Genomic DNA, 213,549 nt, shown 5'->3' with positions numbered 1-213,549 from the left:
AGGAAAAGATCTTAAAACTGAAGATGTAGTTTCGGGACTTGAAGCTTGAAGGGACCACTAAATCAAAATTTTTGTATTGGGTATTGTCGAAGAGTTATTGTTGGTCGTAACGGATATGTATGTTCATGCCTATTTTGATCTCACGAGGGGCAATATAAACGACCAATCCAGTTAATTTATCCATTTGAACTAACTAGATATTTTCTGTATTAATATTGTCTTATGTTTAGCTAACGCCATTAAGTACAGTGTAATGTCCCAGTTGTGGTTTGTCTCATACAGTGTATCTATTACTTGTATTACTTGTACTACAAATTTATCCTATTTGTTGAAAAAGTCGTTAGGTTTATTTCAGATAGCACTTCGTTTTCATGTTAGTTATTTTCTGTAACTTCCGTTTCTTTCGTCAGCCTCACCAGACTGTAAATTAGATGAGATTTAAATAGCAAATTAATGCGTAATTTAGGGAGAAAGCTTTAACAATACATCTGTAAAATGCCTTTTTAGTCAGCTGCCATCCTTTTGATCGAGCTGGTTTTGATGAGTGTTTCCTTATACTAATTGCTAGCTCTTATACTTAGAGGTCTCTAAGAGTTGGAAGCAGATGTGGTGAATATGAAATTTATTTTTGGTGCTGTACTTATTTAAGCATTTTTGCACCTGAGACCCCGCAGTTAGCGGGGGATGAGTTATTAAATTTTAGTTCTACCTACAAGATATAACATTAGTAAACTTTTATTTAAATTTTACCTGTGGTCCGCATTTCTAGAACTCTAGACGAAGCTAATTCGCCCGAAGCACTAGAAAGTTAAAACACAGCTGGTTTTAATAGGTTGTAGGTTTAAGAATCAGTTAGGTTTAATCTTAAAAATTTATTGCTAGAGAATTGAACTATTACAGTGTTACTCCCTAATTTAGTTACAGAGGCAATATAAAAAAAATCAGGACAATAAAGCGCTGAAGGGAGAACTGAAAAATTTTACTCTGGAAAAGGGAATTCTTCCGCTTCCAACTACAGAAGATTTAACATGATTCAAAGAGATTATTTATAAGAGACCATATCAAAGTATAAAAATAATAGCAAGAGATAGTAAAGCCAAATTACAAGTTACACAGAAAGATCTTCGACTTATTCGAAAATCAACAATTAAATTCAAACTCAAATTATTTATTTCCAAAAGGAGAATGTACTATGATTCTAAACTCTCTTTAGCTGTCTTCCAAGAATGTTTCAAGCAAAGCAAAAGTAGACTACTTAGATTAAGAATACATTTCCTCTTTAATGAAATATAAAGAATGCATATAAATTAGCCGAATGTTTTTAGCTCATTAACCCAAATCTTCCAAGTCTTCACCAGAAAATTCAGTAAGAAATATCTTCAGTTTATATATGTCTGTGTATATATATATATATATATATATATATATATGTAAACAACTGTCGCTCTACATGTCACTTGATACATAAACGGAGCATGCATAAGTAAATAGCCAATGTTATTTATAGAAAATAAAATTTATACAGTGCTGAAATATAGAGTGAGCCAGTAAGATGTACGGACACCTCTCTCGATGATGCAAGCTGCAACTCTAGAAAGTACAGTTTCAATTAGTGTGCAGATAGTGTCCTGAGAGATGGAATACTTTTAAACCTCCTGCAAAGTTCGTCCTCTGATAACGGTTGGGGCAGAGCAGACAAACGACGACCAATCACGTCCCAGATATGCCCTATCGGGGAAAGATCAGAGGACATCGCAAGCCAAGGAAGCAATGGAATATGCTGCAAGGCTTGTTGGCTAAAGAATGGTGTGTGCGGTGTTCTGCTAGAAAGTACCATTTTGCAGCCACTGAAGTTAAGGTAGCGCAACCAGATGCAACACCTCATCCACGTATCTCCGTGCCGTCAGTGTGCCTCTGATGCGTAACAGGGGTGACCTGCTATTATGACTGATGACACCCCAAACCATTATGCCGTGCTGACGAACAGTGTGGTGTTCAGAAATAGTAGTCGGATTGGGTCTATCTCTCCGATGCCTCCATAGCCTCCTCTCCGGTGACTATCATCACCACAAACAAAACTGACACTTGTTGCTGAATGCCACATTGTGCCATTCAGCTGTCCAAGTGGCTCGTTGACGACACTATCGCAGTTTTTTGCTTCAATGGTTTAGCGTTAATGGTAATCTTTGCAAAAGGCAGCTTGTGTGCAAACCGCTTTCAGGAAAATTTCAGGAAACTGTTCGCCTAGGTATTGGAACATCCAAAGCTTCTTGCACATTCCGGAAAATATCCATAGTAGTCTATTGTGAGGCTGTCACCGCTTCTCTTCGCAAAACGCAAATAAATCTTCGCAAAGCGCAAACCAATCTTCGCAAAACGATTCGACAAGTTATCTTTAAACGTGTTCGATGTAGACGATTCACCGTGACTCATCCAGAATCGAAAGACCAGTTTTTTGCCTGAAGACTGAGTAAAGGTTGCTGCTGTATTTGAAGTCACAGGTGTGGATCTTGCAAGGTCATTGTATTTGAGAGATAAAACAAAGGCCTGGATATTTCTATTCACGTGCGCCGTGCATCGGGCAGCATATTTCACAAGTGCACATCTGTGTAGCCACCGAGGGAGTGGCTTCTAGGATGAACCAATGAGCATCCCGTAATATTTCTGTCATGTCACATGACCTTTCGCGTGCTTAAAGATTTAAGCAAGATGGTTGAAAATATTCTGTACAAAATAATTAAAGCATCATCGATTGCTTCTGAAACTTTTCATTACGAAGTTAAATCAGTTATAGGAAATTTTGAAGATTTCACTACCTGGTTGAAATAAATACAAACGCATGTTGGATACTTCGCAAAAATATCGATGTGAAATATTACTTAATAAGCGGTAAATAAGATAAAGAAAGAAATATGTGATAAAGATCTGAGCTCAAATACTCATAAAACTATGCGTAAAATAACTAAACTTTACATAACTTTACATAAAACTATGCGTATGAGAAAAATATTTACACCAATTATATATGTAAATAGAAGTCAGCACTTTTCATAGCAGTCTATATGAAATAGATGTTCTATAATAATAACCAATGCAGAATTTTATTCAAAGTGAACTTTACTAATTTGCATTCGAATACATTTAGTGTGTTAAATTTCACATTTAATAACTGCTCACTCTTAAATGTACTGTCTACACAAGAAATACTCATGAAATAGAGTGAATATTATTGTATTCACAACGAGTATATTCAATTTATTCACATATAATTTTAATATTAACAATGGATATAATCAGATCATATGTATTCCGAATTATCATCACTTTAAAAATCAAAAGAATGCAAACACTGAAATAAGAAAATACTAGATCCATTGTAACACTTTCAGTCATTCTCAGCTCAATTAAAAAAATATATTTATACACTTGAATTCTCTTAATCCACATAATATGCCGTGAACATTAATCCTTATATTAATGCGTGATAAAAATTGCGAAAGTGAAATGTCAGCGATTAATCAAACTCAGAAAACGAAAGCACTACGAGATTTTCTACGATTACGTCATATATTTATAACTGCGAAACAAAAGCAAATTAAAACGTAAACAACATACGCTCACATGCACGAAGATTTAGTGTCACAAGAGCAATAGCAGCTCATTAGTCCATTTTTGAAGCCCTTCCCTCAGTAGCTATGCTGATGTGCACTTGTGATATATACTATCCGGGCAGTGCATATGAAGCTAATAACAGCTTTAACAGCGGAAGCCTTCCTGCTCTCATTGAGAAGATTTTTAGCACGCAGAGGTAGACCGATTGTTATTTATTCCGATAATGGAAGTAATTTTGTGAAAGCTCACAGTGAACTTTGCAAAGTTGACTGGAAGAAAATACAGCCTGAATCTATACTGAAGAAAATAACATGGAAATTCATTCCCCCATCGGCTCCTTGGTGGGGCGGATGGTGGGAGCGATTAATCTGCATGGTAAAACAAATTTTGAGCAAAGTATTAGGTCAAGCTTCTCTTAATTATGAGCAACTGAATACAGTGTTGTGCGATACTGAAAGTCTGATAAATTCACGACCTTTGACGTATTTCTCTGAAGATGTTAACAACTTAGTTGCTCTCTCTTCTTCGATGTTCTTACAGGAGAACAAAAAAAGTGGAGTACCTGACATTGATAACATTGATGCTACTTATATGCGTAAAAGACATCTTTATTTGCAGAGGATACATGTAGATCTACGAAAATGATTTCGACTAGAATATCTTGGACATCTAAAATTCGTCGCTAATGTTTCTAAAAGAATTTCCAAACCGATTTCTATTGGAGATATAGTACTCATCGGTTCTGATAACCTGAAGCGTCTGCAATGGCCAATAGCACGAGTTGTCGAAGTCATATCTGGAAAAGATGGTACTGTGAGATTGTAAAATTGAAAATAAAATCCAGCATCATCACAAGACTTATGCAACGTGTTTATCCTTTAGAACTGTCAGATCATCTTGAATGTCCTGTTTTGAGAGGCAAAGCCCTTAGTGAATGTAAGACAATGACTAACTTAATGACTCCAAAAGTCATATTCAACTAGAAGGATAACCGGAATCTTCACCTCAAGTCACCGTCACTTGTAGTAGACGAACTATGAAACCTGTTCATAGATTGCAATTGTGACATGTGCGACAGTAGGTTGAGTTCCTCCAGATCTCAAGGTTGGAGGATGTCGCTGCTGAGCACGAACTGAAGTGAACTGAGTGCACCTTATGAGCTGAATTGAACTGAGGACTAAAAAAAATCAGAGAGACTTAGAATCAGAACGAGGAGAACGAAGAGGAAGCAGGGCTGCTTCCGTGGCTGAAACGAAGAAAAGCAGCAATGATTGCTGCTTACGTGTTACGTGTTTAATTTATAACTTTCTATCATTTAAGTTCTTTTGTAACTACTAATAAAGTGTGTTTGTGCTGCAAAATGAAGCCTCCCATTTTTCTACTGGATTAGTTCATTTTAAACTGGATTACTTCCCATTTTCAGAATGCTTCAGTCAAGGCGCACACCAAGAAGAAGACAAAAGGGTAAGTTTACCTTTCGACATATTTTATTAACCTTCTAAAAAAAGACGCGTGAGACTACGCATTGTCGTGGCGAACACGGTTTTTTTAGATTTGCCAATTCTGGCCTTTTCTCTTTCATTGTTTTGTCCAGTTTCATAAGTTTTGGCAGTGAGCATCTGAGTTCATAGTCTGGTTACTTGGAAGCAGCTCAAAACACATAACACCTTTGTAGTCCCACCAAAAGAACAGCATGAACTGATGCAGTTTAGCTGTTTATGATTTGTGCTGATTCAGTCATGCCATACTATGATTTTTTTCGATTAATGTTACTATAAACAATTCATTTTTTTCATCACTGGTCGTAATTTGTTTAAAAAAAAGGGTCGATTGCATTCCGTTTAAGGTTCGCATCGCAAATGTTGATTCGTTGTGCTACGTGAATTTCTTTCAATCAGGCGGAACTCAAACATAGAGCTTCTTAGTCAAACATAGTCTAGGACATCTTATTTTCAGTTTTTGTGTGTCATACATTTAAGCTTCTTGCAGTCTCTCACACAGTTATATGACGATTCTATTCAATTACTGCTTTAATTTTGTCATCATCAACTTCAGAAAGTCGGCCAGAACGGTGGTCATCTTCAAGCGAAAAATCTCCAAAATTTTTATCCGAATGAAATTTTTTAAACTAATTTTGACACATGCATTCGGTTAAGCAATCAACAGCATAAACATATCTCTTTGTGAGCCTCAACCGCTTTCTTGCCTTTACGAAAATAAAAAGTAAAATACACCGAAAATGTTTATTTTTGCAACCCACGTTAAAACTGGCCGTAAACTAACAGTTGCAAATAAAAATACACGGAATTTGTTTCTGTACCAACCTAAAAGTGTCAGCTGCCAAATCTCAAAAGATAAAAAATTAAATTGACAGAAGAATAACAAAACGAACATAACGTTATTTATCTGTGCAAATCGAGATTACTTTCTTTCCAACCCAATATTTTAATTGCTTCCTAGGGAATGAAGGATTAACCGGAAACAGAAAATGCAAACATTTTGTTATCGTCATTGATCGAAGCCGGAACTACTCCTTCAACAAACGACTATTTTGACTGCGAGCTATCGAAATATTTACTATCTCGTTTCCTTTCAAACACTAACAAGCAAGAATCTTTTAAAAATATTCAGAGAATTTGGTGAGTGCAATGCCAGGTTTAAATTCAACAGAATTCACATGAATGGTTTTAGGGCAAATAACGTGCATTGCAAATACCGTGATCTCTACATCAACATTTGGTACATCAAAGTCTAAATATCTATTTATATAAAAAATATATTTTGTCATAAGCACTAAACCGTCTATGCCCGTTATATTAAAATGCAATTCATCCTAAATTAACTCTAGTTATTCAAGCAGATTATATTATTGAACTATTATCATCCAATGCATTTTTCAGACACTGCAAATATTTTTATGAAGGAAAATTTTGATCGTTTTGATGCAACAGATGTATCATTTGTAATTCTCTCTTTTTAAGACACAAGTTGTAATAACCATAAACCATTTTCTAGTGCTTATTTTATATTTTTCTTGAAACTTAATGACTTAAATAAAAAAAAGATTTCAAATTACAATATTTTTACAATATCTCTTTCGTTGCATATGTTTAAATTAGGTTTTTTAATTCCAGTATTTTTACAATTAGATGCTGAGGTTCAAAGCGAATTTGTATTACTTTAACGTATGAAAAGCTATTATTCGTTGAAATATGCCGTAGTACAACATGAATGAAATACGTTAAAAATATGCTCATTTGGTATATATGTGTGCTATCAATTCTTGTATCCTCTCTAAAGAGAAGATACAGGGAGTAATACACATAGTGTGAAACCTAGTGTCGTAAAAAATAAAAACTTTCGTCTTTGAATGAAAATCTGGGTTTAATACCAGATTTTTCATTCAAAGACGAGTGTTTTTATTTTTTCCCGACACTAGGTTTCACACTATGCGTATTACTCTTTGTATCTTCTCTTTAGGGAGGATACAAGAATTGATAGCACATTCACGCTGATCACAAAGTTTTGGGTAACATATGAATAATTATAACAGGACAGCAATAAAGGTAAATCACGAAATATTTTTAACCATATTAGAAAAAAACAGAGCGTAATCTGATGAGAAATTTTGATTTTCCTCACTCTGTGCTTTTATGTTGCAATTAGTAGTACATCCGGCTGGCTGTTATAAGATCCGTGGTTAAAATCCCGGAAAAGACATAAACACTGGCCAATGAATTACAAACCTTTGAGATTTTCATTTGAATGCGTGCTAGGGATGAAGTATGCAAATTTGTTTAATGACGTGTGTTACATGTTGTTAGAATGCTAGTATTATAAGTAAGATGTAAGAGTGCTTTTCATGATGAATGAAGTAAAATGGGGAAAAACGACAGATCTTCTACCATTTGAAAAAGGGCTTATTATTGGTGCCCGTTTAGCAGGGGCCTCGATTTCGAAGATAGAAAATCTTACCGGGTTCTCAAAAGTAGCCAGATCAAAGGTTTTCAAAGGTTGGAATCGAAACCCATAGTCCTTCTCTAGATGACATAAATGCGGTTCGAGCACAGTTTTCCCAAGAAAGCGATCGACGTTGTATCGGTTGAATTGTACAGCAGAAAAGGGACTCTGTGCTTCAGCTGACACATCGTCAACCAAGGCTCTTCCCAACAGATTTCAGCTAGAATCATGCGCAGAAAATTGCAGAGGATAAGAATGCATAGTCGGGTGCTTGTGAGAAAAACCACTCATTTCTGCCCGGCATGTAAGAATTCGTTTGCAGTGGTCAGGAAAGAAGACACTGAACACTGAAGATTGCAAACGGGTAATATCAGATGAATCGCGTAACACCTTTTTTTGCACTGATAGAAGACGTCGAATTTGGTGGGAATCCCATGAAGCCATGATTCCATCTTGCCTTACTCGCATTGTGAAAGGGTCTGGTGGGAGTATCATGGTACGGGTTATGTTCTGTTGGCATGGAAGTAGTGCCCTGGTGTTCCTCGGGGGGTAAACAAACAGCCATGACATACCTAGATATACTGGCAGATCAAGTGCACCCTGCAATGTTGCATTTTTACCTGATGGCGACGGATACTCCATGGACAATAATGCAACAATATAGCATGCCAGAAGTGGTTAAAATTGGTTCGCTGAACTTCAGTCTGACTTCCAATACTTTCCCTGGCCACCGCATAGCGCGGATCGTAACCCCATAGAAAATATATGGGCTATGGTGGAAAGACGCATCCGACAGCACTCTCCTCGTCCATCTAATTTACAAGATCTAAAAAACTGCATAGCCAATGCATGGTATTATCGGGACGTAAATGTACTCTAGAAGAATGTAGACCTGATGTCCAAACGAATCAGAGCAGTTATCCGCGCAAAAGGTTGTCCAATAAAATATTGATCTTGGGCTTCTACTCTGCTAGCCATTAAAATTGCAACACCATGAAGGAAAACAAATACAAAAAAAAAAAAAAAAAAAAAAAAAAAAAAAAAAATAAAGATATCATTGTACGTAAACAGCATGGCATGAAGACAAAATGATTAAAAGTTGTGAGCGGTTTTGGGATGTACAAGGGTGCGAAATCAGTAGAAACAACTATCACCCATTGCAGCTCGAAAGACCCTTACCCGGTTAGGCATGGAGACGAACTGGGCTTAGATATCAGAAACGGGCAACTCATACCATGCTGCTTTAAGTTTATGCCACACTTCATTAACCGTATTAACTAGAGAGAGATGGCGTGCCAGTCTCTAAGCAACCCATGATCAGATGTTTTCAATGGGTGACAGATCTGGAGTCCGTGCATGCCAGGGCATCAGTCGAATACCCTGTGTATCTAGGAAGGTCAGAACACGACGTGCAACATGTGGTCTTGCATTATCTTGTTGGAAGACGGAGTTTGGCAGGCTTCGAAGATAGGGCACAACCACTGGAAGTAAGATGTCAGAAATATACCAATCTGCGCTCAAATTACAGTCGATCTGATCTAGAGATGTGCGTGTCGTGTACCCAATGGCTGCCCAAACCATCACACTAGGTGCAGGGTTCCTATACCGATATCGAATACAAGCAGGTGGCGTGCAGTCTCTTCGGAGCCTCCAGACACGTATACGTCCATCAGAATACTGCACGCAGAACCGAGACTCGTCTGAAAAGATGACATTGTGCCACTCCTGTATCCAGATTTGTCGTTCGCCGCACCAGAGACGCCGTCTCTACCTGTGCTGCGTTGTCAAGGGAAACCGAAGTAATGGTGGGCGTACAGATAGTTCACGCTGCTGCAGTTCGTTATGTGGTTGTGCGGTTTTTCAGGGCTGACCTCCCATTATCTCTGTCTTCTTGGACGTTAGTCACGGGAGGGCGTTGAGATCCTGCATGCCATTCAGTATGACCCTCAGCAACTCATTAATTCCATATTCGTGTGGCAGTGGTTGGATATCGACCAGTGCGACGGGTGATATCACGGAACGATAATCCACACTCTCAGCAGGCAAGGATTCTGCCTCTATCGAATTCCGACACTTGCTGGTAAGCATTTCTTCTTTTTATTCGAGGCATAACATGATATTCTGAGTAAACTCCGGCCTTACAAAGTGCTTTCCGAATTAGAAATTCACTACACAATTTCCGGCTTCGAAAGAAAAAAATCTTAATACAACATAGTTTCATTGAAAAGGGAAAATTTTTCTTTCAATGTTAACAGCAAAAGTGTAACTTATGCATTCTATTTTGCAATCTTAAAACAAGCACGTGTTTTGTATCATAGCCATCTGAAATAAGGGAAATCAGCTTCAGTAGTATAAAGAAGAGTCTTTTTAAGATGAACTTTATTTGAATTTCAGAATTCCGGAATATGCCCATTTCGAATCTATAAACTGAAATCTACACATCTAGAAGATATGACTAAGTATGTCTTGAAGTAAGTGAAAGGCACAGTACGCAAAGAAATTTAATATAAATTTTTGTAGCATCTAAAAATGATTCTTAACAAAAAACTTGTATCCATAAATGGATTAATAAGTGAAAATTCTCTGCGGTTATCATAGAACACGGAGATTAATGCAAAACTATGTATTTAATTAAAATGGCACTGGGACTCGTAATGGAAATTACTTTTTGGATTTGCAAGTGATTATTACTCATGGTGTAATTAATGGTGCATTCGAGTAAAATAGGCTTATTTTATTATAAATAAATATGCTTTGATATATTTTTGTGCAATATGTCTTAAAATTAAAACTTTTGTTATCATATGACTTACGAAGGAACTCCATACTTGGGTTAAGGCTGGAAAATAACTGATTTTGGACCAAATGTGATTATTTTTGCGTTTCTTTTCTTTTCATTTCTTGATTTTCTATAATGTTTGTTTCAGGTTGTTTTTATGAAACTCGTAAATGTAACAGAATTATCAAATTCCAATTGTCGGATGAAAATTATTGGATGAAACATGCCAAAGTGGAAATCACAGAAGGAAAAAAGTATAGATATTGAGTAACTGTCTGTAGTTTTTTGGGGGGGCGGGGAGGGGGTAATAAAGCATTATATTGAAAGTAGATAAAAAGTCAAAAAAAAAAAAAAAAAAAAAAGAATGGCTGTGCCGATTTAAGCAATTTTAACAGCAGAAGAAGAAAGTAAGCATTATCAAAGCTTACTCACATTAAGCATTTTCGAAATTAAGCTATCTATAATACGTAATTCCACTTGCTTTTGAAATTGCTGAAGTAATCGGATAGAATGTAACTTTGAAGATAATAAATTAGGAAAATGTGCTTGCTGTATGGACACAAATCGCTATAATCACAAAACGTAAAATGACGATGACACTAATATTTCTTTATCGTAATGATATATACAATCATATTCAACCATGCTGACAACTTTGTATACTGCTTTGTTTGCGGAACTGCTGAGGAACATAACGGAGAATGGGTTACCAATAATTTAGACTTTTTGGCATTGCCTGAATTTCTCCTTGCAAGATCAGATAGGTATATCCCAGTTCTATTTTAATCATAGGGCTATCCAAAATTTCAGAATCAGAAATTTTTAAATGATTATTTTCTATTGTTTTCTTTTAAAGAGAGGATACTTTTGTATGCAAATAAAAATGATATGCAAACCGGAGCTCTTAAAAGAAAATTAAAATTGGTCATAATAATTAATTTATATATTTATTTCTTAAGATTTCGATTTATTCTACTTTCCTTTGCATAGAATACTGAAATAAATTTAGTACAACCAACTTTGTCTCATTAAAAATTCACCGAAAATGATAGTTTTTTCTTTGGCTTTTGTCATCTTTGCCAGTGGCTCACTCTAACGTAACTAGACGTTTTGTTTTGTTTACTTGTGTAAAGAGCCTTTATTAGGACTATGATCGACTCCAATTTCAAGTTCTTGTACACCGTTTATTGATACTCAACTTGCAACAACAGGCTAATTGCATTTGGTAGAAGTTCTTCAAATTATATATGTTTTTCAGAGAGCAGGCCTTGGTCAAAGTACTTTTTCTTAACGTTGTTATTCTAACAGTAAAAAAAGAAAAAAATCCTTCTTGAAAAGAGAGTTTTCATTTTTGTTGAAATGCTTTGAGGTCTCTAAAACTGACTCTAATATAAAACTATATTTTGCCTAAGTTTAAAATCTGTATCAAGTTTGAATCTCTTATACCTCTTATTGTTAAAGAGAAGTCTGTAATTTTCCTGAAAGCTGTAAGAGTTGACCAACATTAGCGGAGTATTAAATGTAAAATTTCGTTTCAAATTCAGCTACTTATACTCATTTTTTCCAAATGTTCATTAATTTTCCTACGAATAGTAAAAGATAACCAATATTATTAGATTACTAAAAAGTAAAATTTCACATTAAGTTCAAGTTCTAATTTATGTCTAATCTTGAATATTCATTGTTGAAAACAGCTTTCTTGTCTAGGAGGTCACTACAGCTCTTTTTTCTATAAAGGAATTGTGATAAATCGCATTGATTAGCAGAAAGTAAGTATGAGACCATGTAATAATGTTTAAGATTATTTAATTTAGTCAGAAAACGCAAAGGTATCTGCTTATAATCTATCGCAGTTCTGGCTGACAGCCCCCCCCCAAGAGGATGGAGTCCGAGAATTTCGTACCCCTCTTTCCTTAACATCAATCCTTGGGAAGAATTCAATAATTAACAGGTTTAAAGGTCATACCTTGCGAATTCTCGTACAGGTGGGAAGATGAACACAACAGGGAAAAGGTGTAAAAGGTCCCTTTATTTATCACAAATTGTTTAACAGACAGCACGGACTTAGAACGGACACATAAAAGTAGTTCAATAATAAATTTAAAAGGTAAGATAAATTTAAAAGGTAAGATAAATTTAAAATAGGTAAGATAATTTTAAAAGGTAAAAATAAATTAAAAAGATGTAGTGCTACTCTACACAATTAAATTTAATCTAACTGGCTAACTCAGAAGCCTACACCGGCGATATACTAACTAGACGGCCATAATGTGTAGCCGCTACTAAGGTTAACAGCTTGAGAACAAAATAGCAAACGTGCGCTTCACTCTGTCTAACATTTTCGTCCCAAAAGTTTAAATACTCTCTTTCACCTACTTCATTTATATCCAGGCTATGAAATTCGAGGGAAAATAAGAGAATTCAGAAGAGATTCACAAATTAAAATAACTGTTAGTAAAACGAAATGGGACCCTATACAGCTACCAGTATTCGGATCGGTGGCTGACGTATCAATAACTTTTCAGAAAATACCGATCATATCAATACTTCTGTCAGCATTCCTTATTTAAAAAGATGACAAGTTGTCTTCTGGCAATTTAGCTAGAAGACTGGAAACACAGGGTGAGGGACTTAATAAGTGAAGTTTTGTCGAAAATTACAGAAATGCTTTTTATTCACCCTACATTTAAGAGCAATATGGTAAGTTTGCCACCTGCCCTAGAGGTTTAGATGTAACGGTGACGGTAAGTGTCAGCATTCCTTATTTAAAAAGATGACAAGTTGCCTTCTGGCAATTTAGCTAGAAGACTGGAAACACAGGATGAGGGACTTAAGTGAATTTTTGCCGAAAATTACGGAAATGCTTTTTATTCACCCTACATTTAAGAGCAATATGGTAAGTTTGCCATCTGCCCTAGAGGTTTAGATGTAACGATGACGGCCAGTGCTGCTGCGTGTGAGGAATGATGGGCAATTCAGGCCATTACATGTTTGAAAATGAATGTGCCAATATCCTCGAGAAGGCCGCCATATCTGAAATAGGAAACATGGGCTGGACAATAGCACTATAATAAACGATCACTACTTTAGAGTTGTTATTGAACCCCAATGTCGCTTATTTTGTGATGTAGTCGCAACACTATTCTTTTCTGGATGTTCTTGCCACTCTTCATGGACCAAAGTAATAGAGAATCTATTGAAATGTAAATATACATGTAGAATCGGCTGGTCGATCATGCTTCCCAAATCTCCCTAGAAAGGCAATTCCGTTCCTCTTGGAAAACAACATACCACACATACAATTAGACTTATAAGGTTTGGTTAATTTATTTGCCCTTATTTAAGTAATTTTACCTTGTTCAGATGAATTATTGTAATCACAAAATAACAAATATATAAGTGAACTTGTGAATCTATCTCTTTAAGTGAAATAATACACGATGCCAAAACTCAAATAAGTCTTTATTTGTTAAAAATTTTAAGCTGCAATTAAACCTCCAGATCAACGAAACTATCCACTGTTCTTACGAAGTTCAAATGAACGCGAAATGTTTAAGTTAAAAGAACATAATCAGACTCATGTGAAAAGCTCCACAATATACCTTTGCATTAATTCTAATTTGTGAACACATAAATGAAATAACTAACCAACACTCAATCGGGTATCAACTCAATCGAGCTCCGGATGCACAGCTTATGGTTCTTGACACACAGGATAATTAGTTATCTTAATGTTGGTAATGAATATTCTCTTAATTAATTGCACTCACTACTTAAAAATAATATAATTTGCATTCTGAAAAATTCTGGTCGACTGAAAAATATAAAGAAAGAATTAATATAAAATACTTGGCTAATTAAATAAACCTTACAAAGCAACCTAGAAAATGATTACTAGATCCGGCTGCTGAATTCTAGCTTATTTGTCATGCTTCCCTGATAGCACCTTCGGATTGTTATCTTTACTTAGCAGCAGGCAACAATTTGCGACTGTGATGATGTTAAAATCGGCAAGATATCGAAAGGAAGTTGAAGTACTTTCTTTATGCTAGACAAGATAACGTGTACAAAAATATAATAAAAACATTTATTAAATAATTGGAGGAGAGGTAATAGAAACCGAAAGTGACTGCTATACCCAAGAAAATATTATATTATGAACGTAGTTTGTCATTTATTTCAATAGAAAAAAATAATGCAAACTTTCCTATTTCCCTATATTTCAAAAATATATCGAAAACGTATTTTATATAGCATGTGTGCAATTGTCAGCAGATAATAAAATAATTTACGAAACTTTCCTCCGATTCATTATTAATGTTGTTCGAATAAAGGCTAATAACACACTATATTCTGTTACTTTAGAATAGGCACTTCAAGGTCATACCTCCAAACCATGCCTCATAACCAAGGCCATGATTGCGGAGGAAAAAAGGTCAAGAAATCGTGATACATGCCAGCAGAATAAGCTAAATAATATTTCTAATTAATTACCGGCTCCTATATCACCATGTCAAAAGCGCGAAAATGTTTATGAAAAAAAAAAAATAAATTTTGAATTAAAATAATAAGACTTTCGTATTTTTGAATAATGTGATTATTTATAAGCTTAAATTAATAGTTACTGTTGCTTTTAGTATGTGTTCAGCGTAGTGTGTCCCTATGCTATAAAAGTTTTAAGTTTCTGTACGATGAACTAAATGTTTCTCTTTTCAGATAAAAAAACAAGCGTTTTGTTATGGTTTCTATCACCCGTCCCTTCGATTGTAGTTGTCAGATGTTTTTAGAACAGCAAGCTAGAAAAAAAGAAGATGTAGTGATTTTTACAATAAATGGGGTAACTACATTTGAGTGAAGGATAATGTGATGATTTGAGGTAAAAAAGAAGGTTAGAATAAGGATTTTTCTTTTACTCTCAACATGCACAATCTTTCCTGGAAAGAAAAAAAGGGAAAATAGACACGACAAAGAGCACTGAGGAGAATTCAAAACTGCGGGTATGAAAATTATTTTAAAATAAGCTGTCAACTTAATGAGATTTTTACTCAAAAATAATAACTTAGTTATTTTTCTTACAGAATTTAACACACGAAGATCAAACCTACCCTTAAATCATTTAATTAATTCATTCGATAAGAACTGGATTCTCAGACAGCTTTTCTTGTTTGCCAGTGCACGTTAAATTTATATATTTTCATTGTGACGTTCAGTCACATTTGAAGTGCATCACCAACGCAGTTAGTTGTCAAGATATTTTTTTTTTAAATTTTATTATTTAAAATGGATTATTTGTTCGGAAAGTAGAATTTCCACAGTTATATGCATGAACGGGACTACTTGCATTTTGTTTATTGTACTTTGAAAATTAATGCATGGCGCTCAGTATGAAATTTTTAAAATTATAATACACATAATGTAATTTAAAAAAAAATTAGGCTGTTGAGAATCGTGTCGTGGTTTGATTTCTGTTTCAAAAAATAATTAAGTACTTTTTAAAAATAAAGCTATGCTTTGTTATAAAGCCAGACACATTTAAGAGACTAAACAGTCGTTGGCTATGCCGTATATAGACGCTTTGCTTTAATAAATTAATCTAATTTAATCTACCTAAATAATGAAGTTATTTCTTATGGCACTATGATAATAATTAGGAGACAATAGCAAAAAGTATTTGTTGAAGATATGACACAAGTTATTTTATCTTTGGAAAAGCAGCTCTATATTTGTTATCAATGCCAAACAAAGGTTGAGATTTACCAATTACTTATTTTCATCTCGACCTTATACATTTTTATCTGTTATTTTCCTGTCTACTTGCTTTTGAGAGATTGCTTTGTTGTTTGTGTGCAGAATTAGGTTTACCAACTCTTCACCGCTTTAAAGCAGCTTTCGGTAAAGATTGGGTCTCTCATGTCACTTAGATTTCTTCTACTTCTGTGTAAGTTTTCGTTTTTGATTTAACATTCCTTTTCATCTTAAAATTTTGTAATATCTTACTTTATTATTACTGCTATTATTCTTATTGCCCTAATAATTGTTCTATTCTATATTCCTCTGTTTGTTTGCTTAATATATTTTCACAAACCTTTTTTAATGAAACAATTCTTTAAAAATGCAAAAGACTTTAATTATCTGAAATTTTTTTTAAACGTCAGTGGCATTAAACCATATCCAGCTTTATCCATGCAAGGGAGCTCTTTCAAATTAAGTCGTTAAAAACCTCCTAAAATTCAAATTCAAGCTTTTTCATTTCCTCTCAGATTTACTCTCAGAAATGAGAGATCACATTTATCTCTAGAAATGAGTTGAGCTTTTTATTAATAACACATAAAATCAAAATTTTGCCAGTTACTTACTTTAGCTAGGCATGCTACGTTTGCTTCTGTTAATTAGAAGTAAACCATAATCAAAATGTTCTCCATTATCTTTCCCTTTACCCTTAATTCACAATTTGAAATACTGAAGCTCATATTTTATAACTGTTTCCATAAATTTTAATAACAAGGTAATCACTGAAAATCCTTTCTGTTCGATTATCTGTAGTTGAGTTAGGCAAGAGTAAAATTTAGATAATATCAATAATATTCTCACCTTTCCTTAGTGTGTGTGTGTATTTAATTATGGCAAAGCACACTAGGGCTATCTGCCTAAGAGGAGGGATGCCTTCGTGGAGGACTTTCTAAGGGAAAATGGCTCGTACACACTTTACACATGGGGAAAACCACGAAAACGCCCATGCAGCCAGCCCGTTCGCGGGATTCGAACCTCGGACCGAACTACCAGTGTTCAGCGACTTTACCGCTCGGCCGTTGGTGAGTCCACCTTTCCTTAGTAATTATTCTTTTGAGCTCTAAAATTTTAAATACAGAACTGAAATATTTATAGATAATGCATACTCTTAAAATTTCTCCATAGTTATCTTCAAAATATCGCTATATTTATAACTGATTTTTGCTTCAAATTCTCTCTATTATGGGATTAAATGTAAAGTTTTGGTTATATTTTCACAAAATTTTCACAAAATTTTTATTCTCAGCTTATATAGGAAATCTTTCAGAATTCTTCTGGTCTTGATGTATAGAAGAAATCAAAAGACTTTTAGTTGTTAAGAAAACAAAAAGACTTTTGGTGGGATGATTTCAGGTTATATTTTCACAGAATTTTTATATGTCTCTGCTACATGAAATCTTTCAGAATTCTGCTGACCTGGATGTGTAGAAAAAATAAGACTTCCTCTTTTGTCTTCATAACATTTCATTACGTTAGACGTTTTGATTATGCTATTTTGATTGATTCAGCTCAATAATTTCAATGCTTGAGAAATGATTGCACTATCAACTTGTTGATTAATATAGTTTAATCGCAGTTACCGTTTGCTGGCCTCGGAAAATAAACAAGTTGCTTAACATTTCTGAAGAATTTATTTTTCTGGTCTGAAATACATCCCTTTTTTCTCGGGAAAAGAGGGATGGGTTTGAGGTTACTGCAGTTTGCACATTCTTTCCAAATATCGCGAAAACGGAAAATTATATGTAAAATTGTAATGCCAAGCTGGTACTGGTTTTGGCGACTAATTTTTTTGCCCAAAATTGACGAGAAATCCCCAAACGTCGCCAAGTTTGAAGACCATTCCGCGACATTTGGATTCAGTTCCTGTATAGCTGTAGCTGGTGGGATCCTTATATGTAACTGTCACTGTAGCTAACCCTATGTGTAACTGTAACCGTATATGCTTTCCAGAAATTTCGAGAAAGCGAAGGTACTAGAAATTTCTCGGTGGACGGAGGAAAACTAAGATCGAAGAGAGTATCAGTTCAGAAGTGTGGTTAGAATTCTTAAAAATCTCTGTGCGAGCTTCCCTCTTTAGATGCGCTTTGCATTGCGTTGTTAAACGTTCCTTTTAGTTTGGTGTGGTAACTGCTGATTGTGTTCTATCATACTAATAAATACTGTACGCGAGCTTTTTTGAAAAGTTCCATAACTGTAAAAAATGTTTCTTCTTGGAAAATAAATTCTCTCAAGTTACCATCGGTTCTGTGTGCATTCAGTCCTTTATGAACAAGTAGGCAAATAACAATATCGACCATAATTTCTGGGCCATATCGTGAATTTGGACACGAATTCTTTCTGTGTATCAGACAGACAGAAAATATATATCAAGTTTTCAAAAGAGAAAGCTTAAGAGGAATTTGATGGGGGGGGGGAACCTCACGGCAGGGAGGCGCATTAAGTAAAAGTTTGAGGAAAACACAACATAACACTGATTGCTAGTAAATAAAATGATAGTATGAGGAAGAAAGAAAAGACAATAGCGAATTGAAACTAACTGATTCTGGCGAAAATTCATCAACTTTAAAGAACAAGGAAGTAACAGAAGACAGTGTTGTGAATATGACACGACCTATTGAGTAAAACATTTAGGTGAGATTGTAAACACAGAGAGTAGAAATGACTTCAAACTCAGCCATGTGTTACAAAAATTATATGGATTGGTTTCCAATTATTCGACTGGTATCCAATTCCATGAACTAGAAGAAAAATTGAAAAAAAAAGTAATTCTTTTAAATGCATAACCAATTCAGAAATCTGGGAACTTGGCTAGACATTGTAAATAATTGTTTAAAAATTAGATTTGTTAAGCAATGTCTCATAGACATTAGTGATAAAAACTTCATCTTTCCCAGATAATGGAGCAAGACTTTGCTTTAATTCTATCACTGCTTTCATCTTCATCCAAGTGAGAGGCTCATCAACAGCGGAGCGGTAAAGTCGTTGAACATTGGTAGTTCGACCCAGGTTTGAATCCCGGCGAACGGGTTGATTGCCTGGTCATTTTCGTGGTTTTTCCCTGTTTAACTTGGATACGAGCCGATTTCCAATCGAAAGTCCTTCTTGAAGGCGCCCGTTCCCTTAAGCAGATAGCCCACGTGTGCTTTGCCATACTCAAATAAACCAAGCCAAATAAACCAGTCGTCCAAGTAACAGGTGGTGAAGAGTTATTGGCTAGCATAGTTACCAAAAAAAAAAAAAAAAAAAAAAAAAAAAGGGGACCCTTGCGTATTGCATTGTTGGAAATTATTCAACTCTAATTGTGGTTCTCATGTACAGAGACTGGAAAGGATTCTGTAAGATTCTTTCCAGTGGTAGAGTTATCGAACCACATATCCAAAGGGAAAGATTGCCTCTAGATATCTATAAATTCAATAGATCAAGTAATACAAACTCAAGCTGAGTTGGAGGAGAGACATCGAGGTTAGTGCTAGAACGATTGTTCTCTATAAGTATGCTCCTAGCGAAAAGAAGTTTTCGTTATAGGGGCAACCAAAATAACCTGTAAGGATCTTAAGTTTTACTAACGTTTATTTTATTTTAAATCTTTACTATCACTTCTTATTTTCTACTTCCGGCCAGAATTAAAAGCGTTAACTTATTTATGCAAAATTTGTCTGGCGAACGCCAAGTACTTAAGTTGTGGCTTTTTGCCAAGCGAGAGAGAGGAAGGAGTTAGTCGAAGCAGGCCGCTTGCCTTAGAAGTTTTACTCGGTTGCTGGTTGCCTTCCAGGCCAGAGGTTTAATCCTCGTGATAATTTTAAACGTATTGTAGTGTTAACAGTTTTCTGTACTACATACGGCTTCCTGTTAATATACGGCCAATCTTCCTTGTTTATCATTCCAAAGTTAAGTTAGAGTTTAGTTAAATATTTTTATATTCTTACGTTCAGACCACAAGTAGTTGGTCTCTGTATTCCAAAGTACGGAAATTATTGTAAAGAGTGAAAAATAAAGGGTTTTGTATACCCTTCCTGTGTATCTTGTCTACTTCCCACAGTTATTGAACATAGCTTTAGTAAGCTCCCTGTTCCGAGTCAGGTCCTTGCATGTTCCCAAAGAAAGTAAGGCGGAACATTGAACCTGATAAACCTACAAAAGGGAACTTTCTAAGGCAAGGTGAGTTTCTGGTCAACTACAATGCTGTATTGAGTAAGTATATTTGATAAGCAGTGAATCCTGGAAAACTGGTTACATCCCTCAACAAAGACATTCATTATGAAGCAATTACGTTATAATGTTAAAATTATCTCTGTTGTGAAAATTATTGTCATCAAAAGCAAATATTATTCAATAGTTCCAGATTGAACACCAGACGTAAGTTGTAGAGTTGACGTGTAAATTTAAGAGCGTAGATGGTAGAAGAAAATTTTTTGGATTTTATGAAATTAGAAATACTACTGGAAAAAACCTCATCTGAATTACTGCTCCATGTGTTATCTGACTTTTAGATAACTCTCTCAGGCTTGTGTGGCTGGTTATGTGATAAAGGATGCAATATGAAAGTGGGAAAAGTGGGACACAAGCATATATTCATCAAGAACTCTTGACATGCCTTGTTTCTTCTCATAAGGAATTTGGTTCTTAATAATACAGTTAAATCTCTTGTAATTGTACTGTTCCTTTGATGTAGTGCAAAGATTGTTTCCATTACTTTCTGTATTTGTGAAACGTGGGAAATGTTATCTAGTCGTACGCAACTGCTGCTGAAACCACTCTGCGAAACAAACAGAGGGAAATAACTGAAAATATTAAAGATATTAAAACTTAAAAATATAAAGTGTGCGTTAGAAGAGCTGAAAGAAAATTTACTATATTGTGGAGACAGCTAGTCTATTGAAAGAGATCATAATATTTAAATTTTCATTGTGCCTTGTAATCTGGTGCAGTGTCCTTATTCATGTCAGTAACATTAACCCTGCTTTCCAACAGGAAGACATGTAGTTTAATATTATAGTGAAACTTATAAATACAACGCTGTGTATTATTGAAGAGTTTCGGAAAAGTAGATATAAAAGTAGAGGGAAGTATGCTTTTAGACGGAGTTGTTTACTCTATATTATTATACCACATGTAGAATAGCAAGAAGACTGGTTTCTTATGAAAGCAGAATAAGCCGAATTTAGGAGAAGGAAAGCAATCACAAGTAAATTTTTTAATGTTTTAATAGATGCTGCTGTTTAATTCTTGAAAGAAAGATTTGAACAATAAAGTCAGTGCTCGGATGTGTTCAGTGTTATGTGTGACCAGAAGGATGCAGTGCAGACGTTACAAGAGGGTAAAAGAAATAGCGCATGATATTATATGTTGACCAATAAAATGGAATACAATACAACTGAATAAAAGACAGTGTTACGTAACTGCTACTATAATAAAAATAAGTTTCATACCCCATAATTTGAGTTTCAAAGATTAATGACAATTTGGACAATTATTCGAGCATATGTGTAAAATTTCCAATTAACTTTCATAGGTGTTATATTGCAAAAGAGGGTACATATAATATTCAATACACATTGTACTACTAATTATGAAATAATATGCAATACAAAGCGCAATAATAGTACAATACAACATGAGCATATGCCACATAAATATGACAGTGCAACGCAGTCCAATACGTAATATACCGTAATCATTCGGGGCAGAATTGGCAGTACTACTAATGTAACACTTCGTAATAAAAATACGCTATGCTGCATAAAAAAACAATTATATTTATATAACAAAATGCATTGAAATAGTTCTAGGAATAGTTGCAAATAAAATAAGAGTACTGCATTCTATAGCAAAGAGCAGTGAAAACAATGTAAAACACAATGCTGCTTCTATAATTAAAATAGTCTGCTATAATAAAAATAAATATCGTGTCATGCCATATGACATGATAAATAATAAGTTGGACTAATACTTGAGCATTTGTTTAAATTACCGAATGAACTGCTATTATCGATGATAAACTATTGAAAAAAATCTGATTTGGGCAACACATGACCTCCCGCCACTTTCATGCTAAATCCTAAATCATAGAACTGGTAATGAGCTTTTAGTAAACTATCCCTTCTGGTTGGCGCTTTGTGAATAAAATATAATTTTTTTATAAATTTTATGGCTCAGTGCTAATTAAAAACACTACTCCTTTTTTATTATTCTCTTCTTCCGTACAGTAGGAAACTATAACTCTACGTACTCAAGTACACATCACTTCACATGCTTTGATATGAAAATATCGTATTGATCATAATGTATAGTCTGGTAATATAGTGAATATAGCGTATTTCAGATTCACAAATCAATAACTTAACAATCACAATTTTTTTAAAGAAGCATAACTTTAGAATTCTAGAGAGAATGTCAAGTATTATCATGCATTTTTTATATATATGCTATATTATTTACATTAGTTATATTATTTCTTTAAAAATAGTACGTAGCGATAACTTATGATGACAGCATCCTTTTATTTGGAAAGTGATTCAACACAAAAGTGAAGCGAAAAAAAGTACCAATTCATTTAATTTTTCTTAACGAGAGTTAGTGATCATAATGACCTTAATCTCGTTGCATTTATCATAATTCCTAGAATACATTTAATGCTTATAAATGTAATATGTTGTTTTTAGTTATATACTCATTTTAAATACCAATTTGAGAAGTTTTGGATTATCTCGTAATACATAATTTTTTGCGAAAGTCAGTTGAGAGCTTCAGGTCACTTCCGTTTTATGAATTTTAAGACAAAATCTTATATGTTATTCTCATTGATAAAAAATTCTTAAATACTAAAACTGAAAGCATTTGAATTCTATTTTAACACAGTTTGTCCTTAAAAACTGGTAGAGACTTCACGTAATGTAGCACTTCCGATTGCCCATTAAAGACTGTTATGGGTTACCTGTAAAGTACCACTTCTGGTTGTCCATTTTAACCCAAATATAATCAACTCTTTATAGAAACCTAGAAAACTTTAATTTGGAAAACATCAGTTTTTGGAAATTCGAAATAAGAGTTATAGTAGACGAAAAAATCCTCACACACTTACAGAGTGTGAAAACGTATTGTTGGACTTTAATTCACGCTTATTCAGTAAAAACTCACTATCGAATTTTTGAACCGAAATATTACCTTGTAGAGTCATTAGACTAATTGGAAGCAGGAAAGATGAAAAATTCCTTCGACGGGAATCGAACCACGGACCTCTGGAATACCTGCCCAGCGTGCTACCGTTACACCACGAAGGCACGCTAGGGAAGAGAGAGAAATACCTTATATACTCCCCTTTTTAAAGGGCGACTAGGATTTTAGGGTACCTAGTCGCCAAATCCTGCTTGCGGAGAATCATCATCCACAATCCTTTTAGTTCGGGCGCCACTTGTAGAGTCAGTAGGCTAATTGGAAGCAGGAAAGATGAAAAATTAACAACGCCTTCGCCGGGAATCGAACCACGGACCTCTGGAACCCAGCGTGCTACCGTTACACCACGAAGGCACGCTAGGGAAGTGGGAGAAATATCTTATAACCTCTCTAATAATGTATGCAGGTTGGCGAGTGGTAAAAATAATGAATGCCCCTTTTTACCTTTAACGAAGGTGTCAAGTTCATGCGCTTGTCTTGAGCTCAAGGTAGTGGTAGTGTAAACAGAACTTTATGGGCTTCAAATAAAGCAACTTCTGGTTTCCGAACTTTACCCAATATTTCAGCAACTCTTTATATGGATGTAGAAAACTTAAATACGGAAAATGGAAATTTTTGAAAGTTTCATGTAAGAATTACCGTGGACAGAAGAAAAGTCACAAACATACACACAGGCAGTTATCGTTATGAAAGATGTAAAAGCACGTGATACTAAACACGTGGGGATCCTAATTCGTGCTTATTCACCGAAAACCCATTATGGATTTTTGGACCGGAAACATTACCTCCTTTACTTATGTATGTAAGTTGGCGGGAGGTTAAAAAAAAAAATCAAAATATGCATAATATTCAATAGAAATTTACTACTTATTATGGAATATTATACAATTATAGAGTGCAAAGTGAAATAATAATGCAATATAATAATAATATAGTTTAACAAGCTATAGAGTAATCAAATATTTTGAAGAACGGTTCAGGAAATATCAAATATGCTGTCACCAGAACTCGAACTCCGAACAATCCGATCGAACGTGCTTTCCATTTACACCACTAAGGTACGTGGTAAAGAAGGGGAAAAAACTTTACCTTCTGCCCTAGAGGAACGTGGTAAAGAAGGGGAAAATACTTCACCTTCTGCCCTAGAGGAACGTGGTAAAGAAGGGGAAAAAACTTTACCTTCTGCCCTAGAGGAGCAGAAGGAAACCAAATCGCCAAATCCAGGTGATGACGAATTATTGTACCACCTTTTAAAATTCGGGCGCCTTTTGTAGAGTCATTAGATATTTCGATGCAGGAAACAAGAGAAATCGTATGTGACCTTGACGGGACTCGAACTCGGGACCTAGCCAGACCCTGCTTCACAATTACGTCACGAAGACACTCGCTAAGGAAGGAAGAAAACCCTATAACGCATGCTATATAATGTTCTTAAAAGCTCATCTTCTTTGGGAATCTGGTTGAAATTATTAATTTACTCAGAAACTTTAAATTGTGATGAACCGGAGCCAGGATCCAGGGAAATTTAAGCCTTAGACTAGATCAAAGTCTTTTTTAAAAAAGTACCAGAGGTGTTATAATTTAAAGAAATAATATCAGGAATTTAAAATATATATATATAATGTTTAATAAATAAAGTTGTAAAGACAAAAAGTTAATAATGCATAAAAAGACAAAAATAATTGTGCACGTTCTCTTATTAAAAAACTGAACACTGATGTGACGATCTAAGAAAAGACTGAAGAAAAAAAAAAACTAGTTGCAATACTTAATATTGTATTGGGAATTCTAAACATGTTCCGCTTTTAAAACTTTTGTTATTTTGCTGTTGAATTCTATAAGATGTAAGTGCGAAGACAGTGATGTTTAACAATAAAGGTAAAAAGACAAAAAAAAAAGTTGTATGTTAGCAGGAGTGAGTCCAAGAGCAGACTGCTAAACTGCGAGAGAGCAAAAAATCCTTAACAAACCCTTTGGTTAAGACACAATAACACGCCGAATAAATACTAATTCAGAAGTCAAACAACAAAAATCAGCGTTATATTTTCAAAATTTTCGCAGGACTAGTTTCGATGGTTTTACCGAACCACCATCCTCAGCTGCAAAACCGCAAATGAACAAGATAGGAAATAATGACTAGATAAGAAAGCCTGGACAAGAATAAGCAAGTGGCGCCATCTGTTGATGAAACCAGAACTAAAACATAATTTCTTTAAAGGCCGAAGGCAAAGACGGGTTGGAATTAGGATCTTTAACTAGAACAGAAAGATTTTTTTTGAATGTGAAATGCCTCTATAAAATCCAATTCTTCAATGTTTTTGAATAATTTTGGCAGCAGAAAAATTGAAAGTGTGATTTTCGGACCAACAATGTTGAGCAACAGAAGTCTTCTGTGTTTCCTTTTTTCTAACATATGCCTCATGTTCCTTGACGCGAAATTTTAAGGCTCTCTTAGTTTGGCCACTGTAACCCTTTGGTGCTAGGTTGAAATCTAAGTCCTCTCATGCATTTGTCTTAATAAAATAAATCAAAAACTGAACCCATTTATAGATTTTTGCTTTTTCCTTCTTATTCTATTTTTAGTCCAAAGGGGCTTTATCCCTGAAGGACTATTGTTTTCGTTTTGCGATTTTGTGTTGAATCACTATAAATGTTCGTTTCACTTTCCACACTGTTGCCACCAAATGTTTGAAGTCCTGCATTACGTTTGAAGAAATTAAATAATGAAAAATCTGCATAAATGTATGTATATTTCTCGCTTTGTGATAAAACAACGGTACATAAAGCTATCGAATTTTGAATGACGTAATCCTCCTACGAATGTGAAAGATCAAATTCGAAATTTGGAATTCATTTTATGATCGATTTCATATTTTGTAAACTTTAGCGAATTTTTGAGTAACAAACTCAACGATTTAAAAGCGAGCAATGGCAACACTCTACGGCGGGGGGAAAAAACCTTTTTATCTCCAGCGGGGGCGGAAATTCTAAAGATATGCTCATTTTAAAATTATTTTGCGACATTGCTACTGAACTGAATTTTATGGTTTAAGTGCAGAAAACATGATATTTAACAAATAAAGGTAACACACAAAGCATTAAAAAAAGTCCCTTTAGATGTAATTTAAAATCTGAAACCTTTCAGATTTTTTTAAAATTATTTTTTATTTAATTTTTTCTTTTTTTTAAATTTTATTTAGAGAAGAAAGTATTCTAATCTGGCCGCAGTGTTTGCAAGAGTATTAGCCTATATTTCCCAGTGCTGTCTTCTGCCGAGTTTTATTGTGATTATTTTACTAATATGAGAACTCAGCAAGTATTTTTCGGGGTTTAGATATATGCAAGAATCATTAAGCTATCTTAATTGCTAATTATTGTTCCTTTAATTTTTTTACTTATATTTGATGTACTAGATGCCCTTAAAACATTTTTAGATCCTTCCCTTCTAGCATATATGAAGTACTACTTTTGATATTGTAACATTTTCCTTCACCTGGATAAAACGTTTTCGCTTAATTTAAGTTCGGCCGTTAGGAAGGAAATTTTCATACTGTATGGACAAACGGAAAGCTGACGACGCGCAAATGCAATTCGTTTCAGAATGGAAGGATAAAGAGAATGAAATAATAAAAGCTTTATGATTATTCTATTACTATACCAATATTTTTCTACCAAAAATAAATAAATAAATAAATGATGTTATATACGCCATAATTTATAGTCTGCACATATTTCCTTGAGCAGTAACGAACATTTTTGATTAAAGAAGACTTTCATTGAATTAAATTTTGATCATAACTTTTTGCAGTAAAACTATTCGAATTTGGAGTTTAATAGATGTCAGAAACTTAGTCCGAAATTCTAAACACTGAAATTTTGCGACTGCGAATTCATTGTAAATGCATCTTATCTGTACGTGTATTTTAAGGAACAGAAATTTTAATTTAATTCCATAGTTCGTGCAGTTAAATATTAAAGTCTTACTTATGGATTAAAGTCGCTGAAGCGTTTTCACGTTAATTCTAAACGAAAGTGCCTGTTAGCAAGAATTTTGCTTTCAGGATCCGCCCCTTTCTTTTGCTATATTCAATTCCCTCTAGAATTAACTTCAAGTGTTTGAGAGCTCTCTCCTTCATCCACTTCACATTTTTTCGAACGACCTTGGTTTTAAGTGAATCTTGGTGTCGTCCTCTCTTTCATCTGACCGTCTTCGCAAAAATATAAATTTGTAGAATAAGTACGGTTTTTGTGAAGGCTAATTTACTTGTTTGTAAAGCTGGTGAATAGATTTTTCTCAGAACCTGAGTTTTTTAGAAAAATAAATAAATTCTAACATTTTGTTATTTTGGGTAGAAAGCGTTATCTAATATATATTTACAATTCAACCCTGTCATAATATTGCACGAGACGTTTTCGTGCAGTAAAAAATGTGAAACATGAGTAAATTGCTTCTGAAAACTTATTGATCCTTCACTTTAGGAGGAATACATAATACTCATTCTCGTTTTATTTCTTAAAAAAAAAATCTTAAATAAGTTTAAGAAATCATTCTGAACATAAACCATGCACACTAATTCCTTTTAGTTTCATGTGTGGAAGAAACAAGAAACTTGTTTTTATCTCATTTGTTAACCTGTTTAATGGTATATTAAATAATGTATTGTGTCATGCTTTAATAAGTGAACGAAACATGATTTATATATATTGTTGTTCTGAATTTCAAATACTACTTGTAAAATAAGATTCGTACGAAATGGATAGCAGGAATAATTTCAAAGAAAAAATTTCCTAAAGCGATATGATTCTCTTAATCTCAATGAAACCGTTATAACGGGTTTGAGCAGTACAGCGTATAGAATTTATTTCGGAGAAGCTTTAAATGCAGTTTCGGTAATGTATTGTATCATGCTTTAATAAGTGAACGAAACATGATTTATATATATTGTTATTCTGAATTTCAAATACTACTTGTAAAAGAAGTTTCGTACGAAATGGATAGCAGGAATAATTTCAAAGAAAAAATTCCCTAAAGCGATATGATTCTCTTAATCTCAATGAAACCGTTATAACGGGTTTGAGCAGTACAGCGTATAGAATTTATTTCGGAGAAGCTTTAAATGCAGTTTCGGTAATGTAATGTAAATGCAGGTGAAATCTTGCAATCTCTTAATCTTGCCATCCTTCTTCCCACTCTTCTCTGTTTTATAAATTAATTGTGTACTTACAGAACTAAAGGAAAAAAATAGAATTTTAAATGCAAAATTTCTGTTAGACAATATGAACTCATGGTATAAAAACTGAAGTTGCGGGAGAGAATTTCTCAAATGCGTGGACCTTGAGGAAAAGCTGTACCAAGCAGCACATGTGTTCCTGCATTGAAAATTCAGGCATAAAATCAGGCATTGCGCTGGCGTTTAATGAAAACACGAGTTCAATTTTATCGTAACTGTTTAGTGTTAATACGTAAACCTAAGTTAAGAAGTAATTATTGTGGTTTTTAAATTGCATTTGCATCTATAAATACATTTTTGGTTGCGAAACGAAACGAAACAAAGCTAGTAAAAGATGAAAACAAAAAATTTAGTTTTTGTATTGTCAAAGCTGGCATTAAAACCAAAAATATTTACAATATTATAACTCAGTTAAATTGGATAATATTTTGTATGATTATTCGACTGTTTTTATACCAGAATATTGCATGCAATGTAAATTTAATTTTTAGCAAAATGTAGAACATTTACTAACATATTAATTATTTCGCGAATGGATAGAGTTTATAGTTTTGCTTATCAGTTTGGAAAATTTAGAATTGTAGTATATCAAAATTTTAATTTAAAACTTTGGAACATTTTTGTTATATGATAATACATTTTAAACAATTTTCAGATAATTATGGATAATTTGCAATCGCAAGTTACATAAAACTGCATGTTGGAAGTATAAATTGTTTAAATATTTTGAAAAATGACATTATTTTAAAGTGTATGCAAGAAACATTTTTCAAATGTATACTAAATCTTCAGTATTATTGGACCTTTCGAGATAATGCATGAAATTTGTAATAAACTGAAATCACGTATTATGGTAGTTTAAATTAATGCGGGGAGCCTTTTCAGTAAATATATTGAAAACTTTTTTTGGTACCTATGAGTTTATAAAATTCGCATACTTACCAAGTAGCCTAGAAAAGTCGAAAAAATTAAGAAAAAATTATTCCGTCATGAATGTGTAAAATATATATACATACTAGTCTACTTCTTCATTTACTACTGCAAAATTTAAGCAAATCTATTGCCAAAAAGCTTACTTTTTGAAGTCGGTAGTAATACGTACAGCATTCACAATGTGTTACATCATGTAAATGGAGACTGGCATAGTTACAGACAATGCTTAAATTGCGCCGGAGTGCAGTGCCAGGCTCCGGTACCTCTCAGTTTTTAAAATAAATAAACTATAATTCTAGCCGGAGTGCACCGAAGCCCTAAATAATATGAGCTCTAGCACTTCTTTTATAAAGCTAAACCACAATTTCAAACAACAATTCTCTTGATTTCGTAACGTTTTATGTTAAGTAAGACCTTGCAGTACTCTATTTCACTAGGATACATACTCAAGAGCAGGATATGAGATGCTCAAGAAAGCCTCCTCACCTACATGTGAAAACTATCCCTTTAAAGAAGGCAATAAATTTACGAAAGCTTGTTTAGGAACGCGTAAATTCTCGTCATGCTATCGCATCTAGTGTTTTGTTATCGATGATTACATTTAGTTATCCTTGCAGAACACAGAATTTATATTATTAAACGCGCGTCAAATTACAGCAAGCACAACAGCGTGAAATTCTGAGATAAACTGCTGAAGCATATCCTATACTATCGTCTTCCACTAATGTAAACAAATGCAAGCGGCGTAAAGTGTCACTTGCCCAGAAATGTACGTTCATTCTCAAGAGTCAGATTCAGGACTTTTTCGGTCTGACACACGTTCCGCTTGATGGCTGTAGTTGTATCAACAGCGAGTCGTCGTTAATAGAGGCTCCTCGCTTTCCAATCCTGATTCCCTGCACCTTTTCTTTGTTTCGTACCCACTCATTTCCGTTCAAGATTTCCAAATTCGAATTACTGTTTTTATTATTCTCTGTGTTCTCATTAGCGATACGTACATTAGCAATTTAATTTTTGTGCTGTAAAAGTATTTTTTCCGCGATCCCTTCAAATAAGGTATTATATTGTTGCGTGCGTACGGGTTCGTTATGAAATGAATGCACAAGTCCGATGAAAAATGAACAAAAATTTATTATTATCACAACAAAAATGCTTAAATTTTCTCAAATTATCATGCAGTATTACAATATCTCACAGTAGTTTTCTTTTAACTACTCAAATGTCAATAGAACGTAATTCAAAACAGCTAAAGAATGCTAATCCGCGAATTTGCTACAATCAACAACAGTAGTTTTCTAAACAACAACAAACTAAGCAACTACTACAAACTGAGATGTTTTCCTCCTTTTATAAGCTTTTAAAATCACGCGCTAGAATTTTCCAGTACTTTCTCGAAATCAAAAAGAGATATTTATTTATTTAACGCACGCGCTCTTGTATTTTTAATTTTTCCGGCTTAGCTTTCTTTTAATATTCGTCACGCGCTGCACTGCGCGAGAAATAAAACCATTTAATTTATAATTGAACTAACATTAGCTTTTTAAATACCAAATTCGTAACACTGCCCCCTTCCCAAGGACTGCACGTCCCGGGCAGTACAATCCCTGGACAGGAAGCTAAACTTACAACTGTGGCATAAATGCATTAATAAGCATTACATTACTATAATAAACAACATGAACAATAAATGCAATACATAAAACAAATCAAATGCTATCAAATACTAAATACAAAACAAATACTAAATACAAATCATATACTAAATACACATTTATAAACAAAAAGGACCATGGTCTGATACTATTTACAATTATTTACATTACGTACTATGGCCATAGTAATGAGTTAACCTGTCGTAAGAGTTCGAAGACTCACGGATCCGAACCATGACGTCATTTAGCCTGTTTAGGATTGTGTGCGAACCATCCTAAGGTGACTGTAAATCAGGCCTGACTCCTTTTCGTCGAATCGAGTTCCACAACCACACCTTGTCTCCTTCGTTGGATCTAGGTCCAGCAGCTCTCGTGTTGTATCTGGTCTTCACTTTCTCCGTCGCCAAGTTCACTCGCTTTCGTGCGGAACGGTGCATCACTTCAAAACGGGCCTTGACATCTTGGATGTGTTCCTCAGGCGATGAAGGCGCATCCGTACGGCGATGAAACAGGCGATCACAAGGCAGACGAAGGTCTCGACCGAAGAGCATCTGAGATGGAGAATAGCTGGTAGTCTGGTGTTTCTTTTCGACCCTAGCATGATTTCGACTGTTTCTCGAGCTGGTTCTTTCGGACAAAGCGTCGGCATTTCCAGGTGAGGATCCCTTCTTAGGATGGATAGTCATGTCTTCAGATCCTGAAAGCAGTTTGTTGTTTTTCAAGTCTAAGGAAAAATTGTATTTCCTTAAAAAGTCCAATCCGAGTATGCATGGATCTGTAATATCCGCCACATATGCCGTGTGATGGTAGGCGGCACTTCCAAACGTGATGTTTACGTTTAACTTCCCAGTTATGTCGATCTTGTCACCAGACGCAGTCTGAAGGGTAACACAGGATGGCGTCCAAATAAGTTTATCTTTAAACTGTTCAGCTAAATCTTTCCTAATGATGGTAACATTAGCTCCTGTGTCAATGATCATACTGCAAGGAACTCCATCGATATTCCCATTGATGGACAGTCCGTTATTGTTGCCACTCACTGTATAAATTTTAAGAGCTTTAAAACAAGGTTTTTCACTATCTGGCAACCTCCGTTCCTCGATATGGTCACTAATTTGTTTACTGCGTTGTTGCTGGGAAATGGTCTTATTTTCCGTACCTCGGGGTCTGCACTTTCTTCGTATGTGGCCTTCAACTCCGCAGTTCCAGCACTTTAGAATTAGTTTCTTTTCACTTCTGTTCCGTCTCAAGCCACTGACTTGTCTGGTAAAATCATCTGCTTTATATTCCGTACCCTGGGGTGTTCTGCAATTCCGTCTTAGGTGACCTTCACTACCACATCTCCAACACCTTAGAGCCACTTTCTTCTCGCTCCTACTCCGTATCAAATCTTCGACTTGTCTGGCTAAATCATCTAAACGAGCCATCAGTTGATCCACTGGCTCATGGACTCGCACAGCTCTAACTGGGTAGCGGTCTCGACGAGTGGCTTGCTGGGCTGCCTCAAATTTCATGGCGTACACTAGAGCACTTTTTAAATCTTTTACATCCGCCATTCGTAGAGCTTTCTGTATTTCAGTATCTCGGATGCCGTCGATAAAGTATTGCAAGGACAGGATTTCCCTTGTTTCTGTCGGGCATTCCGAAAAGGCGAGATGGGACAGCCTTTCAACATCCGCGGCGAGCTCCTGAACTGTTTCGGTAGGCTTCTGTTGACGAGATTTTAATTGGAGCCTGCTGTAGTCTTTTAAACACTTCTCCCCAAAGCGCAACTCCAAGGCGCCGGACAGAGCTTCGAAATCTAACCTTTTGTTTTCGGGAAGAGTCTGAAGGATATCCGCTGCGTCGGCTCTTAGAGAAGCGGCGAGATGACAGGCCTTAGCTTGGGAATCCCATCCATTCGCATCCGCCACGATAGAAAATTGTGTCTTATACATCTGCCAGGAGGTCTTCCCATCATATGTGGATAGCTTCAGAGGTGGACGAGCAGGCATTGGTAAGAATTTAAAATCATCACTCCTGCTCCCTGCCGACGCTACGAATTTCTTTAAAGTATCCATTTCTTTGGCAACTGCAGAAACTCTCTCATCAATTTGTTGTTCGATTTGGTGTTGGACGGCACAAACTCTTCCTTCAATTCGTTCCTCCACAGCAGAAACTCTCCCTTCTATATGTTCTTTTACAGAAGAAACTCTTTCTTCTATTTCTTCTTTCACCGAAGAAACTCTTTCTTCAATATGATCTTTTACGGAAGAAACCTTTTCTTCAATATGTCCAACTTTATTTTCAACTGCGTCAATTCTGCCTTCCATAGCTTCAAATTTATTTTCTATTATGCAAGTAATTTCTCTTTTCATTTCTTCTTGACCAGCTTGAACGGCTTTCATTTCGTCCTTAACGGATTCCTGGCCCAATTTCATTTCTTCCTTAACGGATTCCTGGCCCAATTTCATTTCTTCCTTAAATGATGCTTGGCCAGCTTCCATCTTTTCTTGGAATGCAGCAAAAGCACTAATGAGCTGTCTCAATTGTTCTTCCATCGCTCTTGTTATTGGCATTCAAATCCCACTTCTGACACCAAAAATTGTTGCGTGCGTACGGGTTCGTTATGAAATGAATGCACAAGTCCGATGAAAAATGAACAAAAATTTATTATTATCACAACAAAAATGCTTAAATTTTCTCAAATTATCATGCAGTATTACAATATCTCACAGTAGTTTTCTTTTAACTACTCAAATGTCAATAGAACGTAATTCAAAACAGCTAAAGAACGCTAATCCGCGAATTTGCTACAATCAACAACAGTAGTTTTCTAAACAACAACAAACTAAGCAACTACTACAAACTGAGATGTTTTCCTCCTTTTATAAGCTTTTAAAATCACGCGCTAGAATTTTCCAGTACTTTCTCGAAATCAAAAAGAGATATTTATTTATTTAACGCACGCGCTCTTGTATTTTTAATTTTTCCGGCTTAGCTTTCTTTTAATATTCGTCACGCGCTGCACTGCGCGAGAAATAAAACCATTTAATTTATAATTGAACTAACATTAGCTTTTTAAATACCAAATTCGTAACAATATTGTACAGAAAGTGCATTACAGGCAATGCATCTTTTAATTTTCTCACTCGGCTTTTGGAGGATTAAATTACAGGGTATTTTCTCACTCCTTTCTGCACGCCTTCGTGGTGTAACGGTTAGCTCAATCAATGCGTATTCGAGAGATCCAGGTTCGAGTCCCGGTGAAGGCATTGTTCATTTTTCATGGACTCCTGCTTCAAAATTACCTAATGACTCTACAGTGGTGCCCGAACTAAAGGTGGTGGGTGAGAATTCTTCACCACCAGGTTTTGGCGATTGGGTCCCCTAATCTCCAGTCGCCCTTTAAATGGGGAAGTAAATAAGGTATTCCCCCCTCCTTTCTGCAGCCCTTCGTGGTGTAATGCTAGCACACTCAGCTCGTATTCGAGAGGTCCAGGTTTGAGTCCTGCCGAGGGCATTACTCATTTTTCATATCTCCTGCTTTAAAAAAATCCTAAGGATTCTATAAAACTAATCCGTTTCTTTCCATACTTACGAGACAATATGTAGTACATTTTATATTACTTTATGTAGTACATCAGTGCGTAACGTAATGTAGCCTACAATGTACTCTATTGTATAATATGTCAATTAAATGTGACCATATTTGCATATTTTTCCAGAATATTCTGTGTTATGCTTAATATTCGCTATTATTCGCAATGCCACGTATCTGTGGTAAACCTTGGAGTATAGAACATGTGAATGTGGAAGCACTATGTATAAGCTGCTTTCTTTTAAATCAAATGACAGAGTAAAATGTCATAATCTCAAGTGATAAACCATTGTCCAGTTATCATATTGTCGCAAAATTATGTCATTTTCTGAAAAATCGTTTTATATAATAATACGGTATAATTTCAAGTCCCCTCTCCAAAAAGTAAAAGAATAGTTTAAAGATTTGCTGCATATACAAATATACTGATATTGGGTTCGTGGTTTATTGTTTTAAAGATAAATATAACGCCTGAGCTTTTTTAATATTTTCTTTTAAATTTTATTTCTTAAAACTTAACATCAGCAGGCAGTTGTATTAGATTATAGATATTGTTATCGATATCATTTTATACATATTTTACTTTTTTTTCTTTTTGCTTTTAATCCATCTGGTATACAGAAAATTTTTTTTAGGTAAAATAACATTTTGTGCTTTTCGGGGCATTTAAATCTATCAAACCGGTGCAACTATGTGCAGATACTTATCGCCCGAAATATGCTAATATCATTCATACCTAATTAGAAATTTTTAAAAAATTCCTGGAAACTTGGAGTTTAATGGAAATTCCTAAGTCATGAATAATTAAAATTTTTTATTAATAATTTTATTTCTTCTTATACAATTGTATTCAAAACATATTAACTGTTGAAAAATTATTTTTTAAAATTTATTTATTAATTAATCTTTAAGCAGAAATAAATCTCTTAAAATTATTATGACATAACTTTACTCGTAATAATTTATGCAAACTTTATCTGAAGCATATTTAAAGTAGCTCAGAGCAAAACAATAAACATACTGCGTGCCAGGACAACTAACTTGATACTAAAGATCGTAAATCTTTTATCGAAATACCCAAGTGTTTGAAAAAGGAGCATTTTCAAAGAAAAGTCAGAAGATATGGAAAACTGTTCAAACAAATTCATGGAAAGGGCAAGACATTTTTATGTTACGCTCACAGGAAAAAGTACTGAGTAGGAATTTATGATGTATGCGGGCTTCGTTGTTTCGCAAAACCTCTGCATTGAAATGCGAAATAGTCCCTGCACCGTTATTTCTGAAGCACTTGTAATTGGCAAAAAAGCAGCAAAGTAAACTAATTTCGCTGAAACCCTCTTTCATTCTTTTTACTTAAACTTACTTCAGCACATTTCTCTTGAGATATATAATGTATGCATAACGGATTTTTTAGAAATATTTGTTGTTTAAAATAATAAAATAATGTCCAAAATTAAAATGAATGATTATTTCGAATGTAGTCGAAAAGCCAGAGTAGGAAATATTATTAATGCGAATGTAGCTATTGTAAATGATGAATACGATACAAACATTAGTGGTGATGCAGCAGATGACAAGGATTATAGGTCATTCTTTTCTTTGAAATTGGAATTAAGGCTAGAAGAAAGCAATTTTGCTGAAACTTTGCCAAGGTGCTTGTCCATTTAAAAAGGTATAGAATGTTTACAAAATATTCTGCTTAATTTTGAAGGATAAAGAATTAGGATGTCGATGGTGTGAACCAGTGTCACACTTGGGTATTATGAGATCCCAAGGTTTGAACACTCCAGTTGACAACAGCTAGACAGAAATGGAGGAAATCGACTCAGTTGTTTGAGTTATGAAAAAGACGAAAAGATAAAAATACCGAAAGTATTTTTAGGACAGCAAATCATTTGTCAAAACAAAACAGAACTTTCTATGTATTTGATAAGGAAATCGATGTCTAGATACTGAATACAATAAATATGAGAATCATTTTGTATTCAAACATGTCAGCTATGAATACGGTTAATCACATTTTGGAAAAAATGCAAGAGTTCTTAGCTCAGAAAACTGTAGAAGAGAATTAGAAGTTTTTTTTATTTTATTTTTTTTTTATTTTAGATGCATTAACAACGCTTAGCAAGAATACCTGTCTGATTATATACGTTCGCACACAACGTTTTAGTTGAAAGAATCCAGTTAACATATTTTAAAGTGCTTAAATAACCCAAATGCAAATGGTACTTTGAATTTTTTGTTAAGTGCATTAAACCGACATAAAATAGACAACAATATTCTTCGAAAAGTTTTGGTGGCTGTTACTTGTGACCGCGCATCCGTAATGCTGGGGTAAAAGCGCTGGGCTATGCAAACTAATACTCGACAAAATTCCAGATATCATTTATGGCATTGTTTAAACCACAGACTCGAAATTAGTGTTGGAGATGCTGCTAATCTTGTTGATAGAATAAATTATTTTTAAATATTTTTGGAAAACTTTAAGAATAGTTATAATAATTCACCAAAATATCAAAGAGAAGTGAATGAAGATATTGCGCATACTCAGCAAATGCTCATTAAAATTGGCCGAATTCTAGACACTCTTTTGATAGCTTCTCGAGTTTCCGTTCTATGAAAGCTGTGTGGCATGATCATTTAGCATCATAAACATTTTCTAGTTGTTCTAAAGATGTGAAAAGAAATTTTAAAAAAAAAAAAAATCTAAATTTTCGGGTTTAACGAAAATTCTAGAAATGGATACATTTGTTTTAAATCTCGGACTTAAGTGTGACACTGTTCAAGAATTATCGGAAGTATGTTTAGAGTTGCAAAATATAAGTACAACACTTATCCATGCTCATCTTCTCATTTGTCTGCAAAATCAATTATTCAATATAGAACACCGAAACCTAGAAAGTAGCCTCGAAAGCTACAGAATGCGTTAAAAATGATATTTAGAGATGTGAAATATGATATTCAGAGATGCGAGCCAAAGTAAAAGAGAGAAATCTATGCCCAGTAATCAGTATCATCAACTGTCCAGATGTTTTGCCAATTCGATGGAAACTAAATTACTACACGAGCATGTAGCAGATTACTACATGCTCGAAACATTGACCCTCAATATAAGGAAATCATAAAAGAAATTAAAGTACACAACCTGAAAATTTGTCCTTTATCATCCCCTTATGTAACATATGGAGAACAGATATAGAAAACTTATGCAAAAGGTTCCACCTAAATGAGTAGGTAACTTTAAGGCAGCGGTGCCCAACCTTGTGCTCGCCGATCGTTTTGTATGTGCTCGCCAGCCCGATTAGGTACTATGAACAAAAAATATTGTAAAACTAACCATTCATTTATATTTCTTAATTGTTAAAATATGGTAAGCATTTATAATCATAAGAGATGTCTTACAAGATTTTATAAAATAATTGATTGCTGACTGATGATAGCGAACATGGAATCTTATTGCTTCATTCCGATGTTAGATGGCTCAGCAGGGCAAAAGTACTTCAACGATTTGTAGAACTTCTTTCGCCAATAAAGCAGTTTGGGGAATCCGGAAACGAAACTTATATACAATTGGACGATAATAATTGGTTATCCGATTTGTATTTTCTCACGGATATAACTGCTAAACTGAATAAACTGAATGAAGATCTCCAGGAAAAAGAAAAAAACTCTTTTTCAATTGACTGGGACTGTAACTGCTTTTCAGATAAAGTTAAATTTTTGGATAAATCAGATGGAAGAAAACAATTTCACCCATTTTCATAATTTACCAAGCCCTAATAATAACCACAAGGCAGCTGAAACAGAGAAATACTCGGAAAACCTAAATGCACTAAATTTTCAACTCCGCTTCCCTGATTTCCATAGCGTTCAACCAATATTATTAATCTCAAACCCATTTGCCGAAATTAATATTTCAGATGTATAACATAAGACTGGAAATATATTTAGCAAAAATGTTGATGTTTTGGAAATGTGCTCGCGATAGGCCAAAATGTGCTCGCGAGAGACCAAAGGTTGGGCACCACTGCTTTAAGGGAATTTAGAGTTTTTAAAGACATTAATGAAGAGGAAATAAATTCTGCATTACGGAAACTTTTGTCATCAGTAGACAGTATACCTGTTTCTAGAAGCACGGAAGAGGATTTTCGACAATGAACTTAATTTGCAATTCGTAGTACGCATCTCTTCGTGTTAAAAATCTTTCTAATTTAATGTTCATTGGACTCGACGGTTCTTCTCCCAAAAATCTCTCAGCCAGCGACTTATGTATGTTCGCGGTTAGCAACAAGTCATCATAGTGCAGTGGACATTCAGTTGAAATCGAGCAAAGAATAAACAAAAGATCGAGATTTGACTGCATTTTGCGGAAAGTATTTCAGTGATGTACTTCATAAACGTTAATACGTAAATTATTGATTAGCAGAATTAGAAAAATGAAACTCAAACAATTTAAAACTCATTAACAACTTCCTTTAACGAAACTTCGAATTACGATTTCTGAAAATCTGAATTCGACTATATTAAAAATTAATTTTTAATAATATTGTTACGTTTTTCTCTCTTCTGACACCAGTTGTTGCATTTTTCTTTTCTTCTGACACCATTTGGTACGTTATTTTCTTCCTTCGCGTTCGTACGGGGTTCGTAGATTTGGAGTGAATAACGACGACACTTGATGAAGTATCGAAACACACTTTATTTACCAATATTGATCAGGATAGCTCCAAAACACTTTTACAGTCGTCGAAGATCTACTATATACACGCTGGAACAATCAACGACACAGCCTTTTCACTGTCAGGCAATAAGGGTGGAGACAGCTTCACTGCAAAGCACCAGAGTACAGCTCCCGACTCTGCTTGGTCGTTGTCGGAACTCCACGTACTCTCGAGACTCTCCACGCTACAACTCGCGATGCACTCGATGACACTCGGAGCACGGCTCCCTACTCTTCGGTTCAGTTGTTCCCGGAGCTCAACACACTCTCGCGACGATGCACTAACCGCGATACACTAACAGACTCCCTCGGTGCACTCGACGATCCACTCGGCACTCGCTGGCTGGCTGTCAACTCGATCGACTCCGCATGGGCTGACTGCGGAACAGCAGGGTTTATATAGCTTTCGGCTTATGTTCGAGAACATTCTGGGCTAAACCGGTAAAACTCGTTCAAAAAATTCTCCATCCGTCCATGGAATGTCGCCAAATGGGCGATTACTCGCCAAATTTGGCAACCCTGCCTTCCCTTGCCATTTTGTGGCAACCCTAAAACTGCTTTGCGGGAAAGCTATCTTACCACGCCTGTGCATTTCGTAACACTATGCATTATACATTTTTAACTAATATGAAACAGTTTTGTTTGCATACATTATGTTTATATTTCAAATTTCCAGCATTTATTATTGACAGCTTAGGGAAAAAATTGCTTAATTTTTTTTATCTGTGTGAAGAAATACGCTACTTAATATGAATACTCACATAATAAGTTTTTACTACCTTTTTTATTTCTGTGTTTTAATTAGTATAATTTATCATGTTTTAATTGCACACTTAATAAAAGTATAAATTCAAAAATGTTACTTACTCTAAGTTATGTCAACAGTTACATAAATTTATATCTCTTAACCTTCCTTTGATTCACGCGTTGGGAAAAGATCAACTTAGCCAGTTTTCTTATATGACTGAATATAGTAAGTATTGTTCCGATAAAGATATGTATAAATTCGAAATTTAAGTTGTTTTCCTAGAAGTGTTGTTGTATGATACAATTTGCAAAATTTTCCAACAAATGATGCAACTGTCAAATTTTCGAAAAATGTTTACTATAAAAGTAAGCACCTTGAACTGCAAATTAATTGATGAGATAGAACTTCAATAATTTAAAACTTATTAACAGTTTAGTTGGATAAACTTGGAATCAATTTACCAGAAAATCCGAATTTTTACATGTTTAAAACTTACGTGTTTTTTCCATGTGGTCGTAAATATTTTTGCAACATTTTCCTACATGTTATATTTATATATCGTTTCTCTGATATTCACAATTAAAAGTTTAGAAGCAAACAGAATTACTTTTGCTCACTATGTAATTGATAAGAAAGTAGCATGGTGCATTAAGATTGGTCCTTACGTTGTGTATAAACTTTCATCATTAGCCTTTTAATTTCTGTATATTTTAAACCTTTTAAATGATGTGAAAAACTGAAGTTCAGTAGCATAAGTAACATTAAGAGCTAAGTCAATAATCAGGAAACTGAAGTCAATGAAACTTAAACTCCAAATTGCCCGAGATATACTTTTGCTAATCCTGTAGAGTCATTAGATATTTTTTAAGCAGGAGACATGAGAAATTCGCAACGCCCTAGCCGGGATTCGAACCTTTACCTCTCGAATGCGTGCCGAGTGTGCAAACCGTTACACCATGAAGGCAACCAGAAAGGAGGGAGAAAATACCTAATATACTCCCCATTTTAAAGGCCGACTGAGAATTCGCTGACTCAGGCGCTAAATCCTGGTGGTGAAAAATCATCATACACCACCTTTTAGTGTGCTAACCGTTACAACACGAAGACATGCAGCAGGGAGGGAGAAAGTATGAAAATATATATTATGTATGTGTATATATATATATATATATATATATCTTTTGACCAAGAGTAAAAAATGACTGAAATTTATCTTTTTCTTTATATATATACATCGTTTTGCATGTTCCATGATTTCATTGCTAAATCATACAAAAAATGAGTACAGATAAATCCTTTTCTGATAAATTAAAAATCTGCTTAAGACCTATTTATGATAAATATATCAGTTTATATGTTATAGAAATATAATTCTGAAAGAATTTCCAAGAGATGCAAAAATAAGAATACTTAAGAGTGCAAAAATAAGATAATCGAATACTTAAGCATCATTTGATCTTTTCTTAATAAAAAGCTTAAATTTCTTTATTTCGTAATTTGAGGCATAAGGGTTGGAAATAATTGTGCAGGAATATAATGGTCATTATCAAAAATCTAAACTTGGTAAAGTTCTTTGTAGCTGTTGTCAAACGATAGATAAAATTTAATGTTCAAAACATAGCTGGTGTGAAAAGCTAGGTCAAATTTAAAATTTTATTTAAAAGATGTAATTACTATTTTTTGTGTTTCTCTAGAAAAATTATTTACGATAAATATTTTTACTCACAGATATGAAGATCAATATTGTTTCAGAAATAACTAAATTAAATAATAAAAGCATATATCAGGAACAAAAGCATATATCACAATTTCGAACGTACTAAAATTATCTGTTATCCTTTGTAAAAGAATTATTAATTTTCTCATATCACATTTGTTTCATGACTGATTTCATTTAAAAAATATATTTATTATTTATTACATAATTGATTATTACTCTACTTATAATTTATTTAATAATAATGTATTTTACATTTTTATAATTTATTTAATTTTAATTTCTAGTAACTAATTTTTTAATTATTATTTTGTTCATACCAATTTTTATTATCCAGTCCTAATGGTTTAACATATGGCTCTGGCATTTCTGATTTTAGGAATTAAGCTGATTTTTTTAGCAATATGTTTTTCTCTACCTCTTTCTATTGTAGATATACAGTGTTTAACATATATGGCATAGAAGTATGTGTCGATCGTTTGCAATTGTGTCGACATGGCGATCGACTGCGAAGCTTCCGATCAAAAGTAGACTCTTAGCAATTAAGAATCTCAGAAATCGAAAGTCAAAACGTTTTGACAGTTAAAAATTACACTTCGACAACCTAAAATATCGGCAGACTCAATCCCTAAATTTTTCAGAGGTCAACTGAACAGATGCGCAGAGAGGAAAAGAAAGATTTATTTATTTTTTTACATACAGAACTTTAAGTTCACCTTTCTTTTCTTCTTTGTGCCCTACAATCTTCCTAAAATAGCGCTAAACTATGCAAACAAAGTAATTAATTAAAATCACTCAGAAGAAAATGCTATTAAAGCATGTTTGTGAAATGTATATATCATCTAGAACTACCAGGTAAAAAAAAAAAAAAATTCTTAGTACTTTTTTTTCTTCTTTTTCAGGGGAAGGCCTAGGAGGATGCTTACTGGACGACATTCAAAGGAAGGTTCACAACAAGAAAAGGCTGTGCATAGCTCAGATAAAGCCATCTCTAAAACCGAAGAAAGAACAAAAAGAATGGGGTTAGTATTCTTAAAAGCAAACTAAAAGAGTTCTCTTTTAAACTAGATGAACACTTACCGAGAAAAAGGCTAGAACGGAAAAAATGATCGAATTATCAATATATTGTACGATTATCATTATTTGTGGGCTAGTAAAATATTTAACGCACTCCGCTCGAAAAACTGTTATTCCGAATTTTTATTTCAGGATGAAGTGATTGCAAAAAACATTTATGATTAATTCTAAGCAGTTTTGTTTAAATTTAATCTATATCTTTTTCTCCTCTCGTACACGCCACTGTCATCAGAATCTGAGCGTATGATCATGAAGTAAAGAATAAAAATGTCTCAGAAGAAAACGCCAGCGTGATCAGGGATTCTTGAGACATTTTAATAAAAACGTTAAAATCTGACAAGAAAAATGTACAAGTTTGGGGAAATGTGCAGTACTCGATTTATTCGATGAAATAAATATATGATACTTAGAAAAATACGCAACACCCATTTAACTCAAGGAATTAGAAGATAAATCAAAGCAGCGATTCAGAGCAGAGCATAAAATTATGTTTAATCAAAGGTTCTTTGTTTCACAAGTAAGTGTTGAATAAAAATAATTATTAAGTATGCAAGCTGAATTAAAAGTGGAAGTGTATTGAGAACTCAATGGTAAATTTCTTCAATTCACATCGCAATTCTCAAAACACTTCAAACACGCAAGTGTTTTAGTAAATTACAACTATTTTCTGAGCAATATATCCAGTGCTGTGCCCCTTACTAGCTTGCTAATTATGTAAGTCAGTGAATCGACTTTCTAAATAAAATGTAGCATTTAGATTTCCAAATGCAGAAAGTTAGGAACCATTTTTTAAGTCTCAGCAATAATATGAAAAATTCCAGATTTCTGTTAATTATAACTGATCATTTTACTAAACAGACTGAAATTATACCGATAGCCAGAAATTCTGAAAACAATTTAGAATCATTTGTAACCGGGCATGTATTATCGTTTGAAACTGCATTAAAACTGTCAGATATGAGTATGTAGAGTATTAAGTTCGTAAATATTATATTAAAGGAAATGTTTGCAGCTTTGGAAACGAAACGGTCCCAGTTTCATAATTCTACCATAGTTAATCATAACGCTGTGAATATAATCATAACTTATATCAAATATTTTCATACGAGTTCGGGACTGCATTATCAAGGAGTTAACTACGGAAATGAGAGCAAATCAACTCAGTATTGCATGATAAAACTTCCTTCTTAAATGAAAGGTAATTGCATCTCTTTACAGACTGTACTATGTTCAAAATTCAGAACCAGACTTTAAGATTAAAGTTATAAAAATACAACAGAGGAAACTGCTGAAAATTATAACAAAGGCATAAAAAGAACTAAGAACTGGATCGATAATGAAATCCAACAGAAATAGGCGAGAAAGAAAAAAAGAGAGAGAGATTTCAGAGTGAAAGGTAAAAGAATTTAGCTCAAAATATACCGTCTGAAAATGTAAATTCTCCTACAAAATGACAGCAAGTAGTCCGGCATTTCAGAAGGGAAAGAAAATTTTATGAAAATGATGTAAAATGACAACATAGTGGAATGAAATTGAAGTAAAAGGTAAACAAACACTAACAGGATAGTAATAAGGAGGAACCTGCAAAATCTAAAGAAAGATAAACAGCAGAGGCTCAAACCCCCGGAAGAATGAAAGATCTATGTCTACTACCATGGCTCAAACAACATTTCCAAACCAAGGACATCCAAACGGCTCCGGATTCTAAGGAAGCTAAGCATCACAGTGAGACAGCGAAGCAGATAGAAGTCAAAAATAGGTCTCAAGACACCAAAAGAACTCTTCGTCCAAGAACCCATGTAGTCTAGACATATGACTTTTTGTGGTAATTTAGTAACTGGAAAGTAAATTTAAGCTCTCAAAAGAAGAGAAGAATATGGACTATAAGAATGGTCACTGGATCAAAATCAACACGGAAAAAAAAAATTGTGTTAATTTTATACTGCTGATTTCCAGCAAAATCAGTAGCTCATTTCAGAATTAAATTTGGTCTTTTCAGAAGAAATAAACCGAAATCATATCTAGGAAAACTATTAACAAACTAGAAAATAATGTTGGAAGCGCCAGAATAGATAAATTTACAAACAGGATTTCAATAAATGAAGGTACGATAAGCTGTTTTAGCAGTAAACTGAGGAAAAAAAAAAAAAAAAAAAAAAACTGTAGTCGCCTGGTCGCCTGATATTTCTTCAGACGATGATATTTTTAAATAAACGGCATATAAATTTTATCATAAGGTATTTCCAAAATATAAACTATGCAAATATTTATAACTGTATGTATAAAAACTTATTTGTATGGCATAAAATAGTAATACAGCTAAATATAGAAATACTCTTCACAATGAATATATAAAGATTATTCGAAGTTATGAATAGGTTGGACTGAAAGTCTGAAGTGTTCTCTAAGAAAATTAATCTTAATTTTTGCTACTGTAAGCATTGCATGTTCAAAATACAATCCAGATGTTCATAGAAACCACGCAGAGAATTTATTCAGTGGTAAAGTGCTTTTAACAGCACAGGTGACTTGTTTAAAAATGTTGTATATGCATATGAAATATGTAAATTATCAAAAATTTTCAATTAAAAGCATACTCATAATTTTTCTTTCTAGGCAACAATCAATCGTTCATAGCGGAGAAGTGGCCCTCTGTAAAATCAAGGAATAAGAAAAAGAAACGAGGTAAGTACATTTAACATAAAGACGAAACAAATTTTTGTTAAAGAACCAATTACTGAGAAAAATATGAAAAAGAAGCAGGGATTGGGTAATCAAAATTGTACAGCTGTCACCATTTTTCCCACGCGGAATACTACTATTTGGAATTCGTTTCGTGGAGTATTATCCAGACTTTCTTTTTCATTCTGCAGATTTATTTATTTTTCTAGCAAGTTTTGCTTGAGTTAGAGCTTCCTTTGTATTTTTCTCGTCACATCTTTTTCCTTATAGAATTTCATTTCCAGAATAACTTTAGCATATTTAAAAGAAGCAGTTAATTAAATCGACTCAGAAGAAGGTTCCTATAGTGACATTACTGCTTTGTATGGAATTTTATGCTAATTAAGCAGTTATTTATAATTTCAGCCTTTACCATAACATCTCTTAAGCTGATGTCGAAGTTCGAACAGGTTCGACGGTCACGTTTATCAAGAGTTTAAAGCTGTGTGACTCCATTTTTCTCCCCTACATATTGAAAGATATAAAATCAGACATCAAACTACGATATGGATGATACAAGTTCAACTAGTAAAGCAAAAAAGCACGAAAATTCGAGTTTAAATTATCGCGAAAAGTCAAAGAACGATTCATCTTAACCCGTGTTCCTCAATTTCATGTACACGTGGCGAAGGTGGAAAATCTTGGCCAGGTGCATCACAAAGGGGGAAATTCTCGCCAACAGGTTCAGTCGCCAAATCCCTTGGTCGCCTTCCCTCTTCTTTCTAGCGGCGTAAAAGACAAACTGGTTTACATTACGTCTATGGAGCCTACCCTTCTTTACATAGACTTTCTTTGGTCGAACCTGTTCGAACTTCGACATCAGCTTCGAGTTTTGGCGCTTTTTGGCGACAGATATTTCACGTATGCGCAGTTGTGTCCCTGTTCATTCGGAGGAAGCCATTCCTGCTGCTGCGAAGCTTTCCTTCTTAACAATTCATATTCTTTGGCTAGAAGTGGTAGCTTCTTAACAATACATATTCTTTGGCTAGAAGTGGTAGCTTCTTAAGTTGTTGAAATAACTTCCGACTATCTTGTGAACCGGTCTATGATAGTCACGTGGAACTCAGATGGAGGTAGAGGCCCTATAAAATCCATACGTATGCGGGCAAATCAAGCATCAGGTTCAGCAAATGTGCCAATACGGGGAGATTTGGTATGTTTAGCAATTTTAGCTGGTTGACATTTATCCCATCTGCACACAAAAGATATTACTTCTTTTCGCGTGCTTGGTCAGGCTGAGATACTGGGATGAGAGAAAATATAATGTTTTGAAAACCATTTAATCTCATGCACTGAGCAACATAAGGATGGGAATGTTTTGGGAACATATCGCAATTCAGATGAATATCCTCGAGAGGGAAATAATTTTTCTCTAATGTTAAAGAAGAAATATTGGATCCTAAAATTTTTGACATTCTTCGCCATTTGATTAATCAGCAGCGAATTTTTGAAAATCGAGCACAGTACATGAAATGTCATCTATCTCAATTTGGGATAGTGCATCGGTGACAATGTTACCAGAGTCATCAATGTTAATTGGTGAGGACTGTATTTGTCAGGATATGGCTGGAATGCAAATTAAAGGTGTTTTTGATCAGTGTGGATGACAAAATCCCTCCCTAAAAGCATATGCCTTATTTATTTTTTACTGAAGACTGTATAGTATAAGAGTTCATGATCATAAGTGGACCAGTTCGTTTTTTAGAAGATTTACTTAGTTTTATTGAATAAAAAGCTAATCCATTCTTGGGTTAGCAAGTTGCACGAGGAAGCTGGCGATTGCTCATCAGACGCATCAACCCATAGACTTAATTGTGCATTGGACATTGGATGCCAGAACAAAGTTGCTGTAGCTTACTTAGTCGCTTAGGAGAGTGTTGCTTCATCGTCCAATTGTAATTGCTCTGTTGAAGCTTTGGAACGAGAATGTCTCTTTTTATTAGCCTTCGAGGAATTTGACTAAGCGTGCTAAAATGCGAGCAGCCTTAGGAATACAGCGGCTATAAAAATATAGTCTGTCCAGGTGCTGTATAATCTATCCAGGTGGAACATGCGCCAGCGGGAAGAAAAGAAAACCGAAAGTGTAACTGTAAAACAGTTCAAGGCTGGTCACCACTGAAGAGGTGAATTAGTTGATTTGACTCCTGTATATTAATGAAGCAGCATGGACAAAATTAAGCATAAAAATATTGTTGCGTGCGTACGGGTTCGTTATGAAATGAATGCACAAGTCCGATGAAAAATGAACAAAAAAAAAAAAATTATTATTATCACAACAAAAATGCTTAAATTTTCTCAAATTATCATGCAGTATTACAATATCTCACAGTAGTTATCTTTTAACTACTCAAATGTCCAATAGAACGCAATTAAAAACAGCTAAAGAACGCTAATCCGCGAATTCGCTACAATCAACAACAGTAGTTTTCTAAACAACAACAAACTAAGCAACTACTACAAACTGAGATGTTTTCCTCCTTTTATAAGATTTTAAAATCACGCGCTAGAATTTTCCAGTACTTTCTCGAAATCAAAAAGAGATATTTATTTATTTAATGCACGCGCTCTTGTAATTTCAATTTTACGGCTTAGCTTTCTTTTAATATTCGTCACGCGTTGCACTGCGCGAGAAATAAAATCATTTAATTTGTAATTGAACTAACATTAGCTTTTTAAATACCAAATTCGTAACACTGCCCCCTTCCCAAGGACTGCACGTCCCGGGCAGTACAATCCCTGGACAGGAAGCTAAACTTACAACTGTGGCATAAATGCATTAATAAGCATTACATTACAATAATAAACAACATGAACAATAAATGCAATACATAAAACAAATCAAATACACATTTAAAAACAAAATGGGCCATGGTCTTATACTATTTACAATTATTTACATTATGTACTATGGCCATAGTAATGAGCTAACCTGTCGTAATGAACGACTTTAGGTTTAGAGTTCGAAGACTTACGAATCCGAACCACGACGTCATTCAGCCTGTTTAGGACTGTGTACGGCCCATCCCATGGTGACTGTAATTTCGGACAAAGTCCTTTCCGTCGAGTCGGATTCCACAACCACACCTTGTCTCCTTCGTGGAATTGATGTTCAGTAGCTCTTGTGTCGTATCGGGTCTTCATCTTCTCCGTCGCCAAGTTGACTCGCTCTCGTGCAAAATTGTGCATCACTTCAAACCGGGCCTGGAGATCTTGAATATATTCCTCAGACGATGAAGGAGCATCCGGAGGGCGGCCAAACAATAGATCACAAGGCAGACGAAGGTCACGACCGAAGAGCATCTGTGATGGAGAATAGCCGGTAGTCTCGTGGACAGCACTGCGATAAGCCAGTAAAAAGAGTGGTAATTTCTTGTCCCAGTCCTGTTGGTTTCTGGAAACCACTAATGAGAGGTTATTAAGGATGGTTCGATTGAACCTCTCTACCATGCCGTCCGACTGGGGATGCAATGGCGACGTTTGAGTTTTGTCAATGCCAAGTAGTTTGCATAGTTCTTTGATTACTGCCGAGGCAAAATTCCTTCCCTGATCGGAATGTAACTGAAGAGGCACTCCGAACCTGGAAATCCAGTGCTGTATCATTACCTCAGATACTGTGACTGCCTCTTGATCAGGAATAGGATAAGCTTCAGGCCACTTGGTGAAGTAATCAATGACAACGAGTATGTATTTGTTGCCATCAGCAGTTCGTGGCAGAGGTCCCAGGATGTCAAAGGCGATACGTTCAAAAGGCGCACCTACGTTGTAACGTTGCAGTCTGCCTCGGCTGCGTTTCCTCGGTCCTTTCCGACCTGCACAGGCATCGCAAGATCGGCACCACTTTTGCACGTCATTCTTTGCATTATTCCAGTAAAAGCGCTCACGAACTCTCTGTAAGGTCTTCATAATTCCAAAGTGACCTCCTGTAGGGCTGTTATGTAGTTCTTTGAGGACATCAGGAATCCGGGATCTTGGAAGTATCAGTTGCCATCGGAACGTCTTCCCATCATCCGACTCGAATTTCCGGTATAAGACGCCGTTTCGAATGTGAAGTGAATCCCAGAGTGCCCAGTATTGTTTTGTTGTAGGACTACAGATAGAAATGTCCTGCCATGTAGGTTTTCTGTTTGATGACTCTATTAAATCAAGTATGGGTTTAATGTCGCGGTCTTCCAGCTGGTCTTTCCTGACTTCATCATCACTCCACGGGTCTCGATCAGCCGATGTTGATGTTGTAATTTGTCTTGCGACCGGAGTCAGCAGCTCGTATTTCGCTTCCACCCTGGAACAATATCGGCAGCTTTCTTGGCAAGGTCTTCTAGACAGGGCGTCGGCGTTTCCGTGTGATGATCCCTTACGATGACGGATAGTGATGTCATATTCTTGGAGTCTCTGTATCCACCTGGCTATTTGACCCTCAGGATTTTTGAAATTTAAAAGCCAGGCCAATGAGGCATGGTCCGTGCGGAGGAGGAATTTTCTCCCGTATAGATAATGATGGAAATGTTCAACAGCTTTGACTATGGCGAGCAACTCTTTCCTTGTGACACAGTAATTCCTCTCCGGTTTAGACAGGCACTTGCTGCAGTAAGCTACTACACGTTCTTGGCCGTCTATTTCTTGGGACAAAACAGCACCGACACTTTCATTGCTCGCGTCGGTGTCGAGAATAAATGGTCTGTCGAGCTGAGGATACGTCAGGATTGGAGCAGATGTTAAAGCTTCCTTTAAGTTGTTAAATGCATCCTCGCATTCCTTTGTCCACAAGAATCTTTGCTTGCTCTCTGTCAGCTTGTGAAGTGGTCTTGCGATGGAAGAAAAGTTCTTCACGAATCTCCTATAGTAGGTGCAAAGCCCTAGGAAGCTTCTCAGCTGATGGACATTTTCGGGACGCGTCCAGGATTTAACCGCTGATACCTTTTCAGGATCCGTGCGCACACCTTCTGCAGAGATGACATGTCCCAGGTAAGTCACTTCCTTTCGAAACAATTTGCATTTAGCGGGAGTCAGCTTCAGATTGGCCTCTTTCAGTTTCTGAAGCACCTTTCTAAGATTTTCTAGATGCTCTTCAAAACTCTTTCCGACGATGATGATATCGTCCAGGTATATCAGACAGGCTTCGTAGGAAAGGCCTTTCAAAACAGTCTCCATAAGACGTTCGAATGTTGCCGGCGCATTACACAGTCCGAACGGCATCACTTTGAACTGCCAAAGTCCTTGTCCCGTAGTAAATGCCGTCTTTTCTCGGTCTTCAGGATGGATTTCTACCTGCCAATACCCACTCTTTAAATCAAGTGTTGAGAACCACTTGCTTCCAGAAAGAGTGTCTAGAATGTCATCAATTCTAGGAAGAGGGTAACTGTCTTTCTTCGTAACCTCATTCAACCGGCGATAGTCAACGCAAAATCTTGTTGAGCCGTCTTTCTTTCTGACGAGAACGATGGGAGATGCCCATGGACTCGCTGAAGGCTCGATGACATCGCCTTCTTCCATATCTTTTAACAGTGTTCGCACCTCTTCCTGTTTAGCAAACGGTAGACGTCTTGGATATTGCTTGATTGGGGGATGATCGCCAGTATCTATTCTATGTTGTGTCAAACTAGTTCGACACACGTCAGAAGACGAGCGGGAGAAAACAACTTGAAGATCTTTAATGACGCGATCGGCAGCATTTTTCTCTTTATCGTTTAATTGTGCATTCTGCAATAACTCCGATGTAATGCTCTCTGAGGACACGGATTCTGGGATGTTACTCTTTCTTTCAACGCTGGTTACTGGAGTACATGTTGCAACCACTTCACCTTTCTTAATAACTCTCGACTTTTCAGTTACATTGGCGACTCTCACCGGGATAACCGTTTTGGATAGGTCGACGAGTGTTGAGGCTACTAGTACTCCTTTTGGGATATTACAGTTATTGGGATATTCTATGATGCCGTAGCGGAAATTTCTATTTTCGGCTATGGATCCAGGAAGTAAAATTTCTGTTCTTGCCGGTATTGTGATATAGTCTTGTGCTATGATTTTATGGACAGATTTAACTTCTTCATCATTAACGAGAAATAACGCTATGTCCTCAGATGTAGAATGCAATTCGTTATTTTTAAAGTCCAAGGAAAAATTGTATTTCCTTAGAAAGTCCAATCCGAGTATGCAAGAATCAGTGATCTCTGCTACATATGCCGTGTGATGGTAAGCGGCACTTCCAAACGTGATGTTAACATTTACTTTTCCGTCGATGTCGATCTTCTCACCGGACACAGTCTGGAGGGTAACGCAGGGCGGCGTCCAGATAAGTTTGTTTCCTAGTTGTTGAGCCAAATCTTTTCGGATGATGGTGACGTTGGCTCCTGTATCTATAGTCATATTGCACGGAACTCCATTAATATGTCCTATTATGAAAAGTCCATTACTGCCGCCTCTCACTGCAGAAATCTGAAGCGCTTTAAACGGGGGCTTTTCATTATCTGGCAACCTCCGCCCCACGAGATGGCCACTAATTAGTTTCCCTGCTGCTTGTTAGAAGCGGTCTTAACATCAGTACCCTGGGGTGTTTTGCAGTTTCGTCGTATGTGTCCTTCAGCACCGCAGTTCCAGCACTTAACGGTCGGTTTCTTCTCACCAATATTCCGTCTCAAGGCGTTCAGTTGTCTAGTTAAATCGTCAAGTCGAGCGGTGACTTGATCCCCTGGCTCCTGGACTTGAGCAGCTCTGACTGGGTGGCGGTCTCGACGAGTGGCTTGCTGGGCTGCCTCAAATTTCATGGCGTACACTAGAGCACTTTTTAAATCTTTTACATCCGCCATTCGTAGAGCTTTCTGTATTTCAGTATCTCGGATGCCGTCGATAAAGTATTGCAAGGACAGGATTTCCCTTGTTTCTGTCGGGCATTCCGAAAAGGCGAGATGGGACAGCCTTTCAACATCCGCGGCGAGCTCCTGAACTGTTTCGGTAGGCTTCTGTTGACGAGATTTTAATTGGAGCCTGCTGTAGTCTTTTAAACACTTCTCCCCAAAGCGCAACTCCAAGGCGCCGGACAGAGCTTCGAAATCTAACCTTTTGTTTTCGGGAAGAGTCTGAAGGATATCCGCTGCGTCGGCTCTTAGAGAAGCGGCGAGATGACAGGCCTTAGCTTGGGAATCCCATCCATTCGCATCCGCCACGATAGAAAATTGTGTCTTATACATCTGCCAGGAGGTCTTCCCATCATATGTGGATAGCTTCAGAGGTGGACGAGCAGGCATTGGTAAGAATTTAAAATCATCACTCCTGCTCCCTGCCGACGCTACGAATTTCTTTAAAGTATCCATTTCTTTGGCAACTGCAGAAACTCTCTCATCAATTTGTTGTTCGATTTGGTGTTGGACGGCACAAACTCTTCCTTCAATTCGTTCCTCCACAGCAGAAACTCTCCCTTCTATATGTTCTTTTACAGAAGAAACTCTTTCTTCTATTTCTTCTTTCACCGAAGAAACTCTTTCTTCAATATGATCTTTTACGGAAGAAACCTTTTCTTCAATATGTCCAACTTTATTTTCAACTGCGTCAATTCTGCCTTCCATAGCTTCAAATTTATTTTCTATTATGCAAGTAATTTCTCTTTTCATTTCTTCTTGACCAGCTTGAACGGCTTTCATTTCGTCCTTAACGGATTCCTGGCCCAATTTCATTTCTTCCTTAACGGATTCCTGGCCCAATTTCATTTCTTCCTTAACGGATTCCTGGCCCAATTTCATTTCTTCCTTAACGGATTCCTGGCCCAATTTCATTTCCTCTTTAATTTCTTCTTTAAATGAGGCAAAGGCTGATATTAACTGCCTTAATTGCTCTTCCATCGCTCTTGTTATTGGCATTCAAATCCCACTTCTGACACCAAAAATTGTTGCGTGCGTACGGGTTCGTTATGAAATGAATGCACAAGTCCGATGAAAAATGAACAAAAAAAAATTTATTATTATCACAACAAAAATGCTTAAATTTTCTCAAATTATCATGCAGTATTACAATATCTCACAGTAGTTATCTTTTAACTACTCAAATGTCCAATAGAACGCAATTAAAAACAGCTAAAGAACGCTAATCCGCGAATTCGCTACAATCAACAACAGTAGTTTTCTAAACAACAACAAACTAAGCAACTACTACAAACTGAGATGTTTTCCTCCTTTTATAAGATTTTAAAATCACGCGCTAGAATTTTCCAGTACTTTCTCGAAATCAAAAAGAGATATTTATTTATTTAATGCACGCGCTCTTGTAATTTCAATTTTACGGCTTAGCTTTCTTTTAATATTCGTCACGCGTTGCACTGCGCGAGAAATAAAATCATTTAATTTGTAATTGAACTAACATTAGCTTTTTAAATACCAAATTCGTAACAATATAATTTATTCCCCATACAGAAACGAAGTTAGTGCCCAGAGCACTGTAGCAACCTTTGACTCCCAGTGAACCCGTCAGAAATGAAGGAAAAGACGCAAAGCGACAAAGAGGAAAAACGTTTGTGATGAAAAACTTACACATGATGTGCATCTCTTGCTGATTGGCTGACGCGACGAGTCTCTGGCTTGCATGAATTACTAATGTATATATGAGAGGAATAGCTGTAATAGAATTAGAGTAATTGACTCTGCCATTAATTCGCTCACCTCGCATATTAAAACAGCCTGCGAGGAAGCCAGCAATAAAATTCCCATTAGTGACAATTTATATCACTTGCCTAAAAACATCAGAGACATGACGAGACAGCGTAACAGACTTAGGAAATCATATCACATGACTTGGTATCCGTCTACCAAACCGCAGTGGCTAATGGCACCGACGGTGCAAATAGCTAAGAGGCTTTTCACACCACATACGTTTGCGCATGCGCACAATCAGCACAAGAACAAGCCTTTTACGCCGATTTCCGTAAGGCAGGCGGTAGCCAGAGCGAAGGTTGTTAACCCTAACTAAGCAATAGAAAGGATTATTAATAGTTTTCCACGAAAAGAATAAATTGCAAGTAATAATTATCAGATACAAAGACGAGGTCAATCTATATACATAATAATGTTCAGGAAATGATTAGATAAAATATGGATTTAATGATGGTTCTAACTGCAAGCGAGGACGTGTAATTAGTTAAATCTTTAATGTATCGACAAAAAGGCTACAGAAATTATTTAAATTCTTTTATTTAACAGAGGAATTTTTATGAAAACTTAGACCCTAGTTTTATAGCATTGGACTGTCAGAATTTATTACTCAATAAGAAAACATACTGAAAATTATAAAATTCTTATATATTCATTACATTTTCAGTATCCACACATGCTTATTGGTTCAAATGCCACATTTCAAAATCAAAGTTATTTATGAAATAAAATCTGGTAAATCATTTGTGTGTGCAAATTTTTATACATCCCATTATTTATTCCAATTTAATTTATTAATGTGTTTGTACTAATATTTCAAAGTTCTTCCAAGTACTTTTTGTGTCCTGAAAATGCCAAGTATTTCCATAAAAAAATAAGCAGGCACACAGATTTGTTAATAACCAGTATTATATGATTAATTATTTATTTAATAGTTGATTTAATCGCTTTTAACTTATTTCATGTCTAAATTTTCTACACGGAAATCCTCTGTATAATTTTTATCATCTTTTCTCGGACGAAAATTTTCAAAGAGGAATGAATTAAAGTCTTGATTGCGCAAAACACATCTTTGAATCTAAATGTATTCTAAGAAGTACAAAGAATATAAAACGGATTTTGTCCACTCTTCCCCAAAAGCAGTCTTTTAAACTATTCCAACCGTTCAGGAAAATGATAAACATTGCGAAAATAAAAATCTGTCCTTTTTTATATATACTTTAATAAAAGGAAATGTGTTCCTTCTTTTTATAAGAAAGTTACCCATTTTCATTTTTAAACGTTAGAAAGTCGTCAACGCTTAAACAATGATAAACTACGCCAAGGTAGTAAGGCGCCTTTAAAAAAAATTCACTACAACACTTAGGCAGTTCGCGCACGTAGAATCCGTTCTTTACGATTGGGTTCAAATGACGGATCAAACAACTCAATGCGTATGCGGGGTTAATGTTGGTGCGAATAGCTTAAGCGACTAATCGCACCGCTGGTGCGAATACCATCATCCCTACCAAATGGGAATACAACAGGATTAATAAAAGAATTAGCAAGGCCATCAAACTTTACAAAGAGGAATTATGGACAGAAAAGATGCTCAGTTTAAACGTAAAAGATGGTTTCTTCTGGACTTTAATTAAAAATTTGAAGACACCCTTCTCCACGAACTATCCTCTTCATTGTAATAACTCTGTAGCCTCATCTAATCAGGAAAGAGCTGATATGTTTGCCTCCCACCTTCAAACTCAATTTATGCCTAATTACTGCCCAGTGACTCCTGAGTTTGAAAAGGATACACTAATCAAAGTTCGAGACTGGCTGAACGCACCAACAGCCAAAATTATTTGTAAATTAACTACTCCTGCTGAAGTTTCTGATATCATAAGAAAATTACATCCAAAGAAAGCACCGGGAATCGACACTAACAATACCTTAAAACGTCTCTCGAGTAACATCATCACCAAAATTACTAGCATTTTCAATGCTTGCATTTCAAGCTCTTACTACCCCAAACCCTGGAAAGTTGCGAAGATCATCATGATACCCAAACCGGGAAAAAATCAACTTCAACCAGACGGATTTCGCCCAATAAGTCTCCTCCCGAGCCTAAGCAAAGTCTTTAAAAGAATTCTACTTGAAAAAATGAAATCTTATCTCATCCTAGTGCCCCCTGAACAATTTGGGTTCAGAGCTCACCTTTCAACTTCCAAACAACTAGTAAGATTGACTGAGTTTATAGGCTCAGCTCGTCACTGTAATCAAAATGTTACTATTCTCATGCTGGATGTGGCGAAAGCTTTCGACCGCGTCTGGCATGAGGCTCTCATAGCGAAACTTATTGATTTCAACTTTGAACGTGAGCTCCTGCTAATTATTTTCTCTTTTATCACCAGCAGAAAATTCGTAGTTTCTGCTCACGGTGCCTTCTCTTCAGAACGCCCAATTCCCAGTGGAATTCCTCAAGGGAGTGTATTAGGACCAATTTTCTATCTCTTCTATCCTGCGGACTTTCCTTCTGTATTCTACAACAATAGCTCAATTTTAGCGTGTTACGCAGACGACACTGCCTTGGCGGTGAAATTTGCAAATGTGAATCATGCTGCTAAAATGCTCCAAGAGCACATCCCTCTCATAGAAGACTGGTGCAAAAAGTGGAAAGTACAAATTAATGCATCCAAGTCTCAACTACTTATCATCAGGAAAAATAAAAATAAAAAGAACCTCAAGAGGAAACTCCTATTGTTTAATACATGTTGTCAAACATGCTAAGTACTTAGGAGTTACCCTGAATAGTAAAATGACATGGCCTAACCACATTAATAATGTGAGAAATAAAGCCATCTATGTAATGAAATACTTGTATTCTATATTAGGACGCTTTTCAAAACTTGATCTCACCAAAATGAGATTAATCTATCTTTCAACTATTCGTTCTATCATGACGTACGCATCACCAGCCTGGGCTACTGTGTCAAACAAGCTTCAGGTTGTGCAGAATCGTTTTATAAGACTGATAACTAGTGCTCATTACTTTGCGCGGAACGAAGTACTCCACAGAGACTTAAAAACCGAGCCACTGGATACTTTCTTACGCAAGACAAATGACAAGTTCTTCAGGAAAGCTAAAAACTGTGAACATCTGAATTTATTTGATCCATTTCATTATGAAATATTAGACGAAGACAGACATCTCCGTCCTTTTGCTGCTTTTATCCTGAATAGCAATCGGAACTTTCCGACGTAATTGCTATCTATTTCATCTAGTGACTATTGGAACTCTTAAGTCCAAAACAAAGCAGGATCAGCAGCGCTTCAGCAGGATTCATCAGAACCAGCACTTGGGAGGGTGACGTCCCATGTGATCTGTGCACACTGCTATTCAGATTTATTTTTCCTGCAATCAAGCTTTCCTGATACTATGTACATATGTGCATAATCTATATTTAACCAAGAATATTGTTTTTCAACTATTTATTCTGCATTTATTTAATATTTTTCTTGTATTCTATATGATATGTTATTAGCATCTAAATCAAGACAGCCGGAACACAGCACGTAATTACTGCGTGCTAATCGCGGCTTAGAGAGGAACTTGGAATAGAATTAAAAGTGGTTTATTGATTAGATAGCATGATGACATCACTTAATGTATTACTGGAAAGCTAATTCTTGGGACTCATATTGTTATACACCCATCATCATTAACGCAATATGCATCCAGTACAACATTCTTTGAAATTTACATCTTCAGATATACAATGGATGATACAGAAAGAGGTGAGCAAAATATCCAAATTAAAATGAGAAAGAGGCATCCTAGCACGAAGCAAGGGCAGTGGAAGAGGGCTTAGTAGTCCAGTATGGAAGATTAGTTTTAAAGAAGGGTTTAATTTTTTTTTTTTTTTTTATTTTGAATTTATATTCGGAATAAGTTCAGACCTACCATCGTTATGGATGGAAAGTGGAAATATCCAAATTAAAATGAGAAATAAAGGACTATTGCAAAATTAAAGTTAGTAGTTTGCTTTCATATATTTTACGCACACACACATATATATATATACATACACATATATATATATACTTCACATATAAGAAGGGTATATGAGACTATAGGGGGCGGGCGTAATTATGTTGAGAATTTTTAACCTTTCAGTCTTACCGTTTGCAACTGCGACTTTGACTGTCAAAATGTATTCTGCTGCTGGTTGACGAAAATGTAGACAGACAAAGTAGACAGATGTCTTGTTATATGAATCTGAATTTTAATAAAAGGTGATTCAGTTATGTCAAAAACTAGCAAATCAGGTAAATAATAATTTATAAACTCAGGTTGTAATTTACAAGCATGATATTGATTGGGGGGAATTAGACTAATGAACAAAAGTTGGTAAACATATCAAAACAAAGATGAAATTTGATTTTAATTATTGTTTTTGTCTGAATAATATAACATGTTTGATTTTAAATTTACTATCGGAAGGTAAAAGGTTAATTAATTTTGTGGTTATAAAAATTTTTCGTTAACTGAAATTGAAATCTTATACAATAATGTAACTGTGTTGCTTATTTACTATTTCATTAAGTGCTGAAGTATTATTTTGGCTGATAAATTTATGTATGTCATTTTATGTAAAACATTTGGCCATGCTTATATATTTTTATAAACAAGAACAAATGTTGGGAATCTTCCTAAAAGCATTTTAAATATTTGTCTTTCTGAAACATCTCTTACCTATTTTACTCTTATTAAAATGCATTTTGGCGAAATTTTGTCATCTAATTTAAGTAAGTACAACAGAAGTATAACACATAATGTTTAATTTAATCATATAATTAATGTGAAATGTAAATTAGCAAAATTTTTCTTTTTTTTTTTCCTTAGTGCTGCACCTAATTTCAGAAAACCCATTCAAACTGTGCTTATTTATTATGTATATTTCATAGATCCTAATGAAACTCGAGGTGGACGGCTGGCCCGTCGTGCTAGATCTTTCAAGGATGATTTTCTTGGCAGGATAAATCAAATGAGAAGTCCATCAGGAAACCGAGCAGCTTCACCTTGTAAAAATACCAAAAATAAGAATAAGACTGTTCCTGACACACAAGATGAATCTCCTTTGAATCGTCCTGGCAAGGTAATTCTTTGATGAAGTCAATATATTTTTAACTACTCTTTCTCTATCAAGTATTTTTTCATGTTATATCATAATGATGAACAAGATTGAAAATTTTTTTATATAAAATTAGTCAAGCTTTGTTGTATATAATATTAGCTGCTTTCTAAAATTTTATTTAAATTGGGTTGATCCTCTGAGCATTATGACCGGCTTTATCTGTCATCAGAAGTTTTGCTACTTGGTATATATTAGCTTATAATTTAAGCTATTTTGCTTTCTTACTTTCTTTAATAATGTAAATATCATCTTAATGAATGTAAGTTTAGGAAAATACAGATTAAAATAAGTAATTATACAAACTCAATTAATAAATGCTGTTTAAATACCAGTCTTCATGACGTATCTAAAATCCTGCGCTGCTCAGAGGGTTAAAGAATTTTTCAGAGTCTTGTTTTTTTTTCTGATAAGTTAAACTTCTTTTTCTGGATATTTTCCTACTTATTTTTGTGTTTTATTATCAGTTTCTTAGCTACATAAAAATACTTTGAATTATCACATATTATATGGAGTGTTCCAGAAGTCTTAAATCATAGATAAATATCTGGGATCATAGGATGTCGATTATAGGAAAAAGCATGTTAGAAATGGCCTTTTTTATTTGTAATCCTCAGATATAGTTGATGTGGTCATTTTTTTAATACTCGAATGATATTTATAGGATAATTTTTCTGATAAATATATCTGATTCTGGATGTTGGGCACTGCAGGTTGATAATTTTTTTACTGTAAAATGGTTTCGCTAATAAAAGTCATGATGTCTGCCTGGGCTTTCGCTTAAATTCAACAGTTCCTTGATGGCCTTATCTGGGAATGAGATCTAGATAAAGGAATTAGTTTGATTCAAGTTTTGGGTACACATAGTAAATGTGCACTTAAAGCTATTATCGTGCGTTTTGCTAAATAAACTCCATTCAGCACTGTATTTAAAGTTAGGCAGCTATAAATTGTCAGTTTTGATATCAGGTAGATAAGTTCTATAATAATGTAGTAAATGTCAGTTTTGATATCAGGTAGATAAGTTCTAGGTTTAATCCTAGTATCCGGTGCACACGGGATTTGGCTACTTTTGGCGACTTTTATGGTGAGCAGTAAAAACGGGACATATACGATGAGTAGTAAACGGGTCATTCAAAGACTATATATAGTTATGGGTCATTCAAAGAATATATATAGTTATACATATTATATACTATGTATATAGTAATAGTATATAATATATAGTATATACATAGACGTTCTTTGGGTCATTTTTGGTGTTGGCGATAATTTTCAAAATCGCGCCAAGGCTGCACCGTATACTAGGATTTTACCTAAGTTCTATAATTAGGGAGAATAAGGTGTTTAAGTGAAACAGTACGAGTAAAAAGAAGTAAGTTGGGTAAAAATATATTTATGAGTTCCTGTTTGCAAAAATTGGCAATTTTTGTCAGTACATGGATACCGACTTTGTGCAATTCTTTGACTTGTTATTTTTGTGCTAAAAATTGCCACTACACAAAGACGTAATAAGATGTAAAAGAATTGCACAAACTCGGTATCCATGTACACTTCGACTTATTTTCGCTTTAAAAAAAATCAGATAATTGCACAAACTTGGCATTATGCTCTCCCTTCACTTTGTCCATGTACCCATCGATCAATTTTCACTTAAAAAGTCAAAGGAGCATCCAGTTCTGCAGAAGAGCCAAACAAAAATACATAATCTGAATAAACTACATTTTAAATCAAACAATAAAACAACATAAAATTCATCGTATGCATCTAAGTACTACACAAAGCAAATATCCACTTACCTCATTTAGAAATTTACGAGTCCTTCAGTCTGTGGCACACAAAATTCCTTAATAGAATCCAAAAACTTCCTAAAATTATCTGAACTAGAATCCGTATATCAGCGTTGCCACACAACTTCACAAAAATAAGAATCGAAAATATCCTTCGTAGTGTCGGTATCCTTCGACGTTCAACCAAACGGAACTCCTTCCTACAAACAGGACATTATAATGGCTACTAAGTAAACCTTCATTTACACACCAGTCAGTTCATGCACTTTTCCCTTTTTTTCATTCTAAATCATACAGAAACTTCAAATTAATCTTACAACATTCAGCCATTCTACTGGCTAAACCACAAAGCAAGCAATGTACTTCTTAACCAACACACACCAATTTACCAATAACAAGTTTGCAATAATGCAAGGGGCACCCTTCAATCTAATCTAACTGTAAGTGGAGAAACAATCTGAATTTATTCTAATATGGCATTAGAATGTCATGTTATGTTCATGTTATCGCATGTCATATTCATGTTATTGCAGTCAAATAAATAAGATTTATCAAAATCAGTCAGTTAGTTTTAAATAAAAGTAACTACATTTAACTTAGTTAACAACTGATAAAATGATGATGAATGTTAATATGCATTTAAATCTTATTACATTGCTGACTTAAGTAAAATCATTATTTAGTCCCTTAATGACAAACGCATTGTAAACATGGGTCTGGCTTCATTTATGTTAAAATTAAAATTATTCTATAAAGCAAATTTCTACAGGTCTGCTGTTGTTTTTTTTCCTTAGATAAATAAAGTCTGTGAGTCTTACAAAAAATGAACTGCTTAACCTGCATTAATAGTGTATGCAGATGTTAAGTGTATTAATGTTTATTATGATTATTTAATGCTATTTAATCAGCAGTCGAGTGGTATAATCGCTGAATGCTGGTAATTCAACCCGGGTTCAGATCCTAGTGAAAGGACTGGTTGCATGAGAGTTTTCATGGTTTCCCCATGTATAGCATGAGCTAATTTCCCTTAAAAAAGCCACCATGAAGTCAGTCTTCCTGTTAGACAGATAACCCTTGCATGCTTTTGAATATTTGAATGACCTGATATTAGCCTGAGTGAGATACTTATAACATTATGTTCATGTTATTGCAGTCAAATAAATAAGTTTTATCAAAATCAGTCGGCTATTAATCAATCAAAATTAGTTGGTGGATAGTTCTTTGTTAGCTTTGCTGTGTGTAAATAATCCATTCCAATCTGTTCAGTATCCAATCTAAAGTTAATAATTTTTGTTAAACTAATTTTAAATATAATTTAAACAAGTAATTGCTCTGGCTATGTCATCTTCAAAAGGCATTCTTTATAACTGCAAAAATGAAGTCTGTGTCTTTATTTATACATAAAATCTATGTATTTTTATTTAAAACAGAAACAGTAGTAAATGGATACTAAAAGTTACCATTTTAACCACTGAACTTCTGACTTAGTCTGAGAAGTAAAAATATTGCATTTTGTTCTCATGGCAGTGATGTTGCTTTTCTGAAACCTTAAACAAATTAGATGCTGAATTGTGTACATCTTGTATATCATGATAGGCAAAGGTTCTTGTTTTAGTTCTTATTACTAAAATTAGGTAGTGATGCTAGGTTGTATGTGATTTTAGTTGCATATTTTATTTAAAATATCAACCCTTTGAGCAGTGTGACTGCTTTTATCTAGACATGAAATTTTCTGTCGCTTAGTGTACATTAACTTATTTAAAATATTTTATTTTCTCATCCTCTGGAATGATCTAAATGTATTCTAAGGAATGGAAAGTTATGAAACAGTAAACCTTAACAGTACATATATGTGTATACACATACACATACATTCATGCTTACACACGCATATATATATACAGTAGACTCCCGATTATCCACGGGCGGATTATGCGCGGAGCGGATTATCCGCGCCTGCCGCACAAAGTTTTTTTTTTTTTACAAGCGTAAAGCAAAGAAAATAAAAATGTTCACAAAACTGAGCGAAATGTTAAATTTGCTAAACATCGTGCTTATATATAGCAAAAATATCCCAGGCCTTCTCGGAACCTTCCCCTCTGATGAGTAAGTGATTTCTTACTCACCCTTGCAGTGCCTGCTCCACGGCCCTCTCTCGTCTTAATCTTACTGATACATCTTACGTAATCTTACTGATTTCACGGTTATGCTTTTGTAATTACATAATACGTTACAGTATTAAAACAGTACATATGTTTTAATTTTTCTGTGTATCCTTGATGCCTCTCGTAAGTACAAAGCACTTCTCTGTTTTCATTAACAAAATGCATTTTAGGTTAGTTTTTAGTGATATACTAAAATATATTAAACGTTAGTTAAACATTTCCTGCTGTTTATCTTACGTTTTATTGTACATATACATTTTTCAAAGTTGGAATAACTGTTTTCTCTTTTGCTATACCCGTTTTTAGCTTTTTTCGGTTTATCCGCAATTTTTGCTATCCGCGGCGGTCGCGCCACCCAATTCTGCGGATAATCGGGAGTGTACTGTATATATATTTCTGGATCTTGTCCTGATAACAGAATAGTACCACAAGTAATTATATAGATCTAGCTAATAAATATTGTTTAAATACAGCCATTCATCAGTAAGTTAAAAAAGCCACTCTGCTCAGAGGATCAATTATTGTAAATATTTTCCATGATGAAAAAATTGTTACTTTTATCATAATTTCTACAAAAGCAATCTCTATGTGATTTAATTTAATACCAACAAATGAAGAGTATTGAAGAGAAAAATATATTTAAATATACTGCATCTGTCTAAAGTACCTTTTAATTATTATGTTTCTTTACATTATACTAACATTGAATGTAACTAAAACAATTAGGTCAACAATTATATCCATTATTTTTGGCTATAAACTTCATAAAATATTTCTGTTTATGTATTATTTTAACATCATTATGTGCTATAAAATATCTACCTTTGTGATTCAGTTAGATCCCTGCATAATGAACAAATTTATTGTTCCCGCTCAGTTTCTTATTCACTTAATGGTATTTTATAGAGCTGTAGCAGACCTCCAGACATATAGAAATCAAATATACCAAGCAGGTTCCTCTTTTTTTGTAAAGTAATTGTCATAATTTCTGCAAAATTAGTAACTATTGAAAATTATCGATGTTTAGGTTACTGCTAGTATGGGCAAAAACACATCTTTACATTACTGCTTTTATCTTCACCTCCTCATTTTTTATTTTTGTGTATTCTAAACAAAGGTTATGTAAGAAAAGTATGACACCCGGTTCTTGGAAAACCAAGACATGTTAAAAGTGTATCTTAGGATACCTCACTGTATCGTGCAGTGACTATCAAGTCAAAGAATGAATGGGTTCTCTGATTCCTTTCAAATTCTTTAATGGAGCTGTCAGTGAGCTTTATGCTTTGATCGAAATTTTGAAATTTTTGCTATTCAGAGAAAGAGAAAGGAGTGGATAGATTTTAATGAGTGTGGGGCTATATAGATGATTTGTCTTTTAGGCAATGGAAACTTTTTATCCATACCAGTTTCTTTAATTCCAGTATTTTAAACACTCTCCAAATTTTGTCTTCTGAATAGCTAGTGGTGCATTTTTTAGATGCAAATTTAGTACATTCTTTTATTATTCTATCTTTGCTTTGCAGTCATACATATATGCAGTCATACATAAAATGCATGCATTCCCATTGGTCTTTGAGTGTGACAAATTAGCAATGAAATTGCCTTCTTTTTTCATCTTTTCTGTATGGGCGAAACTTTGTATATTCTTTGACTAATTGTTTTCACCATATGTTGTGAATTTTCTATGTCAAATATTAATCCATATGGTGAGCTGTAAGCATCAAACATTCTGGATTGAAAATATGTTGAGCATTATTCAGAAAATGCCGAATGGATGTAACCAGATTTGTAACTGTGAGGAGTGCAGTAATCCAAATCTACATTTTTGTTTGTATTTACAGTTGGTAACCATGTGGGAAAAACAACACTCGGTTATTTCTTCTCATGGCAAACACTGGGAAAGGGGCTGCATAACGATGAAGTAGCATTGCTTAAATGATTTACCATTCACAGAAGCCATAATCTATCAGTATCTAGGTAAATGATTCAAGCAAAAGCCAATGAATTTTCCAAACATTTTTTTGAGATCTCTTTTGTACAACGATAACTAGTTAGATAAATTTAAGAAATAAATCAATAAATCTGTAGGAAAAACCAATGACAGAAAGAAAAGAAAGACTACTACAAGCATTTCAATGCCCATTTCTCCTCTGCATCACCAAATGTTATCGAACAACTTCAAATGCAGCTCTCTGCATCCTTTCTGGAATTCCACCCCTGCATATTACAGCACAGTGTGAGCATATTAAACCTCTGAGCAGCACGGGTGTTTGGATCTGTCATGAAGACCTGTATTCAAAGACACTTTATTAACTAAATTTGTATATTTACTTACTTTAGGCTCTATTTTCATAAACTTACATTTATTAAGATGATATTTATATTATTAAAGAAAGCAAAATATCATAAATTATAAGCTAATATATAACAAATGACAAAAAATTTCATGACCGGCCATAACACTCAGAGGGTTAAAGGCACAATATTTAAAATTAAGAAGACCATGCACTATACAAGAAGAAATACTTAATCCAACAAAATTTGAAACTTCTGGAAACCTTTATAGCAAGCACCCAGCTACCAATCCCAGAATCTCTTGTACACTAAAACCATTCCCACAGAACTTCTCTTATCCTATTATCTATACATATTCTAAATATATATATATTATATATATATTATATATATATTTAGAAGACTCTAAAATGGAATCTGGTGCTGGATGTGCTTGTATTATCTTACCAAATCTAAAGTAAAAAATTACACTAAAGTCATGTCGTGCAAAAGAAAATAACATTTTTCAAGCTGAACTTTTAGCAATACAATTAGCCATTGATTATTAAATGATTAACAACTTGCAGCAAATAAACATCTTTACAGATAGTCAGGTAGCAATTCTAGTGCTCCAATATACTAAGCATAAATCTGAATTGATTCAACAAATTATAGAAAGTACCTCACAACATCTTTGCCTATCTCCAAGAATCTCTTGGATCAAAGCTCATGTTGGAATCACGGGGAACAAAGAACTTGATACAGCTGCAAAATCAGCCATAACATGCAATAATACAGCATCCTTGGCTAAAATCCTACCTAAAATTTCATCTTGTGAAAATTAAAACAAATATCTGGGAAAATAAATGGCAAAGTAATGATGCAGGTGGAACACTGTATGAAATCGTTCTTCATTTTAACTAACAATGCACTATGGTCAACCACTATATAAATTGCTTTCTCACAGGACATGGCCCATTCCCCACATTCTTTCAACAAATAAACATCTCTACTTCCGATCAGTGTGTATGTGGGGATAGGGAAGACCCTAATCATTATATGAATGCCTGTCCCTTAACTAGATCATATTAAATTACCTACCTCAAATGCAAATGCTTTGTAATCAAGAATAAGCATTTCAGAAAGAAAATAGAAAATAGCATGATATACCTTTCATACAGAGGAGAAAAACTTTCTGCTAATTAATTAAATACAGCTCAGTTACCCAACATCTCCAATAATTTTTTATAACCTCACAGATTAACTATTTATTAATACTCCTATTACAAATTATACATAAATTTTATTATTATGAATAATGAATATGCAAACATATACTACAAATGACGAACTATGAAGACTGTAATCTCTTATAAGCCTGATCCTAAAGCTCTAATGTGATTAATTATATACTGTGACAAAATTCTGCAAACTATAAAAAAAAAAAAAAAAAAAAAAAAAAAAAAATGTATTTGTAACAAAACTTCTACTACCAAAATTCTGGAAATGACTCCAAAGTTTGTAAGTGCAAAGGCACCGACTGTAAACTATTATTTATTTTTTACATTCTAATTTAATAAAAATGGAAGTGTAATAGGGCGATACCCATTTACATTATGGAACTACTTATGGAAAACATTGGGTGCCATATTACATTTCAACTTGTACCTGTAGGAAAAACCAGTAGACCATCAAGGAGTGTTTCAAAATTTGATGTTGAGAAATGGGAAAAAGTTATTTAAATTTATTGTAGGCAATAAACAGATCATATGTATTTACTTAATATGCTTGGTACCTACTTGTAAAAGGGCATTGTCTCTCACAGACTATATTCTTATACAGTAATAACGAAAACTAATTCCAGTATGAGAATTCAGGTTTGTTTTAATCAAAAATATGATTTTAATAAAATTTTAACAATTTTAATATTATATAATAATTGTAATATTATTTGAACAACAAGTCAGAACCTGAGATCATGTGCCACAAATGTGAGGCATAGCTTCTTATAGACTACTACTTAATATGAGTGCAGTTGCTGTGGACTAAATGGAGAAATTATAAAGGTACTAAGCGCCTACCATCGCCTCACATATGAGTTATTGGCCTATTTGAGGAAACCATATGCTCATAATTTCCTCAAACATGGTGGAGCTTATGGTTTCTTCAAACAGAGCCAGTGGGTGTCATCATATACACTTTGGCAAGTGTGTAGTTTATGAATGCTAATAGAAAAGCAATCACATTACGTAAATTGATCTGCTCTGTTTACTGTGTGAACCATGGCTAATTTATTAAGATGCAAAAAAGCACTTCTTTTCTACAGGGTAACCAAAAATGCCAGGGATCTCATTTGATTGTCACTTTGTTTTTCAAACTTTTCTTTGTATATAATAGTACAATGATCGAAAGGGTAATTTTTTTAACTATTAATGCCAATGATTTGCTTAAATTGAAATCATGCCTTTGAACGAAATCTGGCAAAATGTCAAATGCTTAAGTTCAAGCATTTTTAGAAGATCATGGGAACTATAGAATAATTTGAAATTAGATTTAAAGGAAAAACAAATATCTTTGACTTGCAGTAGTCAGATTAAGAACCTGACTTTTGGTTTGAATTAAAGTGTCAGAAATACTGGAAAAAAAGAGGAAGAAACTAGCACAGTGCTATAGCAGTTTTTGAAAATGGTGTTAATATTTCATGTTCTTTCATTGGGAAATATGAACACAGTCCTGTGTGTGTAACAGTTAAGTCAAAAATTATCAATCGGCTATCGTTGAAGAATGCTACCTTAAAAAATTACATGCAGTAAATCGTTAAATGCAAGGAGACAGCATCTGTGGCCTGTTCATAAGCTTTTTGAAGTAAACATATTATGTTAACTTATGATGGATGAGATTTGGGTCTCTTTTCAGATTCACACTAAAAATCTGTAGTTCTGTGTATCAGTCTTGGCCGAAACAGGAAAATTTTATTAACTATACTTGGTCAACCTAAAGGCATATGTTTCTGATGAATATTTCTGTAAATAGGAAAACCTAAATATCATTATGTTCAACCAGGAGCTAAAATCATATCAGAATGCTGTATGCCATAAATTTAATTAATTCTTAGTTAATCTGAATAATTGGATTTCTGTATTTTTAAGTAGCCACCCACTCAAGATAGTAGTAGTGACACTGACTGCTGCATTGAAGGGCCTGGGTTTGAATTCCAAGGAAGGCATGGATGTTTGTGAGTGTATAGTGTCTGTGCAGCTAAAGGGCACTCAAAATATATGGCAAGCCAAAATTCTCTGGACAGGGTACTGGTAGGCAAAGAACCATGGGAGATCCCGGACTGCACCCAGGGTGTTCTTCCTCGGAATTCCATCTGGGGTGGAAACTTAGCAGTTAGTAAGGCCTACCTAATATGCTTGCTTAAATGCACAGGTGCCAGTTTTGCTACAACCTGTACTTAAGTAAGTTGGTAGCTCTTAAAGTAGCTATATCATGTACTTTTTAGGCCCTCTAGTGTCCAAGTGTATAGGAAAGCTGAACGCTGATAACTCATCCTGGCTTCAAATCCCAATGGTTGACTGTAAAGGCATTTTCATGGTTTTCTTTAAGTATAATGTAAAATAATTGCAACTCTGATCAGTATAATGATAAGTGCTCCTGTCTGCTGTATTGTTGGTCTAGAGTTCCAATCCTGGAAAAGGAGTGAATGTTTATAAGTGTATAGTGTTTGTGTGGCATAGTGGCATTTAAAATACATGTCCAGCTGAAAGTCCTGAAGGTTTGATGCTTAGGGAAGAGGGGTGGGAAGCCGATGTTCTTCAGCAAAATTGAGGCAGAGCTTAATAGCTAGTGTGGTGGAACTACATCTCTAAGACCAGCGGTGAAATTATAGTGTCCTGCTCCATTTATACCTGTACTCATATACTGCAAATATAAGCCAGTTTACCATAGGAATTGCTACATCAAAGTATCCCTTCCCTCTCAGCCCTCATATGTTAGAAAGCCCTCATATGTAATGTGTTAATCAGTTAAGTAACCAACCATCTACTTTTTCAGTTAACGTTGTATGTAACACTTTATATCAGCTTTTGTATCTTGGATATAGCAGGCAGTAATGAAAGCACAAATACTGCTGTCAAGCAATAGTCTAATAGCTTCTAACAATTGCTTTTAAACTAAAGATAGAAAAGAAATTTGAAATTTATTCTCAAATTGATTCACATTTGGCTGTCAGAATATTAGTCAGTTTGTAAGAAAGGTCTAATTATAAGTTATCGTTGTTAGATGATACATGTATTTACATCCTTTATTGGAACTGGGATAGCTAACTTTTATTGCATCTACTGTTTAACCACAGTCATTTTTGTTAATATCGCAGTTGTTTCCGATTCATCTCTGTGACTATTTTACATTTTGCAGAGATAATGCCATGTGACAAAATCATAGGCTGTTACTTTGCATAGTGCTGCTGTTGCCTTTACAGCAACATGTTTTCTGGGTTTTATATTTTACTTTTAATTTATGTATAAGTGTGTATGTATATACTGATTAAAATAGAATTTAATTAGCAAGTTAATACTTTTATTATTGATTTCATGCTGCACACCATACTTTGTTTCTTTAATCTTGTGTAGCTAAAAATGTTCGATCATTTTTCTTATTTTGTTTCTCACTCTAGTGATTTTTGTATTATCTCATTCATCAGGATTAGTTTTTAATCATCTATCTAAGTATCTAATTTTTTATATCAAAGAGATATATGATCACCATGTTTTGAGTGCATCTACTTTCAGACTTTTTTTTTAACTGTAGAACTTCAAGTGTTAACTCATTTATGTTTGCTCTTTTCTTGATCTGCTCAAGTCTGCAGATGTCCAGATCCTTAAAAAAGAGTGATAAGCTAAGCAGACATTAACCTTCATGGATGATAATTTGCCTCTCCTATTTCCTCCCAAATAATCAAACTATTGTTGAGGGATGTGAGTGCTCATATTTATCTGCATTATAAGCACAGAAATACTCAGTTTTTAAGTTTAATATTTTGCTGTAGTTTATTTGTTGAACATTTCTCATGTCCATACTTATTGCTGCAAATGATGCATTAGTTAGCACATGTGTTAGTTTGTGAAAAATAATCCAAATATTTTTACTACATTTCTTCATCTTTGAGATCCTATCAGGCTGGAGTACAGTGGGGCAGAATCAAGAACGTTTATTTCATTATAAAATTCCTGTTATATTTGCTTTTCCCATACAGTTTCACCCTTTTTATGAGTCCCTTTTATTTTTTTACCAGACTATATTTTATTACGTTACAAACTAAATGTTATTTATATTCTTTATAAAGGGAGAAAAAGTACATATTTCTGTTATTTTTTAGGATGTAGACACTATATTACGCTCAGTTCGTCTTCTATCTACAGATCTTAGGTATTTTCAGGATGTTGTAGAGAAAAATATTTTGGAAATGTTGCCAGGTTCAGCAACTGTGGTTCTAGAAACTGTTTTGAATATTCATTCTGCACTGAGAGAATCTTTAGTCAATGAACAGAGGTAAGTAATATAATTCTTCTTCATTTTTTCCTCCTAAAAGTGCACATCTTATGAATATATTTTTGTATTTCTTAAACAGATGCTTTGAAATGAGTGTTTACATATGTTTCATTGACAGCTTTAAAAGCTAATGGGTGTCTTTAAGGAAAACTGAAGGCATTTATTTAAAATTTTTTATTGGAGTCAAATTGTTTAAAAATAAAGTATCAGAGTGATGTTTAACATAAAACTTGTATCAGTAATTACCCCCCCAGACTTCCTGGATGCAATTTGATGATTTTTTTACAGATGGAAAGTTACTTATCGGGTGCGAGGTTGTAGTTTCTGCAATTACTTGGAAAGATTCCCAAACTATCGACATTTATCTTAAGCCTGCAGAAATTATCACCATATGAAAAGGAAATATATTTAGCAAGTTAAAATACAAATTTTAATTGCTAATTAAGGATTAAGTAATACATTAAGAAATAAAACACTTATACTCTTTCCCAAATTGCTATGTAATTTTTTTATTTGTTTTCACTTAAATATAAATCACAGAATTGCAAACCCGGCATTGTGTAAACCTTGCCACCACCATTTATCAGAGTTGAATGCAGGAAATTGTCTTTATTGTATTGTGCCAAAAAACAGTTCTTGCTACATTCATGTGTTTGACAGTTCTTTCTAGCTGAGAGCTTCAGATTGTTCTGTTTACTTGCTCTGTCTGGTACATTTTGCAGACTGAATTAATCATACCCTTTTAGTGATAAGAGGTAGTGGAGGAGCCCCTGTGGTCATCAATTCCATTCTTGCAGCAAGGCAATTGCCAACTCTAGGATGGTTCTCAGAGGGAAGGGAGGGTGAGATGAGATTGTCCTCCCAAGAGTGTCCTAGACATGATCTATAGGCTTAAGATCTGGCTGGCCAATCCATACGGTGAATATCCCCACTTCTGGTTAATCATTGACCAGCTGAGCTGCATGTGGGCAAGCATTGTCATCCATTCGAACCCAGGAGCAACTGTGCCCCTGAAAAGTTAAACATAAGGCTCTGAGATCTGCTCTCTATACCTCATAGCAGTCAGAGAGACTTTGCCAAATGATTCTTTTCCCTAATGAGGGAGGTATAATATCATGTTCCAGGCTCTCTTGAGATACAGGTACAGCAGGAATTAGTGTCTAGGCTGAATCTCATGTATAAGAAGTATGGTGCTTCACTAGAGTCTGATCCATGACACATGTGGTCTGCATCATGCTAAATTCATTTTCTTATGCTGCCATACAACCCAATCTTATGAAGCTTTTAGGCAACTGTAGACCATGAAACTTGGGTTCCAGTGGCAGCATACAGCTCTTGCACTCTCGTAGGAGCTTTGAAGCTGTAGCAATCCTGTGTTGCTACACTGAAAGTGCCAAGTAATGATCCTCATTCATTGTTGTGGATCTTGGTTGACCTTGTCAACATCTTGTAAATATGGATCCAGTGTTCTGAAATTCTTTCCTAAATTGCAGATGACACTGGGCAGAACGTTGAGCTTTCTAGCCGCCTACACTTGTGACTGATCTGCCTCCAAGCTTCTGCATCTCATTCTGTCATCCATACATTCATGGCTACTCATTCTGTTGGCTCATTGAGCTCATGTTCATTGATTCACATTTGTGGCTACTCTACTACATACTATTGTGGTATCAGTGTTTTACACACTTGCTAGAGGAATGTTTGTAATGTGTTAGTGGAATTTAGAACATGGTAGCAGCAGGATGAAAACTTAAAAACCTATTTTTATCTTCCTTCTTTATGTTGTATGCATTCATATATCTTCGGGGTTGAGATAAGGGATATAAAATTAAGTGTGTAATTTTTTCTGATGGAGTATTGTTGTATCGTAAATTATAATACGACGTTTAGCTTAAGAGAGCTTCTCCTGACGCATGCGGCGTTCGCGTTTATCCGCGTGGTGAATGATGATGTAACTGTTTATTACGTATGTATGTATATGTATATCATTCTTACTTCTTCGCCCTTTTCTCTGCTGTACGCAACTTTGTTTAAGTTAATCTCTGTCATTAAAAATGTTCATTGATATTACAATCTATTTAGGCTCATTTATTTCTTCAATGGTTATGGGCCCAGGAACGTTTCAACTGTGCTTATTAGCAAAATACTTATTTTAAAATGAACATTTTGAAGTTTTCGAGCATTGAACTCTTAAGCCTAATTCAGTGCAAGAACTTTTACGTCTAATCAACGGTAAGAACTGATCAGCGTTCAGTTAAGCCTATTTTTATAGCGCTCAATCTTGTTTTTTTGGCTGTGAGAGACTGTATTACATTACGTCGCATTTGACTACTATAGAAAAGCTCGGAAAAGATAATTTTGACAGTTGGAAATTACAAATAGAAGCAGTATTGATTAAAAACGACCATTGGGATTATGTAACCGGTAAAGTGCTAAAACCTGCTGAAGGAACCGAAGACGAAAAGAAATGGCTCCAAGCTGATCAAAAAGCTCGCGCAGATATAATTCTTGCAATTAATCCTAGTGAACTGTGTCATATAAAGCATTGTGTGACATCAAATGCTGTGTGGAATAAACTCAAAGCCGTATATGAATCGAAAGGACCTGCAAAGAAGGCTACATTATTAAAACAGCTTTTATTTAGAAAAATGGTGGAAAGCGAAACGATGTCTGAACATTTGAATAATTTCTTCGAAATAGTTGATAAGCTTAAACAAATGGAAATTGACATAGCTGATGATTTTTTATCGATTCTTCTGCTCTATAGTATTCCAGAAAATTTTGAAAATTTTAGATGCGCCATCAAATCAAGAGATCAGTTACCTAGTCTCGAATCTTTGAAAATCAAAATGTTAGAAGAATGGGAAGCAAGAAAAGGGAAAACGTCTCAAGATTCACAGAATGCATACTATACTGATTATAAAAGAAGAAATCAAGAACAGAAGAAAAATGAAAAATGGAAGGTAAATTCAAACAAAAATTTTCCAGCTGAAAGAAATTTTCGAAACTTGAAATGTAATTACTGCTCGAAAATTGGGCACAAGCCATCTGAATGCAGAAAGAAAATAGCTGATAGAAAATATGCGCAATCAAATAAGGGAAATCAAGGTTCTATGATGGCTTCTAATTATGAAGAGCAGGTTAGTTTAGCTGTAAACAATGCTTATCAGAAGACCTCCTCATGGTGCTTAGATAGTGGCTGTACATCTCACATGTGCAATGACAGAAGGTTATTTTCAGAATTTCACCCTCGAACGAATTCAACCATAAAGTTAGCAGTTAACAAAACAGCAAAAATTACAGGAATTGGAACTGCCCTTATAACAGTACCTAACGGAAATAAGACAATTAAACTTACGCTCAAAAATGTGTTATGTGTTCCGGAATTAAAATGTAATTTGCTGTCAACATCTAAAGCTACTGCAAATAATTGTTCAGTGATTTTTACAGAACGACATGCTAGAATAATAGAACCAAATGGATCTATACTAGTGCAGGCTATTCGTCATGGTGATCTTTATTATATACATCCAAGCATTGAAACAGCTGCAATAGCACAGGTAAGTGATTTTGTAAAGTGGCATCTTAAATTAGGTCATTTAAATGAGTCTGATTAGAAAAGACTTAAGTCTGATAACATGGTTAGAAATTTAAATTTTAATAACACTGAATCTCTAAAAGACTGCAAAGTCTGTATCCGAGGTAAACAAATTGTGCAACCTTTTCAAAAAGAATCAAAATTTCAAAGTGATGAATTACTGAACTTGATTCACTCAGATTTGTGTGGACCTATGAGAGTCCCATCCCATGCTGGTTCGCGTTATTTTGTTACTTTCATAGACGACAAATCGCGTTATGTCGAAGTCAGTTTTCTTAAAACTAAAGATGAAGTGAAAAATGCATTCATTAAATACAAAGCTGCGGTCTAAAATCGTCTAGGAAAGAAAATAAAAATCCTTCGGACTGATAACGGTCTCGAATATCACAGAGAAGAATTTAATAAATATATTCAAGAATGCTGGATTAAACGAGAATTCTCTGCACCAATGACTCCTCAACAGAATTCGAGAGCTGAACGCATGAACCGCACTTTAACTGAAATGGCCAGATGTTTGTTACTACAAAGTAATCTTCCTCAATCCTTTTAGGCTGAAGCCTTGAACTGTGCTGTTTATATTCGTAATCGTTGCCCAAATCGAAGCCTGGGAGTAAACAAAACACCTTATGAGTTATTTTTTGGCATCAAGCCAACTGTATCTCACTTCAAAGTATTCGGACAAAAATGTTTTGTACTTAATAAAAGGTGTAAAGGGAAATTCGATCCTCGATCAGAAGAACATATATTTGTAGGATACTCAAATGAATCGAAAGCATACAGGCTGTGGAATAAAAATTCCAGAAAAATCATTATAAGCCGAGATGTTAGATTCATTGATGAATTTGAAAACTTTACTAATTATGATAAAGATTTAGAAGTTTTATTTTTTGAAAATATTCCTGATAAAAAGAAGGAAGAACCTCTGAATGTAAAGCAAATATCGGCTGATGAAATAACAGAAGACCCCTCAAATATGGCAGAAACATCTGATAATGATTCCGAAGCACTACCTGAAATGCAGATTAAAAGGGGGCCAGGTCGTCCAAAGAAAGTCAAGACTGGGAAGCCAGGAAGACCAAAAAAGGAATACCATAATATAAACATAGAAAAGGAAGAAGCACAAATTGCTGAAGAAGATACAAATCCGACATTAGAAGAAGCATTAAACGGAAGTTATGCTGAAGAATGGCATAAGGCTATGCAAAGTGAGTATGAAGCACTTGTTAAAAATGGTGCATGGAAATTAGTAAAGCGACCACACAACAAAAAGGTAATAGGATGTCGCTGGGTTCTTAGAACGAAATATAATGCAGATGGAACAGTTCAAAAGAGAAAAGCTCGATTGGTTGCTAGAGGATTTGCACAGGAACCTGGAATTGATTTTAATGAAACCTTTGCTCCAGTTGCCAGAGCGAGTTCTATAAGAACTGTGATTGCATACAGTGCTGAACAAGACCTTATGTTATATCAACTAGATTTTGTTATGGCTTATGTTAACGGAGATTTAAAAGAAGAAATTTTCATGGAACAAGCTAAAGGTTTTGAAGACCAAAATAATCCTGATTATGTTTATGCTTTGCAAAAGTCTCTTTATGGTTTGAAACAAAGTGGACGACAGTGGTATGAAAAATTAGACAAAAAACTCAAAAACTTTGGATTACAACCATTACAATCAGATAAGTGTGTATACAGGATGAAAACATCTCAAGGTGAGTTAATTCTAATTTTATATGTTGATGACTTAATAATAGCAACAAATAGCTGTGATTTATATGCTAAACTTAAAGGTTATCTTTCTAAAGAATTTCATGTTAAAGATTTAGGCAAACTTCATTATTATCTTGGAATAGAATTTAATCAAGATGTAAATAATAATTCTATTAGTTTATCTCAGCAGAAATATGTTGATAATATTCTACGAAGGTTTAATATGCAAGATGCAAAACCAGTAGCAACTCCTTTAGATCCTAGTGTAAAATTAAGTAAAAAAATGTGTCGTCCTGAAACTGAAAAGGAAGAAATGAACGATGCACCTTATCGCCGTCTAATTGGTTCGCTTATGTATCTTTCTGTGTTTACTAGGCCGGATATTGCATATGCCGTCAGTCACCTGAGCCAATTTAATAACAATCCTGGAAAACTACACTGGTTGGCTGCAAAGCACGTTCTTCGATACTTAAAAGGAACTAAAAATTATTGTTTAAAATTTCGAAAGACTGGAAAAGCACTTATTGGATATACCGATGCCGACTGGGCGTCTGATGTTAATACTAGAAAATCGTATACAGGTTACCTATTCAAGCTAGCTGGAAATCCAATAACATGGGAATCACGAAAGCAACAAACTGTCGCATTATCAAGTACTGAGGCAGAGTACATCAGTCTTTCAGAAAGTGCCAAAGAAACAGTTTATTTACGTCACTTCCTTAAAGAATTAAATTTTACTGCTGATTATCCAACCATTATATATTGTGATAATCAAGGTGGACAAAAGCTTATGAAAAATGCTGTTTATCACTCACGCACTAAACACATAGATATTAGACATAATTTCATTCGTGAAATTTATGAAAGAAATGAAATAGACGTTAAATATGTGCCAACAGAGAAAATGCCTGCTGATGTACTGACAAAAACATTGACTGCTTCGAAACATTCTAAGTGCTGTAAATTAATTGGAATAACTATAAATGATTAATGTTTATTTTTTTTTTCAGCCGCCAAACGTCGAAAGGGGGATTGTTGTATCATAAATTATAATACGACGTTTAGCTTAAGAGAGCTTCTCCTGACGCATGCGCCGTTCGCGTTTATCCGCGCGGTGAATGATGACGTAACTGTTTATTACGTATGTATGTATATGTATATCATTCTTACTTCTTCGCCCTTTTTCTCTGCTGTACGCAACTATGTTTAAGTTAATTTCTGTCATTAAAAATGTTCATTGATATTACAATCTATTTAGGCTCATTTATTTCTTCAAGTATGGTGTTTTTTTTTTTTTTTTTTTTTTTTTTTTTTTTTTTTTTTTTTAAGGGAAACATGGTGCGTGGTGTGCTGGTTGTGCCATGCATTTAATTAAGGAAATTATATTTCTTTGGAATGTAAAGTAAATCACAATTTGTTATAAGTGAAATAAAAGAAAATTTTAAATTGGCCTGAATTTAAAGAGTTGTGTTACTTTCTGATTATCTGCACCCACATTGTAAATTTACGAACCTGTCTACGACTTTGGAGAGCATTTGGGGTAATTAACCAATTGATAATTCTGTTTGATGATAACCCAGTTCCTCATAGCACTGATATACATTATTCCTTTGTCCAAAAAATTAAATAAAGCGAACAGCTGTTGTAAACAAGATACAGCTATCTTAAGATACTTTCCAACTCATAGTCTAATACTTTGCTTGCAGTTTTTTACATTACATGTCAAATTCAGTTATTTAAAATGTACAACTTCAATAGTACGAAATGTAAATTTTTGCATTTTTTTTCAATCAGGTAAAATGCCAGATTTCTGAAGAAGTGCAACACATTTTCCAGATTGTAAAGTTAACAGTCTCATTCCGGTCAGTCTAACAAAAACAAATGTATTCAGTGCAAAAAGAAATGCTAATCAGGAAAATGACCATTGAATCTCAAAAGTTTTTTTTGCCTCAACAATACTTTTTTGTGAACTTTCATTGGAAATGCGGATATTCAGAAAGTACCATATTTTTTGGTCTGTAAGATGCCTGAGAGCCATAGCTGTACTAATGCTCAACTTATCCTGTTTTCTTATCCTTTCACATTATTCAACTTATCCTTTCACATTAAAGCATATTTATTTGATCTTATCTCATCTCAAAATAATATGTGGGGCTGACTTAAATTCTGGCCAATGGGTTACTATGTAGGTAAGTTGAAAAATAAGTTTACTCTGTCGACTGTGGTCAGAGTTGTGTATGAAAGTCAAAAAATAGAATGAGACATTAAAGATATGACATACCTTTATTTTTCCACGTAGGTACCAAGTACATTGAGACATTTGTCATATCGCTTGATAAGTTTCAAAAAGCCCTCCAGGAAAAAATCAGGGCTTTGCATATGGAAGAAGCGTTGAACGGCTTGTTTCACTTCAGTATTGCTTCCAAAGCGCCTTTCCCCGAGATTTTTCTTCAAAGCCGACACACAAGGAACAACGCATGGGGGTCAGCCTGGAACATCTCATGCGTTACCATGAAGATGGCAATGACTTTCTGTTTCGGATTGTGACGGGGGATGAAATGTGGGTCCACCATTTCACGCCAGAATCGAAAGCCGCATCTATGGAGTGGAAACATCTGTCATCACCTGTCCGAAAGAAGTTCAAGACAACTCCCTCTGCAGGTAAAGTGCTCCGCACAGTATTCTGGGACGTCCAAGGAGTTTTGTTGCTGGACTTTTTGGAGGTTGGAACCATCAATGCTATGCGCTACTGTGACACCCTGTCGAAATTGAAAGAGGCGATTTGGAAAAAGCGGCCTGGCCTTCTCACATCTGGCGTTCTGCTGTTGGATGACAATGCCAGACCACATTCAGCAACGGCAACGCAAAACCATATTGCAACTCTTGGTTGGGAGCGCCTACACCATCCGCCATACAGTCCTGATCTCGCACCAAGCGACTTCCATCTGTTTCCGGCTTTGAAGAAAAATCTCGGGGGAAGGCGCTTTGGAAGCAATACTGAAGTGAAACAAGCCGTTCAACGCTTCTTCCATATGTAAAGCCCTGATTTTTTCCTGGAGGGCTTTTTGAAGCTTATCAAGGAATATGACAAATGTCTCAATGTACTTGGTACCTATGTGAAAAAATAAAGGTATGTCATATCTTTAATGTCTCATTCTATTTTTTGACTTTCATACACAACTCTGACCACAGTCGACAGGGGAAACTTATTTTTCAACTTACCCTCGTATTATTTGATAATTACAGTTTTGAATAGTGTGCAGTTAGGAAGTGTGAAATTTTGATTTTATCACTGTTAAGTTTCTTAATATGGTGGTATTTACTTAAATGAACTTCTTTATATTTACAGCTCATTAATGTTATCTGCTTCAAACCAAGTATATCAAACATTAGCTAATCTTATTCGTTGGTCTGACAATATATTATTATATGGTGAAAAAGCTGTTGAAAAAGAAAATGTTGTTGAGGTTGTGCAAGCTGTTCGGGAAGCGGTAAAGGTAGGTTTTCTTTTGTTATAATTGATTAATATTCGTTATTAAAATGGTTACTGAAATATCAGCTACTAACAATTGCAGCTTTAAAGCAAAATATATATGGATCATATTCAAAGTTCATGCTCTTAAAAAGTATAAATTAATTTAAGACTAATTTGCAGTTATCAAGAATTTTATTTTAGATTTTAAAGTATAACTAAGGGGGGAGAGGAAATTTTACCTGAAACTGACAAGTTATATGTTGTCTAGGATGCATCAAAATTTGTTTTGACGTTAATAACAAGTGATACATCCTGGATATCATTTTAAGTCAAAGGGTTGAATTAGAAATAAAATCTTTTTTGGTAATGATGCATACTTGTAACCAATTTATTATTTTTTTAAATAGCTATAATGTAATAATTCAAAATGACATCTTTATTAGTAAATGTTCATTTTTTAATATGCTTTTGTGTATAAGTATTGTTAACATATTTAGCAAACTATAAGAAAATTAGAGTAACTAATCGGAAATGATTTGCATATTCACTACAGATTTAATAAATTTTTCAAAAATGTGTCTAAAGAATTGCTTATGTTCCTGCCATAGTGCACTTCTACAGAACAAAGTCTGAGCTCAGGAAGCATTAGGACTTCAGTGATTCCGGAAATTTCTGGATTTTAGATCATCAGTCTACAGTGGCTCACATTTGTTTTCAGTTTTATTTGAAATACCAGCTTTTAAATATTAACAAAATGACTTTCTTTTGATATTCCTTTCTTCTGTACTATTGATCATCTATTTTAAAATTTTGAAAAATGTTACTCAAAATTGTTTTTGAGCAAGAGGAAAAAATTAAAAAAAAATCTGAAAAGGAACTCAAATTCAGACACTTTGGTTAAACAATTTATATTTAATAAAAACGTGAAAATAATAAGGCATTCAATATTTCATTGGATATATTTTAGCTAAAATGACACCTTTAACATTTAGGAAATCGAAGCCTTTTCTAACCTGTATGCTTAAAATACTGAAACGCCCATCTCCATCCGTTACCCATCCCTTCCGTTTCCTCCCCTTCCTGTTCATTGATGCACTAAGAGGTTTGAATATTTCGAATGACATCCTTTCTACTTCCTAACAAAGAAGCTTCCATTAGCAGTTTAGGTCAAGCTGTTTGCAATAAACTGATACAATGCATTTGAGGAAACTGCACCTGCTACTGCATACTTTAGGGGGAGGTCAGAAAACACCACCACAATCTCGGTCGTTTTGGGCAGTTGTCATTTGAATCAAAGGCTGACTCAAGCATTTTGGCCTTCAAATGGCTAATGTGCTTTGGCATGGATTCTGTCTTTTTGTGTGTGTGTGTATAAGGATGTTCCATTTCTTTGGAAGAAATGCTTTTAGTAGAGCTTTCGAAGAAGTATTATGTTTCCTATTCTTATTACTGAAGAACATTAAGTTTTGCTAACTTCAGGACTGTTGGATATTAAGCTCAAGTGAATATTTAGGGCTTTACGTTTTGAATCGTAACACTGATGTAACTTGAATGTAGTTTCCAATCCAAGTTTTCTTGCATATACTTTCAAGTTTTCATTAAGAATAATTATATATTTTATACCAATCCATATTAGCAATAGGTTTTTTTTAATTCAGTTCGTAATTTGGGTTTTGCTACATAATAACTTGTCTATCAAACCCAAATATATTAAGTTTTGTCTTCTGCAAAATATAACATGATCTAATATGATAAAACTGTGCTTACTATAGATTTCACTAACATCAGATGTATTTTTCTTGTTTTCTTCTTGTTGACAAAAAATTTCCTTCTTGCTAATCACCTATTGTATCCATGATTAAGTGACCTTCAGGGTTATTTTTTATTGCAAATTAATCTTCTGAATCTCCTGAACCTTTTGGTGTTCTAATATTTGGGTGTTATTTGATTTTTCATGGAAGAAATCTGCCATTCCTTGGAGTTAGCTTTGAATACGATTGAGACTTAATGCATTTTCAATACTTCCATCAGTTTTCTTTGTTTTATTAAATCAAAGATAGTTAATTACTTGCATCAATAATTTTTTGGATATTTTGAATGCTGTTACTCTCTAAAAAGATGAATTATTCAATTTGTAACAGACTTGGTCAATAATTTGTCGTGTCTTTACATTTTCATGTCAGATATGGAACTGTTAATATATTTTGTTAAACAAGGAAAAATTTACAAATGCAGATGATCATTTAAAGCAAAAAAAAAAAAAAAAAAAAAAAAAAAAAATATAACACGAAACATTGTCTAGTGAAATAGTTCTATAAAATTTTGTAGGTTACTAATTAACTGTTTTTGAACTAATTATTATATTGCAAGGAATATTTTGGGGATATTTATTTTACAACAAGCAAAGCTTAAATTAAAGAAAAAATAATTGAGGTCTGTGTTTCAGTATGTATATAAAGATCTAGGCAAATAAATTAAAAAAATTCAAGTTACCATAAACAAATGTGAGCTACTGTAAATCTAATAAGATAACACACAGAAGCTATAAAATTAAAAATATTCTTTATTAATATTTCTGCAAGAAAAAGATATTTCACATAAAGTTTTTTTTTTCCCTGAATCACCACCACATCAAATTCAAATGTGACTCAAAGGTAAAATGGCAGTATTTTTTAGATTTAAAAGTATACTGCATGTATTTGCTATGCTGGTAACTGATGACCGAGGCATTGTCATCACAATGTGAGATATCAATTATCATCTTCATTTAGCTTTTTTTTCTCATATTCCATTAATCAGAAAATTTTGCTTTTTCTTGTCATATCTGAAAACCATTAGATTCATGGTTCATCATCATTGTAAAATTTGGTAGCTGACTCTAAATTATGCCTACTGTTTAAAAAAATATTTGCAGACACACTCTTCCATGATCTGGCAATGATTTCAGATTTTATATTAAAATATTTTTAGAATTTTTGGATGGTCTGCATCTGTTTTTGGAGTGCTGCATCTGTTTTTAAAAACTGATGCAGCACTTTATACCTAATTCCAGTGTGCTTAAAATTTTGATATCTACTTCTTGATGTTATCATTTACTAAAACTGCAATGTTGATAAGATTAATAGATAGACGCAACAAAATAATAAGTTATTTTGAATCGGGAAATTAAGGGAAGAGAAAAATTTGTTCCTTTGAAACAAATTCTCTCTCCCTTCCTTACTGCTGTGCAAAAAAAAAAAAAAAAAAAAAAAATTAAAAAAAAAATTTAAAAAAAATATCCAGTGTGAGCAGCATCTCACTCTAAATAACTATGTCTTGGGGCTTACTGTTTAGGGAAGGTAGAAAAATGTTAACCTGCCTGTGCAAGTGCAACAGTGGCCGAGTGGTAAAATTTCTCAACCCTGGTACTTTGACCAGGGTTTGATTCTAGGCAAGTAGGGTGGCTACATGGGCATTTTCGTGGTTTCCCCCATGTGTAATATGGTTGCAAGTCAGTTTCCCTCAGAAAGCCCTCTATGAAAGCCCTCTCTACCCTAAGGCAGATAATCCTCACATGTTTTACTGTAATCAAATAAACCAATCAAACGAACCCCTACACATCACCACTAAAGGGCTGAAAATGTGGTCATGGCTAATGTCAATGCAACATTAATCATTGTATTTAGCCAACAGATGTTTGAAAGTGACATACAGGAATCTCCACTGGTTGTTAAAAATTACTTTTATTATTCTATTCTCCATTCCTAAGCTTTGTAAGGAGAAAAATTCAAAAAGAAAGAAGGGAGGGGGGACCTTGCTAATGGTTGCGAGGTCTGGATATTAGACGATTTTGGACACTTTGGACATCTGAATTTCGGATTTTATACCGTATAAGAATTTTTAATTGTAGATATCCTTTAAACAGCACATCTGTCAATTTTCTATTTTAAATGAATTTTACATTCTGTTAATTATGCAATAATACTTTTTTAATATAGCTTCAAAAATGTAGAGACTTTATCATGCTACGATTAGAAAACATGCTACGAAAGAGATTAGGAAAACAGTGAATGCAGATCACTTAAGCAAGGAACTATTATGTATTATGAATAAAAAACACGTAACTGCTTCTAACATGCATGCATGTACTTTATTAAAAATTATTTGAAAAAAATCATGCATTGTACTTTGCCTCTTGGCTGAATTTTGGCTCAGTTGAAAACATTACTTTTTGTGATTTGGAATATTTTCATGATTTGAATCACTTCCATTTTGTGTATTAAAAAGAAGTCCTGACCATCTGTGTTCATTTTAGTTCCTCCATAGTTCTTCTGAATCCAAACTGAATATTGAATTTAAAATACCTGCAAACCAGCATGAAGAAAATAGTGAAAGCTAGTGAAAATAAATTTATTGCAGCTTACATTGAAATAATATTTGGAAATGATGTAAATAACATAGATGCAGAGCTGAGGTCCTTGTGCGAAATGTTACTGTATTATGTTGCCAGATTTATAGTTCAAAAGAAGAAAAATATTAAATACATATTTCACTTGAAATTTTTTCCCAATGGTTGAAATGAGAAATACTGTGTCAGAAATGTAATTCACAAATAATTTTTGTGCTGAAATGGTAGTTTATTGAGTGATGGATTTTGAAATAAATAGCTTTATTTATTTATTTTTGGTTAACTTCATATGGGTCCAGAAAAGGTAAATAATAAATTTGGGACAGGAGTCATTGCTGGAACAACATATAAAAATTCTATCATATTATATTTTCTGTAAAGTCTATTATAAAGAAAGAAAAATATTTAAAATGATGTATAATTTTTATGTAGTTGTTTTCCAAGAAATGAATGTTTTTATGTAATTATTATTTTTGTTATTAGTTCTGTTAAGAAAAATTGCTTGGAAATGCACGTAGACCAGTACATATGTTTATCTGAATTCTTCCCATCATCTTTTAAAATTTTTTTAAAAAATTTATTTGTTCTGATTAACCATCAGGTAGTAAAGGTCAGAAAATACATTATTATTAAACTTTCATTAAGTTTTGCAGCATTGTAAATTTATGTTTATTTCACAAGGGTAATTAATATATTAAAGTGGATTTATTATTAATAAAAAGCTATATTCATTATTTAGTGATAAGGGTTGAGATAGATAATATACAGTTGTTTCTTTTTTCTATGTTGCACTGCTAATTTAGATGTTCAATGTTTTGCTCCTGAGCTTTTTTTTTTTCCTAGAAAGGGTTGAGTCTGGAAGCCGAATGCATGCTATTTCTATTCCATAGTTAGCATCTTGAGGTTTTTCTGGTGAATGAGTCAGCTTTACTAGGTTTTTATGAAGTTTTACAATGCATAACATAAAATATGTGCCACTTTCTCTTGCCCTATACAAAGACATCCCTTCTCTTATACAAATGGCCCTCTTATTTGTCTTAATCAGCCTGTGCTTCTTTCTATATTGTTGCTTAATATATTTACTTTCCTACTATTTGTGGATGAAAATTTCTTTTAAAGAAATCATTTAGGATTTTCTTTTCTTTTGTAAGACGTTTGAATTTTCTACACGATTCTGATACCTAATTCTGTAAAGAAATTTCTTTATAGAAATTTTACTTATAAATCACTGGCTGTAGTATGTACTCCTGGAATTTTCTTTGCATTTGGAAGTGAGAATTGTCTTAAAATATTTACCTCCTGCAGTTGTAGTCTTTCTTGTATGCTAAAGAACATAATGTAAAATAGCTGTTGGTTAACTATTTATGCATGAAGGAGCAAAATATTAACTATGCATTTTTTGCTTTCTACATAGTGCGTAGTAATTGTCAGATGCTTCTATTTAATGTCTTGAATATCAATACTCTTTGGAATCTGATTACATTTACTAATAACCTAAAAAAAAAATGTAACCCAATTTTGAGGCATTTTTTTTAACCTTTTTTTTTTTTTTTTTTTTTTTTTTAAATTTGTCAGTGCATTTGCAACTGATCATTGAAAAGCAACAAAATAATAAATTGTGAAAATTACCAGTATTTCCCATGCCATTTCATTGCAATTCAAAGCATGAAAATTTAGTGCTTACATTACTAAAACCTAAGTATAAAAATTCCATAAAAAGTTCCAATAAGTAAAAAAATTCCACTAGATGTTACAAAGGTTGTCTATCTTTAGACCAGTACATGTTGCTTAAATTCAAACAGAATTCTTGATTGAGCAGTGAATGGTGACTATAACATAGTTTCTTCTGAAGGGAAAAATAGTGATACAGAAGAAATGAGAAATATAGCACTGTTTTTTCCTGTACTAAGTGTTTATGCTGTTTTAAGCAAGTGCAGCTTTATGTAAAATACCATATTCATACAGTTTTTTAGAGAAATGACAGCTCAAACTTGTGTAGCATTTCTGCTAGTAAAAGATCAAATCAAACATATTAATAATGAGTTCTGTGTGGCTGATATTGAGATATAGAGATTATTTAAAAAAAAAAAATGTAATCTTCTTGTGATTGTGAGCTGTCTTTTATTTTATGGGCTGAAATTTTTAGATGCGAGTAATATCTGAACATTTTCAAAATTCATCTAATTTATGTGCATTTCTCTGTTGACATCTGAGAAGCTTTGGAAATTTTCAGGCATACTGATTCTGTTGTGTATAAACTTTGGTTTAACTGTGTGGGGAAAATACTTAAAAAAATTTTTAAAATGTTTAAAACTTCTCTATTTAAAAAGTAATTATTATAGAGATTATATTACATGATGTTGACATTTTTAATTAATTTTTTATTACAATTTCACGCATTTGTGTCTATTTTGATACTGTTTCAGTGAAAACCAAAAATAAAAAAAAAAAAAAAAAGTATTGTTGTCTTTGTCATATGCATGTAATATTTACTTATTAATTTTGATATTAAACCTAATTTCAGAGTTTAGTGCAGCTTTCTCTTGATCGTTTGCAACATAAAGACTTAAGAAATTCAAATGATTTTAGTTCACAACATGGCATTCTGTCCTCACCTAAACCTGAAAGGTGAAGTTTTCTCCTTTTCTTTTCCTCTTTCAGTTTTTAACTGTAGATTTAAGAGTTTCAAAATATTAATTATTATAAGGTGCTGAAGATTCAGTTTTTTTTATCGTATTTGCTTTAACCTGCAACTGGTATGGCCAAAAAACAAAGTGCAAAACTGATACAGATACATTTATGTTGTTTGCTGACCTTTTTTTTTTTCTATAATCAGTTGTTCACAGACATTAATGATTTTTTTAAAGATAAAATACATTTTAGTCATTCTCTAAATAAAATGAATGTACCAAGGAAAAGAGTAAAATTCTTTATATAAGAGTTACTAGAATCCAGAAGCATAGATCATACCAGCTGAGGGTTAAAAATACATTGCATTGAAATTTGATATGTTTAATAAAGAAATGCTTTAACATTTATATTTGAGATAATTAAATTTATTTCATAGATATAAATATGTATTGAGTAACATCATTATTTAAAATGTTGTCTTGCACATATGAGCATTGTAATTTCCTTGCTGTTTTCGATACAGTAATGTCTAAGGTATATAAATCAATATTTATCAGTATATAAAGTGCACAAATGTTATAAAATTTCATTAGTAACATAGTGAACTAAAAATTTATCTATCAAATATTGCTATTATGATAAAAGTAATTAAAACAATATCTTTTGCATTGTTAAAATCAACTGCATTGTAAAGTCATGTTGATTTTAAATTAACACAAACCACATGTTCTGACGTTTAAAAAGTGGCATTTTCATTAAAGGTATGAGTGGCAAAAATCTGTTTTTCCAGAGGTGCTGTTTCGGAATGGAAGGCTAGAAGTTTTACATTCAGTTTTCTGAGCAGCAAGGCTAATGAGGGCTGAATTAGCAAATTTAATGATCATTATATCATTTGACATTAACTGTATAGTGAGTTAACCTCCATTAATTCCTAACATTAACTGTATAGTGAGTTCTAATGGCATTGTTAATAAATTGATGAAATCAGTTAAATATGACAAATATTTTGGCTGGAAAAATAGAGTGCTTGGTGTTTCTTTAAGCCTGTGATATTGATGGTGTAGGTATAAAAAAAACTTGTGGTTAGCAGATTTGAGAAGCATTATTGTTTCTGTAAGATTTTGTGTTTGCAAGTTAATTATTTACATAACATGCTTGGTCATCTTATGTATTCAGTTTCAGCTTAGAGACAAACAAGGAAGAAAAAAGTGGCCATTGAAATTGCTATTAATTTTTTTATGCGGCTTGTAACTGAATGGATTTTACCATAATTCAAAACTGTTTCCAGCAAGCAGGATTTTGTAGTTGATGGCTTCTGAACTGGAACTGCATACTATGGTTAAATTTTTAGTTAAAGAATTGCTTAGATCAATGCAAATGATTTTTTTTTATTTCTAATGGCACATTACAAGACAACTGAAGATCAAATAAAATACAAAACAAAGAAGAGAAAATTGACATCAGTATATCTGTAAACTGCGGGTTTTCCTCGCCATCGTAGCACCTCTAAATCAAAATATGAGGAAGGGCAGGGCATTTGCTTAAATGTGGCAAGTCTATGTCTTCCTTAAGATTGCATAAGTGGCAAAGAGAGTCAGGAGCAACACTGATATGTTTGCTTAAATGTGGCAAGTCTATGTCTTCCTTAAGATTGCATAAGTGGCAAAGAGAGTCAGGAGCAACACTGATATGTTGAAGGTGCTTACGGAAGCAGTCGTGGCCAGGTATAAGACGGAACAATGCCACAGATTTATTTCTAGGGCATTCAGGTACTTCAATAATCTGTCTAATCATGATTTATTTCTGCTTCTGTCTGTGAGTTTTTAATGTCTGTGAGGGTTTCCTAACAATTGACTTAATGGAGTTGTAAGGGAAACTAGGCTGTGACGTTTTAAGGGCAGAAGCTCCCTTCATATCCAAGAAATTGGTGACTCATTACCCTGAACTGCACAATGGGCTGGAATCCATTTAAGTACAACTATGCAAAGTAATAATGTATGTTTTGAAAAATATGCCAATATAGATAAGTAGCAGAAATATCTGAAATTTCAGATATAGAAATTGCAGGTGAATCCTGGCAAAAATAACAGAAGACACTGTGAAAAGGGAGCTTTTCTTTTAATCATTAGAAACTTTTTATTTTTTAAAAATGATTTTGTGTTTCATTATATCAGCATGATACATATCAATACCTATCCTGGGAAGCATTGCCATTTTATTAGGCTTAAGATATTTAATTTGCAATTGATGTGGCTTGCCAAAGTGCCAGTTTTCAGGGATGCTTTGTCATCTGAACTGCCAGTGGATGTAAAAGCTCTAAAGATAATTAAAAACTTCAAGGATGACTAATTGTCACTTCAGCAAGATAGCTTGCCATGAAGGATGTGTACTTTTAATTTTTGAACTTTTAGATTAAGTTTACTTTTAGAATAATGAGATAGCGCATAATGGCTTTAAAAGACCTAAGATTGGGTTTTTAGCAGTAGGAGAGAAGTACAGTACAAAGTCCGTAATCCGGACATCCATTATCCGGAATGATCTATAATCTGGACGTCCAAACCACAAACCTTTTTTTTGTATGCTTTACGCATGCGTGTTTAATGCACGCTTCCAATACGCATGCGCGCATGCCTCGCTTCCGATAGTGAAGAAAGTGACAGAGAGGTTATTGAAAATGAAAAAATTTCAATTGACAAGTTAGTCAGTATTCTCGACACAGCAATTACAGGACTTGAACAGTGGAAATTTGTAACTGAACAAGAAAGTATGTCTGTTTATAGAATTAAAGAGAAAGTATTAGCACAAAAAACAAAGCAACTTAAACAACTTACATCAAAAGAACTGTTTAATAAAGTAAACAAATAAGTATTAAGCTTTTTTTTTGTAAATTTTGATACCCTTTAGATCATAATTGCTCTTTATTTCATAAATTACGGTTTCATATTTTTAATTGTATAATTTCTGCATGCCATCTTACCAAATTTAAATTGATGATCCAGGAAAGTCCTAACCAGAATCGCCAAAGTCCCGATGAGACCGGATTATGGACTTTGTACTGTATAACGTTTACCTTCACTTGGCTCATATATTGGCAAATATTGTTAGAAAAACTTCGGAAAGATAATTCACCTATAATAATTGGTTCTATTAAACAAAAGTTCTGTGAGTTGATAACCAGGATCACACAGCAACAACCCCTGCACTAGAGCACTATGGCAAATGTCCAAGAAACAGAAAAAGGAAATGCTAAATTAGTTGGAAGAAATCTACAATGTTTATAATGATAAACAGAATAAAAAAAATAGCCATCAATAAGCAGTTTCTTCAAATGAAAAATACATAAATTGCTGTAGTTTTCTCCAAAATTTTATCAATTTTGAGCTATTTTTAGTTTAGAAAATTTTAAGTTTTCTTTAGCTTTTTTATTTTCAATGCATATAATTTTTTGACACTGTTTATGGCTCTCAAGGAGAAATACTTTGAAAGAATTATCCAAATATGACGAAAACTGCTATATACAACATGCATATACGAAAGAAACTGCTATATACAACATGCATATACAAAAAAAAAAAAAAAAAAAAAAAAAAAAAAAAAAACTGCTATATACAAAAGAAATTAAGTCATTACTTTCCCAGGCTAATTTATTTATATTAAATAGCTACAAAAGTTAGTAGGCATCACAATGCTATTACTGCTGTCTTGGCATGAATTGAATGTACATAGTCCACAAATAGTGTCCAAAGATAGTATCAGGTAGTCCATTTGGTTTGTTTACTAACTCGTTTGCATTCTGTGATGAGCATTGTGATGAGTGCCTGTTGGTGTGGATGGTTGTGTATATTATAAAGGTAGCTTTGGGTGAGCTATGCCAAGTGTTGACTGAACATTGTCTGAAATATGATTTGAGAATATAGTAAAAAGAATGGTTCCACAGCTTCCCAGAGAATGTCATCAATGTACTGTGATGACAAGAGGATGGTATAGAGAACTTTTAAGGTTGTCTGTCTAATATAGCATAATGCTTCCCACATATTTATTCTTACCCTGGAAAATGTGGAAAATATTCCACAATTATGACAGATGTGATCCATTGGCTGTCTTGTTTCCAGATTCATACCCTTGACCTTTGTCCAGAACTAATTGGTGTCAGTACTGAATACTGTATGATTAGTTGGGCACTTTTCTGCATTGAGTGGATCAAGTACAACTACGGCCAGTGATTTAAATTATTGCTACTCATTATTAGGTCACAAAGTAGCATGGAATGCAGTATAGTAGCATAATGATTGAAATGATTAATCCCATCCTTGTATGGGAATTTTTTATTCCCATACAAGGTGTCATATGGCCACTCATGATGGAAAATGATGTGATTAGGGTTTTTTGTGCAGTTTTCTCAAGCACTAACATGATTTCCTTTCATTATTGTGGCTGTCCTCAACTTTTACCAGCTCAATGTATAGTTTCTGTCAACATTATCTATGTACTCAATATGTTCAAATCAGTTTTACAGTGTGTTGGAGTTCAGGTAATCAAGCAGCTGTTTCAATGACCTTTATGTTTAGGTGTATGCCTTTGCTGTACCATGTCTGATTTACTTTTTCTCCATTTCCTTATGTATTATTTCAGGATGCTTTTAGTCATTGGCGTAGATTTTTTAATAATTTGCACCATATTCGGTTCTGAAGTACTTGCATATTGAATTTCATTTACATCTATAGTCTATTAAGTTTCTAAATACAGGAAACATGAAACATATGCAATGCCTATGCCAGGACTTGGAATTTGAACCTCTTGACTGCCAGCCAGACATGCTTCTGATTACACCATGAAGGCATGTGGTGAGGTAAAAAAAAAAAAAAAAACTTACACATCAAGTGCTTTTCTCAGGATGCTTCTCGTCATTTATAGAATATATATCATGGAACTGAGACCTGCCAATTATGGAATGTAACTAATTTTTATGAGTGTATGTGTACATGTTTCTCAAGGAATTAAATAACATTAAATATAAGTAGTAAACATTTGCTGTCATGTAAGGCATGTCATTAAAATTTAACTAGTTCTCTGAATTGTTGAGCAAAATATACACTGCTGGCCACCCAAATTGCAACACCAAGAAAGACAAGAGATATCACAACAAAATTTATTTAGTTTATAACATGTTGACCAAGTATCAGATGATTAAATTTATAGACTTCTGTGAATCAGTAGCCAGAGTAGCCGCTATTGTTGTCCTTCCAGAATCTGTAGCCCAGAGTAGCCGCTATGGTTGGAGATCACCACTGCCACAAGCCTCGGCATTGATTCAAAGAGACTTTGGGTGTGTTCTTGGGGTACAGCAGATTAAGCAGCTTCCACATTTTGCCAAAGTTATCTGGTGTAGCATCTTGGGATGTAATCTGGGTCAATCGTTCAGCAACCATGGACCACGTTTTCTATCGCCGAAAGATCTGGAGAGCGAGCCGGCCAGGGACGCACAATATCCTGTTGAAATATGGCTGTGGGCAAGCCCTGGAGGTAAGGAAGGACAACTGGCTCCAACACCTCAAAGATGTAGCACTGGCTGTTTAAAGTACGGGCAGTGCGTACTAGAGGATTGTGAGAGTGATATCCAATACTGCCCCATACCATAATACCCGGTGCAGGAACAGTGTGGGGGTGCATAATGCAGCTGTTCAGCATCCTCTCTTCACAGTGTCACCAGACTCGAATACGACCATCGTGGTGTTGCAGACAGAAGGGTGACTCGTCAGTAAAGACAATTTCATTCCATTCTGCCGTCTGCATCCTTCTTTCATCGCACCATTGGCGGCGCAGACGTCTGTGGTTCTGCGTCAAGGGTAGACGAAGCAATGGACATCTTGCGAACAGACCACTCTGCTGTAAACAGCATCGAATGGTACGCACAGACACTGGATGAAGCGTTACAGACTGAATGTGCTGTGCTATGGTTCGTGATGTGACTGAGCAATCCATCACTGCCATGCACACAATGTTCCTGTCATCACATGAAGTGGTGCACTGAGGTGGATGCGATCGAATACATTGGTCCGTCGTACCCTCCTGCATCCAACGGTCACAATCCACATTACAGTTGTTTGGTTTCGTCCAACACGACTACCGATTTCCCTGAAACATAATCCACACTCTTCGTAGGCCACTAACCTTCCTCTGTCAAACTCGGATACTTGATCAAACGATGATTGCTGTTTATTACAAGGCGTAACTGATAATTTTTTTGAAAAAAACAAGGAAAACACAATTTACGAACTTGAAGTCGTCGAAAACTCCAAGTCTTAAATAGCGCTTTGAATTGGTGCCACAAGCATGCATGATGTGCGTCTGCGCTGAAATTCTAATCATTTGCATATCTCACCTCCGCTAATGCATGTTGTAAATTTTATGTTATTTGCATGCTTCCTTCAGGGTGTTGCATTTATGGTGGCCAGCAGTGTATTTATGGAATTTGTGCTTTATACAGGGTGCCCACTAAAGACCATTTAACTGCCGAATGGCTGCAGCTATAGTCATAAAAGTGGTGTCTACGTTCAGAAAAGTGGCTATGCGCTACTAGATGAGATAGCTTACAGCACGACCTGGTGGAGAAAAGGGGAGTTTGTGTCACTATCCAGAAAACAGTATGAGATAGGAAGAAAAAGTGAATTACAAAGTTGTAGAACATCGTCAGTTTAGTACGAAAAGACACCTTGTGGGCATGAATGTTAAGAACAGAACGTTTTAAATGCACATTTAATTGTTCCCGATTTCCTATACTGTGATGTCATCAAACGATCCTAGAAAGGAAAAAACTAACTAGTTATCACAAGCTTACTTTATTTTTGATGTTCAGACTTTTGTCCGTCAGCTGACATGCACATCTGGACCCTTGTTAGAACCTCAAGTTGCACGCATTGTAGCATAATGGATGACATGTTTGCACAAACATCTGCAATATGTAGTTAAAGGTCTTTCAATGTTTATGGAGGAGTTGCGTACACCTGCTGTTTGAGGTATCCCCCACAGGAAAAAGTCCATTGGAGTCAGGTCAGGTGAACAAGGGGACCACTCTTCGAAATGACCATACCGGATTATTCATTTTCGGAATTTCTCCATCAGTTACTGCTTCACTTGTGATGGCTTGTGCGCAGGCGCGCCATCATGTTGGAACCATCCATTCTGGAGTTAAAGCAATGGCAGGTTCTCAACAAAATTGGGTATAATGTCTTGTATAAGTTCTAAATATCATGTGGCTGTTAACACACCCTAGTAAAATATTGGGCCGATTATCTTGTTATTCTAAATTCCACACCAAACATAAATCAAAAACTGTATATGATGTCAAATGCCTGCAGAACATGATGGATTTTCCAGTGCCAAATAATGGGGATTCTGCCTGTTGTACATTTCATTCTGCGAAAAGCATGCCTTATCTATCCATACTGTTACATTTTTCTTTTCTCTTCTGACACCAGTTGTTATGTTATTTTCTTCCTTCACGTTCGTACGGGGTTCGTATGGATTTGGAGGGAATAGTGACGACACTACTTAATGAAGTATCGAAACACACTTTATTAACCAATATTGTCAGGACAGCTCCAAAACACGTTTTACAGTCGTCGATGAAATCTCATAAATACGCTGACACGATCAGCGACACAGTCTTCAGGTTATCAGGCTATCACGGTGGAGACAGCTTCCTGCAAAGCACCCGACCCTGCTTGGTCGTTCTCGGAACTCCACGTACTCTCGAGACTCCACGCTACAATTCGCTATGCACTTGACGACACACAAGCGCAGCTCCCGACTCTTCGGTTCAGTCGTTCCCGGAGCTCAACACGTTCTCTTGACGATGCACTAACCACGCTAAACTAACAGACTACTTCGGTGCAATCGACGACCCACTAGGCACTCGCTGCCCGGCTGTCAATTCAATCGACTCTGCAGAGCTTGACTCGCTAGACGAGACGCTCACAGTCAATGAGAGGCACACTCGATGAGACAGTGACTGACTGCGGACCAGCAGGGTTTACATAGCTTTCGGCTTGTGTTCGGGAACATTCTGGACTAAACCGGTAAGAATTCGTTCCAGAAGGTTCTCCAACTGTCCATGGTATATCGCCAAATGTGGCAACCCTGCTCCCCTTGCTGTTTTATGGCAACCCTAAAACTGCTTTGCAGGGAAGCTATCTTACCGCGCCTTTCTGTTTCATAACAATGCCCCCTCCCACTGCACGTCCTGGGCAGTACAACCCTTGGTCAGAAGCCTAATTCGATACAAACAAAACGTAATGAAACAAACATAAGGTATAAAGAAATTACATAACTAAAGAAACAGATATTTACAGTATGTACAAGTCATATACACAAATTAAACGCATAACAATTTTAAATTATATAAATTAAAGTCTCAATTAAAATCTAAAATTAAATTAATCTGTAATTAAATCTAAAATCTAATATCAAATTAAAGTCTAATTTCAGTCTCTGTCTTTTCATTAAAATATACCTGTGTCAAACACTTTTCTACTGCATTTCTCAGACACATTGATGTTTTGCATATCAGGAGTCTGGAGATTCAGTTCCTTCAGGCTTTTCATCCACAGGAAAATCTAAAACAATTCATACACCACTATGTAGATCATTTGCAGCATTCGTATAGTTCACCTCAATATCATTAGCAGATGGCTTATTTACCTCTATTTCCTGAAAACCAGTACCGATGTTTGCACCAGGTTCATGAATAGAATCCGATCCTTTACAAGCAGAAATATCCGGGTTTGGAATCAAGTCCTTGTCTACAAAACCTGCACTGTGAAGCACACACCCAGTCTGTGAAGTGGGTGAATTTTCTCGCAATACTGGAGCGTACTACTTAAGCTGCACTTCACCATCTTCCATCTCTGCATCACATGCACTTTCAGATGGTTCAACACTTACTGACTGCGTTTTCATAACTTCACTATCAGTTTTGAAGAAATTAACAGTCGCATTTCACTTTATTCCACTTCAGGCACTTGAGAATCAAACTCTACTTTCCCGTCTCTTATTTCTTCATGTTTTCGTTCTTTATCTTTAATCCCGTTAGATGCTTCATCCTTCATTTCTTGATCTTTCTCAGGCAGTTTGTTAGCTACTGCCTTCATTTCTTCACCCTTTGATTCTCCAAAAGCCACTTCTCTCATATTCATATCGCCTTTTATGGCTCCAGTTTCTTCTGTAAACTCCACTTTCACCTGTTGGATTTACTCTCGTACTTTTTCTTCACCGACATCTATTTCTTCTCGCCGGGATTTCATCTCTTTCAGTGCGGCTTTGATTTCAGCCTTTATCTCCTTCTGTCCGGCTTTCATCTCTTCCTTTATCTCGGTTAAGAAGTCCATCAAAGTCTTCGTTTCCTCCGCCATGGCTTTCCTCTGCAGGCGGGTCACTGGCATTCACTCGCAAATCCCACTTCTGACACCAGTTGTTACGTTTTTCTTTTCTGTTCTGACACCAGTTGTTATGTTATTTTCTTCCTTCACGTTCGTACGGGGTCCGTATAGATTTGGAGTGAATAATGACGACACTACTTAATGAAGTATCGAAACACACTTTATTAACCAGTATTGTCAGGACAGCTTCAAAACACGTTTTACAGTCGTTGATGAACTCCCATAAATATGCTGACACGATCAGCGACACAGTCTTCAGGTTATCAGGCTATCACGGTGGAGACAGCTTTCTGCTTTCCAGAGTACAGCTCCCGACTCTGCTTGGTCGTTCTCGGAACTCCACGTACTCTCGAGACTCTCCAAGCTACAACTCGCTATGCACTCGACGACACACAAGCACAGCTCCCGACTCTTCGGTTCAGTCATTCCCGGAGCTCAACACGCTCTCTCGACAATGCACTAACCGCGCGAAACTAACAGATTACTTCGGTGCACTTGACGACCCACTAGGCACTCGCTGCCCGGCTGTCAATTCGATTGACTCGCTAGACGAGACATGCTCACACTCGATGAGACACACTGACTGACTGCGGACCAGCAGGGTTTATATAGCTTTCGGCTTGTGTTCGGGAACATTCTGGACTAAAGCGGTAAGAAATAGTTCCAGAAGGTTCTCCAACTGTCCATGGTATATCGCCAAATGGGCGATTTCTCGCCAAATATGGCAACCCTAAAACTGCTTTGCGGGGAAGCTATCTTACCACGCCTTTACATTTCGTAACAATACTTATACCTGCCAAGAATGTTGTTTGGAACTCTCTGATTCACGATGAAGTGGCACCATGCAAAATGTCTCTCGACATCCCCGTCCAGTAATGCCTGATTAGGTGGTAGCCGGTATGGATGAGCACCTAATTCATTTCTGACTTTCCAAATGCAATCTCTCTCTTTTGAGCAGCAACAGTTTTCACTTATCTCTCTTGTGCTGCTGTTTGGATATGTGAGGGCATATGATAAAACATCATCCGGCTGTACTTTCTACTCTAGCTTAGCTGGTCTGCCAAATCGAAGTCGGCTGGTCATGCAGCCTGTCTCCTTTAAATGTTCTACAACGTAGGATGGTTTTGTTTGAAGGATGCGGGCCTGAAGAAAAGTTGCTGATACAACCGTGCTGCCGATAGCGCTTTGTGCCCACATTCACCACAAAGTAAGACCATCTCACAATAATCATTTTTTGAAAATTGCTGCATGAACATGAGCTTCAACATACAACCCCAAGGAGATATCTCTTCTGTAGCTGTCTCAGGTGAACAGGTGTGAGGCTTCATACACTATTTGCATAATGCCCAAATTCACACACCAAGCTCAAGTTGCATTGAATTGATGCGTTTTGCGACACGATTGTGCACAGTCTGCATATTGTCTACTTTGTAATGGCAATCAGTATAAGGATGCACCCTGCAGGGTTTGAACCACAGTCCTCTCGTTTGTGAATTTCAAGTGATAAGAATCTGCCACGATACAGGCTTGTGTTTCATCCAAAAAATAATCTTTTCTCTTTGGTTCAAGTTTTGTGACTTTACAGTTTCGGAAATCATGAAGAAACAAATATGCGTTTTCAGCATTCATATCCGCGAGGTGTCTTTTTGTACTAAATCAATGATGCTCTACAACTTTGTAATTCACTTTTTCTTCCTATCTCATATAACTTTTGAGATAGTGATGCTAACTCCGCCCTTTTTTACCAGATGGTGCTGTAAGCTATCTTATCTATTAGTACCACATAGCCACTTTACTATACCTAGACACCACTTTTATGACTCTAGCTGCAGCCATTCGGCAGTAAAATGGGTGTTACCAGATTTTAGTGGGCACCCTGTATAATGTGTTAAGTAAAATATTTTGTGTTGATTTATTCATATTATATAATCATTGTTGGCTATTTATGTGTATATTATGCTTTTTTTGGGATCTGTCATCTTGCAGTCCTCACCGAAATTCCCTTCCCGACATACCATTAACTCCACGAGAAAGGGAAATTCTTGAGCAAACAAAAATATCAGAGGTTTCTACTTTACCCCAACTACATCATTCTGCTTCTTCAGATAGTATTTTAGGATCAGGGAACTCTCTGCGGCTAAGTGAAGTTGAGCCACCTCCAAAACCTCCACTTCCAGCATTTAGAGAAAGAATTACTGTTGAAAGGTAAAAAAAAAAAAAAAAAAGAAAGAAAAAAAAAAAGCATTAAATGTTATTTATTTTCTAGTATGCATAGTTTAAATTTTAGGAACTATAATTCGAATTTATTTGAATTTATAGTCAAAATTTTCTTGTAATGCATATCTATTGATTTATGCAAATTGTAAGAAACTAATTACTTACATTCTAAACAAGTTTGTACAAGTTCCCCTTTAAAATTGCTGAATGATGTGGTTTTATAAAATGTTTAGTAAAAAACCATAGTCATTTCTTAAAGGTAGCATGATTTCCATTATAAATTTATAAGCGTATTATTGCAAATACACCCTTCATTATTTTAAATTGTTCTACTTTTGACCAACTTCCTGATTTGACTAGCTAACATTCATATATTTATGTACCTGTTAACGAACACAGACCACGAATTAATTCTTGTTTGTATTTTGGCATTGTTCCATGAATGTCCAGTTAAACATTTTACGAAATGTGCTTGATAATGGGATGCATTTAATATACTCTTTTTAACTGCATTTCGAAATCGTTAACCTGAACATAATAGCAGTTTCTAATAACTTTTTTTTTTGTATTTTGTAACATTATGCTTTAATTGAATTTTAGTTTTTTCAGTGGTTTTGCAGTGGTAAGTATCTTCTAATTATGTAAACTACATAGCTTTGATATCATGTTTGAGAAAGCTAATGTTATGAAATAGGTCTAATTTTAGAATCTGTAGATTTTTGCAGTGGATGTTCTGCATAATGAATACCTGATGACCTTTTTAGGCATGTGGATAATTACTAGAAAAATCATTGCAAACTTAATTTAAGTCAGGCTATATATTTAATTTATTCTCAGTGTAGTGAATAATGCTGTATTTAGAAATAATACTTTCTGATTGCTGTAAAAATTTTTGATGAGATTTTATTTGTTGCTTTTAACCACTTGATAGGCTTGTTATTGATCTTTCAGTTGATACTTAATTGATTTTTAATTGTTTGGAGTATTGTGGTATGCATTGCAGAAAAGTTTTGCACTCGAGATTTGATATATTTTAGTAAATAAAAATTTCTACATGTGTGTTGTGTTATTTAGGTGAGAAGAATTATTAACTAATGATGTATTAGAAGTTCTGTTGTAGAAAAACGTTTGGAAATCTCTATGTGTATACTTTGCAGAAAATCGGTGCTGTTTTGGAAGAAAAATTAACTTAACTTGGAAGAAATGCTGAAACTAAAATAATGCTTCCTTATCTTGCATAATTTTATGTACCATTCAAAATTTTAATTGAAGTCAAGGCCCCTTTAAGTGCTTTAATGTAGTGTATTTGAAAATGTTGGAGCCTTTTCAAAGTTGAATTTTATGATGAATAAAATATTTTTTAAAAGTGTTTTGAATTAAATTTATACTAAGTTACCTCTGAAAAATAAAAATTTTTTTCTTGGAATATTGCCGTTTTTATGGCAGTTTCCTGGTGCTCTTGTTTAAGGGATTAGTAGTTAAAAGAAATGTGACTTTTCGTCAAAATTCATTTGTGTGATTCATTCATTCATTTGTGTCCTTAGCTAATCTTAATTGTGAATTTGATGTAATATGGGTTGAGGGAAACATCATTTGTAAAACTGAAATTTTAATGAATTTTATCAGAATAAACTGTTGGTTCAGTACATTGTGGGATTGAATTTCCCCATTCTTTTTTGAATTTCCCTGTTTTGAGTGAACTTATTATGTGGCAAACAACAAAAGAACCAGTTGCTGTTTTCTCTATTCAGATTATGTCAAGAGAGAATCATTTTAAGTTGAATAAGCAGCAGAGTTTCAAGAATCGGGCAAATTTTGATTCCCCCCCTCCTTGAAAACTATGGTCTCTAAATCTACAGTGCGTCATATTTTTAAAACTAAAATTACATGTTAACTTTGACTGACTGAAAACCAAAATAAAGAGAGATTTCATTTTATTAAATCTAAATGACTCTGACAACTAAGTACAGCTATATAACATTTGTAAGGAGAAGGCTGTGATACTCAACAAGTGACTTGGGAATGAATCCAAATCTATCTAACTTATCAGTTGGTACCTTTTGCAGCTGACAATGCAGTGAGTCATTGTTGTGTGTTGAAATCTAATTATGTTGGAAGAAAGGATAATGTTAATACTTTTCACTTTCTAAAAATTGATGCAAAAAGGGCAGTTGTGATGTCAAAAATTTGTTTGAAATTTTCTTTTCGAGTAAAAGGAGTACTGTTTGTGAAAATAATTTTGTTATTTAGATATGATATAAAAGATCTGATCTGAAACATTAACATTAGTACAAAATTCTGTAATCCATAGTTGCAAAACACATTTTTGAAAGTGTTAAAATTAGCATTAAATCCTTTTTCACTTTTTATATTAATAATTGCAAATTCCTTAGTAACAAAATGTTTTAAAATCTTGCAGTTGTGATTTCATTAATATTGGCATGAAAATACAGAATGCATTTGAAATTCTTTGCTTAAACAATTATATGAAATATTTAACAGGGAATTCTGTTATTTCAAATAATCCTAAAGAAAAAAATTTTAAAAAGCATTTTTTGTATAATTTGCAAATTGAAGTTTTATTATTTTGGTGTTTGTAACTGCAATCATTGCATATTTTGTGCCTTTGAAAAATTCCATTCATGTGTACTCGTTTGTAAGATCATCTCATAAATGTGAATGTTTGAATTTAGGTTTTTTTTATTATTACATTTAGGTATCTGTCTACATTCATTACTTAATTTGATGTATGTTCATAATACTTAGTTTTATGCATGTAAATAATATTTAATTTTATGTATGTTTATAACTCCATGAATGAGAAAGGATTTTCATCATATGCTGTTCTGGTTTATGTGAAATAAATATAATTACATTTGGTAATTAACTTAGGTACTCTTTCATTTGCATACATTGGCGATATGAAAGAGGACAAGTAGTTTTTTTCAGTATAAAAGAATTATAGTGTTTCTCAGATGAAACTCATTAACTGTTTATAGTAAAGGATGAATGTATCAAGAAGTATATACCTACGAACTTAGTTTAAACCTAAATAGCATATTATGAATAAATTTAGCGCATAGATAAAATGCTACTAGTAATCTTTCCTATATTTGGAGGCCTTTCCCAATATTTCATTAGTTGCAGAATTTTTAATATGCCTTTAAATTATTTCATTAGATATCTTATAAGCTTATTCAGTTATAATAATATAAAAGCTAATTGAAATATCTTTGAAAAGCTTAAGAGATTGAAATAATTTATAAAGCCTGTTTTCTGAGAGTAAACATTAATTAAATAGGCAATGTATGAAAGCTTTTTCCCAGACAAAAAGGTAATACAGTGAAAAGTCGTTAATCCGGACTCGTCGGGACTTCGGCGATTCCGGATTATAGATCATCAGTTTAAATCTGGTAAAATGGCATGCAGAAATTATAAAATTAAAAATATGAAACCATAATTTACGAAATAAAGAACAATTATAATCTAAAGTGTATCAAAATTTACAAAAAAAAAAAAAAAAAAAAAAAAAAGCTTAATATTTATTTGTTTACTTTACTAAACATTTCTTTCAATGTAAGTTGTTTAAGTTGCTTCATTTTTTTATGTGATAATACATTCTCTTTAATTCTATAAACAGACATAATTTCTTGTTCAGATACAAAGTTCCGCTGTTCAAGTCCTATAATTGCTGTGTCGAGAATACCGACTAATTTGTCAATCGAAATTTTTTCGTTTTTAATAACCTCTGTGACTTTCTTCGCTATCGGAAGCGAATTATAATGATGAGGCATTTGATTTAAATCATATCAGAGACGGAGTACATCGAAATGAAATACTACATTTAGTAAGCACTTATAAGCCAAATAAAATAAAAACATCTGCCCTGAAGATAAGGATAGTGCTGACAGATCAACTTCCAATTAATTGCGCGCGCCCGCCGCGGCGTTAAAGATAAACAAAGTTTAGATAAACAAACGTTAAAGTTTAGATAAACAAAGGATATGCCTTTATTCATTTTTTGCAGCAATTCCACTTTTTGTTTAATGGACTCTGAAACATTCTTTCGCTTTGTAGATCCGTTACATATTAGTAAATATAAATCGGAAATTCTATTTGACATAATCGAAAGTTCAAGCTTACTTTTATAAAATTGCTGTAACAGTCTGCAAAAAATAATAAGCCAGATCCAATTCAAAGATTAAGGAACAACGCAATCTGCAACATTAACTGAATTAGATAATTTTAGCTTAGCTTATACCATCCGTTATACATTAAACACGCATGCGTAAACGTATTTTGGGCATGCGCACACGCATATTCGCAGCCGTAAAGGTCTTACGCGCATGCGTCAACGCGACGCATGCGCATAGCTTTGAGGTCCGGATTATAGATCATTCCAGATTATGGGTGTCCGAATCAACGACTTTTGACTGTATTCAATTCAGTAAATTTATTTCTCACTTCCAGTATCGGATGGATCATTTACTGTATCAAATGGAAAGTGCTACTAGTTTTTCAGTGTCATGGCCTTCTCCTTACAAAATCACAGTTCATGTGCCATCAGAAAATTCTGTAACTCTTAATTAAATAAATAAACAAATCTCATTTACCTGCTTCATTTACCCTCATTTATCTTTAGCCGATGTTTTGAATCAGGAGTCATGTTATGATCCTTACTAAAGCACTTTATTAATACAATACAATATTTACAGGGAAAAAAATCAAACATATCGGCTAAAATTGCATCACTGTCAAGAAATACTTATAGCTGTCTGTTATAATGAAAAGCAATAAATTAGCTGCTCAGCGATGAAAGGTCTCATTGCAGCAAAACCAGACTTGAACAAATCTTTTTCTCCAATCTGCCTGATGTTATCATAGAGGTAGAATGGCCCACCACCCACCAAGATTACAGGGCTTGAAATGAAACATAAAAGGAAAAGAAAGCATTAATAAACATGCTATAATAACTAAAATAAAAATGGAAAGTAAACAAAAAGTCAGTGACTTCATAAGTTCAGTCTATTCAGAGTCTTAATGAATCTGCTTTTTCTTTAGTTGCTGACTAGATCTCATAACAGAGTTGGTCTTGACAGCACGGCAATCAACACTTGTAGACAGCTTCGAATCATCTGGGCATTTTTCGAAGATACTCGAGGAGATATCCAAGTTCCAAGCAAAGCACATTTTGTTTGGATGTTGCCACTTTCCTCAATAGAAGTTTCCCAAGGATACAGTTTTTGTATTGGATGTATCAAAAAGCCATTCTCTATCTTAATTTTAGCTACCCTAACTAATCCATCTTCACCAGGATATACTTCCTCTATCCTAGCTAATGGGCAAGTTAATTCTTTAATTATCATGACCTACAAGAACAATGTCTCCTACTGCAATTTTCGTGTTGTATTGAAGTCTCTAGATTTACACTTTCCACATTGTCTAGACAAGGTTTGTACGGACCTTAAAAGTTCTTAGGTTTTTTTTTGAATTGAATTTTGGTCCTTAAAAGTCCTTAATTTTGGCCAAAATCGGCAGAAGGTCCTTAATTTTAATCATCTGAAATTTCTGTCTTGTTTTTACGACTGCTGTTTTGAGTGTGAATTATCATTATGGAGGAATATTTTTGACAATTCACTGACAAATCTGATTATCTTTTGAATGGGTTCATGATCTATAATTTGTTCCTATTTCTAATGTAAAGGGTTGGTATACTGGAGTTTCTGAGGAGGAGTCAAACATAAACATTTCAAAATTATTTCATTTTTTTTCTAATGAAGAGCATTTAAACAACTTTCTGCGTTTGGGAGATTAATAAAAGAATTCACATCTCCCCAAAGCAGAAAACGGCTCTGAATTTGACAACTTATGAACATTTTGGTACTTTTAAGGTTAATTTCTATAGAAAATTTTTAATTTGGAGATCTGGAAATTTTTCGACAATTTTTGTGGGGAATGTTATAACATTGATAAATTTAACTAAAATAATGGTAATATATTTAAATTACATTTAAGGAATAACATCAAGTTAAATTTTTTTATTTTCTTTTGCTGTCATATTATAAAGTGGCCTTACTTTCCATTTTGGCGACTTGTATAGTATTTTGAATCTGAAAAATAAACAAGGTAATAAATGCACAGTGCATAAAAGCCAGTTTACAAATCAATTCATAGCAAAAGCAAAATTGCTATATAATTCATTAAAAAATTCTTCCTTTTAATTTTTTCATGGTAAGAATTTTTCCCATGTAATTGTCTCAGAATATTCAGAATTGTTAAAATATGTATCAGTTTTCTCTATAAAATTAATTTTACACTCTTTTCTACTGACATATTTTTTTTCAAAACATTTTTAGCCCTTTTTCTCTTGCAGAATTAGTAGGGCTAATTTTTCTTTCGGATTTTACGCATTGCAACTTGGAAAGTTTAGAAGGATTTGAAGGCAAGATTTATAGACCCACAATTATAGAAGGCTTCAGAAAAAAGTGACGAAATGAAAATGTCTTCATTGTATTAACACATAATGGTTGTATTTTACAGAAAGTTTGTGATAAATTTCTTACCTTTTGGGGGATTTTTGGAAGGACAATGAAAACACGATGTTTGAATGTTTTGCTTCTGATATTAGAAATTTTTTTCTTAGCATGTTTATCTTCCCTTTTCTCAACTTTTTGATTGACACAAGTATGGAAAATATCAAAAATGTTTCTAATCTTTTCACATGGACAGGCATTTGTAAAATAGAATTTTTTCTATTAATAAAGAAATTGAAAACTAACAATTTAAAATATTCACCTTATATGTCTCAATGGATCATACACAGGGCTGACACAAGGCATTTTCCCACCTGATGCAATCTCTGTGGATCCTAAATTCTGCTCCCACTGCGTGTCCTAAATTCTAAACGTTTTGCCATTTTTAAATTTTGTTACTCAACGTATCACTAAATTCTAAAAATTCTGCCTCATTGGCCCTGAAACCAGCCCTTACTATACATAATTTCATATTTTTCAGCTTTTTCTTTAGATTCTAAATACATTTGTTTTTTTTTTTAGAATAACAGAAATCTTTAATTAATTCCAACAATTCTAAAGCGAAGAGGAAACGAAATGAAGAAAGAAACTGAATTCATAAAGAGGAAGAAAATTATTCTGCAAATTAACCAGTTGTTTATAATTTTAGCCTTTACTGTAAGTTCCCCTTTCCGTTTCCTCACCATAATGCAAATGAGATAGTTTTTAAACTGAGGTTTTTGGGACTGAGAGACAGAATGTTTTTGCCCCCCTCTTAGATGTTGCATTAGTTTCTGCCAGCTCTGATAATTTGTAATTATTCGTCTTTGCACAATCGTTGCTAACATTTGAATTTGTTACAACATTAGAGTTACTGAGCCAGCTTAGATTAAAATTAAATTGTGTAGTCTTTGACTACTAGTCTACAATTTTAGTTTGAATTTGATTGTTCCTGTTTAATTGCATCACCCCAAGCTGTAGTTGATTTTATCAGCATAGACACATGCCTGTATATGTTCTAAGTTCTTTTTAAATAAAAGGTTTATTTAAACCTTTATGAGACTTTGTAGTTACTTTCAGACATAGCGATATGTCTATAAGAGGTTTTGGACTATTTAACTTACACCAGATCAAGTAAAACCTCATTACGTACACTGTTAAGAAACTGGCAAACTAGAAGATAAAGCACACAGAAACTAGTGGGAACATTTGTTTGTGTATTGAAACAGTTTTTTAATTGTTAGGAAAGATGTTTAAAGAGAAGAAAATAGATATAAATTAAGCCAAAATGTCTGGGAAGGCTTCAAATTAAAAAGACTCATAAATATTTTATGTGTTGCTGCTACAAAAAATAAATGTTTTGTAGCTTTTAATGTGAAATTACCCTACTACCATTTAAGAATAAATGTTATGACATTGATATAAAACTGACAATTTAAAATTACATGCATTTTAAACTGTGAAATGTTATTAGATTGTGATTTTTAATAGTGCTTTTTCAACAAATGTTTTTAAAAAATAAATAAAATTTAATATAGTGGTCATGTAAATCTATAACGATTAAGGGTATTTAACTACCAATTTAATTATTTGTAACTAACCGCTCACCTTTAAAAGTTACCTTTGCATATTAAAGCAAGTTATTGCCTTTCATCAATCCTTACTGTTGTCACAAGATATAGCACAAAAATGTAAAAATTAATGTAAAACTTTTTCTTTGCATCTAGTGAGACTTAAAATAATACAAAACAACTTATCACCTCTGGTGCATTAGTGGCTTATTGGAACCTTAAAATAAATTAACTGTATTACAATGCCAGAAATTCTACATGAAGCTATAACACTAACTGCGTGAGACAGATGGAGCACGATTAACTTTCAAAACTTGCCAACTTCAAAACTTCAGGCTTTCACGTTTGTTCTGATCAACAGATCTCTCTTTAGGCAAGCAGCAGCACTGGCAACAGCCAAACTTCTGTTACGAATCATGCTGATAATGATTTTATTTCTCATTTTAACCTATGTGATTTGATATAAATTCTACCTGCTATGTACTCTCTTGACTAAGTGTGGAAAAATGAGACATAAAAGAAAAAATCAACATAAAGCTAACTAATTCAGAAGTCAAACAACAAAAATCAGCGTTAATTTACAAAATTTTCACAGGACTAGTTTCGATGGTTTTACCGAACCATCATCTTCAGCTGCAAAACCGCAAATGAACAAGATAGGAAATAATGTTTAGATAAGATAAGAAAGCCTGGACAAGAATAAACAAGTGGCGCCATCTGTTGGCGAAACCAGAGCTAAAACATAATTTCTCTAAAAGCCGAAGGCAAATTTGGATTGGAATTAGGATCGTTAACTAGAACAGAAAGATTTTTATGAATGTGAAATGCCTCTAGAAAATCCAGTTCTCCAATGGAAGATGTTTTTTGAATAATTTTGGCAGCAGAAAAATTGAAAGTGTGATTTTCGGACCAACAATGTTGAGCAACAGAAGACTTCTGTGTTTCCTTTTTTCTAACATATGCCTCATGTTCTTTGACGCGAAATTTTAAGGCTCTCTTAGTTTGGCCAATGTAAATTAAACCGCACTGGCAAGGAATCCTATAAATACCCCAGGAATTCATATCCGGAATGGGGTCCTTGAGTATAGAAGTTGGAATTTTATTGATGGGAGAGTAAACAACCCGAAAGTTAAAATTCTGCAAAATATGTGCAACTTTATAGCTAATTGATGGAAAGAAGGGAATGACAACAGAATTTTTATAATCTCCTAAAATAAGAGTGTGGCTTTTAGTGTGTTGAGATGAGAATTTTTTAACTGCTTGATTAATAATGTTGGGTGAAAAGCCCCTGTCAATAGCTATTGCTTTTAAATAATTTAGTTCTTCATCAAGGGCTAGTTTGGAGGAGCAAACTTGAAGAGCATGGAAAACATAGGAATAAAATGAAGCTAACTTTTGTTTAGTCGGATGACATGATTTAAAGTGTGGAGGAAGGCAAACCGATGAAGGTTTACGGTAAACTGTAGTACTGAAGTTGGATATGTTACGTGTGACCAGAATGTCGAGAAACGGAAGAGAATTGCAAGTCTCAAGTTCAAAAGTGAACTGAATAGCAGGATCAATAGAATTCATTGTTGAAAGAACTCTATTTAAATCATCTTTATTACCTTCAAACAGGGTAAAAGTATCGTCTATGTAGCGGAACCATGCCAGGAAGTTTAAAGTTTGAAACAATTTTGATTCATAATAATGCATGTAGATATGAGCCAGGATGGGACTGAGGGGGCTTCCCATGGCTAATCCCTCAGTTTGCTTGTAATATTTATTTTGGAAAACAAAATGTGTTTGTTTCAAACAGAGTTGAGTGAGAGAAATTAGCTCATCAATTTCGATGCAAGAGAAATGAAATTCACGAAGTCTGGTTTCTAGACATTTTCTCTCATTCTTTACCGTAAACCTTCATCGGTTTGCCTTCCTCCACACTTTAAATCATGTCATCCGACTAAACAAAAGTTAGCTTCATTTTATTCCTATGTTTTCCGTGCTCTTCAAGTTTGCTCCTCCAAACTAGCCCTTGATGAAGAACTAAATTATTTAAAAGCAATAGCTATTGACAGGGGCTTTTCACCCAATATTATTAATCAAGCAGTTAAAAAATTCTCATCTCAACACACTAAAAGCCACACTCTTATTTTAGGAGATTATAAAAATTCTGTTGTCATTCCCTTCTTTCCATCAATTAGCTATAAAGTTGCACATATTTTGCAGAAATTTAACTTTCGGGTTGTTTACTCTCCCATCAATAAAATTCCAACTTCTATACTCAAGGACCCCATTCCGGATATGAATTCCTGGGGTATTTATAGGATTCCTTGCCAGTGCGGTTTAATTTACATTGGCCAAACTAAGAGAGCCTTAAAATTTCGTGTGAAAGAACATGAGGCATATGTTAGAAAAAAGGAAACACAGAAGTCTTCTGTTGCTCAACATTGTTGGTCCGAAAATCACACTTTCAATTTTTCTGCTGCGAAAATTATTCAAAAAACATCTTCCATTGGAGAACTGGATTTTCTAGAGGCATTTCACATTCATAAAGATCTTTCTGTTCTAGTTAACGATCCTAATTCCAATCCAAATTTGCCTTCAGCTTTTAGAGAAATTATGTTTTAGTTCTGGTTTCGCCAACAGATGGCGCCACTTGTTTATTCTTGTCCAGGCTTTCTTATCTTATCTAAACATTATTTCCTATCTTGTTCATTTGCGGTTTTGCAGCTGAAGATGATGGTTCGGTAAAACCATCGAAACTAGTCCTGTGAAAATTTTGTAAATTAACGCTGATTTTTGTTGTTTGACTTCTGAATTAGTATTTATTCGGCGTGTTATTGTGTCTTAATAAAGCTAACTGTTAGTAAAACATAAGTAAAATGTCCCTAATCTATTTCAAAATCTTCAAACTGTGTCCAACTATTATACGTGTAAAATATTGAATGCTATCTGATAAATTTTATAAATTGGATTTTAATTTCAAACTTGTTTTATAATTATGTCTATTAAATTATGTTTAAGAAGAATGCATCCTACTTACACATCTATTTTATTCTTAGAGGGATATTACAAAAATGGAGTTAAGACAAAAGTTGATTGTATTTTAATTGAATTTATTCAGCTTCCATTTGCTGATAGGTCCTTAATTTTTTTCATTAATGGTCCTTAAAAGTCCTTAAAAGTACTTAATTTCCATGTGCAGAAATGTGTAAGAACCCTGCTAGATCAGGAAGTCTGGTTTTTGTAATTCCTTGTAAAAACATGCTACAAGTTAAGAGGATCAAGTCCTTAGTAGTTAGTGGTCTAGAGTTCATCAAGCCTTCAGTATCGCAGATAACCATATAGAGTTCTTTAAAATCTAAGGCTGCTCATCCAAGTACTCTTTTTAAATTTATTTTGTTCAGCCAACTAATTGCTCCCACCAGCCACATTACTATGGTGCAACTGGAGGCTTGAAGTTCCATGTTAAGTTCTTTACAAGAGCTTTGTTATGAATTTTTGCATGTGTAGGATCGGTAAATTACTTTGAAGCTCTATAAAATTTCATGCCTCAATCATTGTGTATAACAAAAGGCCTACCTCTTCTTGTAATGCATCTTCTTAGAGTTTGCAAAAATATGTCTGATGACAATGATGTTAATAATTTAAAGTGCACTGCTCTATAAACAAGTGTACAGCACAGGGGTCCGTGACACTTAGCTGAAAACCACTTAGCCGATGGGACACTTAACCGACACCAGTTAGCCGGCAGGACATTTAGCCAACACGGACACTTAGCCGACAGAACATTTAGCCAACACGGACACTTGGCCGACACGGACAGTTAGCCGACAGGACATTTAGCCTACAGGACATTTGGCCAAGTTAGCTGTCAGGATATTTAGCTATGGAACACTTAACTGTCAAGACATTTAGTCAACAGGACACTAAGCCGACAGTGACGTTTAGCTGACACGTACCCAATAATTATTTAAACTTACTATGAATTACAAAATTTTTCGACTTATCTATAAGTTCAATATTTTAGTTATTTTTTAATCTATCAGTAAAAATTCATTTTTCGATTCTTAAAAGATCTCATATGTGCTTTTAATCATTGGGAGAATTTAGCATTGTTTGATATGTATCATGCTGTTTGGTGTATATTGGCCAAATTGAAAAAGCGCTGAAATTTCTCATCAGGGAATATGAATTAAATTTCGAAAGAAAAAAAAGAATTTTTTTAACTAAGTACGGTGGTCACTTAAATACATTTGAGATCTTCAAAAATTATCTGTAAAGCTTCTTCATTTAATCAACTGGGTTTCTTTGAACACTTTCACATCATTAATAATTTTTCTTGTATACTTAATGATATTAATTTTCCAATCTCGCTCTTCCAAATTTCTAATACCTTTACGTTTGATTACTTTTTTACTCAATACATCATGTTACATTCATTCCCTTACAAAATCGTTTTGCTGCTCCCACTAATGAAACGTCCTTTCCCTCTCATGAAAAATCTGAATAATGCAATAAAAATTATTGTTATTCTTGAATTATACTTTATATAGAACCATATGGCCGTGAAAAGTTTCGAAATATATATTATTTTGTTATTAGAAACAATAAAAAAGTGAATTTTTAAGACAAGCAAAGGTATAAATTATTGACCTTTATAATGGGGTGTTCATGCCACCATACTTAAGATAAAAATTGTGTAACATTTGTTTGACCACGCCTCTTGCTTAAAATAATTATTTAAGTTAATGTTTATGTAATAATAATAAATGGGTGGTGTGCGCAATAACCCAGAAATACTGGATAACGTGCAGGATGAAATGTGTGATCTGAAAAAAAAAAAAAAAAAAAAAAAAAATATGGAATTAAAGTAACTTACCCCCAAAGGATGACACTTCAAATAATGTGAATTATGAGAAATTTATTATATCTAGACATCGTGAAATTTAAATTAATACTAGTATAAATCAAGAAAACATTGCCAGACAGAAGATAATAGACAGTGGTAAAGCAACTGCAGTACATGTTAGTCCTACCATTTTGAGTCCTAACCTTTCTTGAAAGAAATGCGTAATATTCCAACTAAGTAAATCTCAGTTCATCTTCATTACACAAAGTTACATGATAACAAAATTCAATTTTTATAACGAAGGAAATTGAGTTGACTGGTTATTCAAATATATTTTTGTAGAAACACAAGGCCAATTCTCTCACCAAGGTGCAACATGTGCACATGAATTCCTTTCGAGGATATCTCAAGTCGTAGAACTTCATTAATTTACTGCAGAATGAATCTTCAGTACCGATTTCTATTCAAAATGCATTCTCTTTAAACTATATGGAGATGGTCATCAGAAAGGCACGAAAAAGAACAAATTGCAGACACGCATCATCCGCAGAAAGGACGGAGAGAAGCCTGTCCTGCACCTTTGGAGTCTAGCAGCAGAAGAGAGAAAAACCGGTTGTAGTGGTCAAACTCGCTCTGTCATTGAGCGGTCGCAGTGAATAGACTTGATGTTGAATAAATGTGGAGGCTTGCCTGCACAGTTTATAGCACTAAACTGGTGCATTATGTTTAATTTAGAAGTAAAATATTCTTTAAGGTTTTATTTCATTCATAAGATTTCTGCAAAATCTACATTTTTCACTCTTCATATGTCGAAAACGTTGCTGATATGAAATTCCGGACGTTGGAAAACCTCCGAAGAGAAATCGGAGGAATCTGCAGAAGGAGGAGCACCAAGCAGGGCGGAGCAAAGCGACACATCCTGAAATTTCACCGTAATGTGGTGCCATCTATCAGAGCTAGATTTAACTAGATCAGCCACTTAACTAGATAATATTATGTACTGTGCTTTTTGAAAGACTCGATGTGTAATTTTCAATATAATATGTTATATTGTTTCATGTTTTTCTCATAAAACGTAACATTCTCAATATCTGTTAAAAATGTATAAATTTTCCTTTAACTTTTCACAAGCTTTAACTTTTTTTTCTCTTTCATTCCTTCTCTTTCTCGTTTTTGTTGTAGCTACATGGTAATAAGGGAAATTTTTGGTGCCCATTTTCCTGAATGCATTCATAAAGTTCTAGACTAAAAAGGCAATTTTTATTGGAAGAGACTGGTTATATATTAAATGGTCACTCTGTTTCTGTTATGCCCAGAAGTGGCCGAGCGGTGACGTCATTGAACACTGGCAGTTCGGTCCGAATTTCGAATCACACGAATGGACAGGCTGCATGGGTATTTTCATGTTTTTCCCCATGTGCAACAGGTATACGAGCCGCTTTTCCTTACAAAGTCCTCCATGAAGGTATCCCTTTTGTTAGGCAGATAGCCTTCTAGCTTTGCCGTAATTGCATAAACCAAACCTACTTCTGTTAGGCGGCCACAAGCCAATGTGGTACGAATTCCCGTGCCGGAGCCCTATCCCAGATTAATAAATATGCAATGCCTAACCTGTAAATAGCATTCTGAGGGTGTAAATAGCATTTTAGATAAGAAAGTAGTTCCAGTGTGGCGAGGAGTAGGGTGAATCACTCTATTTCCTGACAGGGAAAGAAAATTTCATTATTTGGAGGAGCAAAACGACTTTCTATGGGAATGAATGTAATGTGATGTGTTGAGCAAAGTAGTAATGAGATGTGAAAGTATAAGAAATTTAAAACCATTGAGGCTTATTGTCTGCTTAATGTCATGTCTGCTAACTGTCCGTGTCGGCGAAGTGTCCTTGTCGGCCAAGTGTCCTTGTTGGCTAAATGTCCTGTCGGCTAAGTGTCCATGTCGGCTAAATATCTTGTCGGCTAACTGGTGTCAGTTAAGTGTCTCGTTGGCTAAGTGGTTGTCGGCTAAGTGTCCGCAGCCGACAGCATAGTCCAACATTTTCCTCCATGTTTCAAATGTGTCCATGTCGGCTAAATATCTTGTCGGCTAACTGGTGTCAGTTAAGTGTCCCATTGGCTAAGTGTCCGCAGCCGACAGCATAGTCCAACATTTTCCTTCATGTTTCAAATGTAAGCGATCGACTAGATCAACACGGGTAACCTTGAATGGCTGTGTCTCTAATTCAATCTTCAGGCAAAGCAGGGAGTTTTGGTTGAACAGAGTTCAGGGTAAATCTTTTGCATCTAATACAATGCAGCATTACTTGTCAGATGGATTTTCTGCACTTCAGTATCCAATACCTCTCCCACATGTTATTCATCAGTATTTGGGCACCCTGTAATTTAATTCTTTATGTTTCTATTCTATTAATTTCTGCAGGATATAATGATTCCTTTGCAGAATAATTGTCAAACGAAAACAGGAGACACCCTCGTCCCATCACAGAAATCTGAGGCAGTCACAATTTTCTTCATTCATTCCTATTTGCAAAAATACTTTCCTAATGCCTGCATTCACTCCATACTTGTTCAAATGAAACTTATTCAAAACACTGGGTGATTAATTTGATGTAGTTTGGGCCTTTAACTAGGCAATCATTAAGTGATGAGCTACCTTTTTCTTTCGTGGAAGTATTGTAAGCAGGTTGAATTGTCATCGTCGGATGCTCTTTAATTATTACTTTGTGTGGGAGTTAGTGACAACTTGTCTTCACTAACTCATCGGGTTTTACTTTGATTATTTTCTCACAAAGCCATTCTTTCAAAATATCCTCATAATCTTCAAGTAATATTTTTTAGAGCATTCACAGTTGATTTCAGTTTCCTCTTAGCAACAACATTGTTATTTGAGAGAACTTGGTGTCCTATCCATGGTAATGAAACAACATATCGGCCATCATCATCATTTCTTTTTAAAGTCTTTATAAAATGTGTTACCTCTTCAAGTTTTAATTATAACCGTCTTTCAACAGGATCGCTGATTGCAAGGCCATCAAACTCTCACAGCTCTGCAATGCTTACATCTGGAGCTAACTATGAAATAACTAAGGTTTTCATTTGCTCCAAACATTCCTCTGTATGGCCCCAAACCATCCAACCTAATTTTGTTTCCACAACAGAAAGGCCAAATTTAAGTCTTTTCAGTTTTCCTGTCATTAGCTTACTGGCTACATTTGCACCTAAAAGAAATTCTATAGGGGAAAGGCAGTCTTCTAAATGTATCCCCATATTGGACAAATTATCTTCACAGAGTTGTGTGACCAGAGGCATAGTTTGACAAATTGTAGTCTGGTTAAGAACATCAAAATTACAATGCTAGTTGTCACTGACAACTGAGAGGTAAGCTTTGTAAACGTGTTTACAAGTATTTGTGCTTGAACCGAATTCATTCATCATTCAGGTTTAATTTTACAGTCAATAAATGAGCACTGTTCTTGTCCACGCTTTCGATTTCATCATCCAGCATTTTCTGAGAACAGCTCTCATTGGCCCACAGTGTGCTAAGAATTTCTTAATCAAGGGATTCTATTTTAGAATATTTTTTCTTGCAACTGTGCCAAAAATCGAGCACAGGAATCAGCATAATTTAGAAACATCCTGCACATTTTCTGCAAATCTTGTAGAAGTACCTTTATAAGAGCCATGCAATTTAGTTAGCTGATCCGTAACTTAGGCTTATTTCCCTTTTAACAAATATTCATAAATCGAAAGTATACTAAATGGAAACAAATTACTGAAAGAAATTTAGATAAGATAATAAATACATTTCATCTCTAACTTCAGATTGTTAAAAAAAAAACTTTTCCTGTAGAAAATAATTCTGTTGAATATTATAAAACATTTCATCTGTATGGAATGCATCTACTCAAAATTATAAAACATTTCATCAATATAGAACATGTCTACTCAAAATTCAATATGGTTTAAAATAAACATCTCCATAAATATAGAATATATTTCATTCATTTATGCCATCAATCAAAGAACATCATTATTTATTAAGATTTCTTCTCGTAAATTTTATTCATACATCAACTCTAATATGATTTAATATGGAATATTATTCTGTTCATGCATTAGAAGTTCATGTGCATTCTTTTACTTCAAAATAACTTTCTTGAGACCACTGTTCCTGTTTTGGTGCCATTAATGTCCCGTCAGGAAATTCCAAAATTTGTAATTAAATAAATAAATAAACAAATCTCATTTACCTGACAGATCTTTCATTTTTACTGTTGTTCTGAATCAGTTGTCAGGTTATGATCCTTACTGATACAATATTTACTGGGGGAAAACTTGGAACATTTCAGTGAAAATTGCATCGCTGTCTAGAAATAATTGCAGCTGTCTTTATAAAATGAGAAGCAGTAAATTAGCTGGCTCAGTGCTGAAAGATCTTATCACAGTAGTGTTGCCTTAGGACATTTTCTCTCTTCTACCTGATCTCTAGTCCAGACGTAAATAAATCAGGAGGTAGTATGGCCCGCCACCTGATGGCGAGAATAGGAACAGTACAACTTATTTGGTATGTTATCAGGAAAGAATGTTTTGTTATGATGCTTAGTCAGACCATGCTGCATTTCATTTTCTAATGGGAATTACTTTAGTCTTTCAAAGTGCAATGCACAAAATGAGTGAAAATAAACAGTAAGAGTCTGCAATATTTCTATTTAACAATTTGAAATAAATTACCAGCTTTAATAATTCCTGTATTTCATAATATGGATTGTTATAGTAAATGAGAAGTGTGGTATGAGTTTGTTTGTTGAAAATTTTTAGTTTGTACACGTAGCTTTTTCTCAAAATTGATGCTAAACAATGTGCTTTAGTATTTCTTTGTTGTATTATTGATCTAAATTATTTTTTCTTGTAGCAATTCAAGCTATGAAGATTCAATTCTTAATTGCGATTTCCAGTTAGATTCTGCTCCTCCTTTACCACCCAAAAAGAAGCTTGTGAATGCGACATCTGTGAATTGTGACCAAACTAGAATAATTCCAGTGACAGATAATAGCAATTTGTGTGGCAGTTGTGGTTCTATAAATACAGAGTTAAACTCACTGTGCACTGTGGATTGGACTAGTCCATGTAGCCAGTCTCCTGAAAACTTAACTCCAATTAGTAAATCGTCAGCTTCAAGTTTAGACTCAAATTTAAACAATTCAGTAGATGATTTATCTTTTATGAAGTATAAATATTTAAAGTGCTCTGATACACAAGAGTTTTTATACTCCAAACAGCATTTTCTTCCTGGTTTTACATCTCAAACATATAATTGTGAACTTTCTTCTTATACCTCTACTATGACAACTGCATCAACTTCTATATCTTTGCATTCAAATGGTGTTTCAGAAAATACACAAGAATTTTTGGAGTCAGTAAATGAAATCCGTGTTCAAAGTAATGAGTCTAGTTTTCAGCTATCAACTAACAGTCAAAGTGAACCTCCTCCTGCTTTGCCAGTTAAGCTTCGCAAGTTAAGAAATCTCACTATTTCCCAATATGACAATATGCCACAGTTTCTTGTATCTGATTTAGATGTAAGCAACTTTTAAAGCAACTAGAATATATTTAGAAAGTTTTAATTGAAAATTATGTCTTTGTTATTGTAAGGAATCAGGTTTTTTTTTTCTGTCATAGCATGGATTTGTAATTTATTATGAGTGTTTTAGAGTGTTTGTTATTGTGAATCATTGTTTTTCTGTGATGTGTGTTCCTTTAAAGGAATTAGGTAAAGTATATAAGGAAAGTTTGATTTATTTGATTTAGGCTTTAGGTTTTAATTCTTAATTAATTTATATCTTTGATATTCCCTAGAATGTATTTTCATATGATGTATTATTTTCAGATCTCTATGTTTCTAAGTTATAAAGATAAGTGATCCTTTTTTATTTTGCTTTCATATAAGGTTCCCAATTAATATTGCTATAAAGTTTTGTATTTACTCTTGAGAGCAAAATTACTCCAATTATGTTAGAGATAATTTCATGTGTTTTTATGATTCATATGTTGTTTTATAAATAATCAGGATGTAAAGAGACACTTGTATTCAGTTGTTAATACACAAATGTTCTTTCAGTTTTTTCCCTCTGGGGCTCACCTTCTGGGAGTACGGATGTGGCTATCCTGAGGTACCTTAGCCCTTTAAGGGATCACTATCTTGGTGAGATGGGTGGTTTTCCTTTTTCGAAGGTTCGAGCTCAAAGTGAGATTCTGTCATATCCCTTTGTGTAGAGTTTCTTGCAGAGAGAAAACCACCTATGTGTTTGCCATGATTTGTGACCCGTAAGGCTGGAAAGGAGGGTCCTGGTAGTTGAGGGGTGAAGTACTGTCCCCAACACATTGTTTTGGCCTCTGCTTCAAATTGAAATGGGAGGCACTTAGTTGACCCTGCTAGTGTCAATAAGCTGGTCACTTGTTCTTAAAGACAGTGGCTTGGGGATAAGCTTTTGGAAGAGCGACCATTGGGGCTTCAGATTGCATATAGACCTGTTAACCCTGGTGCAGATTTCTGCATCCCCTTGTTGGACTCCATGGTGGGTGGGGCTGCCAGGTCCAAATCAATTCTCTCTTCAATATGGCTAATTCCAAAATATATTTAGTTAAAGACTTTGAAGATAGTCCTGTCGCTCAGAGTGCTAGTTCCTCTGAAAAATCTGCTAAGTATGTACAGATGCAAATGCGAATAATCCTAACAATAGTCCCATTTCCTTGTTGTCTCTAGTCCTTCTGGTAAGCTGCAAAAGATATCTCATTTTGTGATAAATAAATATATCCATTCTTGTATTGGTGATCCCAGAAATATAAAGCATCTCCGCTCTGGATACTTGCTTATTGATACAACTTTGGCCACCCAGTCTGCTTCGTTACTTCAAATAACCAAAGTTGAGCAAGCAAATGCCACTGTAACATCGCATAAGACATTGAATTATTGTTGTGGTGTAATCTCGGAAGTCGACCTTCTTCTCTGTTCCTGAAGAAGAGTTTGTTTCTGAGTTAGCTGACAAAAATATTGTTCTACAACGTGGAGCAAGATGCATAAGGAAGGTTAGTTAATTGACACGAAACACGCCATCCTGACCTTCAAGTCACCTGACCTGCCAAAGAATATCAAGGCTGGATATCTTAATTGCCCCATAAGACAGGGTTGCCACGCTACCGGGAAAAGTCAAGGGAAAACCGGGAAAAAGTCAGGGAATTCGAAAATTGACCAAAAAAATTCAGGGAAAAGTCTGGGAATTTAAATATTTAGTCAAGATCTGGAAAAGTCGGGGAATTTCATAAGGTGATCCCCCCCAAAAAAAGCGAGTTTTGCGCTGATGTTGGAAGCGATCATTTTCTTGGCGAATTAATGTATCGCGTGAGCGTTATTCGGGCAGCTGGCATAGAGCCAATTATTGCAGTTCCAATTAGATTGTCTTTTAGAAAGGAAAAGCAAGTTTCCAGCAACTTTGGTTTCCAGTAACCTCGAGAATCGTATGTGCATGTGCAGTGCATGTTGAACTAAACAAAATACTTATTTTCGCATGCGTAAAATCGGTTTAATCCTAGTATACGGTACCACGGAAGTTAGAATCAAGAATATGTATCGTTAAGAAGGAAAACTTCTCTGCAACAGGAGTGGCTCCGATCCAATGTAGAAGGAAACAGCTGCGTATGTGCGAAATATCTGTCGCCAAAGCTTGAAGCCAGTGTTGAAGTTCGAAGGTCACGTCATCAAGAGTTCATAAAATGAATATCGTTTCAAATTTCTTTAAGCTTTAAAGCAAATGAAAATATTTTTTTTGTGCAAGTAAATTAATTAATGGATTAGCTATTTTGAGTAAAAAAAAAAAAAAAAAAAACCTTCGAAAATCCGTGTTTAAATTATTGCAAAAAATCAAAGAAGAAACGTTTTGTCAAAGAATGTTTCTTCTTAACACGTGTTGCTCAATTTCCTGTACACATCACAGAGAGGGAAGTTCTGACTGCCAGATTCTGTCACCAAATCCCTTGGCGAATTTTCCCTCCGCTTTCTAGCAGCATTACTTCTATGGAACCTTTCCATCTTATATAGACGTTCTTTGCTTAGAACACGGCGTATAATGAGACGGAGAACTTTGGTTAGAACATGTATCATTATACTCTGTGGGTTAAAATAACCTCAGTATTCTATTCTAACATCCATGTACGGTACACACGGGATTTGGCGACATAATGATGAGCAGTAAACGGGTAATTTTGGTGTTGGCAGCAATATTCAAAATCGTGCCTAGAGGCCTTAGTGTATACTAGGATTTTATTGCAAAATCTTTTAAACCTTTTCTTTTTAATGTATGGTACACACGGGATTTGGCGACATTATGATGAGCCGTAAATGGGTCATTTTGGTGTTGGCGATAAATTTCAGAATCTTGCTAATGCCTTACTGTACACTAGGATTTTACCACAAAATCTATTAAACCTTTTTTTTCTTTTTTATAAATGCCTTATTTGTCATTTTGCAGTAAAATAAAAAAAATGGTAATCAGTCAGTTAGGCTAACCATTAAATATAAACTATATTCGCTAAAATATCGTTGATTATTCTAATTCAATTTTTAAGTAATTATCTTTATTTTTATGTTATTTGTATTACTTAATGTTGCTTCAACCCTCTAAATTTATTTATTATTAGTAAATAATGGTTTTAAATTTCAGGAAATTTTCTCTGGCATAATTCTGAAATTAATTCTAGCAGTATGATGACATACCATCACGAATTTTAATGCACGTATTTTTTGTTTATGTATGCTACTGAATAAATATAAAATACCTGAATTTATTTAAAAATATCATTAAATATATTTCTTTCTTTCATTTAGCTGCAAAATGTCTGCAAAAAAAGACATTTTTTAATCTAGATTGGGCAGGTTCTAATCTCAATCTTCAGTGAAAAAAACAATTCCTATTATAGTTAAAATAGTAATACTTTGGAGAATTATATATATAAGTCATATGTAATTGGCAAATTTTTGTGTTCACAGGTAATACCATAATTAATTACCTCTTAGCACAGCCAACGTGGATAGACTGGAATTTTCTTAAAACACACCTGGAAAACCTGGAAAAGTCAGGGAATTTCATTCTCCTGTTTGAGTGGCAACCCTGATAAGACCTTATATTCCAAACCCTATGCGATGCTTCCAGTGTCAGCGTTTCTTCCTTCAAAGATGTCTTGTTGTGGGAACCTGACGTGTGCTCGATGTTCGTCAGTTGGCCACGATAGCGATAATTGCACCACTGCGGCAGTGTATATAAATTGCAAGGGTGACCATCCAGCATTTTCCCATTCATGTCCAAAATGAAAAACAGAAAAGGAAGTACAGACAGCAAAAGTAACTAGGAACATCTCATATTTTAAAGCCAGAAGACTAGTTCAAAGTGCACAGCTTCAATCAAATAAATCATATGCCAAAGCCATTAAATCAACTCATACCATTGCCACCCAAACTTCAATAATTACAGACTCCACCAAATAAAACTCAACAGCCTGCAAGCAAGAAAAAGGAAAATATGTCATAGAAAATAAGTTATTCCAAGCAAACCAAAAAATATCCCTCCAAAAACAGTTAACAAAAATAGAAGCCCAACAATAGGATGATTTCTGAATCTGTGGATTCAGATAGTATGGAAGTGAAGGAGGGACTGAAAGTTTCCAAACATCTGCTTTCGTGCAAAACTAAAATGCAACACAGGAAGAACAAACATCAGTTATAATGGCCTACCTTGTCTCATGGGATTGTCGTGGTTTCCATCGAAATTTCCTCGACATCAAATTCGTCAGGTAGAATAACTTTGCAGATGAGCGTGCCAAGAGATGTAGGTCTCCTCACCTCACTGAACTATCCATTAAGTTCCTTTCCTTTAACGACATCTCTCCAAGTTGTTGCTGTACAAGTAAATTTTCATATTGTTGTTTCAGTCGATTCTCTTTATTTTCCCCCAAATGAACACATTGATCAGCGGGATTTAAATGACTTTGGGGTGCAGCTGCCTGAGCCTTTTATCACAATGCAATATTGTAATGGCCATAGTCCGTTGTGGGGAAGCAAACACACCAATTCACGAGGAAGACAGATTGAGCAGATAATGGAAGATCAGTGCCTTTGTCTCCTGAATAATGGGCAGGATTGAACCTACAAGGACATTCCATGCTCTTGATCTAGCCATCTGTTCACCATCTCTGTTGCCATTCTGCAATTTAAGTATTGGAAGTGATCTTTACAATGGTGATCATTATCTCATTCTTGTATCTTTTGCACGAAGAGGAGCAAACCCCATGTCGAGACTCCTTCGGTTTATACTCGATAGGGCAGACTGGGGACTTCTCCTCTGCAGAGCTCACAGAGAAAATGGTAGAAGATGTGCTTATTGATGATGCAGTGGAAGCAGTTACAATTGCTATTACTCAGGCAGCTATGCTCTCCATCTCTGGAACATCAGGAGAAATTCCAAAGTATTTGAAACCATGGTGGAGTCATGACGCACTGAAAAAACAGAAAAAAGCATGGGGAATTTTTTGCAGATACCCTACTCTGTGAAACATTATATAGCATTTAAAAGGCCAAAGCAAATGCACAAAAAGTAAAAAGGCAGAGCTTCTTATTAGTGATGAGCTCCATAGAAGAAATTGCGAATACTATTGGTGAGACATTTGCTGCCATTTCTTCCAGCAGAAACTATTCACCTGCATTTCTCTCTATCAAGCAGCACTCGAGAAGAAATCCCATTGAATTCAACTCTTCCAAATCTGAACCTTATAACAGAGACTTTACTATGCTTGAATTAAAGAGAGCTTTGTTGCAGACACATAGGTCTTCTCCGGGTCGTGATGGCATGAATTATGAAATGCTGAAGCATCTGTCCTAAAAGCACTGCTTGCCCTTCTCTTTCTTTCCAATAGAGTGTGGAAGGAGCATACTTTTCCCAGTGCATGGAGGAGAGCTGTTGTAATTCTTATTGCTAAGCCAGGGAAAGATAAAGAAATCCCTCCAACTGTCGGCCAGTTGCCTTACGAGTTGTGTATGCAAGCTGTTTGAAAAAATAGTAAACAGCCACCTAGTTTACTTCTTGGAAAAGAACAATATCTTATCACCTTATCAAAGCAGTTTTTGAAAGGGGAGAACAACTGTAGATAACATGCTCCTTGTAGAGGCATCCATTCGAAAATCTTTTGCAAGAAGAAGTCAACTTGTCTGAGTATTCTTTGACATTGGGAAAGCTTAAGATATGGCATGGAGATACGATATGCTTTGAGATACTAATTGAGAAGTCAAACAACAAAAATCAGCATTATATTTTAAAATTTTCACAGGACTAGTTTCCATGGTTTTACCGAACCACCATCCTCAGCTGCAAAAGAGCAAATGAATGAAATAGGATATAATGATTAGATAAGGTAAGAAAGCCTGGACAGAAAATCAGCTAGTGCCGCCATCTGTTGATGAAACCAGAACTAAAACATAATTTCTGTAAAGGCCAAAGGCAAAGATGGATTGGAATTAGGATCGTTAACTAGAATGGAAATATTTTTTGAATGTGAAATGCCTCTAGAAAATCCAGTTATCCAATGTAAGATATTTTTTGAATAATTTTGGCAGCAGAAAAATTGTAATTTTCGGTAAGTGTAATTTTCGGACCAACAATGTTGGACAAAAGAAGATTTCTGTGTTTCCTTTTTTCTAACATATGCCTCATGTTCCTTCATGAGCAAGGCAGTTAAATATATATCAAATATAGCAGTTATATTCTGTTATATACGGATGGATCCAAGTCAAATGTTTATGCTGGGATGGCATTTGTAATTGAAGATCACATAGAGGGCAGACATATGCACCACACTTTCTCAGTTTTAACATCTGAACTAACTGCAATATATTATAGTCTTTTGCACACCTCAAAGCTGTGCCACAAGAAGTTCATACTATATACAGACTTGTATAAAAGCGTTTGAAGCTTTTTCCGACACTGAGAATTCTGTAATAGTGGATGTTCTGAAGATACATATAAACTTAATGAGTCATGGATATGAAATCCTGTACTGCTATGTTCTTGGACATGCAGAAATAAAGGGAAATTAGCTGGCGGATGTCACAGCGAAATCTGCTGTTGAACCGTCCACTAGCCTCATCCCTTTTAGAGATATCTGTTATGTTATCAAAGAAAAGATCCGAAAAAAAAATTGCAACAACTTTGGGATGTTCAAGTTTACAACAAGTTGAGAAGTGTAAAGCCTAGAATTGAGCATTGGGATTTTAATAGAAATCGAAAGAAGGACATTATTTTGGCTCACCTCAGGATTGGTCACACTAGAGTGACACATAACTGCCTTCTGAAAGCTGTAAATGAGCCTATTTGTTTAAATTGTAATGTTTATCTGTCTATCATATTTTAACTGAGTGTCCAAGTTTTAATAATCTTCATCAGAAATATTTTAATAGCTGTGACTTGCCTCTCGACCGTTTAGTTGGAAGAGAGGTCAATTGTAATGAATTTTATTATTTAAAAGAGACTGGCTTTTATTACTTGATCTAATCTGAAGATTGTGTATTGCATTTTAATGTTTAACAACTGTGTGCTTTTAGTTTGTTTTTATACGACTCCATATAATCATTTCTGGTTTTGTGCCAATAATCTGACTCACTCACTCTCTTTCAGTTTTCATTAAGCATTTTCAGCCATGCCTCTTTTTTCAGAAATAACTACTGTAAACGATCTTTTTGATGTTTTATACTGTAAATTTTTTTATTGTGTATTTTCTTCATGCTTATAGAAATGCACTGTGGTATAATGTTAATGTAGTAGTATGCTATTTTTTAATTTATTTCTGGAATGCCATTGACTGTACAGAGAATTTAGACTGAGGGAAGAAATCTTTGTTTTTAAGTATTAAATTGTAATGTTATTTTCATTATATGTATTGCTGTGTAATTAATTTTAAATGCATATTGATTTTTTTAAAATTTTTCTTAGCCTGAATGTGAAGGTCATAGTCCTCAGTGTCCTCATGTACATAGTCCACAGAGTTGGCTAGGTAGTAGTCACGCTCCTTTATGTCCACATCATCCAGGTAGTAAAGAAACTAATGAAAATGGAAAACCACCCCCTTTGCCTCCTAAGGAAAGAACAAGTATGCTTTTTGTAAATGCTTTTGATTGAGTTTTTTTGTAAAATATATTTTCATTTCTGCGTGTTTATGTGAGCAGTGATTTCAGCAATCGAATTCTCTAGCAACAGATTATCATGTTAAAATCACTCAAGGAAATTTAATGCTATCTACATGAATTGAAATTTGGATTTTTGAAAGCAGGGCACTGTGATATATATAAATATGAGTTTTACGCTTAAATCTATTTGAGAGTAATATGGGCTTTTGCTTTGGTTGCTTGTCAAAAGGCATGGGTGGAAGCATGTTTTACTTACTCAACAGAAGACCTAAATGTAAATGCTTCATATATTTTCTAGGCTCAGCATTATTGAAGTCTGTTAACAGTGGATGGGAGTTGACCAATTTTAAAAATGAAAAGTGAAGAGAAACATGGTAAATAAAAACAAAATCAGTAATGCAACAACTTTGAGCTTGGCATAGATTTAGTCAAGATTAGTACAGGTCCCTCTTCATCAGAAGCACTCTTGCAGATTTCTTTGCTCCTGATGAAGAGGGACCTGTACCTGTTTGCCATCAAAATCGATTGAGATCTTGACTAGATCTATGCCAAGCTCAAGGTTGTTGCATTACTGATTTTCTATTTATTTTACAGTTTTAATTTGTTTCTATTTTTTTTTAGCTACCAATTGACATTAATAGATGTTTTGGTGTAGGTTTTTCAAGATTTATAGTGCCTTAAGCTCATTGTTATATTCTTTTGACACAGAAGTGTAACATCTTGCAGTGCCTGGTAACCACCTTTAGAGTTCTATGCCATTAACCCTTTCAGGCACGCTACCTTTTAAAGTTGGAATTTCGATTAAAAAAAAAAAAAAAAGGTAGGCAGTTTAATTAGGCCTAGAGGAGTACACAAGTAAAAGTTTGCAAAGATAGCACTTATTGTTTTAATTCTGTGGGTATGCCCGAAGCTGATTGAATAGAGCTTCAAAAAGAGTGCTGAAACGAGCATTGCTGGGAAGTGCGTAAAAGAGTAAGAGATTTTGCCTACAATTAAAAACACTAGATACTGAACACCATAGCTGATTTAGCATTACCCAGGGTGTGCCACGGGGAGATCTGCTACTCTACACCCCCCCTAAAAAGCTCATTTTTGGTTATATGATGATTACATGCTTATGAATGGGGAAAAAAAGTAACTTGGGTATATGATATTTGCATTATTTGCATTTCATATTTAAACTTTAGTCTATTTTTTTCATTGTGGTACTTTTCGAAGAAAGTGACACCACCTTTGAAAAAGTACAACCCAATATTGCATGTTTTGCATATGTGCTGGGATCCATATCAGATTCATTATCTGAAAGCGATTCGTGTATTACTTTCAGTGCTTTAGAAATGGTCAGCCCTCTCCAATCCATTTGGAAAATAATTAAAAATCCGAAAAAAATAAACTAATAATATATCTACAATTTGAAATTATAAACTATAAAATAAAAATATAAATGTCTCAACTCAGAATTTTTAAGCTAAGGAAACTTCTTTGAACCGAAGCGAAAGAGAAAAAGAAAACTGCTCTAGTGAAAAACCAAACAACTAATAAAATTATCGCTGACCTTCAGAAAATCACCCCAACAATTTCTTAGTTGATAACCAAACCTCCCTTCTCCCCAAAGAAAGGGGGGAAGAAGAAAGAGAAAAACAGGAAATGAAACACAGATGTGGACCCACCTTTCTATGTTAATGAGCTGACGATGAGCTGTAGAGAAACAAAGATACAGCTGCCTCTCAGCAACCTAGACTAGCAGTGGGCCCAGTCTGGGAACACCTTGGTTCACTGTTCGATTTTAGGCAAGATTTCAAGGTAAAAAATTTAAAAATAATATAGAATAAGGAGATTAGCATACAGCCCAAAAAATAACATAGAAATTTCCTTTTATACCCTAAAAAAATCTGGAAGATTTATTTGAAAAATGAGGGTCTTAAAAAACTAAACATGGCTAAAATATATGGACTGGTTTGTGTTGAGCTGCCATCTACTATAAATAAAGAAGGTTCAGAGTAACCTTCAAATCTCTTTTCATTGAATTTTTCTTTGCATAGAGAAGGAAATTTTTAGGTGTGCCCAGACCGGGCACACCATGCCGCAAAGTGTAAAGGAAGGTCTACAAAACTTGGACTTCAAATTGGCTTAAAAATTTTGATTTTATATATTAAAAGAACAAAAGAAACACTCTTAGTTAATAATGGTTAATTAATCCTTATAAATGACGAAATTTGGTAACATCTTGGAAATTTTGCAAGTTGCAAAACAGTGCTGCATTGCTAAGTATTGACATGTTCAAAATTGCCTATTTACATTGCTTTATAATTGCTATATAATTTTATTTATGAAAATAATTTGTAGGCAATATTTTTGGCATATTGTCTTTCTAAATGAACTCGATGAAATTTTTCTTAATTGCTTGTTTTCATTTCCTCAATGTTTTACCAAATGTGCTTGAAGTCACTTTGAAGTCAAGTTATTAAATTGTTTATGATTCACTTAGACAGTGACTGCTTATTAATTATTTCTATATATATATTTATATAAAAGCAAACTATTGTCACAATTGAGCTTGCTAACTGCAACTGTTTATTTTTCTTAAACTTGTTGTTTTCTTTCAATTTGTAAGTATTGTTTTGTAAAACACATTTTTGTTTCAATTATTTCATTATTCTGCCGCATCTGTGCATTGTGCTGTATGATTTATAGTTATGTTGATTGCGAAATGAAATGAATTTTATTTACACATCTTGAACGTGACTACAGTATGAAGCATCTTCATATAATATGATGATGTTCAGAATCTCTGAATTCGGTTTTCTTCTCATATCTTTAACGTATTTATTTATTTATTTATTTCCTGTGTTTCATTATTAATTTGGCTCTTATTATGGAAAAGAATATATGTATTTCAAATATGTGTAGTATAAATGAAAAAGTTAGTATTAAAATATTGAGGTTTGCACTAACTGAAAAAAGTTATGTTATCAACCATGAATAATAAAATGAAGAATGAAACTTAATAAATACATATATGCAAATTAGAATTATGCATATATCTATTTATTTACTGTTTTGTATTTACATACTGAAATCCGATCATCTGAAGACTTAAGAAAACAAAGTTTAGAAATATTGGAAAATATTAAGATTCCTCTACTCACATCTGCTCTTTGCTTTTTTATTGGCCTCTTTGTAGTGTTTTAGCAGTTAATTCTTTTATGGTTATGTATTCAGTGTATATGAAATTTCATAGATGCAAATGATAGTTGAATGACATATTTCATTGTAATGATTGGAGTCTGACATTAAAGCATAGAGCAGTTAGAGCATTCAAAAGGTATTGAGTTGGTCACAGTAATCATATATTTAATGGTTTGAAATTACTAAAGGGCAAATATTGAGTGTGATAAAGGTAGTATCTCAGCCATAGCTTACAGCAACGTTTGTGAAATATAATTGGAAGAGAAATACATCAAAGTAAGATTTATAAATTAGACAAAAAGGCTGCCATAGATTGGCATGGGTTTTCAATAAATATGAATTTTATACAAAACTGAAATTTTAGGCTGACTTGCATACTTGTAAATTTGTCAGATATTTAGAGAGGATGCAGTTGGCAGTAGCTAATGTTGTGGTTTGTTTAAAAATTTTTGGAGATAGAAGCTGGAGTTTTAAAGGCCAAGCATATTCTGGGTATCCATCAGTGCATTCTGAAGGCATCTTGAACCAAACCATAGGAAGTTAGCCATGTCTGTTAAAAAGCTAGCAGAAATGAGGTTGATATCCTGGAAAATAATCTCAAAGTGAATGTAGGCACTTGAATTTATCATGAAGTTTGATTGATGGGTTTCATATTAACTTTCTGCAAAACAAGAAGAGATGTGCACATGCGTTTCCTACTTTCTTGTCACAGAAGTGAGTAATTTTTTAGATATGTTTACTGTACCATTATATAAATGGATAAAGGATTGTGGGCTGAATTACATAGCCTGCATCATTAACTTTAAAAGGATTGCATCCTGGCAAGCTTTTGTTAAGTATTTGGAGTGATGTCAAGCAAATAATAAACTAAGAGATGCTTTTGAGTAACCAACGATAAATGCTGACCAAGCGATAACCAAGCGATAAATGCTGCTAACTGCAGCGCAGGCCGAGCAAACTAACATCCAAGATACCAGCACTTATCTGTCGCCAGAAATGTTTCTTCTTACTGTTATAATGCCGGATCTCATGCTGTTTCAGTCACTCCAGAAATTACTGATCTTGTCTTGAGTAGCATTACCCTACTTGGCACATTCCTCATACCTAGCATGTACAGACTACCACCACTGTCCTTTTGATCACTTCAGACTTTTGATGGCATTCAGGATGTGAAAAACCACATTATGAGATAAAGCAAAGGAGTTTTATCTGTATATAAAGTTACTACCAGGCATATGGCAAGAGGTTATGTCTAATTACAGAACTTATTTGAAGTCTTAGTGCACCTTTCGTTTCTAAGATGTGAATGGAACTCTTGCATGCACCCAATACTTTTTCATGAGCAAATTGACTCATCATATTCACTATCTTATTTCTTGACTTCACATCTTTCTACCCTATCTAATTTACCATATGATTTAAAAACTTCTGATTTATAATAATGGTATACAAGTTATGGAGAAGCAATAAAGTGCATTGTATGAGTAAAAAGAATAATATTTAAGGCAATTACTGTAAAATAACTTCTTTGAAATTTAGAATGCTATAAAATTAGGACCTGTACGCATGCCTTTTTAATTTGCTGTTTTCCTTTTAACCTGTGTTCAAAAATGCTGTGTATTGTAATTTTCTCCTCTAAAAAATAAATAAAATGGGAAATCCATCAATTAGAGAGTAAGTACACAAAGAAATTGTGGTGGTTTACATATATAAATATTGAGAGCTCAAGGTTAAAAGATTTTGAAAGTTCTGGAGGCGAACATTATATTATCAGCTTAGCAAAATAGGTCATTAAAGACAGGCAGTTGACGTTTTGTGTTTCAGTCATTTTAAGAGATTGTGTTTTATATACTCCAATCTGTTTCTTTTCTGAAAACGATAATAATGAATTGACATATGTTGCATTTGAGATTCACTTTACGAGCCAGGTTTGCCTGTTGTTTCATCTGGCAAAAGTAAGAAATATTAAGTATGACTCAATAAATGTGCCAGGTTCAATATGGCCAATAAAATGCTTTATTTTTAAGAATTGGAAAATATTTTTACAACTTTCTTTGCAAAGACTAAATTCAGTTCAATGTCTTTTACATCCTAAAGATCCATTTAGACTAAAAAAACCTTTGAACCCAAGAAAACATGCAAAATTGATTGGTATATTGAATGATGCAAATATGAAATACTTCCTCAATGCATGAAAAAAATATTCTGATTTAAGACTAAAAAGTAATGTCTGGCATATGGCCTCCATGACTTGATCTATAACATTGTACTCTCTAGATAAAGTTCATAATCATTTTCTCCCATATCTATCAAAGTGACTAAATAACACGTTCAGTTTCCTCTTTAAGCCCTTTTACTCCTTAAGTTTAGTTCTCTGGGACTTGAAGTGACACTGTCGTTCTTAGTAGTGATGTTTTCAACAAACGCGCTGGATCGAGAGCAGGGTGATTTAATGTCTTTTGTTGAACCTCTAGCCTCAAATTTCTTTATCAATCTGTTATTTGTTGTTCCATTAAATGCATTTTCATGTCAAAAGATTGCACAAAGCATGCTGACAGTCTGTATGTGACACTCACCATTATTGTAATGAAATTTTTCAATCTGAACTTGCTGTTTCTTGTGTAATACTCCATGTTGACTAAGATGCAAAATGAATTACCTGTGATAAAACAACATTTCCAGATCAAATCAAACTAAACATTTTTTAAAAGTGAATATTTGCCTGTTTTAAGTAGTATGTAAAAATATTTTCCTTTTTCAAAAATTAAAGCATTTTTGTGGGCATATTAAATCCATCACTTATGTTAGTATACTTTATATCTCTTCAAATATATAAAAACATGTTTAAGTAGTTTGGACTATCATATATTACTACATTTATTCAGAAGAGCAGTTTGAATGGTGTAATCCCTTGTTAAGCTTCCTTTTTTGGTTTTCATTTTCGTTTAAACTTCAAAAGCATTTTGATTCACAATGCTTAGCTTGTAAATGGATTAATGTGAAAAGTAAGTTCTCAGAGAATGGACTAGTCAGTTGTTGCCATTGAATGAAACTGTGATCAAAACAGGTTTGAGTTCGTCAGCTTCCTTCTGGACAGTTTTTTGAACTAAAAAAATGCTTTCAGGAATGGGCAAAGTAGATAGCTGCGTTATGATGATTATGCATTGTCAATGTTGTGTATTGATAAGAAATGATTGTATTAAATATGTTACAGGTTTAAATTGTTTGGTTCTGTAATTTTGCAGTGTGACAAATGTATGCATGCAAGATGTAAAAGTAGTTGAAGTAAAATTTAATTCAAAACCCAGATTACTAACCAAGTGTAATTTTATGTCTAGCTGTAATTTTAATTTGTTTTAAAATAATATAATGTCTGGCATTTTATATTATTGCAATATATGTCTAAGTATAGTGTAATAATAAATGTATAATTTTTGTGGAAAGAATGATCATATTTTAAGATCTTGTATACTTGCAAATTATGTATTTTAGGTAGTGCTACTTAATTTTATTGCTTTTTGTAGTTAGGGCATACATGCAGATGTTTGGGAGCTATTCTCAACCATCAGAATCTGAATTCCTTCGTCATTCTGTTCATACTTATAAAGTTGTGCAAGCTAACTGGCAGCAAATTGAGTTATCATTTATGCAGCAGCCATCTTTCAATAGCAGCTACATCACAAGCACGGAAGAATCAAGCTCTGTTTATGATGTGCACCACATGCAGTCTTCATCAGGAAAAAATATTGAAGAAGAAGAGGAAATTGCCGCTAGTCCTCCATCTATCCCTCCAAAAAAGAATAGAGTAAGTTTTTCTTCCCTTCCTAAATTAATTTCTTTGTTGCAGGTTATTTCCATATCATGGAGGTTCTTTTATTTTTAAACCAATCAAGAATGGTAGTTGTATGTTTTATATTTATCAGTTTTATGTATGAAATTGTATTTCTGAACTTTCATTGTGTACTGTGTGCATCAATTTCAGTATACTTTTAGCATTCACACAAGTGATATAAAAACATACTTTTCTGGGAACTTCTGTAGTTCATCAGTCATATTTTGTATAGTATTGAATATGTTAGAGATTTATATTAACAACCAAAAAAAAGTTTGAATATTATTGATGTGTATTTTTTATCAGTATAGATATAATTTAACAGTAAGTTTTCAAATGTTTCTTTGTAAAAATAATTATGTTTATATAGTATGGTTTCTTTAACTAAACATGAAGTAGAAAAATTCCAGTTTCTTTTATTAAACTTGCTCTTCTCACAGTGCATTTTTTAAAACCACTGAGAAAACTGTATGTAGGCTTGATAGCTATCTGTTTAATTAGGGACCCTAATACAAATGAAATGAAACTGCTACAAGATTTTAAGTTGTAAGCTGAGTAAAATAAAAAGGAGTTCTCATTCAGCCATCAATATTTTTAGTACCTTTATTTTTTAACTTGTGCTGACAGGACAAGGAAGATGAAAAGAATCATCTTTTCAATAATGATTTGAGTATACTGTACAGAGGAAGTCCTTGAAATGATTTTAAACTTGCTGTGTGATTTAAAATCAAATTTATAAGGCCGGAAGTAATTTTGTAATAATCTCTTTAAAAAATTAGTAAAGCTGTTGCAAGTAGAATGCAACATTTAAAATTTAAAGCTTTTTGGTTTTTATTTTTCATGGGTGTGTGTATTTATCTACATTATCATATTTTGCAATACATGATAAGTCTTCAAAATTAAAAAAATTGTTTTATATATATTCTACTTCTCTTTCATCGTATGGTTAAAATACTTTGTTTAAATAATATGTTTGATCTTTGTTTTTTATGTGACATTTTCAGGTTAGTTCCAGCAGTCGGAATACTTTGAAGTCTGATGAGTTCAATTCATGTGCTCCTGCAACTCATTCTCCTGTTGGTCCCACTGATGAATCTGCATCACCTAGTTTTGCACAAAAAAAGTAATTATGTTCTTAAATTGGAAAAAAATTTTATTGTACTGTAAGTACTTAAAATAGATTCAGTGTCATTCCTGTAGGATTTTTAATGATAGATTATAACTGTTATAAAATAGCAGAATAGTTTGTAAAATTAGTTTTTTCTCCTTCTGATTTACTGTATTTCTTTCATTTGAATAGCCCTTGCATTAGTTAATATTAAAGAATCTCAACATATGAAATATTTGTAAATGTTTGAATGATAGTGTAAAGATTTGCACATTTGATTGGAAGTTATTATTTGGCATTTATGAGAACAAAGTGTTGACCATAAAAGACTCCAAAAACAATTGCTGAAGCTTAATGGTCAAGTGAGAGTAATATGTTTCCACCTGTGTGCTAGGGAATAAGAAACAAAAGTAGTTGGCTTTTTTACATCATTGATGATATGTTATACATATGAATTTTAACTGTACTAACATCTGTCACCAGCATAAGAGGATTGAAGGCTACTAGTCCTCTCATTAGGTATTACTTTCTTGAGCTTAATAAAAACCTGACATTCATTAGTCCTGCGAAATTTCTGATGTTTGGACTAACACTTGCGTAAGGGATAGTTGTTAGTAGTGGAGTGAGAATAGTTCATTATAGTTCATTTATGCTGTTGTCAGTTCTCAGTCACCGCTGGGGTGATGACAGTCTGTGCTGCTAGAACAATTCCATATAAGGATTGATAATTGACTGTTTTGTGCTTTGTTAGGTTGTTTTTGTTTAGAGTGCATATTACTTGCTGCATATAGAACTAAACACATTTATTATAAATCTATGAGAAACTGTTATTAATAATATGTAATAACAATGACAATTAATATTGAATGCTTAGAAACAATTATTGTAAGTTAAATTTATTGTCCTCATTATGCAAAGATCTTGCTAATGGTAGAGTCTCTAGTCGAGAGTGAGAGTGTTCTGATATGTTACTGTGTCTAAAACAATCTGCAGACTGAATTAATCATGCCTTCTTAATTTTATGGCTGTATTTTACATTCTGTGATTCATTATAGTTGAAATATCAGAGCAGCAAGATGATGGTTGGTTATTCAGCCCTCTGAATTCGAGATGTCTTGATGACGGGTGCAGTGCAGGTTGATAAAATCTTGACCCTGGTCACGAAGGTATGACTTTTGTAATGTGAAGTGGCAGCATTATTGCACAAATGATTGCTTCTGCAATATCAGAGCATGTCATCTCATGCCTTGTAACAGCTTGGAGACTTAACCCCTTAACTGCCGCGGGCGTATATATACGCCTTGCTCAGCCGATGCGTTAACTGCCCCAGGCGTATATATACGTCCTTCCAAACTGCTATCATTTGCTTTGCGCTGCTACACCTAAAATTATTCGCAAAGTTAACGCATCGGCTGCGCATCTGGGGCAGTTAACGCATCGGCTGAGCAAGGCGTATATATACGCCCGCGGCAGTTAAGGGGTTAAGACTTGTGGGGGACTGCACACAGCAATTTTTTATTTGTGCAATCCACTCCATACTCACCCTCCAGTGTTATAATGATGATATGTAAAAATCAGGGAAATGTACATGTCTGCCAGACCAAGTTTGATGAATATTTTGTTGGGCATGATTTGCAAAAGTATCAGAAGAGCAGGTAATCCATGTCTGTATTAGACATTGTTGGTTTCATATGGACAATTAAACTTTTTTCCATGAATGCATAAGTTGAAAACTTTTGCACCGTGTTTGAGCATTTTAAAAGGGCCATCCATCATATGGTGGTTGTAATGGCCATCATTTTGCATTATGTCACATAAACACATGCAAAAATATTTTCATTGCATGTGATTCAGTTGGTTTTGGTTTAAGCTGCTGCATGTAGCTGTGTTTTTCAGTGTACTCAACAGGATCAATTTTAGCACTCAGTGTGTTGTTACAAAAATCATTCTTAAGTTCAGCTGTAGTTTTGTACACGTGTTCAGCAGAAGTCTAGCTGAGCTTCCTCTAAGAATTGTCCTGGGAGCAAGTAGCAGAGTTAATAAAATTTCTGTCCATTTCCATGTTTAATAATCCTATGACATGTATTTTGGATTGCCATATGATGTTATGCTTATATGCCAACTCATATTACTGTCATGTGTCACCATCTGTTACTTATACAGATTAGATTGGGATGTACGTAACAAACTGATTTTTTAATTTTCATTCACAATTTTAAAGTGCAATGTTTATTTTCTGTCTTATTATTTGGGCGATACTGCCCATTATTTTTAAGCACTTTCATTATCAAACTTTCGGTGCCAGTTACATGTTCACTAGTGCTTTAAATTCCTGTTGGTGTTATTGGCTTTGTTTAGTTACCCACTGATGTTTGCAATAGTCTTGCATGTTCTGAATTCAAAGAAATAATTGAAAAATTATTGAAAATTTCATGTGTTCAGTTCTCATTGAGGCAAGGGCATCATCTTGCAAATGATGCACAAGTAAGTGTTACCTGAACCTATCAAAACAAGAATTTGAAATGGAAGTTGTCATATATTTTTAGTATTGCAATAGGTTGTGACTGTTTAATCCACATTCAATATAATCCTCATTCATCTTTGGATGTAAACTTAAAAAGTCTAATCTTTCAGGAAAATCAGTATGGCAAATTTAAAAGCAGTTTAAGCAGTTTTTCCTTTTTAACCCCTTTACGCCGACTGTCACGTCTATGTGCCAGCAACGAACACAGTCACTTCCCGGCCGACACGCAGGCGTGCCAGAGCATTTTCCCGTGCACTACCGACTGTCACGTATTTGTGCCAGTGTCCTGGAACGTTTTAAAAACTATAATTTCTGCCACAAGATGGCACTGTATGTCCATATGGTTTCAGATACATGTACATTAGACCTTCTACTCGAAATGAGAAAAGCATGACTCGCATACACGTGTTTTTGATTATATAAACAAAAGGGGAAATAAATGTTTCCGAATGGCGTGATTTATGACGTCTCTTTAAATCGCACTTTATTCGCATGTGGTAGTTGTTTATTTAAGTAGAGAAGTTTTATTTGCGCTAAAGCGTTGGGTATTTCAGTTTGCAGTTCAGTTTTTAGAAAATAATTAGATCTTGTTAGACGTGAATTCTTTCTGTTTTTACCGTTGCAATGTCGAAGCGTCGAAAATGTTTAACAGAGTATGAAATAGCAGAAATGATGCAAAATATTTCAGATATTGAATCTGAAATTCTGATGTTGATTCTGAAAGATTAACTGAAAGACATTTTCCAAAACTTTGTTCAGAAGAGACTGATAAGAAAATGAGACGACGATGCTTCGTTTGTTCACATTCGCGGAAAAATCCTCCAAAATGGCAAATGAGTTATTACGAGTGCAAGGAATGTAACGTAGGACTGTGTGTAGATCCCTGTTTTCAAATTTTTCATACGAAAAGAGAATTTTAAGTAATATATTTAGTTTTTAGATGTATAATGTTAAAAGTCATAAAATGGTGAGTAATGAAAATAAAATGTATAAAATATGCATTTAAACAAGAAATAAGGTAATTAAAGTATATAGTATAAAAATATCTAATAAAGCATAAGCCGTTTAAATACTCTATAGAGCATTATTAAACAGTGCGTTGATACTTCGGAAATTTCATGGATTTAGGCTTAGTAGCAAAAAAGCCCCCGGCCCTGGACAGACGCTCGCGTAAGACACTGCCGGCCTCCACGATAAGCGCATGTCTACCCGGCTCGAAGGGGTTAAACAAAAATATACATTTGTATCATGTTTTTATTGAATTCATTTGTTACTGAAATTATTTAGCATTGTCTTGCATGCATCACTACTTTCATTTTAGAGTAAAGAAAGTTTCTTTATATCTGGAGTTTTTTTTAGATAAATCCCTTCTCTTGGATACATATTCTATTCTGTTATAATTAATTCTGAACATGTATCATGTACTGAATTTATTTGCCCATAACGTTTTGAGCAATGAATTCCTGTTTAAATTTACCTTGGGTAACTTACATTTTACACAATGAGCAAGAATATAGACTATTAAAAATAGCATCTGTAAAGATTTTTCTGGTGTCTAAAATGGAAAATATGGTAAAGAAAATTGGGCTTAAGAACATTTAACTCATTAATATTTAACATTCAGAACTATTAACTAACATTTAATAGTTCTGGTAATTTTTGTTGACTGCTGATAGTGTCATTAACCTAGTTGCATGGAAATGGAACATAAGAATTAAATTTAGCAAAAATCTTATTCCATTTACTGCAAGCAGTGTTTATTTATTAATTCTTTCTTTTAAAAGCATAAAAGTACTTTGAAAGTAGTTTTAGTGTTGAATGCACCACATTTTTTTCTTTATATTATCTATTTTAATGTGTATTTTCAAGAGATAAATGTATTTCCCTCTCATTTATCCTTTTTTTCTCTGCACTTTGTTTTGCACTTGTACTGGTAAATTTTTTTTTATATAACTGTATTTAAAATATATAATAGTTTTGCATTTAGTAAATCATGATTAAGTAATTCTAAAGTATGTTAAGTTATCTGCAAACAGTGTTAAAAATAAAATCGGGATATGTAAATAAAATCCAGAAAGATGACCTGTAATTCACAAAATTCTCAAATCTCCAGTCCTTGGTTCCCAAAGTTTGCAAATTATTAGAATAGTGCTGTATGTGTATGCCTTGGTGACTGACAAGAATAGTATCTTGCTTTTGACAGAGTTGTATTTTGCTAGCCTCTAGTATCTTACTTTTGAGTAGTACCTCTAGATTTTTCATGCATCAAGGTGGAGTGCGTGCATGATTTGTTCTTATGCCTATTTGTTATAATTGCTTGTAGAGTGCTTATCATGATATGGTTATTTTGGGATGTTAATTAGAATTGTCTTATGGTCCAGCTTTGTGTTTCTATAAAATAAGCATTCATCTATTTATAAACAGTATGCGTGTTTGTCTAACCTAGCTAGGTTTGAATTATGAAGCATCACATGCAGCTATCAGTTGACATGTTTCTTTTAAAAGATATGTTCTGGAAAATTGACAGCTCATTCATATACTAGTCCTAGGGTGGCCAACCTGTTTGGGAAGAGCACCACGATCTGAAAAAAAGTTATGCTTGCCATTTCCAACATATTAAAAAATATAAAAAAGTGAAAAAATGCTATTTATAGGTTGGTTATGGGATTTTTATGCAAAATGCACATTTTTTTTTATAAAAGTCTGAGTGATGGACATTTAAAAAATAATATAATAAATAAAACAAGCTTACAAATCAGGGTTTTATTGTTAATAAACAATTTTAAAGCTTCAGTCAGTTAGTTTATGTATAAAAATGAATAATTTGAGGCATATAATTCTAAATAATTTTTAAACAGTCAGTACTTAGTGTGGTTTTTGAATATGTAAATTTTTTACAAAGTATTAGGATTAGTTCTTGAAGATACTAACGAAATTAGGTGTTTTAGGTGCATACCAGTTAATCTTGAATGATATTTTGATTTTATTATGTTCATAATAGAAAACATTGGTTCACAAACATGTATTGAGCCAAACCTACAACAGTAGTGTGCTGGAGTATCGCTGTAGTGAAATAAATCTAAAATAAAATTCAAAGAGTTATATTTATTCTAATGTTTTTATGTGTATATCTATTGAATGAGTTAATGCAAGTGATATTATTTTTTCAAATCTTTTAATTTTTCAATAAGTCTTCGCAAGCCACTGTTAAAACTCCACTGTGCCACACTGTGGCATACATACCGTGGGTTGGCCATCCCTGTACTAGTCACTGTATTGCAGTTGGTATCTCTTTTGTTGTCATACATATTTCTGTATAGAAATCATGCATGTGTTATGGAACATCAAGAACTACATTACTTCCTGCCATCTTATATTCTTCTGTGCAGGTATCAAGAGGATAGTTTTTTTTTTTTTTTTGATCAAGTTACTTCACTGATATTCAATGTCCTGATGCTTCATAAACTAAGTACTTTTCACTGTGTGTTCATATGATATATTCATTGTTTCTTGTTTACCATTGCCCATAGAATATGCCCAAGGCATTAGTTGACTTAATTCTGTATCATTTTGTATGTCAACTTAGTTGAAAAGAAACTAAAACTCCAGTTTTGTTATAAAGTGCTTAATTTCATGGCTTCATGCAATGTTTGGCAGACAGGCAAGTTATCTGTCAAACATTTATAATTTAAGAGCATTATCATAATAATTTAAGGGCTGCCAACTATTATGGGTTTTCCGTGATTATTTATTTCTGCTCAGTGTTGCAGAATTATGGAAGTGATAAAATTTGCTGCAGAAAATCCCATGCTCATAGTTGACTCAAGTCATGCTGTCATTGCAATAACATCAAATCTACTAAATCTTTTGAGCTAATGTTGCATGCATATCTTCCCAAATGGGATTAAATGCTGTTTAGCCCCCTGCCTGACTATGGAATTGTTGTCTGGGCCAACACTGAACATTTTAGTATCCTGAAGAAAATGAGCATCTGAAGCAAAGAACATTTAAGGTCCTTTGTCTGAAGCTCATGGTGTTTGCAAAACAGATAGTCAAAGATTAATAAGCATGCATGCATAAATTTCTTGGAGTTTGGAAGTTTGATTGATGATTGATAGGTTCTTGGCCAATTCCAGAGGTTGGGAAAGGGAGGCAGTTAAGAATTTGAATGTGATTGATGCTATGGATGAGTTAATGATTGACAAGGATTAAGGCTGATCGAGTAAGAGAAATATTTAAAACAATGTAATGGTATAGTTTGGATTTGGCTGATGCTTGTTGCCATTCTTGTGTGTCAAAGATTTCATGTGGAGCAGTCATGTCTTTTGAATTTTCTGTAAATATTTTTGTTAACCCCTGGTGTGGAAAATGTTATGGTTTTGAAAGAAATGACTGAATAAGCTACAAAACCATGAAAAACATACTTTTTTATGATTTTGGAGATGTAAAGGAAGAAAGTTAAGTACCCTTATGAAATTTGCACTCATATGAAGACTCGGCAATTCACTGCCAAAGTTTGTGAATTAGCAGAAAGCATTTGTTTAGCTACCTTTACAGCTGATAGGTAGGCACCCTTCCTATGAATAAATAATAGCAAAAAAAAAAAAAAAAAAAAAAAAAAAAAAAAAAAAAATTACTTTTTGTGACAAATTTTACAAGAAAAATAAAACTCCTTGTCAAAATTTATGCTTTTACAACCAGTGGATACTGTTTAGCGATATGACTGTTAAGTGTTTAAATCTGAATGTTCTCAATCCCATATGTGGTATGCCTGTGTGTGGGTTATTTACTATGGCATATGTACTCAAAAATGCACCAAAAATAGGCAATTCTACTGAAAGATGAAATCGTTAGTTGTAGGTAATGAGAAAGGGAGCAAATGATTGATTGAAACGGTGCTGTGAAATGCTAGGGTGTGTAAATCTGCATGATGTTAGTGGCATGCCAGGAGACACATATGGTTTGAACAGTTATTTGAGTATTCATATATTCTAAGGATTATGAGGTATTAGTTTGAAATGTATATGAAGGAATTAGTCATTCTTGTCAGTTTTCATCAGTGTGTATCTGCTGATGGAAAAAGATGCACTGGTTTGGTAAGTAAAAAATTTTTATTTCCACTTCAGGAAATACTGTGCACCAAATTGGCAGTTTTGACTGTCAATTCAAGCAGTAAGTTAAAGCACATTTTAACCTGTAACAACATGCATGTGTATTCTTGCAAGTATTTTGATAAAAAGCTGTTATGATAGATATACTTAGCATTTTGGTTTAGAAGAGGAAAAAAGTTCTTCAAAAATAGAAACAAAGCAATAACAATGATGAAAAGTGGCTATGTTTACTTCATTTCCAAAAGATTTCAGAAAATCATCTTGTGCCAGTAATGACAACTGCATGGTTGTTATGTGCAATTCAACAAACAACAGAACTATTTCAAGTAAAATCTGCCTCAAAGGCAGTTTCATCATTTTCTCTAGGAAAACTGGAAATTGGCTGCAGTAAAACCTGCAACATAATTGATCTTATCAAGCAAGGAAGAGAAACATGGAAGATGCTACTTATTTCTTTATTTTCTTAATTGTTAATTTCTAGTGAAAAATTGTAAGTAATTTGCCTTTTATATAGTGTAATATATGGTTTATGCTGTTAAATCCCTTCCCTGTAATCTCAGGAATTCTTGAGTTTTGCATTAACTTGTACTTATTTGGTTAACTATTACTATCAAAGCCACTGATGGGTTTTCTCAAAGGTTGGCATCTCTAGATTGTTAATGGTACATTATGTATACACAAATGAGGATTTGTACTGTAGCTCTTTCTCATTTTAATACATAGCTCTAGATTAAATGTAAAAGTTATTAGAGATGAAGCTGTCAGTTATTAGAAAATTTCTTTGTGAAGAATTTTTAAAAGAAATGGGTTCATATTATTTTTGCGCTCAGGAAAACTATGAAACCTATATATAATCAGCTTGCTTAGTCACTGGTAGTAATGATAGCATGGACCTGCCTAACTGCCATTATTCACTAGATATATGCCCCTTCTAGGTAATGAGCTTAAAGTTGATATGAAAATGATCAGTAGATGTTTAAATCTGCTGCAGTGAGATTTACCATTTATTATTTGGGTGTGATTTAATACTTTTTTATGCCTTTTATAATAGCCTAAGATTATTTAAAAATAATAACACTCAGTTACTTGTCTGAAATTACATTGCAAATGAGCTCAATTTTGAAATTTTATAAATCATCTTTAAATCTAAAATTGGACTTGTAGTTTTTAATATATGTGGTAATATGATTAAATCATAATTAAATAATATAATGTATTGTTTCAGTTATGAGAAAGCTAGTGTCCTCTTGCCTTCAGTTGATGGAGAAAATTCAGCAGAACTTCAAGGAGCATTGGATGAACTGGATCCAACTGAATATTTAATAATGAAAAAAAGTGTATGCTTATAGTTTTATTTTAAAGTTTTTTATATTTTTTAAAATTAAGTGTATAAGTTATTTTTATTCATGGTATTTTTATTTGTTTGATAAAAAATATGTTTTATTAATGACTTCTGTAATATAATTTTGCTTTAACCTCTAATATGGATATAGCACAAGTCCCAGTGACCAAATATTTATATTTCAGTTTATTTCTCTTCTTAATTAAATTGGAGAATTTCATACATATTTCATTAGCTTCATCGTGTGCAGTAAAAATAATATTTAATGTATTTTATTTTGAAATTAATTAATTACATCTGCATAACATAGGCAGTGTTAGTTTATTTACGAGGCTGTGAACCCTGATTATTCTGTTATTCACAAGTTTTTCACCAAACATGTTAAAGGGGGGGAAAAAAAAAAAAAAAAAAAAAAAAAATATGGGAGAAGTGAAAGTAATGCATTCAAAGCTAATAAATTAATTTAGAAGCATGATAAAATTATAAATTTTGTGTCATATACGATAATTGCACTATATATATATATATTATTAAAATATTGTGTAAAAGGACATATAAGCACTATTTTGTTGAATCCATTTATTTGCATTTGAAAATAAAACTGGAGCTGGGAATTTGTAATCAGTTCTGTTGCAACAAAGGAAACAGATAGATGCTAAAAAATTATTATTACTTAAATTATTAAGCACTTGCTGAAATTAATATGTTGCTAGTGAGGAATTATTAACCCTTGTTAATGCAATAGAATATTTTCTCTGTTATGACAATGGCTGCAAATTTCTGTTGTGCATCAATCATGCTTCATTGAGTTGGCTACTTAATTTCAGATGTTTACCGAGTCAAGTTGTCTGAGGGTTAAAGTATATGGAAAATTGGATTGGATAGAAATTTGACATTGCCAGGAATCTTCTGGCAGAAATGCTGATACTTTTAATGTTACTATGCAGAAAAAGTACAAGCACTGTTCAGAAACAGAAAAATTTTAAGTCCTAATGGTTTGATAAGTAACTGCAGACTGCAGTAGACTTCATAATGTTAGACAGACAGACTGCATAATATTAGACAGCAGTAATGCATGAAGAAAAACGAAATGGGAAAGGCTCAAGTGAAAGATCCTGAATTGATGCCATTGATAGAATTTACAGAGAAAAACAGTTTAAAATCCACCCGGTAAGAAATGTCATGCATCGTGTAGTCCAACAACAGAAAGATACTAGGCTTTGTAAGATTCACTTTCTCCGTTTGATAAAACTCTTTACCACCTTTCCCTTTGAAGGATTGTTCTGGATGTTCTTAAATTCCTTTAAGCATACAGTCATTAATCTAAACAACTATGGGAAGGTGATGATGAAACAGTTTCCTGACGCAAGTAAATCCACAAGATCCTAAAATCCTTTGTTTTATAAGAGTTATAGCGTTAAATGATATGGAGGTCATTTAGGTCAAGCAAATGTGCTCCATAATGTTTTAGAATATTTTTCTGAGACAAGGCCAAAGTAAATATGGAAAAATAAAGCAAATCTTGTGATATGTTTAGAGCTTAACAAGTTTCCAATCATATATCCTGTGGCAAGTACCAGAGCATAAAAATTTTTGATTTTTTTTTACTGTGTAAAAAAATTGATTTTTAAATTTTTAATGGTTAAATGATTAAAATGGTTATTATGTATTGAAGGTTTAAAATTCTAATTAGATGATATTAAAAAACATAATTCATATTTTCATTCATAAATTAATGTAATGGATGATAATTTCAGATAATGCAGATTGTACATAATTTTATAATTTAATAGCATAGAAACAAATATCTTGGCAACTTTTTGACATTAGAGACATGCAAAATCCCTTCAATTACTTAAACATAAACTTACATATTCATATACTTACAAACAACAAAAAAGAAAGCTCTCGTTTTTACAATTTTATATAAACAGGAATAAAAAATTAGAGTTAAACATAGTAGAACCTGTATTAACCAGATCTTAATCATCTGAGATCTGTTTGTGCAATTCTTTGAAATTGCGTCAATCTTGAAATCAATCTTGTTTGGGCCATCTTGAAATTGTGCCTTCCTGGCGCCGATCTTGGCGTAAAAAAAGAATCGCCAAAAAACAAGGGGTGCCCAATTGTAAACTTCAACCTTTAGTACCATTAAAAAGCATTTTGAAAAACTCAGTAATATTTCTGAATTCTCTTAACTTTGGTTTTCTTTTGGTCTTTTCAGAGATAGGTCCTTTAGGCTGCGTTCAGACGGTGACGCAAAGGGCATAGAGGCATAGTCATAAGGGCATAAAATACGGGAGTTCTGTTCACACCTGCGAGGATGGGGGTGTAAGGCGTGGCCAATGAGAGAAGCTAAATTTGCGCATGCATGGATGTGTCAACAACTTTCCCGTGCTGTTCTCCTGCTCGATTGATTTCTCGTGTTCGCTCTGCTTGTTTTGTGACAGCGAAATCTTCTGTAGAACAGCGCTTCGCTCTGATTGTTCGATGCTTATCCCAAACTTGGCATAAAGTTGAAAAATTTGAACCCTATGCCACGAGTCCTAAACCAGATTTTGTGACGTAGCACAGAATGGTTGCCGTGGCAATGAGCTTGGCTTTTTAAACACTTATGCCCTTTACGCCCCCGTCTGAACGAAGCTTTAAGGGCCATCCTGTGGTGCATTATGGTAAAAGTATGTGGTTTACATGCACCAAAGATGAAAGCAACACTAATTTATAGTGAATTCGTAGACATGTTGCAGATGATAAAGCTTGATTGTTCAGAATGGATAATGTATGGAAGTAAATGATGTGTAAAGTAAAAAAATCTGTAATCTTGGTTTTAGTTTATTGTTACAATGGCAGTGCATGCAGTGGTTATCTACTCAAAGGGAGAGTTATCTTTGTGGAGGCTTTTTATGATAAATTAGCTCATAATCACATTACTTATAGGAGAAATGAAAACTCGCATGCAGCCAGCCCATTCACCAGGACTTTAACCTTTATTGAACTATTGGTGTTCAGATGTTTTAATGCTTGACCACTATTGGATGCTAAAACCTTGAATTAAGTTCTTTAATATTTAGAACCATGTCCTAATGTTTCTGTTATGAACCTTTTGTTGATGAAATCACTGGTATGATTGTGCTGTGGCTAATGGAGTTAGTTACAAGACTGTCATAGAGAACATAGAGAAAGATAACAGACTTAAAAAAAATTCTGAGAAAAATGCATGTAAGAAATTGACAGAATTTTACAGTTTGCATAAATTTTTGATGCAGTTGGTGTATTCCAATTTTTCATTAATATTTTTATCTTAAAATAAAGTTTTATATTAATCTGTTTAGCTGAAGGAAGCAAATTTTATTTAGTACTAAAAGAGTTTATTAAAATGTTAATACATTACAGAGTTCTAGATCTGGAATCATAGAATCTTCAACGATTCCAGATTATGGAAATTTCCGTACTTTGGATTATCACTTTAAATCTAGTAAGGTGACACATAAACATGGCAATATTTGAGCTTCATTTTTTGTTTAGGCCAGATAATAAAATACTAACTCAAGGGTTCAAGTGTTATCCTGGCCAACATCAATATAAGGTCAGTATTAATTTAGAAGTCAAACAACAGAAATCAGCGTTATATTTTTTAATTAAATGTGCTTTTGCAGCTGAGGATGATGATTCAATAAAATCATCGAAACTAGTCCTGTGAAAATTTGAAAATATAGTGCAGATTTTGGTTGTTTGACTTCTAAATTAATATTTGTTCGGCGTGTTATTGTATCATAACAATAAGGCCAGTATTGTCATTGGCCAGGGTGGTGGTTGCTTAGGCAGCAGGTATTTGAAAGTGAGATGTAGGAATCTGAGTTGGGAAAAAATTGAAATGTATGGGACACTTGCTTCCTTTTGTTGAGTATTATATTAATCATTCCTATACTTAGTCACGAAGGAATCATTTTATATCATTTTATTTATTTATGTGGTTGGTTATCTAGATTTCAGACTTTGTTCTACAGTAGTCCTGGTGCACACATTTTTAGAATCTGAAATAAAACATTTCAGAAAACCTTACAAAAAGAAAAATTAACACAATGAAAATTTTATCTCTATTAACAAGTTTTTGGTTATTGTAAGTTGTGCAGTCCCAGGTAGATTAGATAATCAAGGTTTTATTATATAATCATATGAATGGCACTGCAATCTAGAGACTTTTTTCAAAATTATATAACTTTTACTTTATTGCATTATATCTCCTTTACTGCCATTTGCATTCAGTGCTTTAACCTCTTCCACTAAAACTTTGCCTTTTCAGCCTGTAATTGATTTCTTAATTTGCTGATTACATTTCCCAAAGTAGAAAATATTCTTTCAATCCCTGATAATGAAAGCTGCTGCTCTGCTTACACTGACCACAAGTGTGGTTACTGATTCAGTTGCTTCATTTTTAAAAAGGGTTCTACAAGAACGTAAAGCACAAACTATAAATTTCAAGCTGATGTTGAACAAAGCTGTTTCCTGCATATTTTTCTGTTATTAATTACAATGCCAGCTCGTTTTTCACTTCCTTGTAAGGCTTTTGCTTTATATTTTAGTGGTAAAATATATACTAAAAATTGAACTTATGAGAGCACTTCTCCATGTTCCTGTTTTAAATAGCTTTATGCATGCTTTGTCAAGACGTTTTAAGCTGTTTTTAAGATCTTTCTGAATTTAGCAGCTTCTGCAGTGCTGACGTTATCATTCTGGATTTTAAACAAAGCAACTGCAAGTGGCTTCGAACAAAGGAAGGGATCTACATTCTATGTGACTATTATATTAAGAACTGGAAATTGAATATTCCTAGCTATTGCATCTTAATCTGTTTCATAATTTGCAATGAAATAGATCAGTTCTTTATGAACTCAAGCAAGTTGCATGTTAAGCCCCAATGTACTTCAGTGAATATATTTAAACAATTTCTGTTGTATTCATTAAATGTGAATGGGCAGGCTTGTGATTTCAAAATTAGTTTCCGATTTAAATAGCATGCACAGTAACATTTGATACATTTTAAAATTTTTGGCCAATAAAGTATTTATGCTGAATAACCATTAGATAAGCTGAAAATTGCTTATATACATAGAGAGATAGAGCCTGCCTAAGAAAAGGGATGTCTTTGTGATGCACCTTTTTAGGGAAACTCCCTTATATTTATACTGCACATTGAAAAAACCATAAAATTAACTCCCGTGCAGCCAATCTGTCAGCTGGAATTTTAGCCAGTATCAAACTACCAGGATTTAGCAGTCTTAGTGCTCAGTTGCTGGTGGATCTCAACACTGAGGATAAGTAAATTTTTATTTGGTTGAATATGGATGTATTAACTATGTAGCATTATATGTACAACTTAATTAACTAAAACATTGCAACATTCTCTCTTTGTTCTTCATATGCATCATTAACCCCTTCGGGACAGGTGTATCATATATGCATCAGCAGCTAATCCTCTTACAAGATGACATGCCGCTTAGTGCAACTTACCTTCGAGACAGTGCGTTGCATCAGTGCATCACTCGGCTGCTAGCAACATTTGGGAACTGATGCATATATGGCACACACCCATCTGTAGAGGGTTATTTTAGTTCAGCTACATGCTATCGCGAAGGGGTTAAGTAATTTAACCACTTGATGGAGGCTTCTATCCAGGACATAGAATGTTCATTTAGATTTTTAAATGAGTGTTTTCTACTTTATAAAAGGATGCATTTCTAACACAAAACAGTGCTGGATATGGGACTGTGCAGATGTCCCACTTGTGTGCTCTTGTTGACCAAGCATCATCAACTATACCTACAGTGGGCCGGAGAACATCGAGACTGGACTATGGATAAATTGATGACAGTTGCTTAGTCAGATGCAACATGATTTCTGATTCATCATGTTTATGGTTATGTTGGTATACCACCTTCCAGGCAAACATTTCTTGTCCTACTGTATAGCAGGTTATACACAGGCTAATGGTGGCAGTATTATGCTTTGGGGGCATTCTCATGGGCAGCTATTATACCCTTAGTCTTCGTAGAACAGACCATGAAACTGTGGACTATCTGAACATAATTGCAGATCAGTTGCACTCTTGCATGGCATTTGTATTCCCAACTGGAAATGAAATTTTCCAGCAGGACAACATCCCATGTCACAAGGCTCGAATTAAGAGTAGTTCAAGGAGCGTAAGGATGAATTCCAGTTGATGTCCTGGCCACCTAATTCGCAGGATCTTAACCGGATAGAGTACATTTGGGATGTTATGGAGTGGCAGCTCAGGGCTCAAATGCCAGAGTGTAGGAATATCTCGACTTTGCATGACCGATGCTAAGACATTTGGTAGAACCTATCTCCAGTCATCTATGCCAAGGTGAGTTACAGCTGTTTTGCAGGCCAGAGTTCCCACAACATGTTATTGAGTAGATAATAATAATGTTTTGGCTCTTCAGTGTACATAAATGAAAATCCTAATACTTAAAATAAAAAATCAGAGTAGTTAATGCGTCCCCTATTTAAATTATTTCTTTATAGCACTGAAGTAAAAAGCTTAAGAATTTAAATATCAGAAACTATTTTATTATGTTGCCGTATTTACTTAAAAAATTCTAAGCACTGTCTTCTTCTTGCACTGTGTGACATGTTTCCACATTATGAATGGGTATTTTTAGCATTGTGCATTTTACTTTCATAAAATAATAAATAATTTAATAACAGTGCCAACACTGAAATTTTATTCAGTAAATATTCACAGCATTCTGACATAATAAGTAAATAATAATAAGTAAAACATTCCATTTGGACTGTTAGTGACAGTTGATAAAGTGGGCATATGGGAAACCTGAGTTGTATAATGTGTGATAGGGAGTGAAGAGGTTGAAACAGCACTGCTTTGAATGTGAAATCCATCAAGGAGGGTTTTGTAATCTATAAAATTGTTTCTGCTTGTTTTTCTATATTTTTTTATGTTTTTTATTGCTCTGTATACTGTTTTTAGTTATTTATTTAATGCTTATTGTACAGTAATTTTAAGTTTATTTACTGTATATTTTGCAGAATCGTTGATTTGTGACCAATTATTATAGTCATGTGTTAAAATCATGTATTAATTTATAGAGCTTTTGAGTTGATTGACATCAGAATTGTGGAAATAGTTTAAGAAGGATCAGTAAAATAAGATTAAAATAATTTACTGAGCCAGGTAGCCGATAAGTAGTTTTTTTTTGTCCAGTTTGGCAGTATACGGACTGCCAAACTTTCAGTTTCCTGAAAATACATTTTTAAAGCCTAAAGAGTATTTTCTAAAAGTTTGCAGTAGCATGTGTCCTGTGGAAGGAGGTATAAATAGAGGCTGCATTGTAGAATACATCAAGGTTTGTTTTGGTTTTGTTTATTATGGCAAAGCATGCTAGGGCTATCTGCTTACAGGAACGGATGCCTTGTGGAGAACTTTCTAGGAGAAACTGCCTCGTATACACGTTACACATGAGGAAAACCATGAAAGGGCCCATACAACGAGCCCATTCACCTGGATTCGAACCCAGGTTGGAACCACCAGTGTTCAGCGATTTTACTGCTCAGCTGCTGGTGGGCTGGAGAATAAGTCAAGAATTCAGGTGTAGTTTCTATTAGACTTATGTACTACTGAGCTTACTACTAAGGGATTTTAGTCTTTGTGAGTGATTTTTTTAATCTGGGGTATTCGCCTTGTGTTTGAGCTTATTTCTCCATTTTCCTTGAACTGTTTTAGCTGTTTTTTTTTCCAAAGTGAAGTAGTTTCTGGTTTCTCTTTTCATCTTGTCTGTTTTTTTAAGATCTTGACAAACCCATACCATGCAGATGCTTTCTAAAAGTCCCCCCCCCTTGTGTAGGAATGCAAAGTAGATTCTGGAAGAAAGTCCTTTCTTTATGAAGCCGTTCAAATGAAAATGTCGTTTACTCAGCTATAATTTAAATTATTGTCTGAAATGAAAATTAGTTAAGTTATATGAAATTAAACTGCCATCTTACTTAAGGCATAGTATAAAATTTTGTACTTTATATATCATTGTTATTGTTAGGGAAGAAAGAAGCAAATACATGATTTAATTAACATGATTCAGATGATGAAGTAATGTAAAATGCTTCTTTTTCGGAAAATTTTTATTACTTATATAGTTGTTGGTTTTGTTAAACAGCTAAGTTTGTTAAAGTCGTCAAAATTTAAGCAAAATTTGACGATAGATAATTTGCAGTCTCTCATATCTATTTCTTGCCATTAAGTATATTTTTAGAGTTTGAACTACCAACCTGTAAACATTCTGTATTCATTAGCTTGCCAACATTTCTGAGTGACTGTAAACTACTGGGTTTTGAAATGTTGCTGTGAAAGAAAGAGTTTCTTTTTTTTATGTAGAAGAAAATATGCCTTCTGTCTAAAAGTATTTTGAGTTTATATATGTCAATATTTTTATATATATGTGAACATTCTCATGCTGTAAGTTTATATTTTTTTCTAGTATTATAACATGTTCTGTTACATTCATGTATATAGTGAAAAAGTATTTCATTGATTTTAAATTCTCATGCACATTTTATATTTGTGACTTCATTAACAATAATGTTTTGTCTGAATAGGGTGAAGAAGGACCTGATTTACGAGGTGGATCGGTTGATTCTCTCATTGTCCATGCAACCAGAGCAGCCAAAAATGGTACAGAAAGTATTTTCCTTTTTTGGGGGAGGGGGGATATTGGGAGAAAAAGTAAATTATGTTTTTCCTGTTTTTAAACTCTCTGTTATAAAGGCAAATATTTAATGATTCATTTACAGCATTTTAACTATAGATAGCTGTTGTCTGAATGAAAATTTTTTATACTTAGTTTTAAACTGAATCACAAACTGATTTTATTATTTAATGAGTCCTGTAACACATTATGATCATTTCCTCGTAACTCATTATGATCCTCGTAACACATTATGATCATCAGTCTCTTTGTGCAAATGTGGCAATCTCTTTGTCTTACCAATATGGAAGACAAGGACCTACATCTGCAAATGTGTCAGTCACCATCTTTACATCACTATTGCTTACTTGGGATTTACATCTGCAAAGACAATAAAGTGAAGCAGTTAGAGTGAATGTAATGGATTTGAGTGTATAAGCCAGATTTTGCTGTTAATTGGCTACAACATATAAGTAAATCCTTCTTAATATAAACTATGGAATGATCAATCATGTATACATGGCAACCCTCTGCATCTGGTAATTATTACAGGTCTTTATACAAAAATAAATTTACATGAAATTTTGTTTGACAAATAAAGTGTCAAATAATCTACTTTGCATTTTGATCACGCAAGAATTGTTTAGTAGTAGTGTGTTTTCTAATTCAAATGAAGCTTTGAATTATTACATGAATGCAAACTTCTAAATAACTGTCAGTGATCCATTAATGGCTCTCAAAGGGAAGTAATATCAGATACAAAATTTACATGCAAAGAGTGTTATGATAGTGGAATTCTGTTTGATAAACCCTTATAGATTTTAATAATGCCTGACTGTCGGGTCTCTACATTGTAGTAAGCAACCTTTGGCTAACAACATCCAGTAGCATTCAAAAGCATGAGAACAGAGCATTTGTGAGAGCTGTGTTAACAACACTGCACATGTTCATTTCTACCATCCATTTTGCTTTATATCAGTTGACACCAGAAAACTATTCACCCTGTTAAAGTGCCTATCAGTATAGCATCTGGTCACCAGGAAAATCTAGAAGTAGATGTGCTAGGTAGCCTGATTTAACCCTTTGACTGTCAAGTTATTTTGATAATTTGGGTACACAAATTGTCAAATTTTTTTATTGCAAAAACCAAATGTTTAGTACAAAATAAAATATACTTAAGTAGTTAAAAATTGATATTTTGCGTACATGGGTAAAATTTTTAAAGTTTTGTAGCCACTGCATATTTGCTTTGAGGCGGCTGCCACACAACATGGCAGTTGCAAAGTTCGCTTCTAGTGGAGCATTATTTTCTAAAAATGAAAAAAATTTATTATTTTCTAAAACATAAATAAATATAAGTGAGTACTGAAATTCAGTCTTGTGTGGTACAACTGGAAACACTTTTTCAAGCACAAACCAACTCCACAATCACTACACCAGAATCGTGATTCCTTCCTTATCTTTTCCCCATTTTTATCTTTTTTCGAACAACACACTTTGCACTGTCTTGTAGGCTCACATTTCACAGGAGTAAGAGGAAAATGGGATATAAAATGTCGTTCAGTAAGACGGGCAGGGTTATCTATTGTAGGTGGTCTGCCAACATTCTTTTGTCCAGAAGCTGCATCATCATGTTTATGTAAAAGCTCTTCTACAACTTGGATTCGAAATTCTAAAAATGTAATACGTTTCTCAACTACATTTTTATAGAGCAAATATGAGTTCCAGAGTACCTTGTCTAGTAAATGTAAAAGTATCTTTTTATAATATTTTTTCTGACGTTTTCGGATTGTTGGATGAAAGGATATTTCCTGATCACAGCGATCTACACCACCCATAGTTAGACCGTAATTAGAAACAATTTTCGTCTTGAGTATATCTCCATTTTTTATTTTTGAGGCTGACCATGGAAGTATCATGAATACTGCTCATCAAACACACATCCTTCACCTTCGGTTGAAGAATCTAAATCATCTATATAATGTTTCAAAGAACTGGAGGCTATTTTACAACAAAAAGACCCCATGCACTTTGAACCAAATAACCTCTAACCTTTGAAATCTTCAGTAAAGTGCTGTCATCTATTGAACTGAGCGCACATTAACTTTTCTCGAGATACAGACGGGTTTGACAAAGAGATGAAGCCGAAATAAACGTCTCCCGATATATATTCGTGTATAACAATACAATGCACTCAAAAAAAAAAAAAAAAATTACCCCGAGTAATACTCGGGCGTGACATTTTCGAACACCAGTGCTGTACCCGAGATTATCTCGGGCATGACAGTTAAAAGGTTAAATGGGAGATTCCTGACATTTGGCTGTACTCCTGCTATTCAGCTTTACAACATATTTCTCCTGACTTTACTCATTCCTAAAATTTCTCATGAATTTTATGTAATCTAGTATAGTATTTTATTTGCACTCAGCAATCAATTTCCTGAATGAAAAAAGGGGAGAGACCCCAAAGGAGTGGGATGCCACTATGTGTGTGAATGTATCTGAAATGTCATCTTCATGTCTTTTTGAGCATCAAGTACAGCCTACAACTCATTGAGTATACATAAGCCAATGAACGCAAAGCAAGGTTGAAGCATTTCCAAAAACTTACACTATTACTGCACATTTGCACATAGCGGCAGAATCATACCTGCATATTTTTCACCTGAAGCAAAGAGGAAAATGCGAGCTTATATGATTTGTGTTTGGATGAAAAAAGAAATGTGTATATATATTGAATGAACTGAAATTCAATGCAATAGATGCAAAGTAAGATGGTAATAATTTATTTATAAAAGAAATATTGACTATATTATCTCCTAATATAAATTTAGTAGATTCTATAAAAATGAGGTAACCCACAAGTATGAAATTTAATTCTGAAAATTGTTTTTTTTTTTTTTTTTTTTTTTTAAAGGAACTTGAATGCAAATCATGAAAAAAGTTTTTTAAGGGGACTTATATGGTACCCACTGCTTACTAAAATCACTTTGGTTCCAAGCGTTTTTGAGTTTATTCAGCGACTCAATTTAATAGACGAGGATTTGTGTTTTGCAAATGGTGATATCAGTTTTAAAATTAGCAAAATAATAGCTAACAACTAATTTAACAATTAATCCTAAAATAAAAAGCTAGTGCTATCTTGATGAAATTTTATCGCTTACAAGAACAATTATTGTATTTGTGTTTGTTTCATATTGCTCTACAACAGTTTTTAAATTGTATTCTCAATTCTGTAAGCCTGCTGATAGCTTTTTTTGTTCAGCATCGTTTAGCTCAAGAATTTTTCTTTGAATTTACAGTGCTTTTATAGATTTGACTGATATCTCTCAATTTTCATTCCTATTTTAGATTTGATTGACGGTGGCACTTTTTTAATCACTTTTGATGCCTGTTTCTGCAGTTCTTTTAACACTTCTGTTGTCAATTTTTATACATGTTGCTTCAATATTTGTGCAAATTGATGCATATAAAGATGATTCATCATAATTTCATTGACTGTTGTTTCAAACATTACAATGGTTTGCAATTCATCTAAGACTTCTTCAGCATTAAATCCACATTTTTGAAAGCAGTTTTTAACTGATTTTATGGGATAAACCCTCTGCATTGACAATAATGTACATAGTCTATAGCAAGCATGGCCAAACTGCAGCTGTAGAGCACCTTACTGTGGCATGTGACCTTGAAGCTCTATGGCCTTATAAATGCAACTTGCTCTCAACAAACAGTAGTTTAAATCCCAGCATATAATTGTATTTGGATATAGAAATCATGTAGTGATGCTTTTCTTATTAATTACTAATTTGATTTCTTAAATTATGTTATGTACACAACAATTTCATCTATTTCAAGCTGTACGCCACATCGCAGTAACAAACAGAATTGCAAATAGCTCCATTTTTGTCAATTACTATCACAGCCATGTTGCTTTTAGAGCAGATAATGACCATTGGAATAGCACAAAATATGCATTATGAGGGCAATTTGAAAGTAATGTTCTCTCAATTTTTTCTGAGGTTAATTTTATTTTTAGGCAGTTCCTGCTTATATTGTTTATGTGTAAACCCTTTGCTTCAGCATAACAGTCGTGATCTATTGTCTTGGAAGATTTGCTATTCTTCCAAAGATGCTAGTTTTATTCAGTCTTTGAATAGCTTGGGTAACTACTGAAAACAATTTCCCTCATGGAATGAAATTGCTGTCCACTCGGCTCTTTTCATTTGGAGAGGAATTTGAAATCTTGAATTTTATAGTTAGTCCTTTTACAGGTGTACTTCAAAGTTAATTCCCCACCCTTAGGAATGTTAGGTCATTTTCATGCAGTTTTCTTCACATTTTTTTGCATCTCTCGCATTAAAATGCTGTAGTTACATTTTATGAAACATTTTTTTTTTCATATTTCACATCTTTCACAATAATGCCTCCTAGGCAAAGATCATCATTTACATAACCAATGGTTGAGTATGCTGGAATATCTGGAGTTGTGGAGAGAATGGAATCCACTGGATTGATAGTGATTTCACTTCTGGTCAAAATTTTTACTTCAAGTTTTCTCAGTTGCCATTTATTATATAGAAATCTCTCACCTTTATCATCAAATCTTCATTTCAATAACGTTACATCAAGAAGTGAGTGATGAACTGGACATAATTTCCCCCCTCTCATACACAGCTTCTGTCAGTTGGTATTTAAAAAATATAATGGTAAAAAAAAACAATATTTTTAAGATTTACTACAGTGAATGTAGAATACAGAGGTCAAAGTAAAAGCTTGAATCTTTATATTGTTAAAGAAAACCTTGATACAATATCTGATTTCAAATGGCTTTCGGAGATAAATTTAGGTTGGACCTTAAAGTCAATTTCTGCTTCAGAAATTTCATCAGAGATAATCAGGTTTTAAAAATGCTATTTCAGAAATTCATGGCTACAATTTAGCTACAGTATATCTAAATTTGATTGTATTCTTAAAAATATTTTTAATATAACCAGTTACTCTTGCTAATGCTGAGAGAACTTTCAGCAAACTGAAGCATTATGCAAGATCTTACTTGGTCAAGAAGAATTTTAAAACATGGCAGTTTCTTATATGTATGATAATTTGGGATAGACACAGATAACTTTGGAAGAATAAATAGATCATCCATAATGAGAAATAAACTTTGAAGCTGTGTAGATGCAATGTAACAGATTTTAAATATTCATTTTATTTTAGATAACATTTTGCAGCCACAGATACTTGGCACATTAATCATACCTGTTCCAGAATGTAATATTTACATTTTTGATATTATTTGTGATAAGAAGTGAGCAGTGCAGCTGCAGTCTATAACCCCAAAGAGGGAAAAGCAAAGTGCAATATGTTCAGGACATACTCTTAAACTCTGGTTAAAGGCTTGTATAAGTTATTTTCATCAGATCATTATTGAAAGTCGCATGATATGGATCAATCTAAAAATGGAACAGTCCAGAAAAGATTATTGTAAACAATGGCTGTTTTTAGAATAGAGAGAGGAAACAGCCAAATCAAAATTCAGAATTAAGAAACTGTTGCTAATGTAAGCTATAATTTCTTTTGTATGTATTATTGTTATTAAATAACCAAGTAGTATACAAAAAACTGCTTGCCAATTTGTATTATGTTATTTTCTATATTATTTCAATATTCTTTGCAATTTATGATAGTTTTTTTTTAACATTTTTGTTTGAAAGCTATAAATTATTACATGTGCAGTTTTTCTGAATATATATAAAACTACATGCAGAAATTGTTATGAGAATGATTTAAATAGTTTTTTGTCGAATATAAAAGTGTGCAGCTATATAGTGAACCTTTTCTAAATAATCAGGCCTGTAGGTGCGTAAGACAATCATCCATATGAGATTTCATATATGTTCATCCATATATGATCATCATATGTGATTTTGTTCACGACTAAAGGTGATTTCTTTAGAAAAGAAATGTTCAATACTGATATTTATTTATATTCTGACAACTACTGATCACCTTCAGAGGAAGTCATCTTAGGTGCAGGTAATTTCCATGAAAGGATTCACTGTATTTAATTTGACTGCATATAGGGCATTTACTTTTTATGTCCTCAGGTGAAAAATTATCTAGCTGTAGTTCTAGATGCATTTAACAAATTTGTGCAATATTTTACTGTTAATGACATAGTTTTATTTACATGTTAAAAGCTGCTTCTGTTAACACATCTTAAATGAGAAATGACTAAACTCATTTTGTGAAGATTGTTATTAAAACATGGGAGAAGACTGAACTCATTTTCTGTGAATTATCAGTCGGTTTTTGGAGACAAAGTGGTTTTTTACAATAACTTCTCTTGTCTACAGTAAATTACTAAAATTCAACCAGGATACAATAGAATGTGATGAGGATGATAAATTGTCTACAGATAGTTTGTCAAATTATTCCTGCAAAAACGAGCTTACTGAGGATAAAATTGTATGATGGAATATCCTAGAACATTTTTAGAGTAAGGAATTTCAAGCAGTTCTGATTGAAACTGAGATTCAGATCACTCTTATTCTAAAGAAGAATGAAATACAGAAAACATTTCAGATAGTATAGCGTGTATAGTGTATACACTATGCATTTTAGCATATTTATCAGTAAAAGCACCATGGGAAAGGCGAACATGAGGTAGACAGACAGAAGCAAGTGCAGAGGGCACTAAAACATCATCATGGGCCAAAAGTGGTGTCGCCTCACTGCACTAACCATCTATAAAAGTGCACCCTCACGGGGTACTCTAACGCCATGCTCAGGCATTTGTTTACATTACAACATTCATACTAGTTACATATTAATGGTGCATAATTTGCATTACAGACAAAATTGACATGAGGTGTACTTTACATTGGTACTTCACAGTTGCATGGATAAATACAATGCAATAAGTTATTTACAGGTGTATTTACATATTTATTTTCTGTTTGGAGCTTTGTTGGGGAGGGTTGTCCCAGTTGCAAGCACATTAGAGGCATGTGGCCATTGATCATGGTGCCGGCCCATACCATAATACTGCATCTTGGATTTTAGTCCCTTTCCTGGATATATTCTGGATGATAAGCAGTACTACTCTCATGCCATATCAGTTGTCATCTATTAGCTGATGACAGACTGAAGCTATTGTCACCTGAGAATGTTATTCAAGCCCAGTCCTGTTTTGTCTAATTGTGGTGCTCATGACACCATTGCAGATGGGTGGTATAGTGTTGTTTGAACAATGGGACACCAAAACATATCTGTGGGTATATAGTCGTCTTCCAAACATCTGGCTACATCCAACATTTTGTGACCTACTTTATTGCTGCTGTTATCAAATGTGGTCCTTTTTCAATAAGACAGTCTCAACCACACATTGTGCAGTTCTTTCAGGATTGTTTGTTACCTTAGTGTTCATATGCTTTCATTACCAGCCTCATTGCTTAGATTCAATACCTATCTGATTAAGCATTACACATTACTAATCCCATTACAGAATGTTGACTAACCAGATAGTTAATTGCACCATATGTGATATGTATATCTCAGGATCATTTGTGAACTATGTGTTTATGCTGTGCTCAATAATAGTTTCATGTCCAAATGGCATTTAGGTGCACACATTTCCTGTTTCTGTAACACTGTTTTCTCCATAAATTGCAATACTGCTGCAAAATGGTAATGTTATCTTATTTGTTCATGAGCATGTGTATGTAAATAATTTCCTCCAATAAGCTCATTGTTTATTAAAGAATGTATTTATATGCTCAGTATCCAATTGCTATTGCAAATTATACATGTTTGCACATTTATGCACATTTTGATTAAAAGTTTTCTCTAATTAAATAAATATAAAATTTATTAATTTATTTTAGATTTTCTATATCAGGAAGCTTTTTTGACGACTTACCGCACTTTTATTTCACCTCATGACTTGATATGCAAATTATTGTACAGGTATAATAAATTTATTCATGTGGGAGACATGAGGCAAAGGGCAGCTAGAAACTCATTTGCTTTACTTGTTCGAGTAGTTGATGACTTGTGGTAAGTTTTTATTTATGTTGTTTTTCATTACAATACTTTATTTCAAACCTGAATTTGATTCTTCGTGAATGTGTTATATATTCAAGTTGTAAATGGATTTTTCTTTATATCTGTTGCTTGTGAGAATAAAATCACAGTTATTTTGGAGCAATATGATAAATTTTAAGCTTTAATATAGAGATAATCTATTAAAATGCCTTAAAGCAATTTGTTTTTAAATATGTTAACATTTATTGTCAACCCTGTCTCATGTTGTATGCTAAACTATCTTGGAAAATGCAAAGCTGTATTGAAGAGAAACAATATGTGAGAATTTTGACTTTAATAGTTGTTGGAGAAAAGGTGCAAAAAAAGGAAGTTAACACATGCATATGGGATTACGACTTCTCATATGCATGTGCATATGTGTCACATTTGTTTAACACCTTGAATGCCATGTGCATCACAGATGCTCCACAGTGGTCCTACGTTTCAGAGCCATGTGCATCAGATGTGATTCACAGGTTTTGTATTGTTTGAAGCCATGTGAATGACTTGTACTTCACAAACATGGATTTATGTGATTTAAAAGTCAAACAAAAAAAATTAGCGTTATATTTGCAAATTTTCACGGGACTAGTTTGGATGATTTTAGCAAACCATCAGCCTCAGCTGCCAAAGTGTGTGTGTGTGTGTGGGAGGGGGGGGAGAAATAGCTGATTTTTGTTGTTTGACTTCTAAATTAAAACTTGTTTGGCATGTTATTTTATCTTCATTATAGACTTATATGGTTAACCCTCTTAGCGCAGGGTTGCCACGCTACCTGGAAAACCGGGAGAACCGGGAAAAGTCAGGGAATTCGAAAATTGACCAAAATATTCAGGGAAAAGTCAGGGAATTTAAGTATTTTTGTCAAAATATGGAAAAGTCAGGGAAGTTCATACAACGATCCCGCCAAAAAAAGTGATTTTTGCGCCGACATCGGAAGAGGTAACTTTTTTGGCGAATTATGTATCACGTGAGTGTCATTCGGGTAGCTGGCATAGAGCCAATTTTTGCAGCTCCAACTTGATTGTCTTTTAGAAAGGGAAAGCAACTTTCCCGCAACTTTTGGTTTCCAATATTCTCGAGAATCGCATGTGCAGTGCATGAGCTAAAGAAAGTACCTGTTCTCGTATAAAACAAAATGGGTTTAATCTTAGTATACGGTACCATGGAGGTTACAATCAAAGAATATGTATTGTAAAGAAGGAAAACCTCTCTGCAACAGACGTGGCTGTGGCTCCGTTCCATCATAGAGGGAAAACAGCTGTGTATGTCTGATGTATCTGTTGCCAAAGCTCGAAACCGGTGTCGAAGTTCGAAGGTCACGTTATCAAGAGTTCGTAAAATGAATATCGTTTAAAATTTCTTTAACCACTTGCGCTAAAAAGACGTGCCAAGCACGTCGAGATTCTTTTGTCTCAAATCACGAGCGACGTGAACACCACGTCGATAAGCATTTATCGCAAAAATGAAAATAACGTGGTGCACACGTCGCCTAACAACGAGATTGTTTATTTCTCGAGTTACAGCTCTGGATTGCACTCGCAGATGCGGAGCGGCATAAATGAGACACTTTACGGCTTGTTATATTGTAGCGCACGGCACCGCAACCGTGAAGTTTAGTCTTAGCGCAAGTGGTTAAACTCTAAAGGAAAAGAAAATATTTTTTGGCGCAAGTAAATTAATTCATGGATTAGTTATTTTCAGAGGGAAAAAAAAAAAAAAAAAAAACTACGAAAATCCGTTTTTAAAATTATTGCGAAAAATCCAAGAAGAAACGTCCTTTGATAAAACGTTTCTTCTTGGATTTTTCGCAATAATTTAAAAACGGATTTTCATAGTTTTCTTTTTGTCAAAGAGCGATTCTTCTTAACACGTGTTTCTCAATTTCCTGTACACATCGCGGAGAGGGAAATTCTGGCCGCCAGGTTCTGTCGCCAAATCCCTTGGCAAATTTTCCCTCCGCATTCTAGCGGCGTAATAGCATTTTACTTGTATGGAACCTTTTCTTCTTTACATAGACGTTCTTTGGTTAGAATAATAATGGGATTTGGTGACATCTTGATGCGCAGTAAACGGGTCATTTTGGTCTTGGCGACAATTTTCAAAATCGTGCCAAAGCCTTTTCGTATACTAGAATTTTACCGCAAAATCTTTTTAAACCTTTTTTTTCTTTTTAATAAATACCTTGCCATTTTGCAGTAAAATAAAAAAGTAGTAATCAGTCATCTAGGCTAGCCATGTAATATAACTATATTCGCTAAAATATCATTGATTATTCTAATTCAATTTTTAAGTAATTATTTTTATGTTATTCATATAATTTAATGTTGCTTCTTCCCTCTAAATTTATTTATTATTAGTAAATAATATTTCCAAATTTCAGGAAATTTTCTCTGGCATAATTCTGAAATTAATTATAGCAGTATGATGACATACCATCACGAAATTTAATGCACATATTTTTTCCTTATGTATGCTGCAAAATAAATATAAAATACCTCAATTTATTAAAATAGATTTCTTTCTTTCGTTTAGCTGCAGAATGTCTGCAAAAAAAGCCTTATTTTATTCCAGAATGGGAAGTTTCTAATCTCAATCTTCAGTGGAGAAAACAACAACTATTATAATTATATTTGTGTTTTCAAGTGTTAAGGTGCCTTTTAAGAACATACCTCACGCAAATTAAATTTACCTAAAATCTAACCTAACTATTTAGCATTGCGTTGTGATTTATAAGGACCGGATTAGCCTCGTGTTGAACTGGTGATGATCATGAGTAATAATTAAATAAAACATACATTTGTTATCCAATATATCTTAAATTTTATTAAGTTTCTTAAGTGGAAAACTAAACAAAATTATCAAACAAAGTATACCAAGAATAATTAAGAAAAAATGTCCTCTGGGATTTATTGAATAATTAAGTGAATTTGCTACACAATACAAGTAATACCATAATTAATTTACCTCTTAGCACAGCCAACGTACATTACGCGGATAGACTGGAATTTTCTTGAAACACACCTGGAAAACCTGGAAAAGTCAGGGAATTTCATTCTCCTGTTTGAGTGGCAACCCTGTTAGCGTTACAGACGGATATTTCCGTATTGAAAGATGGCTTTCCAAATCGTCATGCACGGATTATTTTGCCAGCTTTTGATGAATCCAAAAGCGTTTCAAATGATTTTTTCTGCCTTACATTTTCGAAATCATTGAGGACAGAATATTCTGTACTGTCATTCCCTCTGACCCCCTGTCATGCTTAAATGCTAGTGGGGAAACGGCGGTCGTTAGAGAAAGATGTTACAATGGGAGGGTCATAAATAAAAACATCAAATCCAGCTGTACCATCCACCGACCTGAGGACGATTTTCGTGCCAAAACTGGAAAGCCTTCAACGCAAACCTTTCCGTATATGAAAAATTTGCAAAACAAAATTTCTTCTGCAAAAGTAAATGTAATTTGCACGGAACCCATGAATAACTTTTAAAGAATTCAGCATCACCTAATTTACAAATAATTTCTTTTACCATAGAATAAATACTTAAACAGGTATCTTACAATGACTGTAGAAACAGAGAAATTTGATATAATTTTTTTGTTTTAGCTGTGCACATTGATTAGGCCCACCAGCAGCCGAGCGGTAAAATCACTGAACACTGGTAGTTCGATCTGAGGTTTGAATCCCACAAATGGGCTGGCTGCATGGGCATTTTTGTGGTTTTCCCCATGTGTAACGTGTATATGAGCCAGTTTTCCTTAGAAAGTCCTCCTCGAAGGCATCCTTCCCCTTAGGCAGATAGCCCTAGTGTGCTTGCCGTATTCACAATACATTGCACATTGATTAAAAATACTGTATTTTTTAAAATTATTATAACAGTTTACAAAAAGAATTACTTCAATATATATTTTGAATAATTGTTCTGAAATAAAAATGAGATTTTTGAATGATTTCAAATCTTGTAATTCCATTTCAAATCAATGTGTCATTTATATGTTTGTATCGAAATTCATTCAGTTGTGTGAATGTGAAGTATGGACATTTTGTTATTGAAATATGAGGACAAGGTTCGATTCCTTAAAGAAAAATTCATTTTACTTTTCTGATTTCTTCTACTGAGAAACTTCCTTGGCATGATATGAAAAATCATTCGCAAATAATATCGTATTTGATTAAATCGCCTTTTGGCGTTGATAAAATAAAGTATTGAAAGTATATGAAATCGTATGATGCATTTTTTACCCTAAGCAAAATACTTCCATTTTACTGAAAGTGTTATCAAATAAAAAGGTCCGAACGATATTTGATTATGAATATTTTACTGTTATGAAGATGTGTTTATTTCCAAATTTCAAAACGGTTGGAACATAAAATTCTCAGCAGGTAAGAGTAAATATTTATGAAAAATAGTTGTTGGTAGAAAAGAAATGTAAATAGCTTTTCATAAAATCGTCACAAGCATTATATGAAAGTGGAAAAAATATGATGGTGATCTGGGTGATTCAAAAAACTTTGAAAAAGGAAATAAGAATTTCCGATTATTTGTCTATATCAAGATTTGAAATGACGCATTTAGATGCTCAGATACAGATAGACAACTTTAACTTTCATGGAGGACTTTCGGATGGGAAAACAATTTGTTATTTATGACTACGGTTAATTAAAACAAAGGAGGGCTGTCTCTGTATGGGACGGGATGCCTTCTTGGAAGACTTTTTAAAGAAAACTGGCTCATATTCATGTTACAAGTGGGAAAACTCAATTCCAGATCAAACTACTAGTGTTCAGTGACGTTACTGCTCGGCCGCTAGTGGACGTTATTTATGACTAAGGACTGATGAGATATGTTAAATTAGGTACTGATTACCATTTATTAAATTCATTAGTGAATATTTATGATTGGGGTTTTACTAAAAAGGCCAATATATGCATGTATTTCTTGAAATCAGTTTTCACATCTTATTAACATTTTATATGCAGTTTTTGTGGCATCCTTCCTTCACATCCACTCAAAATAATTTCACAGCCTAAGAACAAACTTGAACTATTTAAAATTTAATATCTCTGCTTCGTTTGAAATATTTCTCTTTGGTTTGGGTTACTTGAAATAGCACTCGAAGGCTATCTGCCAAAGAAGGGATGCCTTCATGGAGAAATGTCTAAGAGAAAATGGCTTCTATACAAGTTACACAATAGAAAAATCACGAAAACGTCCATGCAGCCAGCCCCTTCGCTGGGATTCGAACCGAACTACCCGTGTTCAGCAATTTTACTGCTTGGCCATTGGTGCGCATATAACCTTTTGAGATAATTTTCATAATATTACATGTTTAAAATAGGCATCAATAACAATCAGTGCTTACTATTGTGATTTACATTTCCAGTGATGTTAATCTCGTAATTAATACTCTTGGCTCTGTGCCTAAGAGCAGTAAAGCTTCAACTGAGGACTTTTAAGCGGAACTGGCTCGTATTTCCGTAATTAATACAAATGGGGTAATATTATTCTTGTCACTGTCAATGATACCAATCGTATGATTTGGTATTCACTTTCAGAGCAAAAATACATTGATAAAGAAATCAAAAAGATTGCACGACTAAACAATTTTTTCACTGTTCTAAGCAGAACCATAGTTACAATTTGTAATAAATAGATAAATAAATAAAAATAAAATAGGCTTCTGCACAACGACAGTTTTTGACTCATTTTATTACAAATGTATGAAGCAAATTTCTTTTCGTTCTCAAAAGAAATAAATATGTCAATGAATAATATGTTTTTCAGTGGGCTATAAGAAATTCATACTCGTCTGATGCAAATTATATATATTTTTAATAAAAATTTTGCAGGAGAGATTTCAAATATTACTTTCAAGCCCTAACTACACAGAAGTTACATTTTTAAGTTTTTAAATGCAGTTTTCGATCGTTTCAGCATCTTTTATAAGTGCTACGAACCGTCTTATTTCTCTAAATTTTTATTAGCAACATAAGGAATAACACATTGAGTGGCACTTTTTTCGCACAATTGCTTTGCAGACACTTAAATTTCACACATGTCTCGTGGACACATGCATTCGTGGATGAAATAGTCCATAACTGAAAGCCTAATTTTATTCAGTTCATTTCTTACATTAAAATCATAACAGCTTGTACTCTTTTTAAGATGTTCCTGGATAAATAGGCATTATTCTAAAATAGAAATGATAAAGTTATTTGAGATATAATTTTTCCTTCTCAAAACAAACTATTTATTTCGCCAAAATATGATCGAAAATAATTTTAGAGCTATGAAATAAGAAGATGAATAAATATTTTAAAATTCATTCAGTTGTATAAGAAAGTAAATAACGGCAGCACATCATTATAATGCATCATCATAATATCAGCTGAGAGCTGTAAAAAGTTTCATTCCTGGTAAATGGTTTATATAACTCTCCTTTTATAAAAGCTTGAAAAAGAGAATATATATATATATATATATATATATGTCATGTACTTTTGATGAATTGACATATTAAAGGCATTGTTGTATATAATATAAATATTTTCTTGTTATTTTATGAAATAGAGTGTCTGGAGCCCATTCAAATACCCTGTAGAATTTTAACAAATTATTTTATAGGATACAAATATGCACATGCTTTTTATGAAATATGCAAGCCTCATGCAAATTATTAAAATTAAGGATTATGAAATTTATTTTAATATAACTCTACATAAAGAAATCTGCAGGCATCTTTATTCCCATTATTTTTTCTATTATTATCATCGCAAAAAATAATAACAGTCTTATAATAAGCTAATTTGATTAGTTTAAAAATATGACCTGTGAAACTTTTTATCCTCCTTACTTCAGTTTTTGTGCTCCTTCCTTCAGTCCTTATGACAGCTACACACTTTCTTTAACTTGATATAAGATCCATTTATTTTAAATACTTTTCTAAAACGTTTTATAAAAAAAAAAGAAATAATGCTAGCACAAAATATTTGGTCGAAAAGTTATGTAAAACTAGGTTCAGTATCCTAAAAACTGAAAACAGATTTTATATTAGGTCCAAATGGGCAATTTGTTTCATTTACAGACACATACATGTTTCGAGAGCATTTGAGTTAATGCCACTTTGGGCTAAAAATATTTAGAACAGCATATCATTAGAATTTCCAATACACAGGCTTGCAGGCTGTAGACAAAAATGTTTTATTCCTTACAGTGTTGCCATTGCTCGCTTTGAAACTGTTGAGTTTTTTTAATCAAAAATCCATTAAAGTTTTACAGATTATGAAATAGACAATAAAAACATATTCCTGATTCTAAATTCGGGCTTCCAAGTGTCCTTCTTCAGGTGGAGGACTTTGTGATCCAAAATGTGATGACTCTAGGTAATGTTGTTTTTCCGCAATGCGAAAAACGTACATACGTTCATGTAGATTCTCATTATTTAGTTTCTTTAAGTAAATACAGGACGATAATATTGCGTGGCAACAATTTGAAAAATGATTCGGGCATTTAAAGTGATTCGGCGCAAAATGCCGTTTCAAAACTAATAGCCCTTCTGTGCTAACACTCATTTGGACTTTAAAAAGGAATTATAAAATTAAAAACATTAAAATAAAATCCAGAAGCTTTGGCCCAAAGGGACTTTTTTGACGCTTTTTGTGTTACCTTTATTTATTAAATACCATGTTCTTCGCAATTAAAGCACATAAATTCCAATTCAACAGCAATATCATAAAATATTTAAAAACAGCCTATCTTTAGAATTTTCGATAAACAGTCTCGCACGCTGGAGATAAAAATATTTTATTCATTACAGTGTTACCACTGCTCGCTTTGAAACTGTTGAGCATTCTAATAAAAAATTTGTCAAAGTTTTACAAAATATGAAAGAGATAATAAAACAAATTCGAACTCAAAAAGTCCAGTTTCCAGTGTGCATATTCGAGTGGAGGATTAAGTTATTCTTAATTTGATGGCTCTAGGTACTGTATTTTTAATAATGCAAGACATACATTCGTGAAGGTTCTTAATTATTTAATTTCTTTACATATAGTACAGGACGATAAAATTTGGTGGCAACGATTTAAAAGTTGATTCGCCGCTTATAGTGAAACACTGTAAAATGCCGTCTTGAGACTAGTAGCTCATCTGTCCTAGCACCCCTATGGGGTAAAAAAGAACTACGATTTTGAAAAACAAATTTGTAAATATATAAATTTAAACAAATTTAAATTTTAACAAACATGTATAAAAGTAAAAAAGCAAAAAATTAATTTTTTAAAAAATTTAATTTTTTTTTAAAAAAAAGTTTAATTTAATACTTGACTTTACTTGCTTGTTTCTCAAAAGACTTCATTAGTATTTTATTTTTAGAACTTTATTCTTAAATTTAATTCTTAAATGTTAATTTCTAAGGGTACCACTTTATTGGTATTTCTTTTTACTTTTGGTTTTGACTTTTACCCTTGCCTGCATGAATGACAAAACACGAATTGAATGATTGGAGAGTTAGGTTTGGAGGCAACTTCCCCTTGATAAGTCTGTCTCCTGCCTACTCAACAGTCATTCACTTATGTATTAAAAAAAAAAAAAAAAAAAAAAAAAAAAAAAAAAAAAAAAAAGTTTAATTTTAATTTGCTAAATTAGTGAATTTATTTTCATGGATTGGTTTTGCACTTGATTTGCTTATGCTTCTGAATTTAAATGATATTGTAGATTAGTTCGAGAATAAAATCTTTTATATGTTTGCACATTTTTTAAAATTTAAAAAAAAATTATTTTGGCTTTTTTTTTTTTTTTTAAGCTTTAAATTTGCTTTTTTTACTTTTATACGTGTTTGTTAAAATTTAAATTTGTTTAAATTTAAATTTCATTCCTTGCAGCAATGGCACAAAGAATATTTAATTAAATTTGTATTTAAATTTAATTTTTTAAATTAAATTCAATTTATTCTTATGAAACAATTTTGTAAATATATATATCCGTTAATTATAAAATCCGTTCTTAAATTTTGTATGTATTATGCACTCATTTATTATAAAATTGAAGCATTTTGCGGAAGATTTTTCTGCAAAATTGTACTCACAGGAATGCGTTCTTACATTCGGTTGAATGTCTCTCTTATGATACTGAGAATCGTTTAGCCTCTATTTCTAAAAACAGATGAAGTATTTTCAAATAGGGTGCATGTTGAATAGAAGCGGTAATGTAAAACGACTGGAAGAAAGAATAGGATATGCGTTGAAAATTAGACAGAGGGACGATAAGAATGAAAGGCTATGTCCATTGTCATTCTACGTATTATATATGACACCTTTGATGAAAAAGTCTTCTTTTGCGCTATCCAGGAGAGTCACTATTCTCTGAACATATATATCTATTATCTGTTCGTATAACTTGGCTCACACTGTAAAATTTAGAACGATGCGAAAGAAAATTCGAAAATGCAGTTTACATTAAAATTTTTCCAATATCGATATAACCTGCTAATTGCATTAAAATTAGCTAACTACAGAACACAAGAAATGTAGTAAGACTAGAATTCTCTTATTGCGGGTGTCGAGTTTAGTACTGTATGCGAATACAATTTTTGAATTGGTTACGTCTAGTTTAACCTTGCTAATACCTGAATGATAAACACTTGCCGATAGTTTGATTTAGGTTCGAACATAGGTGAATGGAATGACTGCATCATAGGTGTTTTGTGCAAAGTCAGTTTTGCTTAGAAAGCCCTTCACGATGGCAGCCCCTGGTATGTTTGCAATAAGTAGCTCTCCTATGTTCTGCAATATCCAAATAGTCTAAACTATTTTTTATTGAAAATGCATAAATTACGCATTTTGTTTTGTAAAGAAAAAGTATCTTGTTGAATTTTAGTTTCTTAGAGAAAAGAAGTTAAAAAAGATTATATATTTATTTCTAACTGAGCCAGCCAGCCATATGAACAAAACTTAATTTTGCTTCTTTTAGTTGAAGTAGAAATATATTGTGCATTTTGGTAAATAAAAAGGGTTTTACACTTCAGTTTTCCCTTAGAATGTCTGTTTTGTATTTTGTTTTGCATAAATTAAAATCTTTATTTTTTTGGCTGCAAACCTAGATGGGAAAAACATTCTCTGTATAAAAAAATAGCAGTCACACATGTATGTAATAATAAATAAATATGAGCCTATAGGAAGCAAACCTGTTGCCAAGACTTTCTTAAATATTCAGATAGATTGTGATCATATTATCCCGGGTATTCATTGAAAATTAGTTGAATTTTTGTTGCTTACCTCTACTTCAGTGCATGTTTTATATAATTTCTAATATTCGCACTTTGATCATGTGTATTCTTGAACACATCAATATTCTTGAGAATAACCTAACTGAAAGAAGAGGAATCTAATCATGATCAGTTCTACACAATTTTATTTTAAAATTCATTATCATTTGCATTTTTTTTAGTGCAAACATAATTTTTTTCTTTTCATATTTCAAAACTTTCACCATTTACACCCATTAAAAATACTCTGCATATTATTATACTGAAAAATGAAATTTAAGAATGTATAGAATTCTTGGAAATCTTAATTCATTATATCGAAAACCAAATTATAAATATAAATATTTATAAAACTTTGTTTCTGCATTAGGTAACTACACTGAAAGTAATACTGATAGAAAATGCTTAGTAAAACTATGCATGGCCTCTATTTAACTATAATATTTTGGAAAAAAATATTTTCAATTTTCCGACTGCACATTCAAAATTTATATTCAATAAAACACATCAAGAGCGTTGGCCCATCAGCGAACGAGCAATAAAGTCTCTGAATACTGATAATTCGGATGAGAATTCAAGTTTCGGTGAACGAGTCCACTGCATAGGTGTTTTCTTTGTTTTCCACATGTGCAACGTGTATATGAGACAGTTTCCCTCCGAAATTCGTCCACAAAGACATCCCTACCCTTAGGCAGGTAACCTTCGAGTGCTTTGCCATAGTCAAATTGAATAAAATTAAAAATAAGTAAGCATCATGAGCTTTAGACTAGAGTCTCTGTTTAATTCTTTCTATATATATATAGAAAGAGAAAGAATTAAAGCTATAGAGATTAATAAAACCATAAGAATCAATCTGTCAAAATCCGATGTCTTTTTTCCATTAATGCTCTTATAATTTTTCAGTGCAGGAATTTCTAAGAGCACCTGTTTATTTGCTCTTAGGCCCCCCCCAATAAGTAGTGGAATAGTAAAATATACTGATATTTTCTTAGCTTTTAAAGAAAACAATATCATTATGGCACAATTAATAAACTCGCGGCTTTCCTTACTCATGGCTATACACAAAAGCGGAAAATTGCATGACAAAAATTTAGATGTCTGTAATTATGATTAGCAAATAAACAAGTTTTTTTTACTTCATGTTTAGTTAATTAGTTCTGTCATTATATCAAGTAAATTGTGAAATATTATTTATATCCGTAGCTTCAAATAAACTCTGGATCAAAAATACCCGAAGTTGCAAATAAAATAAAAGAAATTTTCTAAGTTAACAAGATATTTTACTTTTTATTTTATTAAAAAATGTAAACTCTATTGGGAACTGTCGAAAATCATATTGTTTTAGTGATAGAAACACAAAAATATTTTGATATTACTGCTATATGCACATTGATTTCCGTAAAATTTAAATATATATATGTATGTATATATATATATATATAAACACGCACCCACACATTATATATATATATATGTAATAATAAAAGCAAAGGAAATGACGGAACACTGTAGATGCGTGCTTAGATCCATATTGAAGAATTTTGATTGCGTAGTATTTAAAGAACTTGGCAGTCGAGGCAGTTTTAATTCCATTTTTATTTCCAATTGATATTTGTGGCCACAATCACTTGGCATTCTAGTCGTGCCTTTCCACAGAAGATTTACATTTTTGATATTGTTGAGATAGAAAGCAAGCCAGCGAAATTACATCTTAGCAGAGTAGAGGGCAAAAGCTGAAGTGCGTAGTTATGAAAGATGGAGGCACGCGAAGAGAAACGTTTTGGTTTACAATTATTATGTCATCAGAGCTGCGCGGGCCATAGAGTGATCTAGAAATGACACAATGCAGAGAAGTTATTACGATTTTAGAATAGAGAGGAAGAATTAATGTTTTTAGTTATATTATAATTCTGATTCATATAATTTTATCTTACACAGACGCAATGCAGTGAAGTTATTACGATTTTAGAATAGAGAGGAAGAATTAATGTTTTTAGTTATATTATAATTCTGATTCATATAATTTTATCTTACATAGACGCAATGCAGAGAAGTTATTACGATTTTAGAATAGAGAGGAAGAATTAATGTTTTTAGTTATATTATAATATATATATATATATTTATATATGTATAAACACGCACCCACACATGTATACAAACATAAAAATGGAAGTTTATGAACGGAAATATATTAAACATTTACATTTTTTCTTTTAAAGTCATGATTTTCAATTTCCCTCAAAATTTTCATTTGATAACAAAATCCATAGCATAAAGCGAACAGTTACTGTTACAAGGTCAGATCGCTTTCGAAGCATTCTACTTCTTGAAAACACCCGAAGGGCAAAGTTATGACAGTGATTTTAGACACTAATTTTAGAGCTGACATTAATTAGTTCATCTGGATGATTTTCCGCAGGTGTAGGGGGTAAAGAAAAACTGCTTAACGCTTTCGGTGGATACAGTGACAGAAAACTTCCACGCTTTTGAAGCACTTTGTTGACAAAGCTGCTGACGCTTTACAAAACAGTACCTTATCTCTTTCAAAACGTTCAGAGGGTTAAAATTGTTTCTACAGCCTCAGAAAATTGCTTTGTATTCTTGGTTTTTGGCTTCTGGAAGCTTTTTTGCATAAATTATTATATGATTTTAATATGCATTTTGCTGCAGTTAACTTTTAAGTAATTATTATTGATGTGGATATATGATAACAAAATTGTAATTAAAAGGGTATTGTGTTGTCTATTACATTTTAAGATGTTTATATGTTTACTAAGTTATGTTCATTTTTGTTTATATATGCTGGTTTATTATTTGTATTGTAATGTACTATTTGTCCATTTATACTAATTTTTTCTATCAAGGCAATGAACTCATGTTACTTTGTGATGAGTTAAGTTGTAATTTGTTTATCAATACAAAAAATGTAGAAGTTTAGAATCATACAGCTGAAAATGAAATGTGAAAATAGAAAAAAAAAATATTTAAATAAAGACTTTAAGGATAAATGGGACAAGAAAATGCCACAATTAAAAAAAATGGCCCAATATTTTTTTACCCTATTGGTGGTCAGTGTGTTAAGGATTTTAGAAGCAACATCCTTTTTGGAAATCTTAGTTGCTTTTAAGCATTTATCTTGATGTAACTTAGAATTTAAATATCAATATAAGCAAAAAGAAAATAGCTAATTCTAATACATATATTTTTAAAATGCTGTCTGTTATACTGCTGTTTTTAAAGTGTATGTCCCAACCCACAGCAGTGAATTTAAAGCTTTCTGTTATCATGTAATTAATTGTATTTATGAGTAATTATTAACTCATTAGTATATCCAAGGAAGTTGTTGACAGTTGTATTTGGTTCCAATGGAATTTTCTGAAGTCGATTCAGTCATAATTAATCTCCTACTTCAATAGTGATTTAATCTAAGCAAAAAGTTTCAATTTTAATATAGGCAAAAGGGTTAATAGCTAATGTGAATAAATGTATTTTTAAAATGCTGTCTGTTATATCTGTAGTTTTTAGAATATATGTCCCAGCCGGCAATGAATTTGAAGTTTTCTTTTGTCATGTAATTGTTTATATTTATCAGTTTATTAGTATTATACAAGGGGATAGTCGACTTAGAATTATATTTGGCTCCAGTGGTTTCTTCATAGTCAATTCGGTCAAATCTCAGTCCAATGAAAATAATAGAAAAAATGAAGTAAATAAAATTACTGCATAGGTACAGAGTTTATTTACAGCTGAAAACATTGTTCTTAATTGCTTCACGTAGAAACTTGACTGTTGTTAAGATATGGAATTTGGTTTGTTGTGGCTGTATTTTAATTTGCTGTTGTGTCTGCACTTTTAATTTGTTGCGCTCACTTTTTCATAAATATTGTTAATTTCATCTGAACTTTTTTCTTTTTCATCATAAATTTCATGATAGAGACATAAAACTTCCTTTACTATTTTTTTACTCTTGTAATTCTCTCAAAGTTTGGATCCATGGCTTGCAAGCAACTTAACAAGAACTTGATTTAGCCCTGTAAAGCATTCAGATAAATGCTTTGTAGTAAATTTTTTATCTGGTTCAATTTCTTTATCTTCCTTCTCTGTTTCTCTTATTTCTTATTTTATTCTTTTTTGTTCTAATTCATTCAACTCTTGAGTTATTAGTTCACTTAGTATAGCAATACAGAGGCTGTTCGCATCTTTTTTAGACTATTTTGCTTTGCTGTACAAAAATCTTCTACTTGGAATTTTTTTAACTGCAACTATATTTTTGAAAGTAAAAATTATGGTTTGCTACTTGACAGTTTTATTTTCATGTAAAATGTCGCTTTTAAAGAAGCAATAGATTGAAGGCTATGTTTGTGTTCTTTCAAGAGAAAATTATTCATATCTAGTTATTAAAAAAACGTTGTGAAAGCCTTGTTTTTGATATTTAAAGCTACAATAGGTAATGTTGTTAAAAACAAAGGTCAAAATTTAGCTTTAAGTGAAAAAACTGTTCCAGATATGTATCCAAAGGAAAACGAAATGTTTCAAATGTTACAAAAGTTAAGGTCTTTAATGTTAAGAGAAAATCCATTAATTCAACGGACAGTTGCAAAATCATTAAAATCTTCAGTGTCAATGGTAAACAAAGTGATTAATGCTGATTTGAATCTTGAAAAGGTGAGAAAACATAATGTGACTTGTCTTTCTCCACAACATATCGCCAAACGCTGAATGTGTGACAAAATTCTTTATGAGAAACATTTATCTGGACAAAAATGGAAAAATGCTTTTACAATAGGAGAATCTTGGCTCTATTTAAAAGACTGCCATAAAAAGAGCTCCATTCATTATCATTAAAGAGGGAAAACAAATCTTAAAACATGGTTCAAGGAATTTGAAAAAAAAAAAAAAAAAAAAAAAACTTTTTGTAGGGGATTTAGAATTGTTGCTGTTTTTTCATATAACAGCAAATTAAAAATAAAGGAAGTAGAGAAAAATGTTAAGATCAGCTTCACATATTATCAAAAACATATTTTATACCCAATTTTCAAATATGAAATACCCTCTTTTTACACGCAGTGTGATTAATCAGTAGAACTGCATCAAGACAAAGCAAGCAGCGACATGGCAAAATCTGTTAATTTTCTGGACGAAGTAGAACAAGAAATGGGTATTAAGCCATACCTTTCACTCGTATTCCTATTAAAATCCCTGATCTATCACCAATGTTTTTTACACTTTTGAACTTTTAAAAAGCGAGTTCTCAAAACATTGACCTGCAAACTTTTCAGACTTTGGAAAGCTGTTTGAGAGCAATAGGATAAAATACCTCTTCTGATTTTACAAAAAGCTTTGTCTTGGACATAACAGTGTAAAAAGATAGTGAAGAATAAAGGTTATCAAGTAGAACATTTAAAAAATAAAAATTTTAAGTAAAATATTTCTGTATTCCTTTCTTGAACATAACAATAACACTTTTACAAGCAGTAGCTAGACTTTTAATGAACTTCAAAATATTAAATTGTTTTCAGAAGTCACATAGCAAAAGCTATGTTAGTTACTACAATAGCCTGGGCAAATGAAGCACACAGGTAATTTGCCTGAAGTATAGTAATGCAGCCTTGATACATAGGCTGGATTATGCAGTTATGTTTGGGCACTAGTAAACAATATTCACATTGAGATTTATATCTGCTAAATGTAAATGATGGCCTGGTGCATTATCAGGAGTAATAAAATTTCGAGAGGAATGCCTTTTTCCAGGTAATACTCTCATGTTTAATATTCAAATAGAGGGTGTGTTATCCATGATTTGGCATAGGAGAAAAAATAAATTAGCTCAGTGTATGCTTATAAATGCCTTTGGATTTTTTGCATGATGAATTAGGAATGGCTTTAATTTAAAACCTACAATATTACAATTAAGCAGAAGAGTTAATTGATCCTTTTAAGTTTTAAACCATGGCATATGCTTTACTTTTCGATCAGTGTAGGGTCTAGCAGACATTCATTTCCAGAACAAATCAAGTTCATCAACAATGAAAATTTGTTCAGGTTTGTAACTATCATTAACAATTACACCATCAAGTTCTAGATTGGTGCTTCTTTCTGTATTTGAATTAGCCACATTGCATATTACATGAATATTATTCTGTTGAAATCTTTGAAGTGTGAGAAGTAACCTGTGCTGGCTATAAAATTTTAGCTGTAGTTGTCACCAGCATGATCTTATAAAGACTTGAATAAATCCCATGCATTTGTGATTGGAAGTCAGGAATAATGGCACTCATTTTTGCAGTTGGTAAGTCAACGATGTATTTTATAAATTCTTTGTTTAGTAATGGTCATCATTTGCACTGAAGATATTAATTTACAGATTTACAAATTCTTTATCATCCTTCAAATTTATTGACAGTGTGGAATCATATCACATATCAGCTTCTTATTATGTGAAATCACATTTTCTCCTATCTTCTACTTTAATTTTCATGTGTACCTTAAATCATTTGCCTTTCTTTTTAAGCTTGTTGATTACTGCTGGTGTTGATTTTCTCTTTGGAGCCATTTTATAAATTAATTAATCACATAATTGTATAAATACAAAGGAAAACATTTGCTGCAAAAACTGACATACATATGCTGACTGAATGGCAAAGTGAGATAACAGCTGTGAGCAGTGCAGTAAAATGTGCTATTACAAAAGAGGTTTTACAATCAGTTAGGAGTAAGGCAAATAGGTTGTAAGTCAATGGCCACCTGTATATGTGTATATATAGTTCAATTATTAATTAATTATATGTAAATCCTATTTATTGATTGATATTAGCTATTTAATAAATCATGTAAAACCTATATGACACTTGATTTAATGGATGCGTGCTACATTAAAAAATAACTTGTCATTAAAGATTTAAAATTAAATAATGAATATTTAGTAAAATTGAGCAACATTAAAAACCATATTCAAAGTTAGTCAAGCTGTTGAACTGTTGGCTCTTGATAAACCAAAAATGTTCATATATTAAACCCTGAAGATTTTTTGCAATGAGCACATAAGCAAGACTTGCAATATTTGATATTTACAAATTTTAAAAAAGTTTGACTTATACGGATAACTGTTAGAATCTTTTCTTATCATGAAATAATTTTAAAAATGTAGTTTTTATAGTTTTTGGTAAAGTTCAGAATTGTGACATTATTAATATGATTTGAAATTGATGCTGAGGAACATTAATGGATTCGATCAATTATATAATGTGGTTGATAAATTTTTATCTGCAAATATTGCCCATTTAACAAAAGTTTGTTTTATGCCGTTTTGCTCTTATAAATGGCATACTTTAATAACAATTTTATTTTAACAGATGTATGCAGCAATAGCAAAAATATCATTCAGCATTTTTGGCCTCGTGTAGTCTTCAGCAGGCCAAAATTCTGATGCCAAGTGTCTCCCTAAATTCCGAAGGCTTTGTCATCTGTTAATTCTGTTGCTCGGTAAAAATTTGCCTACCCTATATTCTGCCACTCTGAGTGATTGCACCAGTCCTGGGCATAACTAAATAACAAATCAATTATTGTCAGTTCAAGCAGCACTAAATATAGTTTGTGGCCTATTTTTGGATTTACAAAATGTCTTTGTTGCATATGATTTTATGATTTGTCAATTATAAAGTTGAAACAAAATTTTCTAAAAATGTCTGTTTCATGTTGACATCTGTGTACATGTATTCACAGGCATTAAAAACTATTGATCATAGCAAAAACATCTAATGTAGTGCAGGGAATCCTAACCTTATTTTGGCTGACAGCACACTAAACTAAATGCTTGGGATGTTGTGACATGACTATTTGAATTGTTGTATGTCATGAATGTGGTTTTATTGTTTACAGGTTAAAACACACGTCATCTTCAAAATTCTCCAGCATCTCTGTTTTCATGTCATTATTTTTCTTTTCGAAAATTTTACTTCACGTGATGTAATAATACTGTAGGCAGGAGCAAAATTTGTATTGTACTAGTTGCAATGCTAGGATATTGGTATCACTTCAGATAATGTGAGTTCAGATAGTGTTTGAAATTTTGCTTTTGCAATAAAATTGCTGAGTAATTTTTTAAACTTTGAAAATAAAAATTGCTACTGTAATAAAAGACTGCTCATTATGGAAACAAACGTAAACTGCACACTAAATATTATTACAAGTAGTGTCAAGTTTGTGTGCACCGTCTCTAAATTAAGTAATGGCTTCATACTAAATATGCAGTAGCATTTTTTATAGAGAATTTCTGAATAAAATAAAATGCAAATATAAATTTTAAAATTATTTTCAGTGCACCTCATGGAACTCTGCAACACAGTTGTAAGACTGAATGTTTGTTGAATGTTTTTGCAACTAAAAATTTTATTTTACATCCTGTTATGAGATATTAGATTTTTCTGTTGCTGAGAAAATTTATTGAGCTTCCTGAAATGGAGGGAGCTCTGTCTCCCGATGCTTTATTTGAGCATTTTAGAAAATTTGGGTTTTTAGTGTTTTGTCATTTTATTTATTTATTTTTTCCTGTATGAAATAATTGAATTTCACAATTTTCTTTTCCTTCTAGTTTGACAGATGTTCATGAAAACGTATTGAAGATCTTAATGGATTTTATATGCCAGCTCGTAAGTCGTGGTGACTTACTTTTAGCAAGAGCATTAAGGAAAAAAGTTGTAGAGAAATGTTATCTTAAGCAAAGAAGTGTTCTAAATATGCCTGTGCTTTTGCCTTCAATGGCTGTCACAACTCACAAAGCATCCTTATTAGATTTCAAATCTGAGAATATAGCAGAACAAATGACTGTATTAGATGCTGATCTTTTTCAAAAAATTGAAGTGAGTAACTTTCTTTGGTTTATGACTTTTCTTATTTTTCAAATAATTGCTTTATTATAATTAGGGATACTGTTACACTACTAAATGCTTCTAAATATATATGAAATTTACCTGAGAAGTAACCGTACATTGCTATTTCCTTGAAATAGTTTTGAGGGTGACTGTCATTAATGCCTTTTCTTCAAGAAATGAGGGATTTTTTCACTTTTTGAATGTTTCACGGTCAATTGTGGTGAACAGCGCATAAAATTTTTGTGACCAGATCATTTGGGCGATATGACAGGCTTCTCATTAATTAAACTGTAATTAGCCCATAACATCTAATTACAGTATTTTATAGGGTAGTTGCCACTATCAACTTTACCATGCTTTTGGAAATGCTGCAAGGTACTGAAAGGTGAATTATGAACATTTTCACAAATTCACGATAGAGGACATTTTGTGCAGCTTCTGGGGAATTTTACATGTAGAACTAGCAGATTTCCCTACCTTCATTAAAGTTTTCCTCTCTCTGCTCCTGATTTGCATTTGATGGCAAGTTAACTTTATGTCTATAATGTGGCATTAATTTTTGCATTTATAAAAATCTGTGTAGCAGTTATGCTGGTTATCCTGAGTAGAGTTGAATGAGTGTTTTATGATCTTCTGCTGTGTTTTTTATAACAAACTGATTAGCAAAATATTTGAATTCATCAAAAGAATGATTTACTTGTATATTTTAATACTGTAGTGTTCATATGCAGGTGATTTTAGAAGAATTTTGAGCCAGAAGGAGCTAGATCCTGTAAAACTGCACAAACAGTTATTTTTCTTTTCTTCTTATACTTTTTTGTATTTCATGCTTTTTGAACTCTTTCTTCAGTAATGAAAAGTATTCAAAATGTAGTATCCTTTATGTTTAAACCAACAAATAAATCAGATTCACTAAAGGTGATTGAATTACGGCAAAGCCTCGAGGGCTCTCTGCCTAAGGGGAGGGGTGCCTTCGTGGAGGACTTTCTAAGGGAAACTGGCTCATATACATGTTACACATGGGGAAAACCACGAAAAGACCCATGCAGCCAGCCTGTTTGTGGAATTTGAACCTCGGACCGAACTACCAGTGTTCAGCGACTTTACCGCTCGGCCGCTGGTGGGCCCAGATTTGCTAAAAATGTTGTGCCAAAATCTGTTTGCTTAAATTTAATTGTAGCAATTTTCATTAAATTAATTTGTTACTCTGTTATGTTACTTAATCTTCATTTTGCACAAAAAAATTGTAAATGCATTCCCTGAACAACCTGTAAAAAGCAATAACATAAATGTTCATAAATAGTTTCTTGGGATAGCCATTTAAGAGAAGTCACCTTAAAATACCTGCTGAATGTGAATCATCCAGTTTTATAAAAATATTTTTGCTGCTTCTCTTTGTTTTCCAGAAATCTTGCTAGGAATAACATTATATTCACATGAATAGAAGGAAAATTTGTAATTACATTTTGATCACTCTCCTTTGGTGTCTGAAACTTTTTAGACCGCAAATTAGCAAATCAACATTCAAATTAAACTAGAAGAAATGATTAATCTTTCATAGATTTACTTGTTATTATAATTTAGGGTCTGGTAATATATTATTTCCTTTTGGTAAAATATAAAAATACTTTGCAAAACAGTTCAAAACAATTAAGCTTACTAATGCAACTGAAAAAAAAATTCATTAAAATAAAATGAACTCCAGGAGTTGACATAAAACATGCATTATTGTAGGTTTGAAGATTAAGTAGAACCTCTTTCTTCCTCAGCAAATTTGAAAAAAATGAGATCCAGGGAAACGTGTGTATATGTGAATCCTGAAGCTTTGAGAAATTTGTATTTTAACTGCTTTGTCCCAGTTTCTGTTTTTAATTTTGCATTTTCGTTAGCTAATAAATTTGGTGTGAACTTTTGTCACCTTTAAACAAGCATTCTGTTACCATTATCATTATTATTCTTTAAATTATTACTTTATTTGTAAACCCCTTGAAATAATAGTATTATAAAAATCATGATTTGAAACAGTCTGTAAGTAAACTGCATTTTGATATACTGTCTTCTACATAATAGAGTTTCATCTTTAGTACAGTGTATATTGTGTGTTATTCTTTAACACAGGTTTTAAATTTAGAAATGGCCCATTAAGCATTAACACTATTTATGAGTAAGTGATGTATGGGAATATGGGAAATTTTTTTGTTTACTTCTAAAAAATCAAGGACTTGAACCTGACTTAGAATTTTGAAATACAATTATTCAAAATTTCGATTTCGATTTTCCTGGAGAATATGTTTTATGCAAAAATATAATTCATAGTATTTTTTTAGTCTGCATGCTTTTTTAGAAAGTCTGTGTCAGAAAACAGTGTCATGTTCTTGTGAGACATGCAAATAGGAAGTTAAATGGTATTCTTTGTTTTGCTAGAATTAAAGTGGGACCTTTCCTTTTTTGTGCACATAATAATGTTTGATGAAATATAAAGTTCATTTGGAATTACTGAACTGAGTAAATATTGCCCATATTCTGATCTGAAAAATCTAAATTCAATACCTATTGTTTTGTCAGCTGTTTAGACATGTATGTTTAAATACTCTGTTATGCAGATTAAAGGCCAAATATATTACAATTGCGAAGTCAATGTATTAAAATTTGTGATAAATGAATGTTGAATAAAAAAGATATGAGATAAAACTCATTGAATACTGCAGAAATGTTCTGAAGTTCAGGGTTGATATTGTTATTTTTTAATATTATGTTAAGTTTGCATTAGTTGCCTATTGTTTCGAATATATATGTGCATGTATATATGTAGATGTTCGAAATGACAAGCAGTTTCTAAATATCATCAGTAAAAAGTACTAAATATTTTGATAAAAATATTCACTCTCCGAATGCATGCAGATTTTTTTAGGTGTCTTAATTTAGAATTTGTAAAATTCAATTCAGTTATTGTCTTGTTTTCCTTACAATTCTAATATATGCAATGCATTTCTGTTATAATAAATTAGAAAGCATTTTATATTTATATTTGATCACAGTCTTCGTATTATAGTTCTAGATTTCCTGGTTGCTCTTTCTTTTCAAAGACTTCTTCATATATATCTTACAAGATAAATTATGTTGAATTTGTTAATTTGAATTTTTTGAAGGTATGTGCAATTGGAATTTGATTCATGTATGCACATGTACTTGGCATGTTTCAGCAAGTGATTACAAAAATAAATAAAAATGTGATAGTGGTTGAAAATTTTCAGTTCTCATTTATATCCAAAGAAAGTTAAGATAGATATTTGCATTATGGGCAGCTTGTCCTGTTGTGTTTTGTTTGGGGGAGGGAAGCATTTTATGTACTATATCATAAATTTAAATGTTTAGTACACCTCAAATATTTTTGCAGCATATCTGAAAGTAATGTAGTACAATATTCTAATTTACGCATCTACAGTAATATACTTCTATAAAAGTACTTTTAAAGATGTTATATATTTTCTTACATTATGTAACCATTATGCACATTTTTTAAGACCTTTAAGGTAACCTTATCTAGGATTTTGTTGAATGAGGTTGCAGTCTGTCTTATTTTTGATATTATGAAATGGGTGCAAGTTATATAATGCTATTTGGTCATATTTATACATTGAAGTTATAGTGACTTGCATTATGGCAAAAATATGTCTCATATTTAGCCTCAGACTTTAAGGGCATTTTTGGTCCTACAGCATAAATATAAGGTTTCTAATGAACAATTGCCAAATATGGTTTTGTTGAAAATTTTGATGCTAAAAGCAGTTAGTGATTGTAATCAACTGATTGTATCCATGATTGCTTGCTCCGTGTCCTTTTTTCCATATTCTACAAAGTAATTGAATTTATGATGAAAAGTATTAGCATAAAATTTTAATTATCCAAGTTTAATTTTTTTGTCTTTGAAAGATAATTAAACTGTTTTATTATTTTCAGATTCCTGAAGTACTTCTGTGGGCTAAGGAACAAAAAGAAGATCTTAGTCCAAATCTTACTACATTCACAGAGCATTTCAATAAAATGTCATATTGGTAAGTTAAGCTGCGTAACACGGTTTTTGTTTTAGAGAAACAGTGTATGAAATTCATATTTATTTTTTAAATTTCACTTTCTCAATCTGCGAGATGCTATGGAATCACAGTGGGTAAAAAAGTGTGATCACTTCATTATGAGTTGATCTTCTGCCCATGTTTATCCTACTCATTTAGTTCATTATTTGAAGCCTGTGACAGAAATGTTGCAACTTTTTTGTGAACGTTAAAGAATCTTGCGGAATTCTTTTTATCACAAATTTATCAAAGCAAGTGTAGAAAAATGAAAGCAGCTGATAAGAGTTTTGTTCTTCTAAGGCCTATTTTGGGATATATGCTGGGGGAATCTTATTACGTTAAAGCATGTCAGGCTACTTGTCCTTACAGAGATACCTTTGTGAACAGTTTTCTGATGGAAATGACTCATGAATGAAGGAAGCTATGAAAATATGCTGCTAAAATATTCAGTTGATAAAAGCTGGACCTGGGACAAACTACTAGCAGTGAATGATTTTAGTCAAGTAGTCATTGGTTTGGCACATATATAATACTTTTAATCAGCCTTTCTGTATGAATGTTGTAGAAGAAAATGAGGAAGCTTAGAATTTAATTCAGAGAGTTAGCAAAGTGGATGGTGTTTTAATTTTGTAATGCTATAGAGAAGTTTAGTTGAAGAATATTTAATAGTGCATTTTGCTGCAAACAGAATAACCTAATGCCCCTCGGGCTCACTCTTGTGAGTACGGGTGTGGCAATCCCGAGGTACCCTAGCCCTTCAGGGGATCATCGTCTTGGTGAGATGGGTGTCACGATCCTGGAGCCCCAGTGATCTATCCTCTTTTCCGTCTCCTTTCCTCTTGGCTGGAATTTTTTCCTTCTGTTCTCCCTTGTGGTTTCTCTCTTCGGAGTTTGGGACTCATCACAAGAGACTAGAACAGCCCTTGTGTCTAGTTTTCGAGTTTTGAGAAAACTGCCCATGTGTTTGCCGTGCATGGAGACCTGTGTCGCTGGAAAGGAGGGTCCTGGTAGTTGAGGGGCGAGGTACTGTCCCCAGCACACTACTTTGGCCTCTGCTTCAGCTAAACAGGAGGCACCTTAGTCGTCCTCACGGGTGTCAATCGGTTGGTCACTAGTCCTTGTGTCAGTGGCTTGGGAATAAGCTCTCGGGAGTACCTGCTTTCGGGAAAGCCGACTGTGGGCCTTCAGTTTGTGTATAGGTCCGGCTAGCCCTAAACAAGAATCTGTGTTCCCTTGTTGGGCTACGTGGTGGGCGGGGCCGTCGGACCCGAATCTTTCCTCTCTTCGGTATGGCAAACTCTCATATTTATCTCATTAAAGTCTTCGAAGTTAGCCAAGTCGGTCAAAGAACTAGTCTTGAAAAATCTGCTAAAAAGGTTTGTACAGATGCAAATGCTAATAATCCTAACAATAGTCCCCGTTTCCTTGTTGTCTCTAGTCGTTCTGGCGAGCTGCAAAAGGTGTCTCCTTTTGTTATAAATAAATATATCCATTCTTGTATTGGTGAGCCCAGAAATATTAAGCGTCTCCGCTCTGGAGACTTGCTGATTGATACAACTTCGGCCACACAGTCTGCTTCCTTACTTCAAATAACTAAACTTGGTAAAGCAACTGTCACTGTAACAGGGAATAAGACATTGAATTTTTCTTGCAGCGTAATCTCGGAAGTCGACCTTCTGTCTGTTCCTGAAGAAGAGTTTGTTTCCGAGTTAGCTGATCAAAAGGTTTGTGCTGCAAAGCGGATCAAGATGCGTAAGGAAGGTCAGTTGATTAACACGAAACACGTCATCTTGACCTTCAAGTCGCCTGATCTGCCAAAGAATATCAAGGCTGGTTATCTTAATTGCCCCGTAAGACCGTATATTCCAAATCCTATGCGATGCTTCCAGTGCCAGTGTTTCGGCCATTCCAAGATGCCCTGCCGTGGGAACCTGACTTGCGCTAGATGTTCGTTGGTTGGCCACGATAGCAAAAATTGCACTGCTGCGGGGGCACTGTGTATAAACTGCAAATGCGACCATCCAGCATTTTCCCGATCATGCCCAAAATGGAAAACAGAAAAGGAAGTACAGACGTTAAAAGTCACTAAGAACATCTCGTATGCTGAAGCCAGAAAACTAGTTCAAAGCACACAGCACCAAGCAAGCAAATCATATGCCAGTGCATGTAGCATAACCACCCAAACCTCAGTAAGTACACAGACTGCACAAAATAAAATCTAGCAACCTGCAAGCAAGAAAAAGGAAAATCCAACACACGTTGTACAAAATAAAGAAATAGTTATTCAAAGGAAACTAAAAAATGTCCCTTGAAAATCAATTAACAAAAATAGAAGTCCCAACAGTTCTGTAGATGAAATAATTTCTGAATCTGAAAATTCAGATAGTATGGAATTGGAAGAGGGTCTGGAAGTTCCCGAACATCTGCTTCCGCGCAAAACTAAAAAGCAACACAGAATGAACATCAAACATAATGGCCACCCTCGTCTCATGGAACTGTCGCGGTTTCCACTGAAATTTCCTTGACATCAAAGCTATGATCAATGGTTATCATCCTGTGTGCTTGGCAGTACAGGAAACATATCTGAAACCAGATCAACAAGCAAAACTTCGGAGGTCTTCTTTTGTTAGGAAGGATTATCTTGCAGGTGAACGTGCCTGTGGAGGTGTACGTCTCCTCACCTCACTGAACTATCCCTCAAGTTCCTTTCCTTTGACCACATCTCTCCAGGTTTTCGCTGTACAAGTAAATTTTCATATTGTAGTTTCAGTCGTTTCTATTTGTTTGCCTCCTAATGAACACATTGATCATTGAGATTTAAATGACCTTGTAGTGCAGCTGCCTGAGCCTTTTATCATAATGCAATATTGTAATGGCCATAGTCCCTTGTGGGGAAGCAAACACACCAATTCATGAGGAAGACAAATTGAGCAGATAATGGAAGATCAGTGCCTTTGTCTTCTGAATAATGGGCAGGATTGAACCTACAAGGACATTCCATGCTCTTGATCTAGCCATCTGTTCACCATCTGTGTTGCCATTCTGCAATTTAAGTATTGGAAGTGATCTTTACAACAGTGATCATTATCTCATTCTTGTATCTTTTGCACAAAGAGGAGCACACTCCATGTCGAGACTCCTTCGGTAACTCGATAGGGCAGACTGGGAACTCTTCCTCTGCAGAGTTCACAGAGAAAATGGTAGAAGATGTGCTTATTGATGATGCAGTGGAAGCAGTCACAACTGCTATTACTCAGACAGCTATGCTCTCCATCTCTAGAACATCAGGAAAAATTCCAAAGTATTTGAAACCATGGTGGAGTCATGACTGTCATGAAGCACTGAAAAAACGGAAAAAAGCATGGGGAATTTTTTGCGGATACCCTACTCTGCGAAACCTTATAGTGTTTAAAAGAGCCAAAGCAAATGCTCAAAAAGTAAGAAGGCAGAGCCAGAGGGATTCCTGGATATCATATTGTATTATCAATAATATCTTCTATGCCTAGTAAGTGGGTTTGGGAAAGAGTTAGAAAAGCATGTGGAATATACAAAGACTACTCACTTTCCTTTTTGGAAAAAAGATGTCCGAGTGATTAGCTCCATAGAAATTGCGAATACTATTGGTGAGACATTTGCTGCCATTTCTTCCAGCAGAAACTATTCACCTGCATTTCTCTCTATCAAGCAGCACTCGAAAAGAAATCTCATCGCATTCAACTCTTCCAAATCTGAACCTTATAAGAGAGACTTTACTATGCTTGAATTAAGGAGAGCTTTGTTGCAGACACATAGGTCTTCTCAAGGTCGTGATGGCATGAATTATGAAATGCTGAAGCATCTGTCCTAAAAGCACTGCCTGCCCTTCTCTTTCTTTCCAGTAGAGTGTGGAAGGAGCATACTTTTCCCAGTGCATGGAGGAGAGCTGTTGTAATTCCTATTGCTAAGCCAGGGAAAGATAAAAGGAATCCCTCCAACTCTTGGGCAATTACCCTTACAAGTTGCGTATGCAAGCTGTTTGAAAAAATGGTAAACAGCCACCTAGTCTACTTCTTGGAAAAGAATAATATTATTTCGCCTTATCAAAGCAGTTTTTGAAAGGGGAAAACTACCATAGATAATATGCTCCTCTTAGAGACATCCATTCGAAAAGCTTTTGTAAAAAGAAGACACCTTGTCTCGGTATTTTTCGACATTGTGAAAGCTTATGATAAGGCATGGTGATATGGTATACTTTGGAATCTTTGCGAGAGTGGCTTGTGTGGCAACCTACCAATTTTCGTTCAGAATTTCTTGAACACTAGAACTTTTCAAGTAAGGATTGGCTCTGTTTAGTTTGATGTTTTTGAACAGGAAGAGGGTGTGCCTCAAGGCTGTGTGCTTAGTGTAACCCGTTCAGTTTTAAAAATAAACTCTGTATTAAAAGAACTTCCTCCTACCATCTTGGGATCTCTTTATGGTGATGATCTACAGATTAGCTGTCGAGGGGCAGACATGAGATACATAGAAAGGCAATTGCTGATGGCTCTGAATAAGATCCAGGAATGGTCAGACAAACAGGGGTTTACTTTTTTGAAACAAAAAACTTTGTGCGTGCACTTTTGTAGGAAGCGAGGTCTCCATCCTGAGCGTGAGTTATATCTGAATGGTACAAATACACTGACTGCCAATAAGTATTTGGACACCTATGCAAATGACAATATCTGCAGTCCTAAGGTACGTCGCGGACTCCGCCGGTATATATCATGTAGGAAACAGCATCGGCTTTAGTTGCATGCAAGATGCCTTGCAGTTCGGAGCTCTCTGATTTCGAGAAAGGTATAATTATCGGGTATCACAAATGTGGCCGATTCTTAAGGGTCATATCTAGCGATCTGAAGTACCCAAAATCGACAGTGGCCTATGTGATTAAGAAGTGGAAGGTGAGCGGTGATTGTCGGAATGTGCCCCGAGTCGGCAGACCAACGAAACTGGGAGATAGAGACCGACGAGGGCTGTCCAGAGAAATTCGGAAGAACCGCACCCAACCGATGGCCCTCATCTGCGAGGAGTTTCAACGGGCATCCGGGAGTATTGTTTCAATGAATACCATCTGCAAGGAAGCACATCTGCTTGGTTTTCATGGTCGTGCTGCTGCCCATTAGCCTTTGATCACAAAGTCCAACCGCGCTGCTCGGTTAATGTGGTGCAAAGCACATCGAAATTGGACCGTAGATCAGTGGAAATGGGTTCTTTGGAGTGACGAATCAAGGTTCATCCTTTACTGTTTGGATGGCAGGTTCTGGATCTGGCGTCTACCTGGAGAACGTCTCCTGCCAGACTGCATTGTGCCAACAGTCAAGTTCGGCAGAGGTGGAATTATGGTCTGGGGGTGTTTCTCCTAGTATGGGCTGGAACCCTTGGTCCCCATTCATGGTAAGCTCAACTCCGATGCCTACTGCACTACGTTGTGGCAGTTTTACGGGTTGGACCCCTGTTACTTTCATGACGACAATGCCAGTTGTCATGTTTCAACGTTAACCAAAGCTTGGTATGGTGCCAATAGAGTTCATTGAATGGACTGGCCTGCCCAGAGTCCAGACTTGAACCCTATCGAGAACTTCTGGGACGAGTTGCATCGGCGAATTCAGGGGTGCACTACCCGTGCAAAATCGGTGATGGAACTTCTATGTCTTCTCCAAGCCGAGTGGAAGAAAATACCACTAGCTGTCATACAAAGACTTGTGGAAAGTATGCCCCGGAGGGTCCACGCTGTAATTACCTCTCATGGAGGCTCTACCAAGTATTGATTTTGAATAAAATTAGTTTTTCTTTTCTATCACAGGTGTCCAAATACTTATTGGTAGTCAGTGTATTCCATTAGTGCCGGAGGTAAAATTTTTAGGAGTGACGTTCGACCGAAAATTGACTTTCCTTTCTCATGTTTTAAACCCGAGAAAGAAGTATAGGGTGGCCCAGAAGTCACTTTACATTTTGAAAATTAAATAACTTTTTCTTAAATGACTGTATTTAATTAATTCTTTTTTATTTTTTGCTTATTCACATGTCTATTCAAATGGAAATGAGTTTCATCTCCCATGATCAACTTGTGAATAAACTCATTGTCATTTCTTGCAGTTCTCTGAAACCTGACAGCATAATTTACTCGTTTCTGAAAGTCTGCTGGTTTTAAAGATTGCACTAATTGAACCTTGAAAACACGTCACTAAGTTCCTTATTGCAGGCCTACTAGGGGGATGTCGAACATTAAAATGGCGCATATCTTTGCGTTGCAACAATTGACCGTCCATTTTCAAAGTAAAATTCAATTATCTTCACTCGTTGTTCTGTTGTAAACTTATCCATGCCAAAAATTTCCAGGGATTATATTTTTTAATTCTGAAAAGAGAAAAAGAAATATATTAATAGAAAAAAAGTTATTTAATTTTCAAAATGTAAAGTGACTTCTGGGCCACCCTTTATTTAAAAACACTAAATATTTTAAAAGTGTTGGCGAACACCTCCTGGAATGCAGAGCATTGCTCTATGCTTCGCATTTACAGAGCGCTTGTTTGCTCTAGACTGGACTATGGCTCAGTTGTTTATTGATCCACTCGGTCATCTTTTTTGTTAAAATTAGATCCTGTTCACCATCAAGCTCTGCGGATTTGCTCAGGACCTTTCAGGACTTCTCCGGTTCAGAGCCTGTATGTTGATTCTAACGAACCATCTCTTTATCTGAGGCATGAGCAATTGTCTCTCTTGCAATATTTTAATATTCTATCTCAAACTGAACATCCTAATAAGCTGTGCTTAATGTGTGTAACACATTATTTGAAACATGTCCATCCTGTGTTCCTACCTTTCCTTTAAGAGTTCGCCTTGTCATTGAGGAACTTTCTCTCTCTGATATGCACCCCCAAGCAGTGCAGAACTTCGAAATCCCACCTTGGGAAAATGTACAAATTCAGCTTCTTGATGTTTTCAAGCATCACGTGAAGGCAAGTACCAATGAGATCATTTACAGACAACTCTTTGCTGAGCACAGGCACACATATTGCAGTTATTACCCGATATATACAGACTGATTTAAGTCAAATGATCATGTCGGGATGGCATTTGTATTTGAAGATTACATAGAGGGGCAGTTGTCTGCACCATGCTTTCTCAGTTCTAACATCTAAACTAACTGCAATATATTATGGTCTGTTGTACATCTCAAAGCTCTGCCACAAAAAGTTCATAGTTTATACAGACTCGTATAGTGCTCTTAAATCGTCAGAAGCTTTTCCCAACACTCAGAATCCTGTGGCAGTGGATGTTCTTAAAGTTCATACAAACTTAGCAATTCGAGGATATGAAGTCCTGAACTGCTGGGTTCCTGGGCATGCAGGAATAGAGGGAAATGAGCTTGCAGATATTGCAGCAAAATCTGCTGTTGAACTGTCCAGTCGCCTCATCCCTTTTAGAGACATCTGCTGTGTCATCAAGAGGAAGATCCGGAAAAATGGCAGCAAATTTGGGACGTTCAGCTTAACAACAAGTTGAGAAATGTAAAGCCTAGAATCGAGCATTGGGATTTTGCTCAAAATCGTAAGGAGGATGTTCTTTTGACTCGCCTTGCCTCGCCTCAGAATTGGTCACACTAGAGGGACACATAACTAACTACCTTTTGAAAGCTGAGAATGAGCCCGTTTGCTCAAGTTGTAATGTTTGTTTATCTTTCCATCATATTTTAAGAGTGTCCATATTTTAATAGTCTTCGTCAAAAACATATTAATAGCTGTTACTTATCTCTCAACCGTTTAATCTGAAGAGAGGCTAATTGTAATTTATTTTATTATTTAAAAGAGGCTGGCTTTTACTACCTAATGCAGTTTTGAAGATTGTGTCTTGGATTTTAATTTGTGTTTTTACTTTGTTTTTATATGACTTCATCCTCTGGATTTGGTACATTTGATCATCTGTTTTAATTTATTGTATTTTAATTTCGTCAATTTTGATCATCCCACATTGTGTTTGGCACGTCATATTCATCTTTGGTTTCGTGCCAAAAACCTCACTCACTCACTCACTCAGAATAACCTAATGAGATTCATGCCTCTACAGCTGTTCTTTCTTCCCTAAAAACGTTTTCTCATAATAAATAAGTTATCTTTTGAGATACATTAAAGATCTTGCAGCTGTTTAAATCAATGTATTTATTATTTTGGATTTTTTTTGCAGTTCAGTCTATAGTGGCTTTAAGTAATTTTTTTATTTCTGCACTAAAGAGCTGATTACTTATTAATATATAAAAGAGGAGTTATGTGCAGAGTGTTCCAGAAACAGACCTGTGAAGTTTTTCAAGCTCAAGCAAATAATTTTACATGTATGTTTTTAGATTTTGGAGATTGAAGGAATTCATAAGATTCATAAGCATATTCATTTCTTTTTTTCTTTTCTTTTCTTTTTTTTTTAAATGGCTGCTCAATTTAGAGCACATAATCCAGTTAGTAAAATATTCATTGTTAAGTCCAAAATATTACTTTAACATGCCAAATCAGCAGATTTTCTCCACTGACTGTGACCAAAATGCTTGGAATCTTCTGTGCATAGGTGAAAGCAGTTAATCCATTTACAAAACAGGATAAACAGATGTTATGCAAAAAATCGTAAAAAGGGATTTGGGAATGGTCAAAATGGATATTTTCGTTGAAATATGATACTTGAAATTTTTTTCGTGATTACAATACTTCTTTACATCATACAAGGATGTAAAAAATCAATTTTGTATATATGATATTTAACTTTTTAAGCATTCCTTGCAATCCCTGTATTGATATTTAGGAAAATGCTTACTTGTTAAAAAACTGTATCTCCCGTATGAGCAATAATTGACAGCAATATTTAGTTTTAAGGTCGCACATCATATTCAGAAGTCATAACGAACTGAAGCCTGAAGTATTTGCATTTGTACTTAACTAAAAATAAAATATCAGTTTAGCAAAAGATTTCTGCTGCTACTAGATAAAGTGATGAATATTTCTATGAATATTATTGTGAGAAGTATGCATCAATATAATGCTTTTCAAACAAGAGATCTTATTCATGAAAGTTTTCAGAATTTTTGTGGTAGAAAATACTGACAAACTTTGGTGTTGTCATATTACCAACTCATAATCTTATTTGCATTAATTAAAAATTAAAAATTTTTCTAGTGAATTTTTTGTACAGTTTTTAGATATTTATTCTAAAGTTTTGAAATATTAGGATGATGTATTTCTAATATTTTGAAACTTTTTAAATAATTTGTACAAATACTTTTAGTATACCTGTTATCACAAAATTATAAATTAAAGAACATTACATGCTAGTAAATCACAGAAGACTGTCACTGAATGGCATTTAAGGAAAAATATCAATTTTGAATTATTCTAATTTATTTATTAACCAATCCTTCAAGGCAGTTTGAAAATAACATGAAAAATCACAAAGTCTGAAATTAAATATCTCATTCAGTTTTTGTCATATGGCAAATTTTAAAAAAAATGAATAAATATAATGAGCCTAACATTTGTATAAATTTAAGTATAGGGACTGGAGGAACATACAAAAGTAGCATTTTGTAGTTTATACAAAATCAATTTTAAAAATATGAAAATATGAATCTTATTGTGATTTAAAACATTTGTGTAAGTGGAAGTATATGTCTTTGACTAGTCTTGAAAATAATGGCTGGGTAATATCTTTTGTGAAGACAGTGTATATGGTTATTGGGGCAATTATAGGATGAATAATGCCATTGTGGTTTATGAGCAAAATCTGTGAAACTAATAAATTTGAGGAATTATACTTTATATAAATAAATAAAATTTAGTATCAAATGTTCAACTGTCCTGGATTATTTGATTGTCCTTAGTGCTCAAATGGGTCAACGGAAAGCACTAGGGCTATCTTTTCACACATTTGAGAAAGTCATAAAATGCAAAGTACTGCAGTCTTTAATTTTTAGGCTCTTAAATACTTAGAATCATAAGTAGTCGTGCAATGTTTTTCAGATGCCATATGCTTGAAAAAGATCAGAGTAGTGCTTTTAAAAGTTTGTTATGATCCTTTACTATCAGTTTGAAATGCATGAATTCTAGAATGTATACCTATCTATGCTTTGAACATAAAAATATGAAAAAAAAAATGATAAAATGGTGATAAAATTTATTTCATCAAGATTTTAAGTAAAAATGGGACATTTAAAATTTCTTTAAGTCTGAATTTGCCACAGTAGTGTTAATTTTGTTGGTATCCTCTGCAGATAATATTGATTTTGTATGTAGCTTCCCTAACCTCTAGAAAGTTGATATTCTACTTAGTATGTTTTAAATGACATTTCGTCAATTTTATCAATTAGTTTTGCCCTTTAATCATTTCCCTACAAATTGTCATTAATCATGCAGTGGTAAATGCATTTTAAGTGTATGTAATAATTTCCAAGCCATTTTGGTATTCTACAGTTGTTATTCAACTAGTTGCTGGATGTCCACAAATTATTTTTGGGGTCATCATCTTACTGGAGAATTATTTCTTTTCACTTGTGGCTATTTAAATTGAAGAAATCACGTGACTATTATATGGAATATCAGAATATGCTTCAGTATCTCACGTATCCTGGAATTCAACGTATAAATCATAGACAATAAGAAATAAAACATTTCCCATTTGTTCCAGATGTAATTTTGACTCATTGGGCCATAATCCTCCTTCCTGTTCTTTAATCTCCTTGCATCCATCTTTCACCGATATGCCACATTATGTTGCGTGTTGTTTTATTCAGTAGATTTATTTTTTCTTCTGGCATATGCTTCCATTAAGAATCTGCAATTAGTCTGCTAGCTTACAGATGAATTTGAAGCACGGTGAAAGTATTTTCTGTATAGTATAAAATGGATTAACAAATAGTTGCATTTTCCAGTTTCAGTAGTCTAAAATGCAGGTTATCTTTGTTGGGTATTTTGAAAGGAATTTTTTAGTGTAATTCTGGATACAGTTCCAATTCCAACTTTTCTTGTTATTTTCCTACAAGGAAGTAAAATCTTACGCTTTCACATAAATTCTGGTGTCCAAAGATTTAATATATCTTCAGCTAGTTTCAATTTCATATAAATGAGACCAGACAAACTGCACTGTACTTATATACAATAGTTATTTTAAACATTTCTATGCATATTTCACAACTAAGTGCAGTATTTTCTCACCCCCCCACAATCATTACTGTGCCAAGGGGTAGGCTGCATAGCTTAGTAGGTCAATAATGGGAAACACATACCAAAAAATTAATTTAATTGAAATATTAAATTCTGGATATAATTTGTCATATTAATTTCTTCAATTTATCTGTTATATAACTATGTAGACTATTCCTGCTTGTGTTGTATAAATTCACCACTGATGTTCTTTCTGTAAAGTGCAGAAATGCCTTCCTTTAACCCTGTTCCTGTTGTTCCCCATCATAGTTGTTTCCCTTATGCTATTTTATAAGTGAATTGTAGAAAATACAGAATTAAGTGCTCTTTTTGTGTTTATAAATTCGTCTGATATAGTTGCCTTGCAGAATATTGGATGTTTTAAACTTAAAATTTTATAATTAAAACAATTAAATTTGTTTAAAGTTATATCAAGTAATAATTGAAATAGTTTTGTCTTAGTCATTTATTGATTAGAATGAAGAATAGGTAATGGTATGCAATCTTTAGGATGACTGGTTTTATAATCTCAGTATTTTATGCTTTCTGCTTTGGGTGGGGGGGAAGTTGTAATATAATTGCCATATCTTTGTCAATAATCATAAAATCTGTGCCTTTCATTATCTTATCTCTTATGAATGAAAAATACATTATTTCATCTTTTATTTTGCATTTTCTAATTTCTTGATTTGACATGTAGAGCAACATATGTAATCCAAGCTAGGCTATTAGCATTTGATTTGATAATATGCACATTTTTGCCCTTTAATTCTGTTCGAAAGAAGGCATTAATGAGAAACTTAATCAAGGAAAAATATATAGCAAGTTTTGTCTTAATTAAATTTGGACTTTTAGTGTTAATTTGCATTTCTTGTCAACAGTGTTTATCTATTAATTTCTTTCAATTTAGGGCTCGATCTCGAATTTTAGATCAAGAAGAAGCAAAGGATAGGGAGAGATATGTTGTGAAGTTCATTAAAGTTATGAAATATCTACGAAAGCTTAATAACTTTAATTCATACTTAGCTATACTGTCTGCTTTAGATTCCGCACCTATACGTCGTTTAGAATGGCAGCGAAATATAACAGAGGTAAAATGCATTTCAATAATCTTTTTTATACCTGTAGTCTTATTTGGAGTTATTTAATGAAGTTATGGATTTCTTAATACTAAGATCTCTTTTTATATAATTTTAAATCAGTAGTATTACAGTACAAAGTCTGAGATCTGGATGTCCAAGCCACCAACCTTTTTTTAAGGATTTTTTATTTGGTTCGCTTTATGCATGCACATTTGTTTTTTCCCCCCATAATTAAACATGCAAAAAGTCTCGATTCTTAATTTCACTTTGGCATTAAATAACATACCTCATTATTAAAGAAACAATAATTTGAGCATGAATTTTTGTGATCAATAATTTGACTCCCTAGCTGCATATCTGCTTAGCATATGTCTCAAACTGAAACATTCTAGATAGAAACATCATTGATGTTACAGGCCCACCAGCGGCCGAGCGGTAAAGTCGCTGAACACTGGTAGTTCGGTCCGAGGTTCGAATCCCGCGAACGGGCTGGCTGCATGGGTGTTTTCGTGGTTTTCCCCATGTGTAACGTGTATACGAGCCAGTTTTCCTTAGAAAGTCCTCCACGAAAGGCATCCCTTCCCTTTGGCAGATAGCCTTAGTGTGCTTTGCCGTAATTAAATACACCATCATTGATGTTACACCTACTAATATTTTATATCCCTGACACCAACCTGGCGAATCATTATTTTTTATATTTTGCTTTCATCACTGCATATTTATCAGCACATGACAACCTGAATAATGACTCGTGCAGCGATGCCCAAACAATTTATTTTATATTAGAAATTTAATAACAGAGTATGGTAACCTTTTATGTTGACATTACGCTTGGCAATGATTACAGATTAAAGTTAAATGCGCTACAAATGTTGATGAGGAAAAATCACTTAACAAACATTTCTTTCCATATGCTAAATAGGTTTTGTTAATAATGCTCGTAGGCCAAAAGATTATATTTAGTGCTATTTGAATTAAGAATAACTGATTTGTATTTCACATAAAGACAGAACTGGGTCAAAGTTCATATGGCCACACTGGGTAGCAGAATTTAAAGAACACAAAATTTTTGGAATTTTAGAGAAACACCGAGAAACAAAATTAGGGGGTGAAAAAATTTTTCAAATTTAGAGAAAGAACTGGGATCCAAACTTTAGGGGCGGCAAAAATTTAGAATTTAGGAAGGCACTTGTTAACAGAATTTAGGATCTGCAGAGACAGCAACATGTGGTAAGATATCTAGCGCTGGCATTCGATAAGCTTTAAGTATATGTAGGAATAAGCTTTGGTAGAAGTAAGTAAGGTTTAAGTATATGTTAAGTACCGGGTGATCAAAAAGTCAGTCTAAATTTGAAAACTTAATAAATCACGGAATAATGTAGATAGAGAGGTAAAAATTGACACACATACTTAGAATGACATGGGGTTTTATTAGAACCAAAAAAAAAGTTTAAAAAATGTATGATTTTATGCAGGATGGCGCTCCATCCCATATTGCTAGATGCGTGAAAGATCTCTTGCGCGCGTCGTTTGGTGACGATAGTGTGCTCAGCCGCCACTTTCGCCATGCTTGGCCTCCCAGGTCCCCAGACCTCAGTCTGTGCAATTATTGGCTTTGGGGTTACCTGAAGTCGCAAGTGTATCGTGATCGACCGACATCTCTATGGATTCTGAAAGACAACATCTGACGCCAATGCCTCACCATAACTCCGGACATGCTTTACAGTGCTGTTCACAACATTATTCCTCAACTACAGCTATTGTTGAGGAATGATGGTGAACATATTGAGCATTTCCTGTAAAGAACATCATCTTTGCTTTGTCTTAATTTGTTATGCTAATTATTGCTTTTCTGATCAGATTATTGCTTTTCTAATAAAACCCCATGTCATTCTAAGTATGTGTGTCAATTTTTACCTCTCTATCTACAATATTCCGTGATTTATTAAGTTTTCAAATTTATACTGACTTTTTGATCACCCTGTATATGTATAAGCCTTAAGCATGTGGAAGAAATAGATGAAATAATAAATTATTACAATTTAGGATTAATTGTCTCTGTACGTGATAGAAGCAAGACAGAATTTAGCAGAACAACTTGTCTTTCATCATCAATCTTGTGGCACGTAGCCAATGAAGTGTATCGGACACTGTTAACTGTTTGAGTCCCAAGCAGAGAAATCGTGCTGTTGCGATTTTATGTCGAGAAAACCCAGTACATTTCGAACATTATGGAAAACTGATGGTGCACTTAATGTTGATAAGATTACCTTACAGTACCTTAGATTAATTTCTTACCTTACAGTACCTTAGATTAATTTCAGTAGTCATTGTATTGACACGGGCTTTCATTAATACATTTGCTACCAACTAGCTCATGTATATAACATAATTTCCTTAAACAAACCAAAACTCGTATACAAGACAATGGCAGAGGCAAGTCCGTTTATAATTTCTCTTTGAACCTATAGCATTTGCATTTGTATTAAGTAGTGGTCTTTTAAGAATCTGTAACTCTTATTGTAATGCATGGTCTCATCTTCTGACTTGTTTAAATAATATTAAAACTGTTATATAACATTAAAATTATTAAAATAATATCAAAATAATATTTTTGATGAAAACAAACCAGAACTCTTATATTGGTGTTACTTCTGGATTATACAATGCAAAAAAATATTGTTGGTTTGTAGGAGATAGTGACCGTTTATTTAGCAGACATGATAAAGGTGGCCATCTGCTTCATGGATGATCTTCCCAATTCTTTCAAATCACTGTTAGGGGTCGATTGATGCAACATATATATTGTAATTTTTTCATTTTTAAAAATATTTTCTGTATTTGGAACTTTTGCAAAGCTTTTGTTTTTAATTGTATGGAAAAATGCTTCACCATTCTGGCAAAAGTTAACATTGTTAAAAAAATTTGTCATTTTATACCAGTTGTATCAATTAATTAAATAAACAGAACCCATCAAGCACTCAGGTCTTTTAGAGAAACCTCTTTTGTGTGCAAGTGCCACTTATGAGGGAATTTTTAAATTATGTTATTTATATTTTTTTATTTGAAAAAATACAGCCTCCTTGTGCATCACATAGGGGAGAGTAGCCTAATTTGGACCAATTTTGTATTTTTCACTATATAGAAGGATGGAAAAAGTGCCAATAAAAATTAAGTAGTAGAAAATAAACTCACTAAGTGTACCTTCAAAATAGAACCATTTATTAAATTTTAAAAACTATTTATAATGGTGAAAAATGAATTTAAAAAAATCATGTCATCGGTTCAATTTAGGAAACCGGTTTCCTCATTTGGACTGCTAGTTTCCTAAATTGGACCATAAGCTTTCTTAACAGAAATTACAACGAAAGAACCTTTTAATTGCAGCACTAACTCCAGCACACCGAGTATGTATCCAAGCGTGACATTTCATGCATTGTATCATTTCTTCTTCCTTGGTTTCTTCACATAATATACAAAACCATGAATCACCAGTTTCTTTTTTATGTTTCTGCATTTTGTTAAACTTTGGTGAACTGATTTTTGTTACTAGAGACGTTGACTACTACAGATAAGAACTTTCCTTCTTGCGGAAATATTTCTGCAATTAGCTTTTAAAATAAATTTTAAGCACGCTTACGCATACTTTGTCTCAGAGACGAATGGTTGCCATTCCCATAAGTTTTTCAAAGGGTAGCATTCTAGGGTTAATTATAATTCATCCATGAAAAAAAATCTCGTTGCCAAAATTGGACTGGTTCAATTTTGGCAAATGTTTTTGGTCCAACTTGGGAAACTTGAATATTTAATGCTTGATATTATACAGAAACGCCAAACTAACATAACCTCACAAAATTATAATTGCAAATTGTAGATAAATAAGCAAGTTTTGTGGTGGTATGATAAAACATGTAATTACTTACTTTTAGATGAAATAACTGCTTTCACACTTATGTCAAAATAACAGATTTTCTTCTTAGCCAAACAAATAACACTTCTCTCAGTGTAACCACGAGGCATTTCTTTACAAACACAATTCCATTAACCTCTTCTACATCTACGTATAACAAAATGCCTATCTCAAATCTTGCAGATATCACCAGTCTTTGTATATCATAGCAGTCCAAATAAGGCTACGGTCCAAATTAGTCTACCTTCTCCTATGTATGACACGGAGCTTACAGAAGTAAGTTAACCAAAACATTAAAAGTTACATGCATAAATCAATGGAACAAAAGCGAAGAACAGCAGTCTAGACTTCATGAAAAAAGATGAGTTCACTGGCCAAGTCACTCCGAACATTTTCAAATCATTCTGCAAGCATAATATAGGGCCATCAAATGTAGGGCATGAGAAAATCAAATGTTCCACATCTTGAGGTACTCTTTTTGAACATTGACATAAATTGTTTGATCTTAGATTAAAATGAAACAGGTAACTTGCAAATTTACCGTCACCAGATAGAAACTTTAAAATTTATAGAGAGGAAAGAGTCAGGATGCAGTCTGTGGTAAATAGATGGAAAGAACTTTTTGGTGACCTCAGCATTATAAGATGAAATACATTCCTCATTCCACTTAGTTAAAGCTGCTTAAAATGAAAGGACTTCCAATAGCTCTTTGGAATGCGAATATTGATATCAATGGTAAATTTAAGGCATTTTTAACTAAGGAATCAGCTCTTTCATTTCCATAGAAATTGTGATGAGCACGCACATAAGCGAAGCGAATATCAATTCCTCTATTTTTAAGTGAACTTAATAGGGTTTCAATAATTAATTTGTCGCAGCTGTTAATACTGTTTAAAAGGTGAAGAGAAGAAAGAGAATCAGAACAAATAAGGTACATTGAGGATGTTATCCCATTATCCTTGATCCATTTGACAGCAAGATAAATATACAGAAGTTCTGCTTGAAAAACTGTGCATTCATTCCGTATACACTGTCTAAAATAACGAATCTCGGAATGGCCTTCAAAAAGAACAAATGCAAGGCCAACCTTGTTGTTCATCGTACTGCCATCTGTAAAGAAAACCATATGAAAACTCTTTCTGTAGTCTCTTTTAAATCACAGAAATTTATGGGCTCTAAAATAGCGGGATGAAGAAGATCAGTGAAGGGGACAACTCCATCTATGCAGTCTTCTAAGGTATCAGTTGCTAATGACTCAAAAATATTATTCTTATATGCAATTTCAAAATCAATAGGCGGAACTTCTGCAAGAACAAAGTAGCCTCATAGCTTAAGGTTCTATAACCACTAATAATATGAAGAAGAATTCTCCGTTGAGTCTTTCTCAAATTTCTTTTGTTAACCTTCTTTGCAAGAACATGTCCCCAAGCACGGCAGCCATACGAAATGAAAGGTACAATATGCTGATTATACATTAGTTTCTTACCATCATAGCTTACTGCAAAAGTGTTTTTGGCGATTCGGCAAAAACTATTAATAACTTTTTCACATTTAGTACAAAGGAATTCAATGTGCTTTTTCCATGTTAAGTTTTGGTCAAGAATGACACCAAGACACTTAACATTTTCTGCAAATTCCAACGGAGGATCATCGAGTATCAAAGGAGCAATATTTTGTTCATCAAACTTTCTGGGAACAATCATAGCTTTATTTTTTGTGGGCTTGAAAGTGAGTTTATGTGAAATCGCCTAATTGGAGACAAAATCTAGAACTTCTTGTGCTCTTAAAAGAATGTTATTCAAAGCCTTTCCTTGGAAAATTAAAAGTAAGTCGTCTGCAAATGCAATTTTTAAACAACCATCGAAATGACTTAAAAGATCATTTATTATTATGTTCCAAAGAGTAGGTCTGGACACAGAGCCTTGAGGACAGCCTTTTTCTAGAGAATAAACCTTAGCTTCAGTCCCAAGCTGAAGCTCAGCAGTTCTCCTGTTCTAGAAGCTTTTAAGCAGATTATAGATATTATGTGGTATACCAGCATCTTTTAGAATTTTTAAGATAGATGGCCACCAAGCATTATCAAAAATCCCTTTGAAATCCAGAAAAATAAGAACAGTAGTAAATTTCATTTTCTTTCCATACTGCAAGATATTACAAAGATGAATAATGGCATCTTCAGCAGACTTCCGAGGTGTAAACCCGAACTGAGAATCATTATAAAAATCTTTCTGTCTCAAATACCAATTTATTCTGTTAATGAAGAGAGTTTCAAGACATTTCCCCAGAATACGCAAAAGACTAATGCATTTAATATTATCAAGGTAAATAGTTCTTGTATCTAAAGTTTTAGGAATCAAAACAACCTGAACTCTCTTCCATTGTGCTGGAAAAATTCCTAATTGTAAACAAAGGTTGAAAAGTCTGTGCAGAAAAGTGCAATCCACTGCATGAAAGTGCTTTACAGTTTCATTGGACAGAGAGTCTAGCCCAGGTATTTGTTCTTGAGATTTTTAATAACACTCTTAACTTCTGAAATAGAGATTGGACAGTCCTTCAATGAAATGTAAAGTTCCTCAGACTCAGTATGCATAGTTTTATGAGAGTTTCTGCTCAATGTATTAATGCTGCAACTTAAGCCCAATGCTGTAATTATTAATGTTAATTAAATTACAGTTGAACGCAAAATTGTGCTTCTGTGCACAAGTTAGTGCCAGAAATGGGCAAATTCGGTGATTGACAATGTGGTGCGGGATGGACGTATGTCGGAATTCCGGTCTATAGTGTTATTTAAAGTTAATGTGGTTTCTGGGAGTGATCGTATTCACTAGTTATGGCTCAAAGGCATTATTTAAGTGGAGGTCAAAGGTGGCAAATAATTGGTAGAATCAAGGGAGGTCAAACACAAATGGTGGCTGCCCAAGATTTGAATATCCCTCAGAGTGTCATTTTGGGCCAATATACCCATGGGCTATTTCTGACAACAAAAACCTTTGCCAAACAGAACAGTTTACTATCAATAATGGATAAGTTTGATATCACAACACACTCATAAGATCTTTGTTTTGATTAGTACTGGGTACCAATCACCATATGTGCACAAATTGGCAAATGTGTTAACCTGCTTATATCGCATCATGTTTGACATTGCAATGTTTGATATGTACAATATCAAAGCTGGCAAAAATTCTGCTCTATATAGAATGTACCATTTGAGCCATTGAAATTCTTAATTTTAATTATAAATGCTTTGTAATCACAGTTTCAGTTTGCTTTATTCTTATTGCCTCATTTCTCTCATTAGAGATGCGTATGTGTGCTATGAATTGATTACATTAATTTTTCCTGTTTGTTTTTTTTTTACTTCACTGATTTTATATTTGAAATAAATATATTTACAGGGTTTAAAGGAGTATTGTGCTTTGATTGATAGCTCTTCTTCATTTCGTGCATACAGACAGGCACTTGCTGAAACATCACCTCCCTGTATTCCTTACATGTAAATATTTATGCTATTTGTTCAAAATAGAAACATATTCTGCATGCTATTTTTTTTCACAATAATACATACTGGCAGTTTAAAAATATTATATGGAAGTGTGATCAGTACCGATCCTAGACCGTCGGCTGCCCACATGCAAATTGAAACTGCCCACCCATTTTTACTGAAATATAATATGTTTGATAATAATTTTGCCAGCCATGTGCTGTGCACCATCTTGCACGGTGCTAGGATTGGTCCTGAGTGTGATCAATATGAAACATAAAGTGTGATGTGTAGTTGTATAGAAATGTGATCAATATGAAATGTTGAATATGTTGTTAGATATATAAATATGTAAGTTCAGTTTGAATTTAAAGTCATACAGTTTAGTGATATGTAGTTTATTTACTAAATTAACTTTTATAACAGCTTTTCCTGCTGAGAACTGAAATTTTTGTTGTTTCAATTTAATTTGTACTTTGAATTTTTATTAAAATTTTTATCTTTAGTTTATATCAGTTTACATGTATTTGATTAAACTCTGCTTTGATTTTTCTTTTCTTTTAAGTGGTCTAATTCTGCAAGATTTAACCTTTGTTCATATTGGGAACAGTGATATGTTAACTGAAGATGCTATAAATTTTTCAAAAAGATGGCAGCAGTTCAATATTTTAGATAACATGAGGAGGTTTAAGAATTGGTAAGTCAAGCATGTATTTGGTTATATATATATATATATATATATATAAAGAAAAATCATGATTGTTTCTTCTTTTATGTTCCAGCATGTAGTACATTCAGTTTTAATGGGAAGATTTATTAGATATAATAAACATTTGCATTATTTTTCTAATTAAAGCTCTTATATAGATTTTGTTTTAAGTCTGAACACAATTTTTGTGTCTGATATAAAATAACTAAAAATTTTATGTCACAGGCATAAAAAAAATTTTGTTTTATAAAGATGAAAACCCCCTTGTCCTCTATCAAAATCCATATACTTTTTCAATGAAATCATATGTGCCAAATTGGCGTACATATTCAAGAATGAATTTATTGAGTGAATCAAGGAATGAATTTATTGACTGGATCAAGGATGGAATAGGTTTATTGACTGGATATTCAAGAATGAATTTATTTACTGGAAAGTAATTCAGCAATGTTTATTGTTGTTATCCCTGGCTGGATGGTGTTGACTCAGCCTTTCTTTCCTTGAATGGGTCGATAAAATGAGTACCAAATTCACTTGGGGACTAAACAGTGGGGGGTCCTGCGATAAGCTGACCACTTATCCAGGGCATATGCTGACACACCTTGGGACCCAAGGTTAAGAAAGCAGATTTCCCCAGCTGGACAAGGTTGACTCAGCCTTTCTTCCCTTGAATGGGTCGATAAATTGAGTACCAAGCTCGCTTGGATACTAAACACGGGGGGGGGGGGGTCCTGTGACAAGCTGACCATTTGCCCAGGGCATATGCTGATGCACCTCAGGGCCAAGGTTAAGAAAGCAGATTTCGGGGCACTGCTGGCCGTGGCCATGACCTTCAAGAGGGAGAAGGCCATGACGCTCATCGAACAAATCAGAGATGAGTCACGCTTTCCGTCCATCGTTTTTCCACCATTAGTTTTATAACTACCACGAGGCGTGTGTACGTTCTTGTAAAGCTCTAAATTTGCCAGTATAGTTTGTTGTTTAGTGCTGACTTTGTTAATATTGTAACAATGCGTGACTATTGTTGTGTACCTAAGTGCAATTCTAATTATGCTGGAACTGAAAATTATGTGAGTGTGTAAAAATTTCCAATGGATGAAGCAAAAAAAGCAGCTTTCATGCCATAAGATTCCTCGCTTGAATTTCATACCATCTAAACGAAGTGTTGTTTGTGAAAAACATTTTTGCAAAGATATGATTGTGTGTGAAGATGTATTCACGGATAAAAATGGGGCGATTTTAAGAATTCCAAGAAAATGCCCAATGTTAAAAGATGATGCATATCCATACATATTTCATGGCGGTAATGTGAAGTTAAATGTGTCAATGAATGAACATATAATAATATATATATATAGCTGGTTATTGTGTACATTCTTTGAAACTGCAGTGTGTAATCTGCAAAGAAAAGATATTAAGTTTGGATAATTTATTGATTGAAGGGGAGATTATGATAATCTATTATCTCAAACAACAGAAACCAAAGATAAGTGCATATATTCAGATATGGTAAGTAGAGGTGGTCTTAAGAAACTGTCCATACTAGTTTTTAATATTATAATCCATAGTTGTTGCATATTTAGAAAACTTATATCAAAGCAATATTAAATACATTTTCAAGAATCTCAAAATCAGCATTCAAGCATTATTTCACTTTTAAAAATATTTATTAGTGGGCTACTTGGTAATGAAATATGTCAGTCTTGCAACTGTGGTTTCTTTAATATTGTCATCAAAATGCTAAATATATTTGCAAACATTTGTTTAAACAATTATACAAAAGTATTAGAAGATAGTAAGTTTTCTGCTTCAAATGAATGAAAACTAAAGAAATTTCAAAAGAATTAAGTATTTTTATTTTCTTAATTGTAAAATGCTGTTTCATAAATTTTCTTATAGTATTTGTAACTCCAAGCATTGCATAGCTTATGCCATTTAAAAGATAAGTTATATGTATTTGCTAAGATATGACCATAGTATAAATATGAATGTTTGAATTTAGAGTTTTTACTATTAAAAAGTATATTGTTTCCATTGCTTAATTTTTGTATATATTTGTGATAGCAGGAAAATTCATGATAAATGGGATTAAAAAAAAAGTTTCACTGTATGCTATTTCCTGAAGAGAGTCTTTAATGCATGTGGTATGCTACTGTGTATAGTTAAAGATTTTCTGTGCAGTTTATGCGAAAGAGTTTACTGATTTTAGAAAATGTATTTTTTTAAATAAAATTATGATTATTTCAAAGAATAGAATATGTTAAGGTATGACAGAAAGATCAGATATTAAGAAACCACTATAAATAACAATAAATATGAATGTTTGATTATATGATTTTTGTTATTATATTTAAGTATAACTTTAGCTTTGTTGCTTAATATCATATATGTGATAATAAGGAAGCAATAAATTAAAAAAAAAAGATATTGACATGCTGTTTAATGAAGAGCAGATTCTAATGCACTTAGTAAATTATTGTGTATGTTATTTAAAGCTCTTCTATGTAATATGTAAAGAAATGTTAATGATTTTAAAAAGCACATAAATGTTAATTGTAATTCCTATTATCCTAAAATTTGGAAGCTAAAATATGTATATGGACCTGCATATGTTGGAATGCCTTTTTTGTTATAAGATTTAGGTATGTTTCTTGTATGAAATATTTTTATCACATTTATTAGCTAATTTATATTGTATTTCATTTACATATGTTGGAGATATAGAAGTTGATGGTTATATATTTTGCTCTGAAACGCTAATAAATTAATACGCGGACCTAGGTAAAATATTAAATATTATCTTAAGAACCCCTTCTCAATTTATCAAGACATTGGCAGTTTTCAATCAGCGTTTAAATTTTTGTAAAATGTTCGTTTGTTCTTCGGTTCTTGGCTACATCAATACAGACCGATAAGCTTATTATCGACCTTAAGTAAAATTACTGAAGCCATCATATTGAAGAGAGTACAAGCCTTCCTAAAAGACAACAACGTCCTCATCCCTCAGCAGTATGGGTTCAGGAGTAAACACTTCACCACGCACCAACTCTATCGTGTTACAGAGATGATAACTGAAGGATTCAAGAAAAGACTCATCACAGGAGCTCTCTTCCTCAGTATTTTGAAAGCCTTTGACTGTGTATGGTTACAGGGCCTCACCTACAAATTAATCACTCTGGGTTTCCCAGATTACATCATAAACATCATTAATTCCTATCTTTACGATAGACACTTCGTTATAACAATACTCACTCTACATGAAAAGTAACTTTCCCAGGCTTGCCTCAAGGAAGTTTACTCTCGCCCAATTTATTTTCAATTTATACGAATGATATCCCTCACAACCCCTTCACTACACTAGCACTTTATGCAGATGATACTGCAATCCTCTACCAAGATGTGTCCATGGTCACAGTCGTACAAACATTACAAGAACACATCCATGCACTAGAAACCTGGATGATCAAATGGAAGATAAAAACGAATGTGGAAAAATCTGAAGCTGTATACTTCACTAAAAAAAGAAATATTGATCTGAATATTACCCTCAAGATGTACGATATCAGCATTCTCTGAGCCAAGCAAGTTAAATACCTCTGTGTCATTTTAGACCAAAAACTCACTTAGGCCCCACACATCACATATATTTTGAATAAGTTTCGGGGTACTAGAGCATTACTCAACCCCTTAATTGCCCGAAACTCTGTTTTATCTATCCAAAACAAACTTCATGTATTTAGATCCATGCTGCGACCAATTGTTACTTACGTCTATCCCGTCTGGGGTTATGTATGTAAAACCAATATGCTTAAAATCCAGCAATGCCAGAACATTACTTTAAGAATAATTTCCAACAGTCTCTGGTTTTTCAGAAACAAGGCCATCCATAATGAATTAAACATTGATAGCATCAGTATTTGCATAGCAAAAATTGCAAAAAATTCTTCAATAACATTGAAAAAGTCAAGAATAGTTCCATTGCTAGATTGAACTGCGATTATACTGATGATGAAAACAAAGAAAGACCCGGAGCAGTACTCCGGCACTTAATTTAATTGTACCTTGCTGTACTTTCATTTGAGAATCATTTTCCGTATGTTTTTAATTAAATTTCCCATTGTACAATTGCAGTTTTAATACTATTTTTAGGTTTTTTTAAGACACGCATAAGTGTTGCCATCTACATTTAATACCTGGTACTACTTATTTTATTCTCGCTACCTTGTTTTGCAAAATATTCTTTTTTTCTCACATAATAGTTATTTAGGCCAACATATATTATCTCAGCACATGATCCTTTCATTTCCATACGTATTTTGTTTTTAATTTTACCAGTATTAACTACCTTGTAATTCTGAATTTTCGTTAAGTTAAATTTATAACTAAGCTCCGCCCCCAACCAATGCCTGACGAGCAAGACTATGCACTCTCTTTCCAGGTCAACCATTGGAATATGTGACCCAGTAGCTCCTCCCAGCTTTTTATAGACCTTCTCTTCAATTTATACTACCTTCATTTGAGCGCCGGAAGACATAGAAGCAGCATGCGACTTCAATTTTATGCTTTTTTCTACAGTATTGCCATTTACATCTCCAGCTTATGATTCGACTGGCTCCTAGAAATGTATATACGCAAGGCTCATCCATTGCTTATAACGACATTTATTGCTTATCATGAGAATTTTTTCTCTCAGTAAAGAACTTTACTATGATATGCCAGAAAAGATATGCTGTTCTACACGACGCTACACACAGGATGTGGCTTTCCCAGCCTAGGAGCCTGTAGAAATGCCCAGCACCTGAGCCTTCAATTATATTTATGCACAAAGTTAATTAAAATATCTGTAAAAAGCCTAAAACGTGAACATAATGTATATAAAACCTCCTTTCTTTCAGCTATTTTAATTAACTAAGCAACATGATAAAGTTATATTTCTGATGAAAATTTAAAAATCCAGATGACTTTCTGACGATAACATCGGACGGAAAGCTCCGCCATGTGTATAAAGTGTCATAGCCTTCTCCCTCTCGAAGGTCACGCCATGGCCCACTGGCGTGTTGCGCCACTGAGTTTAGTTAAGTTATCTCTAAATTCTATACACAAGATATCAAAATTTTTCTGTTCATACTTTAACCCATTAAAGCATCATGAATATTTTTTTGACAAACTGAAATTTTTCTTCTGAAGAAAACTTATAAATTGAAAAATAACAGCAATATTGTAAATAAATAACTATTTTACATTTTATATTTACAGAACTTTTCCATCCCTAACACAATCATTTTTATAAAATCCTTCATCTTGTTACCTCATCATGAATGATTTAAGTTCCCTTGTGCTCCCATGACTTTGCTAAATGTCCTAACACATTTTTTCATTAAGCCTAACATGCAAAAATAATTCCTATGATACCTGCTTAAATATTTGGATTCTTGCAAATGTTATTTTTTATAATATGAACATAAAATCCTAATACTTAAAATAAAAATTCAGAATAAGTTAAAATGCAATATTAGTAATAATTATATTACCATATTTAAATTATTTCTCTTGATACCAAAGGGATTAAGAAATTTTATAATTGGAAATCTATATCTTGGATCAATATTTAACAAAATGAAAGCAACGTTTTTATACATCACATACTTACAGTTTCAAACTTTTAAAGAAAATTTCTGATGTTTGGCAATTAGTTGTAAGACTATCTTCTATAAGGAGATATAGATAAGAGATTTGTAAATAAGAAGTTAGTGCAATATAGTTTTAAGTGAATGCTAGGAGAATGACGTATTTTGAATATCCTTAAATACACCTTTTACCTCCATTGGTATTCAAGCTTAAAATCAGCCTGTCTATTCCATTTCAGAAAGAAAAAAAATATGATTTTGATCTTGCTTTGATTTTGAAAGCAAAAATTTAGTTTTTATCGTATGACAAATGTGTAATCAGACAGAATATTTCAGACATGAAAACAGAATTTCAGTTTCGTTGGTCAGCAAATTAGAATTCAAGACATAGAATTGACTCTCTTTCCTTTGTTGGAAATGAAACACAATATATAGCATTTTGAATTAGTGCTGGGTAAACATAGTCTTAAAAAATTTACTTTATACATTTCTTAGTAGCAATCCACAGAAATCTAGTTTCGTTGTTGTAATTTGCATTGTGGCAGATTTCGGAGACTATTAAACCCAGAGGAGGGAAGAAAAAGAATTGTGATCAAACATGAATATTTGACAGCTTTTTAGTCAATTTTAAGTGTAGTGTAATAAGTATAATTTTAAGTGTAGTAAGTAAAATATATCTACATAAAAGGTGTCAATAATTTAAAACAATGAAAATATTGAATTAATAACTGTAATCAGTACTTTGTTCTGTGTCAGTCACATATGCGCAAATATATTAGTAGTTATCCTCATGGTGGGGAGATTACTTATTTTCTAGAAATGGCCATTGCATGTCAAGTTCATTTCATGCATTCAAACAGAAAATATTTAATGTCCAAAAGAAATGAGTGCTTTTCATTTTGGTTATGATTTGTGCATTATTTTCAATTTCAGCATTTCATTAATTTCTGCATCTGACAACTAATTCTTTTTTAATTGCAGCCAGTATCCAGTCAAAAGAAATGAACAAATCATATCTTTTTTTAATAACTTTGATGATTACTTGTGTGAAGAAGCAATGTGGCAGATTTCAGAGACTATTAAACCCAGAGGAGGGAAGAAAAAGAATTGTGATCAAACATGAATATTTGACAGCTTTTTAGTCAATTTTAAGTGCCTGCATAGCTAATTAAAATCACTTGTAGGCATGTCATATCATAATCATTATCAGTTATAACTTATTTTGTTATATTTTAGTTTACATTTTGTAAATGAATTCATTGTAATATTTCCACACCATTTATATTTATCAGAGTTTTACACATTATTTCTACTGGGTTGTTCTGTAAAAAATTTTTTGTCTTAGTCTCTTTATCAGCTGTATATGTCATGTAAGTAGACAATACTTTGCTCATTATTCACAACTCTATGAGTTGGTAGCTTCTATTTGCCATGTATGTTTTTGCATTATAATATATGCATGAGATTTGTTAGCTATGTACCTAAAAACTTTCAGTGTTGTGTGATCGATTATTGATGCATTAAATATATTTTTAAAACTGCATCATGTTATTTTCAATTTGCTTTATAATTTATATGATGATAGCCGGTAATTTGTGACTGTTTATACCGGTGATTTTTCATATCGGGTGTTCAGTAATTTAGTCCACTTTAGATGGCAATAATTCAAGAATGGCTCAATAGATGACATATTATTATAAATTTCTAGTTAAAAAAATAATTTTTAATAATTAAAAATTTTTTCCTCCGCTTATGTTGAAAGGTAAATTTTTGTGACTTAGTCGATGTTTTTACTTAAAATATATCATTGCTGGTAAAACTGAATTGAAAACGCAGCATAAATGGGTAACAAAGCAGAAGAACCATCGTATTCCATGTTAGATGGTTTTATTCAAAAACATTGGTTTTGTTCATGAACAATTTTGCTAGAAATGTGCATTTCGGAGGGAGTCGCATTTTTAAAAGCGAGGCAGCTCACATTCTTTAGCAATAAAAGAAAAAAAATCATATCTAGTTTTTATATTTTTTTTTAAGTTGAGATCGTCTGTGCTCTGGCAATATTGTTCCTGCATTATAGATCATTCTCGTGTTCAATTTTTGAATGATGTAAAATCTTTCCTGCAATATAATTTGTTTAATATTATTTTTAAAAAAATGTGCATTAAAACTTCTTAAGGCAGTAGTGTGTAAATGAAATTACCTTTTCTATGATTATTTTGTTACTTCAGTCTAAGTTTTCTTAGGCAAATATCCAGCCATCATTTAGATTTTCTACTGAGTTGCTGCATTTTAATGCATGGTAATGCATTTAATGCAGATGTTGACAAAATTTTACTGGGCTTCGATATCACATTCTCATTTCCTGGACCTTTTTATATCTCTAAATATGAACAAGTTTTGTTTAGAAAGTTCTCTGAAATATCTGTCCCTTTAGGCAAAAGGCTTCAAAAGCTTCCCCACAAAATAACACTGAATAACAAAATTTAATGTTTGCTTTGTTACCTAAACATCAAATACTGAATTAAAAAAAATAGTGATTTCAGATTTGCTTTCCCTGTTGACTGTTATTTTTGCATAGTTGATTTTTTAATTTTTTACAGAAGTGCCATAATTTTGCATGAAAAGCCATTGCAGTTAGGGATAATTACTGTAAGACTGCTTTTATTCTGAGCAGTTGGCTGGTATTTTAGTTTCCATTTATCTTTATAATATATACTTCCTATGTACATAAATTCCATTGGAAAGATTTTACATGTTATACTTATGTCTGCTAGATTCTCAGGGAAACATCAAGGAAGGATTACAAACATTTAGTCTGATGTGGCATTTTGCACCTTAATGTTTTAGAAGTTTTCATAAGCTCACTAATTAGTTCTGCATGTGTTTCTTTTTCTTCTAGTTATCTTCAGAGATCTTTCAATGTATACAAACAAATTCAGTCACTTTAAAATTTAGGATCAGTCATTAGTTCTGAGAGTCAAAAAATGTTTCTTAATTTTACTTCCTACAAGCATAGTGATGAAACTTGGTTACTTCACCAGTAGTGAAAAATTTTGTTTTTAGAAAATGACTATTCCCATCTTGTGTACCTATAGCCTTCACACAGAGGTCTTCTTGAGAACTAGTTTTATGAAAAGAGGTGGCAAATCTGTGTGGGCACTATAAAGATTTTTCGTGAGCCAGATTTTTTTTAAAAAATATAAAACTTCTGTTTATCCCTAGTATGCAGTATTTTATGTATCCAAGTTGTAGCCAAATATACGCTTATTTTTCAATCTATTGCAAACATACTATGGGTATATTTTTTAGTAATTTCGCTGATCACAAGTTCTGCATTTCCATATGATTCACTACAGTACACAGTCATTTTTTGTGGAAAGTATTTTAAAATTAATTCATTTTGCCTGTGATGAGAGCTACATATTTTTGTTCCTGTCTTTGGAATTTTTTTGCTTTGATGATACTATCTCAGGCAGTTGTTTCAATAATTTAAGGTTGTGAACAAAGTAATTTAAGTCTGTACATCAAACACTGTATGCTCAGTGTTAATATATTTTTAGGGTTGAGAATGAGACATGAATTACCTCTGACAGTATAATGAATGGAAAGTCTAGTCAGTGGAGTGTTCTATTTAGAAAAAGTGGAACCCATTGGAGGAATTCTGACTTCATAAACAAAATACATAAGAATCACTCCTTTTAGATTTCTGTAACAAAATCTGTTGATGAATGTATGGGACTGTTCATTAAATTGCTGTACATAAGTATTAATCTATTTTCTGACTTCTATATGTTAAATATTAGTCTTTAAGTAAGCTTCTTGTGAAAGAATGCAGGTGAAAAGAGATTAATTTCCTTCCCTCCAAAATGCCATTACTTTTGACTTTATATTTTATATTATGTATAGTTTATTTAATCAAACTAAAATTCTGTAAAGTTGCATTATTAAATTGTTTTATTTGGTTATTTGTGTTAATCATCTCTGAGCAGATTAATTATTATTCTGAATGATAACTATTATGGAATAAGTCTTGAAGATAACTATAAGAAGTGTAATCTCTCTACTTTGTATTTCTGTTTCTTCTTGTTTCCATAGGTGACCCTTAGTCCCAATAAGTTTATAATAACATTCTCTTTCTCTCACAGTTTCGTTCTAATAGTAGAGTGGATTTCATATAAAAATAATTTATTTCTGCAATGTGAAAAATTATTGTAAAATAAATGTGGAGAATATATCCATTTAATGATGCTGAGATAATTCATGTTTTAAATGCTTTATATAAATATCATAAACTTGTAAATAAATTTGTAGAAAAATGCTCAATAAACTAGATCAAAATGAATGAAAATTTAGTGTTGAAATTTTTGTATATCTTTATTTTTTGCATTGCGTATTAAAAAAAATATTGTTATGGGCAATGCCTTAAAAGAACATTACAGGTGTCTTTTATAATTTAAATATAAGTTGTATATATATATATATATATATATAAGGTGTATTTTATTAATAGCGTAAATGCTTATGAAAGTCATGAAATAGATACATTATATCAAGTAAATATATTATTGAATATGAAATAAAAGGGAAAATTATTAAGAATGCACTTACTGTTTTTAAATCAGTCACTTTTCATACTGTATGCAATGTCCAAAGTTCTGCTTTCAAAAGGCTGCAAGAAAAGAACCACTGCTTAGAATGATCGATATTTGATCTGAATATACATGAAGTAGTGGAAGTTTGTCAGTCAAAATTTAAAAAAAGTGTTCAAACTTTCATCATTAGATGGTGGTGTTCTTATCATATTATGCTAATTAAAAGACATGACATGCACACCATATATTAGATAATAAAAACATGGAGTACCTGCATTTCCTATTATTCTGTTTCTGAGAAGCTTGTCATGACTCTATCAATGAAGGAGAGCTGTGCTTATGAAGCTTTTTTACAGGAATGGTGATTATGCTTCAGCTGCCCTGATGTTTGGGACATTAATGTACATAAGACATGGCTCTGGTCTGAAGTCTGTCAAGGGTCTGGGGAAAACGATATGTAAATTCAAAGAGACCAATTCATTTGACATGAGATCTGGCTGAGGGAGAAAAGCAGTTGCTTTGTCATCAGTGGAAGATGTGGCTATAGCATTGTAAAAGGAGACAGGAAGTGGTGTTGGAATGTGCAGTGCAATGGGAATGGCTATCTTTAAAATTTTATGGGAATCCTACACTGCTGTCCATTCAAAATTATGCACATTCAGGGGCCTTGCTGACCTGTCAATATGACAAACTTTTGCCCTATAATTTTTGGAAGTGGACAATGCAAAGCCATGGAACATTTTGTGGACAAATGAAGCCCATTTCCATCTCTAAGGTTCTGTATATACTCGAAATTGCAGTACATTGCAGACTGTGGACAAGAGCTGCATCTTATAAAGTCTGAAACTTCTTTAGGCTATCTGAAGCACAGTCGCCATTCTTGTGAAAAAGCTTCATAAACAGACCTGTCCTTCATTCAAAGTTATGACGAGTTTCTTAGATGCAGAATAACAGGAACTGCATT

General features: G+C 33.7%; 1 protein-coding gene across 3 annotated transcripts; it reads left to right on the top strand.

Moving 5' to 3' along the window:
• The first annotated feature begins 16,159 nt into the window (after positions 1 to 16,159).
• Positions 16,160 to 212,341, top strand: C3G (C3G guanyl-nucleotide exchange factor). 3 transcript variants are annotated; one of them, XM_085809354.1, is made up of 21 exons: positions 16,160 to 16,289; positions 42,798 to 42,917; positions 45,589 to 45,657; positions 59,268 to 59,458; positions 71,104 to 71,276; positions 79,931 to 80,078; positions 86,968 to 87,071; positions 98,498 to 98,716; positions 116,554 to 117,220; positions 124,673 to 124,829; positions 131,580 to 131,860; positions 132,892 to 133,010; positions 141,856 to 141,967; positions 150,601 to 150,676; positions 158,576 to 158,747; positions 177,634 to 177,901; positions 181,874 to 181,968; positions 194,092 to 194,272; positions 201,572 to 201,669; positions 202,223 to 202,354; positions 208,975 to 212,341. In XM_085809354.1, the coding sequence occupies exons 1-21, from the start codon at positions 16,262 to 16,264 to the stop codon at positions 209,114 to 209,116; spliced, it is 3,552 nt and encodes a 1,183-aa protein (XP_085665480.1). In that variant the 5' UTR covers positions 16,160 to 16,261; the 3' UTR covers positions 209,117 to 212,341. The 3 variants fall into 3 exon arrangements, with proteins under 3 accessions (XP_085665480.1, XP_085665482.1, XP_085665481.1); XM_085809356.1 differs by lacking the exon at positions 98,498 to 98,716; XM_085809355.1 differs by lacking the exons at positions 16,160 to 16,289; positions 42,798 to 42,917; positions 45,589 to 45,657 and adding an exon at positions 58,494 to 58,628.
• The last annotated feature ends 1,208 nt before the right edge of the window (positions 212,342 to 213,549 follow it).

This window comes from Stegodyphus dumicola, chromosome X2 (genome assembly GCF_044657685.1).
Source record: "Stegodyphus dumicola isolate Sdum_Otavi_A_Nest chromosome X2, ASM4465768v1".
NCBI classification, from domain to species: Eukaryota; Metazoa; Arthropoda; class Arachnida; order Araneae; family Eresidae; genus Stegodyphus; species Stegodyphus dumicola.
This window is presented reverse-complemented; position numbering and strand designations above follow the sequence as displayed.

What these genes read in the sequence shown, in the direction of transcription:
- C3G (XM_085809354.1), top strand. Translation starts at nt 16,262, where the DNA reads ATGTCACTTAGATTTCTTCTACTTCTGT. An exon ending in AACCAGAGCAGCCAAAAATG is followed by an intron (nt 150,677 to 158,575) that starts GTACAGAAAGTA and finishes AATTTATTTTAG; the next exon opens with ATTTTCTATATCAGGAAGCT. An exon ending in CCTCCCTGTATTCCTTACAT is followed by an intron (nt 201,670 to 202,222) that starts GTAAATATTTAT and finishes TTTTCTTTTAAG; the next exon opens with TGGTCTAATTCTGCAAGATT.